Source organism: Lygodium microphyllum, chromosome 9 (genome assembly GCF_053477565.2).
Source record: "Lygodium microphyllum isolate KBCC chromosome 9, Lygodium_microphyllum_v1.1.10, whole genome shotgun sequence".
Taxonomy (NCBI): Eukaryota; Viridiplantae; Streptophyta; class Polypodiopsida; order Schizaeales; family Lygodiaceae; genus Lygodium; species Lygodium microphyllum.
This window is the reverse complement of record NC_141143.1, coordinates 69741546-70029903: the sequence shown is the minus strand read 5'-3', so window position 1 is coordinate 70029903 and position 288358 is coordinate 69741546. Positions and strand designations below refer to the sequence as shown.

The 288358-nt window shown below is 40.5% G+C and overlaps 3 protein-coding genes across 7 annotated transcripts; 2 read left to right on the top strand and 1 right to left on the bottom strand.

Annotated features, from left to right (window-relative positions):
* Nucleotides 1-7730: 7730 nt before the first annotated feature.
* LOC148031154 (oligopeptide transporter 7-like) lies at nucleotides 7731-30999 on the bottom strand. Its single transcript, XM_087684695.1, is given in 7 exon segments — nucleotides 7731-8704; nucleotides 8787-8969; nucleotides 9057-9398; nucleotides 9401-9971; nucleotides 10104-10201; nucleotides 10308-10942; nucleotides 30747-30999. Coding segments are annotated over 7 exon segments (2499 nt in total). The 5' UTR covers nucleotides 30799-30999; the 3' UTR covers nucleotides 7731-8086.
* Nucleotides 31000-108336: 77337 nt separating this feature from the next.
* Nucleotides 108337-229209, top strand: LOC148031153 (RNA helicase family protein). 5 transcript variants are annotated; one of them, XM_087684692.1, is made up of 17 exons: nucleotides 108562-108693; nucleotides 109284-109784; nucleotides 164752-164844; nucleotides 165453-165557; nucleotides 166484-166701; nucleotides 166967-167019; nucleotides 172268-172384; nucleotides 172970-173064; nucleotides 173250-173336; nucleotides 208246-208460; nucleotides 214132-214224; nucleotides 214296-214419; nucleotides 224330-224480; nucleotides 224581-224650; nucleotides 225279-225421; nucleotides 228472-228647; nucleotides 228755-229209. In XM_087684692.1, exons 2-17 carry the CDS (start codon nucleotides 109744-109746, stop codon nucleotides 228927-228929), a joined length of 1956 nt encoding a protein of 651 aa, XP_087540818.1. In that variant the 5' UTR covers nucleotides 108562-108693; nucleotides 109284-109743; the 3' UTR covers nucleotides 228930-229209. The 5 variants fall into 5 exon arrangements, with proteins under 5 accessions (XP_087540816.1, XP_087540817.1, XP_087540819.1 ...); XM_087684690.1 differs by lacking the exon at nucleotides 109284-109784 and having other exon boundaries at nucleotides 108337-108693; nucleotides 228755-229207; XM_087684691.1 differs by lacking the exons at nucleotides 109284-109784; nucleotides 214132-214224 and having other exon boundaries at nucleotides 108337-108693; nucleotides 228755-229208.
* Nucleotides 229210-264634: 35425 nt separating this feature from the next.
* On the top strand, nucleotides 264635-267117 carry LOC148031152 (uncharacterized). Its single transcript, XM_087684689.1, has 3 exons — nucleotides 264635-264932; nucleotides 266480-266540; nucleotides 266696-267117. The coding sequence occupies exons 1-3, from the start codon at nucleotides 264761-264763 to the stop codon at nucleotides 266838-266840; spliced, it is 378 nt and encodes a 125-aa protein (XP_087540815.1). The 5' UTR covers nucleotides 264635-264760; the 3' UTR covers nucleotides 266841-267117.
* Nucleotides 267118-288358: the final 21241 nt, after the last annotated feature.

The window sequence follows — 288358 nt, the reverse complement described above, 5'->3', positions numbered from 1 at the left end:
GTTCCCAATCTTCTATACATCTAAGTTCAAGTTGTACTTAGACTATTTGTCCTCTATGAAGGGTATATAAGGCTTGCCTCATCTTTTACGAATGACGATGTCACTATTTTTGGCCATTTATTAATGTATCTACACAAATAAAAGTCATAATCAGAATTCCAAAGTCCAGAATTGTTACAAAACATGGTTGAACAAGAAGAGAATAGTGAGCTATGGGGGAAAGAAGAAGAACAAGAAAGAGACCAGGATAGCATGAAGGAAACTTGATTGATTGATTGATAGTTGTGCTAAGTACATTTTTAATAGTTTTTTAGCTTGGATACACACCTCACACTTTGCTTATGGGACTCAATTACATGTGCCTCTAGCACTTGTGCTTCTAGCACCACACATTTTAAACACCCCCACCCCCCCCTCCCACTTGGTGCCAGCTTACCCTTTAGATGACTACACCTAAGGATGTAGGTTCCCCCCTTGAATGCTTGCAAGGTCTTTAGCTCATGTAGTGTCAAACAAAGTGTAGGAAATCATTTCAAAATACCTTCATAACATTCTTTATAAGATGGTGAAGGTTCTTGTAAAATGTTTGCCTTTTGGTTCCAACAATCTTTGTTGATGTGTCCAAACTTGTAGTTTTTGCACCTTGTTTTTCATTTATTCCAACAATCTTGCTCTTTGTGTCCATTTCTCCCACACACCCTACAAATAATTTTTTAAGAAAAACATTTTCTATACATTGTAGTTACTATGGGGTTCAATTTAGAGTCTTGGGCTTTCTCCTTAAGTACCTTCTTCTCATGTAAAGTGGCTTCAACTACATTAACTTTTCTATCAAGCACATTCCTTAGTATTACTACCACATGCATATCCTTTATCAAGTTTTTCCATGCTATTGAGTAGATGCTTCATCCTCTTCTACATCTTTGCCTATTGAAGATAGCTATACTTTCATACTTTTGAATTTGTTTATTAATGATGTCATGGAATCCTATTGATTTAAATCAATCTTGAAAAATACCATTAATAGATTAAACTTAAGAGTTTTTTCTTGAGAGTCGAATATCATATCTAAAAGGTAGAGCCCAAGTGGAAGCACACAAGGGGAAGCAAAAGAGAAGCAAGAGCTATGGCGGATGGAGCAAGAGAGTAAAAGAAAAAGATATATAAGGAAACTCCAATAGTCACAACGTATGACTAGATTTCCCTTATTCATTAGTCATCACTGAAAGAATGAAGAATAAAGTGACGATGATGGGCACCTACCACATACAATGTATAGGCGTGTGGGTACATTGTATAGTGAGTAAATGCACGTGGCTAGGCATAGGTGTCTTTACCACCAACAACCTCCCCCTTAAAGGTGAATGTATCTTAGTGAGAAGTAAAAGGGGGGAAAAAAGAGAAAGATACGTAGGATTCTCTTCAATGACATAGTCGAAGCTCAACAAACGTGTCCTCTACCATCTCTCTAATGAAGTGATAGGGCATCTCAATGTACTTATTGTTTGTATTGAAGACCAAATCAATGGCACTCATAAGATCCGAATGCAATGTAGGAGTAACAATAATACCAAGGTCTGCCACCAAACGGTCTAACCATAGGGCCTCCCTGATTGTAAGCCTCAGTGTGGTGGTTACATTATATTCAATTAATCATCGAGCACTAGGGAATAACCTTCACCAAGATGAGGAACCAAAGCAAATATTGCAAAGAGGAAAAGCTATCGTAGAAAAGCTCCCTAGTAGTAGTGGTGTTGGCCTTATCAAAGCTATGCATGTCAACACCACTGAGGCTTCCAATTTACAAGCCATTACAAGAGGATAGAAGGTTAAAAAAGGCAATAGTAGGAATAATATAAAACCGGTTGAGGCAAACCCTAAACAAGATTATATTAGTAATTCATTAATATACATATTATTTAATTAATATACTAATTGATTAATATACTGACTAATTCATATGTTGATGAATTAATATATTAACATAATAATCATGTAATATACTAATTCATTAATGTATCAACATATTAATTGATTAATACACTAGTATATTAATTTATGCTAATTGATTAATATATTAACTTATTAATTTTTACTAATTGATTTATACTAATTAGTGTATCAATATTAGTTATTTAGTATACTAATATTAATATCAATTAGTATTAACAATATTTATTAGGTGTATCAATATTAATTAGTATATCAAATAATCATAGTAATTCACTCATATACATATTGATTAATTAATATAATAATTGATTAATATATTAATTTATCTAATTAATTAATTAATATATTTATTTATTTATATTAATATAAATTAATATGTTTTATTTATTTATATAAAAAAGTAACTAAAACGTACTAAAATGCAACAAGCGGCCTAAACGCTTATTGAATAGTATGAGAGAGAGAGAGAGAGAGAGAGAGAGAGAGAGAGAGAGAGAGAGAGAGAGAGAGAGAGAGAGAGAGAGAGAGAGAGAGAGAGAGAGAGAGAGAGAGAGAGAGTGTGTGTGTGTGTGTGTGTGTGTGTGTGTGTGTGTGTGTGTGTGTGTGTGTGTGTGTGTGTGTGTGTGTGTGTGTGTGTGTGTGTGTGTGTGTGTGTGTGTGTGTGTGTGTGTGTGTGTGTGTGTGTGTGTGTGTGTGTGATGTATTTTTTTTCAGTAGGAAGGGGTTATCATTAGCCCCTTCTTCAATGAAGAATGATTCCACAAGTCCCCTCTCCCAAACAAAGGAGGGTACATGGAATTATTTTTTGTCGAATAATGAGTTGCAAATAGCCCCTTTTCAGCGAAAACAAATTCCATATGTCCTTCTACAGTTGAAATATGGGACTTGTAGAATTTTTATTTGCTAAGAAGGGGTTGTCGACAACCCCTTCCCGTGTGAAAAATAAATTCACAAGTATCCTCTTTTATTTGGGAGGGGACTTATGGAATCATTCTTTTTCGGAGAAGGGGCTATCTTCTTGGCAGAAAAAAGATACACCTCTCTCTCTCTCTCTCTCTCTCTCTCTCTCTCTCTCTCTCTCTCTCTCTCTCTCTCTCTCTCTCTCTCTCTCTCTCTCTCTCTCTCTCTCTCTCTCTCTCTCTCTCTCTCTCTCTCTCTCAACCTGGCTTTGTTCTACTCAGCCATTGTGTTAAATCAAATCACAATTGTTTATTGATGCTAGGAAATCTATGAAATAATATATTTGCAAAAAGTAAATATTAACCCCTCCATCATGGTGAGATTGGATTTCAAAAGACAAGATCATGTCACCCTTTTCGAGGGCGATCAAAGAATAGGAGAAGGCTTGGGGTTTTTGAAGTAAGAATGCTAGGGCAAGTTGACCATACCTCTATTTTTGACAAGTTAATTGATAATGAAAAGGTATGGGTGGAAGCACATAGAAATCCAGCACCCATTCCTACATGGTATAAGGCATTGTTGATCACTCTTGCCAATGTCATAGGGAAGGTAAGTAGTTCTTCAAGCTAATTTAATGATTCACTTCACCCTAATGTATTTTTCCTCAATGCAATAACGTTCTTCTTAGTTACCAAGTGTAGGCAAGGAATACCCAATTGCAAGCCCAAAATACACCAATAAACTACAAATGGAGTACCCCATAAATTCAAAATATGGCTATCCAAATATCAAACCAACATAAAATTGATGTAAAAATGATAGTTTAGGACTCCCAAATACATATGACTTTTGTGTAAGCTGTCCCAAATATTCCGACTATCTTTTGAGTATAAAATAGCCAACTAAAGACCAAATGTATATAAGCTGCCTTTATAGATCAACACAATATTTTCAAAGTGAGCATAAACTAGCATCGAATATCCTCCAAGGTGACAAGTTTATCAAAATATCCAAGAAAGATACAGTTGACAAACTTTGAACTCAACTTATTGTGCTTGTCTTTGGGAATATGGTAGAAAGCCTCACATCCAAAGACTCGCAAGTGTCTATACAAGGGAGGTTTACCAAACCATACCTCGTCTACAACTCTACCACCAAGAGCAGTGCATGGGGATCTATTTCTGGGATGCACGATTGTAATAATTATCTCCGTTCAAAAGTGATGCGGTAAGCCTATTTGACTAAGCATATCATGGTCTCTTTCCTAAATAGTCCTATTCATACACTTGACAACACCATTCTAGGGTGGGGTATATGGGGCATTCAATTAACACTTTTAAGGTTTATCACCTAGATCAAAGAGGAATCCACCTTGATTTAAATGCGGCTCATCTTTTCATAAGATTTGGAGTAATACCTTGGGTCAAAAGGGTATCCTGCATGTCCCATACCATGCTCAAAAGCATAATAATTTTAATATGTCAGCATTGCAAATGTTATGCCTTATATGCTTTTCTTGTAGCTCATGTGAAGCATGTGATATGGAAAATAGGTGTAGCCTTAAATAATAGTTGTATGCATGGCCACTACATTGGGCCATGGAATTGGTATACTATTGGAGTCAAAGAAGACTTCATAGAATTCCTTGCAATAATCATTGTCCACGACATTTGTTTTACCCATTAATGGTTGGTCTCCATCATTGTCCTCATATAAGTCATCTTGCCCCCATCATCATCCTCATATTGGTCATGCTGGTTTTAGTGCTCTTGCTTTTTTCATTTTTCCCTCTAATCAGTTGTCCAAGGTTCCCCACATAGAATAGGTTATTTTCCTTCCTTTCATGCAAGAAATTATTTGACAGGAACTTGAGGGGGTATATAACTTCGAATGACTTATTTTAAATCTAAATAATCAAATTTTGCATCTGTAATTAGTTAATACTAGATCTCACGCATGAACTTCAAACAAAGAAAGCATGTGTAGTCCAACAATACCCGTAGTACAAAAGTGGGCATGGCTTTAGTTGGGGAGAGCTCTGATTGAGGATTTCTATAGCTAGAATGGAAGATAAGAAAAAATCATTCAAGTACACAATCAAATATTTCATTAGTATGATTAGTCATATTAGATTTGACTCAAATATTTCAAACATAATCCTAATCCTGTCTAAGAAAATGAGAATCCAATGCTTCAAGTAGATGTATAATATGATGGCCATTGCATTGCACAGATGATATGTTCATATTAAGTTATGTTAGTACCCATGATTACATTACTAAACATTCCAAGTGTCCCAATTCAAGACAATCTTGCCTATAGTCATACATAAATGCATCACATAAGGGTGCTAATGCTAATGCGTGAGTGTCTTAATACATTGCTTGCATTTTTCCATTACATAGATTGTTCACATATATTCTTCAATCCTAACTAAAGAGGAATAAATCAAACCAACTGAAGAGGAGGAATCAATTTGCAAAGGGATAACTTTTTGAGGGATGACCTGGCATCATTGGGGCACCTACATGGGCTCCAAATTTCACCCTCCAAATCAATTTGTTGCCATTTGGGATCTTAGAAATTGGGGCAATCACACAACTATTATTCTAATCCTCATCTAGCATCCATGTCCATGGATATATTTTCCTTTCTCTTTCTTCACAAGATTAGCTATATGAATACAAATTCTTATTGAAGTACCAAAGCTTCAAGGAAATTAGAGTACTTACTCTCATTGACTTACTTAGCCACTAAAGTTAATATGATTTGTTCATTACAAATATGAGCAAAGTGGGGGATGAAAGTGTAGTGCACAATGAGTTCCTTTTATAGAACTTTTTGAGCATTTTATCCTACAATGAATTCTATATTTCATATTAACTAACGTAATACTTTTTGGTATATATTAACAACCAAAAATTTATTAAGTGGCAATTTATCATGGCTTAAAGGAAGTACTATTTTGGGACAAGTGACAGTAGTAACTATAGCAAAGATTGGGAGAGGCAACATCAATAACCATTAACATGTTGCATCTAGCCAACCTTCACATGTAAGATCACCCTTGCATTAGCCAAAGTGGGTAAGGCAATCTGAATATCTCTCACAATTTGTGTTTAGCAACAAGGTGTTGTCTTAGCAGTGCTATTCATGTTTCTTTAGCTGAATTTTACTCTAGCTATGACGGATGGCAATGCGAGGAAAAGAAGAGACTGCTCTTAATAATCTATATCCTCTTATCTTTGGATCTGATCCATGAGATTGAAATGAGGTGAGAGTTGAGCTCACTTGATATCGAAGATGGAGGGTTCCTTCCAAATCAAAGCACTTGCTGAGAGTAGCCATGGAAGCTTGTATGGAGCTTGAATCCTTCAATCTTGAAGCCAAGGAGCACTATTCGGAAGATGAGCTTCAACATCCACCCTTGCCTTAGTAGGAGCCATGGGCAAAGAGGAGCATTTGATATAGAAGGCGATTAACATGGCTCTCCTAAATCTGCCCCTAGATTCATATTGGCTATTATTTGGCAAGAGAGTAAAATCACTTATAGCTATGCTCCAAAGGTTTCACCTGAGACATTAAAGAGACCTATGTATGATGATCAAAGATTGTTGAAGGATGGAGGAAGATACAAGCTTACAAGCTTAGCTATGGTGGATAAAAACTGTGAGTAATGAGAAACCTCTCTCCAAACCCTAGCAAGAGAGTACTCGAATTGAAGCTTAGGACAAGAGGGATGTAGTGATACATGCAAAAGTCATTCAATCCAAAGGTAGCGAACTGCAGATCTTGCAATCTCTGAGCAAGAAGAGGGAAGGGAAAGCAAGATCTTGTAACAAGAATGAAAAGCAATAAGAATGATACTCACATCCTTTAAATGTTAAAAAGAACGCAGTCCATGGTCCGTTTAAGTGATGCTTGAAGTTGTATGGTGATAAAGAATGTGAAGCCTTTTATGTACAAAAGAATGCAAAGCCTTTCATGTGCATGGTGAGTATACCTACAAATCTAACAATCAGTATTGCGATGGTTTATATCTCACATCGTGCATCAAAGTGGACATATATCTATTGGGTGTTCATGTATAGTTTGGTGAAGTGCAACATGCGACCAACTATTATTAGCTTTACTATGTAAGCACATTTGAAATTACAGTGGTGAAGCCAGAGATCTTTAGCACCAATTTTGGCTGTGAGTGAATAATACCACTGCACAGCAAAAATCTACAAACAATCAAACAATTATGTCAGTCATCTAACCGAGATGAATAATGTGAAATCTACAACACCAATTCTGGCTCTGAATAATAACCTTTTTTTGGCATCTAATCGAGAAAATTTATTTTGCAAATGTAAGAAAGTGAAGAAGACTGCTGATTTATATTTCAAGGGAGGGTAGTTGAAAAGTGGAGAATTAACAATTGACCTTGAATGGGAGTAATCTAGTATAAGTGATTTTACGGAATAGGAATTAATGATTGTGTTAGAGAATATAAGTTTTCCCCTGATTTTTAAACCGATAGAGTGCAAGATGTTTTGATGTTGTAAAAAATGTCCAAAGTATAGAATGATTCCAAGAAGATAAATAATTATAACAACCGAGAAAAACAATCGTTCCAAAAATCTTTGGCCTATGAGGTTGCACAAGTTGCTGAAAAGACTGCAACTTTCCTGTATTAGGACCATAATCATGTCCATAAACATGAAAGACAAAAACTTTAGTTTTAAAAAGACAGCGACTTTCCTGTTAGGACCTATAATCATGCCCACAAAACATGAAAGACAAAAGCTATGATTTTTACTGTAATCATCCTCATAAACATGAAAGATAAAAGCAGTGGATTGTTTTAACCATGTACATAAGACTAGCACACAAGCCAATAGTGATTAATGGGTCAATCCACTGTAGCATTTGACATTATATCAATTTTATATACACTTGCTTTGTATTACACTTTGGGTTAAATTACCAAGAAAGAATGCAACTTGATGTGTTATGCACATTAGCTATACAACAAGTAGTTAGTTAAACATTGCAGCTTCCCTTTTGCAGAAGTGCAAGGTGAAAGAATTGATAAGACCTAATTCCCTCCACTGACCCATAGAAGTAGAGCCAAGGCTTCTCATAGTCACAGCCAACTGCTTTGTTTCTCCTTGCTTTGAAGTTAGTTCCTTGCTCTTTGACATCTGATGATCTTCCATCAAAGTGCTGGGAAATAACTTTCAGATATTTAAGAGAAAACTGGACAACCCTCAACATGTATGCCTGGAGCAGTAGGGCATGAAGCTAAAGGGCAGTTATCCAAGTTCTCACCCCACCAACTCAGAGAAATATTTTGAAGACCCAGGAACAAATAGAGCAAGATGCCCATGAAGGCTAGCCCAGCATCAAGACCTCCTGAAAGTACATAGTTGTAACGTTGCCACCATGATTTCCGATACCTGAAGATGACAAAACTGAAGAGGAAGCCCATTAGACACCAGCTAGTGAAGTTGACAGCAGTGGCTGGTGGCATCATTCCTGTTGCCCCTATCAGGACAGGCATATTGATCAGTCTAATCCATGTTTTGTTTGGATATGTCTTACACAACAGCCACACAATTAATGGAGCAATGGCCCCAATGAGAAAGAACCAATTTACTGATGCATATAGACCAGAATCTCCGAATATTCTTCGTGGCCCAATAAGACCCCAAATCACTGAAGCATCATAAAACACATGATCAGCAGGACAGGTCCATGGGCTATTAGGTGGGAGCGCATTTGTGTCACAAATGTTAGGTATTTTTTCAATCATATACCAAGCAGTCCCTAGGTAGGATAAAGCAGCCACAACTGTTCCAACAAGCTGCACAAACATGGTGAGACAGATGTTACATATGGGCTTGTGAGGTCATGAATCAATTTAGGTGTAAGAAAAGAAACAATACCTGAGCCATAAACATTGTTCGAGGTGGAATTTTCATGTAGTGGCCCAATTTAAAATCTTGCAAGAATTCTAGTGCCTGAGACATACTTATATAACCATAGGTTTTGAAGCATACATTTGCAACTGGTCGGCCAGGATAGAGGTAGCCTATAAGATACTCAGTAATGATGTTGATTCCTGGGGACTGGCAAACACAAGGCAGCAAGGAAAGAGTTAAGTAGTTGAAAGATGAAATCTCATTCATCTCAGGAAGTTATGGCATGCATCATACCTGATTTGTAGTTGCTTGTATGATGCCAATGGGTAGAGTGAAGAAGATTGCAATGGCACAAGCCACAAGAACTCCCCACCAAGGCAGCTGGAGCTGTTCATTATAGGCCTCACATATATAAATGGCAACTGCAATTGTAACCACAAGTATCCCCAGAAACCATGATTGAGGGACCTGCTCGTAACGTCTCATTAGACGAGTATGAACATCCACCTTTTGAGTCTTGAAAGCAGCTCTGCTGAGTTGCCAAATGTCCCTGCCAGAGGAAGTGACCAAAAACTGTGTTGGATGGGTGAAGTTTAGAGATGCACGCTGTATCACAAAGATAGAGGAGAGAGAACTCACTTGCCATGGAACAAGATCACGTGCACAATGGTTGCAGAAAGTGATGCAAAGCCCACACCATAACTGAAAACAAAGAAGGTGCTTAGGTGCAGGCGACCATATGTAGAATAAGCTGCACGATCAAGCTGGAACTTGTCATTGATTATCCTGGAGATGTTGTAATTCTGGCCATTTGAGGTAAACAACCCATTGGAAAATATCGGGAAATTCCTTGCCTGGAAGATGTTAGAGAAGTAGGCCAAGGGGGTTACTACATACATGACCAGTAGATATCCAGCCAGGACATTTGCTATAGCAAACCAAGGGGAAGCAAGGGGGCTGCCAAGGTAGGATGAAACAGCTGACCAATCCAACCCTATGGCACCCAAGCCAAGACCTGAAAGGCCAGAACCCAGCTGTTGAGCAAAAACAGATTTAGGATAGACCCAACACAGCCAAGAAAGGGAAGTTAGCATAGGGATGAGGTAGCCAGGTAGAAGATAGTAGGCAAAGCTGCACACCAACACTATCAAAAAAAACTGATTCCTGCTTAGCCCTCCCTTTGGACGTATATCCCTCTCGTGTAAGGCTCTGCAAATATATAGTCAAAAGTATTAACATTACCACCCCAAGTATCACCACATTGAGACACTACAACAGTCAAGCTCTGCCAATTACACTTGGAATGTACATTATCTTGAAGAATCTGTTAAATCAACTCACCTGAACAAAGATACCTGCACCAAGTTTGAGGGCCACCACATTGTTGCTGGTTCCACAAGATGTGTTCGAAAGATGCCTGCCCATCCGAAACCCAAAATCTGTGTACCAAACCAAATTACTACCATTAATCAAAAGGGAACGCATGTTTATTTGCAAGCAGATTGAAGTATATCAGAACTTGATGCTTTCCTATTAGAAATGTACCTGGGTTGTTGCAACAACAAGTAATGCAACCATAAAGTTCAGTGTCTGTTTGTAGAAGATCTTGACAATGGTTACAATATGGATGGCATAGACACTACCAGCACCAGCATTAGCAAATATGGTGATAAGAACATGTTCTTTCATGTTGAAAGGCCCAGGATTAAGGGTAAACCGCCAATTGGTGCCAGGTAGCCGGTATTTCTTTGTGGGTAAAACAGCTGCCATAAACCGCCCAAGAGGCAGAACAGCAATTTGAGCAGAGACTGCAGTTATACTTAGTGGCTCTGTCCGAAACCAAAAGAATTGATTAAGGACTGATAAGATAACACAAGAAAGAATGCCAAGGGTCCACATCCTGAAAGTTAACACAGGAATAGATGGGTCGTCTGTTATTGGCACTGTCAGAGCTACTTCCTCAATAGGAGACTGATCATGTTCATAGGGAAGTTCAAGTGTAAACTCATCTTTTTCCTCCCCTTCCAAGACTGATTCAACTTCCCAACTGCGACTTGCCAACAGAGGTTCACTCTGATGCTTATCTACACCAAAGTCTTCAAGCATTTGTGCCTCATTCTCATGCTTCTTGGTTCTTCGTACCACAGTATGTGCCTCGTTACCATTCTCCTGAGTAAGGACTGTAAGGTTGCATGGCAAAAAGGCACAGATTATATAGTGTTATCTCCCCCCCGGCTCCCTTCTCTCCTTTTTTTTTTTTTCATAAAGGCTCCCTTCTCTCTCTCTCTCTCTCTCTCTCTCTCTCTCTCTCTCTCTCTCTCTCTCAAACTTATATGAAATCAGCCCACAACATGCGCACGTGTGCACACATTCTTTGAATTAGAAAACACACATGCCCACTGCAGCACATATATACACCTAATGAATATGAAAGTTAAATGTCACTTATGTATGTCCCACCCCCATCCCCATCCCTTGCTTTTGGTTGTCTCCTATACATTTGATTCTAGAATCAAGTTCTAAACTCTCTCAACCCAGAAGACTGACTCTGAAAGCTAGAATAAAGGTAAGGCCTAGGGCAGACTCAGAGACGGAGGCTCACAGCCCAAACATGTTGACAAAACACAGCCACCAGTTTGCACAGTTTAAGTGTGATGAGGGGTGTACTAACTTGGTGGCAAAGTGGCACTCAAAGTGATTTGCACCCAACATCAACAACTGATGTAGAACTAACGTGAGGTACTGATTCCATACTGCTGAATCCTCATATGCAGCATGAAGAGTCAAACATAAATTGAACACTGATTGGCAGGAAAGGTGCACACATGGGGGAGCTGACCTAAAAGTATTATAAAGCAGCCCTTAAATGGAATAGTTGATCAACAACTACTGTAAAGCACACCCTGGCTTTGCAGATACTATGCAAACTGTAGATGACTGGGATGGATGCTGCCAATGCTAGAACTACCACAGTGCAGAGTAAGGTCTGGTTCTCTTTATGGCACAATGCGATTATACAAAAGCAATGAGAAGAAAATATTCGTGGTTTAGTGCAGAGAATTTACCCCAGCCACTTTATTCCTTCTCCAAGTGCCTGAAAAGAAAATAGCTTATCTTTGCAAGGGGTGGCCTTTTAAGTAGTCCTTCAGCAGGGTGGGGTCCCATTCATTATCCTGTTTGCAGCTGTATCAACTGGTCTGTTGATCACCATAGAGAAAAGTATTCCAATGAATAGTTTTTTACTATGCAACAAAACCTACATTCAGTTTCTATGCTTGATCTAAAATATCTATGGGGCCAAGGCTTAATAAGCAAGGGGCCTTGTAGTCTTAGGGATAGGGTGTGAGCTGTAGGAATGCTTTCCCACAAATTTTTGGTTGAAGGACATGCCCCAAACTGGGTAGGACATTCTCTTGCGCATCCCCAACTCCTTCTCTGGGTGAAGCACCTGGCACTGGGTCTTAGGGATAGGGTGTGAGCTGTAGGAATGCTTTCCCACAAATTTTTGGTTGAAGGACATGCCCCAAACTGGGTAGGACATTCTCTTGCGCATCCCCAACTCCTTCTCTGGGTGAAGCACCTGGCACTGGGCAAAGATTAGGTGATGGGAACATTTTTGACCCATTTTTGCTTATTTATGATTTCTGCCTCTTTTGTCTGTTACTGTCTGCAGCAGTGCAACCTGAACAAAACCCCATGTAAACAACCAACTGTTAGCAGTCATGTTTGTCATGCCTTGTCATCTCCTGCCTGTGAGCCTCAGTCTGAGTCAGACAAGGACTTTAGGAGCTCTGACTCGTCTATCACTTGTTTTGACGGAGGAGGTAGCTCATTCTAGAGCACTCAGTTTATTGCATTTCAATGCATTTTCTCCTCCAGTCGGGATTTTATGTGCATTTCCCGGGGCAGTTTCTGCATTCTTCAGCTTGCCTCACCTGCCGGACATTCTCCACCTTTTCCGGGATTTTTCTGAGCATTCCTGGCATTTTTACCAGCACTAAATGCTGGTCGGACATATTTATGGCCTCAAATTTCAGGTCGGCCAGTTTTTGGGTTTTTTGGCTATTTATAGCCATTTCCCACTTGCCAATCAGTTGTATTATCATCTTCCCTCCTTCTTTGGCAGGTGCACACTCCGACTCCGTCATCTTCCTCCGTCTTCGGTGCTGCCATCATCATCAGCCTGATCTGGTGCCCTCACTGACGCTTCGGGCTGCGTGCAGGGACTGATCAGTCCACAGTTTTGTATTCAGCATTCATTACAGTCAGTGCAGATTTTCTTCCTTCATTTTCTGCTGTCTCTCTCTCCTCCTCTGTGTTCGTGTTCTTCCGTTGCGCACTCTCACATGGTATCAAAGCCGACGGAGAGTACACGGAGCTGAGTTTTACGCGGGAGAACACCCACAACCTTGCGTTTGCTGGTCAAGGCGTCTCCAACAGCTGAGACGTCACCTTCTGCACCATCTTCTTGATCAAGGCGGCCTGTTTTGGTGTCACATATTTGCGTTTGCTGCTGGCGCCTTCTCCAATGGCTGCCACGTCATCAACAACCTCTTCCTGCTTGCGTTTTCAGCCAGGCGGCCTCCCCAACAGCTGGGCGACATCTTCCTTACTGGCATTTTGAGGCAGGAGGCTGTTTTTCTGTGGTGATTGCATCATTAGCATTTGCGTTTGACATCATCCTTGCGTTCTGTGCAAGGCGGCCAGCTCAAGAGCTTCTGGTGTTGGTGTTTCGGCACCAGCAACCTTCCCTTGTTGTGTTTTGGTGTTTTGCAGATTGGAAGATGTCTTCTCATCAGTTTACGGGCTTTGATGACTCAGATGACGAGCTTTTGTCTCGACACTCATCTGAACGGAGGCGTGATTTCTATCACGAGGACCATCATCCGGAGTCTATTCCTCTTTCCCGTCCCCCTTCTATTCATGTATCTCGGCGAGCCTCTTCTAGTGGGCCGAAGATGCAGCCTTTGGTACCCCCTGTACAGGTACCCGTACTTCCTCAGCTGCCCAAAGAGGACCGGTTGGATGGCTCCAACTTTTCTCTATGGTCCTGCAAGGTGGAGTGTATCTTGGACTCCTTCGATCTTTGGGAGCTTGTTTCTATTCCTATTCCCCGGCCTAAGGTGGATCCCGCAGATGGGACATCTATGGATCGTGCAGCCTTATGGGATCGGCTTATTTCTAGAGCCAAATCTTTCCTCTTTCTGAGTTTGCAGGATTCTGTCCTTGTTCATGTTCACAGGTTGAAGATTGCAGCAGACGTGTGGAGAAAGCTTGTGTCTCTCTACCATCAGAAGACGTTTGCCCACCGGATATCTCTCGAAAAGAAGCTGCGGATGCTCGCTATTGATGATAGTCCTTCCCTGAAGGACCACATCAACAAATTACAGGATATGAGGGATGAGCTTGCATCCCTCGGTCGGACGATATCTTCTGAAGACATGGCTATGATTCTTTTGACTCAGCTGCCATCGCCTCGGTTTGATATCTTCTACACCAGCCTTCTTACATTGAGGACCCGTGAGAAGCTTCTATGGGAGGAGCTATCAACGCTTGTCTTGGAGCATGACGAGCGACTCAGAGAGGTCAATGCTAGTGGATCCAACTCCACTAGAGCCTTTGTTGCAGGTTCGAGAGGACAGAAGAAGAAGAAGAAGTCAAAGGCTACGAAGGACAGTTCTTCAGGCTCTGACTCAGATTCAGAGAGACCGAAGTGCCCACACTATGGAAAAGGGACACATCCCGAGGAGAAATGCTGGAAGAAGTACCCTCACCTTCGTCCGGGAGCGACGGGTGGATCTACATCGGAGCCTTCTTCTACCTCTACACCAGCTGTTACCCATGAGTCAATGTTCCTTCATATCCATGCTTTGGTGGAGGAGAGGCTGGAGAGAAGAGGTGACAGACTGAATGAATCAGCCGTAAGGCATGAATGAAAGAGTGGCCTATAAATAGGCACAATCAGTCTAGGGTGGCGCCCCTTTTTGGGGCTGCAAACCCTAAACGCAAAACGCAAAAACACAAACTGCAGGAGAAGGGTTAAGGGTTTCTCAACACCCCCTCTCAGGCCCGAGAAGGAGAACAAGAGAAGAGTGAGGTGGAGATGCAATGCTACATGCGGAAGAATGCTCATACAGCATGTGCCACTTTGACAGTGTCCCTCCTGGGGAAATTGTTCGCTTGCCCAAGCGCCCTAGTACAAAGATGATGAAAACATGCAATGCATAGGAGGAATGTCGGACTTTGTGTGGTGCCAAGAACCATAAGGATATGCCCATACTCGATCTCGGGAGGTGGCTCCATGTTGACCAAGGAACGAAGGCAAGAAGAAAAGGAGGAAGAAGATGTAGAGGATCCCTAAGATCCAAGATTTCCACCGGAAAGGGAACCTACAGTAAAGAACAGTAGACAGAAAGAACTAGAAAACCCGAAACTCAACCTCGGGAGAGAAGCCACTAGCTCCGTGCATCCATGCTGGAAGGAATATGAAAGCCTCGTCACAAAGTCGCGGCTGAACCTTCGAGGTCCCGATCTAGGTGGTACCTGAAGATCCTGGGTATCAGTAGAAGAGATAACTGGTTGAAGACAGCCACCCCAAGAAAGTAGAGGATGGGTGAAGAACTTCATGTGGAGTAGGTTTCCCCCTCCGAGGAGGTGGAGGGGCCCCCGCTAAAGTTGAAGAAGAAGTAGATGCCCCCTCTGAGGGCAAAGAAATAACATCCCCCTTTGAAGTAGATAGGAAATCCAAAAACTCATGGATCATGGACTTCGAAATATTTGATGACGAAGAAAGTGCCGCCGGTTGTGCCGAAGAAGGTATCTGGGGTGCGGAAGAGCTCCCAGAGATAGCCTCTCGAACCCGAGGAGTTGAGGATGGGGAAGGGTGAGGCTCAGAATGAGCAAGAGGTGGGCAACAGTCGTTGTCTCTCAGTGGAACGGACTAGGTAGCCGAAGAAGAGAAAGGAGTCAAGCAGCCACTGTCTCTCGAAGGAGCGGACTGACAAGGAGACGGTATCAAACAATCACTGTCTCTCGATGGAGTGGACTACAGATCCGTAGGTTGTGGAAGCCACTGTACCTGAAAATAAGTGGGAGAAGACTGCCGCTGGTATTGCAACAATCTCCAAGAGGTCGTAGCATCAATCGATCCTCCATGTGCTCAAAAGGACTTAGTGCGCATCGGATGCATCTTATTGCCTTGAGCATAGTACTCTGATAGCCGATGCAGAACGATCTTTGCGGCCCAAAAAGGAGAGATGGCACAAGGAGTGCCTGGTGAAAGACGCATGTACTCCGGGGGGGTGGGGAGCAAAGGTCGAAGTCGGCAAGCATCCGTGTTATGTCCGGCGATGCCACAATAGGAGCACCCAGTGGTCTGGTCATCTGTTGGTAAAGAAGCCATGGATACCAGTGTGCCTTGCTGAAGAAGGAAGAGGTCAGCCACCATGAACCACGAACCGCAATGTCCGCCTCAAGGGGTGGGAGGGTAGTGGAAGGGCAGGAAGTGAGCTGCCAGTGGGAGGAGGATGTCACCAGCAGTAAGAGATTGCAGCCAGTAAAAAAAACGCACGTGAGGAGAGAGAAAGACTAAAAACGCAGAAAAAAACAGCAACAACAATCAGTATGCTGAAATCAGCTCCGAACAGTGTATGGTAGGCTGGTAACAAGCACCAGAATGTTGTAGACAGAAATGGCCAGCTTGGACTGCGATATCCTCCGCGTCCAAGGTGTGGGCAGCAAGCTGAAATACCTGAAATATGCAAAAACGAGATTGTTTTCTAAATGGAGAGTGATCAGCAACAGTCACTTTGCTGTAAACAGCTGCAAACTACGGGTGAAAGGCTGGAAACAGGTGCTAGACTGTAGATGACAGCAAGGTACAGCTAAGACTGCGATGTTCTCCGCAAAAGGGGTCCACGAACCGCAATGTCCTCTTGAAGGAGTGTGAGGGTAGTGGAGAGGCTGGAGAGAAAAGGTGACGGACTGAATGAATCAACCATAAGGAATGAATGAAAGAGTGGCCTATAAATAGGCATGTTGGGAATAAAGGGCCATCGTGCCTTTTATATGTGCACGGGTGTGAACACACCCTTAGCACATTGTACTTTCATACATATATCTATCTAAAACCTAAAGTGGTACACTCATCATTGTACCGAAAAACGTGTTTACTCTCTACTCTGCTTACTCACACTCTCTCTCTCTCTCTCTCAGAGCGTAAGGTCTGTCTACCTCTATCTCCAAGCCTCATTGACTCCTACAAACTCGTATCAGAGCCAATGGCTCACTCAAGCTATTGAGAGGTGCAGGCGACACACAAAGTCTCGTATAACAATCTTGTGGACTGTTGAGAAGACGGCAAGAGGCAGTGCGAGCAGGAATCGCTGCCAGGCAACAGTAGACTACAAGGGCAGTAGCATGACAGGCTGTGACTAGTCGCGGTCCAGCATGGACCAAGGCGGCTGCAGCTGACGGGCGATAATGGACAGCAATCAACGCGCGACGCCAACGAGCAAGGAGACCTGACGGGACGCAACGCGTGACGTGCAACGCATGACGGAGCCATCGGTCGAGCGCGCGACGGGGAGGCCTAACGGGTCAATGGACCCGACATTCAAACCTTTTTTTTCCCAAAAAAAAATCTTTTTCTCAAACTCCTTTCCCTAACCGGGGTTTGCACGTGCAAGCACAAAACATCAACTTTGTGCAATTTTGCCCCAGAAAGCTAGGGCTTTGCCAAACTGAGCACTGTTCGTGGAAAATTGAGGCATTTGTGTCGGAATTGCAGACATTGTGCGCATTTGAATTGGGGATTTCGCCAAAATTGTTGAAATTTTGCTCATCTGAGTGAAATTTCTCAACATTTAGCCCAGAAATTTGGGGCTTTTCCCAAATTTGGAACATTTGATCCAGGACAAGCAAAATTTTCTCAAAAATTGCAAGAATTTGAGACATTTTGTCCCTGACATTTGGCGCTTTTCATGTACATGTACAAATTGGGCTGAAATTACTCCAATTTCTCGACATTGAGGCACATTGGACCCCATGCAATTTGGGGCTTTTGCAAATTGGGCAAAATTTGTGCAGCATTTGGTCATTTTATGTACATGCAGGTTGAATTCCGCGCAATTTGGACATCAACACTTGGTGAAATTTGGGGGTTTTGCTGAAATTGCTTCATTTTGGCAAAATTGGACAGCCCTATGCATGACAAAGGAAATGCAAATGTGTGTTTGACGCTTTTGAGCACAAAATTTTGGGGCTTTTGACCCTTCGTGTCAAATTTTATGCGTGTGGGTACACATATAACAGAAATTGCAACTGAAATTTTGGGATTTCTCATGTAATGTGATGCACATGCCCTTTGGAACAGCTGTAATCAGTTGGATAATGCTATAGCACTTGGTTTGGTGCTTCTAAAAACTGAATTACAGATCTGAAATCTGTACTTCTGCGTGGTCATTTATTGCTGATTGATACTTGTTTGAACTTTGGTCACTTGGGTGACAATTTGGGCCTACATTTACTCGTTTTTTGGTCACTTTTGAGCTGAAAACCATGGCTGGCAGCAATGACAGCAGTAATTTGATGCATATAAAGAAGCTTGAAGGCGCACATAATTTTGCAGTGTGGCAAAAACAGTGCTACAATATCCTATTACAAAAGAAGCAGGCAAAGCCGATCAAAACTAAAGGGGCAAAGCCTATGGACATGGATCAGGACAACTAGGATGAGTTCAATGAGCTTTGGTCACTTGGGTCACAATTTGGGCCTACATTTACTGGTTTTTGGGTCACTTTTGAGCTGAAATCCATGGCTGGCAGCAATGACAGCAGTAATTTGATGCATATAAAGAAGCTTGAAGGCGCACATAATTTTGCAATGTGGCAAAAACAGTGCTACAATATCCTATTACAAAAGAAGCAGGCAAAGCCGATCAAAACTAAAGGGGCAAAGCCTATGGACATGGATCAAGACAACTGGGATGAGTTGAATGAGCTTGCACGCTCAACCATAGAGCTATCGATTTCTGATGCCTTGCTCTTCAACATTGAAGATTTGGATTCTGCACATGCTATATGGACTAGACCGGAGGAACTATATGCACAGAAGAGCGCTGCAAGTAAAGCATATTGGCTGAAAAAGCTTATGGATTTGCGTATGAAAGAAGGTACAGCAATGTCTACTCACTTGAGTGAGTTTAACTCCATTTTCAGCTACCTGGTTGCCTTGAAGTTCATGATTGATGAGGAATTTAAGGCTACTTTCTTGCTTTACACTCTACTAGAGAGTTGGAATACATTCAGGACTGCCATGAGCAATTCTAATGTGATCCTTTTGTATGCTAATGTGGAGAGTGCTCTACTTATGGAAGAGATGAATCGGCAAAACAATGCATCCAGCAAGTCTTCCAGTGCTTTGCATACTAGGGGCAAATCACAGCAAAAGGGCAAATATGATGGCAAGGGACGCAGTAAATCACGTGGCAAAGATGTTGAATGCCATCATTGTGGCAAGAGAGGTCACTTTAAACGTGACTGCTACAAATGAAAGAAAGAGAAAGGAAAAGGCAAGAAGACAGATGATTGCAAGGAAGAGAAGAAGGACAGTCAGCCTAAGAAAAGCAGTGTAAAAATTGAAGAGGTGAATGTAGTCACTCATGACAGTGACAGTGGGAGTGATGTACTCTTTGTCTCTTCATATTTTGGTGAACATGCACTCCTTGCAAATACAGACGATGACATGCATGCCTGGATTCTTGATTCAAGTGCTTCTTTCCATATTACCCTCATCGTGAGTGGTTTTCCACATATACAAGGGGTCGACATGGTGCTATCCATCTTGGGGACAACTATGCATGTGAGATTGCAAGTATTGGCAGTGTGCAGTTACAGTTTCAGCATGGCTCTATCTTTACACTTCAGTATGTACGGCATGTACCTCAGCTCAAGAAGAGCTTGATCAGCACAAGGCAGCTAGATGATGATGATTTTCATACCACCTTTGGTGATGGAAAATGGAAGATCTGTGAGGGATCTAGGGTTATTGCCAGAGGTTGCAAGAGTGATACATTGTATCCACTTCATGTATCTAGTGTGCGTGACCATGTTGTTGCCGTGACCGAGTAGCCAAGTGTTTCTTTGTGGCATGGCCAATTGGGACACATGAGTCAAACAGGAATGAAAGTGCTTTCTCGTTTTGGTTACTTGCCTTGTCTTCGTTATGCTGATTTTGAGCACTGTGACCATTGTATTTATGGCAAACATGCACAGACTTCTCACAAAAAGTCTCTTTCTTTAAAATCTTCTCCTCTAGAGTTAGTACATTTAGATGTATGTAAAATGCCAAGATTATCTTTAGGGGGAAAGAAATATTATGTCACCTTTGTTGATGATGCTACACAGAAAGTATGGGTTTACCCTATTCGTAGCAAGGATGAAGTGCTTGACAAGTTTAAAAAAATCTTGGCATTGGCTGAAAATCAGACAAATAAGACACTTAAGTGTCTTCGCTCTGTTGGAGCTCACGGGTAGCGGAAGCGTGAAGATTTGCAGCAGAGGAAGTGAACAGGTGAGTGAGAGTGAGAGTAAGAGTGACGAACAGATTTGGGTGTACCAACAATGTGTTGGTACACAAAGAATTAAATGTATTTATACTTAGGGCCCGTAAGGATGCATTCACATGTACAACATAACAATACACGTGTAAAATACACAGAGGTGAATAAAGGACCTTTACATCCCAACAACCTCCCACTTAAAGGTCCGAAGTGAACCTTTAACCAACTCCCACTAGTCGTATGCAATGCTCATGCTGAGCCTTGCCTAGACTTTTAGTGGGAACATCTACAGGGTTGTCCTGTGTTTTGATCTTGGTCAATGTGATTAGACCATCCTCCAGAATCTGTCTGATAAAGTGATATCGCACATCAATATGCTTTGTGCATGAATGATACATGGCATTTTTAGCCAGATACACAGCACTCTAGCTATCACATCCCAACACTGGAGTACTCATAGACATGCCGAGATCCTCTGCGAGTCTGCTCAACCATATAGCTTCCTTAGAAGCTTCAGTAGCTGATATGTATTCAGCTTCAGTAGTACTCAATGCGACGATGTTCTGCAACCTGGAGCACCAAGAGACGGCCCCTCCAGCAACTGTAAAGACATACCCGCTAGTGGACCTGCGAGTGTCTAAGTCACCTGCCATGTCTGCATCACAATAACCCTGCAGATTAAGTGCACCCTGTCCATAGCAAATACACTTTCTTCGTGTACCCTTCAGATATCTAAGAATACTCTTGACAACCTCCCAATGTGATTTGCCAGGATTTGACATAAACCTGCTGACAACTCCCACTGCATAAGCAATGTCTGGACGAGTAACCACCATAGCATACATAAGAGAGCCACAAGCTGACGCATAAGGGACTCCCTTCATAGCATTGGCTTCCATGTCATCTTTTGGGCTGTTGGCTTTACTAAGCTTAAGGTATGGAGGTAAGGGTACTCCGAGAGGCTTAGCTTCAGCCATGTTAAATCTGTCCAGTACCTTTTCAATGTACTTTTCTTAAGATAAGAACAGCAATTTCTGCGTTCTATCCCTACGAATCCTCATGCCCAATATATGCTCTGCATTCCCCAAATCTTTCATGGAAAAGGCTGATTTCAGCTGATCTTTGAGAGCATCCAAGCTAGTCTTTCTCTTCCCAGCTAGCAACATATCATCCACGTACAAAACAAGTATGATAGGGCTGCCATCTGTATCCTTTTTCATATACAAACAATGATCTGCATGGCTGCGCGTAAACCCATGAGAGAGCATAAAAGTGTCAAACTTTTTGTACCACTGCCGTGGTGCTTGTTTCAGCCCATATAAGCTACGTTTTAGTTTACACACCAACTGCTCTTTTCCAAGAACTACAAAACCCTCGGGCTGTTTCATGTAGATCTCCTCATCAATGTCACCATGCAGAAAAGCTATTTTCACATCCATTTGGTACAGCTCTAAATCCAATACAACAATGAGAGCAAAAAGCACACGTAGTGTGGTCATCTTCACGACAGGTGAGAAGACCTCCTGGAAGTCAATCCCTTCCTTCTGTGCATACCCTTTGACAACCAATCTTGCCTTGTACTTGGGTTTCCCATCAACTGTCTTTACTTTGTAAACCCATTTGTTTGGAAGAGGCTTTCTTCCTTTGGGCAACAACACAAGATCCCAAGTATCAATAGCATACAAAGATTTAATCTCTTCCTGCATAGCTAGCTCCCACTTATTGCTGAATTTGCATGACTTAGCCTCTTTATATGTCAGAGGCTCACCCTCATCAGTAAGCATTACATAATGCAAAGAGGGGAGGGGTCATACCTATGTGGCTGCCTTCTTAGGCGTGTAGACCTACGTACCCAATGATCCACATTCTCAGGAATCGGATCTACATCTGGAGGCATGTTATTTTCAGCATTTATTGGCTGCTGTAAGCCATTTTCAGCATACTGTTCATGCTGTACAGCACCTTCATTTTCATTTCCAGCACCTGCATTTTCATAATCAGCAAGTCTATCTTGTTGTCCATGACCTCCCTGTGCTTCTATTTGCTGTCCATCATCATCTGGCTCAAAGATAACCGGCTGATCATCAGTTTCAGCCTGTGGTACAGCACCATGAGGCTCATCATTTGAAGTAATAGGTGGCTACGAATTTTGAAATTTGACCTTTTTCATGTCTTCATCAGAGGCTAAAGTACTTTTCAGCAACTTTGCCTCATTAAACACAACATTACGGCTGCGAACAATTTTCTTGGACTGAGGTAGCCACACTCTATAGCCAAATTCACCCTCATCACCATAGCCCATGAAAATGCCTTTGGTGGATTTCGGGTCAAGTTTATTCCTCAGCTCATTTCTAACATGCACAAAAGCATCACAGCCAAATATTCGTAAATGGTCATATGAGGCTGGTTTGCCAGACCAAACCTCCTCAAGAATGCCATTATTTAGGGACCTGTTTGGAGAGCGGTTGCAAATGTGAACCGCGGTTTTAAGTGCCTCTCCCCAAAATTCACGAGGAAGATTAGCAGTGGACAGCATGCACCGCACTCTCTCACATAGAGTCCTATTGTATCTTTCAGCCACACCATTTGAAGAAGGGCTGTAAGCTCCCTCTTGATCCCATGCAAGTCACAAAAGGACTTAAATTCATTAGACGTGAACTCACCCCCATTATCAGTTCTCAAGCATTTCAACTTTCTACATGTCTGAGTGGTCATGAATGCATGAAAAGTTTTAAAAACAGCAAACACTTCACTTTTCTTTTTCAACAAATAAACCCAAATCTTCCTGGAACAATCATCAATAAAAGAGGCAAAGTATGCAGGACCACCCAACGATTTCAAAGACATGCTACATACATCAGAATGCACTAAGTCCAATACATTTGACTTACGGGAGACACCAAAGTAAAAGGAATTTTTCATTTGCTTTCCAAACTGACAGTCATTACAAAAATCAAGTTTAGAGCCTTTTCCATCAACCCTCTTCAAAGAGGTAAGGACATCAAGACCTTTCTGGCTCATATGGCCTAATCTCTTATGCCATAACTCCAAATGACAGCCAATTTCAGCAACTGCAAGAAACTTGCCCATTCAAAGCTTTACAATGCAGACAATACAGAGTGCCCTTCTTGGTTCCTTTAGCAATCAACATGGAACCCCTTTTTAATTTCCACAAACCACCACCAAACAGTGTGGTGTAACCATGCAAGTCAAGCTGTCCAACAGATAGTAAACTCTTCTTGATGCCAGGCACATATCTGACATCTTTCAACACAAGTTCTTGCCCATTATCCAAAGACAAGTGTATGGTGCCAATCCCATCAATGCTGCAAGCATGATTATTTCCAAGGTAAACCTTGCCATAACAGCCTGCATCAAAAGTAGCAAAACACTCCAAGCATGGAGTCACATGGAAAGAGGCACCTGAGTCTACAATCCAAGTCTGAGTGACACAATCATCAACTGACAAAAGTGCATCAATCACATCAGCCTTGGTGATCTACATATCCTGCATGTGACATACAAGGGCATCATAATCCACTGCACATAATACATCAGCCTCTGCATCTAAGAGCTCCTCTATGACAACACTAGAGGCCACATTGGCCTTTTCCTTGCCTTTACCTGCCTCAGATGCATCTGTCTTTTCCTCTTTCTTCTTTTTGTCTCCTGCATTCTTCTTTCTCTCTTGTTCCTTCTTGTAATACCTGCAATCAGGCTTCTTGTGGCCCTTCCGACCACACTGATAGCATGTAACATCACTATTTTATTTTCCTTTGCTCTTGCTCCTACTTCTCTGTCCAGCATTTGCATTTTTCTTTTCAGCCCTGCCTCTAACATTATAAGCTGAGTTGTTGCCTTCTCCACTAGACTTACATCTAATTTCTTCATTCAAGATCGAACCCCTCACACCATCATATGTGAGATTGGGGTTATTGCTGAGAGAAACAACCAAAGTCTCCCAAGAGTCAAGCAATGTCATGATCAAAAAGATCGCCCTCAACTTATCATCAAAATCCAAACTTGCATCCTTGAGCTGATTTAAAATGCTAGTAAATGCACTCAAGTGCTCAGCTGCAGGCTTGGACTCATCCAGCCGCATATTCACCAACTTGCGCATTAAATGCACCTGATTAACAGGTGTGGTTATCTCATAGGTAGTCTTCAACTTCTCCCATATTGCATGACCAGTGTCTAAACCCTTAATGTCTGTCAAAATGTCATCAGTGACACCCATCTTTATATAAGCCACAGCCCTTTTATTGACTTTGGCCCAATCCGCCTCAGACATTTGTGCGGGTTTATCCATTTGCAAAGCATCCTCACAATCCTTTAGGAACAGTATGCCCTACATACGATCTTTCCAAAGATCAAAGCCCTGACCATCAAATCGCTTGATTTCCATCAAACTTTTAATATCAGAACAGGAAGAAGTTGCAGCCATTTTTCACAAGTACAAGTGTAAAAGCACTGAACTGCAAGAGCACAAGCTAAATCAGCAAATACACTGCTGTTCTTGCATAACCAGCAATAATCCTCTGCTGTTTTGACATAAACCAGCCACTGCATAGGCAAATAATGCAGAAATTTATCAAATTCTGCACAAAATCCCAAATTTCCAGGTCCAAATGTGCACAAATGTCAGCCAAACTGACTCAGCTGGGAAAAATTACATCAATACATGAAAAGCCTCAATTTTTCTTGGTCCAATGCCAAGAAATTTTACTCGGATGAGCAAAATTCCAACAAATTTTGAAAAATCCCCAAATTAATTGAGGTCAATGTGCACAATGTTTGCAATTTCTGACACAGATGTCACTGTCAAGCATAAACAGCATCAAATCTGGGAAAAGCCATATATTTCCAGGTTCAAATTTGACCAAATCTGAGAACAATGCTTGCGCGCGCGAACTCCCGTCAGTGGCAAAGGGGTTGCTTGCAGTAAACCTTAAAAAAATTTTAAAAAATTCGTGGAAGGAAAAATGTGTCGAACTGCAGCCATTGACCTGCGCTGCCCGTCAAATGCCACGCAGCCTTGCGTGAGCTCTCGCCTGCTCAAAAAACGTGACAAAACTGCATCGCGTGACTGTGCAGCCTGCGCCTGATGCCACACAGCCTATCGCTGCAGTTTTGTGACCAGCGTTGACCTGTGCAGCCTGCGCCTGGCTGCTCGTGACCTGTTTGACTGCCGCTTGATCAAAAAACGACCTGTTCCTGCCTGCTAGGTCAAAAACGACCTGTCGCCTGACTGAATCTACTGTCGCCTGTCAAAAACGACCACTCTTGCTGCCGCCAGGTCAAAAAACGACCTGTCCCTGCCTGCCAGGTCAAAAACGACCTGTCACCTGACTAAATCTGCTATCGCCTGGTCAAAAAACAACCTGTTGATTTCGCGCGAGCGAAACACTGGAGATGTCTCACCTGGACTCCGAGGAGCGCGAGCACCTTAACCGAAGCTCTGATACCAGTTGTTGGAGCACGCGGGTAGCGGAAGCGTGAAGATTTGCAGTAGAGGAAGTGAACAGGTGAGTGAGAGTAAGAGTAAGAGTGATGAACAGATTTGGGTGTACCAACAATGTGTTGGTACACAAAGAATAAAATGTATTTATACTTAGGGGCCGTAAGGGTGCATTCACATGTACAACATAACAATACACGTGTAAAATACACGGAGGTGAATAAAGGACCTTTACATCCCAACACGCTCTGACAATGGTGGGGAATATGTGTCCAAAGCCTTTCAAGCATTTTGTGACAGGAAAGGGATAAAGAGGAAGCTTACTGCCCCTCATAATCCACCCCAAAATGGAGTTGCAGAGCATATGAATCGGACCATACAAGATAAGGTCCGTACGATACTGTCTCATGCTACATTATCCCATGGTTTTTGGGCAAAGGCTGTTATGACAGCCATTCACTTGATTAATCGGTCACCAAACAGGTCTTTGGGGGTGGGAAGTTCCCCAAGAAGTGTGGTCGAGCAAGCCACCTTCATATGCCCATCTGAAAGTGTTTGGCTGCGAGGCTTTTGTGCACATTCGTAAAGAAAAACGCAGCAAACTTGAGCCAAAGTCCTGTAAATGCATTTTCCTAGGATATGGTGACGAGGGTAAAATGGGGTATAAATTGTGGGATCCCGAGAAAAGGAAAATAGTACGCAGCAATGACGTTATCTTCCGGGAAGATCGCATGCACAAAGAACCCGAAAAGACTGAGGAGGTCCGAAGGATTGTATTCCAAGAAGAAATACCTTTTGGACAGCAAAATGTGCCCGATGTACAGCAGCAAATATTTGTTGTAAATGAACCTGTAAATGCAGGAAACGATCAGCCAACTATTGCCCATGAAAATGAGCCATTACATGCGCAAGAACAGCCAGGACAGCAAGCTGTCAATGCTGGTTTGCAGGCTGAAATGCCAAGACAGCATGCTGAAAATGGAAATTTGCAGGAATAGCCAACAAACAATGACCATTGGGTTAGAAGATTGTCTAGGGCTATTGGACAATCTGAGAGATTTGTTCCTCGTGCAATTAATGTGGCTGAGTATGTCATGTTGACAGACTGTGGTGAACCATCTTGCTTCAAGGAAGCAATGGACAGACAGGACAGCAATAAATGGTATAAAGCCATGCTGTCAAAAATGGAATCTCTTGACAAAAATGGCACTTGGGACTTGGTGCAGTTGCCTAAAGGCCAAAAAACCCTTCCATGCAAATGGGTTTACAAAATGAAAGTCACTTCTGGTTCCTCACCAAAGTACAAAGCAAGATTGGTTGCAAAGGGGTACAAGCTGGAGCATGGAATTGATTTTGATGAGATTTTCTCTCCTGTAGTCAAGATGACTACATTGAGAACCATTTTGGGCTTGGTTGCAGTTGAGGATATGGAGCTCATACAGATGGATGTAAAGACTGTGTTTTTACATGGTGATCTGCATGAAAACATATATATGCAACAGCCTGAAGGGTTTATTAAACAAGGGAAAGAACAAATGGTCTGTAAACTCAAAAGGAGTTTGTATGGGCTGAAACAAGCACCAAGAGAAGGGTATCATAAGTTTGATACATTCATGCAGTCCCAAGGCTTTCATAGAAGTCAAGTGGATCACTGTTTGTACACCAAGAAGGCAGCAAATGGCAGCCTGATTATCTTGGTTTTGTATGTTGATGACTTGCTGATTGCTGGCAAGGATACTCATGCCTTGGATTCATTGAAGCAAAGTCTTCATGGCAGCTTTGACATGAAGGATCTAGGTGATGCAAATCACATTCTTGGCATGCGAATACTCAAAGATAGATCTAAAGGTTTACTCTATCTATCTCAGCAGGAGTATATCTCCAAAGTTTTGCAGCGTTTCAATACGGAGGGGGGCAAAACAATTGGGGTTCCATTGCCTCCATATGTGAAACTCGGTGCAGAGGACAATCCTACATCTGATGATGAGAAGGCTGAAATGGCCAAGATACCATATGCTTCAGCTGTTGACAGTTTAATGTATGCTATGGTTGCTACACGTCTTGACATTGCTTTTGCAATGGGAGTGGTTAGCAGATACATGGCAACCCCTGGCAAGAAGCATTGGGATGCAATGGAAGGTATTATGAGATACCTCAAAGGCACAAAGGAGTTGTGCATCGCATCTGCTTTGGAAGGCAGAAGGCATCTGTTGTTGGCTTTATGGATGCAGAATATACAGGTCATGCGGACTGCAGAAAGTCCACTTCTAGGTATGTGTTTACTTTCACAGGAGGAGCGGTCTCTTGGATCTCTAGGCTACAAAAGTGTGTTGCATTGTCTACTACTGAGATAGAGTATGTAGCTGCTACTGAGGCATGCAAGAAAGCTTTATGGCTTTCACGTCTGGTAGTAGAGCTTGGCATCATAGAGTTACCTGTTCTCCATTGTGATAGTCACAGTGCTATCATGCTAGCACGGAATCCTGTCTTTCATGCAAAGACAAAGCACATACAGGTGAAATATCACTTCATTAGGGATGTACTTGACAGCAAGCATTGAGCTTGTCAAAGTGCATACAGATGATAATCCTGCAGACCTTCTCACAAGGGTCTTCCAGCAAAGCGGTTTGCTCATTGTTGACAGATGATGGGAGTTCGATAGATATATTTATTTCAGCTTTGTACATACTTAGACTTAGCTCGTTCTTTTCTCCTCTTAAGGCACATTTCCTTTAGGTGGGAGGTTGTTGGGAATAAAGGGTCATCATGCCTTTTATATGTGCACGGGTGTGAACACACCCTTAGCACATTGTACTTTCATACATATATCTATCTAAAACCTAAATTGGTACACTCGTCATTGTACCGAAAAACGTGTTCACTCTCTACTCTGCTTACTCGCAATCTCTCTATCTCTCTCTCAGAGCGTAAGGTCTGTCTACCTCTATCTCCAAGCCTCATCGACTCCTACAAGGCACAGTCAGACTAGGATGGCACCCCTCTTTGGGGCTGCAAACCCTAGACGCAAAACGTAGAAACGTAAAAATGCAAATTGCAGGTGAAGGGTGAAGGGTTTCTCAACACGGCCATCCCATCCTTACCCTACACTCATTCCCAGCCCTTACCCTTCGCCCATTCTTAGCCCAATTTCAAACCATTCTCATCACATATCAACCCCATTGTAGCCCCATCTCAGCCACCCACATAACACACCTGAATTGCACTTTTCATATGATGTCCCTAATTTTGGTATCCCCATCCCTGACTATCTTCCACCGCCGCCCCCAAAAAAAAAAGATGTTTCTATAGAGATGCATGGTCCTTAAACTGGTATCCAAAAGACTACAAGCTTGTGGATCCAAATCCAAGCTCCTTGCACCACCATGAGTACCTCTTGTTAGTCACTCTATCTTTTCTAGGTTGCTTTCAACATGGGGTTTTTGGTCTTAGTTTAGTTTCTGTGAGGGTTGATCTTCCAAAACAGCTTGGGACCACAAGTGCAGGTTCAGCACTATTGATGTAAAAGTTTAAAATCCTAAAGAGTTAGTTTGAGTGTAGAACTAACTCGGCCCTGCAATTTTGAATCTAGAACCATAGAACCAGCATTGAAAGTTGATGTTCCTATTGGACCCATACTTGGCCCCTTTAACAATAGACTATATTGGCAGCCCTCTAACTTCCTCAGAGCTATGACCAAGGCTCATTTCCTCCAACCAAGGAGCTTGATTAGCTGGCGAAGACCATGAAGAAATCCTTCCTTCTCTTTTGGATCTTATATTTAGCCTTAAGTGCATAATATGGATCAAATCTCCTAATTCAACATGATGAATTGAACTCTTTTAGGATACCCCTTCTTATAACGAAGGGGCAGATCCCTTAAAACAGAGATTATCCACCAGAAACAAGTTTGCAGCTCCAAGAATCATCAAGCCACTGAAAAACTGTTGCTCTTTCTAGTTTCTGAAGACATAATGTAATGAAAGACTGGACTACGTAAAAGAACCATACTCTGAAAAATCAGTGGCCATTCCAATCTAAATGATCACTCAAAGTATCAAATAAGCCTAGTAAGATAGCATCCCTCACATCAATGTTCTAGGGTCTTGCAGCCCCTAAGCATGTGAAGACTAGATGCTCTATGCCTTGAGCATACCTGAAATTCATGACAATTGTCTTGATGCAAAATACGAGCCATATGAGAGGATATCTGCCTAGCGTGGCCATAGGATGTTGATCAGGAATCTAACTGACACAACTAGAGTTATGAGCAATCTGTTTTGGGCAGGGCAAGACATACCAATTCGTCCCTAAAGGAATAGAAGGAGTGACTTCACGTGCATACACACACAGAAGTCTTAATGGCTGCTTTGAAATCAGTGACTTTTCTTCGCCAAACAAAGCACAAGAAACTTTAGACAAATTCCCACATTGTGAATGATGACAACATCATGTGCTTCTGCTTGGGAGTAACGGCACGTCTAACTAGGTGCAGTTGAGGAGGGGGCTGCTGGCCCCAGTGTGATTGGGGTTAGGGTGGATGCTGACCAGGGGTGGGGGCCGGCAGACCCCCTGCCCTAGACCACACCTAGCTAGGTGTGCAGTGCCGCCTGAGTAGAAGCCCATGATGTACAAGAGGCCAGCAACCCCCTGGCCCCAGCTGGGCTAGCTAGGTATGCCATGCCACCTCAGCAATAGCTCATGATGTTGAACACTGTAGGAAAAACAAGGGAAAAGAGGCCAACAAATCCCTGTTCCCAACCACACCTAGCTAGGTATGTGGTGCCTCCTGAGCATAAGCTCCTGATGCTGAACACTCTAGGGAAAATCGAGGGAAGAGAACCCGTGTTTCCCACATGGTAAAATGCCAAAAAACTTCTTGTGCAGGCATCAGAGAAACAACAACGCAACTCTCTCTCTCTCTCTCTCTCTCTCTCTCTCTCTCTCTCTCCAGAAATTAAAAACTCACGCGGCCTGTGCAGATCGTCCTCCGCCATCGTAGCTCGAAAATATGCAGGCATTGTCGCGATCTGCTGCAGGGGTACGAGGAGAATGCGTACAAGTGTAGTTGACAGATAGTTGACAGAGACAGACAGGCAGGACGGAAGCGTACTGCGGTGATCTTTTTATGAAGGCCTTCCAAGCAAATCCGTCGGCTCCACGTTGCTATTCAGGATTTGTCCCGAAGCCCTTCTGGGCCACTATTGACCTGCTGGAGAATCCCAAAATATTGCAGAAAGGCAAAAGAAAAACTAGCATTGCGTTTCTAAGGGCACTTTTTTTTCTTAAAAATTAGTATATTGTATTATAAATAAATTTATTAATCTAATTGCCCAATGCCTAGTTACTAAGGGAAGCACAATCAATTGTGAAAGGGGATTCTCTAAGATGAACTATGTCGAGTCAAATGACCACAATCGATTGAGCTTAGAGAATGTTAACAAGTTTATGTTTCTTTCTTACAATGGCACACAAGATCCAAGAGAGGTAGTCTGGATGTCATCTACTCTACTTGGGATAGCTTGAAATTCATCGGGGCTAGATAGTAAAGGCTATATCAATGATTCATAATAGAGTTGATTAAATCAAATATGTATAGTATAAATTGAATGGAAAATTTATCTTACACATGAATTAGAATTTTATCATTGTTAAGTGATTTTGATTAAAAAGCTTCCTTGCACAAAGTTTTCTTTTTTATGCAATTTGGTTCACTTAAGTTTATGTTTTGGAATGCTCCATCAGACAACGCCCTTAGCACCTACGAGTGCCATCTCGTGTTACCTGCACCAAAATTTATGATTGAGGACTTGTTCACACCAACTGTCAAGTATTGAACTTGGTTTAGCACCAAAAAGGCACTTAGTAACCATGGCTATACATAGACCTATAATCCCAAGCAAAGTAACACCCAAGTATTACCTATGGATCTAAGCTATTAGCTCTCCATTACCAAACATTTCTCTAGAAAAGTCACTTCAACTCTATCTCAAAGGAGTTGAAATCCCTCCAACACAACCCTATGAGAGATATTGTGGATAGTGGGAGAGCTAGAAACTCTTCTCACACATCTATTGCATTATTCTTTTTAAATTATTTATATCTTTCATTTACTCATCCATGGCAAGATATACATGGGTTAGTTGTGCTCACCATTTTGGACCTTTTATGTCATTTTGACCTTTAATAGATAGAAATGTCACACACACACACACACACACACTCTCTCTCTCTCTCTCTCTCTCTCTCTCTCTCTCTCTCTCTCTCTCTCTCTCTCTCTCTCTCTCTCTCTCTCTCTCTCTCTCTCTCTCTCTCTCTCTCTCTCTCTCTCTCTCTCTCTCTCTCTCTCTCTCTCTCTCTCTCAATGCATTCATATGCTACCTTTATCATGCCATTACAATGGACTATGTAAGATCACCCCCCTTATTCACAATCTCACAGTATCCCTACATTCCATTGGAGTTGCAATTGACCATGTCTACCTCTCATTCATGGTGGATCTTCAACACATATGGGGTAGTTTCTCCACATAGTCATGAGATACCCAATATGCTATTTTTCCAAAGAGATAGTGGGCATCTACTTGAGAGAGATCGTCAAATTAGTGTATGATACACTCCACTACTCAAACTCACCCAACGTTTTAATGAGGCTTTACATTCAACTATAGGTAGATCTTTCCCTAACTCATGGCCCACATAGCAAGCTCCCTCTAGGTTGATACTCAAGAATAGTTGGTATAATAAGGAGTGCCATGAAACTAGAGCATGTTTGCAAAGGGAGGTGGGACTAAGATCTACTACCCATAGACAAGTAAGGTCACTCTTTGTGGAAGAAAAGAGCTTTCCTAACCCAGTTGGAGAGAGATCTACACTATCTATTCTTGAGCCAAGATTCTAGAGGGTCAAGGAGACTCTTTAGAGAGCATTATCTTGTCATACCCATCACATCCCCTATGACACATGGAGACAACATGCAACTAACCTAGACATAGTACAAAATCAACCTACCCTCCCGAATCCACCAACATATTGCCTACAAAGAGATACTTTCTTCACAAAGAGCGTAGTCTAAGAGGCCATTGATAGACTATGCACATGTAAGGCATAGGATCACAATGGAAAATTAGGTGAGCACCTGATATATGCTAGAGATGTGGCAGCAAAAACTTGGCATTATACATGTTTAATAAAGCAACGTGTGAAGGCTTTCCCGAGAGCTCAAGTATACCATTATACCCATTCTCAAGTCTAGTCATCGTAGCTTACCAATAACTATCATACCATCATGATTGGCCACACGCTAGCCAAATTATATGCCTCCATCCTTGAGCATGATTTGAGCCTATTGGGAGAGATAGTGGACCTCAGAACAAGCTGGATTTAAGAAAGGTTCTTTGACACTAGACCATAACTTCACTATTTAGAGCCATTATTGAGGAGGGTAGGTCACATGGGCAATGAATCTACTATTGCTTTTTGGATTTCTACAAATCTCTTGACACCATGCCCAAGGCTAGATGGATGCATAAGCTATATTGTATGTGAGTATCCAAAGAGCTCACTTGGGGTATTCTAGCATTATAAGAATATGTGCTTAGTAGAGTACTAACCACTTGAGGATCTTTCTACTCCTATTCACTCCAACATTGGGGTGAAGCAAGGATGCCCTCTCTCACTAACACTTCTAGGACTACACATTGATGAGATCACTAACTAGATCTTCAAAGGAGGAGATAAAGAAGCCCCGCTGGCTAGGACTTGGTTACCTCTCTTATTATACGTAGATGATACCATGCTAATAGTTGACTCCCCACAATGGTTGTTGAGGCATCTAGATGCAATACACTCTTATGCATAGGACAATGAACTCTCAATTAACCATGGTAAAAACAAGGTTATGGTGTTTAATACTACATCATAATGGGTTAAGAGATCTACACCAAGATTTACTTATGGACAATAGGATCACTACAATAGAGTAAGATGCACCTATGATGGATGGAGGTTCATGGAGAGGCCACTAGTATCCACGATTTTGAGGATGATCAAATGTGAGGCTTTGACCCCACATGATATTGTTATTGTTGAGTTGGGGAATCCTCTAATCATAGTAGAGACTCTTACTAAATCAGTATCATTCATATGCAACTTATAAGAGCTCACTCAATACAAATATGAGAGGCTAGCCATTGAGTCCTCATGAGAGCTTGTTAAATAGGGTGACACCTCATGCTGGTATGCTCAAATGGCATCATGGTTTGAGTTACATGGTATAGCATGGAAAGACTGCCACCCTTTTTAGTATTCCTTTGATGCACCATATCTCATTCTGGAAGAGATTAGTAGAGATCATTAGACAATGTCTTATTTAGCTCTAGAGACTAGAACGTCATGGTTGAAACAAGTATATGAGATGAGGATGAAGATGGCTTTCTACCAATACCATTTTCCCCACAGTATTCAAGATGGCTTTATTATGCACTCAAGATTCATGGATGCTCATCTGTCTCATGCGATTGGATGTGTTATTAGTTAGAGACACACCTCATCACACCAACTTGAGATTGACATGAGTAGATATCCATCCATACCCCTAAAGAAGTGTATATGTTGAATCTACTATCAAAACATAGAGATAGATGGATCACATCTATTGATATAATTTGTACTATGAGATCAAAGGGCGCTTCCACTATCTATTTCAAAATGAATTCAGTCCACTATTTCAAAATGGATCATGGACTACAGTGATTAGAGATGCCTTAGTCTTTTTCTCCTAAAGATACATGGACTGAGAGAGACCATCCTCAAAGGTACACCACCAATTTATCGAGGGTCAATCTAGATATTGATTTCATACTTCATCATGAGGAGCCTCTACACAACCCTAGACTAGACTCAATCTACATCGAGGGGAGTACCCTGGAGTCCCTTACACAACCTCACTTACATCTACCCAAGGAACATTAATTAACCAAGTCATTTAGCTTGGTCGTCCCAAGTAGCTTACAACCCAACAAAGATATCAACAACACATGCACAAGAGAATATAATACATTAATACTCGAGCTAGAGCCCAACCACCTAGGTGGTTCTTTGCATGGAAGGAGATTGAGGTTATGGTTTTGCAATTGATGAGGGATTCCTTGAGATGGTGTGTACCCTCGTGGCCCTTCTAGATCCACCTTATTTATAACTTCACACTTAATTGTCTCCCAAAAGCAACTAAATTACCTCACTTGGACTTGTAGAGGTCATTTGATAAGGCTAGGTCAATTTGCAACCTAAGCAAGCTTTAGAGATCCCAATTCATGTGAATATAACAAGCTACAAACTTTAAGAGCTCAAAAACTTGACTTTCCAATCACCTAGATGGATCCACATGCCACCTCTAATAACCACATCTATATACCTATATTGAGCTTTTGAAGAGTGACTATATGATGGATCAACTAATCCACAAGAAGAAAACTCATGAGGTCGAATTGCATAATTTTGCAAGATAGCCAAGGACCCACTTTATGTAACTTTTTCCAAAATCCAACTTGACTATTCAAAATCAAAGTCATTTGATCCAAGACAACCTCACGATCCATATCACTACCTCATGTCTTCCAACTACCTAAACGAACCTTGTATTGGTGTAGGAGATAACTTTTAGCTCACATTGCATGATTTTGTGACCCTTTTGGGACCTCTCAAGACTCACCTACAACCCATTTTGCAATATTGTCTTTACAATTTAAATTGAGGATCCAATTGTTATTAAACTCTAAGCAAACTAGGTTGTAGTTAGGACATCCCTATAAGATCAAAACCTATCAATGTACTCAAATCTAGCTATAGGAGATAAATTCTTGATCAATTTGACTAGTTTCATGACCAAGTCAATTCAATGGACCTATCTCATTAAACTACCTCTAAATTTTGCATGAAGTGTCAGAAATTTATACAATATAATTTAGATGGTTTGCACTATCCCTACTACAACCTTGCATATTCAAACCATCCAAAATGATCATAACTAGTGTTTATGGAACAAATTGCACAACACATTTAGTGGTTCCATGAATGCTTTTGAGATTACAAGAAAAAATTTGAAACATTTCCATGAGAAATATAACAAATTCCACACCTTTTGTGTGATTTGTTCATTGATTGACCTTGGATAGACTAGTCTATAGATCATACAATGCCACCATACAAGACCTCAAAAGTAGAATAAAGCCTGGTAGCATGAGATAGTTTCTTGATCATGTTGAGCGGTTCTATGAACATTGTGAGTGAATAAAACCTATAACATATAGTAGTCTCTAAAGTTCCAACTAATTGACCAAATTGACTATCATTTAGAGTAGAGGAAACTCAACTTGTTTAGCATTATCTCAAATCATTAGATCCCAAAAGCAAACTCAACCTAGAGTGCAAGAGTCAATTGCCCAAACTTGATGAGATTTGAGGACTACCTTGACTAAGTATATATACATCTCAACCTATCGCACAAAATTGCCTCTAGCTTTCAAACTGTTGATCTTATTTGAGTGACATTTGAGTGAAAAGAAGCTTGACTATACCAAGCACTAGCGATAAGTTACAAGATTCTAGAAGCAATAACCACACTAACTACGATGAAAAGTCTCCAATTTATCACCTCAATTGGAACATTGATCACCTCAACTAGAGTAGTCGATCACCTTGATTGGAGTAGTTGATCATCTTGATTGGAGCAGTTGATCACCTTGATTGGTCATTTTTTACAATTTTTTTGTTTTTAGATCTCATTTGCAAGTAATGGAGAGCTCCAACTATTAGTTCTTAATATACTCTACATTTAAAACCCTCAAAATAGGTTGGTTTGAGCCAAAAAGCAATCCAAAAATAGTCAAAAACCACAGCCTCTAGTGAGTTAACCCATGAGTGCTTGGACTAATTTAATTAGCAAAAGTTGCAAGCCTAGGTTTACCTAATTGTAAGTGTCTTAAGAAAATTGTGCTTAAATTGTGTGTGTTAATATGATCTTAAATGCATTTGAGTTGAAAGCATTTGGAAAGTTGCTAATTGAGGTAAGAAGAAACTTGGAAATATCAAGCAAAGCACACTTTTGGGAAACAAACCTTTAAAATCAAAACACAAATTGACTAAACTCGTCGACACAAATTGACTAAACTCGTCGAGGGATGATTGAACAAGAGATAGAGGGGATAAAAGGTACTAAAACAAAAAATGAAAGAGAAACAAAGGAAGCAAAAAATGGGACTAAACTAAATGGAGAAATGCTGAGAGAGGAAGAACATTTAAAATGAAAAACTAAGATGAACAAATAAATCAAGGAATCTAGAACTTAGATTACCACTACTCTTGAAGAGCTAAAATCAAACTAGCAAGGAACCGAATGAAAGAGATTTAAAGGTAAACCCATTGTGAATGCAAAATGTAAAATAATTGTATACTTGACCTTGTGCATAACTATGTACAAATCAAAACATGTGTCTTGCAAGGAAAAAGCTTCTAAGAGGAGCTCCCATCCCTCTAATTTATGACCTTATCGATAATCTCATCAGTCCATTCAAGACTAGCAATCTTGGATGGAGGATCATACCCTCAACTTTTTGAAAGCACATAGAACTCCTTGTTGTAAATCCATGAAATCTTATAGAAAAAGCATTTGTGCTTACTATAAGAGGTAAGAGCTATTTTCACATAGCACCACTGTAGGCTTGCCTTACATTGGCATTCATTGAAAAGGTGGCTCTCTAAATCCTCTCAAATAATCCCTCAAGGTGTCTCTATTCCTCACATGATTCACACAAATAATCAAGAACTAGATAGCTCCTTTCCCACCTCTACTTCTAACTCATCCATAAGCTAGCCCATCATCCATCACTTTTGTTGCCATGAAAACAATAGTGATACATGGTTGTTCCAAAATAATCAAATAAGTAAAAGTATCTCGTAAAAATAAATGTTGATCATATGCATGTCAGCAATGGGAACCTTCACATTTAGGCAAGTTACATAAAGATCCCCTTGAAAGTTGTTTACTGCATGCATCCTCCATCCATGATCAACATCAATTGGCCATCCATTCTTTCCTTATAGACTTCTAACCATTACATTGATCTCTGGCCCATGGTCAATAAATGCAATACATAGATTCTCGATCTCCCCAATCCTCACACCATCTCTATCACCACTCAGGCCCAATGATTTTAGGTGGAGTGACTTCTAAGAATCAAACCTAAAGTTTCATCATCATTACAATGCATCTACCTCACTCCCCTTTGTGTATTCCTACAATTTTTTGACGTCAGCTTTTGCAACTTTAGCCACCACATTTATGACTTCAACAATATCTAAAATAGCATACTTATCATTATCATAATCCACATGTATGCCCTACAAACTAGGATCTTCTTCTTTTTGCACCATGGCATTTGTTGATTCCCTAAGAAATTATCATTTTTTTAAAATGATATTGATAATTTCTTCATGAGATTCTTTTTTTTGCATTTCAAGTAATTCTCTTAAAGTAAACCCAATCCTCCTGTTCAAGATACACTTTTCAAGCACTTGCTTTAAATTAGTTGTACTCTCAATGTTTGGCCGCAGTCTACTTCATTACCAGCCATACCACTTCCAATAGCTTTTTCAATTTGCAACCCAAAAGTAGGCTCTTCTTCTTTGTCTCATAACAAGCATTGTGACAATGTCTTTTACATTCTGCCAATTCATTTTCAAACCTAGTTCTATTGTTTCATCTTCCAATAACTCTTCCAAGCTTACTTATAAGGCAAGATTTGCATCCTACAAAAACAACTCTATCTTTTGAGTCTTTAGAGCTTGCTACTCAGTAATGTCCAATTTCTTTTCAAACCTAGTTCTATTATTTCATCTTCCAATAACTCTTCCAAGCTCACTAACAATACAAGATTTGCATCCTACAAAAAAAACTCTATCTTTTGAGTCTATAGAGCTTGCTACTTAGTAATGTCCAATTGATCATACTTGTGCTCAAGCTCACACAATAACTTTGTGGCTACAAGATCTTTATTAGTCTTGATAACCCTCTCTATGAAAGTCCTACAAACAATGAAGCTTGTGTCCTCAAGGAAAATTTCTTCTCTTAATGCTTTCTTGAACTCATCCCAGTCTACACCTTTCATATACAACTCAATGATGTGTGTTTTCAATTTATGCACTTTGAGTTGTAAAAAATATTGACTCCAATTAATTTCATCAGTCCCAAAGAAAGCCATCTTTTATGCATATATCTTTAGACAGGCTGAGACATTTTGACCATCAAACAAATCGAACTAGCTTTCAATAACTTGCAAAGCTTTAGTGACAATAGATTCATGCTTTTTTCTATAAATACATATTAAAGGTATGTAATAATTATCTCACTTCATCATAAGAATCTATAGAAGATCCTATAGCATCACCCATCCTATAACTCTGTAAATGGCTTTCACATCGAGTTCACCAAATGTCAAGGGGGTTAAAGTGAAACACCTAAATCACCAAAATTTGATAAAGAAGAGTCACAAAGAAGAGACACTAGAAATCTCAAAAGAAAAAATGTTGTCTACAATAAAGACATAAGAAATATCGAAAAACTAGTTATAAGAGAGCCTTTAATTTGTATCTTATACAATCCAATTCAGATAATTTTAAGATAATATCTCGTGATATATTCACTGAGATGATAGCTCCATCTAAGACAATAGCTCAAATAATACTCTACATGTATCAATTCAACTATTGTACATATGATCCAAACTCAAGACATAGACCCCTTTGCTAGGAACAAAATCCATATATACATAGATTTCATTCAAGACAAAGCAACCCACATAAATCCAAAAGCTACATGTTGAAGCTTTCAAAAGACACTTATTTTAACCTAAAATAAATTCTTATCAAGACCTTCAGCAATAAATCACATATGCAAATCTATCCATACAATGTCTCCCTAGGATAGCTATAGGTAAGAGAAGGCACCTAGATCAAAAGAGCTATGACTACCAAAGCTAAAGACTACAATATTCAAGCTATATAGCTTGTATTATAGCAATGATTTATTGTAGGTTAGAATATAAAAGGTATCCAAGAACTCTCTCTCTTCAAGCTTTGCTCTCTCTTAATGTTACCTTGCTATGAGATGCTTCTCTTCATGAAAAAGAAAACATGAGATATCTCCCTTTTTCTTCATGTCTTTTATTAGCAAATTCCTACAAATGGTGCCCATGTTCTCCTTGAAGTTGCATTGAATTACCTATCATTATTCACATCCAATTTCAGCCCAAAAATCCCTTCCTAAAGTCCCCAAAAGCATACATTAAGGCTAGATAAAAATCTTCCTATATAAAGTGTCCCACATACATTTAAACTTAAGCATGAACCATGTGAACTTGTCAAGTATCATAAAGAAGACTAAAGTTTCACTAAGCATGTAAGCCACTTGTCAAAAATTTGTGTCCAATCACCAAACTAACTCAACTCCTCATGTAGACAACTCAATGAGTGTCAATGGGCATATAAGCAAACTCCCCGTAGAGGCAAACCCTTTCACTATTTCATCCATTGGATATAATAATACACAAAAATAGATTATAAGGAACACAGACAAGAAGCGTCTCTACTTGTATCAAAAAGTTTACAGTGGCAAGGTACTCAAGTGTTTCAATATGGATAGTTGGAAGGCTATTAGTGTTCCATTGCCTCCAAATTCAAAATTTAGCCAAGAGGACAACCCTAAGTCAAATGAGCAAAAGGATTAAATGGCAAAGAGATCTTATGCATCTATGGTTGGTAGTTTGTTGTATGATGTGATTGCTACATGTTTAAATATCACTTACACAATATTAGTGGTTAGCATCTTTATGTCAAACATTTGCAAGAAATATTGAAAAGCAATTGAAAGTATCGTGAGATTCCTAAATGGATCTAGAGTTATATTATTGGATGTGCAAATGTCACTTTTACAAGGAATGTGGATGCTAGGAAGTCTATGATAGGTTTTATATTCACATTCATAGAAGGTGCAATTTCACATGTCTCTTAGTAACCATGTATGGCTTTATCTACCACTAAGATTGCATATGTTGCAACTAGTGAGGCATGCAAGGAAGCCATATGGCTCACTCATCTAGTGTGAGATCTAGACATTACTAGAGAAGTGCCCATTCTACATGTGATAGTTAGAGTACCATCCGATTGGCACAAAATCTTACCTTTCATACAAAGACAAATCACATTGAGATGGAGCATCATTTCATCAAGAAAGTGCTTAAGGACAAGCTTACCGAGCTTATTAAGGCTCATATAGATGATGACCATATAGATCTTCTTAGAAAGCATTTATCTTCCAAGCACCTTGCACATTACAGTGTTGATGGGCATTGGGCAATATCTTCACTATTTTATTCCCCCTTGAAGGCCCATTGGCCTTTAAGTGGGATTTCTTTAGGGTAAAGACTAATGGCCAAAGATTTAATGGGCACCTCTTGTAGTCTACATAGTGTACAACCATATATAAGTGAAGATAATGAAGAATAAGGGTAACTAAGTACCCACCAAAAAATTTTATGTGTGCTCATCTCTCTCTCTCTCTCTCTCTCTCTCTCTCTCTCTCTCTCTCTCTCTCTCTCTCTCTCTCTCTCTCTCTCTCTCTCTCTCTCTCTCTCTCTCTCTCTCTCTCTCTCTCTCTCTCTCTCTCTCTCTCTCTCTCTCTCTCTCAAAATTGACTTTACATCCCACAATTGCTTCCTCTTGTGGAATACTTAACCATCCACATCTTATAGCCACATTGATGGCCCTTACGATAGTCACACATCAGCTATAGCATGTGCTGCCATCAACCTCCATCCATGTAGCCACCCAAGCACTTAGATCCATTGACTCCTTATTGGGTCACTCGACTCCCCAATCACTTACCACTTGACTCCTTTCAATTACAAAACCAACCAATAAAATGTTGGTCAACCAACTCAATGGCAATGGCCAAGTTCTCAACTTCTGATTGCATGTTATGGCTAGGCAGCACCCTATTGTTGATTGAACCCAACCAACTAACCCTCTGATAACCCAATCCATTAATGATAGGCCATGTGGCCTCACACTTGACCACCCATGCCATGTGGTTGATGCCTTCTCAAGCCACACTAAGATGGGCTACATGCCCGTCATTGACATGCCCTATGCTCTCTAACCGCATGGTTGTTATGATGTGAAGCCTATCACATCATGAGGCATGAGTGATATGCCAACTCATAAGCCAATCCATGACCCTCACCTTGATGCCATGTTGTGCTACCATAGTCATAATCAAGCGCAACAATGAGGGGGAGTAGATACACACAAACTTAAGGCTAGTTGGGGGGGTAAGGATGGTGAAAGAGAGAGAGTAGCACTTGAAGTGTTTAGAGAGAAGAGGGATTGCTATCAAAGCTCCACTACTAGTCTGATACTCGCAATGGTCACAATAAATTGATATTTCACCTCTTTTATATTGAATCCTAAGGGAAAGTCATAAGGATAACCCCCTTTTGTCATGCCTTGACTCTTGGCCCCGAGTATCTCCAACAAGAATCAACATAAAGGCTGGCCATCCTCTCTTAAACTTGCATTCATAGACACATGCTCATAATTTGTTTCATGCAACTCTACACACACTTTTGGACCATAAGGCATTCACATTTTGGGTAGACCCCCAATTCCATATAACCCATCACTCAAAACACAATAATTGCACCGATTGAGGCTAAGTCATAGGCATATCCTCATAGGTCATCTAGTCTGACCCAACCCTCCATCATGCATATTCAAAACACTTCCATCACAAATAGGTTAGGTGTGCACTTATAAGCTACTTAGGACTCTCATTCGACTTAGGTGCACATACACACATTTAAAACCACTTCCTTCACAAATAAGTCAGGCATGCACTTATAAGCTACTTAGGACCCTCATCGGACTTAGGTGCACGTACACACATTTAAAGCCACTTCCATCACAAATAAGTCAGACATGCACTTATAAGCTACTTAGGACTCTCCTAACTCTTAGGTGCACATAGACAGATTTAGGGTAACCATCTCGAACTTGCATCTAGAACACATGCACATTTCTTTAGGTAAGTAGGATATATGCACTTGCATAATTTGTTTTTAATCTTTCATGACTAAAGCATATGGTTTGCACCTTGCATTAATTGTTCATAAGCACCTCATGCACTCGCCATCGTGCACATCATCATAGGAGAACTTGCATTAGAGTTAGATGAGTAAAGTGCACACCCTAAACTTTGAGGAGACACTTCTATAGTCATTCAAGCTAGGACCAATGAGGCTAAGTTATGCATTACACTTCTAGACCTTTTCGCATAACTTAGACATGCTTAGGTGCACTTATAAAACAATTACCCTAGCCGATTTGAGTCATGGAGTGGCAATTGATAGGGTGCTCAAGATTTAGGCACAATAAGATACATCTTCAAGCCTAAACACATTGCACTCACTAAGTTTACTTAGTCACATTGCACCTAGACATGGAGTTATGTGCATGTCAACCTATGGCCCTTAGGTACATTAGACCTAGCACACAATACACATCTAAAGATCGACTTAGCTTTCAATTCATTCACTTGAATCCACCCACTTAAATCAATAAGGCTTAGTAAATTGCATTCTTAGTCCGCTCACACCCAAATGCACCTAGGATAGTAAATATTAGGTATATCATAGAAATTGCATGAGCATTGCTAGTTGACAAAAATATACCAAAGTATTTTTGGTGTGAGACTATTCATATTGGTGTATATATTATGAACAAAACTTCCATAGTTATAGTTCATGGAATGATTCTTGAAAAATGCTTTACACTTTGGAAACTTGATGTATTACATTTGAAAGTATTTGGTTGTATTGCATATATTCATGTGCATGATGAATTGTAGAAGAAACTTGATCCAAAGACTTAAAAATGTGCTTTCATTAGATACTCTATTGAATAGAAAGGCATCCTTGTTACAACACTATCATTGGTGAGTATAGAGTAAGGATATTAATTTTTATGAGATAAGCAATTGATATGCATCTAGTGCTGATGTATTAGAGAATAATGATGAGCATGGTAGTCATATGCAAAAAAAAAGAGTAGAACTTATGCACTCCTAATAGACCAAATATATCATCAAGGAGTAAATCTACTATCAATGATTGGTCTGGGAGACCAACTACAAGCCCTACATGTTCAGGAGCATCTACTAGTGTTGGAAGTGATATAAAAAGACTGGATTCTGATAACAAAGGAAAGAATAAAGTAGTCATTCAATTCTTGATGGAGATTCTAGTGGGTCTGAGTGTTTGGATGATGAGCTTGGAATTCCTTCTATTAGAACATCGTGTGTATAGGAAGGACATGGCAAGTTAAAGTCTCAATCAAGCAATCTAGTGATACATACACCTAATAGGTTTAGATACCTTGTTAAGATATTTGGTTTTGAGAGTTACGCAACTCACCATTATGCTTATATGGTGAAGGTAGTTGAAGATATAGAGCCCACTTGTTTTGAGAAAGTTGTTGATCATGCACATTGAAATACAACAATGGATGAGGAGATGGCTGCATTGAATACCAATAAAACTTGGGATTTGATGCATTGCCTATTGGCAAGAAAGCAATTTGGCTATGAGTGGTCTATAAGATTTTTAAAAATGTAGATGGTACATCTAGTAAGTAAAAAGCAAGGTTGGTTGCTAAAGTATGTGCCACATGAAGAGATGTTCCATCCAATTGCTAGGATGGCAACTACTAAATGTGTAACTACTTTGGCAATAGCAACAAAGGTTGGACCTTATAGCAAATGGATTTGAAAAATTCATTCTTTCATAGTGATTGCAAGAAGAGATGTATATGGAGCAACCACTGGTTTATGAGAATTTTGAGCATTCCACATATGTATACAAGTTAAAGTATATGATTTGTGGGTTGAAGCAAGCTTCTAGAGCATAGTCTAACAAGTTTCTTGTCAATATTGATTTCCATGTTCTGATACAAATCACTCATTTTATGTCAAGAAGGAGGATGCAAGTTTGGTCATTATTGTCATCTATATGGATGACTTGATTATTACAAGTGATAGTGAGAGTTGTTGGGGGTTAAAGGTAGCTTGTGCCTAGCCATCCATCGTGGTCACTTTATTCTGTCTATGACAATAGAATATGGGAAGGCAAGTCACACATTGTGACTATTAGAGTTCTCACATACTGTCTTGCTCTCTCTTCTTGCTCCAACCTACATAGCTCTATTTGCTTCTTCTCCTTGTGTCTCGCTCTTGCTCAGCCCTTTCTCCTTTCAACTAGTATCGGAGTGGGTGGGAGCTTCATTGGAATCACCACATGTTGTGAATAGCTTCATGCTCAAGTGTATGCATACCCCCTTTGCTTCAATATAATTTTGCATACCAATGGATTTTATATAAAAGAGCGGTGCAAAATACCTTTAGTAGCAAAGGCATGGATCATTGGGTGCTACATTCCGAAGAGTAAGTTGGCATTATTATCCATGATGATAATTTTATGTGCCAAGATTACAATGTTGATTTGGTGTGATCATGTTTTTGGAATTGCCTATGGTTACTTCACATATGAGGTACATGTGACTGAGGTTGTCAAAGATGGAAAGAGTGAAAATAATGTGAAGTATAATGGGCTTCTAGCCTTCATGATGACCTTCCCTAGGACCATTTGAGAACCCCCAAGCAATCATTGAGCTCCCAACTTAGTCAATAGGAGCTAGCAAGCACCTAGGGCAAACCTCGCATTTTTTCTTACAAAATAAGGGCTCCTCTATGCTTGTCCTACATCACTTAGTTGGCACTACCACTTGCTCTAGGGTCTTGCCCTTCATTTGGGGGTCTTTTCAGCTTCCTTTGCCTCTATCTTGAGCATCATTTGAGGAGTTTGACTTTAGCTATTGCTTCATTATTAAGGTTAGATTGTTTTTCACTATTTGGTGCCGTAAGTAGTTGATTGTTTAATGCTCTACTGGTGCTTATGGGGCAATTTTGCGATGCTCGAATGATGTATTGATGCTCGGGAAAGCTTGTTGGATTAATTCGAGCTTGTTTAGCTCAACATTTGGAAGGTTCTCTATTGTAATACCCTGTAGGCATCAAGTATACACATTGAATGTTTATGTATTTGATGCCTACATGCTATACGAGGATGCTTTATGGATTCATGGATCCTTTCCATTGATGCACATGCTTGGATATACTCTGATTGAGCTTTGAGATTTGAACTTGAGTTTGGATATCTACAAACTTGTAGTGGCTAATTGCTTTGGTCCTTTCTAAGTTATGGGATTAGTCACTTACGTCATGCATATGCTCTCGTATGTTCTTTTGATGCTTCTTGGGTTTTTGGATCTTGTGACACTGCTGTCTTGAGCTCACATTGCCCTTTGCTATTCCAAATTTTGTTAGAATGGGAGTACTTTGATATTCTCATTATAGAGCTTAGTTTATAAAGACACTGGGAGTCTCTTACTTATGTATATATGCTAAGTTGATTCAGGCATACACTATTCTTGTAGATATTGATGACAATGGGTTGATTTAGCCTTAATTTGTACTCCTAGTATTTCCTCCTATCATAGAGTTTGTTAGCTTTGGATGCATGCTTGGTTATCTATGTCAACTTCACTATTCATATGTAGTGAGTTAGTTGCATATTGGGGGATCTTTGTTGCATTTGGAAATCCCTTATCTAGAGTTGGCTTATGTACATGCTACCCTTTTGCTTGGGATTGGATCTATGTACTTGATATCTTTGGATCTCTTAGAATATTTGGTACCTTGGTGGTTTATACTATTTCTTGACACTACTAGTTGTATTGTATATCCTAGTTGCTACTGGGATATCCTTGGCAATTGAAGCTTTGTATTTATGGTCTTTTGCATATAGTTACATACACTTTTACTATAGTTTTATGGATAGTAATGTTGGAATTCACTTTTGATAGTTTCTTTGAGAGGAGACACTTGTTATATGCACTCTAGTACATTTATTTTGTGCATAACCATTCATTTATTACTCCCCACATCTTGCATTCAATTTTAAGCTGGTTTGGGGCTATTGTACTATTATTATAGCTTCCCATTCACTCTTTACTTTGTAGTTCTCATGGCATCTGCTTTTGGGGATAGTGACATTTTCAACATAGATAAGTTGGATGGCAACAACTTTAATTATTGGAAGACCTATATATGGCAATTGTTGGTTCAAAACAAGCAATTTTGGCCATTGAAATGTGACGGCATAAAGCTCAAAGAGCTTGATGTAGAGGCTTGGTTTGATCTTGATGAGTTATATAGTCTAACATTATTGTTTTTGTTGAAACAAGCTTATTTTAATGTCATTAAGATATAGGACAGTGCTTGAGAGCTATGGGAGAAGATGTGTGGTCTCTATAATAAGCAAAGCCATGCTTCACAGTTGTATTAGCTCATAAAACTCGTGAACATTCATATGAAAGAAGGCACTGCTATGTATACTCACTTGAATAAGTTTCATTCCATTTCTAGCCAACTTAGTTTGCAAGGGATTACCTTTGAGGGAAATATCAAGATTAGGTTCTTACTTATCACTCTTCTTAAGTCTTGGGACACTTTTTGCACTATCATAACTACTAATGCTCCTGCAGATTATTACATGCTAAAAAATGTACAGGGTGCCTTGCTTACTAAGGAGGTAAATAGGAAGACAGAGTTGCACAGCAAGGCAAGTCAAAGTCTAGACCTCATGGTCAAGGTTTTAATAAATCCTTGGCCCCAAATCATCTCTTCCATGTCATTATTGTGGGCAGTAGGGTCATATTCAACCACAATGCCATAAAATACACTCAGATGGGAGAGTAAAGGCAACAAAAAAGTGTTTGATAATTCTAAGACTTTGGATGATCATAGCATCACAAATTCTATATCAAGATTGGGGAGATAAATGCATTGGAGTACAAATCTAATGAGTACATTTTGGTTTTTTCTTCTCTTGATGTCTAGTTGATTGACACTCATTCATCTTTTTCTCAGTATTGTTTACTTGATTAAGGGGCTTCCTCTCGTGTGACCCTACATGATACTTGGTTCTATAGCTATTATCCTATGATAGGTTCTTTAAGACTGTGGCATCATCATGTCTGTGATATTGTTGACATCAGTGATGTTCATTTGTCATTTTCTACTAGTACATTTCTATTACACGATATATGCCATGTGCTAGCTTTGACTAAAAGCTTTATCTCTGTAGGACAGCTGGATGAGACTAGGTATCATTTTCTTCTAGTGATTCTACATAGAAAATCACTCATGGCAACCTCATTTTAGCTAGAGATGCCAAGACTAGTTGTCTTTATTTCTTACTTGTATTTGGCACTATTGATCATGTTTTAGTTGTGACTAATCTTCTAGAGTATCGCTTTGGCATTGCCATCCTAAGCATACATTTTTAAAAGAAATGAAAGTCTCAACTCATTTGTAATATCTCCTACCCCTACACCTTTCATGTTTTGATTCATGTGATTATTATTTACATAGTAGGCAAACTCATAACATGCATAAAAAGTCTGGCAGTATGTGCACATGTGAGCCTTTGACTCTAGTTGACTCTAGTTCATTTGGATGTTTGTGGTCCCATGCCCTATGAGTCCTTGGGTGGCACAAAGTATTTTCATATATTCATTGATGATTCTTCGCATAAGGTCTGGGCCTATCCCATAAAGTAAAAGTTGAAAGTTTTGCATATGTTCCAGTGCTTTCTTGCGATGGTTGAAAACTAGTCTAGGCATAGGTTAAAATGCCTATGGTCTCATAATGGGGGTGAATATATATCTAAGGCATTTGAGTAGTTTTACGATAAGAGAGATATTAAGTGTCAATTGACCACCCCTTACACCCCACTCCAAAATGTTATTTGCAAATCGCAGGACTCAAAATATCAAGGAAATATTCCACAATATGCTTAATTAAGCATGCTTACCGCATACATTTTGGGTTGAGGTAGTTACTATTTCCATTTCTTAGATTAATATATCCTCGCTACTACTATTGGTGGTAGAGTTACAGAGGAGGTATAATCTAGCATACCTCCCTCATATGACCATTAGCGAGTCTTTGGATGTGAGATATTTTGCCATATTCCCAAAGACAAATGCAACAAATTGGATTCAAGGTCTATCAAATGCATCTTTCTTGGATATAATGATGTAGGTGAGATGGGCTATCAACTTAGGGATCCACAAGCTCGAAAGGTCATCTGTATCCATAATGTTGGTTTTCATGAGGGAAATATTTATAAGCAATGAAAGCCAATGGTTAAGGTATGCAAGAAAATCTTTCAAGAGGAACTTCTTGTTACAATATAGCCAACCCCAATTAGACAGCCTATAGTAGATATTGATGATGTAGTGGCCCAAGATCCACCTCTTGTGCGGGATCATGATGTTGGATAGAGATGATAGGATGTATATGCTCCATAGCTAGTCTTGAGATACTCTACTAGAGCCTCACCTCCCCTTGATCATTATGAACCCTCTATGCATTATGTCATGTTGATAGATTCTGGTAAATCCTTTACTTATAAAGAGGCTATGCATAGAGGTAATAGTCACTCTTGGGAGAGGTCCATGCAATCTAAGTTTGATTCATTACATAAGAATCGTACATGGGATTTGGTTGCATTTCCTTGTAAAAAAACATGTATTACCATGCAAGTGGATGAATAAATTGAAGAGTACCCTTGATAGCCCTATGCAAGCATACAAGGCACAAATGGTTGTAAAGGATTTTGAGCAGGAATATGAAGTTGATTTTGATGAGATATTCTCCTATACGGTCAAGATGACAACCTTTCACTTGGTTTTGGCATTTGTTGCATAGATAGATTTGGATTTATACTAGTTGGATATTAAGATGCCTTTCTTACATGGGGACCTGCATGAGGACATCTATATGTAGCAAGCTAAGGGATTTGTGAAAAAGGGTAGGATGCACCTAGTGTGTAATTTGAGAAAGAGTCTCTATAACCTTAAGCATGCACCTAGGGAGTGTATCATAAGTTTAATACATTTATACATTCACATGGTTATTCTTGCAGTGATATGGATCTATGTCTTTATACAAAGAAGGCATGTGAGAATAGCCTTATCATTTTGATACTATGTGTTAATGACATGCTGATTGCTAGGAGTGCTCATGTTGAGCTAGATGCTTTGAAGACTCAGCTCAAGAAGAGCTTTGAGATAAAAGTCACATGGGGTATGTCTCTCACATACATGGTATGTGCATTACATGCAATTGCTCTCAAAGACTCCTCTACTTTGCAAAGAAGGAGTACATTAATAAAGAATTTGAGTGGTTCCATATGTAGGGTAGTAAGGTGATTGGCACCCCCTTAACTTCTCATGCGAAGCTTAGGTAGATTATCCCTGGTTAGATGATGAGAGGGACCAAATGGCCAAGTAATATACATCCATAGTAGACAACTTGATTAATGCCATGATAGCCATGAAACCAAACATACCATTTGCAACGAGAGTTATGACTCATTATATGGTGATACTTTGGTAGGCAACATTGGAATGTTGTAAAGGGTATCATGAGATACCTTGAGGGCACTACAAACTTATGCCTTTCCTATAGTAACCATGTACTAGAGTCATGGGTTATATAGACTCTGATTAAACTACATTGGGTTGTACACATGTGTTGCCATGGTGGTCCAATCATTAAAGCAATGCACGTGGTCAAAGCATATCTAGATATTGCATAGATCCCTACTGCCATTCCTTCGTATATGGTTCATTAAGTCAACCCCTGAGGCTAATCCAATCATAGACATTTTGAATATAAAGTGCCTACTATCATTGTCAACGGCTTCCCTAGGAAATATTCTACCATCGAAAAATTTGTATGCACAACGTTGCTTTAACTTTAGAAGATAATATTCCATTCCTTGATCGCTCTCAACACGTGAGACAAACCATATGTTTGAACCTGTATGCATAGAATATTGATCTTCATATGCATGGCTTTTTAATGATATTTTGGAATGTGTTGTAAATGGAATAATATATTACTTGTTCCTCTGAGTGAGTGGTTGGAGTTCCTTGAGCATCGTCAAGAGTTCAGTGTCAAGCATAGGGACACCTTGCTCACAAACCAAGGCACTCATCGCTAGCCTTCTTGCCACGTTCATTTGTAGTTGTCGAGGTCTAGCTGCACTAAAGTCTCTTACCATTTCCTCTACGATCTTTCACACCTTTTTGACATTACCTCTGCACATGCCTCTTTGCACCTCATGGTTAGGTGTGCCTTGATGGATGAACGATCTTGACATTGGCCTTGCTAACATCATATAATACACTACACACTCGCACTTGGAGAGCAGGATGGGGGGGTTCTTACGATAGAAGCATCCAAGGCTCTGATACCATCAGCTGAAATTCTGACGGTATTGAGTTTACCTGCATGGCATTTATTGGGACTTGATTAATATGATTTACTTGCAATAGGGTACTAGAACTATGTCATGCAACTCTGCGATCATTCTAATGATAGTGGAGCAAATGAAGAATCTTACACCTATCCATGCCACCTTGTTTGGGGAGCCAAAAAATCGACCTACTAGCACAATTTCTATTAGGACACTCTAGTTCTCTGACACATTTGCTTCGACGAATAGTACCATGGAATGCCATCAATATCGATGCAAGCTTTGTCCAGCAATGACCATTATACTTTTGCTCCATACCCTCCATTGGACACATATTGTCTGCTACTGGTGGAAGCTCGTATTCCACATTGCCATCATTCAAAACTTGGATCTCCTCCACTCTCTCTATAGCATTTGTATTCTAAAGCAACTAACATAACACTCGGTGTCAGTCCCCTCGAGGACATTATGTACTCAACCACACTTGCAGCATAAGAGGATTGTCATATCCCGTCCTCTTCCACATCAAGTGTGATAGGGATGGTTTTGTTTTTCTCAATGTCCAAGGGGGGTGGTGAGGCTTCCACAGTGATTGTTGTTTTCTCAATGTTGCAAGGGCTCTGGGTGAGGTCTATGGTGGGGGAAGGCTGTAATGTAGGCCCATTTCATTATTCGATAAGATTGTCTTACAAGACCAAGGTATCCATAATACCTAGCCAGCCTCATGGTCATTGTTACAATGGATTGGCATGCTTTGTATTTGGCCATTCGCATGGGTGATAGCAAGAACATGGTAGCCATTGCCATTGCAAATGTCTTCCATCTTCAATATTAGGAACCGAATACTTGTGTAGTGCATGATAGGTTTGGTAGAGAGGGAGGATACATATATGTGGACTTGAGTGTTTGGTGTAGCACTTGATGTTGGATCTGTTTCCAAAGCTATCTACACATGAACAAATACGCATGTCAGATATGAGTGTCATTAAAAGACTTAGTGTGGGGGTGTATGTCATATATGAGAGAGAGAGAGAGAGAGAGAGAGAGAGAGAGAGAGAGAGAGAGAGAGAGAGAGAGAGAGAGAGAGAGAGAGAGAGAGAGAGAGAGAGAGAGAGAGAGAGAGAGAGAGAGAGAGAGGAGGATATATAAAGCGTGTGCATGAGAGAGAGAGAGAGAGGGAGGGAGGGAGGGAGACAGAGCATGTGTGTGTGTGTGTGTGTGTGCACCAGATATATAAAGTATTTGGCATGAAAGAGAGAGAGAGTGTGTGTGTGTGTCTTTGTACAGATGCAGGTGCCAGATATGAGAGAGAGAGAGAGAAAGAGAGGATATATAGATTTGTGTGGGAGGGAGGGAGCAAAAGAGGAAGATAGAGAGAGAGTGTGTGCGTGGATGTGGGTACCAAAGAGTGAGAGAGAGGGGGGTTGGAGACTAGCAAGAGGGAGCTAGGGAGAGAGACCAGAGGGTGATTGATAGAGTGAGGGAGGGGAGGGGAGAGAGAGAGAGAGAGAGAGAGAGAGAGAGAGAGAGAGAGAGAGAGAGAGAGATGGATAAATGGAGATTGGGAGACACATGTTGTACGAAGAGAGAGATGAAAGAGGGGGTAGGGGTGCTTGTTATATTTTTCTACACCAAATATTGGGGTGTCAACAACCCCTTCTTTGGCGATAGAATGATCCCAGTCCACATTCTCTCTCTGTCTTGAACCATCCTGGCCCACACACACTCTCTCTCACATACCTTGGACCCTAAACCCAAATAACTAGAATAAATGCGAGCGCCAGCAACCCCTTTCTCGGCAACAAGCAAAATGATCCTAATCCACATGCACTTCCACTCTCTCTTCATTCCCTCCAAAAAAAACTCATACAACTAACATATTAATGTACTACCATATTAACAAATTAATCAGTATTACCATACTAACATATTGATTTATATGAAATGATTAATAATAACATATAAATTAATAGAAACATTAAGTAATATTAATATACACTTCATACTAATTGATCACTATAATAACTAATTAATTAATAAACTAGTTGATATGCATAAACTAATAAACGAGCTAACTAACGTCAATTAATAAATTAATAAATAATCTAATTGATATAATTTGATCGACACACTAATTAACTAATCAATAAACTAATTTACACCAACTCAATAAACATTAATTGATTTATATATGTATTAATTAAATTTTATATTAATAAAATAAATCATTAATTATTTAATTAATAGATTAATATTAATCAATTTAGTATAAATAATACTAATTTTTAAAGAATTATGTGATAAAATTATTTAATAATAATTTAATTAATTAATTAAAATAATAATTACTACTTAAATTAAAGATATTTATTCGTTGTTAATAGTTGTTTCAATTGATTTTAATCTAGGTAATTTATAACTAATAAATTAATAATCGGTTAACTAATTAACTAATAAATAATTATCAATAAATTAATTAGTTAATTAGTTAATTAATTAATTATTTAGTCTTTAATTAGTTAATTTATTATTTATTATTTAATTAATTATTAATCAATTGTTAATTAATTGGTAAAATAGTTACTTTAATAACTAATAATTAATAAATTTTAAAAAGTTATTAATTAGTTAGTTATTACTTAAATTTTTTAGTTACTTAATCAATTGATAAGTTGATTAGTGATTAATTAACTAATTAATTATTTTAAGAAAAAATATTTTTTCCTTTTTATATATAAATATAGATATAGATGTATATATGAATATATATGTGAGAGAGAGTGAGAGAGAGAGAGAGAGAGAGAGAGAGAGAGAGAGAGAGAGAGAGAGAGAGAGAGAGAGAGAGAGAGAGAGAGAGAGAGAGAGATGCAAGGGCACGGGGTAGGTGAGTGGGCTGTGGCGGATGCGACACGGACAAGTGGGTCAAACGAGTGTGGGGCAATGTGGGTGTGAGCTCAGGTATGGTCGCCCTAAAAGAGGACACATGTACCCCCTTTCAAGGCTAAGATACCCATTGCTTGCCCCCCGTCCCCAAAAAAACCCACTCACTCTTTGCCCCCTCCCCCCTAAGAAGGGGACGTTGGCATCCCCTTCCGAGGCCATAATACCCCCCTCCCCCCCAAAAAAAATCCACTCCTTGCTATATTAGTTAATTAAATTTATTTGTTAGTTAGTAATTAAAAATCTAGTTAGTTTACTAATAATTTAATTAGTCAAAATTATATTAATTGGTTAAGTAATTTAGTAAGATAGTTATTTTGTCAATTAGTTCAAAAAATTGAGTTGAGAAAATTGAATTAGCCTGTTAGCTTATTTAATTAGTAAGTTATTAGTTAGTTATACTTTTTAATAATTAATAATTAGTTAATCATTAGTACATAATTAAAATTAGTAACTGATAATTAATAACTAGTAATTAAAGTGTAACTAGTAACTAATATCTATTTAAGTAGATTATATATATATATATATATATATCTCCCTCTCTCTCTCGTAAAGTTAATTAAGCAATTATTAGTTAATTAGTTGAGAAAACGAGGTGAGAGAGAGAGAGAGAGAGAGAGAGAGAGAGAGAGAGAGAGAGAGAGAGAGAAGAGATGGAACATGCGATATGTGTAATTTTTTCTCGCTAGAAAGGGATCACTAGCAGTCCCTTATCGAATGAAAAATTTTATGGTGGCCTATTCATAGTGAGAGTAAATTTTCACCCAACTGGGTTTGTGGGCTTTTTTCCACCCAATAAGGGGCTGTCGGCAACCCCTTTTCGGTGAAAAAACAAACCACACTTTCGAGAATAGACAGCATGGGAAGAAGAGAGAGCAACAGAGTGTGGGTTTTTTATTTGCCTAAGAAGGGGCTATTGGCGACCCCTTCTCACAACAAGAAAACAAACCACAATTCTGAGAATAGACAGCATGGGAAGTACACAGGGGATTCACTAGTAGTAATAAGAAGATGTCACCTGCGTGTAAGAAATATATGAAAATACCCCTTATCTACCCCCTATTTATGGGACCTTACCTTATAAAATGTACATTCCTTCCTTTAAATAACCCCCCTCCCTTACACTCACGTGGTACCTTACAGTAAATGCTAGTGGACCCCTCGGGGAAGTAGAAGAGAGAGCAACAGAGTGTGGGTTTTTTTTTTTGCCAAGAAGGGGTTGTCGACAACTTCTTCTTAGTGAAAAAAAAACCAACATGTCCAAGAATGCATGGGGGGAAGAGAGAGTAACAGAGTGATGGGAGAGAGAGAGAGAGAGAGAGAGAGAGAGAGAGAGAGAGAGAGAGAGAGAGAGAGAGAGAGAGAGAGAGAGAGAGCATGCAATATGTAGTATTTTTTCTCTCTAAGAAGGTGTCACTAGCAATCCCTTCTTGGATGAAAAAATATTGTATGCTCTCCCTCTCTCATCACTCTATTACTCTTTCTTTTCCCCATGCTCTCTATTGTTAGCGGACCTATGGACTCTTTTTTTTCAATGAGAAGGGGTTGACCCCTTCTTGGGTGGAAAAAAACACGCACTTTGTTGCTCTCTCTTCTCTCCATGCTGTCTATTCTCAGAACTGTGGTTTGTTTTTTTTACTGAAAAAAAGAGGTCATCGGTAACCCCTTATTGTGTGAAAAAAAAACCCACAAATCCAGTTGAGCAAAATTTTACTCTCGCCAGGAATGGGTTACCAAAAAAACTTTTTGTCATTAAGGGGTTGCCGACAACCCCTTTCTAGTGAGAAAAAAGAACACATATTACATGCTTTCTCTCTCTTTCCCCTCTCTCTCATCACTCTTTCTCTCTCCCCCCATTTTCTCTCTCCTTCACCTATAAAGGACCCATCCCCCTTTCACATTGCGAATCATTCCCACAACTCTCGATATGTGACTCTCTCTCTCTATCCCTCCCTCGCTCTCTCTCCTTTGTCTTTAAAAGGACCTCCCTCCCCTTGCAATTCAAGTTCATGTTTTTTGTCCCCTACCCTCTACACAGTTCTCTCTCTTCCCCACCCTCTCTCTCTCTCACACATACTCTATCTCACATATATATATATATATATATATATATATATATATATATATATATATATATATATATATATATATATATATATATCACAATTGGTATTTGATAGTAGGAAATCGAGGAAGCAATATATCTACAATCAGAAGCAACCCTAAGCCCCTCTATCATGGCGAGATTAGATTTCAAAAGACAAGATCATGTCACCCTTTTCAAGGGCAATGAAAGGACTAGAGAAGGTTTAATCCAACAAACCTTCCCCTCACCGAGCTTGCTCCCTAGACAAGTGGGAGTTCTTGGCACCATCATGCATCGGAGAGGTATGAAGGCTCGTGCCAAAGGCAATACTGACGTTGAGGAAAACACAATTGTGAATGGCCAATGGAATAGACGATAAGCGACCCCTCTCTTGATTTTTGTTACGGCCACTCTATCTCCCCCTCTTACCCTATTTCGAATAGTTGTTTGTAGGAAAGAGAGCAACGATCAGATGAGTCTCTTGAGGACTCTAACTTGCCTTTACGACCTAAAGCACGATAGTCTATTGTCACTAGCAACATGCAATCACAAGGGGAAAGTCACTCTCCAAGAGCGAGGGGGAGAGCAACACAAATGTGATCATTGATTTTCGTCGAGCTACTGGCAACTGTTGCAATTACATGTGGAAAAGGAGTGGCATTAGGAGAAGGTGGGCACGCTTTGATGATGCAAGCGAGGAAGGGCAAGAGAAAGCTCATAGTATTAGAGAGTGATACTGACAAGAAAAGTGATAAATATCAAAGCATCAAGTCCTTTAGTGCACAACAGGCGTGTGGTCATATTCAATGCAAGAAGAAGAAAATGTAGAGAACTAAAAAGGAGTGCATGATAGAGGCCAATGAAACGACTGGTGAGATTGCTCTCACAGTCACTTGCGATAAACGTATTGTGCAAGCATGCATAGAAGACCAGTTGGAAATGTTGATGGTGAGTTCTTGTAAGAGATGGTAGCATGGTTTAGATTATGGTTTTTATTTCTATACGTTGATGTGGACATTAATTACTTCATCGTCTCATTTAGATGTAGACATGCACCCCTTTGCCACCCATCCCATTATGTCTTTTGGTTTCCATGCCTACAATTAAACAAGTCACATCAAGGTACAAGCAGCTCTCATAGACATTTTTCATTGACAACGGGTACATTAGAGGGATGGGCATATTCATAGTATCATTAGAGACTCCAAGGCACCAACACAAGGAGGTTGATGATATGATTAGAAATGAGTGGGACACCCATTGGCTAAGGAAGCATGAGGACTTTGAGGCAAAAATCAATGGCACTGATTGGGCCTTTTTGTCAAATTGCATGTTTTATGTTTGGGATGGTAACCATCAGCTCACAGCATGGATGAATGAGATACGCACATGTGAGTGGCTCTAAACTGTAGGACCTTAATATTTTGCAATGTGTTTTTGCTTAGATCATCATTAACATATAAATTAATTGTTTGCAACAGCCTTTCTAGATAATGTGAGGCAGCATGTGCATGTTGATTATCGACTTGTGAAAGTAACAAGTGTGGCAAAGGGGGAGATTTTGTCAACTATTTCTCATACAAACAGGTATGCAAAGGACCATATTCTCATATGCTTGGATTACCTTTGTACGCTAAAGGTCACGTAGATGATGAAGTATGCATAAGACCCTAATATAGAATGTATGTACACATGCTGGTACAAAAGGGAGTTATCCACACCTCATATCCAAACCTTGTTTGTGAAGCAAGGATACTAGGGAAAGCTAACCACGCCACTATTTTTGACAAGTTAACTGATGAGACAAAGGCATGGGTGCAAGCGCATAGAAAGCTGACATCCATTCCCACATGGTATAAGGCACCATTGATTGCACTTGCCCATGTTATGTGGAAGGTAGGTAGTTCTTCAAGCTAACTTAACAATGTTTTTTCCAATGCATTTTTTCCTAATGCAATGACATTGTCCTTAATTACCAAGTGCACGACGAGTATGATATGGCAGTGTGACCAATCGAATAGAAATGGACACAAATCTCCAACTCTAAGTTTAGAACTAAGTGGGGCGAGGTGTACTATAGTGTCAATGAAAAGCTTATCAAGAAAACTCGATATTTGCTAAGAGTTGTAGACCCCAGTCTCGCATAGAAGTGGTATCAATAAGTTGCTACCTCTTTGTACCTGCATTTATATGTACTCAAATTACATTAGTCTAGAGTAAAAATGTTTTATCAATCCAAAATTGTCTCATGCTTGGAGTGGGGCTCCAAGACGAGGGGTGTATTGAACGAGGAGAGAGTATACACATTGGCATCCTCAAAGCTAAACAAGGCAGATCGCGTAATGATATTAAAGGCAATGGGAGTTTTGACAAGAAAATATGAACGTTGATCGGCATACCTAAACGTAGGTTATTCTTGTTTGTCTAAATTATGTGTATTATAAGTATGAGGAATTGGTATTAAATGACATAACTTTGATTCGAGCAAATGGAAATGCACCATTTCAAAGTTGGGTAAGATAAGAGACCTTTTGGGCCATGTTGCAAGATGGCAGAAAGAGATTGCTTTTGAGTTGGGAGGACTACTATAACATTTGAGTGGAACACGATTTGTTCTTCCAATACACCCAGGAGATAAAGAGAATTTTTTTTAGAGCATGGAGGCTTCTATATAGGCAGTTCACAATATCCTTCTTTAATAGCATGTTTGTAGTGCTATCTTGCCAATCTATTCTAGAAATGTAATGGTGACTTTGTAAGTCAGGTTCATGTACGAATAGATGGAGAGGGGGACAATACAAACTCTGCTGAGAGTGTGAGGATTGGGCAAAGCTGTAGGAGAATCAGTGCATGTATAAGGATTATTAGAGAGAGCAAGAGTGGGATGAGGAGGTATATCGAAGATGCCCTATTTTCCTTGACTATCCAGAAGGTGAATACTCCTCCAATGAGAAGGGTTTGTACCAAAAATACTCAAGGAAAAAAAAACACAAGAGACACAAGGATCTAGAGGCATGGTAAGTACAATGAGTTGCATTTTTAGGAGTATATTGCACTTTGTTGTCTCCTAATAAAGAAACTATGATGGGCTCATAGGAAACTGAAACTAGTAGTGCGGTTACTGAAAAAAGAAAATAGAAGAGCAAGCAAGCATCTAATATCATTGAAGAGAGGCAAGCAAAGATTGGCCCTCGTCATCAATTAATTTGGTTTCTCCACACCCAAAAGGTTTGATGTTTTGAAGTACGATAGCCAAGACATCTCTTGTGTCCCTGTAGTGAAAATATTTATTTGAATATGATTCATAACCACCAGACCATGTAGGCCCCTTGATTGATACCATTGAAGAGCAGGTTGCAATGGAAGGCACCACACCGATGAGGTCCATGTCATTAGCATGGATAGAAGGAAACAACAAGTTCTTCCAGATCTTGTGGTGGAGAGTGTTACCTTACACACCACTAGAGAGAGATACACGACAACAACGAGAAGCTGTGAGGCATCACATTGAATTGAAACACGTATTATAGAGCACCAATATGGTAAGCTTGCTTTTGCACAAAACTCATGATGTGAAGGCACATAATTCTTGTTCATCACCAAAGCAACAATAATATTTTTTACCATACGCAGAGGGTGAAAGAACTGAGTGTCTTGGATTTGAAGTCACATTGGACATGGCTCATTTGCGCAAAGGTAAAGAAATGATCCTCGTGAATTTCTATACATGTAGTGATTGGATGATGTCAGAGCACTAAAACATTGTATCATTATATGATGTTAATAATGGTGTGCGTGCTTGTGTAGGGAAGGAAAGAATGCAAGAACATGAACTAGTAGTGCCATGGGACGTGGTAGCTACTGGTAAACAAGCGTGACTCTTGGTATTTTTTCCCACAATACAATGTCAATAAGAATGTTCTGTATTTTTACCAAGGAGGATACAATTTTTTATTATCAACCTATAATGTTGGAGGATGTGCCAATCATACACACTGGTGAACTAACGGGCCTCGAGAATACTATCTACAATAACATTTTGAAGGAAGAATATGTTACTAATTGTGAATTCATCATGCAACAAAGGGCCATACTGAAAGTCATGTGAAAGTCCCCTTGCAAGACATTGTCTCATACGAAGGTGTAATGGTGTAAGATGTGCCAACCACACACAAAGGTAAACAAACATGTATCAAGAATATTAACTATTGTAACATTTTGTGAGAAGAATATGCTACTAATCAAGGAGTCAATGTGCAAAGGTCGACACCAAAAGCCCCATGGAAGATCCCTTGCAAGTCGTTGTCTCCCATGCTACTACGATGGAGAAGGTGGAGTGGCATACTATTCTTTGTGATCTATTCGAGACAGGAAATGCATTGCAAAATGGTCAGACAAGTGAGGCATTCTCTCGATTGGTAGAGGCATTGGAGGAGGTCAACCAACACAAGATGGTCGAGATTGACAAAGAAACCACAAACATAGCATGTGATATCATGGTGGTTCGTCTCCTTGAAATAGTGTCGTGCATGGATTGGGGGATGGAATTCTGTTTCATAGAACTCCCATACTAAGGCAAAGTTAGTCGATGTTGTGTATCTAGCTGATTGTGTTCTCAAGGACACAAGGGTGTTACTTTTCTTTGCCACAACACACTCCATGGTAGAGCTTGTCGAGTAGGTTGTGGAGGATAGACACCGATGAATGGAGTTAGGGCAGAAGTGTTGGGCCTTACACATGGCACAAGTTGTTCATTGTGAGATGTTTGTTTGGTCACTGGAGGTAGAGAGGCGAGAGTTTTAAAGTCGTGATATGGTCATGCTAGTGGATATTGTTTATGCATCACACTTGTTGGCTCCGTTTAGTGAGTGCAATTACTAAAATTAGTATTTCAAGATTTAAATGCAAGTACATGTGATATATATTCTAGCGTACATGCGCTCAGATATCATTTACAATGGAATCATCCCTCCGGAGTTCACAAAAGACAACATTTTTGCGAATGAGTGGGTACGAGATACATCAGGATCCCCACTGAGGTCAGTATGAGATCCAACGTTGTTAAACTACTGTAAAGATGTTTTGTAGACATTTAGTAGATTCATAATCTATTATATGAATACCACATACTATAGATGGTATGCAACATGGTAGGGCTTTTTAGAGCTCGTTCTTGCAAATGTACACAAATTAAGGGGATACCATTTTAGATTGCAATGCGGGATGCGGTGACTTTGCATCAATAGCACTTAATTCCAATAGACAGATTGCATGTTTGTATCGATTTGCTAAAGATGGAAGATATCTAAGAGAAAAGGTAACATGTTTACATAAACTTGCACAATATTTGACTATAATGTAGTGTTCTTTTTTGTCATACCAATACATGGGTGCTCACCCTTCCACATATGCATGGTACAGTTACCTCCCATAATCTGAGAATTAATCGTGTTCGATATGAATGGGGTGCTTCTACATAGGTAGTCAAAGCAGAAGGCATCATTATCAGTGAAGCCCCTAAAAGTGGGCACATATTGGGTGATTTTGCAACTAGGGCTTGCAAGGTTTTTGAAGGAAATATCTACATTGTTTGACATTGCCATCTAGAGCTCCATGAAGAAAGACAACTTAAGTGAGCTACTCCAATTGGTTAGAAGTGAATATGTGAAGTCGTCAAACCTTTGTATATCAATATGGACAAGGCAAGTGCAGAGCAACTCCCATAGCAACCTCTACTGTCGAAAGGAGTTACACAAAATCCCTTTTCATGAAATGTTTTGATGGCATTGATTGGCCGCACTTCAGCCCAACAATGACACGTTTTGTGGATGAGAGTGGTGCGCAGATCGGTCGCAGTATGCTCACGTAGTGAATCCCGGAAGGTCCCCAAGAACAATGAACTCTACCTTTTTGCACAAAAAACAATGTAAAAAGCATGAACGACAAGAGCGAGAGACCAATTGGGTTCAATCTCCCCCCATTCCTTGTGTGAGCGCTTCACAAAGCATGTATTTTATGTATATTTCCATCTTTATGCTCAATAATAGCCCAATTTACAAAAATATGACAAGCTTTTAGCTTTTGAGTTTGCTTTTACAAAAATAGGAAATAAAGCTAATGGACGGTGCCCATAGAGTCTAGCACGCCCAATCTCAATGTCCAAATAGAAATAACATATCCGTGCGCATAGGCGCATACAAAATAATAATAAATAATCGATGCCTCAATAGACATGACAAAATATAGGCGTAGCGCCTATCAAAATATAATCCATAGGTCGAATACTCGCTAAACTCCAATGCTTTCCTCCGTCACTGCTGCTATCTCTACACATCAACTGAAGCATTCACAATCGTTAGTAAAATAATACAATTAAACCGATAAAAGTGAATACCTAGCAGTCTTCAGCTACATAAATAAATCAACTAGTTAGAAATAAATCCTAACCTTAATTTATTACAAGTGCACACTCTAAACTCATAAACTTTTATTAATTTAATATGTATTTTGTGGAATCACCCGCTATGGAATCACCCATGTACACACTAAATTAATGAAACGCCCGAAAAGGACAGGCGTCCCCATCAACTTCTCGCACAAAGAATCCACTTTGTGTATGAGCCCCGGTCATCTAAGTTTACGGAATCCACCGTGGCACGGAATCCATCGTGGAATATGCCTCCTGGCATCATACCCCCGGGGTGGGATAGCAATTGACCTCAATTGCTATTAGCTCAATGTGGAGCTAACAGAGTGGGGAAAGCATTTAACTCTCTAGCGTGCATCCATTGTGCTTCCTCTACAATATGGTTTTTAAATTTTACTAGATATCTAGAATACCTTCGGCCAGTTCTAGTGGTCATAAAGTCAGTGTCTATGATAGCTTCTGGTTCAAGTATTTCAGTCTCTTCCTCTAATAAAGGTGGGTTTTCATAAACAGGGTGGATAGGTAATTGGCCTCTAAATGGTCTCAATAAGCTAATGTGAAATGTGTTGTGAATTTTCCAATGAGAGGGTAATTCTAACTTGAATGCATTATCATTAATTTTATGAATAATTCTAAATGGTCCATAAAATCTAGGAGCTAGTTTGACAACTGGATGTCTATCTACACTTTGCAGTCTACGTTTTTCTATTCTCAGCCAAATATAATCATCAACTTTGAAATTCATGGCTTGTCTTTTCTTGTTGGCTTGTTTGGTATATGATTGTTGGGCTTTAGCAATCATATCTTTAACCTCATCAAAAATACTGTTATGCATACTAGCAATATCATCAGCACTCTGAATTCTATTAGACAAAGATGCAACATGTGTAGATAATCTATATCCATAAATGACTTCAAACGGTGCTTTCTTTGTAGATGTGTGCGGTGTATTGTTATATGCAAACTGTAATAAATGCAAATGAGTGTCCCATGTCTGAGGTTTAGAGATAGTATATGCACGTAAAAGATCTAGAATGGTGCTGTTTGTGGCTTCTGTTTGTCCATTAGTTTCTGGATGAAATGCAAATGAGAAATCAATCTTTGTGCCTAGATTAGCAAAGAGAGTAATCCAAAAATTGTTACAAAATCTAAAATCACGATCTGAAATGATAACTTTGGGCAATCCATGGTTAGTAAAAACAGTTTTCAAAAACAATTGTGCTGCATGTGATGCTGTTAAAGTTTTCTTACATGGAATGAAATATGCTTGCTTGCTAAATCTATCTACAACTGTCCAAATCATATCATGGTTAGATTTAGTATTTGGTAAACCAGTAATGAAATCCATAGAAATATGTTCTCAAGGTTTAGATGGAATAGACAAAGGCATTAGTAATCCATACTGTTTACCATGATGTCTCTTAACTCTTTGACAAATCAAACATTCAGAAACAAAATTAGATACTTCTGCATCCATATGCGGCCAATAAAAATCTTCAGTTAACATACGTAATGTAGATATGATACCTCTATGACCTTGATATGGGGGACAATGAATTTCATTCAAAACAAAAGATCGGAATGGAATAGTAACACACAGTCTCTTTTCATAAAACATAAATCCATCATTATATGACAATGAATCAACGGGAATGAAATTATTTTGAACTAATTTATTCCAATCAGAATGAAAAGTAATATCCTGGTGATATGTATCTTTCATAGCAATCAAAGAATCAAAAGATATGACAGAAATATTATGAATTGTAGGTCGTCTACTCAATGCATCAGCAACTACATTTTCTTTTCCAGGTTGGTATTGAATGATAGGATGAAAACTTTGAATAAAGGAAGCCCATTTGATATGACGGTCAGAGATTTGGGGTTGGCTAAGTAAATGTCTAATACTTTGCTCGTCGGTTTTTATCATAAATTCTGAACCCATTAAGTAGTGTTTCCACTGTCTTAATGCTTGTATAACTGCTAATAGTTCTTTGTCATATGTGGAATATTTCACCTCAGAGGGTTTTAGCTTACAACTAGAATATGCTATTGGATGATTGTCTTGCATTAGTACGGCTCCTATTCCTGATCCGCTAGCATCAGTCACAACTAGAAAGAATGGTCTATTAAAATCAGGCAACTGTAAAATAGGGGCATTGGTTAATGCATGTTTCAGTAAGTCAAAGGATTTCTGTTGATTTTTGGTCCATTGATAAACAATTCCTTTCTTGAGAAGTTTGGTTAATGGTAAAGCAAGTAATGAAAAATTACATACAAACTTCCTATAGAAACTAGCAAGACCAAGGAATGAGCGTAACTCATGCACGTTTTTAGGAACAGGCCAATTCAATATTGCATCAATTTTCTTAGGATCAACTTCAATTCCTTCAGATGATACAATATGACCTAAATACTCAATTTCTGTCTTAAAGAATTCACTCTTTTCAGGATTTGCAAACAGTTGATTTTCTTTCAATAAATTGAAAAACTAATGACAAATGCTCATAATGCTCTTTCTCGTTTTGACTAAAGACTAAAATATCATCAAAGAAAACAATCACACAATACTGATATTTCAGAAAGATACGGTTCATCATTCTACTAAAAGTGGCAGGTGCATTAGTCAATCCGAATGGCATGACTAAGAATTCGTAATGGCCAAACTATGTTCTGAATGCAGTCTTAAATATGTCAGATTTATCTAGCCTCACCTGATGATATCCAGACTTAAGGTCAATTTTACTAAATATAGAAGATCCTTGCAGTTTGTCCATAAGGTCATCAACTCTAGGTATAGGATACCTATTCTTTACAGTGATCTTATTTAAAGCTCGATAGTCAATACACATACGATAAGTATTATTCTTTTTCTTGACTAAGAGTACAGGTGCACCGAATGGAGAACTGCTAGGTCGAATTAAACCTCTATTTAGTAATTCTTCAACTTGACTCTGGATTTCTTTTTGCTCTATGTGATTGTGCCTATATGGTGCTTTGCAAGGTGGTTGTGTGCCAGGGATCAAATCAATCTTATGGTCTTCTGGACGTGAAGGAGGTAAACCTGGTGGTAGGTCTTCGACAAAACAGTCCTTAAAATATGCAAGAAATTCCTTATGCCTAGGGTGCATATGATTTTCCGTTGCTTGCAATTCATTCACCCAAATGAGATATGATTTAGTACTCTTGCGTAATGCACGTTTTGCTTGAGTATGCGAAAGCAGTGGAAAAACATTAGATGCATGCATACCATATAATGTAATAGATTTTCCTTGAAAATTAATATTCATTGTGTGTGTGGAATAATCTATATCGGGGTTATGCTGGTGTCTCCAAGGCATTCCTAAAATAATGTCACTTGACTATAATGGAACAACTAAGAAATTTCTTCTTTCTGTGTATGAACCAATTTGAATCTCTAAATCTTGCACTTCCTGTGTACCATTATACCTAGTGCCTAAAAATGAAATTTTTATGCGATAGTGCGTAGGTACAGTTTGTAATTTCAATTCCTTTACCAATTTTGCTTAAATAAAGTCATGAGTACTACCGTCATCATGCAAAATAGTCTTTTCCTTTCCATGCACCAAACATTTCATAGTCAATAATGAATGTGGAGTAGGCATACCTGGTAAAGTATCGGAAGTAGTAGTAGTGTCGTCCTCATCTTCAGTGAAATCAGGCATATCCTCATGTTCGTCTTCGTCCATGGCTCCAAGATAGTTGATATGTGCTGGTGGCTTCTTTGAATGACAATTTGCTGCGAGATGTCTAAGCTGGTGACATTTATAGCATATTATTGGCTTGGCTTTGGTTACATTATTTGCAATGGCGGGAAGTCTAGGTACATTTGGATTTGCTTGTGGAATAGGCTTAGGATTTGGATTGACATTGGATGGTAATGCAGGTGGTTTAGCCCAATTCTTGCAGAAAGATGATGAAGAGAAACGACCTGGAGTAAATCTTCTAAAATTGGAATTGAATTGTTTAGATCCATAATTACCATTGGCTTGGAATTGCTATGGTCGTCTGTCTCTACCACGTAACTTATCTTCAGTGTCATGAGCTAGTGAGATGGCGTCTTCAAGGGTAGCAAGCTTGAACATGTTCATTTCAGCGTAGTAATGTCCAAGAAGTCCAGACATATACTTCCGCTTATGCATCGTCTCTGGTACGTCTTCAAGCATGTGTAGCTGTAGGAGTGCATTCCAAAAATGCTCTGTATACTATGGTATAGGCTCACGATCCCGTTGTTGAAGTAGATCCCATTGCTTGATAGCCTTCTCATGAAATTGCGGTGGAAGGAAATTCTACATGAACTTCTTCTTAAAATCTTCCCAAGTAGCAGGACATTCTATGCTCTTACGTACTACAATCCACCAAAGTGATGCTCTGTCTACCAAATGATTAGTAACACACTTGATTTTATCTTTTTCTGGATAGGTTTCCTCATGGAAATAGTCATCAAACTGGCTAATGAATGATAAAACAGTCTTTCCTTCTCGTATGCCATTGAAAGTGCAAAATTTGAAACTTCGTTTACTTATCTTTGATTCCTTGCGAATGGTTTGAGCTTCAAGAGTGGCGTCGATGGTACGTCGAATCAAATCTTCAGCTTGAGGTTCTTCTTTGTCGGTAGACGCTCTTTGTAATTTTGTCAATTGCGCTTGCAATGCTTGCCTACCCCTTCGTTCTTCTTCCAATTGCATCATGATTAGATCCAGCTTTTGTTCCATGGTAGGTTCAGGTAGGTCGTCTTCAGCCATAGGATCATCGATATGTGGTTCCGTCATCCTGTAAAACTCAAAAGACCTTTCTCACTCAAAATCGAGTTAGCGGGATGAGCGTAGCTCAAATTCGGGGTTACAAGGCTATGTGTTTTTTGGGTATTTCTTTCTCAATTTTTAGAAAATCTGCGATATTTCCTTCTTCGTATGCTGAAAATACTTTAGCGAACCTGCGTATGGGTAGAATACCTTGCCACGAACAACTTTGCAGTTCGGAGTTTCTGCGCAGGAACAACCCTTCTAGGAGTTTTGAGCACTAGTCAGTTCTGACTCTAGTTGACTAGTCTGACTTGCAGAGTTGCAGACTTAGCCGACTTGCAGAGTTGCAGACTTAGCCGACTTAGTGAACTTGCAGTACTTGATCACAGTCGACTTGCAGGACTTGATTTCTGGAGTGCAGGACCCGAAGTTTGGTGATTTGCTTGCCTTGTGGGACTTGATTAAGCGTAATGATTTAAGCTTAGTAGCTTAAGCTTATGAATGGGGGGGTAGTTATGAAAAACGGCGCAGATCGTGGAGGATGTGGACAACCGTTTTTTTACGTCGCGGATTTTTCGGACATATTCTTGCAGCTCGATGGCAATTTTCGTGAAGCTTGTGGAGTTACTTAAGCCTTTAAGCTTTAATACTAAGCTTTTTGAGAAGATAGATATGGAGCTTCTTACTGTATTTCCACGACTTGTTTATGGAGATGATGGAGTGGTCCTCCGCCTGTACAGCCTGGTCCTTCGCGATCTGAGAGTAGAAACAGGGGTTCTTGATTGCCAGAAGTCTGCCTGTATCGACGGTTCACGACAAGATTGACCGTAGAGCCCGATCGTTCCAGGAGCTCCACCTTCGTACGAGATGGGTAGCGATTGGAAGCTCTTGATCCCAGCTCCGCTCTGATACCACTGGTGCGCAGATCGGTCGTAGTATGCTCACGTAGTGAATCCCGGAAGGTCCCCAAGAACAATGAACTCTACCTTTTTGCACAAAAAACAATGTAAAAAGCATGAACGACAAGAGCAAGAGACCAATTGGGTTCAATCTCCCCCCATGCCTTGTGTGAGTGCTTCACAAAGCATGTATTTTATGTATATTTCCATCTTCATGCTCAATAATAGCCCAATTTACAAATATATGACAAGCTTTTAGCTTTTGAGTTTGCTTTTACAAAAATAGGAAATAAAGCTAATGGACAGTGCCCATAGAGTCTGGCACGCCCAATCTCAATGTCCAAATAGAAATAACATATCCGTGCGCATAGGCGCATACAAAATAATAATAAATAATCGATGCCTCAATAGACATGACAAAATATAGGCATGGCGCCTATCAAAATATAATCCATAGGTCGAATACTCGCTAAACTCCAATGCTTTCCTCCGCCACTGCTGCTATCTCTACACATCAACTGAAGCATTCACAATCGTTAGTAAAATAATACAATTAAACCGACAAAAGTGAATACCTAGCAGTATTCAGCTACATAAATAAATCAACTGGTTAGAAATAAATCCTAACCTTAATTTATTACGAGTGTGCACTCTAAACTCATAAACGTTTATTAATTTAATATGTATTTTGTGGAATCACCCGCTATGGAATCACCCATGTACACAGTAAATTAATGAAACGCCCGAAAAGGATAGGCGTCCCCATCAACTTCTCGCACAAAGAATCCACTTTGTGTATGAGTCCCGGTCATCTAAGTTTACGGAATCCACCATAAAACCTCACGGGATCCGCCGTGGAATATGCCTCCTGGCATCAGAGAGCATGGAGAACATGCAAATAGATCCACCCAACACCTCTATATGCCCACCCCCATTTGAGGGAAACCCCATGGACATTGTCCTTTTGGAGCACATACTTCCCTACTTGACTGAGCTAGGGTGCTTCCATGGTTCAATCCTAGACTTTGTTAGGGATTACCAATTCCACCCCCCAGCAATGGAACTCAATTTATATTTGATGTGCATGATGAATATGTACTTTCAGAATTATTAGATTGTGTTTATTTACAAGTGCAATGAAATAAGGATGAGAGGGAAGAGGAGAAAGAGAGAGGAACGTGCAAGTGAAGAAGATTGTGTATAGGCATTCGCTCAATTGCAATACTACAAGATGTGCAAATAAAGCACGTGCAAAATATGTGAGGAAGGGTAGAGTGTAGAAACATGCATGCATATGAATGTATATGTGCACAGTGGATTGAATAACAATGAGGTAATATTGTTTCTCGATATTAACTATTCAAACAAAGTGAAAAAGAATAGATATCGCACGTTATTGCAGTGAGTGTAACAAATTGTTTGATACCCTATCCTTTTGTAGTAAGTCCACACAATAATGCACAATTAAAAATAGTGAAAAAATGTGCAATGTAGTTTCGCTTATGTGTGCATAACGAAAGTGATATATCAGGATATAATATCAGATCATGCACATAAAAGTGAGAGGCACATGAATGTATATGTGTATGTGGGAGTAACAATGTGATATTCTCTTCATCCTGATATTAACAACTAAAAGTGGCTAAGATAATGGACCTCATGCAAACCCTTGACCCTTGCAAAAATAAGAGGGTTGTGAAAAATGGATGGATGACTCTTGCAAAATTAAGAGGGAGAGAGAGAGAGAGAGAGAGTAGAGTAGAGTAGAGTAGAGTAGAGTAGAGTAGAGTAGAGTAGAGTAGAGTAGAGTAGTTTATTATCATCCACGGAAGGCCAAATTATGACCCATGGGACTTTTCCAGATATACAATGATTCTCCTCCCCCATGGTAGGAAAGGGTAGCTATAGTGAAAGAACGATCTATGGATCGTGGCTCTTCCAAAAGCGTAACATGTGGGTGATGAGAGCCCCTAACTTCGATATAGAAATAGCGGTCAGAAACTAGTGAAGCAGCCCTTGTAAAGGGATATCAAAGTCAGCCCATATGTGTGCATATGTTGGACATGTCATAATCATGTGCTCCTCTGATTCTACACTCTGTAGTCCACATAGCTTGCATAACCATGTCTCTCTTACCTATGCACTCCATGCATCTATCTTGATCAATAAAGTGTGTGATCGAATTTGAAGTCGTGCAATACTTTGTCTAAATACCACTAAGAGCAGGTTGGCTATGTATGGCTACATGTGTAACTCTGCCTGCATGTAGGATTCCCAACATGAAGGATAGATATGCATACTATAATAAGCAAGTTTGCCATTTGCTCCCTTGCTTTGATGTTTTGCTTGATACACTCGTAAGAGGTCTGATTGAAATGTGTCCATGCATATATGTTAGGATGCCATATCTAGATATCTATCCACTTCCCACCCTCTTTAAACCATTTTCACATATCCAGCACCCATCCTGTTGAAAGCACTTTACTTTTCCATGTTTTCTGTAGCCGTGTGCTAGCATCCCATGCCCCTTTGGGGAGCCTACTGTCATCCATTTGACATACTCGAGTGGCATATCTCAGTGCTTGGATCATAGTATGTACCTCAATTGGCCAATGGCCAATTTCCAAAAGCATAAGTATATATGGTGTGGTGCTTTTGATGCCCAAATGTCTACGAATAAAATCTTTTTGCAGCTTCTCAATGTCATTCCATGCAAATGAGGAGATGCTCCCCCACCACACTTCCACTCCATATAATACCATATGTAGAACATATGCATCAAAAATCATACATCATATTTTCTAGCATTTAGTATATGTACAATTGCACTCATTTTCATAGTGATGATACTTGCTTTTCCCTGCCGCTAATCGCCACTCCACACATGTATGCCATCTCCGGTCTGCAAGTATCTCAATCCCCAAGTATTTGAAAGTAGATACTACCTCTGTAGACTATCCTGCATAACGTACTTTTGGTAGGGTCTTTGATTGCTTGGTGCACACAGCCATTAGCTTTGTTTTTTATACATTCACCATCAAGCCACTATTTTGACAAAACCGTTCAAGAATCCCCATGAACTATTGCATACTTTCCCCAATATACGTAAAGGAGACCACATCATCTACATAAAGCAGGAGCAAGATGGCAAACATACCAATATGCGGGCTTTTGGCTTCCTCTTCATTCATAGCAGTGAGAAGTATTTCCTCTAGCTTATCAATGCATAAACCAAATACTGTAGGGGAGAGGGCAACCTTGTTTAACTTCCATATTACTCTCAAATACTTGTGACAACCCGTTGCGACCTATAAGGTGGCACACCACTAATTCCCATGCATAGATAATTTGGGACCCGTAATTCTTGCATTCATTGCCATAATCCAACCCTTGATACAGTGTCAAAATCCTTCTTAAAATCCACAAAACTTCAAGACAAGGTTGCTCCCTCAAGTTGACTCTCATCCATAAGCACACGTACAGTAACCAAATGGTCTATGGTGTTATGACCAGGGCAAAAACCTACTTGTCCATAAGCTCATTTGTTATTACTTTCTACCTATTTACTCAATTGCATTTCCAGGATAGTGTTGAATAGCTTTGCCATGGCTGAATTGACCATAATCATGCGGTAGTTTGTGAGTAAATTGCGATCTCCTCCCTCATACAACGGTTGTATCCAATTCTCTTGCCATTCTTGGGAAAAACCATATGCAAAAGCATGATGTATCACATGCAACATAAATAGTCTCGTCTCCTTTGTTGTCCATTTCAACATCTATGCATTCAACTGCAAAGTATCACATGTTTTTCCATTAGCCATCTTCTTGAGGGGTGACTCCAATGTTTCTAAAGTGAACAGATCTCTAAATGGCTACGTATGTACATCACATTTGATGGGTTGTACCCCTTTATGCATGTAAATTTCTATAACATACGATAGCATGTCAGCATCTGTAAAATCCCCCATAACATTTGACCGTTTGGTTGGCAATTTTCTCCATGCTTGCCTTGGACATTTCTCAAACTCCATAGCATCTTCACTTTCTTTGGCCACTACATATCGATGTCGCTTTTTATGCATGAGAGCATTATATCGTTTTTCTGCCTCACTTCGTTCTTGTGCCTTAGGGAAGATTTTCAACTTTCTACGTGCAACCTTACATTCATCATCAAACCATTTCTTGCATGGAAATCCTTTGACATTTTTGTGTTTGCTCTTTGATTTCCCAAAAACCTCTATAGGTTTATTTAACATTGCATCTCTCAGATCAACCCATGTGCTCCTAGTAAGATTGCTCATAGATTATCCAGGTGACCAGCATATGCTTTTCCTTGCCTACATCAATACGGAATACACCAGTACCTACTGTGTCCCCTGCATGTCCTACATGGTGGCAAATATCAAGTGTCAAGCCCAAAGCTATATGATCTGATTCTGGATGTTTTTCACCTAACCAGAACTCTTTGATCATGCATAAATCATTCATGTGTACCATTGCATAGTCTACCACACTGGAACCTCCACTAGCTGAGTAGCATGTGTATCCTCCAGTATCAGGGAAACAATTCATACCATTCAATATCAGCATGTGCAAACCATTAACCATATTCATCAAAGCACGTCCATGAGTGTTAATGTCTGTATCATCAAACTATCTACACCAACGTGCATCTACATCCACAACCTCTTCCTTTTCTAGCTCATCACACGCTATGGGCTGAAATTGCATATATGTGCATGCATCCATACTCAAATCTTCAAAAGCTTCTTGCGAATCCACTTCATGTCGTGTATAGAAGGAGGATTCCTTATGTGGAATGTAACATCCCGCAATGTACATCGGTGTAGTGTGCTTGAGCATGATCCATATGTACCACTTATGTCGGTCTACTTTACATACATCAATCATTCTATCCAAATGACATTTGTATATCCATGCAACTCCTCCTTGCCCTCTTTTTCCTACATGTGGCTGATATGCGCTATGAATTATGTACCCTAGGATATTCAGAATTCTACATGTCTCCTGCTCCCATGTCTCGGCGAGGAACACAATGTCAGCATCACCAACCATAGCATTAATACTTTCACCTTTATGCCATGGAAACCCTCTGCAATTCCAAAACAACACCTTCACAAGCACGTAACTCCCATGGGTTGCACATCCCTATTCATCCTTTGAAGTGTTATCACTAGATTTCTTTCACATATTGTATTGCTTCCAACATTCCTCCTATTGCATGGGGGTGCGATCCTCATTTACATAAAAATATGTTCCCTTTAGGTATACTCGACTACTGTCTAAAAGTATAATTCTCTTACGTACATCCAATGGAGTGCATACAATGGCTCTTGCCTTCCCATCGTCTTTCTTCTTGCCCATACGTCGAGCACCAAAGACAGGTACATCTGCCATGGCAAAATGTTTACCAAAAAACTCGATGACTTTCATAGTAAGAGACAATGGAATCTCATCATCTATTTCAGGCAATCCCAAAAAACCAAGTTTTGGGCCCACTTTTCTCTTTCTTTACATTCACGTGCATCCACATCATCTACCACTACATCAGCACCCTTTGCATAAAGTACATGCATGTCTCCATTTGGGGGAGTATGTGCTACTACTCCGGCCTATGTTTTTGGTGTTTTCATGCATGTCCGTGTTGCCATACTCGTTTCCAAGTCTGTGATTCTCTTGGTCTTCCTCCATAGTCTGTTCCAACTGTGTATTCTTGCTTTCCAACGCTTGACACTTGAGAGCCAAGGGTGTGATTTATTGATTCTGTGCATTGATTGATTCTTGAACTGTCACCAAAAAATTCCATATCCCATCCTGTGAGATTTCTCCAACACATGGCTCCTCCAACATGCCAGTAGAGAGAGGTGAACCTCTAGTTGTCAAGTTGGCTTTGCTACGTGCGACAGATCATCCACTCCAAGAAAGGCACTCATTAGTATCTCCAATCATAGTCATGTTTCCTGGTTCTTAACTTCTACGGCAATAAGTAGGGGACAAGGGAGGGCGAGGTCCAACTCAAGTGTCAAAGGGAGGGGACAATTTAGAGAGGACAATTCAGTGGAATACTCAACAAGAAGGGTTCTAACATGGCGAGAGAGAGAGAGAGAGAGTGTGTGTGTGTGTGTGTGAGTATGTCTCTCTCTCTCCGTGAGAGGGTGAGTGTAGAAGAGGGAGAAAGTGAAAAATTACTAATTGCGAGAGAGAGAGAGAGAGAGAGAGAGAGCTATACTTGAGGTAATTAACATGGGGGAGAAACATTGGAGGGGATGGTCATGGTGGAAGTGGTGGAGGTGATAGTGACAGTGGCAATGGAGGCAGCAGTAGAGGTGGTGGTGGTGGTGGTGGCAATGGCAGCGATGGTGGTGGTGGTGGTGATGGAGATGGTGGTGGCGATAGGGGGTAGTAGTGGTGCTTGATATGTGCACAAGAAAAGATTAGGAATAAGTGGACTATGTGGAACAAGAAATGGAGGTTGCCCAGAAAAGCTCACTCAAAAAGCTTGCTTCTCGCACGCACTCGAAAACAACTTGTTCACATTGTCTTCTTTCCATACATCATTCATGCAAATCAAAAGTTAATAATGAAAATATTTTTGCAAGGTGAAAAAGCCCATCATTGATATAAGAGATTCTATGCTCCCTCAAAATGGAGTCGACAAGCAAAGACTTTGGAATATTCTATTATAGCTTAGCATGATAGTATAAGTGCCATTTTTCTTCAACTTCCATTGTGTTGTTCTTCTATCATCAACTTCCATCAATTTGTCCCTAGCATCCATATCAACTCTACTAGTAGTGCTTGACATGGCAAGCCCTCCCTCACTGAATTACATCCTTTGCTGATAGCAATGGTTGACATGCCTAAGCCAAGGGATGTAGACCAATATATATATATGTATGTATGAATGTGTGTGTGTGTGTGTGTGTGTGTGTGTGTGTGTGTTAACATGTTTGGCAAAATGCTAAATTGGAAGGTCAATGTGCAAGTACAAATATTGTTTTTTGAAAGGATTATTATATTTGAGCACTTTAATGCTTATTTTTGGGACTTGTATACTTGTTATACTTCGAAGACATATGATTATCATGAATGTATTATTTTGTGAGAGTCGGACTCACTTCCATGCACATTGTATCTATCTTGCACATTGTATTTGACCCACCGACTGCATGGGTTGCCTGCATGTATTTGTCATTGTATTAGTATAGGTATGGTCTAATTAGGCAAAGGTGTAAGCATGCTTCAAGGAATGACTGGCCTAGATTCCACAAAAGGTGTAGAATGTCCAAAAGATGGTGCAACCCTAATTCATAGTGGTGGAATCCCTAAAACACAAAAGAGGGCACAAACCCTAATTCACAAGGGTACAAACCCTAAAGTACAAAAGGCATGCAAACCCTAATCCCAAAACAGTGTACTATCCTAGAGAAGTGACCTAACCCTAACCCTAATTTGTATTTATATAAGGGTGGGAGGTCTTAGTTGTATTTACCCTTTTGGTGCATCCATGTTGCAAAATCTCTATGAGTGCAACTGTTGAACCTTTCTATTATCTTCTTCCATTCTATCATCTTATATCCATTGTTGAGAGTGATTAAGAGAGAGAGAGAGAGGGGTGTGTTGAACGAAGAACTAAGAAAGGTGAAGCTCTTCGTCGTCTTCTTTCTTTTTCTCTTCTTCTCTACTAGTGTCTCGACTCTTTGGTGTGCTCGATGGTGAATGCGAAGGAATGATGACATTGAATCGTATTGTTTGGGTTGTGGAACCATCTTTCGGCCTTCAAGCTTTCGGACTGTAATGTGAGAATGTAAGTTGGTGAGTTCACTACACCTTGAACTAGTCTTGTATTCTTACTTTCTTGGGATAGAAAGAGGGATATACGATTAGTTGGTGAGTTCACTACAACTTGAACCTAGTCTTGCTTTCTTTGGATAGAGAGAGGGATATATGGTTAGTTAGAGTGGAGTGTTGAGAGATGAGGTGAGAGATTGTTGCATAAGTGGGTTGTAACCTTTGAAATAATAGAAGTCCCCGTCCAATGTTCTGAAGTATTGTGTGTTTAGCCCAACACACACTCGCTCACTCACTCACTCACAACACACGCACACACACACACACTCTCTCTCCCTCTCTCTCTCTCTCTCTCTCTCTCTGGAGAGATAGAGGGATATTGGTTAGTTAGAGTGGACTGTTGAGAGATGAGGCGAGAGATTGTCATAGAAGTGAGTTTTAACTTTTGAGAGAATAGAAGTTCATCCAATGTTCTAAAGTATTGTGTGTTTAGCCTAACACACACTCACTCACTCAAAACACACACACACATTCACTCACTCACTCACTCACTCACTCACTCACTCACTCACTCACTCACTCACACACACACACACACACACTCTCTCTCTCTCTCTCTCCATGCAATCCATGTCTCTAGTTTGATTACATCTTTCTTTGGGGGGGTTTGTCTATTGGGCTTTTTTATCAAGTATAAATCATCTAGTTTCTTTTTTAAAACATGCATAACCTTGCATATCAAATTAATCTAGCTCTTATTAATTGATGATGATGATGATGATGTGTGTGTGTGTGTGTGTGTGTGTGTGTGTGTGTGTGTGTGTGTGTGTGTGTGTGTGTGTGTGTGTGTGTGTGTGTGTGTGTGGCACACACAGAGACAGAGATAGAGACAGAGTCTCAAAGACATAAATTCGATCACAGATTAATCCCTAAAACCACTTTGGTCAATCATATTTATATTTGTACTTTTATGGAACCTAAATTAGAGTAATATCTCATATAAAAGGGCTTGGTCTTTGAATGTAGGTTGACTATTAAGAAATGAGAATATTATTGATATTAGAGCACCAAAGCCCAATATTATTGATATTAGAGTACCAAAGCTTGCCACTTGCAACCGGTTGTACACAGATACTAATGAGAATTATCATGTTGAAAGTTTACTCCCCATTTTTTTATGTTCATGAGTTTGTATTTCTGAGTCCTTATCCAGACACTTTTGGATCCCTCCATTGGATTTTTTATTATATTTTTTTATTAGACTCATGTTACTTAATAAACTTATGTGCATTATGGTTTTTACTTTATGATGCCATGAGGCATATTTCACAGTGGATTCCGTGAGGTTTTACGGTGGATTCTGTAAACTTTGATGACTCGGGCTCATACACAAAGTGGATTCTTTGTATGAGAAGTTGATGGGGACGCCTGTCCTTTTCGGGCGTTTATTAATTTAATATGCATTTTGCGGAATCACCCGCTATGGAATCACCCATGTACACACTAAATTAATGCCCCGGGGGTATGATGCCAGGAGGCATATTTCACGGTGGATTCCGTGCCACTATGGATTCCGTGAGGTTTTATGGTGGATTCCGTAAACTTTGATGACCGGGGCTCATACACAAAGTGGATTCTTTGTGCGAGAAGTTGATGGGGACGCCTGTCCTTTTCGGTTGTTTCATTAATTTAGTGTGTACATGGGTGATTCCATAGCGGGTAATTCCGCAAAATGCATATTAAATTAATAAACGTTTATGAGTTTAGAGTGCGCACTTGTAATAAATTAAGGTTAGGATTTATTTCTAACCAGTTGATTTATTTATGTAGCTGAAGACTGCTAGGTATTCACTTTTGTCGGTTTAATTGTATTATTTTACTAACGATTGTGAATGCTTCAGTTGATGTGTAGAGATAGCAGCAGTGGCGGAGGAAAGCATTGGAGGATAGCGAGTATTCGACCTATGGATTATATTTTGATGGGCGCATACCTTTGGCATGACGCCTATATTTTGTCACGCCTATTTATTAAGGCATTGGATATTTATTATTATTCTATATGCGCGTGGGCGCACGATTATGTTATTTCTACTTGGACATTGTATTGGGCATGCCAGACTATTTGGGCACCATCCATTAGCTTTATTCCTATTTTGTGTTAAAGCAAACTCAAAAGCTAAAAGCTTGCTATTTTGTAATTTGGGCTATTATTTGAGCTTGAAGATGAATAATACATAAAATACATGCTTTGTGGAGCGCTCACACAAGGCATGGGGGGAGATTGCACCCAATTGGTCTCTTGTTCATGTCGTTCATGCTTTTTACATTGAATTTTGTGCAAAAAGTAGAGTTCTATTGTTCTTGGGGACCTTCCGGCATTCACTACGCGAGCGTACAGCAACCGATCGACGCACCACTTTTTGTATTTATTATGTAAGGAATCTTAATGGATTTACTTTCATTTGCTTAGTATAGAAATAAACCTAAGTTCTGTAAATCTACATCTAAATCTAATAGTAGATGTTTTAGGATGCTTTGTTATAGTACATGGAGTGAGGTTAAGTGGGTCATGTGACATGGATCACTTTGCTATGTTATGCAGAGTGAAGTTAAGTGGATCATGTGATGTGGATGAAGAAAAATCATGTTTCCCTATAGATTAAGAAAAGGAAAGAAGTATTCTCTTGTGTCAAAAAGTGGTTATCAAGAAACTATTGTCAAGAATGGCTTGCCAAAAAGTAGTTTTCTACAAAATACATTAAATGTTATCCCCATATCACATGCATAGTGCATAGTCTAATGGTTGAAAGTTTGCTTTATACTCATAAGATAAAAAATTCAAACCCTTTGAAAGTTTACTTTATACTCATGAGATCAAAGGTCCAAACTTTTTTTTTTGTGATTCCCTTAAGTTTTCTATTTCTTGCTAGAATTTTTGTTGACAAGAAACATGCTAGTGTATTACAAATCTTTAATCTTTTGAAGGCTTCTCAAAATTCTCTAAAACCGAGATACTATGTTTAAAAATTTTAGTTTTTTGAAAGGGGTTTAGGCTTCTACACATGAACTATCATATTTAAAGATTTTAAGAAATTGTTGATAAAAAACACACAAAATTTTGTAAGCTTGTAAGGGAGGTTTAAGAGAGAAAAATTAAACTAGCAGAGGGGATTTGGAAAGCTTGGAAGGGGGTCAAGACAAAAAGGTAAACTTGTAAAAGGTCAAGCTTAAAGATTAAAAATTCTAGGGGGAAATTAAAAACTTAAGGACACAACACATAGAAAAGTTTTGAACTCATTACCTCTTCATAAATATGAAGTAAACTTTCAACGATTACCATATATACCAATATAGTGTTAAGTTTTAAGGCATTTTTTAACAACTTCTTTTTAATATGTCATTTTCTAGCAAGAATTTCCAAAACACATCAAGATTTGTTAGTAATTATGATATACATGGTTTGAAAATTGTTGTTTACTTATCACATAGGATAAGGATAAATGAGTCAAGTTTGGTGATTAGGTTGAAATGTTGCACAATAATGTATAGTATAGATCTAAATTCCCACATTGCTTGATTGAAAAGGTTTGGAGTGTAATTATTAATGAATCATGTATGCTCTTCTTTATAAGTTAGCAAGCATTCTAAACTTTCTATCCTATAGCTCAAGTCCACAACATTCAATAGACCAAGAACTCAGAAACTTGGATTGAAAGAGATGCCATAAAATTTCACATGCATTCACTAATGCTTCAATATCTACCACTTGCAAATACATTTCATAATAGATGCTTTCATTCACAGCATATAACTTCCTTATGCTTAAACATGGAACATCAGAAAGACCTTGCAAACTCAAATACACTTCTTTATATGAATGTGTCTAGATTGTCTCCCACTTAGACTTAGAAACCATTTAGGAGTGGTCTACTTTTTCTAATATCTTTTATATAGGGAAACCTCATTTTTCTTCTTCCTCATGACATGGCCCACTTGATCTTACTACTACATAATAGAGTATCCTAAATTTCAAATTCTCACAAACTTAGATTTAGATTTATATAATGGAATTTCATGTGTACACTCCTATCTATTTAATGCATGACATTGGAGACACCTCACAAAATGAAAAATACTTCTTTCATGCATCTAAAATGTCTCCTACTAAGAGCTCAAACCAAGGTCATGTATTTTTTTAAAAAGATTTTTTTTTGTGCAATATTATGTTTTATTCTCAATTAACAACATGCATCTTAAGGTGGATAGCCACAAAGTCAATGTTTTACACCACTTTATGCTAGGTTGCATGGGATTTAATATAGGACAAGTGACATCGAGCCCATGTACAAGCCATGCTAGAGAAAAATATTCATGATTAATTGTTTGTCTTAATTGGTATATGCATATGTACTTTGTGCATTCATGGCTTGTTCTTTCGAATGTGAGCACATTATGTGGAAGCTTGTTTTTCAACTTGATGTTCTATTAGGTAAAGAACCCATCGTTTTTTTAGCCACCTACTACATGAAGGTATTTTCCCTTCCCAATACAAGAACAATAGCAGTAAGTCCTCCACTCCATAATCTCACGGATCTCCTTCTCCACTACCTCCTCATCTAAGGCCATGATTGATGCCAATTCCAGGCCCCTTAACAATTTTTGCTAATCTTCGACCTTCTTTAATGCCTCAACTACTTTTTTTCATTTGTGACTAGTTTGAATCACGATTGATGTCAATGCTTAGCAGTGGCACCATCAATTTTCTTTCTTGGATGATCAAGCTTACACCAATGCTATATGTGATTTGCTTGCACAACAATGACCCAATCTATAGAACCAGGAGAAGGTGGAGGAGACAATGACATACATGCACAGTCTATGTAGCTTGCATAGGTGGCAAGCTACTGTGGAGGCCATAGAATGCAAAGGAGTCTCTTTCACCACTTAGTGCACACGAGAAGGCAAAGAAGATAGGTGTACATATAATAAATCAGAGTTTTTCTATCTTTGTTTTACACACACAGAGAGAACCAATGTTTTCACAAGATATGATCATCCTCTCAATACCCCGTTATGTGCTTAAAATGAAAGGTGGATATGTGGTGGCTCAAGGTGGCATGGACACACATAAGAGTGCTACTTAATTGTCTCTTCTACGAGCAATTCCTCACTCACAATGGTCATGGGTGAGGACATGGTGAAAGTTGATGCCAAATATGACCACAAATGGAGATAAAGGTAAAAATCAAATTGACTATTGGAAACCATGTGTTTCTTGATGACTTAAAATTACTTTTTGAATAACTACATATCTTTCCTCCTAGTATGCCTCATGTCTTGCTCTAATATGCAAGCAAATTAATGATATTGACCTAGCTCTTTTTATATTAATAGTTTTGCTCTGAGTATAGTTAACCTCTTACTCTAAGCAACACGTGATTTGAGACATTTAACCTTAGCTTTATGGGAGATCCTTGTTACAATCGTGCTTTTTGCATATCTATAGTTTTTTGCTCAATCATAGTTAGATCATTCCTACTTTAAAAATGAAGAAATGTTGCAAGCTTGTTTAAGGTTAATAATTTATAGCTCACTTACAAAGGTTGTTTTAATAGAGGATAGCTCTTGCATCAATGGAGAAGAGGGAGAGGGGTCTTGAATGTGCTAGGAAAATACATGTTGATGATCAAGTCTTTGGTATGCATTTTGTGGCATTGTTGAGTTTTACTTGACCAATTTTTTTAAATTAATTTTAAACATAGTTGTTATACAATCTACTGATTGACTTTTATTAGGTAGGGTCTTGGCAAGATAGTTTCAGCAATTCATCTCACCTTAAAGGTTAAGCCTCAATACCCATCTCTTTCCTTTGATACTTATAAACATTTGAACTATGAAGCTTCAACTATGGATCTTGATGAAGAGGATTTCCAAGTTCAAAATGACGATTGGTTACATGGGGATCAAAGAGACAATCCATCTTTGATCTTGTTTCACGAGGTCACATGTTTGCTGATACTTTAGTTGTGTATTTTAAAAGTGATTTGAGACAATATTCACTTGAGATGAAGAAGGAAAAAAAAAAGCACAACTGAAATGCTCTTGCATGTGATAGTGTGCCTTTGTTTTGCATAGCCAAGTGATTAAATATGTGTACAATTCCACATTATAATAGTTGCACATAATTGTGCAAATCAAAATAGGCTTGTACATTTCTTTAATAAGGGATATCTCATTTTTCATTCCAATATAAATTGCTTGCACGACCAAACTACAATACAAACTATATAATTCAAATTTTTCTTGTGAAATCAAACCCCTTTCATGATCATTATGATAATCAATCCTCATGACGTTTTTATTAACAAGATATAGCCTACTCCAAGCTTGTAGGTCTACCTCTCATTTATGGCATGTATAAGTATATCCCCTATGTATGTATACACATACATTGCATGTGCTTATAGTCATGAAATGAAAAAAAATTAGAGCAATTTACAATTTTAAAATGTTTCAACTTCTCTCACCAGGCTAAATTATATATCAAACATGTAGCACTTATGATTTTTATTCTATTGCTACAATTGATTAGGTGAGTTTTAAGAATTTTATGTTGTGTGGTTGTAGACACAAACTTTGTTCCGCCCCTCATGTACTCTTTGTTTGGAATTTCATGAGATATTGCAATTGGGCCTATGTCTGTGGTGTCTATACTATTGGGTACACTAGGTACATCAAGTAGCAGTAGTAAGAGCTATGGCAAGAAGATTGAGATGATGGCCTATTGGATAAGACAACTCATAGCTACAATCCCACGATGATGATTGAAAGGATGTTGATGATTATCATAAGCAAGCTTGACTCACTATTGTGAGCAGCGACGCAATGAACTAGATGAGAGCCAATGGGTCAACTTAATCTTATACAAAAACACAAGACATTAGCTTCTCTATTGATCATTTGACAAAATTATCCATGCACCTCTTCTCACATTATTTCTTGTGTTTGATCATTAGATGATGAACATAGTTTACTAAATGCAATTAAATCATTTTTCTTGCTATGTGGCATGGGAGTGGGACTAAGGGAGAGTAGTAGGCATGGACGATTGCAAATTGACATTTTATTTTGCCTTATTGTGTTTGAATGTAAGTAGGTATTGAACATCCTCTCATGTTTTGATGAACATATGAAAATCTTTTTTTTATAGCATTGGAAACTTCCAACATAGTCCTTTGTGTAAACGAATGCAAAGTTCAACAAGGGTAGAAAAGACAATGTTGCATGCAATGGATTGTATGCAACCTTAGCATGGCAAAATGTAGCTTTATAGCTTGAGATAGTATGAAGAAGTTTCAGCTTTTGGCTAAGGTGTTAACAACTTTTCAAGAGTACATGATAAGCCAAAAGAGCATCCTTGTGATTCAAAGTAAAAATGAATTTCATATTAGGTTGGTTACACACCGGATGTAACCTCTTGCCTATCCTCAAAAATAAAGGGGTGTGATGCCACATGGCAAAAATACATTAGTTCTGATATTTGCAACCAATGGTCAAATTTGGGTAGCCAATATTGCTTGCTAGAGATGCACAATCCGTGCCCAACTCACATAAAGACAAATATCCTCTCACTTAAAAATTAGTGGGAACTCTCACTAAGAAAGAAGGAAGGTGATTGTCTTAACCATTAGCCCACACATGTACTTTTGATAGTGGCCGACCATTTAAGTGCATAAAGAGTTGGTGGCTAGTTCCTTTAGTTTTCAAGTGGGAGAGCAACAAACTAGCGATGTGTAGCCAACCTTAGAAATGTTTATATTTACTGATACTGTGAGAAATGGAAAAATATCACAAAAAAATGTTTTGTCATATTACGTGTGTACACACACACATACACTCTCTTTCTCTCTCATGGAAAAAAAAAGGCAAATGCTCTTTCATGCTATTCTACACCCTTGTTGTGTGAGGAAATGCTTTGTGAACTTGGGACCAGCCTAGCATTCCTTGCACGTAGCTAATCTTACTACTATATTATTTTAGGTGCAAGTTTGAAAAACCCCAACCTCGGGAGGGCTTCCCGAACAACCTATCCCCTTCCTAAACCTCTCATTTTTAATTAAACCCCATTTTTCTTACAATTAATATATATATATATATATATATATCTCTCTCTCTCTCTCTCTCTCTCTCTCTCTCTCTCTCTCTCTCTTTATTAATTAAATCAAACTTTTCACAAATAGTCTCTTTCTCCTCCTTTTTAAATCAAAAAGTTTCTCTCTCTCTTCTCCCCCTTTTTAGTTAGATTTAACTTTTTAATTTAAATTTTCCTTTTTTCTCCTCTTTTAATTGAATATTTTTTAAAAAATATTTTTAAATTAAACATATTTAAAAGTCATACTTTGAGAGAGAGGGGAGAAGAGAAACAGAATTAAAGAAGAGAGAAAAGAAAAAAATGAGGGGAGAGAGAGAGAGAGAGAGAAGAAAAAGAAGAGAGAGTGTGAATTATAGAGGGAGTGACATATTTTAAAAGAGAAAAGAAAAAAATTTAAAGAGAGAATGAAGAGAGAGAGAGAGAAGAAGAAAACAAAGGAAAAGAAAAGAAGAGAGAAAGAAAAGGAAAAGAGAGGAGAGAGGGGGGAGAAGAAAATGGAGGAGAGAGAGAGAGAGAGAGAATAAACTAAAATAAAAGGCAAAGTGAGAGGGGAAAGAGAGAGAAAGAGAGAGAGGATCAAATTCAAAAGAGAGAGAATAAAAAGAAAAAAAGAGGAGAGAGAGAAGGTAAAGAGAGGAGAGAGAAGAAAGGGAAGAGAGAGAGAAAAAAAGAAAAGAGAGAGAAAAGAAATAAATTAAAGAGAGAATGAAGAGAGAGAGAGAGAGAGAAGAAGAAGAAGAAACAAAATCAAAAGGAGAGGGAGTGAGAAGAAAAAGAGAGGAGAGAGGGGGGCGAGAGAGAGAAGAAGAAGAAGGAGAGAGAGAGAGAGGGAAAAGAGAGAAGGTAGAGATAGAGAGAATTATAGCGAGAGAAAACATAAATTTTAAAATAGAGAAAATATAAAAAAATTTAAGAAAAAATGAAAAGAGAGAGAGAGAGGGAGGTCTCTTTCTTGGCCTTTTTAAATCAAAAGTCTCTCTCTCTCTTTCTCTCTTCTCTCGCTCTTCTAGTTAGATTAAACTTTTTAAGTTAAGCTACCCTTCATTTTTTTTTTCTCCTCTTTTTTTATTTTTTTTATTTTTATTTTTAATTAAAAACTTTTAAAATATTTTTAAATTTTTAATTAAATATTTTAAAACGTCATTCTTTGAGAGAGAGAGAGGGGGAAAAGAGAGAGAATTAGAGAGGAAACACAAAATTTAAAAGAGAGAGAGAGAGAGAAAATAGAAAAAAGGAGAGACACCATAAGGGAATGGGGCAATAGCGACGGTGATTTATGATATAAAATAGTGGCGTCACTATTAACATCATTTGCATTTACGATGCTAATAGCGATTCTTAGTGACGCTAATAATGACGCAAATAGCGATATCACTCTGAGAAAAAAAAAGTGCCAAAAACTTGAGTATTGCATTTGCTAAAAACATTTTATGAGAGAGAGCGAGAGAGCTCGCCAACTTTGAGAGAGAGAGAGGGAGAGAGAGGAGAGCTGATCAACCGCCATTGCCGCTGCCATTGTTGTATGTGAAGAAGAGGGAGAAATGCATAAGGGAGAAAAAAAGGAAGCCATGAAAAGAAAGCACAAAAGATCTCATCTTCGAGCCTTTGAGGTAGGTACATTGCATTTTTTTGCTTTGTTTTTGTGTGTTTTTTTTTTGTAACGAAATGCATTGCAAGAGAGGGAGAGAGGGAAGAAGGAAAAGAGAGAAAGAGTGAGAGAAATGGGAGAAACAAAACAAAGAGAAAGAGGAAGAGAGAAATGATATATACGACGGGAGGGAGAGAGGAGGATGAGTGAGAGAAACAACGAGGGAGAGAGGGGGGAGAGAAACAAAGAGAGAGGAAACAAAGAAAGAAAGTGGAGGGGAGAGAAATAGAGAGAGAGAGAGAGAGAGAGAGAGAGACAGAAGAATGAGGTAGAAAAGAAGGGTGAAATAAAGAGAGGAATGAGAGTGAAAAAGAGAGAGAGAGAGGGAGAGAGAAGAATAAAAAGAGACGGAATGAGAGAGAAAAAGAGAGATATAGATTAAATAATAGAGAGCGAGAGAGGGAGAGAGAAATAGGGAAACAATGAAAGATATGGGAAAGAAAAATAAAGGGAGAGGGGAAAGAGAGAGAAAAAGAGAGGTAGGGATACATGGTCTTTCAATGTCCTTGTTTTTAGGTTTTTAATTTTTTATCTTTGATTTTGATTATAACAAGATGCATTGAGTGAGAGTTGGAAGGGAAGAAGAGAGAGAAATGGAGAGGAGAAGGGAGGGAAAGTAAGAGAGAGACAAAGAGAAATAAAAAATGGAAGATAAAGAGGGGCAAACAGAGAGAGAGAGAGAGAGAGAGAGAAAGAGAGAGAGAGAAACAATGAGAGAGAGGGGGGAAGAGAAACAAAGAAAGATGAAGGAAGATAAACAAATAAAGGAAAAGAGAGAGAAAGAGAGATGGGGAGAGAAAAGGAATGAAATATAAAAAATATAGAAAGTGAGAAAGATAAGTAGAATCTAAAATGAAGGAAGATCTAGAGGAAGATCATCAATGAGAGAAACAAAAAATAGATAGTTTGTTGTAATATAGATCAAATAGACAATGATAATGGTCATGACATCCAAGATCGTGAGGCATATCTTAATTAGTGTGTCCAGTGTCCTTGCACTCAGTGTGTAAGCTGGCAATTAGATGAAAGTGTTGCTTGTCTATAGAGCATGTGTGATGCTTTGGCGAGTTTCAATCGATGATTATTGATGAGGTAATCTTAGACTTTGAGCAAATGGTAAGAAAAGTGTATATCAATCATGCTTTATATTTGAAAAGTATTTAAATATCACATATAATAATATTTGACATGCCCTAGAAATGTATACAAAGAGGTGACTAGTGCGCAAATCGGATGTCGTATGCGTACGTAGCGAGTGCCGAAAGGTCCCCAAGAACAAAGAACTCTACTTTTTGCTCAAAATCTAAGAGAATAGACTTGCACAACATGAAGCAAGAAGACCAGTTGGATACAATCTCCCCCATGGCTTGTGTGAGCGCTCCACAAAGCATGCATTTAATATTTTATTCATCTCCAACCTCAAAAATAGCCCAAATTTACAATTAGCATGCTTTAGCTTTTGTATTTACTTTTGTCCAAATAAAGAATAAAGTGGTTGGGCGCCCCAAGAGTCGGGCTGTGCCTAAATACAATGACCAATAATGAATATTTAAATCATGTGCCCATATGCATACAAAATAACAAATATATGTCAAGCACTTTAATAAATAAACGCATCAAAATAAATATTAGCACCACACCTAAGACGCATGCCTATCAAAAATGATAATTTATTCTAAATAACTTGAATATACGTTATCGCCCAGTGCTTCCCAACGGCACCGCTGCCTGCTCTACACATCAACTGAAGCATTCACAATTGTTAGAAAATAATAAAATTAAACATGCAAAAGTGAATACCTAGAAAGTCTTCAGCTACAAATTTAACTACAAAATAAATAAATAGGTTGGAACTCTGTCCTACCCTTAATTTAATACGAGTGTGTACTCTAAACTCATAAACATCCATTAATTTAAATGTGTATTTTGCTGAATCACCCGTTATGGAATCACCCACTTGCACATTAAATTAACGTGACGCCCAAAAAGGACAGGCGTCCCCATGAACTTTTCGCACAAGGAATCCACCTTGTGTACGAGCCGCGGCAAATAAATATAATTTTATGGAATCCACCACAAAACCTCACGGAATTCACCGTGGAATATGCCGCCTCCTAGCATCAGTGACACTCCACCCCAAGGAATGCACCTATTGCAGCCCATCAAAAGATTTCGTGGGCGTGTGATGAATGGAGTACCTGAGCTAATAAACCCATTGGAGGGCAGACCACAGACTTTTCACTTATAGCGTGTATACATCACATGTTTTGTACATCAAGTATAGTGAGCTTGACAACATGGCATGCACAAAATAGATAAAAAGATGGAGTTCAATGAATATTAGTAAATTCATACTCGTGGAACCACATTGATTCCACCTTTCTAGGCTTTGCATAAGAGCCAATGAATCTTCGGCTCGATCTTGCTATGGATGGCATAAATCCATTCAATCTCCGCTCAAGGAGTCACATCCAAGTGGAATGTAACAGCTCTCAATTTTCTATGAGTTGCTATATTGGACCCACTTATAGATAAACCATTTGTTAGATCCTATGAATATTTTCAAGAATGTGGGTAGCTTATATGGGACCATATCACAGGAAAGAGAAACATTGTAGGGGCATGAATAGATTTAAAAGAGATAGGCAAGATGGAGGTGCTTTGAGCTTTGACACTTGTTTGCAACTGCCTCACGTTCCTTGGGTCCTGTCCACTAAAGAAGAGCACATAGTGAAGAAAATTATTAGGTCTATCTGTAGCCCAAAGTGTATGATGCGTCCTCTCGGATCTGTTTTTTCAAAATATGACCAACTATCATGATTGAAATCCCATGATTGGCATAAGATGTGCTAAGTTTGTCATGGCCTTGATAGCAAGTAATATCAATATTTCACTATCTAGTGTCTATTCAATGTTCGTAATGCTTTAAATTTCTAACAGTTAGTACTACTGATCATGATTGCAAGGTGTCTTACTTTAGAAATATGCTTGACAATTTATAAGTTGTCGAATTTAGTGCGATGGATCTCATTGAAGGAGATCAAGATAGAATTTATTGAATCCGCAAGGCGAGGAGCGATGGAGATTGTCTGTCTCTTTGAGAAGTACATGTCCACGAGCACACTAAAGATACAAACTCACCTCCTAGTACATCTCATGGATGAAGTGGAGATTACAAGACCCGTGTATACGTGTTGGATATTCTTCTTAGAGTGCTTCATGAAAACCCTAAAGAGCTTTGTGTGATAACGAGCTTGACCAGAAGGTAGCATGTCTAAAGGTTGGCTAGTGTCAGAGGCATTAGTTCATATTATGAAGTGGCCATTGACAATGAATTCAGATAATAGTATGATATGGACGTTTATAGACTTGACTGGAGATGTGGTGGTTGGAAATGGGGTAGAGAAAATGATAGATGGTGCCATGGAGAAGAAAGTGAATCATTTTTGTATGTTGCATCATGCATCCATGGAGAAGTGGCTTGCTAGCTATGAGCAAACTAGAAGAGAGTGGAGGAAGTATGATCAAAATTTCGACGCAATACATGTTATCGACTAGTTCGATATCCCAAGGGGATGGAGAAAATGTCGTGGTTTATGTCTATGCAATGGTTGCATAAAGCTTTGGTTGTAACTTCATACGAAGAGATAGAGGTCTCTACCGAGGAGTAGGAATTCTCAAGGGGATGTAGTTCAAAGGTGATCGCATGCTTTCTTTGTTGTCCTATCTAGATTTTATGTGCAATAACTAATCTAACCATTTCGGTGCACAGTGCAAAATCTACAGTGCGGAATGGTTGCGATGGTGACATTTTGGAGTTGAGCGCATTAACAATATGCGCTCCACAATGAATTGTGGTGTCATGACAAAGTTCGAGCAAGAGAGCTAACGGTAGGCCACAGATCTAAATACTATAGTAGATGAGATGAAGTATTTTGGCAACTTGCAAAGTGTTATCTCAATGGATTATCGTAGCTTCTTCATGATCATATTTGATGTACAATGGTATTGGAAGGAGCTAGGACAGCCATTCAGCAAGGTCCATCTGGATTTCTGGATGTAGATTCCGAGAAAAGATGGAACAATCTGCGCAACACATTCATCTTATCGAGTCATTGTGAATAGGTGCATGACTTTTTTGTTAATTTTTCCATGACACGAAATAATCACAAATGTTGATTCACTCTCATATGCGATATTAAACAAGTATTCTTCTATCCAAATCCCCGACAACCTCAATGGTGGTATGTTGTGCCGTCAACACCTTGGAGTGTGTGAGTGTATGATGAAAGCAATGTCCCCAATGTAGACGAGGAGAGTATGCAAGTAGAGAGGTTGATATTGTGGAGGGTGGAGAGTGAAGAAGGCTTGGAGCATACACAGGAGATAAGTACGAGTAACATAGATGAAGAGACACAAGGCCATGATTTTTTTGAGAATAAAGTGGACTCCTCTTTCAGTGGTCACCTGTGTTTAGACCTTCCAGCATACGCCGAGCTATACTAGGAGCTTGACATGGAGCCATAGGCTAGGTCATATTTGTGTATGCTTGCTCAATTCATTGATAATTTGCTTTTAAGGATACGTTAGTATATGCATTTTAATTAGCAACATTTTTTATAGAGCTATGTTATCACGCTTTACCTAAATCCTTATATTGATTATGCTATCGCACGGAATATGTACAAGAGTTAGTGAAAGTCGCTCATCGCAAGGATGCTTTGCGAGATGGAAGCTCTTCTTCACGAGAATTGCTTATCGCAAAAACACTATGCAAGAAGCCCTCAACTCTCCTCTCAAAATACAAGGAATTTAACAAGAAGAATAATAAGATAAGGAACTCATATTAAGTTTCAAGAAGCCTCCACAAGGAATAGGGTAAGGTCCACTTAAGCTCTTCTCTTGCCTTCTTATATAGTTTTCCTATACTCACATACGCATTGTGCTTTCTTTTGGCTTTTCAAAAAAGCCTAAGGCTTTTATGCCGTTAGCTTTTCAAAAGCTAAGAACTCAAGTGTTTTTTTACTTTGCCTTTAGCTTTTCAAAAGCTAAGAACTCAAATGTTTTTTTACTTTAAAAAAGTAAAAAGCCTCAAGGCTTTTAATGGAAACGAATAGCTTTGTTAAGCTAACACTTTGTTTTTCAAAAGCGTCATTATCATCCTACAATGCCTGCATCATCAAAGTCATTATTGATGTCTTTTTTTTTGGCCTTTGATTTCATATCAGATGTCGTTTATTTGCAATATCGGCCCGCCATGTTATTGATTTAAATAGTCTCTCTTTTGCCTATGTATCAAAATATGCATGCATCGATTTGCCATGAATACCACCGTCACTTGCCTATAGAATATGCTGCCATCATTGCAACAATCTAAATTATGCCACCTTTACAATTGAGATAGCTGCCACCTTGCCCCGTAATGCCGTCCTATGTTCGTAGCTTCTATAGAATATTAATTCATATTGCCTCCGTCATCACCTTTTAAAATGCTATCGTCCTGGCCATAATTAACAATCGTCGTCGTATCAAATGCATTTTCATGTGGAATATGCCTATGAGAGGATAGCCGCCAATCAACTTGTGATCCATTCATACAATTGTTTTGCTATCAACATAATGAATTCCCCTATTTTCTCCATTTAGTATCCTTTTGAATCAGTATTATCTGTCAAGTTGTCAAATTGTTCGGCTTTTTGCTTGTACCACCAAACATCCTAGACTGTCTGAATAAGGACTGGTTAAACAATGCTTTGGAGTAGTAGCAATTGACTGGATGTCATATTAATATTCCTCTTATCTAGATTGGGCAATGCACTTTCAATAGTGTAATTGATATCCTCATTTTCAATTTTTGAAGCACATCAGAAACTCGAGTCCAGTCATTCTCATCTTTTTTTCCTTCCAAAAAGTGTCCACGTCAACTGTGGATTGAGGAACAATCCCCCAATAGTCTTTAATATGCTAAGGATCTTCCAAGTTAAGCCCATTGTTATTGGGCATGCTCCATATGTTTAGTAATGATCTCACTCTTTCTGATAAATCTAATCCTTGAAAAATAGTAGTAACAACAACATTTTTATTGTGACCTCAAATAATTACTAATGTAGCATTAGCCATGTTGCTGCATCAACTTCCAACTTCAATCTTTAACTCTTGATGTGGAAATTGACATGATCCACCGGTAGGGCAAACATGCGACAAAATCTCGTGACAAGAAGAATTTCTATGCTACTTGTTTTTGAAATCCATGACTTATGCTTTGGGTTAATCACTTTGATAAGTGTTGCAATGCAATGTGCCCTATTAAGAATATGCTATGAAATAAAACTTTGTGCCCAATCATTCATGATTTAAGAATTATGCAATGATAGATCCATGCTATGCAACCAATCAAATGATGCTCCACACAAAAATAATGTACGTAGCACTGAAGAAATTGTGCCTAGTCTATCTGCATGTGCTCATACGTCATGCAATATACAAACAAAATTCTTAATGACGCTAACTAATGAGATCAAATCCTTGGTGAAAAACTCCACTCTCAGGTTCGCAGTGGTGGATGCACAGCATCATGAAAATGCTAACACCATTTTCAGTTTGTATAGGATACCTTTGATGATACCCAGAGAGTAGGATGAGTCAAGGGATGACTGATGAGGAGCTGCAAGAGATCTTCACATGTATGTCTTCGGATCAGATGGCCCACTTTAGAGATATGGCAGACCAAGAGTTGTCGTGGACATTGTCGAGCTATTCTGTGAGGTCTACTTCAGTACGCTCCAATGCTTCGATCTCCAATAGGTGGGGTCAACACTCTAAACTGGCCCTAGATGGAGGGAGTGGTTTTGGGAGGTGCTATGGAAATGTAGATGTTATGAGCCCATAGTCAGTTCCAAAGAGGGTTGCTCCTCCTTGTTCTTGTATCAGTCCTAGAGAGGGTGGCTCAAGTGGGTGTTGTGGATGCACTGATATAGTGTCTCCATCTCTTTGGTTTGGTGGACACTTGTTACCTCTCTAGGATTTATCACACCTATAGGGACATCTACTAACATAACTCTAGGTTTGCCTCGGTCGTCTCTGTAGGTAGCACCCCTATGGCAAAGGTAGTGAGGGCATGATTGGAAGCATGGGTCATGCATCATCTGAGGAGTGGTGGCCATAGGACTTATTTGAAGGACTTTGTAAGTTTACTTTTGGTTTTTCTTGCTTTCTTATTGTGAAGAAATAGAGTGCAAGCAAATATTGACATGTGTGTACAAGAGGGAGAGGAGGCATAAAGTACAAGAACATGTATTGCTTATAAAGTTACTTATGAGTACAACTAGGGTCACCTCACTCTCTCTGTTGATGTAGACCCATGGACTGTTTATATAGCCCCAACTGGCTAGGGTTAGGGTTTTTCCTTCTCCTTAGGACCATTAACACATGCCTGCCCTTACCCACTCTTGCATAAGGAGAGCTCATATACATATACTCTCAACACCCCCCCTCCCCCCTCAATGCCAGACGACATTGGAATACAAAGCATAAGAGAATGCACCTCCTCCCTCCCCCCAACCCAAAATAGGATGACTTTATAGATCAGGCTACAAGGATGGTTATAGGCAGAAAGGATACAGGACTTTGAAGAGTCGATCATCAATGGATTGGGAGGCAAAATTGGCCTCCAATTCCTTAGGTACTTCAGGATGGTTAGGAAATTTAATGGTAATATGTATTGTCTTCTTACATTTATTACATTTCATCTTTTTTGGGATTTTTTTCCAACAGTTGTGTATATATATGCCCTTCTTCTTACTTTTTACAAAAAGTACACTTAAAGACAAATGCATGCACCAAGACTTGGTCACGGGATGCTGAAGTAGATGTTTGGCTGGTGCTTCCTTCTTTGTGATTCCTTTTTTCTTCATCCAAACAAGTTTGGATGGTACTTTCCAAGGTTGGATTGGGAATATTAGTAAGAGTTGTTACAAGTGTGGGAAATGCCATTTTGATAGCTTTTAAAAGAATGGAAATAGCATCCTCATCATGGATTGGTGCTTGCACTGAAGAAAGTTGTGCCATGAGGCCCTTCATATGATGAATAAAATTTTCCAAGTCTTCTCCTTCTTTATATTCCAAGTTGAAGAATTCAATCTTAAGGAAAATCTTAGTGTTTTTACCTGTAGCACCATAGAGCTTTTCAAGCTCATCCCATTTCTCCTTGGCAGTGGAGAGCTAATCAACATGATGAATCAATGATTCATCTATGTGCAACATGATTATTGCTTGAGCACATTGATCATCCTCCACATAAGAAGGATCAGTAGAATCAACAACTCTAGTCCCTTGAATGAGAGGTCAATAACCTCTCTCCATCATTTTGTACTTAATGAGTACTTGCCAGGGGTGAAAGTCTTTGCCATTAAATTTACGAATTTGAGGACGAAGGGCATAGGTTGAGGTCATAGGAAGGTCTTACTACTTGGTTAGTGCAAGTAGCAGTGCCTAATCCTTTACAAAGGGCCACTAGTGCAAGAACAAATACAATGTAGATTTTACAATTAAAACTGTAAGGATGAGAACAGTTGAAAATCATACATACGGAGTATTTCAAAATAGGACTTAGGTGGTCCTTGCCTTTGACCAACCCTTTTTTTATGTTTGATTGTTTTTCTTAGCTTTAGTGAAGTGAACTTAGACTACATTTCTGGCTCCTCCTAATGATGTGGCTTGTTAGAGGAGTTCTTGGTGGAACAAGGCTGCTGATCAATCAACTCTATGCTATGGGATGAATTAGAGGAGAGTACAATATTACTCATCTCTCTGATTTACTAGTAGCAAACAGTAAGAAACACTAGCTAAATACATCAATAGTGCTAAGAAGCACTTGTACCAACTTCCATTCTTCTACTCATAATAAAGGTTGAACCTCACGAGCTTAGTAGTACCCATGAGATGAGAAAAAACCTCTGCATTTGAGCTCCATAGGGTAGTAATTGATATTGACAAAGGTTTTTTTAGTGATTAGAATCACAGTTGATAATGCCTAGATTAACAAATAAGTCAAATGCCCAAGCTTGCAAGCTTTTGTCTATGGTAGACTATGATCCACAATTAGGGTTTTGTCTGCAAGCAGGCAGTAGGAAGAGAGTTAAGCCAAACCCTCTTAGGGGAAGATGAACTACTATAGGGGCTACAAAAGCCCTATAATGGCCGTTGGGATTGTGCCCCTTGCAGTGCGTATCGTTGTATGAATCCTCTTGTTGCCATAGACTACACCTGATTTGTGAAATGAACAATGCCGGGCTGAGCGCACACCAATGTTAGGGTCTGATGCGATGTGCAACTGCACCCTAAGATGCAAGACACTTCTCCAGAAGAAAGCAAGAAGAGATGTGGTCTACACCCTAAGATGCAGGATACTTCTCCAGAAGAAAGCAAGAAGAGATGTGCAACTGCACCCTAAGATGCAAGACACTTCTCCAAAAGAAAGCAAGAAGAGATGTGGTCTGGTTTGTTCTCCCCAAGCCCTCCAAGGTTAGGGATCTAAGATGCAGCTATGGTGGAAGAAGAGGATAAGATGACATGAACAACTCAAGTGCACTTAGTGGAGTAATGAGACTGAGGGAAGCTAAGGATTAGAGGTGGCTTTGATACCATGTGAAGAAATCAGAGTGCAAACCAACATTAAAGTGTGTGCACAAGAGGGAGAGGCAGCACAAAGTACAAGAACATGTCTTGCTTATAAAGTTGCTTATGAGTACAACTAGGGTTACCTCACTCTCTCAGTTGATGTAAACCCATGGGCTGTTTATATAGCCCCGACTGGCTAGGGTTAGGGTTTTCCCTTTCCCTCAGGACCATTCACACCTACCTGCCCTTATCCACTCCTGCATAAGGAGAGTTCATATGCCCATACCCTCAACACTTATTTGAAATATCACTTGCACTAACAACGTTATTTCAAACAATGCTTTTCTATTTTCTTTGCAGTACTCCATCACAACCCGTAATCCTATAGGTCTGGAGACTCTATATACAAAGAGACACGGTCTCATAGCACTTATTGATAGATTGACTACGCACGTCAGCCCGTGTGAGTTAATCCTCTTTCTTATTTGTAGTCATTAGTTTTTTGTGATGCATTATTGTATAGTAGATTAATGTTTGGCTGTTTATTTTGCAGAGTCCGTTCAACACTCCTTTGCATCGGGATGAGCTTTCAAATGGCAAGGAGTTGTAGCATGTGCTTGGATTCGTGGAGCACACATCATGTTCTTTTTTGGTCATGTGATCCATGGAAGCCTCTTTTATGTAGCATTCCTTAGATATATTTATCATCCTTTGTATATAATCATATTTTGCAATATTTACAAATAGATTTTCATGTTTGTTTTGGGCTCTCCTCTCCATGGTTCCATGTAATTTTATGAGTTGTCATCATCGATCTTGTACTTATTTTATGAGTTATCAGTCTTGTGGTTTTATACAGTTTTTGTACATATATTGATGATGATTGCACATTCAATATGTAATTGCTTTGTAGAATATTATTTAGCACATAGTGCTATGGGTGAAAAGGTAGCCACCAAATTTTTTTTCTCTGTAACTGTTGCTATTTGTGTCACTAATTTATTGTACACATCACTATCCGAGTCGATATATGTGTAACAAAGCGTCGCTATACAAATAGCGACAAATTTGTAGAGACGTCTATACTAACGCTTTTAGCGATGCTCTGTTGTGGTAACTTTTTAAATGAATATTTGCTCGCTTTAAGTGTTAGTATGTGGCCTATATCTGAGTGAGAGAGAGAGAGAGAGAGAGAGAGAGAGAGAGAGAGAGAGAGAGAGAGAGAGAGAGAGAGAGAGAGAGGAGAATAAAGAGAGTGAAATTTTAAAATAGAGAGAAAGAGAGAAAATAAAATTTAAAGAGAGAATCAAGAGAGAGAGAAGAATAAAAAAGGAAAAAAAAGAGGGAAGAGAAAAGAGAGAGAGAGAGAGAGAGAGAGAGGAAAAATCAAATTTTAAAGAGAGAGAATAAAAAGGAAAAAAGAGGGGAGAGAGAAGGAAAAGAGAGGAGCGAGAGAGGGAGAAGAAAAGGAGAGAGATAAGTAAAAGAGGAAGAGAAGAAAAGAAGAGAGAGAGAGAGAGAGAGAGAGAGAGAAGAATAAGAAGAAAATGAAAAAGGAAAGGGAGAGAGGAGGAAAGGAGAGAGAGTGAGTGAGCAAGGAGGGGAGAGAAGAAGAGAGAGAGAACTATAGATAGAGGAAATGTAAAATTTAAAAGAGAGAAAATAAAAAACACTACAAGATATAGGCCTTATACCGACGTTTAAAGCGATGAAAATACAAACAACAAGATTTGCCCCCGTCGTTGCAAAAAGTGTCGTTATTAACGACGCTATAGAAATGTCGGTATTGGCATCGCTATCAGCGTCGCTATGCACGTCGCAAACTGTCACTATCAGCATCGAATTTTTTTTTTGTGGCAGGGCGTATACTGAAATCATAAAACTAATACATGAAATAAATACATGATCGCATAAAAAGTGATTGGTACAATCATGACAGGATATCACTAATACATAGAACATGTCTACATAGATCAGGTGACTCAAAAATAAAGGTGTGTGAGCTCCAGGGATCCAAGGGCGAGCTACGCATCCTCGTCCCCCGAAAGCTCGTCCCACCGCAAAGGAGCATCGGATGGACTCTGCAGAAAAAGAAACAACACATCAGTCCACCATACAATAATGCATTCAAATATCTCATGGTAACTACGGACAAGAAAGATGAGTGACTTACAGGGCCGCCGCGTCTATACAATTAGTCGATCAATGCAGTGAGACCGTGCTTCTCTGCATATCGAGTCTCAAGGCCAGTCTGATCGCGATTTGTAATGGAGTGCTGCAAAGAAAATAAAATGCTAACTGTTAGAAACATGATTGTCAGTACAAATAATATTTCAAAAAAATAAACAAGAAAAACAAAAGAAAAACTTACAAAGTCCTCCAAATATGTCATGTGGCCGCTACTCCCAAGATGATGGACCACTCCGACCTCGAGTCGTGCCCTCGCTGCCTCGCGCTGCTGACTCCAACGTCTTGGAGAATCTATAGCCTCCTCCCTCAGTCGGCGCCAGTCATCTGCATCTAACCACTCGGGCTTTGCAGCCCCACTCTTGATTGCCTTGCATGCATCGGATCGTCTATGTGACATGTATGCACGCATGCAATCCATCATCCAGCCCGTAGAGAATCTATCTACTACGGCTGGCACCGGAAACTCCTCGTGCAAGGATGCTACTATGTAGTCATTGCTCCCCTTCGGTATGTTCTTCCAATGATCCAAGACGTTGTGCCGAAAAACTTATTGGCACAACTTTCTCATGCGAGCCATCACCCTCCTCCCCTCATCATTCATGATGATGGCTCCTGACCTACTATCGACAATATATCCATAACCCCTAGGAGTCTGCCTAAGATGGGTCCTCTCCCATCTGCGTTCACGCTCCTGGGCATATCTAGGAGACCCCTCTGCATCCGGTGTATCGACGAGGGTAATCTCTCTCGGAGTGGCACCCAAAGGGGTGCCACCTGCTGCTGACGGCTGCGCAAAAGCCGGAGTAATTGGAGTAGGCGTCCCCACAGGTGTGACAAATCCTGGAGGTGACGTAGCTCCAGTTGAACGACGAGACGGAGACATCGCGTCCGTGTCTTCACAGCATCCATCTGAGCCACGAGAGTGAGGAGTTGCACCTGTATCCCGTGTCGACCGCGCGCTCACTGCCTCTGTATCTTTGCAGCATCCCCTTGATCCCGATGCACTCCCTCCCTCTTAAAATGCATATCTTATGTACCCTTATAAGCGATTGGTCAACGAATTGAGTAAGTGGATACTCCAAGTATGAAGTATCCTATGGTCCCATGTTAATCTCCTAACACAACTCCGCATACACTGGAAGGTCGATAGACATGTCACCACAAAAGAATGAGTCCGCCTCATTCTCAAAGAATTCTTGGACTCCTGTATTTTCATCATTGTTAGCCGATGCTGGCTCCAAGCTTTCGATGGCCTCCACCCCTTGCAATATGAACCCCTCTATTTGCATATTATCTTCATCTATGCTCGGAACATCGCTTTGATCATATACTCTCGCACTTCAGGGAGTTGAAGGTATAACATACCACCATCGAGGTTGTCAAGGGTTTGGATAGAAGATTACATGTTCACAAACACGTACAAGAGAGTTCAAACCATTGTGACATAAACCATGTCGTAATACAATTAGCAAGCAAATGACTCCATGCACCTGTTTACAATGGGCCGGCAACACAAAGGTGTCGCGCAAATCCGTCTATTTTTTTTCAAAATCTATTTCGAGAAATCCAGATGGACCTCGTCAAACTGTTGCTCCAGCTCCTCCAAGTACCACTTTGAACCACTGCACATTGAATAGTATCATGGAGAAGCTACAGTAATCCACCGTAATAATACTTTGTAAGGTCCCAAAATACTCCATCTCATTCACAACCGTGTTTGGATCCGTTGCTCGTCGTCGGCTCTCTTGCTCGAACCTTGCCATGACACCACAGTCCATTGTGGAGCGCATTTTGTCAATACGCTCCACGCGAAAATGTCATCCGCACGACCACGTTGCACTATATATTTTGTATTGTACATTGAAACACTCAAATTAGATGTCGCATATAAAATTTAGATACGACAAATTCTAAACCCCTCATCACCTTTGGACTACATCCCCTCGAGAATTCTCACTCCTCCATTGAGACCTCTGTTCCTTCACGAGACGCTGTGGTCAAGGCTCCATGCAACCATCGCGTTGACATAAACCGCAGCATCTCCTCCATGCCTTTCGAGATATCGAATTGGTCGATGACGCGTACTACGTCGGAATTCAGCTCGCACTTCCTCTCGATCTTGCCTAGCGATTTGGTACTTGGCAAGCCACGTCTCCATAGAGGCATGGTGCAACATACAAAAGCGATTCATCTTCTCTTCCATTGAGGCATCTATTCTTTTTTCTACCCCATTTCCAACCACCACATCTCCAGTCAATCTATTATCGTCCTTCAGCGACCATAGCATTTCATTGTCTGGTTCCACCGTTGGTAGCCATTGTGAAATATGCACTAGCGCCTCAGACACCAACCAACCTTCGGCCATGCTACCTTCTGGCCGAGCTCGTTGTCACACAAAGCCTTTCAGGGTTTTCATGAAGCTCTCCAAGAAGAACATCCATCGCGTATGGACAGGTCCAGCAATCTCCACTTCATCCACAATATGCACAAGAAGGTGGAATTGTATCGTGAGCATGCTGGTGGGCAGGTATTTCTCAAACAGACAGACCGTCTCCACTGCTCCCCGCCTCGCGGATTCAATAGAGGACGTCTTAATCTCCTTCTGTGAGATCCATTGCACCAAAGTCAACAACTTGTAAATGGCCCCGCAAATTTCTGGAGTAAGACATCCTGCGATCGCGATCGGTAGTACAAACTGCCACAAATGAGAAAGCATTATGAATAATGGCTACATTCCAAATAGCAAAATGCCACGCTAATTACAATCCATTTGTAGTATAAACCTGACATATCTTATACCAGCCATGGGATTTTAACCCTGATAATTGGTCGTCTTTAGAAAATGCGGGCCTGAGAGAACGCATCATACCCGTCGGAGTGCGAATAGACTTGATTACTTGCTTCACAATGCGCTCTTTTTTAGTGGAAAAAACCCAAGGAGCGTGAGGAAGCTGCATGCAACCATCAGCACTTGACTGTAGCCAAAGCGCCTCCATCTTACCTACCTTCTTCAAATCCATTCGTGCTCCTATAGTGTCTCTCTTTCCTGTGATGTGGTCCCATAACAAGCTGCCCACATTCTTGAAAATATGCATGGGATCCAACAAGTGGTTAACCTGCAAGTGGGTCCAATATGGCAACTCGTAGAAAATTGAGAACTGCCGCATTCCATTTGGATGTGATTCCGCGTGGACCATTTTCAGCTCGTAGTGGCGTTCATACGTGTTGGAGGTCGTCCAAGGAAACCTTCCCTGAGTTCATGATCCTCCGGCAAGAAAGAAGTGTGTCCCTGATATACCATCTTCTTCATGGTTCGTGACCTTCGGGAGTCTAATTGTGGCCCGCACAATGGACGTGCATGATAACCTGAGGTAACTAGACCTGTTCCAACACCACGACCTAGTGAATATTTGATTAAATGAGATAAAATATAGATATTACCAGCGAGAACGGAGGCCTGCTCACCTGAGCACTCTCCCAATCTCGGAAAGTCATGCATCGTCCATATGAGAATGGCTCGAATATTGGCTGACCGCCGACCATCGCACTTGCTCATATCTTGCACAGTGACCCCATCCTTCCACAAAATCTTAAGCTCATCGTCTAATGGATGAAGATACACACCCATATTTTTTACTTTGTAGTGGCCTGGGACGAACAAGCTAAGGATGAGATGTCATTTCTTCATAGAAAGCCATGGAGGGATGTTGTAGTTGACAAGGACTATAGGCCACACACTGTAAGAAGTTGAGCGCAGACCGAATGGGTTCACGCCATCCATTGCGAGACAGAGCCAAAGATTCCTTGGCTCTCGGGCAAAGCCTAGGAAGGTAGAGTCAATGTGGCTCCATGTGCGCGAATCCGCTGATATTCATTGAACTCCATCCGTAGACCTATTCTACGCATGCCACGTTGTCAAGCTCGCCATGCCGGACGTACGAAACATGTGGTTTATGCGGGGGATGAGTGAAAAGTGTATGAGAACTTTTTGAGAGATGGTGTGCCCTTGCAAGTCCTGTCGATACCTGTGAGCACCACACTTTGGACATGTCTCCATAGTCTCGTATTCTCCTCGAAACAAACAGTAATCGTTGATACGTGCATGGATGTTATTGTAGTCCATGCCAAGCTTCCGTAAAATATGTCGTGCATCATCACGAGACTCAGGCATGGTATTTGCAGGTGGTAATATATGATATTTTAATAACCTGAAAAAAATCATAAAACACCTTGAAAAAGCACAAATGTTTGTAATAATAGTGCTGAAAAAAAAATTCAATGAAGCATATGTATAAGGTACCTGAACAACTCAGTCACACTCGTATCGCTCCACCCATATTTTGCTTACATACTTAAGAGTGCAAGCAATGTCTTTAGCCGAGATACTCGGCACCCATCATATAATGGTATGGATGCTTCCTCTCTAAGCGGATTAGAAGTCTCGATATCCATGGGAATCAATGCATCGATCATTGCCTCCATCTCAGGCTCCAAGATTGTAGGTAGGTCTAGAAGGTTGCTTGTCTCCTCTGGCATTGACGGTATAGATTGGCCTTGCGAGTGGTGAATTGGCTCCTGCACTCCATCCATCATATGCCCACGAACTCTTCTAATTGGCCGCAAAGGGTGCACTTCCCCTTCGGACGAGACATCACCTCCCTGGATAGAAAATTTGCCAGCAAGACCCAACTTTATTGTATATGGTATTCAATTAGCTTGCGAGTACAATGCATGATTGATATTAACTTCAAATTACCATTTGCTGAAAATCCGCAATCGCCTGATCAATGATCTCAAATTGAAACTCGCCAAATCGTCATACGTGTTCTATAGACAATCGGCGTTTTCGTCTAATTGCCAACTTGCATTGAGAGCAAGGACACGGGACACGTTGATTAAGATACGCCTCGTGATCTTGAACAACAGGACCTTCTTCGTTTTCCATCTTGTCTACGTTACAACAAACAATTTAATGAGTTGTAATATAATTTGAGGAAATCCTTCACTCATTGTTTATTGGATGTTCTAGAATGAACTTGGATTGAGATTGAAGCTTAGTCTCATTGAGTTTGACTGTCACTTCTTACATCAAGCATTAATTTAAGACACTTCATGCCTCTTATCATTGGATGATACATGAGCCATTTGTTAGATATATTATTGTGAGACAATACGACTAATTGTGACATGTACATGCTCTCTTGATACTCATTGGATGAAGTACCCCTATCATAGAATGGTTTGATGTTTTGTCTTGATGTTTTGTCTTGGATCTATTAGCACATTCCCCATCAAGTAGAAAAAAATTCAATAGTGCATAAAGCTTCCATTGACATAGAATGCTTGCTTTAGATTACCTAAAAATTTTATGTCTTTCTTCTTGGTTCCTATCAAAGAAGAGGGCCTGACAAATAGTTTCGACATCAATACTCTTTTCTTTTACCTATGTGGCATATGACTATGCTTCGATTTCCCACCATCCTAAGTGACTTGGAATTTGAAGTGTTGAGGGAGGTCACCTCCTACCCTTTTCCCCTACATGCATCCATAAGGAGAGGACAAATGCAGCAATGGAGAAGTAGTCTTTCTTGTCAACACTCATCTGATGCCATTTTTTGTCGACAAACTCAAAAACTCATTCAATGCCCTTGAAATTTTTAGTGACAAAGGTACTTGCCATTATATAAACATAAGAATGGGTATACATATACGATACAAACACACTAGATGATCTCCTAGTAGCACTTGTTGGGGCTACTTGTATTATTGTGAAGTTGTGAGTCTACATCTTGCACATGCATTATCATGCATCTACTTCTCTTTGTTCATAAAAGAAGAACATACAATAATTTTTGTTTGGTACAAATGATGCACTAAGTAATTATGTGCAAAACCCCAACATTCTCAAGAGGTAGAATGTTATACTTTTACCAAATTAAAAATATTATTACAAAGAAAACACATTGATAGAAGAGCAAAACTTTATTTTCACAAGAATTATATGTAGAATAACATAATTGAATTGTAATTAGTTATAGTAAAATGTCAAAAGTAAATCATTACAATCAATTAGTGTGCCTAAGTAGAAATATGAGCTTAGAACATGGGCAAAGAGAGATGAGAATAGAGTATGGGGCATGTAGGCTCGGGGGGACCAATTAGCAGGCATATTGATATCCATTTTATTGTATGCAAATGATGTGGTATTGATTGCAGACTCTCTTGAGGGCTTTTAAAGACACATGGATGCATTGCAAACATTTTATATGCATAGAGGATCAATAGTGAACCTTTGGAAGACAAAGATGATGGTGGTTAATAGTACATTCAAGTCATAAAAATAGACCTTGCTCAATTAGATGTCAAGACATGGATAGCACTGATATAGAAAGTAGAGACAAAGATGGCCTTTTATTGAGAGCATCTCCTTCATACCACAAAGGTTTTGCCCACAACCTCTTCCATTTCCTCCCTCTCCCTCCCTCTCCCTCTCTTTCTCTCCCTCTCTCATTTCCTCCCCCTCCCTCTACCTCTCTTTCTCTCTCATTTCCTCTCCCTCTCACAATATATCCTAACACTCTCCAAAAGCAAAAGGGAGAGGGAGAGAGAGAATGCACTCTCCCTCCCTCTCCCTCTCCCTCTCCCTCTCTTTCTCTTTCTCTCCCTCTCTCATTTCCTCCCCCTCCCTCTCCTCTCATAATATATACTAACACTCTCCAAAAGCAAAAGGGAGAGGGAGAGAGAGAATGCACTCTCCCTCCCTCTCCCTCTCTTTCTCTTTCTCTTTCACTTTCTCTCCCTCTCTCTTTCTCTTTCTCTCCCTCCCTCTCCCTCTCCCTCTCCCTCTCTTTCTCTCTTATTTCCTCTCATAAACAAGCAAAAGAGAAAGTGATTTAAACCCTCAACAAGCAAAAGAAGGAGAGAGGGAGACTCACCGATGAGATATGGCGACTGTGGGGCGGCTTCTCTTCACGATGAAGGCTCCTCCTCTCCTTTGCGAACAACGGTGGCGGCGGTGGCAAGCCTTCTTCCTCTCCCTCTCTCACGACGGTCGCTTTCTCTCTCGCTCTCACTCTCAAAACATAAGACACAAAAACGCGAAACCCGCACTCGGTTTTGGCCTGTTTTTTTTCCTTGTGGGGCGTCTCTATTTACGTCGGTACCCGCCGTTGCTATAGGCTTAAATCCTTGTAGTGAAAATTAAAGAGAAAATAATGAGAGAGAGAGAGAGAGAGAGAGAGAGAGAGAGAGAGAGAGAGAGAGAGAGAGAGAGAGAGAGAGAGAGAGAGAGAGAGAGAGAGAGAGAGAGAGAGAGAGAGAGAGAGAGAGAGAGAGAGAGAGATGTCTCTTTCTTCCCCTTTTTAAATCAAACGCTTTTATCTCTCTCTTTCTCCCTTTTTTTTCCCCTCTTTTAGTTAGATTAAACTTTTTAAAGTTAAACTTCCTTTCGTTTTTTCCTTTTTTATTCTCTATCTTCATTATTCTCTTTTTTTTCTCCTCTTTTAATTAAATATTTTAAAAACATTAAACATTTTAAAAAGTCATAATGTGAGAGAGAGGGGGGAAGGGAGAGAGAAAATAAGAAAGAGAGAAAAATAAAATTTAAGAGAGAGAAAATAAAAAAAGGAAAAGAGACAAAGAGAGAGAAACGAGAGGAGACAAAAGAAAAGGGGGGAGAGAACAAGAAGAAGAAGAGAGAGAGAGAAAATTAAAGAGAAAAATATAAAATTAAAGAGAGAGAAAAAAGAGGAGAGAGGAGAGAGAAAGAGAGAGAGAGAAAAAATGTAAGGAGAGAAAAGAGAGAGAAGAAGAAGAAGAAGAAGAGAGAAAATATGAACATAAATAGAGAACATTATAAAGAGAGGAAATGTAAAATTTAATAGAGTGAGAAAAAAAAATTAACAAGAGAGTGAAAAGAGAGAGAAGAAGAAGAAAAAAACAAGAGGAGAGAGAGAGAAGGAAAAGAAAGGAGAGGGAGGAGAAGAGAAGGAGAGAGAGAGAAGAAAATGTGAGAGAATTTTATGTTTGATGTGAGAGAGGGAGAGAGAGAATAAGGAGATGAAAGATAATAACTTAAAATAAAAGGCAGAGAGAGAAAAAAAATTAGATATAGAGAATTGAGAGAGAGATACAGAGAGAGAGAGAGAGAGAGATTAAAAATGGAGAGAAAAAAGAGAGGAGAGAGAAGATAAATGCATTATCAAACGCAATTGCAATGCAGTAACCTAGCATTCTACGCGTGCAAAGGCTAATCTTACTACTATATTATTTTAGCTATAGGTTCAAAAAGCCCTGAACCTCCAGAGGGTTTCCTGAACCTACCCCCTTTTCCAAACCTCCCTTTTTCAATCAAAACCCCCTCCCCTCCTCTCTTTCTCACGTGCAATATCTCATTTTCTCTTCCCCTTCTATTTTTTCATTAAAGCCTTCCCCCCCCTCACCTCCCTTTTTTAAATTAAAACCCCTTCCCCTCTCTCTCACTTATAATCTCTCTTTCTTTTCCCCATCCCCTTTTTAATTAAATTCTTTCTCCCTCCCCCCCTCTCTCTCTCTCATGTGTAGGGCCTAGGTTCTCTCTCTCTCTCTCTCTCAGTTAGGTTAAACTTTTTAATTTAAACTTTTCTTTAATTAAATATTTTAAAAGTTTTTTTTAAATTTAAAGTTTTTCGAACATAGTTTTTCACACATTTTGAGAGAGAGAGAGAGAGAGAGAGAGAGAGAGAGAGAGAGAGAGAGAGAGAGAATATAATAAAAAGAAGAAGAAGAAGGATAAAAAGAAGAAGACGGAGAGAGAAGGGGGAGAAAGAGGAAAGAGAATAGTCTTTTTTAATTAAACGTTTTTCTTCTCCCCTTCCTCCTTCTCTCTCATGCGTAGGGCCTAGGTTTTCTCTCTCTTTCTCTCTCTCACTCTCTTTGTTAGATTAAAATTTTTAATGCAAACGTTTTATTTAATTAAAATAAGAAGAGAGAAAGAGAAAGAGCAAAAAAAAGAAGAGGAGAGAGAGAGAGAGAGAGAGAGAGAGAGAGAGAGAGAGAGAAGGAAAAGAGAGAAAAGAGATAGAGAGAAGAAAATGAGAGAGAGAAAATAAGAAGAAGAAGAGAAAGATTTTGAACACAGTGAGAGAATTATAAAGAGAGGAAAGATAAAATAAAAAAAAAGGAAGAGAATTATAGAGAGATGAAATATAAAATTTGAGAGAGAGAGAGAGAGAGAGAGAGAGAGAGAGAGAGAGAGTGAGTGAGTGTGTGTGTGTGTGTGTGTGTGTGAAGAAGAGAAAAAATGAAAAGAGAGGAGAGAGACAGAGAGAAGAAAATGAGAGAGAAAATAAGAAGAAGAATTATAGAGAAAGAATTTGAACATAGAGAGAGAATTATAGAGATAGAAAAGATAAAATTTAAAAGAAAGAAAAAAGAAAAAGAAAATAAAAAAGAGAAACTTATATATTTATATATATATATATATATATAGCAAAAAAAAAAGAAGATGAGATGGAGGGAGAGAGAGGGGGAACATAGAGAAAGAGAATTATAGAGAGATGAAATATAAAGTTTAAGAGAGAGAGAGAAAAAAAGGAAAAGAGAGGAGAGAGGGGGGACAGAGACAGAGAGAAGAAAATGAGAGAGAGAAAATAAAAAGAAGAAGAGAGAGAATTATAGAGAGAGGAAATATAACATTTAAAAGAAAGAGAAGAAAACAATTAAGAGAGAAGAAAAAAATTAAAAAAGAGGAGAGGGGAGAGAGAATAATAATAAGAAGAAAAAAGAGGAAGAGCGATGGGAAAAAATGGAAAAGAGAAAATTCTTTTTAAAATTTAAATATTTTTTGAGAGAGAGAGAGAGAGGAAGGGAGAGAGAAGAAGAGAGGGGGAAGAGAGAGAGAATATAAAATTTAAAAGAGAGAACGAGAGAAGAAAAAAATAAAATTTAAAAGGGAGAGAGAGAGAGAGAAAAAAAGGAAAATTAGGAGAAAGGGGAGAAGAAGAAGAGAGAGAGAGAGGAGAAGAAGAGAGAGAATATAAACATAAAGAGAGAATTATATATAGAAAAAAGATAAAATTTAAATATTTTAAGAGAGACTTGGGGGAGGGAAAGAAAGTGAAAGAAGAAGAGAGAGAAAATATGTAGAGAATTATAGAGAGAGAAAAGATAACATTTAAAAAAAGAGAGAATAAAAAATAGAGGAAAAAGAGAGAAGAAAAAGAGAGGAGAGAGAAAGAGAGAGAGAAGAAAAAATTTAAAAAGAGAATGAAGAGAGAGAGAAGAAAAAGAAGAAAAAAAAAGAGGAGAGGGAGAGAGAAGGAAAAGAGAGGAGAGAGGGGGGAGAATAAAAGGAGAGAGAGAGGGAAGAAAAGGAAAGAAAAGAGAGAGAGAGAGTGAACTAAGAGAAAAAAAAAACTAAAAAAGATTAAAAAGGAGAAAAAAAGTAAACATAGGAAATTTGAAAGAGAGAGAGAGAAAAAATAAGAAAAAAAGATGAAAAATAGATTGTTGCCAACTTTACTTGCCGCTGCGAGGTAGTGGCCTAGCATTCGGGTCTCATAGCGAGGCAGTAGAGGCGAGTCGTCACAAGCAGCTTTACATCGGGGCAGTAATTCGTAAGCTTCGACGGGAGGACTTGTGGGGGTTGCGGTACGACGTGAGACGAACGGGAGGGACAGAACGGAGGAAAGAGAAGATGCCGGGTGACCTCCCTGTGAACAGGTTCGAGAAGCAGATTCTGGAGGTCGTCGAGAAGGAGCCTGTGGTGGTGGTTATTGGGGAGACAGGATCAGGCAAGACCACGCAGCTCTCTCAGATTCTCCATCGAGCCAACTATTCGTCCTCTGGTATTATTGGAGTCACGCAGCCTCGCCGTGTTGCCGCCGTCTCAGTTGCCAGGTATTACATCGCAGCTGATCGGCAAGGTCTGCTTTTGCTGTGACAGAGCAATCAACGTCCTCCCTACAGTTTTTTCTAGCAACAAGCTCTGACATTCTAGTAGAAATATTCACAGAACTGCAACAACTAAACAAACTCAACAACTAAATAAATAAATTGTTCAAACAAGCTCAAGAAACATGCTACAAAAGATTTACCATGGCGAAGCCTAGGGGAAGGATCGATATGCCTATGAACTGATTTTCTAGGTAAAAATAGGCAAGGTTTTTAAAATAATTTGTAGACAATATTATAAGCAGAAAAATATGTACATCGCCTAAAAGGCGCTTTTCAGGCTTGCAAATCACAGTGCAAACTCTCTCTTCCCCTCCCCTTTGTTTAATCAAATGTTTTCTAATTAAATGTTTTAAAATTAATTGTCTCTTTTTCCCATCCCTTTTTAGTTAAAGGTTATTTTAATTAAACACTTTCAAATTATACATTTTTTAGTTAAACGTTTTTTTATTTGAGAGAGAGAGAGAGAGAGAGAGAGAGAGAGAGAGAGAGAGAGAGAGAGAGGCTGTTTGGTAGGTCATTGTAAAAAACTGCAGGGGCATTTGTTGATTTGGAGCTGATCTGGCAGGAAGTGGAACTGCTGTAGCAGCATAACACCAGTCAGTAGAATCACATCTGAATCCTGCTGATCGGTTGCAGCAAAGCAATGGCAACCTGTAGTACTCCAATCTTCTCCTTCCATGTGTAAAGTCATCACACATGAAATCAATAGTGATCACATCAAGACCCCCATGGCTGTGAACATGTGCTTTCTATCGACTGCCAGTGAGATAGAATAGAAACCACCTCCAAGCCTACCGGTGGGTTGCTGCCGGCACTCATGTGCTTTGGGTAAGAGAGAGAGGGATCTAAAATGGAGATAGAAGAGAACTTAAGGAAGGTGGAGAGAGAAGATGATGGTGGCTGCCCCTTTTGGTCATGTTGGTGCCATCACTGTGTTCTCTTGACAAGCATGCTCCTGCCCTACACACTGCCTACAAGCAAGCATAGCCTTCAATGCTGTTGCCTTGCCTTGCGACTAATCTCTACACCTTCAGGTTTGAACTTGCAGCCTCTTGCCCTGCGTGTTGAGAGAGAGAGAGAGAGAGAGAGAGAGAGAGAGAGAGCACAGTCTAGCCTTGCTTGTAGATAGGATGATAGGAATAGAGAGAGAGGGAGAGGGAATGACAGACAAGGACCTTTTGCAGCATGTGCGTCATGTTCTTGTGTCCACCTACCCAACCGCTTGCAATGATGGGTCCTTACTACTTGCTTACATCATGTAGGGGCACACACACACACACACACACACACACACACACACACACACAGAGGTTGCCGTTGCAATGTACTTGCTTGTAGCATATCTTGATGCCCTTGCGACACATAGGGAATTGAGCTAGGTTTACCTGCAATACCAAGCCTTGTTTGGATCAGAGGAGTAGTTGTGATTGAGCAATCTGCATACCTGTACCCAACTAGAGACCTTGTCTTCAGTAATAGGGCTTTGCAACACACTGTAGACTCAGATAGAATTGAGAACAAGACATCTACTCCCTATGGTTGAGCTGAATATTGCTTTCCGTGATGCGGTGGTAGATGTCTTGGAGTCGAACATGGAAGAGGATGAAATGGTTCCGAATTTTGATACTAAACATATTGATCCTATTGTTGAGCGCTCAAGTTTGTTGAGGCTTCCCTTGTGAGTGGGACAAATGCATTGCCTTGCAAGGAATTGTAAACATTGTCTTGTGCTTTGAAGATGGGTTACACTTTGTCTTATGCTCAAGTAGCAGAGCAGTCAGATGATTCCTAGGACTTGGATTGGGAGCATCTTCTTGATTTTGCTGATATGTTGCTTCGGGAATATGCGCAACACAAAGAAAATAATTGTTGTGACTTTAAAGAGAGTGATGTTGAAGGTCTTTAGGAACCCTTAGGTTGATCCTTGTGGGTTGAGGCCAAGTGCTTCATTGCGAGGTAGACTTGGGGCCACCGAGTTAGGTTATTTCTATAGAGTGTGGATATCGATAACTGAGACAGACCCTAGATGGCTACTACAAAGCATTATCTTTCACATTAAGTGACGGGTACATTATAGGGAGTGTGGTTAGATTCCAAGTATTAACTTGTTTGAGAGCGTCCATGCTAGTTGATTGTTTGGCGAGGGTGGAAAAACAAAGATATGGCTATATGATGCATGTGTCACAAATGTTTTGAACTCATATATTCAATGTGCAAAGTGGTTGGGGTTCATGACAGGGAGGTCTATTGGATCTAGGCCTTCTATGGAGTCATTGCTATCGAGGGCAAGCAAGTAGCAAACATTGAGTCGTGCCTTTGTTGCTTGTTTTTTATTGCCAAAATTTCTATAATGTTTTCTGTATGCTCATGGTTGATGAGTGTTGTGCAAGAGGATTGTGTTGAGGACATTTTTGTGGACCCAAGGGGGTTCTATGAGGTCATGTTCCAATCCCCTCATCAACATGATGTGCTTTTAAGCAAGTTGACATTGTTTCATGATCACAAATTGGTGTATGTTGCTCCATGGTGGCCAATGGCGGACTTCATAGAACTGCTAAAGCAAGAATGCCCGGTTTGGGTGGAAGTGGAAGGTTGTTCAACTGTGTATTGGTCTCTTTTGCTTGAGCCATGGTTAGGATTGGTAAAGTGTTGGTATCCCCCAGTACTCAAGCCATCAATAGAAATGACATGTGCATGCTTTGGGATACCTCTCGCAAGTGTTCCACTTGGCTATATGTGAATTCCTCTAGTATGCATACCTTGTACTTCCAATTCAAGTGGGGAGCCTTTGTGGGGCATTGCTTCAATTGTGGACAGTTAGGTCACTTTATGGTAGAATACTGAAAGAAAAAAAGAGACAAGACATGCAAATGATGCTCTTGCTATTCAACAGGATGTTGAGCTAAAAATGCATTAGCTTTACTTAAATAGCCCCAAAACTAACTTAATTAATGAAGAAACCTTGTTTATTTAAAAGAAACGCGACCCTAGAGAGTTTGTGTCCCATAAGCACAAACCCACTTGGGAGGACCCAAACTTTCTATAAATACATATGTTGCCCTCCATTCAGCCTATAATCTCGTGTTTGCAGATTTTAGGTGTTTCAGCTTGCTGCCCACATCTTTGCGGAGGACATCTCAGTTGAAGCTGTCCATTGTTGTCTCCATTAGTTGGCGCTTAATTTCCAGCCCTCTTCACGCAGTTTGGAGTTCAGGCGACTACTGTTCTTGCGTAGACTTGTTGTCGTACAGCCTACCATGTCATCACAGCCCTGCGTTTGCTTCCTGTAGGTTGTCGTGCAATTGTTGCAGTTGTCGTTTGGTAGTTTTCTCTCTCCTCCAGTTGTCGCCTAGCTTTTGCAAGTTGTCGCTAGGCTGTCTAGCCTGTGTTTGGCAGTTTTCTCTCTCCTCCAGCTGTCGCCAGTTCTTGCAGGCTGTCGCTTGGTTGTCTTGCCTACGTTTTTAATCTTTCTCTCTCTTGCCTGCATTTTTAGTATTTCTCTCACCTCACTACCATTTGCATCAAATCCAACTTCTCACTGTTGCGTTTGTTGGTGTTCGATATTTGAAGGATGCCTTGCTGCGATTCGGGATCTGTCTAGAGTACGATACTCTCTCTAGCTCATTACCCCTGCCCTGATCCTTGAGATAGAGGAGTTTGAGGTTCAGTATTCATTCACTGCATAGTGTGTTTGTTGCACTAGCATTGTATATTCAGCAGTTATATTACTTTAGTTATTTTCTGTGTTCATTGTCTCTGAGTTACCCTAACCCTAATGGAGTTCTTTTATCAATCTGTGCTTTGTTGTACGATTTTTAATTGTGTTTCTGTGTCAGAGTATTTCTTTACACAGGATGGATTTCCTTGCATATGCATATAGATATCAACTTGTGGGAGGAAATTTGGGCAAAGGAAGACAAGTGTTTTCATCTCAAATTGATGCTGCCCATGGTTGGCAAGAGATGTAGTCGGAAAAGGGCAAAAAGTCAAATGATGCTCAAAATAGTGGATCCTTGGAGGATGCACAGAATGTCATGTGTACCTATGTGCACCATAAGGACAAATCTTTGTCCGAAGGTGCTGGTATGACACTTGGGCTTTGCATTAATGCCTTTAAATTGGCCCTTATCAGTTTCATTGAGAGTGATCTTTAGGCCTTGGGTTGGCAAGGGGAGGTTATGCTTCAAGGTTCTACTATTAGGCATCTGGACTATCCTTTGGGATGGAGGTTTTGCCTATAGTGTTAATGGATTGGATATCCTCAGGCTTTATGGATAAGTTTGTATATTGGAAATCACAAGCTTGGCCTTTCCACACAAGATTGAAAATAGCTCAGATAATCATGATACCAATGGTTTCATATTAACTCCCCTTGCTCCCTGCCAAAGTCTCATTTACAGGGAATTACTTAAACCATCCGGTTCTTGCTTTGCAAAAAAGACTCTACATGGATAGTTATATCCTAGATCTCCTGGCACTATGTTTGCACTCCCAAATGAATGGGTATATCCTGGATCTCCTAGCACCATGTTTGCACTCCTAAAAGAATGGGTGGTGGCGTTGATTTGCATTTGGAGATACTCAAGGCTTTGTGGGAAACCCTAAAATTAGACAGTCGCAGTTGGCAGTATCTTCTAGAACAGGGCAACAGCTGTCAGGCCCTCCTGTGGTGACATGGCAGTCCTGCTGTCAGTTCTGAACTGACATTGATTCAATTTGGAGCAATGGATACTACAGCAGTCAGCCCTTTTGGGATTTTCTCTGATTTTGCAGAGTGACATTTGACCCAAAACTTGCAGACATTGTACACAGTGGCTTTGGAACATTTGGCGCTTTTCATGTATCAATGAAGTTTTCCTCTGCTGAGTTGAATTCATTGACATTGGTGCACGTTTGGACCCGAGAAATTTGGGGCTTTTGCAGAGTTTGTTAAATTTCTGCAATATTTGTCCTTGTTTGGCACTCCAGAACTTGTATTAATACAATTGGGGCAGATTTGTTGGAGAAATTTTGGGACTGTTCACATCGGTGATGTATTTTGTGCTAATTCATTTGGCATTGAAGTAATAGCAGATTCATTGTTGAGTGAGAGAAATTCTTACTTGGGATGTATCAAATGTTGTCAAAAGGCAGCTTCCTTTGGTATTTTTATTGCTTAATGCTCATTGTGCAGTGAAACAGTGGTATATACAGCACTTGGATTGTTGCACAACGGCTTCTTTCTTTGGAAAGATCGTATGGAGTGTATCTTGTTTCTGAAGGATTGTAATAATGCTTTGGAACAAGAAAAGATTGTTGCTTTGTGAGATGAGGAATGGGCTAAGATGAATAAGAAGGCTATTGCTTACATCAAAATGGTAGTCACAGATGATATCTTGGTTGACATCAAGGGACTCTCCGTTGCACGTGAAGTTTGGGTGAAACTCAAAGCTTCATATGAGAATACGACTCCTTCACGGATGATATCTTGGTTGATATTAAGGGACTCTCTGTTGCACGTGAAGTTTGGGTGAAACTCAAAGCTTTATATGAGAATATGACTCCTGTCAATCAGGTTCGTCTCACGCGGAAGCTGGTTAACTTGGAGCTTGATGAGTCCAGGCTAGCCTCAAAGCATTTGAATGCATTTACTGGGATTTTGAGTAAGTTATAGGATGTAGGCTTGCAGCCTTTTGATCCCAAGTTGAAGGCTATCTTCTTGCTCATGAGTTTACTAGATTCATTGGAAGTATTGGTTCTCTTTGAGCAACAACCCCAACTTGACTTTTGATGGTGTGTGTGGTTCTATTCTCAATGAGGAAATTAGATACAAGGCAAGTGGGGGCAGCTACGGATTAGCCTATAATGTTAGAGAAAATAATGAAAAGAGGTCGAATGTTGCAAATAAACATAAAAATCATAGCAAAAGTAAGGAAAAACAAAAAGATGTCACTTGCTACCATGTGGATGCAAAGGGCATAAAAAGCCCGATTGCAAGTTTTTAAAATGAACAAGAACGGCAAAAGCAGATAAATGCAAAAGGCAAAAAGAATAAAAAAGATACCAACTCTACCCCTAAAGAAACAAAGAAGGCAAATGTGGTATCTAGGGTTGTCATTGAAGAGAGAGAAAAAAATGAAGATCTTGTAGATTTGTTGGTTGTATCTTCAGATCCACATGCTATGACAATAGAAGACATGTATATCACCGAAAAGGAATGATGGTTTGTCACAATTGTGGATTGTTGATAGCGGTGCTTCGTTTCATGTAACTTTGTCTTTGAAGTATTTCTCTTCTTAAGCACTAGGTTACCTTGGGAAAGTTTACCTCGGGAATAACTATGCATGCGACATAGAAAGAGTTGGCACCATACACTTGGCTTTTGAAAACGGTAAGGAATTGGTTCTTCATGATGTCAGGTATGTACTTGGCATCAAGAAGAGTTTGCTTTTAGTTGGGCAGTTAGACAGGAGGGGTTACCTCACTACTTTTGGTAGTGGAATGTGAAAGGCGGAGAAATGATCCATGCTTGTCACTAGAGGTAGTAAAAAAGGAACTTTGTATTATTTGCACTGCAAGGCACTTCTTGGAAAGTTTGTTACAGTTGTAGAAGTGCAATCATATACGGAGCTATGGGACAAGCGTCTTGGATATATGAGCCAAAAGGGTTTGCATGCACTCTCTTCACTTGGAAGAATTGATGTGAAAGATTCAAAGCTTGACTTTTGTGATGACTATATTTTTGAAAAACATGTAAAGAGTTTGTTCTCTCATGGAGCCACTAGAAAGACATGCGTTTTGGATTTAGTTCATTCTGATGTATGTACCATACCAATAAAAACTCATAGTGGTTTCTGTTATTTTATGTCTTTTATTGATGATTACTCTAGAAAGCTATGGGTTTACTTGCTTAAGTAGAAAAGTGAGGCATTGAACGCTTTTAAAAGGTTTTATGCATTCATTAGCACTCAAAAGGGTTTAAAACTAAAGTGCATAAGAGTAGATAATGGAGGAGGGTATGTATCAAAAGAATTCAATCAGTTTTGTGACGTAAACGGGAGCTCATAGCCCCTTATGATCCGTCATTTAATGGTGTGGATGAGTGGATGAATTACACTTTATGTGAGAAGATTCAATGCATGCTATCTAGAGCTGATCTCCTGCAATTGTTTTGGGAGGAGGCACTTAAAACCATGGTGTATATTTGCAACCAATCTCCACATTGTGTGCTTGATAGTGGCGTCCTTGAAGAGGTTTGATCTAACAAATTTGCTTCATATGACCACTTACGGGTTTTTGGTTGTGAATGTTATGTACATGTACTTGTTGATGGTAGAACCAAACTTGGCATGAAATCCATCAGAGGTATCTTCATGCTTCATGGGTTATGGAGATGAAGGTGAAATGGGTTATAAAGTTTGGATTCCAAGCATGAAAAAGGTAATACGTAGCCAAGATGTGGTATTTAATGAATCAAAGCTGTTGAAAAATGCCACATCTAGTGATTTAGACAAGAAGAAAGTAAAATTTCAGCGTGATCAGCCACTTGAACAGCCATCAACTAGTGAAAATTCAGCCCTGTTTTGATATTGGTTTTAATGATCAGCGTGTCATTATTAAGTTGGATGAAAATGGGCAGCAAAGGGATGCTAACTGCATGTTGAAAATGAATTATAGCAGCTTGAAAATGTAGTTCAGTAGCCAAATAATGAGGTTATTGACATTCTTTTGGATGTAGACCCATTGCTCAAGAATATTGATCATTGGGTGAGGAGGTTTGCACGTGTCAAAAGACCTATCCATAGGTTTGATCCCTCTTTGGACTACATTTTACTCACAGATGAGGGTGAGCCTCTCACATACAAAGAGGCACAATCTTGTGAGTTAAAAAGAAAAAGTGGGAGCTAGCAATGTAGGAAGAAATGGAATCTTTGTATCAAAATGATACTTGGGATTTGACCCTATTGCTCAAGGGTAGGAAAGCCATTCCTAACAAATGGGTCTATAAAATCAAGTGTGTAGATGACAAACCCAAATACAAAGCCAGGCTTGTGGCTAAGGATTATACACAGAAAGAGGAGATTGACTTTTAGGAAGTGTTTTTACCTATTGTCAAGATGACCACTCTTCGTGTATTGTTTGCCATTGTAGCATCTATGGATTTGGAGCTCGATTAGATGGATTTTAGAATTGCATTCCTGGTGATTTAGAAGAAGAGCTATACTTGAAGCAACCAAAAGGCTTTGTTATGCCAGGAAAGGAGCATTTGTTGTATTGGCTTATGAGAAGTTTGTATGGTCTAAAGCAGGCTCCTAGACAGTGGTATAAGAAATTTGATGCCTTTATGCTCTCATATGGATTCAAGGCAAGTAATGCAGATTGTTGCTTATATACAAAGAAGGTTGATTATGGAAGCCTATTCTTGTGCTTTATGTAGATGATATGCTTACTGCTGATAAGCATAAGAGCTAGGTTAATGCATTGAAAAGACAGCTGAATTCAGCCTTCTCCATGAAGGATTTGGGTGTAGTCGATTGGGTGCAGCTGAACACATTTTGGGCATGTGTGTAATGAGAGATAGAGAGCAACAACTTTTGTTTCTTTCACAAGAAAAGTACAGTAGCAAAGTACTTGACAGGTTCTCTACGGTTGATGCTAAATCTCTTGGTACACCATTACCATTGTACACTAAGCTTAGCAAAGCAAATTGCCCAAAAGACGAGAAGGCAGCTAGTACTGAAGGGTGTTCCCTATGCTTCAGCTTTTGGGTCACTCATGTATTCTATGGTTGCCACTAGATGTGATATTGCTCATGTTGTAGGAGTCGTGAGCATGTTTATGTCAAACCTTGGCAAAGCGAATTGGGAGGTAGTGGAATGTATCTTTCGGTACCTTCAGGGTACACAAAGATGTATATGCTATGGAAAGGGTACATTAGATTTGCATGGATATTGTGATGCAGACATGGCAAATGACTTAGATACTCGCAAGTCTACTAGCGGGTACATTTTCACCTTGATTGGTGGGGTAGTTTCATGGTGCTCCAGATTGCAAAAGATAGCAGCACTCTCTACCATTGAGGCTGAATATATTTCAGCCATTGATCCTTTGAAAGAAGCTATTTGGCTTGGCTGTTTGGTCAAGGATTTCGGGCTACTCACCAAAACACTTGTAGTTGCATGTGATAGCCAAAGTGCTTTCATGCATGTAGCAAATATATTGATGTGCGGTACCACTTTATCGGACAGGTTTTGGATGATGTTCTAGTCACATTGACCAAGATCAAAACACAGGATAACCCTACAGATGTTCTCACTAAGAGTCATGCAAAAGCTCAACATAAAGCATTGCATTTGACGGTAGTAGCGAAAAACGTTAGAAATGAAACGTTAGAAATGTGTTTCGTAAGTTTCTTTCAAGAGGAGGTAAAATAAGAAACACGAGTCTTTTTATATAGGGATTTTTAATGAGGGAAAGAGGTTTTAAATCTCTATGGAACTCTCACTTAAACAAAAAAGGCCAATCGAGCTCGAGTGATAAATACATGAGAGTCAATTGAAAATAATACGTCACACATTCATGATTCATTATTGACTTAAGTAAAAGTTAGTAAGCAATACTATAGTTCAGCCCTCAAACATTATGATTCATATATATCACACAAATAAAATTGAAATAAGCATGCAAATAACCCATACACATATGGACTAAGTCAAGCTGTAATATCATGATTCTCAATGTTAAAATCTATAATGAATCATAATGTATCATAAATAACTCATAAATGAGACTAAAGTTGTAGAATAATCAATTCTCAAGACAAGAATAGATGCTAGATCAACAAAGTCCAATAATGAAATAGAATCCCAAAAAAGCAAGTCTCTCATAAAAAATCTTGAGCCCTCATGAATCATTACTTATCATCATCATGTTCAACATTGGCAAAGTTCCTCCCGACCATATCCACACCCACAACAACCAACAATGCCCCCCCCCCCCCCTTGTGAAATGTTTGTCTTTGTTGCTATGCATTCAACTAGTGGGAGTTGGTTAAAGGTTCACTCAGAATCTTTAAGTGGGAGGTTGTTGTTGAGCTAAAAATGCATTAGTGTGACTTAAATATGTTAGAGTTCATAGCCTGTTTTTTAGGCAGCAGCACAGCTGGTCCAGCAGTCGGACCAGCTGCACAGTCGGACTGTGCAGTCGGACTGCCACGTGGCAGTCCGACTGCCTGCAGCCATTTTATTCTAGGCTGCGCCCCATTTTTGAGCCCCGTTCTAGGTGATTTTTCGCCTATTTATTGCTGACGTTTTCAGCAGTCTGGCTACTATTCTCTGTCGCAGATTACAGACCGGTGCCGTGCAGATTTCTGTCTCTGTTCACAGATTTCAGACAGCAGACAGTGCAGACTGCAGCAGACTTCGAGGTGGACAGCAGGTCGCATCGTCGAGGTGGAGACACGCAGTCTAGTGCACTGCGCCCGTGTATATCTTTGTATTCAGCATTCTTTATACGGCAGATCTTCATTATACACTGTCTCTTTCTCTCCCTTTTCTCTCTGCGTTCTCTCTCTCTCTCTCAGTCCTATGCTTCCGCACCGCTGCACTCTGACATGGTATCAGAGCAGTGTTTGAGGGCTGACTGAGCGCAGAATCAACCTGAAGTGGAGTTTCCATCGCGACACAAATTTGCGTTTTTTGCGTTTAAGGGCAGACAGAAGGGCTGCGCCTTGAAACAAGGCTGAAACGAGTGTGGGCGCACAGGAAAGGAGTACAGGTGGTGGATTTGCTGCTGTTTACTGCTGTTTGACGCAGAGGAAGTTTGAGTTTTCAACCTAAAAGTGCAGGTTTTGCTTTTTCATCGCCTCCGGCGGGTGAAGAAGCTTCGGGACGCGGAAGAGCCTTAGCAGGCTGAGTTTACCCAGTCAGAGGGGGCTGCTTTTGCGTTTGAGAAGGCATTGCAGGTGAAGATGTCTACAGAGATGGACTTGGAGTTCCAGGCGATTATGGACCGGAAGGTGCCTGTCCTACCGGCTCTTCCTACAGATCAGAAGCTCGACGGCGACAACTACCGCATTTGGCGCGTTATGATGTTGGCCATTCTGGAGTCCTATGATTTGGCGGAGTTGGTACAGGAAGATATTGACCGGCCTTCGGTAAGAGATGAGTCCAAACTCTCTTCCGATGCTCGTGCGGAGTTGGCCAGGGCCCAGTCTCATTGGGACAAACTGAATGCCAGGATTCGATCCTTTCTCTTTCTATCATGCACTACAGCCGTGATCGCTCACATCGAGCACTTGACGGTGGCTCGTGAGATATGGCTGGAGCTTGATCAAATGTACAATCGGATGACCCTGATGAAGAGGGTTTCTTTGGAGGTACAGATGCGGACCTTGTCCGTCAATAAGTCTTCTTCGCTAAGGGAACACATTAACAAGCTAAGGCAGCTACAGATGCAGGTTCAGAATGCGGGGAAGCCAATTTCCTCCGAAGACATGGCGATTACACTCTTGTCCCAGTTGCCGCCACGATTCGGTACATTTTACTTTGCCCTTATTGCTTCGGGGCGAGAGTCTACTCTTCGGTGGGAAGAGTTGGTTCCTATGGTCTTGGACCAAGAGGAACAGTTAAAGGGACAGAATGCTTCCAAGACGGAGGCGTTGACAGGTCAAGCCTCTCAGAAGAAGGGGAAGGACCAAAAGAAGAAGAAGGGGGATAACAAGTCCAAGAAGGACAAGGAGAAGGACAAGGACAAAGACTCCACATGCCATATTTGTGGAAAGACTGGCCATTGGAAGAAGGATTGCCCTGACAAAGACTCGAAGGACACCAAGAAGAAGGAAACCAAGGATTCTGGAGCGGTGGCTGCACCCTCATCAGCTGCATTTCTACATTTAGTTGTCATTGAGGACGCTTCACCGAATGCTTCTGATGCTGCGATGGCGGCTCCCCAATCTCGAGAGTGGATTATTGATAGTGGTGCCTCACGGCATATGACTCCTTCATCAGATGGTGTTGCCCAGCTGCGACCTTCGCGTGGGCAGGTTCTCATTGGAGACAGCTCTTCAGTTTCTATTGCAGGTCGGGGTAAGATGCAGCTTATTCCGGATGGACGAGGTGACACCCATACCTCAGAGGTTTTGCATGTACCAGGATTGGGGTACCATCTCCTTTCAGTTCATAAGATTTGCTCCCTTGGTCTTTTGGTGGAATTTGACAGTTCTACTGTGCGAGTCCTTGATCGTGAATCGAGGAAGGTTCTATCATCTGGATATGAGGAGAACGGCATTTACAAACTGAAGTCTTCCACTGCCCTCTCTTCTCTTCTTCTTACCTCACAGTCTCAGTCTGAGTTATGGCATGCTCGGTTTGGTCACCTGAACTATGACTATCTTCGGAAGGCGTCACGTGGACAGCTTGTTCGAGGGTTGCCGGATATAGTGGTGAGCCAGCAGCCATGTGTCTCCTGCATACGGGGGAAGCAGCATCGGGATGCCATTCCCCACACAGCTTCGCGGCGGTCTACTTCACCGATGGAGCTAGTATCTACGGATCTATGTGGCCCTATGAGGAATGAGTCCCTGCGTGGGAGCTTGTACTTCATGCTGATCGTGGATGACTACAGCAGGATGACATGGGCCTATTTTTTGGCACTAAAGTCAGAAGCTTTCTCGCACTTCAAGGATTGGCTTCTCTTTGAGGAGAACCGATCAGGCCGGAAGTTGAAGACCTTGCGATCCGACAAGGGAGGTGAATTTGTGTCTAATGAATTTGCTCGGTTTTGTGCAGATAGAGGAATTCACCAGGAGTTTGCCAATACCAATACTCCTCAAGAAAATGGTATTCTAGAACAGAAGAACCGCAGTGTGATCGAGATGGCGCGCACCATGATGGAGCACCGACAGACCCCTCAGGTTCTATGGGCCGAGGCTGTGGCTACTGCAGTCCACATCCTTAATCGATCTCCTACTTCGGCCGTGGAAGGGATGACTCCATTTGAGGCTTATTTTGGGACGAAGCCAGATGTTTCTTACTTTCGGGTCTTTGGGTGTGATGCCTATGTTCACATTCCCAAGGCTCACCGTGACAAATTTGAAGCGGCTTCCCGAAAACAGGTATTTGTTGGCTACAGCTCCCAGTCCCAAGGCTACCGACTGTATGATCCCGTCAAGCGGGATGTATATACTAGCCGTGATGTGCGGTTTGTGGAGGTTCCGGCTTCTTCAACGGGTGAGGAGCATCCCGTTCTTGGAGATCCAGGGGAGAGTTTGGCTCCTTCTACAGTTCCACTGGAGCCTGTGCCGTTTGATTATGATTCTGTTTCTGACACAGAGTCTACTGTTCCACCGGATCCTTCTGAGGAGTTACCACCGGTGGACATTCCAGAGTCTTCTACTGATGGAGAACGTCGAGGGGAGGTTCGGCCTCCTCCTCGCTGGGCCCGTGACACACTCCGTGATTCAGGGATCGAGGGGGTTCCTGAGGAGTGGGGACCGCAGGATGGTCCGCGGCGGTCACGGAGGTACCAGGCGCATTCTTCGGAGCTTGTTTGCTCCAATTATTGTTTGATGTCCCGAGTTATGCAGGATCGAGAGCCCACCTCCGTGAAGGAGGCTTTACAGTCCGCCCCATGGAAGAAAGCTATGGAAGCTGAGTTGGAGGCTATTGAGAGGAATGGCACTTGGTCACTTGTGCCACGCCCCCCGAAGAAGAAGGTGATTGGAGTCAAGTGGGTCTTCAAGACCAAATATCTCAGTGATGGTACTTTGGATAAGCACAAGGCTCGCCTTGTTGCTAAGGGTTTTGCCCAGCGCCCAGGGATTGACTGTCATGACACCTTTGCCCCTACAGCTCGTATGGCAACCATTAGAGCTGTTCTTGCTTTGGCTGGCCATAGGAGATGGCCTGTTTATCAATTGGATGTGAAGTCGGCCTTCCTGAATGGTGATTTGAAGGAGGAGATCTACGTTGAGCAGCCTCCTGGCTTTGGTTCTTCGGATGGGAAAGTCTACAGGTTGAAGAAGGCCCTGTATGGTCTCAAGCAGGCCCCGCGAGCTTGGAACGAGAAGATTGATTCGTTCCTCCAGACTCAGTTGGGATATCGGCGGTCCAAGGCCGATCCGCAGCTGTATGTTCACACTTCCGGGGAAGGTTGTGTGCTGTTTGTATTATATGTTGATGATTTGATTGTCACAGGTGATGATGCACAACAGGTCCAGGAGACAAAGTCAGCTTTACATCGGACGTTCGAGATGACGGATTTGGGGCTACTCCATTTCTTTTTAGGACATGAGATTTATCAGTCTCAGAGGGGGATTTTTCTCTCCCAACAGAGATATGTTCAGGAGCTCTTGGTGACTTTTGAGATGGAAGATTGTCGGGCCCTCTCTACTCCTATGGATCCGAACTGGAAGGCCACTTCCCACTCAGCTTCTCCTTTGGCGGATGCTTCCCGCTATCGACAGTTGATAGGGTCCTTGATTTGGCTTCTCAACACGAGGGTTGATCTATGTTTTGCTGTTGGGCTCTTGGCAGGGTTCATGAGTGAACCTAAGACGGTGCATTGGCAGGCTGCTCAGAGGATACTTCGGTATCTGAGGGGGACGTCTGATTTGGGGATTCATTACCCCGCAGGGACAGATGGGTCAGATCTTGTACTTGCAGGTTGGAGCGACTCGGATTGGGCCGGTGACGTGGACCACAGGCGGTCTACAACAGGTTACTGCTTTACTTTGGGTGCAGGTGTTATTTCATGGAGTAGCAAGAAGCAGCCCACGGTAGCCCTTTCGTCTACTGAGGCGGAGTATCGGGCCGCATCCTCCACCACATGCGAGGTTGTGTGGCTTCAGAGATTGTTGGAGGAGCTTGGGTGCCCCCAGACTCGTCCTACATTGCTGCGATGTGACAATGAGAGTTGCATTGCCTTGGCAAGGAACCCTATTTTTCATGCCCGGACGAAGCACATTGAGATTCAGTACCACTTCATTCGAGAAAAGCTTCTGGATGAGACCATCACTGTGGAGTATTGTTTACGAAGGCGCTTCCTCAGGCTCTACTTCGGCAACATTCCAGATCCCTCAGGCTTCTGCCCTGTCCAGGCTCTGAGAGGGGGTGTTAGAGTTCATAGCCTGTTTTTTAGGCAGCAGCACAGCTGGTCCAGCAGTCGGACCAGCTGCACAGTCGGACTGCCACGTGGCAGTCCGACTGCCTGCAGCCATTTTATTCCAGGCTGCGCCCCATTTTTGAGCCCCGTTCTAGGTGATTTTTCGCCTATTTATTGCTGACGTTTTCAGCAGTCTGGCTACTATTCTCTGTCGCAGATTACAGACCGGTGCCGTGCAGATTTCTGTCTCTGTTCACAGATTTCAGACAGCAGACAGTGCAGACTGCAGCAGACTTCGAGGTGGACAGCAGGTCGCATCGTCGAGGTGGAGACACGCAGTCCAGCGCACTGCGCCCGTGTATATCTTTGTATTCAGCATTCTTTATACAGCAGATCTTCATTGTACACTGTCTCTTTCTCTCCCTTTTCTCTCTGCATTCTCTCTCTCTCAGTCCTACGCTTCCGCACCGCTGCACTCTGACAAAATAGTCCCAAAACATACTTAATTAATGAAGAAAACCTTTTATTAAAAAAAAACATGATCCTAGAGAGTTACTATGTTCAATATGCAAAACCCTAATTTGGGTGCCCTAAACTTTCTATAAATAGGCGTGCAACCCACCACTCTCCCTCGATCCCATTTTTGCATGCTGCAGAAGCTACAATTCTACTGCCCACACCCTGTTCGCGGGGGACATTGCGGTCACAGCCTCCACTAGCCACTTGCCATCATTTGGTGTCTGAGTCTAGCTTTCTAAATGCGATTGCTGTGTCGCTAGGCCTGTGGAGCGATTGCCTACCGTTGGGAGCTGTTGCCACCTGTTGTTTGCTATCGCCAAGATTTTCTCTCTCCTTTGAATGCTGCGTTTGCAGTTATTGGCTATCGCCTACATTTTCTCACCTTTGACGTTTGTGTTTGCATCCAATAGCTGTCACCCAGTTTTTCTCTCTCCTCAAGTACTTGCGTTTTCAGTCTTTCTCTCCCTTGCATTGCTGTCTGTATCAGATCTGTTGGGTGTAAAGACCCTTATGCTACTCCTGTGTATATATTTACTTGCACATGTGAACACACCCTTGTGGGTGTAAGTTTACCGTACCCTAAGTATATATACATTCTTTTATTCTTTGTGTGCACCACATTGGTACATACCCATCTCTCGACTCTCCACTCTCTCTGCACTGCACTACTGAATACACCTCGATTGATGCGCACACTACTTGAGTACTTCCTCTCGTGCCCCTTCAAACTAGTATAAGAGCTTGGCAAGAGTATGCGCGCTTCCCGAGAACCATGCAGGTTACTCTCTACGTGTGCGCATGAGTTGACAAGCAGTTGAGATTAATCGGTGGTCAATTTGACTAGAAAGTAGCTGGCGTGAAGTACAGGTCGTGTTCCTTGCAAGCTACAGGTAGACATGCGACAGGCAGGCATGCGATGAACAGGTTTACGACAGGTAGGAAGGTGACGAACAAGTCTGCAACAGTAGTTGCAAGGCACGAATAGGTCAGTGATGACTAGGCGTAGCAGCTTGGGCCAATGTTTCAGCTAGTGATAGCTTGTAGGCAGTCGACATGTCAATGGTTGGGCTTTTCAAACTTTTTCAGTTTTTTTGACATTTTAAAATTATTTTCAGTAAGTAGGCCCCTTGCTCATTGATGGGGGTTTGCCCACATAAGCATTGCACCCAGATCTGTGCAGATTTATGTCTGAAAATTTAGGGCTTTTTGCAGATTTGATGTTGGTCATGCAAAATAATGACATCTAACCCAGAAATTGCAGACATTGTGTGCATTTGCTTCAAAAATTTGGGGCTTTTCTTATACAAGTGAAATTTTGCTTTGCTGAGCCAATTTCATTGTGATTTGCGCACATTTGGACCCTGAAATTTGGGGGTTTTGTAGAATTTGTGAAATTTTTGCAACATTTGCCCATATTTGACACTCGGGATGATGTATTAATGCAAATTGGGCGGGCAGATTTATTGCAAAATTTTTGGGGCTTTTCACATTGTGATGCATTTTGAGCCGATTTGTGCTTTGACAGTGAAATTACAGCAGATTCACTGGTGAGTGGGAGAAATTTGGACTTGGGATGTATTAAATGTTGCAAAAGGATAGGTTCTCCTTGGTACATGTATTGCTGAATGCTCGTTATGCAATGAAATAGTGGTACATACAACTCTTGGGTTATTGCATTTAGGCATTACGGTGATGTATTATTGGAAGTGGGAGCTGTCATTTATGCATATGTATCAGATTTGATTCATGTACATGCTGTAATCAACTGTTGGGACTGAAATTGCAGCAAAATATCCGCTCCTTGGACACCTTTGGAAGTACAAGTGTGTGTACTTGCTCTTATATTCAGCAACCTTACCATTGGCTGAAAGCATTCAGCATTTTATTGCTGAAGATTGCTGGCAGTGCATCTACATTTGACACAAAGAATCTTTTTGAGATTCGTAAATTTGATGGTGATGGCTTCGATCTTTGGAAAGATCGTATGCAGGGTATACTTTTTTTGGAGAATTGTGATGATAGCCAAAGGAAATCTTGGCTGAAGTTAATGATATTGCGGGACTGTTTAAAATTGATACGGCCTCCATTCCATCTTGGTATGCTGCTATAAAAATGGCCATTTGATTGTAGCCAGCAAAACAATCCATAAAGAAGTATATATTTCTACTAGCTAGTTGATTTAAGATTTTATCAATGAATGGCAATGGATAACAATTCTTAAATTTTTGTTTTGTTGAGCTATCTAAAATCAATACAAAGTCATATTTGATTATTCTTCTGTTTTTAATAATCACTAGCAAATACCACTCCTTGTGTTACATGTAAAACTTTTATGTGTATGGGCTTCCTTACATGTCCAACAGATTATAGTCCTCAACATATTAGAGCCGTCATTCTTATTTTCCAAAGAGAGATGCAGATTAAAATGTAGAAAAAAAAATCAAAATTTGAGAAAGGTTAGGTAGGGAAAAATGACAAAGGATTACATGGCACGAAAAATAAAGAAAAATGTTGATATTGAAATATCATATGGCCCAACGGCATGAAATGTAAATTTAATTTTTTTAAAGTATCATGCTCACTTTCATATAAATGGTAAAATTAAGATACATTTAATAGTGCACAAGTGCATGATTAAGGTTTTTTTAGAAAAATAGATAGTCTGACAAGTTGTAAGACCTTGAGGGCAAGCTTAAGAGAAATGGCTAGTGGAGCATTGATGGAAGTTTAGGCCTTGGCTTAAGCTTGTTGCTTTGTCAGATGAGGATTGAGCTAAAATGAATAAGAAAGCCATTACTTACATCAAAATGGCTGTCACGGATGATATCTTGGTTTATATCAAGGGACTTACCACCGTTTATGTAGTTTGAGAGAAACTCACGGCTACTTATGAGAACACAACTCCTATCAATCAAGTCAATGTTATGCGAAAGTTAGTCAAATTGAAGCTTGATGAGTCTAAGCCCGCCTTAGAGCATTTAAATGCTTTCATTGGTATTTTGAGTTAGCTATAGGATGTAGGCTTGCCGGCTTTTGATCCTAAGCTAAGGGCTATTTTCTTGCTCATGACTTTGCGAGATTCATGGGAAGGATTGGTTGTGTCATTGAGCAACAACCTTGACTTGACATTTGATGGTGTACATGGTTCTATTCTCAATGAGAGAGTAGACGCAGGGCAGGTGGGGAAAACAGTGGATCAGTCTACAGTCTAAGAGGTCGACCTGAAAAGAGGTCAAATGCTGCAAATAAGAACAAAAATTACAGCAAAAGCAAAGAAAAATAGCAAGATGTCACTTGCTATTTTATCAGTGTAGACATAAAGGGCATAAAAAGCCCAATTGCAGGTACTATAAAAAGGAGCAAGAATGTAAGAAGTAGGCTAGTGCAAAAGGCAAAAAGAATGAGAAGGATGGCATCTCTACCCCTAAATAAACAGAAAAGGAAAGTGTGGTATCTAATATTGTTATTGAGGAGATAGAAGAAGATAAAGATGCTGATTTGCTGGTTGCATCTTCAAATCCACATGCTATGACAGTGGAAGACATGGGTGTATGGTTTTCCTTCTCTTCTTATCCTCTCCAAATGGCACCTCCCTATTGTTTTATTGATAATAAACTTCATGGCCGTGGTGCTCTCACATGGAATGCTGTCATGAAAGTGTGGTTTGTATAGAAGCAATTATGGTATGCAGTTTTTGAAGCTATTGAGTGGCCTCAACCTTCCATTCCTCTTCCAGATGATTAAAACCTTATCAACGATGAGGAAACTATGCTTACATGGAATTACAATGGTGCTTGTGCGTATTTTGCTATTCTTCATTATATCTCGAAAGAGGTTCTACCCGTGGTCACTTGCTATAGGACAACTTCAAGGTTATGGGAGAAACTTTAGATGCACTATGTGGTTGGGAGATGGAGATTGATGGAGGTGTGATATAATATTGTGATAACATTAGTAATATCATGCTTGCTAAAAACCTAGTCTAATATGCAAGAACAAAACACAGAACTGCACTAGCACTTCATTAGAGAGAAGGTATTGGATGGTAAAATAGACTTGGTCCATGTCAAAACAAATGATGGAGTTGCGGATACCTTTATCAACGCATTAGGTGAAGAGAAGTATGAGTACTTTATGAGTGCACTTGGAGTTCTTTGTATACAAGCTCATTCTCAACTTGAGGGGAAGTATTGAGAAATAAGCACTAGCCTAAGTCTATATATGAGAATAAGAAAAGATAATGTCTATGTGTAAAGTGACTAAAAGGAACTATCCACTTTTGTATCTTGACTATGTATGAGATGAGAAGAAGAGAATGGACAATGAACAAAAAGAAGACCAATGGGTCTCAAATCTTTCCCATCTATCTTTTATTGTGCATAATCTATTGAGACCTCACTCATCTTCAAGAAGGGGACTACAATATGAAGGTATTTGAGAGGTATATCTATTACAATCTCTTGAATTATTGAGCTTTCTTTTTTACATAGTATTGTCAAAGGAGAGTGCAATGATTTAAATGCGGAAGGTGAGCATTAATTCAATGAACAAAAAGCCTTGGAATGCAAAACAGAATAGTGAACACCCTTGCCATTGAGATCATTTGGTACATCGAGAATCATGAATCATCAATACATTAGAGAATATATGTTGGCAATTAAAGTCACATTTCGAATCAACAAATCCGGAGGACATACCTACAAAAAATGATTGTTCATTGTAAGAGTTTATTCGGACCATCAAACCACCCGATGTCAAGTACCCAACTTGCTTTCAAGAGTGCATAGTTGTACATGAAGTTCAAGTCATACATGTTAGTCCCAACTCTAGTTTTATTCTAGTATATGGTCAAGTAGCTTATCGAAACCAGTATACCTATTCACAACTTCTAGAGGTCATGAAGCCCAACTTGATTGTATTGGGCGAGGCTCCCTCGACCATGCATGCAATGACTCTCTATGGATAGCTCCAGCAGATGAAGTTCAAGCTGATGGATACTATCTAGTCATTCTTAGTTCATGTTACACAGATAAGGGATCAGCTTCAACACATGCAGTCTGCCCTTCTAGAGGCTTATCTATTGGGGATTGTGCTCTATATGCTCCCTTTGGAGTAGCCAATGCTTTGCGGGCCCAAAGATCATTGACGCTAGTCAGTTTTACTCATATATCCTTGATGTTTCTTAAGCATAAGGCATCTTTGAGATTGTAGGGGAGGCTTCTGTTGAGCTAAAATATGCATTACTTGCTGATTAGCCTCTTAAACAGCCCCAAAACACACTAAAAATGCTCTTTTAGAGTAAAATCCTAAAACGGGGAGCGGTTCGAGAGAGTTCAGTGGAAACCCTAAAACGGGGAGCGGTTCGAGAAAGTTTAGTGGAAACCCTAATTTTTGGGGCGCTCTTTCCACATCTATAAATAGACAGGCTACCCCCATTCAACTATCATCCTTGTTTTGCAGGTTACACCAGCCCACACACCCTCTGCTGCCGTTGGTGCCCAGTTTCCAGCTTGCAGCCCGCCTCCATTTGTTGTCTAGCCATCATCGATTGCAGCCACATCATCTTCAGCCTGTTCATTGCTGTAGGCGACAGCTCTCAGCTACTGGCGACTGCTCCAAACTGTCCCAGGCTGCTGTTCAGCCTGCTGTCCATTATCTCCAGGGTCAGCTAGCCTGTGTTTTCAGCATTGCAGGCCCTGACACTCTCAGACATTGTTTCAGCCTGCTGTTTATAGCAGCCTGTGCATAGTTTCTAGCCCCCGATCGGTGGTACATTGTTGCGTTTACCAGTTTTCAGCCTCCAGATTGCTGCGTTTTGGTGACCACTGCTGCCATTCACTGTTCAACACTCCTACACTCCGACTAGTGGTCACAGACTTGGGATCCGTCTTCGGTGGACGCCACACTCCGACATTGCTCTGCCCTTGAGCACACTGTACACTCTTACATTCATTTATAACATTCATTCACTTTAGAGTTGTGTTCTCTCTCTCCCTTCTTCTGTTTGTGTTTGAGTTTTGAGTTTTGTGTTTAGGGTTTGAGTTTTGCCCTCTGTGTCTGTGTCTGTGTCTTTGTGTTTCTGTCGTGGTCGTACACTCTGTGTGTCCTCAGTGCAAACCCTAGCAGTCTTCTTAACATGGTATCAGAGTTGATGCTCTTGTAAAGAGTATCCTGTGGATATTGTTGAGAGCTAGTCTTGTGCCTCTCACCTTTCAGCAAATGAGCATACCCATAACTCCTGGGTCGACTGTGATGGGCATCCCCCTCACTATCCCCAGTTCACATCTCCCATGACCACTCATAGGCAGGGGTTTCCATCCTTAGCTTATGATGTGTCTTCACACTCTCCTTGGGTTACACGTACGTAGGGATTTCCATCTTCTACTCCTAGTGTTCCCATCCCTCCTCCTTGGGTTCCTCATGTGGCTACCGTGCCCATGCCTAGTCAGCTCATCCCTACCTATGGATCCACCTTGCACACTACTCGCATGCTTGGTGGGCACTCTGGGGCCCATTTCCAAGTGTACTTTACTCCCCCATCCTACCCCCACTACACTTTTTCACACTATCCATCTCTGAGCACTACCACTCCTGTTGCAACGGCCAAGAATGCCTTCACAGATAAGACACGTTTAACGGGTCAAATTTCACTACTTGGTCGAATTTCATGCAACAAGTGCTTGAGTCTCAAGGTCTTTGGGACCTCGTCATTGGTTTAGAGCCTATGCCGGACCCTCGACTAGCTCACCCTGACTACATCTGTCAATGGAGAGTCCGCAATGCTACAACCAATGTTGAGCTGATGCAGGGATTGCTTCCTAAGTTTCACTCTCAGTTGCAGCACTTCCTGCTTGCGTCAGAGCATTGGAGTCACCTTCTTGACTACTATGCATCTCGTGATCGTACTCGGCGCATCAATCTCAACTTTGAGCTTCAAGAGTTCTCTCTTAAGGAAGGGGATGATCTGAAAGTCAAGCTGGCTGACTATAGGCGGTTACTTGTCGAGCTCGCCACTATTGGCTCTCCAAAGTCAGATGATGATCAGGTTACATTCTTCTTGAATAAGTTGCCCGCAAAATACTTCGATTTCATTTAACACATCATCTCCCAACCTCGATTGCCAACCTTCTACGAGTTTGAGTGCCAGTTCTTGCGTTACGCAAGGCTGCATGATCAAGTCCACAAGAAATCCTCATCACAACCTTATTCACAACAGAGGGTTGGTTGCCTCTTCTTCGGGAGGGAAAACCACCAGTGACAAGAACTCGCTAGATGCGAAGGCAAGCCAATCAAAGGGTGACTTCTCTCCCTCAGATGGAACCAAAGAATCAAGACCTCTCTAGTAGCAACTCCCTAAGAAAAACCGGTTTTACACACACTGCCTGAGAGCAGGCCATGTGGACGAGGAGTGTCGCTCTAAGGCCCAAGGTCTTCCACCTAAAAAGCCTCAGTAGACTGTTGCGACTTCACAGTCCAGTGGAGCTACGCCTTCCGCTCCTACTTCATCTGCTCCTTCAACACCCGTTGTTGCTGCTGGACATGTGGCTCGAGTACAGCCTTCGTAGCCCATCTCTTTCACTACCCTTGAGGGACTGGTTGATTGGTTTGTAGGTTTCGATCCCGTTGCAGTTTCCACCCTACCTCGTCAGGCGTTCCCTTGGCAGAGCCTTGCTACTGGACGTACGCGATGGTGGCCACCTTCTTAGACTAGCATGTCTCTAGGTCCTTTCGAATACTCGAGGTTAGTCTAGCATTCATTTTTCGCACTCTTAGAGTCCGGCCCATAGGATTTTTGTCTCTATATTTTAAGTCTTCCACTGCATTTACTCACACACACATACACATTTGCATCTTTGCACTTGTTCCTTTAGTTAGCTTTTCATTTTAGTTTAGTTTTGTTTTTGGAGCATCTCACTATTGACCTCTGTGATTGTAGACTTTGATCTCCTTTTTGTAAGTTTTGTTTTCAGTGTAGGGCTAACATGCAGGTTTGCCCTCAGTCCTACCTGGGTTGGAGACTTGGGATGTACACTGTTTCTTCATGGTTTCATCATCCTTGGAGTTTTGCTCTTCTACCAGCATGGAGGCTTCCCCTCCCGAGGCAGATTGTGCAGCATCTCTCTTGATGCTATTATGGCGGTGACTTCTACCTAGCTCTTCCAACTGGGACGCTTCCTCCTCCTCTTCATTCCTTATGGTTCTCGGCACCACACGAAGACCAACATCAGGCTCCTCTTCCTTCTTTGGCATCTACATCCAGGTTGAGAGGGGGTTCCTATCCTTCTTGGTATTCTACAGGCTTCAGAACTTTGTCTTCGACATTGGCTTCTCCCCCTTGTTGTACCTTACCCTTTGTATTGCATGATTTTATCATCTTTGTACTAGGGCGCTTGGGCAAGTGAACAATTTTCCCATGAGGGACACTATCCAAGTGGCACCTGCTGCATGAGCATTCTTCAGCATCATGTAGTATACTTTACATCTCATTGTGCAGAGCACCACTTGAGCGGATCCTAAGCTGTTTCCACCGGCGGCTGTTGTTACCATACCACCATCCTTCTTTATCACATAGATACCTCATCATCTACTTTTCCTCGTCATCGACATCCCGAGTGGATGGGTTAGCTTGTATTGTTTTGTGATGTGTTGGGTGTACCCTCCCTACTCCCGTCTTCTAGGTCACTATTCCTCAATCGGTCGCATCCCATAAAATTTACCACAGTTATTCAAAAAAAAAAACACACACACACACACACAAAAGTTCCATCCGCCTTTGTAGGGCTTGGTAGGCCACTAGGCAGCCGACGTGCACCCTTCCCCCGATACCCTGTCCTCTCTGTGGTGACTACTTGGATTCCCTTGGTAAGATAACCATCGCCTCTGTAGTCTTGGTAGGCCACTGGTGGGCAGCCGACGTGCACCCTTTGTCCGATGCCATGGCTGCTTTGGGGTGGGACGCCTTGGGGTACATAAACATCACAATGGCTGGCCTAACCTTTCGGCTCAGTTTTGGGCCTAAGAGGGGGTGTTGAGCTAAAATATGCATTACTTGCTGATTAGCCTCTTAATCAGTCCCAAAACACACTAAAAATGCTCTTTTAGAGTAAAACCCTAAAACGGGGAGCGGTTTGAGAGAGTTCAGTGGAAACCCTAAAACGGGGAGCGGTTCGAGAGAGTTCAGTGGAAACCCTAAAATGGGGAGCGGTTCGAGAAAGTTTAGTGGAAACCCTAAATTTTGGGGTGTGCTTCCACATCTATAAATAGACAGGCTGTCCCCATTCAGCTATCATCCTTGTTTTGCAGGTTACACCAGCCCACACACCCTCTGCTGCTGTTGGCGCCTAGTTTCCAGCCTGTAGCCCGCCTCCATCTGCTGTCCAGCCATCATCGATTGCAGCCACATCATCTTCAGTCTGTCCATTGCTGTAGGCAACAGCTCTCAGCTGTTGGCGATTGCTCCAAACTGTCCCAGGCTGCTGTTCAGCCTGCTGTCCATCATCTCCAGGGTCAGCCAGCTTGCGTTTTCAGCATTGCAGGCCTTGACACTCTCATACACTGTTTCATCCTGCTGTTTACAGCAGATTGTGCACAGTTTTCAGCCCCCGATCGGTGGTACACTACTGCGTTTACCAGTTTTCAGTTTCCAGCCTGCTGCCTTTTGATGACCAGCCTGCTGCCATTCACTATTCAGCACTCCTACACTTTGATTGGTGGTCACAGACTTAGGATCCGTCTTCGGTGGATGTCACACTTCGACATTGCTCTGCCCTTGAGCACATTGTAAACTCTTACATTCATTTACAGCATTCATTCACTTTAGAGTTGTGTTCTCTCTCTCCCTTCTTCTGTTTGTGTTTGAGTTTTGAGTTTTGCGTTTAGGGTTTGAGTTTTGAGTTTTGCGTTTAGGGTTTGAGTTTTGCTCTCTGTGTTTGTGTTTGTGTCTTTGTGTTTTTGTTGTGGTCATACACTCTGTGTGTCCTCAGTGCAAACCCTAGCACACTTCTTAACAGCTTCCATCTCGGTATTGTGCCATGATGAGGCATTTGCAGCTTCAGAGAGGGGTGACATGGAGCAGAAGTCAAGGGCCCAGTGTTATGACTATGGTCAGAAGAGACATTTGCGCAAGGACTGTAAGGAGTTAGTGACTTTGAGGAAGAAGGAGAAAAAAAGAAGCAAGATACGAATCTTCTAGCTAAACCTCTTAAGGAATTGGAAAACCTAGTTTATTGCGACCTTTTTCTTGCTAGGCCTGTTGATTAGCAAGGTAATTGAGCACACAGATACAGCTTGTAGAGTTGAGATATCATCGCCCTTCAAACTGGACATGAAGGTTCCCTTTCATCCGGCTTTCCGCAGTGCTTTGATGTATCATCCTTATCCTCCTCTAACTTTGACTGAGATTCTCTAGCCATGGCAAGGGCCAAGGCGCGGAAGGAGTCATCCTCTTTAGAGGTGGGTTAAGGTGTTGCCTCCCCCTCCTCGTTATTTTCTAGTGTAGGTGATGCAGTCATCTCTCATGACTCTCTAGTGCTAGAGGGAGAAAGTGAGAGGGTGATGAGATGGGGTTGGTGAGCCTCATCTATACAAGTATACAGGTGCACAGGATCTAAAGATAGACTTCCCTAATATATTGATTGAAGTTTGGTAGGGTTTCAAATCTTGGAGCTAGGATTAACATTGAGATTCATGATAGGCCGTTTCTTGATAGAGAGCGGGATTTGCTCCTAGTTTGAGCTTAGATGAGGGGACACTTTAGGAATTTGGTCAAAGGTGGGAAATCCATGGTCATGAATGCTAGGAGGCATTGTTGACAAGATGGTTATGTATGCTACTGCGAGGTGTTGTTGATAGACATAGAGAGTTGCTATGATTATTCTTTATTTTTAGGAGCTGGTATGCTCGACATTGACATTAGGTTCTTTCTAAGGCACCTTGTGGGGGACTTGATCATCCATTGCTTGGGTATCCATGTTCCTATTCTAGTGGTCTTTGTTGTATGTATTATGATGGGTTATTACCATTGTATCATTGTATATATCACTATACCCACAATTTGAGAGGGGTTATCAGCAAATTAGTTAGCTCACGAGTGAGTCTGTGTATGTTTGTTTGTGGGTTGGGCATAGTAATTTATTTTAGGCATTTTTCTGGTGCTTTCCTCATTATTATTCACTTGCAGACTTCCAGTGCAGGTTTTGTTGGAGAGGGGGAGCCAGTACCAGTGTCCGCACAGCCAATGACTCACCGTTGTACATGACTATCTTGTGTTTGGTATATGGATTCCATTTTCTAAGTATCTCTTTGGATTCTCTCTTTGCAGTGTTTTTGTGTTCTTGAGTTTTCTCTTGTTCTCTCGTGTTGTGCAGTCTATTATAGTAGTCTTCTACGCTTCCGTTGCAGCATCCACTCCTAACAAAGAAAGAAAAGAATATGAGGGCAAGGAAAGAAAGGGAAGGATGGATCTTCCAAGAGATGCCCCTATTGTAGAAGGGGTACTCATTCAAGGATTAGTGCCAGTAGAAGCATCACAAGCGCATCCTTCTAAGGTTGTGAAGGCATCCTCTACAACTCCAAAGCACTATCTCTTTGGCACTGGCTACAGGGACTGTGTTTTTTACTCTTTTTGATGTAAAGGAGGAGAAAGCTTTGACATCTTTAGAGTTGGTGCCTTGGTTTTTTTGACAATGGACCACTAGCCATATGAACTACACATGTAGTGGCTATAGGATGCCCAAGACAAAGGGGGGTTGATCACTACTGGTGACAAGTTTGTAGTGACAATCTGTGTTGTGGGCACCATTTCTCTCTTATTAGATTGGTAGTTCCATGTGTCAATTTCTAAAGTCCTTTATGTCTTAGGGGTTCAACCTTCTTTCTATCCATGCTATTGCACAATTGGGCATTAGGATTATCTTCACTAGCTGAGATGTGTGGGTTCAAGATAAGGCCACTAGTGAGCCTTTTTGGACCTCTATAGAGGAGAGAGGGCTTTATAAGCTGACAACCCTCCGAGTGATGACATCCTCTAAGTTGGGGCTTGGTGTGCCCAATATAGCCACTTGCTATATGAGCCCTTGTATAGGCCATTTGCGCTGATGTGGTTGAGGGGTTAGCAAATTTTGGGGCATCTCTTTTGGTGCCTTGTCTTAGTTACATACAAGGCAAGAATTATAGAGAGCTTTTTGATAGAAGGTCTTCTCTAGTGCCAAAAGTGGCATTCCTTCTTGAAGAGGATGGTAAAACCTGATCAAGCACTTAATTACAGCAATTAAGAAATGAACTTAAACTGAATTGCATACTTTACCATAACATTCTTGGACATTGGACACCCTGTTGGTCTCAAAATTGGTGCCCTTGCGGTATTTCGTTGATTTGTATTGCTATTGGATGGAGTACAACATGAGATTTCTTGATTTCCTTTATTGATCCAAAAGCCTCTTGATGTCACAAGTGATCAACAAGCAATTCGGGCAAATTGCCCCTTGATTTATAGCGAAGACTTGTACAAATGGAACCATAAAGTGGCCAAATGCTGCCCCAAATTAGAAGTGATGGGTTGGCATCTGAAATCTCTGATAATTCCTTGAATTTCAGCTGCTGCTTTCAATATACGATGCCTTTATCTACTTACACGGTCCCAAGGTGGTTGCTAAACTATGGTTTACATAGAAATCTCACTGTTGTGCATCAAATCTGATTGAGAGAGCACCTTCAATTGGCTGAGAAATGTTGAGATATTCAGAGAATGGGCTGAAGAAGGTGAGAGATTGCTAAGAAGAGAGAGAAATCAGAGTTTCCTCGCAGAAAAGCCCTCCAATTTGTCTGCTGTCTGCTCCAACCTGCAGTAGATGCAGTTGCCAGCTGCCTGAAGGCAATTTAATGCAGCCGCCAGCCTCCTACTGTTGTCGCCAGCACTCGGGCACCACAAAATTGCTGTCGTGTGGTTCTTGGCACCTCCAAATTGGTGTCGCCTGCTGCTAATGGCTTCCCGTAGGTCCCAAAATTAATCAGCAGCATCTTCCTCTCTCCCACAGCCTGCAAATTCAGTGAATGAGACTCTTTCAGCCCAAACAGCCATCTCCTCAATTATATGGGTATGTTTGCCAAGAGGCAGCCTTCTAAATCCAACAATTTTCAGCTGGTTCATTAATTTAATTTTAAAAATAAAATTTAGTCATTTTGACCTTGCCGAAAATTAACAATGGCCATCCACAATTTAATTGGCTAGGCCATTTGCAATCCCAAGTGATCCCTAGCCTTAATCGACCCTTATATTGGCCTAGTTCCTAGTGTCACCAGCGACACCTAGTGGCCAATTAATTATCTAGGGCCAAAACTAACACCAACTAACATCCAAAACCTCGCTGGCACAACTTGTCACAACTTTTGCCTTTGACACTGACAGTCTCCTTAGGGTCCTTGGCTTGTGACTATGAAATAACTAGCACGTGCATTACATGTGCCTTACAACATTGCATATTTGATTATCAAATTAATCAAATGTTACTAGCAAGAGCAAAGCATCTCAAAAATTTCATATCCGCATGACAAGTGCCACTACTCCTCTTGAGTTTGTCCATATGGATTTGTGCTTGTCGAGTCACTAAAATTAAGGTTTGCGCTAAATAAATTTTTTTTGTGCATTAATGCCTAGCTTACTCTTTTAATGTATTTTCGAAAAGCATTATTTGTTGATTGTACCAAAGTCCTCTATGTATAGGGTCGATTGTTGGCACTCCATTATCTTGTAGCATTGATTAATAGTGTGACCAATACGCTTGCAATATTGACACTTTGGGTGGTTGTTTCTTGAAGGTTGTGGGTGAGTATCTTTGTTGTGCCTTTCATCATACAAAAGGATAGCGACCATTTCTTTGTATGCCATTTCTCGAGTCACCTTGAGAGTGTCACAACTTTACGGAATTGTGCTTCTTTCATCAAGCTATTAATGAGTACAACCTTTTTTATCATTGTCATCTAAATAGCTATTGAGAGTGGTCAATTGTTGGTAAAGCAGACTTAAATGATCGAGATCCTACATAAGAGTCTCCGAAGAATTGTAGGAGATACTAAACAATTGCAGCTTTACAAATAATTTGAAATTATTAATATCTTCCCCAAATGCGACTTGAAGCTTGTTCCATGCCTCTTTTGCTGTTTTTGTGAGATCAAGGTGATAAATAAGGTGGTCAAAAAGACCAAGCTTGATGATGGTGAGTGTACTCTTGTTCTTCTTGAGCCATTCTTGATAAAGTTGTGGGTTATAAGAAGCTAGAAAGACATGTTTTAGTGAGAGAATTATTAATAATACCTTGTGGCATTGATGTAGGTATAAAGGGTGTAAGACATGCAGATTTTGGCATCTTTTATCAAAATACAATTATTGTCTCTCATCTCACCTACTTGTACTTAGCTTTTGTGGCTTCTCGCTTTTCTTTCCTATCTTTCTAGTATTTCTCTCTCCTCGTCACTTACTCTCTCTTCTCTTTTGTCTCTTGCTCTTCTTTCTCTCACCTCTTAGCCCTCTCCTTGACAAGTGGTATCAGAGCATTGATCTTTGATTCATTTGGTTTAATTTTTCTTGGATTTCTTCCACAAGCTAGTTACCTTCTGGTTATTCAAGGACAGGGTGCCAACTTGAAAAACGGATAAGTATAGTGACTAAGGACAGTTAGTCAGAGCTAACATAAGTATTTGAAAACAAAGTTGGAGGCATCTTGGACAAAATGGGAGTTCATGCATCCATAAAAAGCCATTTTAGAGGTAAAATGATGAAAGATAGGGAGAATAGAGTTAGTTTCGGTTAAAAGTTCTGTTACTTTTCAAGGCAAACTTTCTCTTTCTTCTCTATTTCAAGATTTTGGCTGAAGCTCTCATGGTGGATAGCGAAGATCTCTCTCTCAATCAATAACTGCTTTATTTTTTTCTAGAAGCATGGGGCAATGATTCTTCATCCCTTGCTGATCATTTTAACCACTAGACTTGAGGCATAAGACACAAGAGAACACTAGATTGGGGCCGAATTTGGCACCACAAATTGCACTAATATCCTACTCCGCACATGTTAATCTCTTCTTTATTGCTCGCTCACTCCTTGGATAAGTGCTCTATTTCATTCTTAGCATGGATACACACCTTTGAGCCTTTGATCTTCATTTTCTTTGCTGAAAACCCTAAAAACCAGCAAGGCAGCCATAGCCACAGGTTTGGAAGCTTCAAAATTTTTAACATTTGATTGTTTCCAAACTCCAAGGCTTCTCTACTACCATTTGAGAGCAAGATTGGCTTCAAGATTGAAGACATTTCAAAGATTTCAGCACATTGAGCCTCCTAAAGCTCATGATGGAGTTATATTTTGGGGCTTTAGTTTAAAGAGCTTGAATCTTTGACATATAAGTGTTCAACCGGGCTTAGAGCATTGATTTTTAAAAAGGATTTAATCTTCTTTAAGCATGTATGGGCTGATTTCTATGGATTATTGGAGCTTTATGATGGATTATGAAAATTTCTTCAACCATTGGATTGAAGCTTGATTCCAAGTAATCATTCATCTTCTTTAAGCTTGATTAAGATATTTTACTTGCTTAATCTCTGAAATCTCTTAACATCCACTTGTTTAAAACTTATCCACTTGTTGATGGGAGATTCTTGATTAATTAATTTTTTGAAATTGATTAATAGATCAGAGATTAGTGTTTCTTCTCATTGATTAGAGCTTTTCCATTGAAATTTAATATTCATTTCAGTCCTATTTTATCATGAATGTCATTTACATTGTCTTGATTTATAAGCGTGATTTGATTGTATGATTCTCTTTGCCCAAGAAAGAAATATGCAATCAGTGAGTCATTGAATTGCGTTTGTAAGACCCTTAGCCAACTCCTATTTCTTGATCCAAATTTTCATTGATCAAATCTTGTGTATCATTGAAGGCTGAAAGAAAATTTCGATTATGCATCTCATCCTTGTTTGCTTAATTAGAATGCTCTTGCCATGTTGATATTCCCACCAAGGAAAAAAGTGGATGTCAGGGGAGATAGTGGAATAATAGTGAGACGACCCTTCCCCACTATTAAAGATTCTGAAGGGGTGCAACCAACCGACCCGAGGGAAACTTTGCTCACCTCCGGGTGATTCGTAGCCCATGTAGGGAGCCTGTCATGCTGTTATATTCCTTACCACACGTACCGCGAGTAGAGTCATTGTCACGAGGATTTGAAAATTTGATGCTTTGCTTATGCTTAATTGACATTTGATTAAAGGATTAATCAAATGTGCAATTAAAAGATGCACGTGTTGCATATGTGAGGTGCAAGCTACTTTCTCACAGTTGAAGACCGAAGGACCTTGTGAAAAGATGGGTGTCAAAGGCAAAAGTTATAACAAGTTACACTTGTTAGATTCTAGGTGAATTTTGGTGTCAGTTTGCCCCTAGGATCATTAATTGGCCATTAAGTGTCAGTGGTGACACTAGGGACTAAGCATTAATTAATGGATTAATGCTTGTCCATGGGTCAATTAATGCATGGGACCACTTTGGGTTGCAAATGGCCGAGCCAATTAAATTTTGGATGGGCAAGGTCAATTTTCTGGGCATGGATTAAGGGCTGAATTAATTTTCAGAATTAATTAATTCTGAAACTTAATTAAAATAGCTGGAAATTACTGAAAATGGATTAAGAAAGCTGCCACTTGGCAAAACTTTCCCATGCAAGTGGGGGAAAGGCTAAATAGGGCTGAAGGGAGAGGGAAATCTCGTTTTTTCATTTTGGAGCTGTTGGAAAGAGGTGTTGGACTGTTGCTGCCAGCTTTTGGGACCAATTTCCAGCCATTGGAAACCATTTTGGTGATGGAGATTGTATATTCTTGACCTTGGGAAGCTGACAATTGCTGTTGAAGATCACAGTCTCTGATGCTCCTATTGTTGTTGGTGCATCCGTTTGGGGCTGGTACAGCAAGGCAACAACTGATTTTGATCAGTTCTTCGCGACAAATCTCAAAATTTTCTCTCTCTAAAACATTCTCTCATCTCCTTCAGCCTATGCTCAGCCATTCTCAACAATTCTCAGCCATTCGGAGGAGATCTCAGCCATTTTTGGTGGGCTGATCTGTAATTTCTGCAGTAAACCCTAATTCACAGCAGAAATTAGGGTTTAGCAGCCACCTTGGGATCCGTGCCAAAGATTGAAGGCTCAAGGGACTGAAATCAGCAGCTGATAATTGAAGATTATCAAGGGATTTTAGGAGCCAGCCCATCCCGAATTGATTTGGAGCAGCATTTGGCCAGCCAAGGGTCAAATTGGAGAAGAAGTCCTGGGTGAAACAAGGGGCAAATGACCTAAAAGGCTTGCTGGACATTTATGACAGCAAGAGCAATTGGTTAGCAGGAGGAGATTGAAGAATCTCAAATTGTATTCCTTTCAATTGAATGAAAGCTAAAGAAATACCGCAAGGGGCGCCAATTTTGGGGCCAACAGGGTGTCTACTGTCCAAGAATGTTATGGTAAAGTGTGTATTGCATTTTATGTGCATTTATTTATTGCTGTGATTAACTCTTAAATCAGGTTATCACCACCCATTCCAAGAAGGAAGGCTGGTTTCAGTCATTGAAAATCTGAAGATTTCAGCTGGATAGCATTGAGTGGGACTCCATTGATCAGTTACAAGGATTATATAGGTTATCACGAGTTTACTATTAGGGGAAATTTCAACCATTACACTCTTCCTAGCAGGGGACAGGTGTGCTTAGGTGTAACATGGTATTTGGACCTTGATTTGGGTTGATTTTTAGTCATCTACAGGTGTTACAGATTATCCCAGATTGGTTATAAGTCTTACATAGAGTATTTCACTCAAACAATGAATTGGGACCACTTTTGGGAAACTTTTTACTTGGTTACAGGTGTTACATAGTAATTTTGGAGAATTTCCAAGACCTATACCGGGTAATGTAGGTCATACTCAGCTCCTATAGGTCATATACAGGGTACCATAGGGTTTGGAGACCTTATCTTAGACTTAAGGGGAGGTAGATACACTAAAACAGTGCTTTTATAGTGTGCAGGACTATTCTGTACAGTAGTAAAAGAATATTCCCAGAATATTCTGTTATGATTATGAAATTGAGTGTTATAGCTCAATCTTGAAGAGCTATTTGTTGGCTTCGTTTTCCATCAAAAAGTTCTTGATTCCAATATCGGATTGCAAAGTTATAGCCATTTTTGTATCAGGGGGTCTACTAGGACTGCATTGTAATAGTGAGCAGAAATGGTTGGAAGCAAGGGAAAGAACAGGCCTAATGATGATGCAACAAATAAAAGCAGCATGTGAGGCAACACCTAATGCACGCCATGATGCTGAAGATTCTCAAGAGTGTGGTGCATATAGTACTCTTAATACCACTCTTTGTAACTATGAGATTGGGCATTCCATCAGACACATGGAATTGGTTTCTAAATTGGATTAGGTGGTTGAACAATTGGCTCAATCCAATATACAAGTGAAGGAAGTCATGGTGCACATGGCTCAATCTACTAAGGATTCCTTGGAGAAGTTTGCTTCTTCCGCCACTAGAGATTCTTTGGACAAACTTAGTGCTCAACTCTCTATGCTTGTGGCAACATAAATGACAGCCAGACAGTAAAGATAAACAGTCCTTTCAGTTATGAAATAATAATTATTAGCCAGGTATCATTGAGAAAAAGGGGATACCACACAACACTCGTGAGATTGGAGAGACTTCTTTCAAGGTTGATGAGCCTATTTTGAGCATTCATGGATCAAATCCTCCTCAAGCAACCAAAAACCAACCACCTATTCCTCTAGACAGGTTTCAATTCAACTATCATAGGTGTGTCTCTAATCTTTCAAACCCCAATGGCAATTACATGGATATGTAGCCCCAAGTAACTATTGGATAGCAAGGCTTTGTTGAGAGGGAACTCCGTGATAAGATTGTGTTCAGTAAATATAGTGGCCATTCATCATCACCGGTTGATTTGGAGGATAAGACTTCAAAATTATAGTCTTATTTGGACATTTTTCCTGGTCAGATGACCAAAAGACTCACTTTGCTATACTTTACCTTGAGAGCTTTGCTCATACATGGTGGAGGTATATAAAAAGGAAAAATCAGCAAGTAGATAGTTAGGAGGAATTCAAAGCTAAGATGGCTCAAGTATTTGTCTTTCCCATTGAGAAAGAAAAATTGGCTAGAAGATGGTATCAGTTGGACCAAAGAAGCCTATCAGTTAGAGAGTATACAAACTAGTTTTTGAATCTTATCATCTTTGTAGAGAGTGTGAGCAATGATGCAAAGTTGCATAAGTATATCTATGGTATGGAGCCTAATTTGTTAGTTGATGTTATGGCCCAGAAAGCCGCTACACTCTTCCAAGCCATTGAGTTAGTAGAGAGATATGCTCATAAGTATAGGAGGGACATTCCTATGCAAGCTTCTTTTGGATAGCAAAGGACTGTTGTTAAATAGGGCAACTTTTGGGCAATTATGGAGGATCCCATACTTCATTTAACAGTCCCAAAGCTCCTACATACCCTACTTTCAATGCTTCAAGACAGTAAAGTGCGTCAAAGTCAGTAATCTCCCATAAAGGGGAGCCTAAGCAAGGTAATAATAGACCTCAAAGTATCTCAGCAAACAATGGCAAGTTCATACCTATGGATCTTTTCAAGGAAAGAAAAGAAAAGCGTCTATATTTTAAATATAGTGAAAAATATATGGTTGATCATGTATCCAAGTGCACTTACAAGAATGCCAAGGCCAAGAATCACAATATGATAGTACTTGAGGATGTGGATAACGAGGTTATTGATGAACCAATGGTGAGTGTACAAGCTCATGATGAGCATGATGAGGATCTTGATGCCGATCAATCTTATGAGGTTGCGGATAGATTTCCATTTGACCTTGGTCGGAATATTTCTTTTGATCTTGGTGGGACATATTTACCTCTTGTTGCCACTACCCTTTGTTCTATTTCCATGGGTGCTTGGATAGGCTCAAAGAGTCCTAATACACTTTGTATGAAGGGTACTATTTATGGAAAGAACGTGTTTATTTTGATAGATAGTAGTAGTACACATAGTTTTGTGAATAAGTTAGTTGTAGACAGATTACATTGTTTTCCCACTAATTTATAGCAACCCACAAGAGTACAAGTAGCTAATTGTGAAGAAATCAGCACTCAAATGCGCCCATAGGTTTCCATATAGTTAACTGAAAATTATGAGGTATAGGTGAACCTAAGTGCCTTGGAAATGAGATCCATAGATATTGTGCTTGGGTGTGATTGACTGATGACTTTAGGAAAAATTACTATGAATTTCTCGTAGTTATACATGGAGTTTGCTATTATCCATCTACAGAGAATCCCTAGTAAATTTGATTTTTAGCTTATCAGCATTAAACAACTCAAGAAGGAATATAAGAGGTGCTCTGAGATTTTTGTTCTACACTTGAATAAAGAGACAGAAGATTAGTCAAAGAATTCCGTTAAGCATCTAACTTTGAAAGCTTTACTTGAGGAGTACAAGGACTTGTTTGAAGTATCTCCTTTATTATCTCCTAAAGGAGTAGTGGATCATTCCATAGATTTGGAGCTTTATTCAAAGCTAGTTAATAAGCCACCTTACAGACTGTCTAAATGCGAGCATAAAGAAGTAGCCAAGTAAATCAAAGAGCTTTTACAAATGAGGTTCATTAAGCCTAGTTTATGCATCTCCGATCTTGTTAGTGAAGAAGAAAGATGAATCATTCAGGATGTGTATTGGATATAGGGGTCTAAACAAGATCATAGTGAAGAATATGTATCCAATTTCTAGAGTTGATGATTTGCTTGATGAGCTGAACTTTGAAGGGGGCTATGTTCTTTACCAACATTGACTTGAGGTTCGGATATCATTAAATCCGTATGAGAGAAGGTGATGAAGTTAAAACTACCTTTAGGACTGATCGCGGATCATACAATTTCCTAGTAATGCCATTTGGGCTTACTAATGTTTCAGGTACCTTCTAGATACGATGAATAAGATTGCAGTTTTTTCTCTTCCTGTTTGTCATAGTTTTCTTTGATGACATATTGATTTACAGTAAGACTCTAGAGGACCATTTATTACATATGAGGAAGGTTTTTGATGATACAATTTCCTAGTGATGCCATTTGGGCTTACTAATGTTTCAGCCACCTTCTAGGTTTGATGAATAAGATTTTGCAGCCTTTTTTCTTCCAGTTTGTCGTAGTTTTCTTTGATGATATATTGATTTACAGTAAGACTCTAGAGGACCATTTATCACATATGAAGAAGGTTTTTGATGTATCGAGGCATCACAGACTCTTTGCTAAGGAGAAAAAGTGCTCTTTCATGCAGACTGAGGTGAAGTATTAACCACTACTTCACTTAGAGGGTTTCTTGGTCTATTGCCATTCTATTGCAAATTCATTAAGCATTATGCAGTTGTAGTAGCTTCTTTGATTGATAGATTGAAAAAGAAAAAAGGAACTACTTACTTCTGCTCCTATTTTAGTATGTTTAGATTTCTCTAGAGAGTTTACCATACAGTGTGATACTAGTGGCTGTGGCATAGGGGCCGATTTGCTGGAGGAGTATGGGGTTATTGCCTTTGAAGATCACAAGCTTACAAATAAAGAAATGTCTATAAATATTTATGACTAAGAGACGTTGGCTATTTTACATGCGATAAAGAAATGACACCATTATTTGTATGGTAGCTGGTTTAGAGTTCAAAGTGATCATATGGTTTTAAAGTATTTCCTTACTCAGTCAAATCTCACCCCTAAGTAACGTAGATGGATAGCTGCCTTGCAAACAGGGGCAAAGACAATATGGTAGTTGATTCTCTTTCTAGAATGTGGGCATGTCAGGTTTCAGCTATGATTGAGTTACACGGTGATTAGATTGAGGAGTTATAGGAAGTCTCTTGTCACGAGGACGTGAAAATTTGAGATGTTTTAATTTCGTTTATAACATTTAATGAATTTATTAATCAAAAGTGTAAGGTTGTTTAGCACATATGATGCACGTGGCAGCTATTTCATGGTAACACGACTTATTCAATACATTCTTTAGGAGATCATAGGTGAGCATGAAAAGAAGCTTCGCTCTTGCTCTATCATTGAGTATTTGATCAAGTGGAAGGGTTAACCACTTGAGGAACCTTCTTGGAGGCTAGATTCTATTTTGGATGAGTTTCCCTATCTATGGGATGCATTAGTGGTTGAGACATAGTCAACATGGGAGCCAGTTGTGTTATAAAGAGGGTCTAGACAGCAGTCTGTTTTAGAACATATTTTACTGTGCCTAATTTTCAGAAATATGCCACCTACATAGGGTGAAAGTACTCTTTAGGAGCTACCATTTGACATGTGGCATGCCCTATTTGGATACTTCTACTAGAAGATATAGGAGTTTTGTTAAGCATGGCTTGTGTTATTGCAAGCTGTCTAATCGGATTTTGTTTCTTGAAGATTTGAAGGCTCCAATTTCTTTTGAAGACATCCGGATTATGTATATGGTAGAGGCTTTCCTTTATGTTTTCATTTCAATAAATAATTCTTCATTACTTGATTCATTTCTTATCTTTTGTATAGCTGAGATCAGATTAGTACTTTGTTTTATCCATCCTTCTTTGCCATTGTAAATTTGTTATTGTGAGTAAAAGCCTTTGGGCAGGGATGGATTGTAAGAAGCTAGAAAGAGTGTGTTTTTGTGAGAGAGTTATTAATAATGCTTTGTCACATTGACATAGGTATAAAAGTTGTGAGACATGTAATTTTTGGCATCTTTTATCATAGTATAATTAATGTCTATCATCTCACCTGCTTGTACTCAACTTTCATGGCTGTCCAATTTTTTTTTCAATTGTGATGCCATATCTTGACATCCCAATGGTAGATGCTATGGAGAGGGCTCAGATTGAAAAAGGCCCAACTTTTGTGATAAAGTTTTTGAGAAATTTTAAGGGAAAAAGAAAAATAGGGAATGAGTTTGGGTAAATTAAAGTGATTTGAAGTGAGTGATGGCTGGTGTAAAAAGCCCCAAATTTTATTGACAAAATTTGTGAAATTTTATTTTTTTATAAAAAATTACAAATTCCGTACGAAATGCCCCTAAACAAAATGTGAATAAGATTTGAAGCCTTAATCTTTGAAAAGATTGAAGATTGCTCTTTTAAAGCTATGGTTGTAAGAGCTAGGCCGTCATGGATGGTGAAAAATCGCCCAAATCGTGATGTGGTTGGGCTGTCGGTGCTTTTGATGGGCTGGAAGCGTGTGACCTAGCAAAGGTGATGTGATATCTGGTAGATGTCGATAGGTCAAGTGCCGGCGGGTTTGTAGGTTGAGTTGTCAATTGTGTGATGACAGTGATACGTTGGAGATAGACGAGTGATTGAAGCAAGGTTGATTGATGAACTGCAGAACAGATGATACAATAGATAGAGCAATGAGTTAGATATACAACTTGGCTTATATATTTAGGTCCTATCACGTGTACTTTCAACTCAATTATCATTATCAATATTTCTTTCAGTTTGTGTTTACTTGCAAGAGTGTTCTCTCTCTCTCTCCTCACTTGCATGGAGTTTCATCCATCATAGCTTGTTGGTCATGCATGTGAGCTCCATATCCAATAGTTCCTTCCCCATTAAAGGGCTAAGCGTCATTGAACCGATACAAATCAAAGTTAGCCGTCCATTTGGCTAGTCATGAATTGATGTTCATCATCTTATCACATAACTTCTTCTTCCCTTTAAAAGGATCAGGTTGGAGTTGAAGGGGCAATGCCCTCATGGTTGTGAGTGCAAATGGAAAATGGCGAGTGCACATCTTGGCTAATTGTTGTTGCATGTTCTTGATTTAATCTTGGGGAATCGCCACTATTGATGAATCTCCATCAGATTTGATGAAAGAAGACACTTCCAAAGGCTGCCCATGAGTGTGTTTGGGTTCATGTATTGAGGTTCAGTAGGAGTGGGAGTATCAAAAGGAGATACTTTATGAGAAGCCATGATGGTAAGAGAGGAGTAGATTTGGAAGAGAGTCATAAGATTAAGAGAAAAAGGTAAATCACAAGAGTTTGTGCTGTTTAGAGTAGAGAGAGAGGCGGGTATAGATGAAGATAGAATTGTAAATAGAGTACATTAAATGCAAATCTATTTAAGCATCTTTTTTTTTTTTTGGGGAATTGGGTTGTTGTAGGAAAGCAAGGGGGTAGCTTAGGGGACTAGCTTTTTTGAAAATAAAAGGTTCAATTAGAAACTGTGAGAGAAAGAACAAAAAGATAATGAATAAGAAGAAAATCGTTCGAGACTAACTCCCCTTATCCATGTGGACCTTACGTGTCACCAAGGATAAGGTCACAAGAGTGCTTTCCCATCCCATCATGTACGTGGATGTGATCGTTGACCAATACCATGTGTAGTGGACATGTTGAGGTCCATCTCCCCCATGCAGGACTCCACAGATGCATGCTAGCAGCAATAAGTCGGTTTGCTTGATAGAAAGTGCACTCTCCCTCCTCGACATCATCACTTCTCTTCTCTCTCAATTTGTCTTTCTCTTTGGCATCATCATCTCTTCTTCCTTCTCCGTGTTTCCTTCTCCTTGACATCGAAACATTTCTGATGCTTTTAGACTAATAAAGAAATATACATTTACATCGAAGTTAATATAAAAGTCAACAAAACATTATCATAAACATTAAGTGTTAGGGATTACAATAGCATTTAATGTTACATTAACATTAGAATTAATGATAACATTAACATCAAACGTTAAGTTCATTGACAAAATAGAAATTTTGATGCCCTTGTAGTTTGAGATTTAATTACTAATGACGGTCTACCATAGCCTTGAAGTGGCCTCGACTCCCTCATCTACACAACCGAGAAACCCTCCATGCACATGGATCACCCCAACATAAAAAACCTAAGCATGAGTATGGGACAAGAAGTATACCTTGTTGTATCCACTACTCGTAACACATGCCCTTGGTGCCCCTCTTGTTAGTAGTGTCCTAAACCACCCTAAATGAGATAAAAGCGTATCTATCATGTGTGAACCATCACAGCTTCATGAGCAAAAGTGGTTTTGTGCACGTCATTGGATCTCATGCCCAATTGTACGTTGATGCATTGATACCAATGAAACATCTCCCTAGGATCCAACTTGCGCATGAAACACAACACAAGCTATATCCACCAATATAAGATATTGGACATGAGACTAACCTCCTAGCCATAGGAAAAAGCCGACAACTCAAGATTCAAAATGAGTAGTATGCTAAAGGGTGCTTTGCACAATGAGATGTATAGAAGAATACTACATGAACATAATGTGCATTCAACAAGATGCCACTTGGGATAGTGTTTCTCATGGGAAAATTATTCACTTGCCCAAATGACCTTTTACAAGGATGATAATGATAATGCAATGCAAAGAGTAGGTACACAGGGAAGGGATGCCAATGCCGAGAACAAAAAGACAATGTTGAATCTTGTAGATGCTAAATGAAAGTAGGAATACCCTCCCAACCATGAATGTCAGTGCCGAAAGAGGAAGATGAGTCTAATGTCAGCCTTTGTGTGGTGCCAAGAACCATCAAAAAGGAGGAAGAAGCACCTACTTTGAAGATCTAGGGAGAAGTAGTTGTTATAGTGGCATCAAGAGATGCGTGAAGATCTGACTTGAGAGATGAATTCTCCATGCTAGTAGAAGAGCAAGGATCAAAGGAAGATGAACCATAAAGGAATGACTAACAAGCCATGTCTTCAACCTTAGAAGGACTAGAGTAAACCTCCATTGTTAGCCCTTAATTGAAATATAAAACCCAACATGTAAGTATGAGAAAAGGCTAGAATTTGCAGACTAGTGTTTCATATTGAGATGCTTTGGTGCTAAACAAATAAATGTAATGCAAAGCTAATATCAAGAATGAGTAATAAAGTAAACGAGTGTGTGCAATAGAAGGCAAATGAAAACCCTATCACTAAGTAGCCTAAATGATAAATTAGTCTATGGGCTTGATAGAGTATCCTAAGGAACTAAGAGTAATAAGTAATGCTAGATTAGCCCAGTGTACCCTACGAGACCCAAAAATTGCTAGTCCAAGAGTGTTAGGTACTATCGCTCATGTTCGTTAGCAAGTCTTTGCCAATGAACTCATGGCATGGCGGAGAGGTGGATCTAAAAAACAAAAGGGGAGGGGGGTTTTTTGGGATTAGTTGTCCTCGGTATAGCAGCTAGAAATGTTGGTTGCGAGAAATCTGATGGTACGGGTGTGGTAGACCAATCACTCCTACCTTTTGGTGTCTTGAAAGGTAGGGGTGGAGCGGGCTGTCCATATGCCATGTCCCTTGTGCCAGAGTGAAGCAATTTAGAAGCGAATGACCAAGACAAAGGGTGAATAGAGAGAGAAGACAGAGAGAGAGAGAAAGAGACAGTGAAATGCAGAAAATCTGTAGTGAAGAATGGTGTATAGGAATGTAGAAATATACATGGGTGCAAAGAGAATATTTGCGTATGTCTTCACCTTGAAGATCTTTTTGGGACTAAAGGGCCATCGTGCCTTTTATATGTGCATGGGTGTGAACACACCCTTAGCACATTTGTACTTTCATATATATATATATATATATATATATATATATATATATATATATATATCTAAAAACCTAAAGAGGTATACTTGTCATTGTATCCACAAGTCGTGCTCACTCTCCTCTCTACTTTGCTCTCTCTCTCTCTCTCTCTCTCTGTCTCTTTCTCTCTCTGCTGTACGTAAGCAGTGTGTGTCTCGATCCTTGCGCCACAGGGCATAACAAACTGGTATCTAAGCGGGCAAAGAGTGCACACTTCTCGAGACGCCAGGAGTGAGCCGGGTGAGAAGGCAACTACCAAGATGACAGTTGCTATTGGATAGTAGGTAGGCGTGACCAATAGAAAGTGACAGGCGAGCTCTTGACAGGTAGTAGATTGTAGCCGGGTAGCAGACGACAGTCGATAGGTCCATTGCGGGCAATAGGGGACGTTGACAGGCAACATACAGTTGGGCGACAGGCCACAACCTTGGCGGGAAGTTCGATGGGGCAGTCAACATGAGTCACGTGTCGGGCAGTGTCACGGCGGGACCAGCAGGGCGTTGACGGACGGGGCAGTCGACAGGAGCCACGCGATGGGTTGGTGACGAGCGACAATCAGGCGGCGACTTGCACGGCGGGTCAACAGGATATACCACCCCCCCGGTCATGTTTTATCCCTCTTTCTTGACGGGGGTTCGTGCGTATAATCTCAGAGCTTAGATTTGTGCAATCTTGGCCTGGAAATTTGGGGCTTTTCTTGGATTTGGGGATTGTGATGTAGAGCAAGACCATTTGTCTTAGAAATTGCAGAAATTTGTGACATTTTGCCTCCGACATTTGGGGCTTTTCATGTACATGCAAGAATTGGGCTGAAATTTACCCAATTTCTCGACATTGATGCACATTGGAGCCCGTGCAATTTGGGCCTTTCGCGGTTTGGGCGAAATCTGTGCGCCATTTGGTCACTTTATGTACATGCGGGTTTAATTCCATTCAATTTGGACATCTAGCACTTGGAAAAATTTGGGGTTTTGCTGAAATTGCTCTATTTTGGCAAAATTGGTCTATTCTATGCATGTCAGAGACAGTGCAGATGTATGGTTGATTTGAGCACACAAATTTTGGGGCTTTTGACAGTGCGAGTCAAATTTTGTGCCTGTGGGTGCATGTACAGCAGAAATTGCAGCTAAAATTTGGGACTTATCATGTAATGTGATGTATTTACCCTTGAAAGAGCTGTAATCAGTTGTGGAGTGCTGTAGCACAAGGTTTAATGCTTCTGAAAATTTATCTACAGATCTGAAATTTCTGCTTCTACGTGGTTATTTATTGCTGATTGGTACTTGTTTGTACCTTGGTCACTTGTGTGCAGTTTGGGCCTGTATTTGTTGAAATTTTTGGTCACATTTGGGCTGAAAATCATGGCTGGCAGCAGTGACAACAGTAATCTCATGCGCATTAAGAAGCTTGAAGGAGCACATAACTTTGCAGTTTGGCAAAAACAGTGCTATAATATCCTATTGAAGTAGAAGCAAGCAAAGCCGATTAAGACCAAAGGGGCAAAGCCTGCAGATATGGAATAGGAAGATTGGGATGAGTTAAACGAGCTTGCACGCTCAACCATTGAGCTATCGATTTCTGATGCCTTGCTGTTTAACATTGAAGGTTTGGATTTTGCATATGCCATTTGGACTCGACTAGAAGAAATGTATGCATAGAAGAGTGCCACAAGCAAAGTGTATTGGCTGAAAAAGCTTATGGATTTGCGTATGAAAGAGGGTACAACAATGTCTACTCACTTGAGTGAGTTCAACTCCATTTTCAACCAGCTGGTTGCCTTGAAGTTCTTGATTGATGAAGAATTTAAGGCTACATTCTTGCTTTGCACTCTTCTAGAGAGTTGGGATATATTCAGGACTGCTATGAGCATTTCTAATGAGATTTTTTTGTATGTTGATATAGAGAGTGCTCTACTCATGGAAGAAATGAAGTGGCATAACAATGCATATCCAGCAAGTCTTCCAGTGCTTTGCATACTAGGGACAGATCACAACAGAAAGGCAATCTGATAGCAAGGGACACAGTAAATCACGTAGCAAGGATGCTGAATGCCATCATTGTGGCAAGAAGGGTTACTTTAAACGTGATTGCTACAAATGGAAGAAAGAAAAAGGAAAGGGCAAGAAGACAGATGATAGCAAGGAAGATAAGAAAGAGAGTCAACCTAAGAAGAGCAGTGTCAAAATTAAAGAGGTGAATATAGTCACTCATGACAGTGACAATGGGAATCACATACTCTTGGTCTCTTCACACTTTAGTACACATGCTTTACTTGTAGATACAGATGATGATAGGCATACTTGGATTTTAGATTCAGGTGCTTCTTTTCATGTCACCCCTTATCGTGAGTGGTTTTTGGACTATACAAGGGGTCGATATGGTGTTGTCCATCTTGGGGACAACTATGCATGTGACATTGCAGGTATTGGTAATGCAGTTGCAGTTTTAGCATGGTTTTGTCTTCATACTTCAGCATGTATGGCATGTACCTCAGCTCAAGAAGAGCTTTATTAGCACAAGGCAGCCAAATGACGATGGATTTCATACCACCTTTGGTGATGGGAAATGGAAGATCTTTAAGGGATCTAGAGTGATTGGCAAAGGTTGTAAAAGTGATATCTTGTATTCTCTTCATGTATCTAGTGTGAGTGATCATATTGTTGCCATGACCGAGCAGCCAAGTGTTTCTTTGTGGCATGGCCGGTTGGGACACATGAGTCAAACTGGAATGAAAGTATTTTCTCGTTTGGGTTACTTGTCTTGTCTTCATTATGCTGATTTTGAGCATTGTGATCATTGTGTTTATGGTAAACATGCACAGACGTCTCATAAGAAGTCTCTTTTGTCAAATTCTTATCCTCTAGAATTAGTACGTTCCGATGTATGTCAGATGCTCGGGTTATCTTTAGGGGGAAAGAAATATTTTGTCACCTTTGTCAATGATGCTATACGGAAGGTATGGGTTCACACTATTCGTAGCAAAGACCAAGTGCTTGACAAGTTTAAAAAATTCTTGGTATTGGTTGAAAATCAGATTAATAAGACATTTAAGTGTCTTCACTCTAACAATGGTGGGGAATATGTGTCCAAGACCTTTCAGGCATTTTGTGACTGCAAAGGGATAAAGAGGGAGCTCATTGCTCCTTATGATCCACCCCAAAATGGAGTCGCAGAATGTATGAATCGGACCATACATGATACGGTCCGTACAATGTTGTCTCATGCTGCATTACACCATGGTTTTTGGGCAGAGACTATTATGACAACTGTACACTTGATTAATCAGTCACCAAATAGGTATTTTGGGGGGGGGGGGGGGGGGGAGTTCCCCAAGAAGCTTGGTCGGGCAAGCCACCTTTGTATGCACACTTGAAAGTGTTTGGTTGTGAAGCATTTGTGCACATTCGTAAAGAAAAATGCAGCAAACTTGAGCCATAGTCCTGTAAATGCATTATTCTAAGATATGGTGAGGGTGAAATGGGGTATAGATTATGGGATTCCGAGAAAAGGAAAGTAGTACGCAGCAATGATGTTATCTTCTGGGAAGATCGCATGCATAAACAGCCCGAAAAGACTGAGGAGGTCCGTAGGGTTCTATTCTGGGAAGAAATACATTTTGGACAGCAAAATGTCCCCATTGTACAGCAGCAAACACCTGCTGAAAATGAACCTGCAAATGCAGAAAATAATGGTGGAAATGATCAGCCAGCTACTACCCATAATAATGAGCCATTGGATGTGCAAGAACAGCTAGGACAACACGCTGTTAATGATGATTTGCAGGTTGAAATGCCAGGACAGCAAGCTGAAAATGAAAACTTGCAGGAACAGCCAAGAAACAATGATCATTGGGTTAGGAGATCGTCTAGGGCTACTAGACAACCTGCTAGATTTGTTCGTGGTGTAAACAATGTTGCTGATTATGTCATGTTGACAGACTGTGGTGAACCGTCTTGTTTCAAGGAAGCAATGGACAGACAGGACAACAAGAAATGGTATAAAGCCATGTTGTCAGAGATGGAATTTCTTGAAAAAAACGGCACTTGGGACTTGGTGCAATTGCCTAAAGGGCAGAAAACCCTTCCATGTAAATGGGTTTACAAGATGAAGGTCACTTTTGGTTCCTCGCCAAAATACAAAGCACGATTGGTTGCGAAGTGATACAAGCAGGAACATGGAATCGACTTTGATGAGATCTTCTCTCCTTTAGTCAACATGACTATATTGAGAACCATTTTGGGCTTGGTTGTAGCTAAAGATATGGAGCTCATACAGATGGATGTAAAGACTGCATTCTTACATGGTAATCTGCATGAAGATATATATATGCAGTAGCCTGAAGGGTTTGTGGCAAAAGGGAAAGAGAAGATGGCATGTAAACTCAAAAGGAGTTTATATGGGCTGAAACAAGCACTAAGAGAATAGTATCATAAGTTCAATACATTTATGCAGTCTCAAGGTTTTCATAGAAGTCAAGTGGATCACTGCTTCTACACCAAGAAGGCCGCAGATCTTGGTGATGCAAATCACATTCTTGGCATGCAAATACTTAGAGATAGGTTGAAAGGATTACTCTATCTATCTCAGCAGGAGTATATCTCCAAGGTTTTGCAGCGTTTTAATATGGAGGGGGGGAAAATAATTGGGGTTCGATTGCCTCCATATGTGAAACTCAGTGCAGAGGACAACCCTACATCTGATGCTAAGCAGACTAAAATAGCCAAGACACCATATGCTTCAGCTGTTGGTAGTTTGATGTATGCTATGGTTGCTACATGTCGTAACATTGCCTTTGCAGTGAGAGTGGTTAGCATATATATGACAAACCTTGGTAAAAAGCATTGCAAAGCAGTGAAAGGTATCATGAGATACCTCAAAGGCACAAAGGATTTATGCATCTGCTTTGGAAAGCAAAAGGCATTTGTCATTGGCTTCACGGATGTAGACTATGCTGGTCATGCGGATTGCAAAAAGTCCACTTCTAGATATGTGTTTACCTTCACAGAAGGAGCAGTCTCTTGGATCGCCAGGCTACAAAAGTGTGTTGCATTGTCTACTACAAAGGCAGAGTATGTGGCTGCCATTGAGGCATGCAAGGAGGCTTTATGGCTTTCAGGTTTGGTGGGAGAGCTTGGCATTACAGAGTTACCTGCTCTCCATTGTGATAGTCAAAGTGCTATCATGCTAGCACAGAATCCCGTCTTTCATGCAAAGACGAAGCACATACATGTGAAGTATCACTTCATTAGAGATGTACTTAACAGCAAGAGCATTGAGCTTATCAAAGTGCATACAGATGATAATCCCGCAGATCTTCTCACGAAGGGTCTTCCAGCAGAGCGGTTTGCTCATTGCCAACAGATGATGGGAGTTGGAGAGATATGTGTATTTCAGCTTTGTACATACCTAGACTTAGTTGATTCTTTTCTTCTCTTAAGGCATATTGCCTTTAGGTGGGAGGTTGTTGGGAATAAAGGGCTATCGTGCCTTTTATATGTGCACGGGTGTGAACACACCCTTCGCACATTTGTACTTTCATATATATATATCTATTTAAAAACCTTAAGAGGTACACTCGTCATTGTACCCACAAGTCGTACCCACTCTCCTCTCTACTCTGCACTCTCTCTTTGTCCTCTGTTGTACGCAAGCAGTGCATGTCTCGATCCTTGTGCCATAGGGCATAACAGGTCTCAGTCTTCGACAACCCCTAAGAACAGTCTCTAGGGTCTATAGCCTGAAATTTGTGAAAAACAACTGATCAAGATTGCTGAAACCAAGGCCTTTAAATAGGCTAGGAAAAACACAATGAACAATGCAAGTCAACTGCATTTAATCGACTGCTGTTTGACTGCTTGTGCCATGTCAGTTGCCACGTGGCACACCTCTTGCACTTGTTGCTTGCTAACCAATTGCTGTACCTGCTGCTCTTGTCTAGGGAATGATCAACTAACTAGCTCTAACACTCCCTCTGAGATTTTGGACATGGCAGAAGGCTAAGGGATTTGGAGTGTTGTCGAAGTAAAGCCTGGGAAAGCGCCTAGTAAACAAGTTTGCAAGATTGTCCTTTGTCTTGCAATAGACTAGGAAAATGGTCTCATCTAGAATCTTCTCCTGAATGAAGTGGTACTAGATTTCAATATGCTTTATCCGAGCATGAAACACAGGATTCCTGGCCAAGGCAATACAACTCTCATTGTCGTACTGGAGAATAGTAGGACCTGTTTGTGGGCAGCCAAGCTCCTCCAAGAGCTTGTGAAGCCACACTGTCTCACAGTAAGTAGAAGATGCTGCCCGACACTTCGCCTGAATTGAAGAAAAGGCAATTGTGGGTTGCTTCTTGCTGCTCCATGAACCAACACCTAAGATAAAACAATAACTAGTAGTGGACCTCCGATGATCCACATCACTAGCCCAATTGGAATCACTCCAACCTGTAAGTACGAAGTTTGGAGCACCTGTATGAGTAGGATAATAGATCCCAAGATCAAGAGTCCTATGTAGGGGAATTGCAAAATCCTCTAAGTAGCTTGCCAATGCACCATCTTGGGTTCACTCACGAACCTGGCTAGCACACCTATAGCATAACATAAGTCAACTCGGGTATTAAGAAGCCGGATTAAGAAACCAACGAATTGCCTATAACAGGTAGCATCCGCCAAAAGAGATTCGGAATGTTAGAGACTTGCATTCCTCCATCTTACATGTGGCCAAGAGCTCCTGTACATACCGCTGCTAGGAAATAAAGATCCCCCTCGGAGTCTGATAGATCTCGTGGCCTAGAAAGAAGTGAAGAAGTTTCATATCCATCATCTCAAACTTCTCATGAAGTGTTGCCTTCATGTGCTCGACCATGTGAGTATGGTCACCTGCTACAATCAAGTCGTCCACATAAAGGACAAACAATACATGACCTCCACCTGAGGTGTGAACATACAGCTGGGGGTTGACTTTGGAACGTCAATACCCTAATTTCTCTTGGAGGAATGAGTTAATCTTCTCATTCCAAGGATGAGGAGCTTGTCTAAGGCCATAAAGAGCCTTTCGCAACCTATACACCTTACCATCAGAAGAACCGAAGCTAGGATGCTGCTCAACATAGATCTCCTCCTTCAACTCCCCATTCAAGAATACAAACTTCACATCTAGGTGATAGACCGGCCATCTCCTATGGCTAGCCAAGGGAAGAACTACATGAATAGTGGCCATTCAAGTTGCAAAACCTTTAACAACAAGGCGGGCCTTGTGCGTGTCCCAGGTGCCATCATTGCGATACTTGGTCTTGAAAATCTGTTTGACTCCAATGATGTTCTTATGAGGAGGCTTCGGCACGAGAAACCAAGTGCTAGTCCTCTCAATTGACTCTAGCTCTTTCTCCATTGCTTTCCGCCAATGACCATGCTGTAAAGCCTCCTTTACGGAAGTCAGTCCCCGATCTTGTATGACACAAGTCATCAAACAGTAATAAGTGCAAACAAGCTCTATGTGGAGTAATTGGTTCCTCGGAGAATGTTGTGAGCCATCCTTTGGTTGCCAGTCCTCAGGGACCTCCTCAATCCCTACATCATGAAGAGTGTCACGAGCCCAACGAGGAGGTTGGAACTTGACTCGTTGCTTTCCGTCTGTTGAAGTTTTTGGAAGGTCCACCGACGCTGGGGAGCAATTGATGAATCAAGTGACTGAGAACTAATCTCCTCATTTGAAGAAGAATCCTCAAGGGGCATAGGCTCCAGAGGAACAGTCGTAGGCGCCCAAGAATCTCCAAGAACCAGGTGTTCCTCTCCCCCCTTTGAGGTTGGAACTTCCTCGAACTGAACATCATGGCTCGTATAGACATCCCACTTAAGAAGATCATACAATCAATAGCCTTGAGCCCACAAATACTTGTCTTTTGGAAGTCACTTCAAATTTTTCATGTTGTGTCTTCAGGATATGAACATAGGCGTCAGACTTAAAAACCTTGAAATAAGAAACATCTAGCTTAGACCCAAAGTACGCCTCATATGGTGTCATACCAACAACAATGGAAGTTGGGGAACAATGAAGGATGTAAACTGCGGTAGCCACAGTATTAGGCCATAGACATTGAGGTGTCTGATGATGCTCCATCATGTTATGGGCCATCTCGATCACACAACGATTCTTTCGCTCCAAGATGCCATTCTCCTGAGGGGTGTTTGTATTGGCAAACTCCTGGTGAGTACCACGATCTGCACAAAAACGAGCAAACTCATTAGAAACAAATTCTCAGCCCTTATCTGATCGTAAGGTCTTTAGCGACTGACCTGATTGGTTCTCCTCAAAGAGCAACCAATCCTTAAAGTTTGAGAAAGCCTTCGACTTCAGCTTCAGGAAATAAGCCCATGTCATCCTGTTGTAATCATCCACAATTAGCATGAAATATAAGCTCCCTCGAAGGGACTCCGTCCTCATCGGGCCACAAAGATCGGTAGAAACAAGCTCCAAGGGTGCTGAAGATAGCCTCAAAGCCTTGCTGGGAACAGCTTCACGAGTTTGCTTCCCACGGACGTAGGTTACACAAGGCTGTTGTCTCACCGCAATATCTGACGAACCTCAAACTAGTTGTCCCTTTGATACCGTTCCAAGGTAATCATAATAGAGGTGGCCGAACGGAGCATGCCAAAGCTCGGACTAAGTGTGGGAGGTTAGAAGAAGAGAAGTCAAGGCAAGAGAAGACCGTAACATGTAGACTCCTTTCTCCTCATAACCTGAAGAAAGAACCTACCTTGATCCATGAGAAAAAATCCGAAAAGAATTCTCATCAAATTCGACTAAAAGACTGAGGGCACAAATCTTGTGCACCAAAAGTAGATGGTGGCTCAAGGTAGGGACATAAAGTACCTCGGATGTATGGGCACCACCACGTCCATTTGGAATAAGATGCATGTTTTCCCGTCCTTGTATAGGAATAAATGAACTGTCACCAATGAGAATTTGGCCATGCGAAGGTTGCAAATGAGCAACACTTGGTGAAGAAGAAGTCATGTGTTGGGAGGCATCACTATCAACAATCCTCTCTAGAGTGTATGGGGCCGTCAATGTAGCATCAGAGGCCATCGAGGGCGAATCCTCAAACCACCTCCAAATGGAGGAAGGTAGCTGATGAGGGAGTAGCCACCGCTCCAGAATCCTTTGAAGTTTTTTTCTTCTTGGTTGGGATAAAGGCCCGGTTTAACCCCCTCTATTATGCTATCACCTTCATCCATGGTCACATTGGCCAACTCTTTGCGGAGATAGGATATCCTGGCCTCATTGTGTGCCGCAAGCGTATGCTTAAGTACATCCCATGCTGATTTTGAAGACTTACAAGATCGAATGTGCGGAATAATTGCCCTTTTCATTGACAAGGCAATCAAAGAAAGTGCATGTGTATCTTTTGAGTCCCATTTTCTCTGATCCTCGATAGGAGGGAGAGGAGCAGTACCAACAATGTGTCCTTGAGCGTTACGCTGAGGTGCCTGAGGTGTAAGACCTTCTGGTCGTTGCAAATCACCTGTAACATAGTCCCATAAGTCCTTCGCCACAAGAAGATTACGGACCATAAAACTCCACAGTGGGTAGATTGAGCCATCAAGTTTGTCCCCCTGAGTGAGGACACCCAAGGATGTTGCTCTGATCATTATTTCTATGACGTGCCATGCTGTCAATGATAGACAAAAATCTGCAGCTAAATACTTCAATGCCGAAGTATAGAGTATACTCCTCAGAGTACCAAAATCCACTCCTCTGAGTACCAAAATCCCCCCACGGGATTAAGAAACCAGTACCAAATTGTCACACAAATGCCAAATTGTGCACAATGCCACCCAAATCAGCACTCAGCCAGTAAATTACTGATGCCAGGAGGCATATTCCACGGTGGATTCCGTGAGGTTTTACGGTGGATTCCGTAAACTTAGATGACCGGGGCTCATACGCAAAGAGGATTCTTTGTGCGAGAAGTTGATGGGGACGCCTGTCCTTTTCGGGCGTTTCATTAATTTAGTGTGTACATGGGTGATTCCATAGCGGGTGATTCCGCAAAATGCATATTAAATTAATAAACGTTTATGAGTTTAGAGTGCGCACTCGTAATAAATTAAGGTTAGGATTTATTTCTAACCAGTTGATTTATTTATGTAGCTGAAGACTGCTAGGTATTCACTATTGTCGGTTTAATTGTGTTATTTTACTAACGATTGTGAATGCTTCAGTTGATGTGTAGAGATAGCAGCAGTGGCGGAGGAAAGCATTGGAGTCTAGCGTGTTTCCGATCTTTGGACTATATTTTGATAGGCGCCACGCCTATATTTTGATTATGTCTATAGAGACATCGATTATTTATTATTATTTTGTATGCGCTTATGCGCCTGGATATGTTATTTTTATTTGGACATTGAGATTGGGCGTGCCAGACTCTTTGGGCACCGTCCATTAGCTTTATTTTCCTATTTTTGGTAGAAAGCAAACTCAAAAGCTAAAAGCTTGTCATATTTTTGTAATTGGGCTATTTTTGAGCAAAAAGATTGGAAATATATATTAAATACATGCTTTGTGAAGCGCTCACACAAGGCATGGGGGAGATTCAACCCAATTTGTCTCTTGTCTCATGTCGTGCTTGTTTTTTACATTGGTTTTTGTGCTAAAAAGTAGAGTGCTTTGTTCTTGGGGACCTTTGGGAATTCACTACGTGAGCTACCTGCGTCCGATCTGCGCACCAATTACAGCACTATATTGCTGTACCACACCCGCCTCGAAATGTGTGCCCACAAAAATACAAAATACAACAACTTAATGTTGATTCTTACCAAAATTAATTGAAATTTTTCAAAATTCTTTGCCCAATCTGACTGTAACAGCAATTAAATGCTGTTGTACTGCTTGTTGCTTGCCTTGGAGTGTGTGTCGAGCAAAACCCCCAAATTTCTTTCTAAAATTTCAAAGAAATTGAAGAAATTTGTACGATACAGTAGGAATTTCTATAGAAATGTCGCCTCGGGATGTGTGTTAGCAGTGAACAACAGCTGAAAGCTGCCTTGTGATGTGTGCCGGATCCAAAAAAACTGAAAAGCCCCAAATTTTCTTGAGCCAATGTGGAAGAAATTGCGCAATGTCTATGAATTTGGTAACAATTTGCACAAAGGGCCTCCAATCGGGCAAAAGCCCCAAAGTTTTGGTGATAATGTCCAAGAAATTGAGAAATTTCTTCGAATTGGTTGTCAATTTGAACTCCGAGAGCAAAAATTAGCAAAAGTCCCAAATTTTTGGGCAGCGTGAGCTGAGATTCGAGAAGAGATCGCTAAAATAGACTGGAAATTCCAGAAATTTCGAGAAAACCCCAAAGATGAAAATTAGGGTTTTTGCACTTTTTAGGGTTTGCAGAAATTGGTGGGCAGGACTGACAAAATGGTGGGCAGAGCTGAAAACAGCAGCAGCTCTTCCAAAACAGCAGCTTCTCGGGCTACGTGCAGGGCTGCGCGCAGGCTGAAAACAGCAGATCTGGAGCAAATGACTGAGCTGGACAGATCGGGAGCGAATGGACAGATTTGGAGCTGAACTGGACAGATCTGGAGCAGATGGACAGATCTAGAGTAGACATGAGACGTCTCAGCTACAGCTCCTCCTCCACTTCAACAGCACCTCACAGCAGCTGAAAACTCTTCCTTGAGGTGAGAACCAAGCTGGCAGTAGTAGGACCTTGGGCGGGATGGCATCGGCTGACGGTGGTGGCTGAACAGAATCCGCGCATATGAGCTGCTTTGATACCAAATGTTGGAAAATGGGAGCCAGCTATGGAGAGAGAGAGGAGAGACAATGACAACAAGAGAGTGAGCTGAAGCAAAAAGAGAAGAGTGTACTTGCTAGAATGAAAGATAGAGTGAAAGTACAATTTATGTTTAGGTCAAGGGTTGACCTAACCAGCCTTCCACCAACTAACTAGAGTTAGGTTTATTTTACTCTAGAGCCTAGTGTCACTACTTTAAGTTTCTAAGACACTAGGTGTACACACCTTACATTGACACTTTAATAAGTGTCCACACCACACAAATTGCATTGGGCGCTGCCCATAGAATCAGCACATTCTAACAATGTGTAGGTTGTCTCTATTTCAGGCACTGCTATGACGTTTCACGATGACGTTTCCTGTGCGCCCAACATAAAAAATAATTTTATTTCTATTTCAGCCATTGCAACTTCTGGCATTCGAGTCATGTTCAATGGTCGTGGATGTGTGGTGTATGATGATCAAGTTTCTTCTTCAATTATCTTGAGAGGCACCTTCACTAAAGGCCTCTATCGTCTTCATACAATTGAACTTCCATGAGGGTAAATGGTGCTGACTCAAGATATGGAAGTAGTGTTTGAAGCAATTTGAGAAGTTCTCATCAGTGACCAAAGTTAGGTCCAAGGAAGAAGGGGCCTTTCCAGATTATCAATAAACTTGTTTTTTGAACTATCAATATGATTTGTCTTGTAATTGGATGATGCATTAGGTGCATTAGATTAGTAATCTTGTGGATCACCAGGGTGCTATTCTTACTGCAACCTGTAATTGGGAGGAGCTAAAGTTAGTCAACACTCATGTGCTTTAGAAGTTGGTGGTGCTGGAGCAGGTGCTATTTACAGGTACAAGAAGGGTATCTGGTGGAAAGAACTTTGGCATTGCTTGAATTCAAGGTTTACCCCATGCATGAGGCAGTGTGGTTGAACATGACCGAGTTTCTTTTTATTTGATTGGGTCTAACATTAGGCCATGCATCTGAGTGCCATGCGAGTGGGGCAGAATGTAAGGGATGTGGGTGATGCATCAAAGTGGTCATTTGTCAGCCAGGACCAAGAATGGGATGGTGAAAGCAGAAAACGTGATATGGCAAAACAGGCATGATTTACTTGTTGGACATCAGGTGGAATTGGTCAGACTGTTCGGGTCAGTTTATTAAGGCAGCCTTTTCTTATCTCAGTGATCATTAGCCGATGTCAGTCCCTCTCAACTTTCCTCAGTGGGCATACACAATGACTGGCAGATAGTGCAGAGAATTGAGATTCAGTCTCATGAATAAGGTGAGGGTTTGTCCTGAATTTGAATAGCAGGACATATTCCAAGTGTGGTGCAGGATTGCTCAGCTGGTGTGCAGGGTGGGTTTGCTATTGGATAATGGTTTTCCCTTGCTACATCATGATTACTGCTGTTATATATGAGTGAGAGGATCAATTGTGCCTTTAGATTCTCTTTTCTCTTTTGAGTTCTGTATTTTTTGAGACTACTGTGTTTGAGTGAAAGGTCTTGTACAGATAAGGAACCAACTCACAGCATGGATTTACAGTTTGAGCACTAAACAAGGAAACACGTGCTAGGGATGACTATCTATATGCAATATATGTGCAAGGACCAAAAATAGGGTACGCTTACATGGGCTGCCAAAGGTTTTCCAGAAACCGTGAATAACTATAAGAATGAACAAGACAGAGAAATGTATCTGTTTTATTTCTCTCTGGAGACATATTGTGCTTGCTCTAGGGTGTTCTGGATTTTGGCCAACATGAATTATAAAAGAATTTGATGTACCTTGCATTGCCCAACGACACAAATCAGAGCTTGAAACCAGCAATGTCATGGTTGCTGACTTGCATGATTTCACACTGGTTACTAACGTCTGCATTGCTCTTCAGTTTCCTTAGTTTAACATGTGCAATATGCTTCAATTTTGATCACTTTTTTGCAGGCGAGTAGCATCTGAATTGAATGTGGAGCTAGGTAATGAGGTTGGCTATTGTATACGATTTGAAGATCGTACAACAAACAAGACATGCATCAAGTGAGTTTTTTTTTTCCCTTTTCGGTTTTGTTTTGTCATTTCTGGCTCCGGGGGTGGGGAGAGCAAGCTTTATCATGTCAACCAAGCATCAAAGCCGTGCTAAACTATACAAGAGCGGATGATACTGCCTAGTGTTCTGTGCTGGTAATCAAGGGTATTACTTGCTTGTTCTGTGTCATTAGCTGAGTACAATGTCTACCACAACTTGCATGACATACAAAAGCAGCCTATTTTCATTAGATGTAATCTATTCCTGTTTCAAGTTTTCCTTCGCTTAAGGCTTGCTTAGCCAAATATGCATTAGTATTGATAAAGCAAGAAGTTACGTCAACTTGGCATGTTTTATGTGACCTTTTGTAATTATCTGTCACAGTATAGATATCTTGTGAATCAAATAGTACATGATTAAGGTGGTTATGTGTCTCTTAAGTATTGTCTATAGTAAGTATGCAACCTAAGTTGTAGCTTTAATTAGCACGTAACATGTTGCTTGAAATCATGGTTATGACTGAAGATGTTTATAACTGAATCCCTTATGCAAAAGTTAACTTTTCCAGTATGGATTTTTCTTTACAATTGGAACTTCTGCAATACCCTCTTGCTGTCAGGTATCTTACAGATGGCTGCCTTCTTCGTGAGTGCCTGTCTGATGCAGAGCTGAAACATTATTCAGTTATCATTTTAGATGAAGCTCATGAAAGGACTCTTGACACGTAAGATATCCTATTAATCTATGAGTTGCCAGCAGTAAAGCTTGTTCTAGTGGATGCTGTGTGCTTTAAGATATAACAGTTGAAGTCAATTGAACATACTTGGCTGGGTATTTGTAATAAGTCCCTCTTTCTTTTTATCACGTGTATGGTTATAAAGGCCAATTCTTGCTCTGACCAAGTCATATCAATGGTAACATGCCATAACGTGTGTTGGATTGATTGGTTTTGATCTCTATGTGGTCGTACCTTGGACGGGTTTCTCTTTGGTATGCTTGTGCGTATAGCTATAAAGGCCAGTTTTTGCTCTGCCTGAATCATATCAATGCCAACATGCCTCATTGATTGTGAGCATTCTTGAAGTGAAAGGGAGCAGATTTTACAATAATTATGACCTCAAAAGCTCAATTTTCAATTCAGAACTCTCAAGTCCCAATATCAGATAGTCTAAGCAAACAATAAAGCCAGATAGCCACTTAGCAGACCATTTAATCTGACTGAAAATAAGAATTAGTAAGTGCCGTATTCCATAGGAATCATCTTGCATCACTGCCATTCATCTTGGCCCAATTAATAGAGACCAATGAGAAATTGGTCTGTGACCGATTCAAAATAGACAGGAGTTTCTGAAACAAAGGTTGCCTAAGTATGTTTAACTTTTGGAAACTAATTTAGAGATCAACGTTTTTTAATTTAACTTCAAATGTATTTCCCAAGTCCTCATGAAATTTGTCTATAAGTCCTTGTGAACTTCAGTTTCTCCATGTTTGTAGATGTTGTGAATGATGGGCCATACTTCTCTAATTGCATTTATGCTAGAAGTTTCTGTCTGAAGGTTGCAAATTTGCCTCTCAATCTGGAATAACCTTCATATTTGAGTATATTGAGGTCAGTAGGTTCAAATATGACAGCTGGTATTTTTGTAACAGGGATATTCTTCTTGGTCTCCTCAAACGCTTAGCAGGGAGAAAGTCACCTAGCCTGAAGATAATTATCACATCGGCAACACTGGATGGAGAAAAGTTTTCTCGATTTTTTTTTGACTGCCCTGTTCTAAATATTCCTGGAAAATTGTTTCCTGTAGAGATTTTATACAGTACACAGCAGCCTGTTAGCTATGCTGAATCTGCAATTCAGACTGCATTGGGTAGGGACCACTGCATACATCATACTTCCATATATTAAAGAAAATAATTCTTAGGCATTGCCATACATAATATTTTGTAAGGAGTCATTCCACTGCATACATCATACTTCCATATATTGAAGAAAATAATTCTTAGGCATTGCCATATATAATATTTTGTAAGGAGTCAAGAATGGTACTTTATGCTGCACACTGAACATGATACGTGTTTTCTTCTGTTCAGTTAAATAGAAGACTTCACTTCTTTTGGGTTTGTCTGTAACAGAAATTCATACGCAGGAAGGACCAGGCGATATATTGCTCTTTTTGACAGGACAGGTGCTGCATCTGTCCTTTTTTTATGTATTAAGTGACAGCCTTGGTAGTAACCACCTTCGCTCAACATGTCATGTTGGCTTGGCTTGACCAAACTAACAGTGCTTAGGTCTTGTTATGTCTATTAAAATGTAAAGTCTGTCACTGTCAAATTATCAAGATCCTCATAAGTCATTCATTTAGTCAGTGGAAGAGCTGACCTACATTTAGGTGCTCATACCTCTCATATGGTCTTTTGCTGTACCTGATATACACTTAGGTGTGCTCATACCTCTTGTATGGTCTTTTGCTGTACCTGATATTGTCACACTGTTGATAAAACACGGTGAGTTTCTTGAACAACCACATTTGAATGAACCATCTGCATTTTGCTTTATGACCACTTTGCTAGTTTAATGGGACTGCTAGTTTGACATTACTTCCATTCAACGTAATCCACTATTTGAATCCTAGCTCCAATTTTGGGCTTGAGAGGGGGTGTTGAGCTAAAAATGCATTCTAAACTTATTAGCTCTTACTAATAGGCCCAAAACTCAAGACTACCAATCTTTTATTAAAAAGAAATGTGATTGTAGAGAGTGTTTGTGTCCCATAAGCCAAATCCTATTTTGAGAGGATCTATCCATCTATAAATAGAATGGCTGCCCACCACTTAGCCCAATCTTGTTTTTCCAATTTGTAGGTGCCATATCTCTGCTGTCCATAACTATTCACAGAGGATATATCAGTTTGAGCTGCTGTCCAGTGCTATTAGCTGTTGGCGCCTGCTTTTTGACACCTCTCGGCTGCTGGTGATTGCTGTCCAGCCTGTTTCCACCTGGTGGCTGACTGTGTTTTGTTGCTGTCCAGTTTTCACTGCTCAACACCCTAACTGACTGCATTTATTGCTGCCCTAGCTTGATCAGCTTGTGTTTCATTTTCAAGAGCAGTTGCTGACTTTTTGCGACTTCAGATCTGCTGTGCTTTGTTGTTCTGCCATGTTGTATAGGTGCGGGTCATCATCTATTGCTGCATTTTGGTACTGCAGGTGTCGCCTGCTCTTCTAGAGTGACAAAACTCCACTATTTGCTGCCTGTTTATCACACAGATGCAGCTCTCTACTGCTGTGTTGTTGCTGCTACATTCATGGAGGCTATTTGCTGCATTTCAGGATCCATCAGAGTATGAGACACTCTCTAGCTCATACTCTTTGCAGACATGGGAGTTTGGGGGTCAATTCACCTTTGCATAGTGTGTTTGCTGCATTGAGCATTGTATATATTCAGCATTCATTATTCATTCATTATGTTCTTCAATGTCCATTGTCTCAGAGTTACCCTAACCCTAATTGCGTTCTTTATCAATCTGTGCTTTGTCGTACAATTGTGTTTGTTATTTGCAAACAAGTATTTCTTTACAATGCTTAGTGCTTAGGCTATGCATAAGCCTGCTTACCTGTGAGACTGCATACTCAATGTTAGGCCTCATAATGCATTTATAAATCAAGGATCTAGCAACTTATTGACAGAGAAAGAGATTAAAGTTGTCTCCAACATCCTGAAGGCTCAACTTGAAACTTGTCCCCATAGGAGTAGCAATAGGCTTGCAGTCTTCAAGACCAAATCTTTGTTATAATATCTCAACATAACTTGTTTGACATAGGAGTAATATCTCCATTGCGTTGCTTATATTGAATGCCCAATTAATGATGTAGTACACCTAAATTTGGCATGTCAAAAGCTCAGTTCAACTCAACTTTAAAATCAACAATATGCGTATCATTCGGACTACTGAGCAACATGTCATCACTATTAAGCACAATGATTAGAGGCACATCACCCTCATGTCTAACATATAATGTGCTCTCAGTGGAACTATTTTGAAAACAATGTGTAGTCAAGTGTGTATGTATCTTTTCATTCCAAGCTTGCTTTAGACCATACAAAGCCTTTATCAACTTGTACACTTTGTTTTCTTACTCTTTTTGTATAAAATCATGAGGCTGAAAAATATATACTTTCTCATGTAAATCACTGTTGAGAAATGTAGTTTTGATGTCTAATTATACATTTTAATCATATGAGTTGCTAGCATAGATGCAACTGATAGTTATCATATGACAAGTGAGAGCCATGGTCTCATCGATATCAATGCTCTTATGTTATTTTCATCCCAAGCCCGAGGTGCTTGCTTCAGACCATGCAAAGCCTTTTTAAATTTGCACATTTTGTTTTCTTACCCTTTCTACACAAAACCATGAGATTGAATAATATACACTTTCTTTTGTAAATCACTGTTTAGAAATGTACTTTTGATGTCCAATTGATGTACACTCCAACCATATGAGTTGCTAGCACAGGTGTAACGGATAGTTGTCATATGACAAGTGGAAGCAATGGTCTCATCAAAATCAATGCCCTTTTGTTGAACAAAATCCTTCGTGACAAATCTAGCTTTAGAGCGATCAACACTATCATTTGGCTTGCGCTTTGACTTGTAAACCCACTTGGTACCAATGGCTTTCTTGCTAGGAGATGAATCACATGAGAACCAAGTACAATTTTTGACAATAGTATCATACTTAGATTATATAACAAGCATCTAATTTTTGGAATTGTGTCTCTTAAAAAGATGTAGGCTCATCCTCATCACACAAACTAGAAATAGCCAATGCATAACAATCTCATGCATAAGAGGCACTATGAAAGCCCAAACCAGGATGACAGACCAGTGGTGCATCCAATTTATTGTCATAGAATATTTGCATTGGCTCTTTGAGCATAGTTCTAGACTTCTCAATCTCTACTCTCTCATCAAGAAGTGTATCATTTACATTAGCATTAGAAATATGCTGATCTTTGTTATTAGGAGAAACTTGCACAATCTAAAAGATAACCTAATTCGGTATTGCATGTGACTACACACCACGGAAAAGAGGCAATAATTTGTTATAGATATCCTGATTATATGATGCAAGTGACACAGCTTGGGTTGGTGAGCTTACATCTATCTCTTTTGTACATGAATGTAAAGGCTGAACGATATCATCCACAAAGACAACATCACGGTTGACTTTCATTACTGTGTCCAACAAAAATACATTTTATGGCCTTATCATCCAACTTCTTGTGTTGTTGCACTGGTATCAAAGCATAAGCCAAACAACCAAAAACCCGCAAGTGAGCTACAGATGGCTTTTTACCATACCAAGTCTCACACCAAGTGATAGATTACAAAGCCTTAGTGGGATAGTTGTTATGTATATAGGCTGCACATAAAACTGCTTCAAGCTAGAAACAATGTGTAAAAGCTTGACTTTTAATCATGCATCATGCCATTTCCATGAGTGATTTGTTTTTTCTCTTAGCTACACTATTTTGTTGTGGTGTATATGACATTGTACATTGGTGTTTTATCTCACATTTAGCTAGATATGTGTTAAATTCCTTAAGTATATACTTCCCCCAGTTGGAACAGAGAGTGCCCACCCTACATCCTTAGATGTATACTAGATCCCCAACTTCTCGCAAAAGGTCCAAGCACATAAGTTAGTTGAGCTTTTGGTATCCCAAAAGCTAGAGGTTATAGCTTAGCTTGGAGCGATTTACTCATTGAGGCTTGCTATGTCAAGAGCTCAAAGAGTGATTCCACTAGCATTTGATTTTTATGGATAGGTTAGGATATATGGATTGGAGGGGCTCTCTCTTTGTGCATCCTTCTTTTGTGTAGTGGTTCCTAAGTCATCCCCTATTGGTTTTATCATGATATTTTCATTCTTTGCAATCATTGGGACCCAAAATCAAGCTCTTTTTTAGGAGATGCTTAATGGTGGTGAACTATTTTTTGATTAAGAAGATGGCTTGTCACTACTCTATTGATCAGGCCATCTCAACATGCTGGCTGGGCATGATTGAGAATGCCTTAGTTCACCCAGCTAAAATATGAAGTCCTAACAGGCTACTCTAGCCAACTTGTTTTGAGATTAGAGTCCTTCATAAAAAGCTTGATCTAGATGCTTATCACAATGCCCTAGGATTGAGTTGTTACTAGGATAACTGCAACTAGGTTATTATGTATACCCTTGGACCCTTAAACTATAAAGTCACCTTGTGGCCACTAACAATATGAAACATGCTATTGTTTATTTAATTATTGATTTATTTTCGTGAACTTGCTGCATTCCTCTCTCTTGTCGGATGTGATTGTGTCCTTAAGTCTCTTAATCTAGCCGATCAATGCCAAAATTCTCAAAGATTGAAAGACAGAGAAAAAAAATTAAGTTCAATGAAGTGACCTTCCTTTGGTCAGCTTTGTTTCCAAGAGAGTGGAGTCCTCCTTAGATGATCCCTAGGCCTTCAAATGGTCTACAAACAATCAATCTCTAAAGAGGATGTGTCTCAATGTGACCTTCCCAAGATTGCTAAGAAGTGGCAAAATAGGTTTTGGCTGCAAAACTCTTCAATACATTAATTTAGATACAAATAACCTAGATACGCCTTGATTGATGAAGCAAAGCATTAACTTTTGTTAATGAGAACAAAGCAATAACATCAAGGAGTCCCTACATATTAATAGGACAGCAAACATGTAAATTCACTACAAGATCTCCTTTGCGAGCTCTTCTTCCATTTCAAGAATAAGAAGAAAGCCATACTGATGTATTTTTGTTCAATAACAGAGAAAGGCTGATTTTCCTCTTTCAACTCTGATCTTGTAAAGAAATTAGTTGTTTTTTTTTTGCATAGTAAGTGACACATGTGCACGTACATCTTTCACACGATCTTGTGAGTGAGAAATATTTCTCCTCACCCTTGGGTTGATTTGTAATTGAGCTCTTCCCTAAGGGACTTTGGCTGAGCAAAAATAGACTCCTTCAGGTGTTTTTGGGGGGGCTGGGGCTGGGGGGTGTTTGCATATTTTCAACCCTCAATTTGTCTCCATTTCTTTTAAGTGCCCATGGCTGCAATTTTCTAAATAATTGTCATCTATTGTCCAAGTTTAAAAAGGTGAAACTGGATTAATAAATAGTGTTCCAAGTCATGGGAGCTGACAAATGTTCTGTTGATGCCTTATGTTTGCATCTTGATGGAGTGCATTTATGTACAGATGCTTGTGGTTGTGTTTTTTCTAGCTCATACAGGTCTGTTTTCAACAAGCAATGTTTGCCATGCTACGTTGCTTAATATACACAGTTAAATGTTAAATTGATAAGAGAATGACCGCAATTTAATTGAGTCACTTTTATCTACATTCTAAGAAGTTGCATGTGCAGGATGAAATAGAGAAGGCTATTTTGAAACTAGAGGAGAAAATAAGTCTTCTTGAAGAAGGTTCTTGCATGGATGCTATAATACTTCCACTTCACGGATCTCTTCCACCTGAAATGCAGGTAGATCTTCCTTTAATTTAGAATTAATTACTGTAGTTGCAATATGGGTTGCAGTTCAACTTGCAGGCCATGGCAATCCTGCAAGTTTCTGCCAGGTTTCTTTGGTAGTAGCCACGTTTGTTGTCAGTTTCATTTATCAAGCTATTTTATGAGTCAGGAATAACAATTAGTTCAATTGATTCTTTGCATCACAGGAAAAACACAAATTAGTGTCTTCCGACACTCTTGTTGTTATCTAGTCCCAACAAACACAGACTCAGGCAAACATCTAACTGTGGAAGAAAGGCACTGGTTCAAAAATGGACTTTGTGAAGAAAGTTTATCTGTTTTTTAATCTAGTCTTACAAAACTTATTCATTTGTCATATTTTGTTGAGCTTTGACAAAAAAAACCCCAGGATATTAAATATGGTTGACATGAAACTTTTGAATACTAAGTAACATTATAAATTGCTTAGCCTGCTGAAACTGCTGAAACACTTTTAAGTATCAAATTATGTGAAATAATGTCAGTGGTCCTGAGATAGGCAATGAGTATCAAGGGGCGAATGTGTTTACAGTGAATAGCATTTAATATCTGTTTCAGGTACGGGTGTTTGCACCAGGTCCGCCGCCTTCTTGTCGGCGCATCATTGTTGCTACGAACATTGCTGAAACTTCTCTCACTGTAGATGGTGTAGTGTATGCCTTGCCTTTTTATCAGATCATTTGATTCTCTAGGTTTTAACTGGAGTATCTATAATCATCAGGATATACCTAATATGAATGAATTCTTGAGTGTCTTCAATATACAGCAGTAAATTTGTTGCCTTTTTCTTGGAGTTAGTCGAATTCTAGGTATGTGAAGTCTAGAGTGGTTTTTTCAGGTTTGTCATTGATCCTGGGTTTGTGAAGCAACGGCAGTATTCTCCTTTAACGGGCATGTATTCTCTTGTGGTGGTTCCAATAAGCAGGTTTGCTCTATAGTGGAGGCTAAATTTCATGCAAATCTGCAAGGCTATCATATCTAGAATTGGTATTTGTGACATTGAATTTGTTTGCTGGAGCAGCCTTCTTGATAACCCAAGTAAAAATATACTTGTCTGTGGTGAGTCAAATAGTCTTTGTTCATTTAGTTTTTGCATGGAAAGCCTCTCAAACATCAAGCATCAAGTGGTAGGTATCATGGTCCCTTTGGAATGAATTTCAATGGCATGGAACATGAAATGGGTCTCACTGCCCCACTGGATTAGTTTAGTAGAACAGTGAAATGGGCTGGAACTTTGGATCTTGAAATAAATGTTTTGGAACCCTTTTACTAGGCACTGATGAGTGTGTTGAATGCCCATAATTGTCCCAATATGAGGGAGTTGGTTCGTTGCAAGGAAATTTCAGGAAATGGCCAAATGCCCTCAGTTTTTTGGGAATAATACTTTTTATGGACGAGTAGAAGGAATTGATTAAATTTGAGAGAGAATGGGGTAAAAATTTACTTCTTTTGGGATATTGTAGAGATGTTATAAGCAGGCAATCATGTAATTTCGGGTAAGGAGTTCATACATAGGTAAGTTATATATGGCAACAAAACACTTTGGGTAAGGAGTTCATATATAGATAAGTTATATATGGCAACAAAACAGTATTGCAAAAAAAGACAAAATAGGGATATACAAAACATTTCTTGTGCAATTTTAAATGAGAAAATAATGAACTAATGTTGTATATATTTATGTGGATATCATGGCCAGAAGCCCCATGGTAGCAATGCCTGATAATATGTAAGTAAAAGTGGAGTGCTAGGAAGCTTGATTTTCTTCATGGGCTGTTCTAGACAGCGGATCAAAATAGTGGCACATTGTGAGCTGGACCCAATGTCTTGATTTGATGGATTGAGACCCTAGGCCTATCAGAGGAGACCTCTACAGAGAATATAGTGGGATCTAGGGGAGTCTCTTGATACACCATGCAACCTAGCCTTCTTTAGTGACATCAGCAGGCTGGGAAGGAGGGTATAAGTGTGCAGGATCAGAGCAGAGCCAACAGCCACTCATCATTAGCACAAGCAGGGTACCTCAGATCCCTCTTGGCAGACTTTTGTAGGAGACCAATAGCAACTCAAAGCCTGTCAGAAAGTTGAGCATCCATATATCTCAGCCTCACTATGAAACCGTCATGGGAAAGTTGCAAGAAGTGACATTGGTATTGTGCCATCTTTGTGTCTAATGGGAAAGGGGGGTTGGACCAAGTCCTCTCTGTCTCCACTTCAGTGATGTTTGCTCTGATCACTCTATTCAACTTTGAACAGCTGTGATTCAAAGTGGGATAATCAAGCCTGTAATCGAACGGTGGCAATTTGTCTATATTCATGCCATGCAAGTTCAACCATGTGCTCATATGTACATACCGATACTATCTATCTCCCTCTGTTGAAAGTTGTCTTGAAGACTCCAAAGCTAGCCCAGGGTATCGGTCTTTAGGGAGCTGCCATATCCTCTGGAGGAAGGTGATTGCTTAGAATAGTGTCTCTACTACCATGGGTGCTACACCTAACTCTGCTCGGATGATCTCTTGTGGTACTAAGGCTTTCGCCTCTATCATACGTGCTATCATCATGACCAGTGGTCTCTCCATGTGTTCCCACCCATCATAATGTTGTGCTTCAAGTCCGTTACAATTCATGAGAGGCGCCCGTCTAGTATGATAAAGGCTTGGGCCCCAAATGGTTGCTCCATAGAGTAGTGTGGGCATAACTAAAGTGCCAAAGAGCCACAATTTGGTACAGGGCTCTTGGAACTTTATGTGTGCACACTATTGCTCAAAGCTATACATGCCTGTGCAAGCCTAGCCTTTGAAGTCTCCTTCCGTGAAAACTATGGCCCTTTGAAAGTGACCCCAAGGTATACACATTGTCTAACCATTTCCACAGACTGATCGTCATACATAAAATGATGCTTTGAGCGTGTCACCCAAGTTGCCAAGGTGTTAAAGACCATAATTTTAGTCTTTCCAAGATGAACCTTAAGGCCTCTCTTCACAAAACACATGCAATGTATCTAGATGTCACTATAGCCCCTAAGGTGAATTTGAGATGAGCACAATATCGTTCGCATATAAAAAAATTGGTATCAATACCTCAACCAAGCTGGCTCCCATACCACCCCGTCTTTGTATGTAATCTGAAATCTTATCAATGTACAATCCAAACAGCAAAGGAGAGAGCAGACAGCCTTGCTTTACACCAACCGTGCTGGACACTAAGTTTGTTGTGCCTCGAAGCACTCGTACTCTACTTGTCACTGTCTCATACAATGTATAACTACACCACTATATATCCATTGGGACCCTAATGGTTCGCAACCTTTGCATGAGTCTTGCATATGGTACCGTATCAAAAGCTTTGCGGAAATCCAGGAAACAACAATAGATTTTTTACCGTATCAAAAGAAGAAAAGAGAAATGGTAGAAATGCTTTTTTCCTTAGTGAAGCCTCTCTCTTAGGTGGAGATGTAGCTTTGTGTGGTTAAGATACCTCGGCGTGTGGCACTTGTGGCGCTCAATGATAGCTCTAATTTGTGTGTGATAAGGGTGTTTGGGTCTCTTTCAGACGGATGTGGGCATCTCGCTTGACTAAGTACCACTCCTTTGTTCAGGGAGATACCCCTTGAAGATGAAGTTTGGTGGCTTGTGTTGGGATGTAAAGGTCCTTTATTCACCTCCGTGTATTGTACATGTGAATGCACCCTTACGTGCCCTAAGTATAAATGCATTTTATTCTTTGTGTTCCAACACATTGTTGGTACACCCAAATCATATTGTACTCTCTCTTTGTCACTCTTACTCACTAGGACTCTTGTGCTTGCTGAAAATCTTCATGCTTCCCGATAGCCACTCACAACAACTGGTATCAAAATTGATGGTACAAGCTGATAGTCATGCACAAACGGCGGTTGTCATTGAGACCAATAGGTCAAACGGGCTGCTAAGGTGCAAGCAATAGCCGTAGTAGAGCAGGCGACTGCACGTGACAGTATAGGCGCTAGTAGGCAGCCGACTGACCAATAGGCGACATGTCTCGACGTAACGGGGCAGGACAAGCAGTAGGTCGCAACCAGTGTGCAAGTCAATGTGGGGACCAAGTGGCAGGCACACGTGGGGACCAGCGTGGAGGCCTCGCAGCGGGGCGTTAGTGTGTGGCGACGGGGTCTAGTGAACCAATGCTAGTAGGCAGGCGACGGTCTGCATGGACTGATGCAAGAGAAAAAAAAACAGAAATTTGAGGTCACTTTTATTTTTCCTCTTTCAGGGGTTCGCGCGTGACGCATAGTTTTCAAATCTGTGCAAATCTGCTTCGGGAAATTTGGGGTTTTTCCCAGATTTGATGCTGATTATGCTTGACAGTGACATTTGTGTCAGATATTGCAGACATTGTGCGTGTTGACCTCAGTTAACTTGGGGATTTTGTCAAATTTGTTGGAATTTTTCTCATCCGAGTAAAATTTCTTGACATTGGATCTGGGAAAATTGGGGCTTTTCATGTATTGATGAAATTTTGCTCAGCTTGGTCGGATTGGCTGACATTTACGCATTGTTGGACCTGGAAATTAGGGTTTTTGTGCAGATTTTGGTAAATGTCTGCAGTATTTGCATGTGTGGTGGCTGGTTTATGTAAAAACAGCAAAGATTTATTGCTGGTTGGGCAAGAACAGTAATGTATTTGCTGGTTCAGCTTGTGCTCTTGCAGTTCAGTGCATTTACTCTTGTGTTTGTGATAAGAATGGCTGCAACTTCTTCCAATTCTGACATTAAGAGTTTGATGGAAATCAAACGGGTTGATGGTCAGGGCTTTGACCTTTGGAAAGACCGTATGAATGGCATATTGTTCTTAAAGGATTGTGAGGATGCTTTGCCGGAAGATAAACCCGCACAAATGTCTGATGCAGATTGGGCTAAAGTCAACAAAAAAGCTGTGGTTTATATAAAGATGGGTATCACTGATGCCATTTTGATAGACATTAAGGGCTTAGATACTGTTTATGCAATATAAGAGAAGTTGAAAACTATCTATGAGAATACTACACCTCTTAATCAGGTGCATTTAATGCGCAAGTTGGTGAATATGTAGTTGGATGAGTCCAAGCCTCTTACAACTGAGCACTTGAGTGCATTTAGTGGTATTTTAAATTAGCTAAAGGATGCTAATTTGGATTTTGATAATAAGTTGAGGGTGATCTTTCTAATCATGACACTGTTTGATTCTCGGGAGACTTTGTTGGTTTCTCTTAGTAATAATCCCAATCTCTCATATGATGGTGTGAGGGGTTCAATCTTGAATGAAGAAATTAGACGTAAGTCTAGTGGAGAAGGCAACAACTTTGCTTACAATGTTAGAGGTAGGGGTGAAAATAAAAATGTAAATGCTAGACATAGAAGCAGAAGCAAGAGCAAAGGAAAGGAAAAGAGTGATGTTACTTGCTATCAGTGTGGTCGAAAGGGTCACAAGAAGCTTGATTGCAAGTACTGCAAGAAGAAACAAGAGAGAAAGAAGAATGCAGGAGACAAACAGAAGAAAGAGGATAAAACAGATGTATCTGAGGCAGCCAAAGGCAAGGAAATGGCCAATGTGGCCTCCAATGTAGTCATAGAAGAGCTTTTGGATACAGAGGCTGATGTATTATGTGCAGTAGATTATGATGCCCTTGTATGTCACGTGCAGGATATGCAGATTACCAAGGTTGATGTGATTGATGCACTTTTGTCAGTTGATGATGGTGTCACTCAGACTTGGATTGTAGACTCTGGTGCCTCTTTCCATGTAACTCCTTGCTTGGAGTGTTTTGCTATGTTGAATGCAGGCAGTTACGGAAAAATATATCTTGGAAATAACCATGCTTGCAGCATTGATGCAATTGGGATTGTACACTTGTCTTTGGATAATGGGCAAGAGCTTGTGTTGAAAGATGTTAGATATGTGCTTGGCATCAAGAAGAGTTTACTATCTCTTGGACAGCTTGACTTGCATGGTTACACTACAATGTTTGGTGGTGGTTTGTGGAAATTGAAGAAGGATTCCATGCTGATTGCAAAAGGAACCAAGAAGGTCGCTTTGTATTGTCTTTAGTGCAAAGCTTTGAATGGCAAGTTTCTTACTGTTGCTGAAATTGGCTGTCATTTGGAATTGTGGCACAAGAGATTAAGCCATATGAGCCAGAGAGGACTTGATGTCCTTACCTCTTTGAAGAGGGTTGATGGAAAAGGCCCTAAACTTCATTTTTGTAATGACTGTCATTTTGGAAAACAAAGAAAAATTCCTTTTACTTTGGTGTGTTCCGTAAGTCCAATGTCTTAGACTTAGTGCATTCTGACGTATGTAGTATGCTCGTGAAATCGTTGGCTAGTGCTGCATATTTTGTCTCTTTTATTGATGATTGTTCTAGGAAAATTTGGATTTATCTATTGAATAAGAAAATTGAAGTGTTTGCTGTTTTTAAAACTTTTCATGTATTTGTGACCACTCAGATAGTTAGAAAGCTAAAATGCTTAAGAACTGATAATGGGGGTGAGTTCACATCTATCAAGTTTAAGTCTTTTTGTGACTTGCATGGAATCAAGAGGGAGCTTACAACTCCTTAAAGCCCTTCTTCAAATGGGGTGGCTGAAAGATACAATAGGACTTTGTGTGAGAGAGTGCGTAGCATGCTGTCCACTGCTTATCTCCCTCATGAATTTTGGGGAGAGGCACTTTAAACCGCAGTTCACATTTGCAACCACTCTCCAAAGAGGTCCTTAAATAATGGCATCCCTGAGGAGGTTTGGTCTGGCAAATCAATCTCATATGACCATTTATGGATATTCGGTTGTGATGTTTTTGTGGATGTTAGAGATGAGTTGAGAAGTAAATTTGACTTGAAATCCACCAAAGGCATTTTTATGGGCTATGGTGATGAGGGTGAATTTGGCCATAGAGTGTGGTTACCACAGTCCAAGAAAATTGTTCGTAGCCGTAATGTTGCGTTTAATGAGGCAAAGTTGTTGGAAAGTACTTTAGCCTTTGATGAAGATATGAAAAAGGTCCAATTTCAGAATTTGCAGCTACCTAGTACTTCAAATGAGGAGCCTCATGATGTTGTACCACAGGCTGAAATTGATGATCAACTGGTTATTTTTGAGCCAGATGATGATGGACAGCAAATAGAAGCACAAGGACGTCATAGATAGCAAGATAGACTTGCTGATTATGAAAATGAAGGTGCTAAACAGCATGAACAGCATGCTGAAAATGGCTTACAACAGCCAATAAATGTTGAAAATAACATACCTTTTGATGTAGACCCAACTCTTGAGAATGTACATCATTTGGTGCGTAGGTCTACATGCTTAAGAAGGCAGCCACATAGGTATGACCCCCTCTTTGCACTATTTGATGCTTACAGATGAGCGTGAGTCCCTTACCTATAAAGAGGCCAAGTCATGCAAATTCAGTAGCAAGTGGGAGCTAGCTATGCAAGAAGAGATTAAATCTCTGTATACTAATAATACTTGGGATCTTGTGTTGTTGCGCAAAGGAAGAAAGGCTCTTCTAAATGAATGGGTTTACAAAGTAAAGATAGTTGATGGGAAACCCAAGTACAAAGCAAGATTGGTTGCCCAAGGGTATGCACAAAAGGAAGGAATTGACTTCGAAGAGGTCTTCTCACTTGTTGTGAAGATGACCACTCTACGTGTGCTTTTTGCTCTCACTATTGTACTGGATTTAGAGGTGTACCAAATGGATGTCAAAACAACTTTTCTGCATGGTGACATTGATGAGGAAATTTACATGAAACAACTGGAGGGCTTTGTAGTTCCTAGAAAAGAGGAGTTGGTGTGTAAACTAAAATATAGCTTGTATGGGTTGAAGCAAGCACCACGACAGTGGTACAAAAAGTTTGACACTTTTATGTTCTCTCATGGGTTGACACGTAGCCATGTAGATCATAGTTTGTACATGAAAAAGGATACAGATGGCAACCCCATCATACCTTTTTTGTATGCGGATGATATGTTGCTAGTTGGGAAAAGAAAGTCTAGCTTGGATGCTCTCAAAGATCAGCTGAAATCTAATTTCACCATGAAAGATTTGGGGAATGCAAAGCATATATTGAGCATGAGGATTCGCAAGGATAGAACACAAAAATTGTTGTTCTTATCTCAAGAAAAGTACATTGAGAAGATACTGGACAGATTTAACATGGCTGAAGCTAAGCCACTTGGGGTGCCCTTACCTCCATATCTTAAGCTTAGTAAAGCCAACAACCCAAGTGATGACGTGGAAGCCAATGGTATGGAGTCCCTTATGCATCAGCTTGTGGCTCTCTTATGTATGCTATGGTAGCTACTTGTCCAGATATTGCTCATGTAGTGGGAGTTGTCAACAGGTTTATGTCAAATCTTGGCAAACCACATTGGGAGGTTGTCAAGTGTATTCTTTGATATCTAAGGGGTACACAAAGAAAGTGTATTTGCTATGGGCAGGGTGCACTTAGTCTACTGGGTTATTGTGATGCAGACATGGCAGGCGAGGAGACTCGCAGGTCCACTAGCGGGTATGTCTTTAAGTTGCTGGTGGGGCGGTTTCTTGGTGCTCCAGGTTGCAGAACATCGTAGCACTGAGTACTACTAAAGCTGAATACATATCAACTACTGAAGCTTCTAAGGAAGCTATATGGTTGAGCAGACTTGCAGAGAATCTCGGTATGTTTATGAGTATTTCAGTGTTGGGATGTGATAACTAGAGTGGTGTGTATCTGGCTAAGAATGCCATGTATCATCCACGGACAAAGCATATGGATGCGCGATATCACTTTATCCCGCTGATTCTGGAAGATGGTCTAATTACATTGACCAAGAGCAAAACACAAGACAACCTTGCAGATGTTCTTGTTGGGGGTAAAGGCGCCTTTGCCTAGCCGCTCGTGTATTACTACACTGACAGTATTCGCCACTGCACACTACAGATGGTGGGCGCTCATCACCGTCACTTTATTCTTTATTCTTTTAGTGACAGTTTGAATAGAGGAAGATCTGGTCACACATTGTGACTGTTGGAGTTTCCATTTGGTCTCTCTCTCTTTCTTCCTCTTTCTCTCCTGCCATAGCTCTTCCAAGCAAGCTTTGATCCTTCTCACCTTTCAAGTGGTATTAGAGTTGGTCCTTCGCGAGCGCTTCCTGGCATTGACACGAGGTATGGAAGTTCTTCTCTCGTTCAGTTTTCAGCTCACAGGTTCACAACAGGGTTTGAGCTTGTGGCAGCCATTGGAGAGCTTGGTTTCTTACTTAGCTTGATTTGTGGCCTTCCTTGGCCCCTTGGGAATCTGCAACCTTTGTAGTAGCCTCCCAGCCCCATATCTACAGCTGGCGCAATCACGCCATATTGAGACCCCTGTGCAATTAGTATTGAGCTTGGGCACTTCCACATGACTTGGGGCTTTGATCTTGAGCTCGTCTTGGCTGTATAAACAGCAGCGGGCCTGATTTTGTCCTAGACATTTACAGGAGCCCTCAGCTCATTTACTTTATTTGGTACTTGGTTATGGCTTGTTGAAGCCTTCCAACACTTGGCTTTGAGTTTGGGCACGGATATTTATGGTTGGCATTGAGCTTGGAGCTGATTTAGCTCAGCCATGGACTGTTGGAACAGTCTCAGGACTGTCATAAACAGGGAAGCAACCTGTCATTGATCTTTACAAGTACATGTGATGGTCATTTTGATACCCGATTATCCCCGGATGATGCCTATATGTTAGGGAATGTATCCCTATGATTTGCATATTGATTTGAGCTTGGTTTGAGCACTGATTTGCTCAGTTTACAGAGGTTATTTGCTGTTGGAATATTCAGGGCTGAAGCTCATTTGCCTTGTCATTGATCTTTACAGGTACATGTGATGGTCATTTAATGCCCGATTATCCCCGGATGGTGCCTATATGTCAGGGAATGTCGATTTGAGCTTGGTTTGAGCACCGAGTTGCTTAGTTTACAGAGGTTATTTGCTGCTGGAATATTCAGGGCTGAAGCTCATTTGCTTATGTTTGGATATGCCTATTGGATTTGGGCTATGTCTTGGATGTATACATTGATGTAGTGATTCTGAGGGATCGACATAGAGCTTGGATTTGCTCTGGAATCATTGGTTGACCTTGATCTCGCTTCGCATAGCATTTGGATCTTCATCTCTGATGTATTTATGGCATGTACTTTGCTTATGTCTGACCGGTCTTAACATTCTTGGTTTATGCCACTACTACATGTCCGTTACATTGTTTGGAGTTGGGTGCTACTGAGCCTTTTTATTTTTTACAAATAAAGTGTGGCTAATTATATTACTTCAGAAAAACCTTGAATACAAAGAAGTGCTCCTGCTCAACGGACTAGTTGGAGTTGATACAAAGTCACAGAAATATCAAATATATAGGCCTCTCAGGGCGGTCTAGGGGGAATGGGGGTAAGAAGGCCATGGAGGAGGGGCTTCTTGCTATTTGGGGCTGCCTGCTTGCATCATGAAAAACAAGTCCAGACAGCCCTAAGTGCGCATGAAGTGAAGACGGAGCTGTTGACGAGCTCGAGACTCGCCCTGTACTTGGTCCCATGGGCTGCGAAGGAAGTGGATGATGGAGGTCCAGAGCTCTGCCAAAGTCGCCTGTACACAAACTCTCTCTCCTCCAAAAACCTCCTGACACTGCGCCTTCTAGATATGCCATCCAGTGAGACTCCCTACGATCTCCCATACCTCAGAGCGGTCTGCTGTGGGCTCCAGTACCTGGCGGATGGCTAGAGTCTCCAAGCCGGCTACTGGGTATGACCCAGCCTCAATAAGGAAGATCGTGTCCTACATCCTAGCCTCATACAGAAGGCGACGACCTTGGCTGACTGTGTGCCAACAGAAAGCTCCCCATGAGATACATCCAAGGCTGGGTACTATGTGGCGGAGGATGCAGCATGCTCCTCTCCACACTAGCTGCGCGGCCTCACACGACCAGAGGTAGTGCTTTGGAGTTTCCAGAAGCTGCTGCGTGCAGCGTTTACATCCTTCATCTCTCCGCATCTGGGCTAACCAACTCCCTACTGCTAGGCCTCCATGTGCCACCAGCCATACGAAATACGATACCCTCCTTGGCCTTCAGTTATCCCATAGGCGGCGCCAAAAAGTCCGTTGGAAAGCATCCGTGATCCTATGTTCCGCCCAGTACTTGCTATGCGATGACGCCCAGTCCATGTGCTCCTGCATTAGCACGTGTCTGCCAATGCTAGTTGTGTACTCCAGGAACCTTGGGGGCTTATTGGGGATTGCAGTGGCCGGCGATTGCAGTGGCCGGCCATAGCCACTCTCGTGGATTCCACTCCAGCTCATCAAGTAGTTTGCTCTCCCAGATTCGAAGGCGCCACTTCCCGAGCTCCTTTCAGAAAACATAGGGGTCCAGTTGCCATGTCTTCCCCTGAAGGCCCACCACCGGAATCCTCCTCTACGAAAGAACAGCTATCCCCTCATTCTACTGCTCTCTGTCAAGGGCTAGACGTCCCCCCTCCTGAACGGTGAAGAAAGTCCCCTGAGGGGTGCCGCCCACTCTGCCTGCCACTTGTAGGGAGATACCTGTCTTTGAAAACTTAGTGGCCCATACCTCCCCGAGCTCTACCGGCTCTCGTGCCAGGGGACCAAGCCACTCCTAAGGTATTGTTGTGTCAATTTCCCCTTCTTCTCAACTTGATTTCTCTCCGGCAACCTGATGGCCGTTGCAACACCTCGTCTGCCATGTACATCTCTCGCCAGGTCCTAATGGTGCGAGTTGGGACGGCCTCCCAACCAACCCACTGGATATGGGGGCACTCGCCGATCTGTGCCCCCTTCCGATCTTTGATTTAGGGGTTTCAGATTACCGATTGACAGTCTATCTGCTCCTGGCAACTTGGGGGGCTCTGAATTAGGGCCTTACGGAGGCCTTGCCACACACGAAGTAAGCTACGTAGGAAGGGGGATGTGGGGGAGGGGTGATCTGGGCCGTCGTGAAGATCCATCTCAAGGACAGTCTCCAATCACCGCCAAGCCTCGGTTTGCACTCTTGGAGGTCCTCTTGTAGTAGGACTACAAGCTTGCCACAAAAGGGCCATACTCTTATACTTTGGGTCAATGATCCCAAGCCCACCCCTTTGACCAATGTCGGATGATGGTCGCCCATGGCACCTTGGCCCGAGAGTCCCTGGAACTGTTCGACCTGGCCCAAAGGAAATTTCGTACTAGGCAACGAAGCTGAGCAGCATAGGACGAGGAGAAGCACCAACATGAGGTGATGTACCAAGCCGTCGCTAGGGGGACCTGGTTGTCCACCGGGGATCAGCCCACAAGGGAGGCGAACAGTACTCCAATAGGTTAGCTTCCTCTGAATAGAGTCGAGGACTGGGAGAAACTGGTGGGCGGGGGTGATGTCGAGTTCCACCTGGAACCCTAGGTAGCGGATGGTTTGCCCTTTGCACACCCATCTAAATCCCAAGTGGACGCCCCCCTCCGTACTGGAGTCCGGGTCTGTAAGAAAACCAATCGACTTCCGCCACCTGTACTGGGTGTGGATCAAGGGGGTGCTCGGCAGGGGAGGTGGGGGGGGAGAAGATCGAGGGATGATGGGGTGGTCGGAGATACATGGTGGGTGTGGGGGGGCTAGTGGCCTTGGAAGGGGGGTGTTGTGGGCCAGGGTCAGTGGGGGATCCATGGGAGGTGGGGGGGGGGGTGGGGTGTGGGATCTCTGTCAAGGTAGTCTGTGGCGTGGGTGGTGGATGTGGGGGATTGCGGTCCTGCCAGGTGGAGCGGGCAGGGGGGGTTGCGGAGTACTCTGCCGAGGGGGCGTCCCTCGCTCTCCTGCTCCCTGTCGCCTAGGGTGTGTCTGAGGAGCTAGCTGCAGCCCCCCCTGCCATCTCTCTCTTTGTCATCTTTGGATCCGTGTGAAGCCGTCATCATCCACTTGCGGGCCTGTCGACAGAGCTGCCTTGGCTCTGAAACGCGTGCAATCTGCTGCCTGATGCCAAAAGTCATGGCAGCGTAGACATTGCCTTGGTTGCCTAGTCAGAATGACTTGTTGCCTAAAGGAGTGACCTCCTGTCTCAATCTCCAGGAACTTTGGTATACACTTTGTGTCTTTCACGGCTACTCGTACCTTTGGGACTCCTGCAATTGTCATTGCATCTGCGAAGGAGGCAGGAAGAACTGTGCCGAAGAGCCGTGCAAAGTCTTCCACTAAGTGGCGGTACTCTATTGTCAGTCCGTGGAAAAGTAAAGTGATTGGATGTTTGAGAAATCTGTTATGGAGGGCAAATGTCTCCACTGTGAGGCCACTATACCAAGGAACCATGTGAATGACCCCCCTCATGGAGGCATAGGGCGAGCTCTCCACTAACTCACAAGCTACATTTGTAGAGGTGAGTCGAACCATGAAGATCCCTTGGCCCATGAGGACTGCCTCCGCGATCTCTGCTGTGCGAATGCGCAGCGTGGAGTGGAGCCAATCCGGAAGTTGGCCCTCGATGGGGAGTGTCCAACGACTTGAGTAAAGATCACTGTTTCTTTCAACTCCAGCTCTGTGGCACGGACTGCTAAGAGTTGTTCCTCCGAGAGGATGATGCACAAGGTGTTTGATTGGGGGCACTCACAGAATGCGCCGGCGTCTGACCAAAGGTTTCCATTGTGCGTCCCTACTAAGAAAGGTGCCAATCACACTGTTGAAATTGTCGGAGGGGGAGGGGGGGAGTGTTGCCGCAAATGGAGGGAGCAAAGTGCTGGGGGGAGGGGGGGTTGTTCTATTTTCTGATAATGATGATGGAAGCATTGGGCACCACGAGAGATGTTTCCAGATTGGAGTTGCACGGGTGAGGGGCCTAAAGCTGCCGGTTGAATGGGACAGGGGGACTGCGTGGGAGTGGGGGGGCTGGGTGTCAGATTGGGGAAGCGCAAAGGGGGGAGAATGGGGGGGCTAAAGAAAAAAGTTAGGTTGGGCGTCAGGAGAGTGCAGGATTGGGGGAGGGTTGGGCGTTAGAGTGGAGCCAGGGCGGAAGGGGGGATGATGTTGAGTGGTTTACTAGCAGAGCTAGGCCGGAACCGGGGCGGGAGGGGTTGACGGGTGTGGGTAGCACTGTGGGATGGCGCGATAGGCTGGTGGGGGGGGGGGGAGAGGTACAATGTGTTACGGAAGGGGGATAGGCGAACGAAACGTTGGGTAGTGGGGGGGGGGGGAGGCGCTGCGACAAGTCGTCGGAAGAGATGGGGATAGCGGGGGATATGGTGGTAGTCAGCGATGACGGATGACAGAGTTTTACTTCGTTATACAATTTCCTTCCCACTTCAGATGCTATTGAGTCTTACTTTAGCTTGACATTTGATTGTCCAGAGCTTACTTTGGCTATTTCTCAGCTTGCCAGAGTTACAGTTTGGATGTACTTGATGTCTATGGATGCTATGTATAGATGCTATATGGCCTATATGCTCATGAGGTCTTATTGATGCTTGATCTTGGATCTTTTGGCACCGGTGCTATCTATCATATGCCCTTGTCGAGCTTCTTTGCTTGATATTTATTGCTTTTGTGCCAGTGAGAGCGTCTTGATATGCTTGACAGACATTGAGCAGGCGGTTTATGCTACTTGAGTATTCGGATACTTGAGACTGGGATCTTTACTTGGATGTTGTATGGTTGATATGCCGTGGTCCTCACAGATGTACTTGGGCTGATTTGGGCTTTGCACTCCTTGAGCATATATCTCTTTATATCAGGTCTTGCCAGTGTTGTGTACACTTTGCCCTATTACACAGAAGGTGTGCTGGCTTATTGAGGATTCTTTTGACATGCTTGGGTGTTTGCTTGATGTCCGTATGACTGTCACTTATTGATTTATGCTCGCTTGATGCCCGTTATGCTTTGATAGTTAGTGGTTGACTTGGGGCATTCATTTTGCCTATAGTTTGCTCTCATTGTACCTGGCTGTAATTTGTTACATCAAGCAGTTATGCATGGATAGACAGAGTCATCCTGATTTTATGTACTTTTAATGGTACTTGGTGGGCAACATTATTAGCTATTAGTTCGTGGTCATTTTGCCTTGGTTTTGGTGGTCTTTTGGTTGTTTACAGCAGAAAGCAGCAAGCAGTTTTGAACTGTCTTGGACTTTAGTATGGTATTTTCTTCCACTGAGAGTGCTATCTTTAACATCACTAAGCTTGATGGTACGAATTATGCCTATTGGAAGAGCCAAGTTTGGCAAGTATTGGTGCAGAAATCTCAGATCAAGCCATTAAGGATGCATGGCGAGTAGCCTAAAACTATGACTGATGACGAATGGAATGAGCTTGATTTGTTATGCAAGTCCACCCTCATCGTCTCTCACTGAACATGTGCATTACAATGTAGTTGAGGAAGCGCAGAGTGCTTGGCAGCTTTGGGATAAAATTAAGAACCGCTATGACAAGAAAAGTCCAGCAAGTCAGATGTATTGGTTGAAGCAACTTATGGACCTGCGCATGAAGGAGAATATGACGATGCTTGCTCATTTGAGCCAGTTGCATGCTATTCTCAAGAACTTGATTTCGTAGGGTATTACCTTTAATGATGAGGTTTCTCCATTGTTTTTGCTTGGGACTTTGAGTGAGTCATGGGATGTATTCTGCACTGCCTTATGTGCTTCTGCTACTGTTCTGAACTTGCCTGATCTAGAGAGTGTTCTTTTGCAGTAAGAGATCAACTGTAAGAACTTGGATGCCTCTTGTATGTTGTATGCTTTGACTGTTAGAGGCAGAGATGGTAATGGAAAGAATGATCGTGGGAATGGCCGTGGTAGAGACTCGCAGAAGTCTAGGTCTAAGTTGCACAACAAGTCTCTGGGAGAAATGCTAATGTGACATGTCATCATTGCGGCAAGAAGGGTCACATACGCCCATAGTGTCATGAGTTGTGCAATGAGAAGTGCAAAGAGAAAGGAAAAGACAAAGTACAAAAAAAGTCCTAATCGCAACATGGTACCCGCAAAATCCAGTGTGAAAATAGAGGAAATCAATGTCATGTAGACTGGTGACTCCGATGGGGAGTATATACTTGCAACTAGTTCTTGTGATGCTATGCCGTTGACCGAGGTTCACTCTATGTATGCGCAGTGCTGGCTTTTGGATTCTAGTGCTTCATTTCATGTTACACCATGCTATGAATGGTTTCACTCCTACGGCACCGTGTCTGGTTTAGTTCGTTTGGGTGATGACAAGTCACTTGCTATTGTTGGCATTGGGGATGTACGGCTACAGTTTTCTATTGATAGTACTTTTCTATTATACGACGTAGGTCATGTATCTGCGCTTACACGTAGTCTTATGTCTGCAGGGCAACTTGATGATGCTAGATTTCATGTTTTATTTGGGGACTTTGTATAGAAGATCACTTGTGGTAGAGTTGTGCTTGTTAGAGATGCCAAGGCTGGCAGTCTCTATTTTCTTGTAGTTGATGGGTTCTCTGTTGACCCATGTTTTGTCAGTCAGTTCCATCCCACATGGATCTCTTTGGCATGCCCGTTTGGGCCATATGTCCTTGAATGGAATGAAAATGCTTTCTGGTTTGCAGTAGTTACTGCCCTTGTTGGGAATAAAGGGCTCTCGTGCCTTTTATATGTGCTCGGGTGTGAATACATTCTTTTTTTGCAAGTTAAATGTGACTGATTATATTACTAAAAAAAACTTGATCACAATGGGGTACTCATGCTCAATAGACTAGTTGGAGCTGATGAAAGTCACAAATACATCATGTATATAAGTCTCTCAAGGCGGTCTAGGGGAGATGGGGGCAAGAAGCCATGGAGGGAGGGGGAGGGGGGGTATCTCGCCATTTGGGGCTACCTGCATGCATAATGAAAAACAGGTTCTGACCGGCCCAAGTACGCATGAAATGACATCGGAGCTCCTGACTCGCCTTGCATCCGATTCCATCGGCCGCGGAGGGAGTGAATAATGAAGGTCTAGAGCTCTGCTAAGGTCGCATGTACTAAAAGTCTCTCTCTTCCAAAAGCCTCCTGACACCACGTCTTCCAGATATGCCAACCAGTAAGACTTCCTATGATCTCTTATATCTTAGAGCGGTCTGCTATGGGCTCAAGTATCTGGTGGATGGGTAGAGCCTCCAAATCGACCACTGCGCATGACCCTGCCTCGATAATGAATATTGTATCTTGCATCCCGTCCTCATACAAAAGGTGACAGCCTTGGTTGGCTGCCTACCAGCAGAAAGCTCCCCATGAGATACATTCAAGGCTGGGTGCTATACGGCAAAGGATGCAGTATGCTCCTCTCCACATGAGCTATAGAAGGTGAAAGCCCTGGTTGATTGCTTGCCAGAGCAGAAAGCTCCCCATGAGATACATCCAAGGCTGGGTGCCATACGACAAAGGATGCAGCATACTCCTCTCCACATGAGCTACGCCGCCTCACATGACCAAAGGTAGTGCTTTGGGATTTCCAGAGGTTGTTGTGTGCAGTGCTTACAACCTCCCTTCTGCATCTGGGCAAGCCAACTTTCCACCACTAAGCCTCCATGTGCCACCAGCCATAAGAAATATGATACCCTCCTCGGCCTCCAACTATCCCATAGGCGACGCCAGAAGGTCCTTCGGAAGGACTCCGTGATGTTATGCCAATCCATATCCCTTTGCATCAGTACGTGTTTGCCAATCCTGGCAGTGTACTTTAGGAACCTCGGTGGCTTCTTGGCGATCGCAATGGCCGGCCATATCCACTCTCACGAATTCCACTTTAGCTCATCCAGTGGCCTGCCCTCCCAGATCCAGGGATGCCACTCCATGAGCTCTTGCCAAAAGACAAAAAGGTCCAGTCGCCAGGTCTTCCCTTGAAGGCCAATCACCCGGATCCTCCTCCATGAAAGAACAGCTATTCCCTTATCCTGCTGCCCTCTGTCAAGAGCAAGACGCCCCCCCTGTACATGAACACACCGTTAGCACACTTGTACATTCATATATATATATATCTTTCTAAAAACCTAAAGAGTTACACTCCTCGCGTCTCTAAACTTAACAGCCCTTTGACTATGCATGTTTTGATTCATGTGAGCATTGTCTTTATGATAGACAAGGACTTGGAATATGCATAAGAAGTCTGGTAGGACATGTATGAGTGAGCCCCTGGGATTGGTACATTCGGATGTCTGTGGGCCTATGCCCTGTCAGTCTATGGGTGGTGCAAAGTCTTTTGTGACGCTTATTGATGATTTTTTGTGTAAAGTTTGGACTTATCCCATTAAGCTTAAGTCGGATGTCTTGGCTGTGTTTCAAAGATGGCTTGCATTGGTTGAGAACCAGACTGGGCATAGGTTGAAATGCCTTAGGTCTGACAATGGGAGAGAATATGTGTCACGTGCCTTTGAGCAGCTATGTGACGAGAGGGGTATTAAGCATCAGTAGACCGCCTCATATATCCCACCCCAAAATGGTTTGGTTGAGCAAACGAATAGAACCATTTAGGAGCGTGTACGCAGTATGCTTAGCCATGGAGGCCTACCACATAGCTTTTAGGTTGCGGCAGTTAGTACAGCTATGCATGTCATCAATAGATTACCTTCCAGTGGTTTGGATTTCTAGGTTACAAAGGAGGTATGGACAGGGTAATCTCCGTCTTATGCGTATCTATGTGTCTTTGGATGTGAGGCATTTTGCCATGTGCCCAAAGACAAGCGGACTAAGTTAGATCCTAAGAGTGTCAAATGCATTTTCCTTTGCTATGGAGATGTATGCGAGATGGGTTATCGCCTCTGGGAGATCTGCAGGCACGGAAAGTGATTCGCAGCCATGATGTAGTCTTCCATGAAGAGAAGATGCATAGGCAGCCTGAGAAGGTGGTAGTGATATATAGGGTTATATTCTAGGAGGAGCCACGTGCTCCTGCACAGCCAGTTGGATAGCCTGCAGCAGCAGTTGGTACACATAGCTAGGGTGTTGGACAGGATGCTAGATATGCAATAGAGCCTGCAGTGAGACGGTCTACTAGAGCTAGTCCACCTAATAGATTTGAGCCCTTGATGCATTATGTCTTGGTTACAGATGCAGGAGAGCCTCTTACTTAATGATGAGGCTACGCAGGGGTGACAATCACTCTTGGGAGAGGGCTATGTAGTCTGAGATGGACTTCCTGCATAAGAATATGACTTGGGATTTGGTTGCATTGCCTCAGGGTAAGAAGGCTTGTCGTGAAAATGGGTGTATAAGCTGAAAAGTACCCTTGAAAACTCCAAGCCGGCTTATAAGGTAAGCCTTGTTGCTAAGGGTTTTAAATTGGAGCATGGAGTTGACTTTGATGAAGTGTTTTCTTCTTTGGTCAAGATGACCACCCTTTGCTTAGTTTTAGTCTTAGTTGCGCAGCTTGACTTGGACATGTATCAGATGGATGGCAAGACTGCATTCTTGCATGGGGATTTCCATGATGAGATTTACATGGAGCAGTCTAAGGGCTTTGCAGAACCTGGCAAGGAGCACCTAGTGTGTAAGTTGAAAAAAAGTCTTTATGGCTTGAAGCAGACACCTAGGGAGTGGTATCATAAATTTGATGTCTTTATGCAATCACAGGGCTATAGCAGGAGTGCTATGGATTCGTGTCTTTACACGAAGATAGCCCGTGATGGCTCATTGCTTATTTTGGTACTTTATGTGGATGATATGCTGATAGTAGGAAAAACTCATGATGAGTTGGATGCTCTTAAATCTCAGCTTAAGAAGAGATTTGAGATGAAGGATTTGGGACATGCCTCTCACATTCTTGGTATGCACATTAAGCGCGATAGGCATTAGGGACTAATCTATCTCTTACAGAGGGAGTACATTCATAAATTCCTTTAGCGTTTCCGCATGCAGGACATGAAGTCTATTGGCTGTCCATTATCTTCTTATGTGAAGGTTTTACAGGCCGATTATCTGCGGACAGATGAGCAGAAGACCGAGATGGCCAAGATCCCTTATGCATCAGCCGTGGATAGTGTTAAGAAGACTGCCAGGGTTTGCACTGAGGACACACAGAGTGTACGACCATGACAGAAACACAAACACAGACACAGACACAGAAGGCAAAACCCAAACCCTAAACGTAAAACTCAAAACTCAAACACAAAAACTCAAGCACAAACAGAAGAAGGGAGAGAGAGAACACAACTCTGAAGTGAATGAATGCTGTAAATGAATGTAAGAGTGTACAGTGTGCTCAAGGGAAGAGCAATGTCGGAGTGTGACATCCACTGAAGACGGATCCTAAGTCTGTGACCACGAGTCGAAGTGTAGGAGTGCTGAATAGTGAATGGCAGCAGGTTGGTCACCAAAACGCAGCAGTCTGGAGGCTGGAAATTGGTAAATGCAGCAGTGTACCACCGATCGGGGGCTAGAAACTGTGCACAGTCTGCTGTAAACAGCAGGCTGAAACAGTATCTGAGAGTGTCAGGGCTTGCAATGCTTAAAACGCAGGCTGGCTGAACGTGGAGATGATGGGCAGCAGGCTGAACAGCAGTCTGGGATAGTTTGGAGAAGTCACCAGCAGCTGAGAGCTGTCGCCTACAGCAATGGACAGGCTGAAGATGATGTGGCTGCAGTCGATGATGGCTGGACAACAGATGGAGGCGGGCTTCTGGCTGGAAATTGGGCGCCAACAGCAGCAGAGGGTGTGTGGGCTGGTGTAACCTGCAAAACAAGGATGATCATTGAATGGGGGCAGCCTGTGTATTTATAGATGTGGAAGGGCGCCCCAAAAATTAGGGTTTCCACTAAACTTTCTCGAATGGCTCCCCTTTTTAGGGTTTCCATTGAACTCTCTTGAACCGCTTCCCTTTTTAGGATTTTATTCTAAAAGAGCATTTTTAGTGTGTTTCGGGGCTGTTTAAGAGGCTAATCAGCAAGTAATGCATATTTTAGCTCAACAGATAGTTTGATGTATGCCATGATAGCCACTCATCCAGATATTGTCTTTGCAGTTGGTGTTGTGGCACGCTATATGGTTACACTTGGCAAGAAACATTGGGATGTTGTGAAGGGTATCATGACATACCTGAAAGGCATAATAGATATGTGTATTTGCTATGGCAGCCAGGGTACAGGAGTTGTGGGATACACAAACTCTGATTATGCAGGACATGTGGATAGTAGGAAGTCCACTTCTGGCTATGTATTCACCTATTTTGAAGGTGCTGCCACTTGGATGTCCAGGGTTCAAAAGTGTACGACTCTCTTTATCACTGAGGCCGAGTATGCTGCAGCTATTAAGGCTTGCAAGGAGGCCATATGGTTGGGCCGTTTGGTTCATGACCTTGGGATTGATACTATACCTATGTTCTATTCGGATTTTATAAGTGCTATTTAGCTAGCCAAGAATCCGGTTTTCCATGCAAAGACGAAACACATTGAGAAGAGATATCACTTCATACGTGGGGTCATGAAGGACAAGTCTGTTGATCTTTTTAAGATCTCCACTGACAAAAATCCTGCAGATCTGCTCATGAAAAGCCTCACTACTGAGCGCTTTGCTTTTCTCAGGAGATTGATGGGCGTTGGATGAGATGATGTTTTTTCTCATGCTGTTTTACATGTGTACATTGTACTGTTTTTTCTTTTTCTCTTCACTCCTCACTAGGGAAGATTTGGCTTTAAGTGGGAGGAGGTTGGGGGTAAAGGCGCTTTTGCCTAGCCGCCCATGTATTACTACACTAACAGTACCTGCCACTACACACTGTAGGTGGCGGGCGCTCGTCACTGTCACTTTATTCTTTATTCTTTTAGTGACAGTTTGAATAAAGCAAGGGCCGGTCACACATTGTGATTGTCGGAGTTCCCATTTGGTCTCTCTCTTTCTTGCTCTTGCTCTCCCACCATAGCTCTTCCAAGCAAGCTTTGATTTTTCTCACCTCTCAGCTTTCACTAAAGGTCTAAGGAAGGTTTAGCATGAGCGTTGCATGCCACTAGTGGAAGTTGGTTAAAGGTTCACTTCCGATTTTTAAGTGGGAGGTTATTGGAATGTAAAGGCCCTTTATTCACCTCCGTGTATTACACACGTTTATTTTTCTCACCTCTCAGCTCTCACTAAAAGTCTAAGGAAGGTTTAGCATGAGCATTGCATGCCACTAGTGGAAGTTGGTTAAAGGTTCACTTTCGATTTTTAAGTGGGAGGTTATTGGGATGTAAAGGTTCTTTATTCACCTCCGTGTATTGCACACGTGTATTATTATATTGTACATGTGAATGTACCCTTACGTGCCCCAAGTATAAATACATTTTATTCTTTGTGTACCAACACATTGTTTGTACAATCCAAATTCTATCATACTCTCTCTTTGTCACTCTTACTCACCTGCACTCTTCTGTTGTTGAAAATCTTCACGCTTCCCGATAGCCACTTACAAGAGCTTGGACTGTTTGGCCAATCTTGTACTAGACTATATGGTAGTGAAAAAATTCAGTAACAACCCTTTATCTACGTAGAGCGGGCTATGGGGAAATGCCTATTTTGTAGAATAGCTGCTCTACGCCTTTGAAGCTCTAAGAGAAAGAATCCCAAATACCTTTGGTCCTCAAACTTCATGACATGCCATGTAGGGCCAAAACCCTATCAAAATAGATAGTGGTATTTGCCTCGAATAGTGTAGTATATTGTACATGGACAGATGTAATGCTCCTATGTCTTTGGCTCTCTCTCACAAAGTTGGCACATGCCATCTTCTATCTCCATACCTTCCCATCTACTTGTCTCAATCCGTAGATGATGTGTTGAGGTATGGATCTGCCCAATAGTTGTATGTTGCCCATGTGGTAGCTAGGTATACATATAGCTCGGTTGGACAATGAACCCATTCTTTGAGAGCTGAAGGAAGTGACTCAAGTAGTGCGCCATCCTCATGCTATGTGGAAAAAGGGGTTTAATCCAAGTCCTTTGAATTTCTAGTCTTAATATGTTTGCTCTGATCACATGGTTCAGCTCAGATCGGTTGAGTTCAAGTGTAGGGCAATCCAAGGTATAATGATAGGGGAGTTTGTCTATCAATTTGCAGATGATGCAAGCTCATCCATGTATCCAGTTGAGCATACCAACAATGGTGAGAAATGGCCCCAGTTATGGAGGAGAGAGAAACAAGAGACAATGACCGTGAGTTGGTTGAAGCAAGAGTGAAGTGTATTTTCTGAATTGAAAGATAGAGTATCTTATGTTTTTGCCTTCTTTTTTGCTTTGTATTGGTGTCATGTCGGTTCCTAGTTTGATATCACATGATCTAGCCCCTTTGACAAGATACCATAGTCAACCAATCATGTCATATCAGCACCACTACCTCTCTTTTTTGCTTTGTATTGGTGGTGGACTCAGCCTAACAAGACGAGGTAGCTACTATTGGTAAAGAGAAAAATAAGAAAAAAAATACTTAAAAAGTACAAACAATACCAATAATTAGTGAAATGCTAAGAATGGCATATAGTTTAAAAATATATAAATATATTACATTTACAACTTTAAATTCCATAAAAAACTAGGGTTTTTAGGTTCAAAATAAGCATTTTGATAGCATGGGGGTGGCCCCAATGCCATTTGTTGTAAATCAAATGAACTAATGAGTCACAAAACAAAAATATATTGTTGAAATGTTCTGAAATGTGATGCATTTTATTAGTAGGACGATTGATGCTATTTGTATACTCAAGGGTAGCATGAGTTAGGAAGACTCAATGCCCTTAAGTTTGTGACAAAACGCCACAACATTAGATCAAATTCATGAAAGAAAAATGGAAAGTGCTGCACTTTTACTTTGTTTTCCACACTCAAGATAATTGAGCATCTTCTTAGCCATGAAATTCATGAAAGAAAAATGGAAAGTGCTGCACTTTTACTTTGTTTTCCACACTCAAGATAATTGAGCACCTTCTTAGCCATGAAATGCATGAGTGACCCATAAAGAAACAATGTCCACTAGTCGAGTGCCTAGGGTTTGAATCACCAACCTAATTTGAATCACTGTAAGCTTGTAGATTCAAGTCTCCTCCTCTAGGAAATAATAATGCATGTGATTGAGTACCTTACAAATATATGAAGATACGCTTAACAATTTGCCAATGTATGGTCCGTGGTCTATGCACATAGTTTTTATCATACTCGTATGATTGCTAATGCAAATGTATGAAAAACATATGAAATCTAGAGTATGATATCCTATTTCAGACTTGATCACTTTTGGGGGGCAGAAATGACTAAAAAAAGCACAAAAATTTGATAATTTAATTAAAAAAAAGTGTTGTGTGCCTATAGACAGCATTGTATGGTAGCTGTCTACCATTGGTGCCTTAATTGTGTCTTGATTTAAATGACTAGAAATCAAAGTTTGGCAAATCAATGTTATGTCTTGATCATTGAAAGCCTTACTTATAGTGACTATTTTATAGAATCTAAAGCTATTGAAATAATGAAATTCTATTTTTTTAAAAGCTTGTTATCTTAGTTATGCTAGATATATTTTTATTAATGTTTAGAATCGAAATTAGGGCAATGTATGATTCAGCCCCAAGGCCTGAATCATACTCCAATCATACTTTCATACTGGTTTGCGTATGATGTATGATTGTCGTATGGAAAAACTATGGCTGTGTATATACTTGCTCACCTGAGATTCTACATATTGAATGTTCCGGTGTGTGTTGCAAAGATAAATAAGATAGCCAATAGCTTTTTTGGTTGTAAATTGCAACATTAGACATCTCTTTACCATCATGCATAGATAGCTTTAAGCCTGGCTTCATAGGAGTGCACATAGTTTTGCAATCTTGCATGTTAAACCTATGTAAAAGCTTGTCCACATAGTGTAATTGTGACATGATGATGCCATCCGGATTTTGGGTGAATTGAATCGCCAAATAGTAATGTAGATAGCCCATATCTAACATAGCAAATGCATGTTTCAATTCAGCCTTGAAATTTGTAATTTTTTTCTCTTTAGGTCTAGTGAACAGTATGCCATCCACATAGAGAATGATAATCAACAAGTCCCTCCCTTCATTCTTAATGTATAGAGTGGGAGCTGTTGGACTATTTTTGAACCCTTTGTTGACCAAATAAGCATCAATTTTAGAGTACCATGCATGAGGAGCTTGTTTGAGGCCATAAAGAGCCTTTTGCTACATGCAACTTACTGACCATGTGCTTTTTTTCCTTAATCACAAACCCTAGAGGTTGTGGAACACAAATATTCTCATATAGATCACCATTGAGAAATGCTGCCTTTATGCCTTATGGATATACTTTCCAGCCATTATTTATAGCAATAGTAATGCCACATCTTATTGTACTCATACAGGATATGGGAGCAAAGGTTTCCTTATAATCTATGCCCTTCTTTTGTGCATAGCCTTTTGCTACCAACTGTGCCTTATACTTGTCAATAGTGCCATTAGTCTTGTGTTTGAGTATAAAAATCCATTTTGTGCCAATCGCCTTTTAGCAGGTGGTAAATGCACAAGATTCCATGTAGAGTTAGTGCCAATAGTGCCAATAGAGTCTAACTCTTCTTGCATGGCTTGCATCTAATGTACATCTTGCTAAGGTTTGTCGAAGGAAGTGGGCTTTGTTGGGATAAAGGCCCAATTTAACCTCTGTGTATAGTACACGTACATTATTTAGCTGTACATGTGAAATTTGAATGCACCCTTACGTGCCCTAAGTATAAATACATTTTATTCTTTGTGTACCAACACATTGTTGGTACACATATATCGAATCGTACTTTCACTCTGTTCTCTATCTGACTCTCTCACAAGTCGTCTCTCACCAGCCGTCCCACTCGTGCTCACCCCTCCAACTTCTGCTGTCACTCTTAGTTGAGCCCCAACAATTGGTATCAGAGATGTAGGTTCTACACGTTTCCCGAGATCAAGGGCAGTTGACAGTGCAGGCAGCTCGCAAATAGGTGGTTGTGGCGTGTATTGCCCAGGTCGTGCTGAAAATGACCACCTGGGAGTGGGCACCACCAACAGTCGACCACGCAGTAGGGGACTGGGCAGCGGGCGTGGAGAAGGACCAGGCGGCAAGTGCTGCGCGCGTGGCAAACAGTGTGACGGTGTGCAACGAGGACTTGGCAATGAGTGCATGTGGGATGGCGACCAACGTGACGAGTCACGGGCAACAGGCGACGCCAGTTTGGCGGGCGATGCGACAAGCAGGGTCAACGGACCCCCCTCTGTTAGTTTCTTAAAAAGAAATCAAATTTTCTTTAATTTTCCGATTATCCCCTTGCCTTAACGAGGGTTCAAGCGTGGTAGCACAGATTACAGATCTGTGCAAACCTCGCCCAAAAATTTGGCGACTTCTCCCAGATTTGACATCGTTTATGCCTGTCAGTGATTTTCGAGTCAGAAATTGCAGACATTGCGTGTGGTGACCTCAATTAATTTGGGGATTTTGCCAAATTAGTCAGAATTTTGCTCTTTTGAGTAAAATTTCTTGACAATTGGATCCTAGAAAATTGGGGCTTTTCATGTATTGATAAAATTCAGCTCAACCGGGTCAGATTTGGCTGACATTTATGCAATTTTGGACTTGAAAATTTGGGGGTTTGTGTAGGATTTGGTAAATTTCTGCATGTTTTGCGTTGTGCTTTTGCATTTCAGGGGCATTTACTCTCGTGCTCGTGATAAAATGGCTGCAACTTCTTCGAGTTCAGACATCAAGAGTTTGATGGAAATCAAACGGTTTGATAGTCATGGCTTTGACATTTGGAAAGACCATATGTAGGGCATTTTGTTCCTAAAGGATTGTGAGGATTCTTTGTTGGAAGATAAACCGGCACTAATGTCTGATGCAGATTGGGCCAGGGTAAGAAAAAGGCTGTGGCTTATTAAGATGGGTGTCACTAATGACATCTTGACTGACATTAAGGGTTTAGATACAGGTTATGCAATATGGAAGAAGTTGAAAACTACCTATGAGATCACCACACCTGTGAATCAAGTGCATTTAATGCGCAAGTTGGTGAACATGCGACTGGATGAGTCAAAGCGTGCAGCTAAGCACTTGAGTGCATTTATACGGATTTTAAATAAGCTCAAAGATGCAAATTTGGACTTTGATGCTAAGTTGAGGGTGATCTTTCTGATCATGACACTGCTTGACTCTTGGGAGACCTTGGTGGTTTCACTCAGCAATAACCCCAATCTATCATATGATGGGGTGAGGGGTTTTATTTTGAATGAAGAAATTAGATGCATGTCTAGTGGGGAAGGCAACAATTTAGCTTATAATGTAAAGGGCACGGCTGAAAAGAAAAGTGCAAATGCAGGACAGAGAAACATGAGCAAAAGCAAAGGAAAGGAAAAGAGTGATATTACTTGCTATCACTGTGGTTGGAAGGGCCACAAGAAACATGATTGTAGGTATTAGAAGAAGGAACAAGAGAGAAATAAGAATGCACGAGATAAGAAAAAGGAGGATAAGACAGATACATCTGAGGCAATTAAAGGCGAAGAAAAGGCCAATGTGGCCTCTAGTGTGGTCATAGAGGAGCTTTCAAATACATAGGCTGATGTATTATGTGCAGTTGATTATGATTCTCTTGTATGTCACATGTAGGATATACAGATTACGAAGGCTACTGTGATTGATGCACTTTTGTCAGTTGATGATGGTGTCACTCAGACTTGGATTATAGACTCTGGTGCCTCTTTCCATGTAACTCCTTGCTTGGAGTGTTTTGCTATGTTTAATGCAGGCAGTTATGGAAAGGTGTATCTTGGAAATAACCATGCTTGCAACATTGATGGGATTGACACTGTACACTTGTCTTTAGACAATGTGTAAGAGCTTGTGTTGAAAGATGCCAGATATGTGCTTGGCATTAAAAAGAGTTTACTATCTGTTGGTTAGCTTGACTTGCATGGTTACACTACATTGTTTGGTGGTGGTTTATGGAAAGTGAAAAAGGGTTCCATGTTGATTGCAAAAGGAACCAAGAAGGGCACTTTGTATTGTCTGCACTGTAAAGCCTTGCAGTTGCTGAAATTTGCAATCACTTGGAGTTATGGCATAAGAGAGTAGGCCATATGAACCAAAAAGGACTTGATGTCCTTACCTGTCTGAAGAGGGTTGATGGAAAAGGCTCTAAACTTGACTTTTGTAATGAGTGTGAGTTTGGAAAGCAAATAAGAAATTTCTTTTACTCTGGTGTCTCTCGTAAGTCCAATGTCTTGGACTTAGTGCATTCTGATGTATGTAGTATGCTTGTGAAATCGTTGGGTGGTGTTGCATATTTTGTCTCCTTTATAGATGATTGTTCCAAAAAGATTTGGGTTTACCTGTTGAAACACAAACGTAAAGTGTTTGCTGTTTTTAAAACTTTTCCTGCATTTGTGACCACTCAGACAGGTAGAAAGGTGAAATGCTTGAGAACTGATAATCGCGGTGAGTTCATATCAACTGAATTCAAGTCCTTTTGTGACTTGCATGAATTTAAGAGGGAGCTTATAGCTCCTTACTGTCCTTCTTCAAATGGGTGGCTGAAATATATAATAGGACTTTATGTGAAAGAGAGTGGTGCGTGCTGTCCAGTGCTAATCTCCCTCATGAATTTTGGGGAGAGGCACTCAAAACCGCAGTTCCATTTGCAACGGTTCTCCAAACAGGTCCTTAAATAATGGCATTCTTGAGGAGGTTTGGTTTGGCAAATCGGCCCAAATGACATTTACGCATATTTGGCTGTGATGCTTTTGTGCATGTTAGAGATGAGTTGAGGAATAAACTAGACCCAAAATCCACCAAAGGCATCTTCATGGGCTATGGTGATGAGGGTGAATTTGGCTATAGAGCGTAGTTACCTCAGTCCAAGAAAATTATTCGTAGCCTTAATGTTGGGTTTAATGAGGCAAAATTGTTGAAAGGTACTTTAGCCTCTAATGAAGATATGAAAATGGTCAAATTTCATAGTTTGCAGCTACCTATTACTTCAGAAAATGAGCCTCATGGTGTTGTGCCACAGGTTGAAAATGATGATCAGCCAGTTATTTTTGAGCTAGATGATGATGGACAGCAAATAGGAGCACAAGGAGGTCATGGACAACAAGATAGACTTGCTGATTATGAAATTGCAGGTGCTGGAAATGAAAATGAAGGTGCTGTACAGCATGAACAGCATGCTGAAAATGACTTACGGCAGCCAATAAATGCTGAAAATAATATACCTCAAGATGTAGATCAAATTCTTTAAAATGTTGATCATTGGGTATGCAGGTCTACACGCGTAAGAAGGCAACCACATAGGTTTAACCCGTCCTTGCACTATGTGATACTTACAGATGAGGGTGAGCCTTTTACATACGAAGAGGCCAAGTCATGCAAATTCAATAGCAGTAAGTGGGAGCTTGCTATGCAGGAAGAGATTAAATCTCCATATGCAAATGACACTTGGGATCTTGTCATTGCTCAAGGGAGGGAAGCCACTTCCAAACAAATGGGTGTACAAACTAAAGACAGTTGACAGGAAACCCAAGTACAAGGCAAGACTAGTTGCCAAAGGGTATGCACAAAAGGAAGGGATTGAATTCCAAGAGGTCTTCTCACTTGTTGTGAAGATGACCACTCTATGTGTGCTCTTTGCTCTCACTGCTCTATTGGACTTAGAGCTGTATCAAATGGATGTAAAAACAGCTTTCTTGTATGGTGACATCGATGAGGAAATCTATATGAAACAGCCCGAGGGCTTTGTAGTTCCTGGAAAAGAGTAGATAGTGTATAAACTAAAACACGTGTATGGGCTAAAGCAAGTACCATGGGAGTAGTACAAAAAGTTTGACACTTTTATGTTGTCTCGTGAGTTTACATGCAGCCATGTAGATCATTGTTTGTACATGAAAAAGGATACAGATGGCAGACCCATCATACTTGTTTTGTATGTGGATGATATGTTACTAGTTGGGAAAAGAAAGACTAGCTTGGATGCTCTCAAAGATCCGCTGAAATTAGCCTTCTCCATGAAAGATTTTGGGAATGCATAGCATATTTTGGGCATGAGGATTCGTAGAGAAAGAATGCAGAAATTGTTGTTTTTATCTCAGGAAAAGTATATTGAAAAGGTACTGAACAGATGAAGCTAAGCCATTTGGGGTACCCTTACAACCTTATCTTAGGCTTAGCAAAGCCAAAGCCCAAAAGATGACATGGAAGCAAATGCTATGAAGGGAGTCCCTTTTGCACGTGGTTCTCTTATATATGCTATGGTTGCTACTCGTTTAGACATTACTCATGCAGTGGGAGTTGTTAGCAGGTTTATATCAAATCTTGGCAAAACACATTGGGAGGCTGTCAAGTGTACACAAAGAAAGTGTATTTGCTATGGGCAGGGTGCACTTAGTTTGTAGGGTTATTGTCATGCAAACATGGTAGGTGACTTGGACACTTGTAGGTCCACCAGCGGGTATGTCTTTACAGTTGCTGGTGGGGCTATTTCTTGGTGTTCCAGGTTGCAAAACATCGTTGCACTGAGTACCATTGAAGTTGAATACATATCAGCTATTGGAGCTTCTAAGGAAGCTATATGGTTGAGCAGACTTATAGAGGATCTCGGCATGTCTATGGGTATTGTAGTTTTGGGATGTGATAGCCAGAGTGCCATGTATCTGGCTAAGAATGCCATATATCATTCACGCACAAAGCATATAGATGTGCGATATCACTTCATTAGACAGATTCTGAATGATGGTCAAATCACATTGACCAAGATCAAAACACAGGACAACCCTGCAGATGTTTTCAATAAAAGTCTTAGCAAAGCTTAGCAAGAGCATTGCATCTAACTAGTGGGAGTTGGTTAGAGGTTCACTTTGGACTTTTAAGTGGGAGGTTGTTGGGATAAAGGCCCTGTTTAACCTCCGTGTATAGTACACACACATTATTATTTTCCATTTGAATGCACCCTTACGGGCCCTGAGTTTAAATACATTTTATTCTTTGTGTACCAACACATTGTTGGTACACATATATTGAATCGTACTTTCACTCTGCTCTCTCTCAGACTCTCTCACCAGTCGTCTCTCACCAGTTGTTACACTCTCATGCTCACTCCTCCAACATCTGCTGTCACTCTCAGCTGAGCTTCAACAATGTGTCTCTCTTGCATTATGTGCTACATGTCTAGTAGTTCTTCTAGTGCTTCGAGGTAAGGGAGCATCCATTCAAATCTCTTTGAGACTTTGTAATAGCCATTTGGGAACTATTTTAGTTGCATTTACTGCAGCCCTTTCATGGTGTACTGCATCTTCCACTACATGGGGCAATCCAAGATCAAGTGCCTGCTAGTCGAGAGCATGTGGTGCAGCCATGGCTTGTTGTTATATGTCTGTTCGGCCATTTATAGTATGTGCAGACTCCAAATAAAGTGGTAAAAGACTCTTTAATACATCATCAATGCCATGGGTGGTTGGCATCTCAAACTGATCATGTAAAAATGCAGTATTTTCAGCAAATATAACATCCTAACTGACAAATACTTTCTTTATGCGTGGATCATACAAACGATGGCCCTTGCTCTCTAAATTGTGGCAAAAAAAAAGCATTTTATAGCTTTGTCATTGAGCTTTCTACAAAGCTCTTTTGGAACATGTGCATAGGCTATGTATCCAAACACTTGAAAGTAATTAATCTTGGGTTTCTTGCCATGCCAAGCTTCAAATGGTGTGACCGTCTTTAGTGCTTTGGTGGGTGTACGATTTAAGACATGATTCATACACTGAAGGCCCTCAAGCCAAAACTTGTGTGGTAGCCCCTTGGTCTTAAGCATACAACAAGTCATTTCTATGGGTGTTCGATTTTTCCTTTCAGCAATACCATTTTGCTAAGGTGTCAATCGAATGGTGGCTTGAAATGTTATGCCATTTTCAAGCAAAAATGTCTCAAAAGCACGAGACATGTATTCCCCCCTCTATCCATGCGAAGTATTTGCATCTTCAAGCCTGTTTTAGCCTCTAGGGTTGCAACAAGATGTTTAAAATGCATAAACACATTAGATTTTCTCTCAATGTCTACATCCACGTATATTGAGAGTAGTCATCAATAAAAGTCATAGGTCATAGGTCATAGGTTGTTTAGCACATGTGATGCTAAACAACCTTGCACATTTGATTAGTAACTTAATCAAATGTTAGTAGTAACTTAATCAAATGTTACAACTCCAGTTTAGCTCATAGGTTGACCTAACTAGCCTTCCACCAACTAATGAGGGTAAATAAATCTAACTAGAGTTAGGTTTATTTAGTCTAGAGCCAAATACTTTTAAGTTTCTAAGAGACTAGGTGTACACACCCTACATTGACACTTTAATAATAAGTGTCCACACCACACAAAATACATTGGGTACTGTTGAGAATTAACAAATTCTAACAACAATCTCTATCACCCTTTATTGCTAATTGTCTAGATGAAGCCAATTCTAGCTGCGGGTATCTATCTTGAGGAAGTTCCCATAATCTAAGTATAAAGGTCACTACTTGGAGCAAGGCCTCAACCACCATGGGTGCTGCCGCCATGTTTGCTTTGATGATCTCATGTGGGATTGGGTTCTTTGCTCGTATCTTATGTGATATCATCATGACCAACGATCACACCATATACTCCCATCCATCATAACACTCCCTCTTTGGTCCATCGTGATCTATCAATGGCTGTCTCCTCATGTGATAGAGGCTTGGGCGTCAAATGGCTGCCCCATAGAGGAGTGTGGCTGTAACCAGTGTATCAAATAGCCATAGTTTGGTCCATGGTTCATGGAACAATATATGTGTACATTGTCTTTGTAGTGCACCTAATACTGCATGTACTCGTGCTAGTCGAGCCTTTGATGTCTCTTTCCAAGAAAATTGTGGCCCTTTGAAAGTTACTCCTAAGTATACATACTATCAAACAGTCTCCATTGATTCTCCGTCAAATGTGACCTGATGCTCAGATCTCATTACCCAAGCGGTTGAGATGTTGAATATCATCACCTTGGCTTTCTCAAGATTCACCCTAAGGCCTCTATTTGTAGTCCCTTAGGCAAGACTATCATGTTTTTCAAGTAGAGTGAAAGAACATATAATTGATAAGAAACATCTAGCTAGGAAATTGAAACCTAGGAATCTAATACATGCGCAGGTATGACAATGCACTGGAATGGATATGACAGCTAGTGGGGATGAGTATCGTAATAATCCCATGATGTCCCTTACGGGTTTATCAAACATGATAAGCTGTAGTGCCAAGGTTGGGCAAAGAGAGTCCAAATAAACTCATATTTGATTAAATCGATGATTGTAAGATTCCTCTTCAGTTCTATGTCAGTGTGGAGAATGGGACATATTCCAGGTGATTGGAAGCTTGCATTGCTTATGCTATTACCAAAGTTCCTACTCCTCAAGATGTGAAGTATTAGCGGCCATTTCTCTCATCCAATTATTATACAAAATCGGTGTGAAGTTTTGGGCAAAAAGGCTTCAAATAATACTTCCGTAGCTTACTCGTACAGAATAATATATCCTAATTAAGGCTGGGAACGTTTTGCATAAATGTTTAATCGGGAATTACTCATACAAATACCTTTGGTTAGAGCACTCAATGGGATTGTATCTGATGAAATAGTTCACACACAGTTGTGTGCAGATGGTGAGCTTATTTTTTTGACTCTTTCCAATGGTGCAAAATTACTTGGTGAATCTCTGACTGGTGACTCTTTTATGTCCTTCAAGGCAAAGAAGTTTAAATGTGGAGATAGCAATAGCTTTATGCTCATTAGCTATACAGAGAGAGAGTGAATGCTTTGAGACACTTGGGATATCCCATTAGCATGGATGTGGCTCCTAAAACTTTGTTGGAGTGGATGTCGTATTGTATCCAAAGTGGATTCATCTGTTCAATCATTATTGGAAATTACAGGGTTTCCTTTGTTGTTCATTTAAATTAGGAAAAGTGGTTATCATCCATATGATTTTCTACTCTTTTCCTTTGCTCCCTTGGTCAAAAAAATATTTGGAAAATTGGGTGCATCCTATCTGACTCACTATGGAAGAAATAGGGAAAGCATCTGGGTCAGGATTGGATCTCTTGGCAGCATGTGGCTGTGCCTAAGTGCATGGTTGAGGCAACTTAATTGGATGTTCAGTTTCACATGATGGCTTATGAATGGCTTTGCTAGATTATGTGTGGAGCAACATCCTTTGGTAGATATCATGAGGCAACCTAACTTGAGGTTGCGTTTTCCCATGGTGATTCTCAAATTCAGACATCTTGGTGGCATCTGTTCCTCTCCAATTGTGCTTCCTTTCTCTTTCTGATAGGTGATTTGTGGCTAGGTGTTTCCTGGTGTTTTTTGCTATGCTGTAGGTGTGCATTGTAGGATAGTGTGTATGTGTATCAGGTTGTTGACATCTTGCTGGGTTGAGGTACCAATAGAACCTTTGGGATGTAATAAATATTAGTAGCTGATTCTGTGCCATCCTTTTTCAGAAATTAGCATACAATGCCCATGCCCCAAGTGCTTTCTATTTTGTTTGTCACTTGCAATGCCACAGATCAGCATTTCACTTAGAGATTTAAGGGATTCTATTAGATTGCATCTATGTCTGGATGACAGAATTTTCTTAAGGTTTTTAGTCATGTCTGCTGCATTACCAGAAAAATATCAATGTGACCCAAGACTGGTTTCCTCCTTTAAGAGAGAGAAGCTGATGTTTGATTCCTTTCTTCTTGAAACCTTGGAAGATTCATGATTCTGAAAGAAAGAGTGTCAGAATGTGGCATGCGACTGCATTCATCATGTTAACAATAACAGTTACTTTAGCCAGAGTCCTCCAGTGAAATTTTCAAACGATATGTTTGTCATTGGTCAATGACTACTTGCTTGCACTGGAGAAAGAAGGTTCTTACTGGTTCTTGTGAGCTCTTGCTAAAGATTCTTTAAGTTGATGCAGAAGCTCTCATGATCCAGACCACAAGAGATTGAGTAAATCCTTCAATAAAGATAAGATTGGCCTGACTGTCCCCAAAGTGATGGTCTAGTGGTAAGCTTGTGCTCCACAACCTAGAGATTGTGGGTTCAAGCCTCACAATGTGCATCATGGGCTATGAACACCTATGTTCACATGGAATGTTTGTGGGGTTGGGAATCTTGTCTGCTGAACACTCGGGTGAACCACCCTCGAAATTGTATGTTACTATTGGATAAGTGGTTTTTGCAATTGGTAGGCGGCCTGAGGAGGAGGATCACAGTTGTGATCAAGCTTCATTGTTCACTGGGCTCACGGATTATCCTTGGTATCCATAGGAGATGCTTATTTTATTTCATGGCTAATACTTGGTGGGGAGGCGCACCACTCAGCCACACCACCCCCCACCCAAAACCCCCTTCCTTTTTGTGGGTTTCGAGTGTAAGGGTCAAAGGGAAAAAAGATTGGACCTAACTAATACTGGCAATGGTGCAGGACCACCATTATTAGGGTTTCTAAACTGCTCAGGGAAAGCATTGGTGTTTCTTAAAATGCCTAGATAGAAGCAATAACGATATGATGGAGGAGGTGACTCCAAGATATGGATGCCTGTTAAGGGCTTCTAAACTGCTCAGTGGAAGTATGGATGCTTCTTAAAATGCTTCAGAAAAGTGTAAGTGCTTCAGTGGTTTGGTCTCACGTTTTGAGAAAGTTCAATTTGTTTTTATCTTTTCACCCGGATATGTTTAACTAATATTGTCAAACAGCATGTGAACCTCTTTCTATGCACTTAGATGGTAAAAATCTAGCGTTTGTCTTCTTGAAACATTTTGAAACACTTAACGAGGGGTTCTAAAGTGAATTGCCTCCTGCTGGCAGGGTACAAGCAACACAAAGAGCTGGGAGAGCTGGAAGAACCAGGCCTGGAAAATGTTATAGGCTGTACACAGAATCATTTTTTAACACTGAGCTTCCTGCAGTAACAGTACCTGAAATTCAGCGATCCTCATTGACAGGAGCTGTTCTTCATCTGAAGTCATTAAATCTTCCTGACATAGATGTTCTTCAATTCGATTTTTTGGATCCACCATCACGTATGTGTCATGTCCATTTTGAAAAGTTATTCTAAGTGAGCATTTTTGTATCTGCTTCAAGTGATGGTACATCATTAGAATGTAACTTTACTGCAGCTTCTTGTGGTCGCATACATATGGACTTCCTGTTGTGGTACCAACACAACCAAATTTTAACAGAGATGAGCCCATTCTGTTTGCATTATTAAAGACTATTCTGGCATACATAAAGGCCACATATAAAGTTACAGCTCCCTTCTTTGGTTGGCTTGTAATGTCTGCAAAATGAAAAAGGGACTTTTCAAATAGCCTCAGTCATATGCAAAGTTAGAAGCCTGAGTCACGCTCTAAATGTAAATTTTGCCCTGTGGGGGGGTGGGGTGGGGGAGCTTTAGGGAGATCCAGAGCATATGACAATTAGATCACACCTGCTCTCATGTAGGAGTCCCCTACATCGTTGGATATGACCACTTGATTGGATATTTTATGGCCCTTAGACATTGTCCAAACAGCGTCTGGGCAGCCGGACATCAAGTCAACTTCCTAGTAAGCTCAGCTAGAGGGGGAAGAATCTACTCGGAATTGATTATGTTTAAAAGATTGAAATCCCTCTGCCAACATCCTGGACTAACTGCCAGATCCCACCAAAGTGAGGATTGTTTTGGCTGAAATTTTGGAGAAAGACAAGGTATTGACTCCAGGGATTCGACTTAGGGTATTGGTGTGAGAAAACTGCTAGTGTTTGCACCGAGTAAACATAGAGTGTACGACCATGACAGAAACACAAAGACACGGACAGCGATGTGCAAAACTCAAACCCTAAACACAAAACACAAAACTCAAAAACGCAAAAGCACAATTATAAACAAAGAGAGAAGGGGAACTTGAAGTGAATGATTAATGTAGTAAATGAATGTAAGAGTGTACAAAATGCTCAAGGGCAGAGCGGTGAGTGTCGGAGTGTGGTGTCCACCGAAGATGGATCTTGAGTGCTGTAACCACTAGTCAAAATGTGTTGGAGGGTGTAGGAGACCAAAACATAGATCATGGGAAGTAGTAGGATGCCTAGCGAGAGCAGTGGAGATGCACGAGGATGTTGGCGATTATTAAAACTGGCAAACACAGTAGAAGAGGTGTCGATTGGGGTTGGCGATGGTTGTCTGGGGACAAATGCAATAGTGGAAGAAGTGCCAAGCAGCAAGTGGCAGTTGGAAGGGCAATTGCCAAGGGCTAGAGCAGCAGACAGAGTGGTGGCAATAGTCACAAAGATTGGTCAGCCATGTGGAGGAAGGCTGATGGTGAAGATCTTCATGTGAATGTGAAAAAACTGCATAGAAGGGATGAAGATAGAATGGGGGACAGCCTGTCTATTTATAGATGTGGATGGACCCTCCCAAATTAGGGTTTCACAAAAACTCTCTCAAACCATGCACTGATTGTGTGTTTTACATTAAATAAGCATGTTTTGGGGCTGTTTAAGAGGCTAATCAGCATGGAATGCATTTCTTAGCTCAACAATTGGCAATCATATTAGTTGCACCCTTTTGATACTAGAAAGCCAAACTTCTACACAAGCTCTGTCCATCTTGCCTTACAACCATGGAGTCAAACTGGTCACAGAGATACTTTGAAGAATAGGAGTTAGTCCAAATAATGAACTGAGTGTCGTATAAACAATGACACTAAATTGTGCATGGATGATTGCTAATTATTCCTTTGTGGGGTAATGCGTTTGGGTATCTGTGAGCCTATGGCTATCAAATGCTATAAGTTGTTGGTCTCAATAAAGAGTGACCCTTATAGCATAATCATTAATATCCGTATGAGCCTCATAGGGTTTATGTAGATCGATAACTTGCAATATTGATATGGTAGTAAGTAGTTGTTTCAATGTGTGGAAATACTAATCGAGTTGTGTAGTCTAGACAACTAGCGGACCAACATGCTTCTTCTTATTTTGCATAACCTTAAGCAAACGTGTCAAGGGTTTAGCAATGTGAGCATAGTTCTTAATGAACTTCCAAAAGAACTAGTAAAATCCAAGAAAGATTTTACTTGCCTTATGGTTTTAGAAACAGGCCAATAAAGCACTACTCCAACCTTTTGAGAATCAATTCGGATGCTATCAAAGGAGATGCCATGCTCGAGATACAAAAGGTCCATGTGAAAAAACTCACACTTGGATGGTTTGGTAAACAAGCGTTCTCATCTTAAGAGACATAAGATGATACACAAATGGTTTGCATATTCCTCATACTTGCTATATATGAGAATCTCATCGAGGAAAATTGTCACGGGGACGTGAAATTTTGAGATGCTTTAATCTTGCTAGTAACATTTGATTAAGTTACTAATCAAATGTGCAAGGTTGTTTAGCACATGTGATGCACATGGCAGTTATTTCATGGGAACGGGTCAAGGACCTCGAGGATACAGTGGGTGTTAAAGGCAAAAGTTGTGTTAAGTTATGCCAACTGGGTTTTGGTAGTCAGTTGGTGCCAGGACAATTATTTGGCCATTAAGTGTCAGTGGTGACACTAGGGACTAGCATTAATTAATTAATTAATGCTAGTCTAAGGGTCAACAGAGGTTGGGAACTGCTCCAAGTTGCAAATGGCCTAGCCAATTTCATTCCAGATGGGCATGTTTAATTTTGGGCAGGGTCAAAAGGGCTGAAATTAATTTTCAGAATTAATTAATTCTGAAAAATTAATTTAATGACTGAAAATGCATTAGGAAGGCTGCCACTTGGCAAAACTTTCCCATGCAACTAGGGAGAAGGCTGTTGGAGGGTGGTGGAAGCTGAACGGCAGCCATTCGGAGCTTGGTGGAGGGAGAGGAGGTGATCAGATTTGGCTCTGAGAGGCGACGATGACTGATCGCGTGCCGTGACAGGACAGGGGGCAGTCGGTTTTCTCTTCCGCCTCAAGAGAGGCGGTGGTAGGAGAGGAGGGCTCGTTAGCTGAGCTGGTGTTTTACCCCCCTTTTGAAGCTGTTGGTGCCATTAGATTTGTCATCAGAGCTATGAATTAGAAGATACATTTCAGCTGATTTTCTCTCTTTCTACAACATTCTCTCATCTCCTCCAGTCTATGCTCAAGTATTCTCAGCAATTTTCAGCCATGGGTAGTAGAGTACAGCCAAATTTGGTGGACAGCAAAGAGTTTACTGCTGTAAACCCTAAATTACAGACCCGTGCCATCAGTCAAAGGTATTGTACACTGAAATCAGCACTAGAAATTCGTGGAATTGTGAGGATTTCAGATGTCAGCCCATCTATTGTGAATTTGGGGCAGCATTTGACCAGTTGGGGTTCCATTAGAGCAAGTCCTGGGTGAAAATCAAGGGGCAATTTGCCCGAATGCTTTGCTGATTATTGGAACAGCAAGGGGCTTTTGAATTAGCCAAGGAGATTGTGAAATCTCGGCTTGTAATTTATCCATCAGCAATTGAAATTAAAGAAATACCGAAAGGGCCGCCAGTTTTGGGGCCAACAGGGTGTCCACTGTCCAAGTATATGAAGGTAAAGTGAGCGTTTCAGTTTATGTTCATTTGCTAATTGCTGTAATTAAGTGTTTAATCAGGTTAAACCACCCTATCCGAGAAGGAAGGCTGGTTTCAAAAATGATGATCCACTTTTCGAGATACAAATAAGATAAATCGTTGTCCATTGGTTGGAAAGTAGCGATCGAAAAGGTAGGACCAAGAATTGATGGTATCCATACCATGTGTAAAACATAGTCTTTTAGACATCCTTAGGAGCTATCCGTATGTTACGATATTTGGATCCAAAATCAATATTTGCAAAGTAATGTGCACCACAAAATTGAACAATAACATCATCCATCCATGGCAGCTAACATTTTTTTTAATGATCACTTTATTGAGACCTTTATAATCCACATTAGAAGTGCATCATGCTATCCTCCTCCTTCACGAGGACGGGCGTGCACCCCAATGACAGGAGCAAAAAGATCAACAGCTGTAGATGCGGAATCTAGATAGGATCCCAAAAGACAGGAGATTCTAGCAAGGTCCTCTCAAAGATTAAGCGCAAAGAGTTACTAGGTTTAATAAAGCCTTTAGCAAGATGGTTGTGAAGTTGCCTAGCTATCTCATTATCCTCTTTCGGGCTACACATATATGGTTGCTGAGAGATGTGATGGCTATCAGTTAGCTTCCCTATCTTATGATCCAATGTACTGCAAGATGGTGAAAATTTGTTAGGTAATTTGGACGGAAAGACACCGGCAAATATATGCAATAATGGATCTAGATATTTATTCACATTAGAATCGTTATCAACGTTATTCTCAAAAGAAAGAGAATTACATTGAAAGTTTGATGATTAAAGTTTTTCAATAAAACAGTGTAAGTAACAAGATCTGGACCATGAAAACACTTGCTGAATTCCAAGGCTGATATCATAGGTAGATAAGATTTTGTGATCCTAGAGGATGGACAATTCTAGATTGCATGAAAATCACCATCAAATTCAATAGAGACTACACAAGAATTTATAGCCTACAAGTAACAAAAGTGAGGAAGATCTATCAAGAAAACTGTAGCGTGCTAAGAATGACAGCCAAATGGTCTAATTGTGCCCTCTTTGCATATCGCACTCAATACTCTCAGTCAGTGGCTGCTGTGTGGAGTCGAAAGTTTTTGCACCAGTTGAGAAGAAAGAAATTTGTGACAAAGCCATTGTCATACAATAGTGTAACTGATTGGCTGTCAATACTACCAATGACCTTTAAAAGGTTGTGCGGGCCAAATGTATCCGCACTACGAGCTTGTTAGCATATGTGTGTGTTACGTACGGTTATCTTTTGCATGTGAGTCTCAGTTTTAGTCAAATGAGGACATTAAGAGATCTGACGTTGTGATTTTCTGCATTATATGTGTTTTAGATACTTAAGATGGAGAGTACGTGAGTGCATTTCGTTTTGGGTGGTGGGCTGACAATTGTGGCCCTATTTTGCCTCTTTATAGGTGGCCTGCCCCCCTCATTCATTGATCCATCAGATCACCCAGCACTCATTCTTCTCTCACCCCCTTGCTACCATTTGGTGCCCATAGTGACACTCAGTGCTGCATGTTGAGGCTGACTGTTGCAGCCTTGTATCTTTCAACCATTGAGTCAGTTTGTTCCTTCTCTCTCCTTTTCCTTTGGACTCCTTTTTCTCTATTCTCTGTGTTCACTTTCCTTTCTGCCAGACACTCTCAAATGGTATCATTCACCTGCTGTTGGACTTGGATATCACTTATTTGGTGGGCATGACTTTGTGATATAATGTGACTTCTATGTGGTTCTCGTCCATGCCTTCTTTGGCAATATTCACCCACTTGGCAGTTGTATTCTCTACTCCTTCCAAATATTCTGAGTCCCCAAGGCTTCCTCTGATTCAGCATGGGTGGGCTTCATTGTAAGCTGTGCAGTTGTGAAGACTAGTACCTAAAGCATTGACACTTCAGGGGCCCTTTAATACAAAGCTTCAGATGGGATGGTCTTTATCCATTTCACTTTGATTCTTATGCAAAATACATGAAAATAGACTGTTTTTGTAATGAGGTAAAAGCTGTATTGCTCTATCTTTAACAGGTTTCTGGCTTACATTGTAGACTTCCTGCTGTGGATTCCAGGATAATTATGTATTGAATTGGCGAGTTGTTTTGTTGTGGCTGCTCATAGGTACTTCTTTAGAGGATGCATTACAGCAACTTTACATTATAGATGCCATTGACAAGGATGGAATAATCACTTCTTTGGGAAGGCGGATGGCTGGTATTTGCATTAATGAAACTCTTGTGTCTTCAAATAGAATGACATGTCTGCTGATACATTTGACATTGCAGAACTTCCTTTAGAGCCTTCACTTGCAAGAACATTGTTGGCAGCAGAAGAGACTGGATGTCTAGATGAAGCTTTGACAGTTGCAGCAATGCTGTCATGTGAATCCTTGTTTAGTATCCCTTCAAGGCAAGTTCTTTGATTGTCACTTTATTTGATATTTATTTGACTCTGTTGTAGATGTCAGACGAATTGATCTATTTCTGTGTTTATTATCAAGTTTATACTTCTGTCTAAACAGGATAACTGTGTGTCCATTCATGACTGCAAGGTGGACATATTGGTTCATCACCTATGTTTTGGTTGCAGTAATGTGGATATAAACGATCAAGGAGACAGTGGATACAATTTGCTGTTTAGCCGCCCTTTGAGCTTCCCATACTCACATATTAGTGGACTCGCACAACTTGGGACCATGCCCTAGAAGAGATGGTATGATGATGAGTGCAGTGAGCTATTCAGACACCTCCAGATCAAGAGAGGCCTAAAGTCTATTATAGACAGGGAGACTCACAAGCAGATGAGGACCCTGACTCGCCATTAATAGTGGGCATATGAGGAGGCACCGTATTGGGATTTGTACCACTTGTTCATGAGCATACATATAGCTACCTGATAGCGCAAATTGTGGGAGCCAAGCCGCCTCATACCCATCAGTGATACAGAGATATGGCCTCACCCTATCATATCCATCTTCTTCACACATAATAGGGTGAGGAGAGTGATAGAGCACCTATAGCATGGACGATCAATGGACACAGAGGTATACAAGGTGAGCACATCATTTACATATTGGACATGCTGGCTTCTTTGATTGGCTTTTATGTTTAACAAGGCCCTGGTGGAAGGCTTCCCTGACAAGTGGACCATGCATACTATTGCACCTATCCACAAGACTCAAGTTCAGAGATCCCCTTGATCGAAGTAACTACAGAATCATCATGGTAGGCCACACATTGGTTTAGATATATGGAGTAGGGATGGAGGCAGAGCTTAGCGCCTATATAGAGAGGGGGAGATAGACTCTATTGCTGCTTTGTGGATTTCCACAAAGCCTTTGATACAGTTCCATGGGACAGACTACCACAAAGGTTGTAGACACTGGGGATCCCATTGGATGTGATTTAGGATATCTATGCAGTTTTCGAGAGGGTGATAGGCCAAGTGAGATGCCTAGGAGGACTTTCAAACATAGTCCCTAGCACCATTGGAGTAAAGTAGGGATGTCCTCTCTCCCCTATACTCTTTGGATTCTACATTGACGAGATAAAAGACCACATCACATGAGGAGGAGGAGATGGGATGGACATAGCGGGTAGATTGGTCTCTATTATGCTTTATGTTGATGATATTGTTGTGGTCTCAAATCACAAGAGCGCCTAGTGGATTGATAGTTAATCTTTGGATTCTACATTGACAAGATAAAAAACCACATCGCATGAGGAGGAGGAGACGGGATGGACATAGTGGGTAGATTGGTCTCTATTATGCTTTGTGTTGATGATATTGTTCTGGTCTCAAATCACAAGAGGGTCTAGTGGATTGATAGTTAATCTTGGGAAAACCAAGATCTTGATGTTCCACACATCAACCCAGTGAGGAGGTGATCAGTCTTCACTCTAGGAGTCAAATAGGTGGAGGTTGTGGACTCATATATCTACTCACAGGTCACATTCACTACATCAGTTGGGTGATTCACCATGGCATTTGTAGCCCAAGATCAACATACATGTGGATATGCAGCATTGGCCATGCTAGAGAGACAATGCCACCAAATGCATCTATGGGGGCCTTGCACATGGAGGTGGCTATTTGACTCATTGGTCACACGAATCATGATGTTTGGTGCACCTATTTGGACCCTTGGCTTTTGGCTACATATATATAGACATGCAGATTGAGAGACCATAGATCAGTTTTCCCTTACAGATGATGTGCAACAAACCATTAGTACCACATGTGATCATTAGAATAAAGTTTGTTTCATCCCCCATGATGGGCCCCTTTCCAAACCAATAGGTTCCTCCAAAGAGTATGTGAAAATGCACCTTGACAGACTGCCTAGGAGAGCCTTCGAGGTCTCTAGGAAGCTTGCTCAGGCAGAACATGAGATTTCATGGTATGCACAAGTCAAACAATGGCTCACAAGATATGGGATCAACATGGACCATTTGTTGGGATTAAGGCCATTTATTCACCTCCGTGTATATAGTACACATGTATCATTTAGTTGTACATGTGAATGCACCCTTACATGTCCTAAATATAAATACATTTTATTCTTTGAGTACCAACACATTGTTGGTACACCCAAATCAAATCATACTCTCTCTCTCTCTCTCTCTCTCTCTCTCTCTCTCACACACACACACACACACACACACACACACACACACACACACACACACACACACACACACCCTTCTTATCACTCCTCCAGTTTTTGCACAATCACAACTAGTATCAGAGCCCAAGGTTCTACACGTGTCTCGAGACCAAGGCATAGCTGACAGGTCGTGGATGTAGCTCAAGGTATAAGGCCAGTCAGCTCTAGCTGACTAGGCGCCAGAGAAACCAAGCGACCGCTGCAATGGGCAGATCTAGGAAGCGAAGGCTGCAAGTCGACATGAAGACCAATGTGATGGGCAGTTGACTAGGCAGCGACCAGGCATGGACTAGGCGGTAGGCGACTAAGGAGCAGCATGGACCAATCGGGCACGACCAGCGGGCGTGCAACGGGGACGAAGCGACGGCTACGCGTGGGATGACGACCAATCTGACGGGTCACGGGCAGGCGATGCCATGAGCAGGGTCAACGGACCTTGGGACCCCTCCCCTTCCCCCCCCCCCCCCCCCCCCCCCCCCCGATTAATCTTTTTTCAAAAAGAAATCAAAATTTCTTTAATTTTCCAATTATCCCCTTGCCTTTACGAGGGTTCACACTTGGTAGCACAGACTACAGATCTGTGCAAATCTTGTTCGGAAATTTGGAGCTTTTCCTAGATTTGATCTCGTTTGTGCTTTTGACAGTGACATTCGTGTCATAAATTGTAGACATTGTGCGTGTTGACCTCAATTAAATTGGGGATTTTGCCAAATTTGTCAGAATTTAGCTCATTCGAGTAAATTTTCCTAGCATTGGACTCAGAAAAATTGGGGCCTTTCATGTTTTGTTGAAGTTTTGCTCATCTGGGTCAGATTGGCTGACATTTATGCACTGTTGGACATGGAATTTTTGCATTTTGTGCAGAATTTAGTAAATTTATGCAGTATTTGCTTGTGCTGGTTTATGTAAAAACAACAGAGATTTATTATTGTTTGGGCAAGAACAGCAGTGTATTTTGCTGGTTCAGCTTGTGCACCTATAGTTCAGTGCACATTTACTCGTGTTTGTGATAAAAATGGTTGCAACTTCTTTCAGTTCTGACATTAATAGTTTGATGGAAATCAAACGGTTTGATGGTCAGGGCTTTGACCCTTGGAAAGATTGTATGCAGGGCATATTGTTCTTAAAGGATTGTGAGGATGCTTTGCAGGAAGATAAACCTACACAAATGTTTGATGTAGATTGGGCCAAAGTTAACAAAAAGGCTTTGGCTTACATAAAGATGGGTGTCACTGATGACATTTTGACAAACATTGAGGGCTTAGATACTGGTTATGCAATATGGGAGAAGTTGAAAACTATCTATGAGATCATCTCACTTGTTAATCAGGTGCATTCTCAGCTTATAATATTAGGGGCAGGACTGAAAAGAAAAATGCAAATGTTGGAAAGAGAAATAGAAGCAAGAGCAAAGGAAAGAAAAAGAGTGATATTACTTGCTATCAGTGTGGTTTGAAGGGCCACAAGAAGCCTGATTGCAAGTACCACAAGAAGGAACAAGAGAGAAAGAAGAATGCAAGAGACATAAAGAAGAAAGTGAATAAGACAAATGCATCTGAGGCAACCAAAGGCAAGGAAAAGGCCAATGTGACCTCTAGTGTAGTCATAGAGGAGCTTTCCGATACAGAGACTGATGTATTATGTGCAGTTGATTATGATACCCTTGTATGTCACATGCAGGATATACAGATTACCAAGGCTGATGTGATTGATGCACTTTTGTCAGTTGATGATGGTGTCACTTCTTTCCATGTAACTCCGTGCTTGGAGTGTTTCTCTATGTTCAATGCAGGTAGTTATGAAAAAGTATACGTTGGAAATAACCATGCTTGCAGCATTGATGGGATTGACACTGTACACTTGTCTTTGGATAATGGGCAAGAGCTTGTGTTGAAAGATGTCAGATATGTACTTGGCATCAAGAAGAGTTTACTATCTCTTGGATAGCTGGAGTTGCATGGTTACACTACACTGTTTGGTGGTGGTTTGTGGAAATTGAAAAAGGGTTCCATGTTGATTGCATAAGGAATCAAGGACACTTTGTATTGTCTGCAGTGTAAAGCTTTGAATGGCAAGTTTCTTGCAGTTGCTAAAATTGGTTGTCATTTGCAGTTGTGGCATAAGAGATTAGGCCATATGAGCCAGAAAGGACTTGATGTCCTTACCTCTTTGAAGAGGGCTGATAGAACAGGCTCTAAACTTGACTTTTGTAATGACTGTCATTTTGGAAAGCAAAATCAAAATTTCCTTTTACTTTGGTGTCTCTCCAATGTCTTGGATTTAGTGCATTCTAATGTATGTAGTATGCCTGTGAAATCGTTGGGTGGTGTTGCATATTTTGTTTCTTTTATTGATGATTGATCCAGGAAGATTTCGGTTTATTTGTTGTAAAAGAAAAGTGAAGTGTTTGTTGTTTTTAAAACTTTTCATGCATTTGTGACTACTTAGACAGGTAGAAAGTTGAAATGCTTAAGAATTGATAATGGGGGTGAGTTCACATCTACTGAGTTTAAGTCTTTTTGTGACTTGCATGGAATTAAGAGGGAGCTTACAGCTCCTTACATTCCTTCTTCAAATGGGGTGGTTGAAAAATATAATAGGACTTTATGTGAAAAAGTGTGGTGCATGTTGTCCATTGCTGATCTCTCTCATGAATTTTGGGGAGAGGCACTTAAAACCACGGTTCACATTTGTAACCGCTCTCCAAACAGATCCTTAAATAATGGCATCCCTGAGGAGGTTTGGTCAAGCAAATTGACCTTGTATGACCATTTACAGATATTCGGTTGTGATGCTTTTATGTATGTTAGAGATGAGTTGAGGAGCAAACTTGACCCAAAATCCACCAAAGGCATTTTCATGGGCTATGGTGATGAGGGTGAATTTGGTTGCAAAGTGTATTCGCAAACGCAATTTTACGTTTAATGAGGTAAAATTGCTGAAAGGTACTTTAGCCTCTGATGAAGACATGAAAAAGGTTAAATTTCAAAATTTGCAGCCACCTATTTCTTGAAATGATGAGCCTCATGATGCTGTACCACAAGCTGAAACTAATGATCAACTAGTTATTTTTGAGCCAAATGATGATGGACAGCAAATAGAAGCACAAGGAGGTCATGGACAGCAAGATAGACTTGTTGATTATGAAAATGCAGCTGCTGGTAATGAAAATGAAGGTGCTGTACAACATGAACGGCATGCTGAAAATGGCTTACAACAGCCAATAAATGCTGAAAATAGCATACCTCTAGATGTAGACCCAATTCTTGAAAATGTAGATCATTGGGTACGTAGGTCTACACGCTTAAGAAGGCAACCACATAGGTACGACCCCTCCTTGCATTATGTGATGCTTACAGATGAGGGTGAGCCTCTTACATATAAAGAGACCAAGTCATGCAACTTCAGCAGTAAGTGGGAGCTAGCTATGTAAGAGATTAAATTTTTGTATGCTAATGATACTTGGGATCTTGTGTTGTTGCTTAATGGTAGGAAGCCTCTTCCAAACAAATGGGTTTACAAAGTAAAGACAGTTGATGGGAAACCCAAGTACAAGGCAAGACTAGTTGCCAAAGGGTATGCACAGAAGGAAGGGATTGACTTCCAAGACGTCTTCTCACCTGTTGTAAAGATGGCCACTCTACGTGTGCTTTTTGCTCCTACTGTTGTATTGGACTTGAGAGTTGTACCAAATGGATGTGAAAACAACTTTTCTGCATGGTAACATTGATGAGGAAATCTACATGAAATAGCCCAAGGGCTTTGTAGTTCCTGGAAAAGAGGAGTTAGTGTGTAAGCTAACACGCAGCTTGTATGGGTTGAAGGAAGCACCATGGCAGTGGTACAAAAAGTTTGACACTTTTATACTTTCTTATGGGTTTACACGTAGCCATGGAGATTATTGCTTGTACATGAAAAATGATACAGATGGCAATCCCATCATACTTGTTTTGTATGTGGATGATATGTTGCTAGCTGGGAAAAGAAAGACTAGCTTGGATGCTTTCAAAGATCAGCTGAAATCAACTTTCTCCATGAAAGATTTGGGGAATGCAAAGCATATATTGGGCATGAGGATTCGTAGGGATAGAACACATAAATTGTTGTTCTTATCTCAAGAAAAGTACGTTGAAAAGGTGCCGGACAAATTTAACATGGCTGAAGCTAAGCCTCTTGGGGTGCTCTTACCTCCATATCTTAAGCTTAGTAAAGCCAACAGCCCAAGAGATAAGGTGGTAGCCAATGCTATGAAGGGAGTCCTTTATGCATCAGCTTGTGGCTCTCTTATGTATGCTATGGTAGCTACTCGTCCAAACATTGCTCATGCAATGGAAGTTGTCAATAGGTTTATGTCAAATCTTAGCAAACCACATTGGGAAGCTGTCAAGTGTATTCTTCGATACCTAAAGGGTACACAAATAAAGTGTATTTGCTATGGAGAGGGTGCACTTAGTCTGTTGGGTTATTGTGATGCAAATATTGCAGGTGACTTGGACACTCGCAAGTCCACTAGCGAGTATGTCTTTACAGTTGTGGGTGGGGCCGTTTCTTGGTGCTCCAGGTTGCAGAACATTGTAGCATTGAGTACTAGTGAAGCTGAATACATATTAGGTATTGAAGTTTCTAAGGAAGCTATATGGTTGAGCTGACTTGCAGAGGTTCTCGGCATGTCTATGAGTACTCCAGTGTTGGGATGTGATAGCCAGAGTGTTGTGTATCTGGCTAAGAATGCCATGTATCATTCGGCACAAAGCATATAGATGTGTGATATCACTTTATCAGACAGGTTCTAAAAGATGGTCTAATCACATCGACCAAGATCAAAACACAGGACAACCTGTAGATACTAAAAGTCTAAGCAAGGCTCAATATGAGCATTGCATACGACTAGTGGGAGTTGGTTAGAAGTTCACTTTGGACCTTTAAGTGGGAGGTTGTTGGGATAAAGGCCCTTTATTCACCTCGTTGTATAGTACAGGTGTATTATTTAGTTGTCTATGTGAATGCACCCTTACGTATCCTAAATATAAAAACATTTTATTCTTTGTGTACCAACACACTGTTGGTACACCCAAATCGAATCATATACTCTCTCTCTCTCTCTCTCTCACACACACACACACACCACCGCCCTTCCACACACACCCCCCCCCCCCCCCCCCCCCTCCGCGGATCACTCCAGCTTTTGCACAATCACAATACCATCTCCCCCCCTTTCAATATGACCTTGACTCCCCCTTCATGCACCTCTCTCACATTGAGAGAAACTTGGTCGTCCAACATGACCTTTACCAGCTGCACATACAGCATATATGGATGTTGCCCCAACAGCCCTTTCCCTTGAAGATGTCATACTATAGGGACCACTTTATGAGGACTGTAACAGATGGTTTCATTGAGAGACCTGGATACCTAGAGACATACACACCACACAAGATATGGATGGCCATTGGCTAGGTGAGGATATCCTTTACTTTTGTAATTCTTGTCGGGGCGCCCGCCTAAGAAAGAAAATTAACTTATCAAGTGAGGAGGTGGGGGCCATATCCCTGACCGATGTGTGTTGGGGAAGCCCCTCCACTGCCACATCTGCAAAGGGCCTGTTGCTTTGAATGACATGCCCAAAACATCAACTAATCTGGGGAATACGAGGTATGAAGTATTTGTCGAGGCTAGGAAAATGATCTGTGATAGCTGTACCATCTCAGAGCATGTAACAATCCCTGCTCTCAATCCACCTATTGAGGAACACCACTGCAATCCAAATGTAGTGAGGCAATGGCAAGTGCTGTCCCAGACTATTTCAGTGCGCTGAAGCTGGCCCCAAACTACTCCTTCCCTAGGGGGTTACTTTTGTAACCCTGGTCGGGGTGCCTGCCTGTGAGAGCTGCAGATATAATATCCTTTAATGAGTGTCCTATTGGTCGCTACTCTGTGTTGACATCGAGCTCTATGTCAAACCTGGTCTCCAAGGCTGGCAGGGCAGGCAGGCGGGCAAATCTAGAGGTGGGAGTAGAGGATGGCAGGTGCCACAAGCAGAGGCAGAAGGCAAGGTAGCTGGAGCTAGCAGGGGAGGCTGAGCTGGTGGAGAGGAAAGGGAGGTGCTGCTGGCAGGGACATCTCGACCAGTGGAAGGGGTTGAAGAGAAGGTGCGAGCAGAAAGGGGTTGGAGAGCAGGTGGGATATGAGAGAGGAGGCAGTGGCAGCCAGGCTAGTGACAGCATCGGGTGCATAACAGCAGCACAGTAGATTTTGAATCACCGAACACTTATACCAGCATGTTAGAACGTTTCTCCTCTCCCATACTCATTCTCATCATTATCATTGTTAGAATGTGGTTGAGGAGGGCTCATCCTCCTGTCCCTCATCATCATCATTGTCGTTTGATGATGACTCATCATCATCATCGTCGTTTGATGATGAGGGTGAGGAGCCCCGATGATGTGATGCCTGTTAGGGCAGACTTTTTACCCTAAAGAATGTTGCAGCATACTGGCCCCCTTTTTTCTGGACTGCTCTGAAACTTTTAAGTACTATGAAAGCTGTGTTTACTTGTTCTTTGCAACTTACATGCTTGAAGTCAGTGCTCGATACCTCACTAAAGGTAGATGATGACATCTTCTTGTATCCCACTTGTCCAAATCCACATTCATTTCCCATATGATGGTGTCAATAATAGCTCTTGGGGTTGTTAATCTATTATTGCTGAGGTAGTTTTGATCCGTTGAGTGAGATTACATAGCTGACAATAGTGGGGGCCATTCAAGTTTTTCAAGCTAGTTACAAGTTCTATAAGGGAGTCCCCATGTGAATCCACATATACATGAGGGCTGCACAGCAGACCTCTTGCGAGATTTTCCCCCTCCCCTCTTATACCTCCTCTCATTAGCAATCTGAGTATGGGTGTCTGTAAAGGATGGGGATATGAGCAGCACCTAGTATCACATGAGCTGGCAGTTGTATTCTTTTGTATCTCTGTTCTGCCAAATTATATACCATGTTACTGTTTTGACAAATAGAGGTTAGGGTATTTTGTGTCCTTGCTCCCTCTTGCTCTCTTTGAAGCTACACATTTAGGTACGCAGGCAGCATCTTAGAATGTTAAAGCTGGCCATAGGCAAGTATATTAGAGCAACTAGTGAAAATCTAATCTTAGGTAGGCTGACATGTGGAAAGGGAGGACTGCTCTTGCCTTCCCATTTCACTTGTGATGCATATTCACAAGTATTTCCAGGTGAGTGGTCCTCATTTTTTAAAATCACTGATCAATGCATCTAATACCAAGGCCAGATCTTCATTATTGCCTGGTTCCTAGTGGCATATATCTATGACTGTTACATGCATCTGGGTGGAAAGATGTCAGAGCTCCGCCTTCAAGTAAAGTTGGAGAATGCAGATATTTCTATTCTCAATCAGATTCACAACACAATGCTGTGTTGAAGATTGCTGTTGTTTTGTGTGTGGTATATAGAAATCATACAACCACTTGATCTTCTTTTTTCTTTTTTCTTTTTGAGTTTTATTTTCTTAAATAATGTGACCTTGAGTGGAATGAATGGATTGCAGAGTTTAGATTGGAAAATATGTTTCTCAGCAGAAATCAAGGTCACAGTCCTTCCAAGCTGACATTGAGATTTTTGGATTCTTTTGCAGCATTAATAGTATAACTAAAAAGAGAGGTTTGGACAGGCGGAACTTGCCTGATGGCAATGGCATGGGTGACCATATTCAGCTGCTTCAAATCTTTGAGTTGTGGCAACAGGCGGGATATGATATTGAGTGGTGCAAGTACCATGGGTTACAGGTGGCCGTTTGACTATTGCATATTTTGGACAGCATAATTGGCGAGAAGCTATAGATGTGAAAAATAGTTTGTTATGTCTATAACTCAGAAGTGTGTGCAGGCTAGATCTATGACATTTGCAAGAGATGTAAGAAGGCAACTCATGGCGATCATGCATCCTGGCCAGAAAGGTTGTTATTGTTCATCATACATTTACCTATTACAACCTATTGACAATATGTTTCAAATCCTGTTTTGGAGATTCAAGTGAGCAACCTTAAGCTTTAATCATAGATGCATGGAACTTGTTTTTCATTTTTTCCAGCAGGTATACTTTTCTTTTCCAGGAGGAGATACTCCATCTAACCGCTGTAATTGCTTTTCTCATCTTCTAACCCCCCCAAAGAACTTTTAATTTCCTAGGATGTTCTGTCTTGTACTTGATTTATCAAGTTTCTTTAAGTCGTTCAACACAATGTGTGATTTCTCATACAAGTTGTAGCAACTTTTGTCGACCTTTGTTGCTTCTTTTGCTTTGCAAAATAGGGGTCAAAACCTGCGATAGGTGACCTCCTTGTAGAGGGTTATGAGTAATTCATTCCCAAAGGGTCTGCCTAGGTCGATCATAGGATGTTGGTGACATACTTCCTTTCTTTCAGAAAATTTAAACGTGCAACATTTCTTACATGTCTAAACTTGGTGTATGAACAATGTTAGGATGGTTTTTGTAGTTTCTTGTTTGAAGTTTAAGCAGATGCAACTAGGAATGTCGCTTATTTCTTCAGACTGGCCTGTATATGGACTGGTATTTTTTCTCAGGAATTTCCCAACACAGAAAACGAGGTTCCGGTATGACATCTCTAAGAAAAGCTATTTGCATGGGCTTTGCCAATCACTTAGCACAACGCATGCCTCGACACAATGGATATAAAACAATTGGGATGAAGTCACAACTTGTGCAGGTACACTGAAGCTTTATTTGTGCTTTTTCCTTATGCTTTAGACTGAACTCACAAATTTGTATGTAAGAGCAAACTCAAAGGCAGCAATTCACTGTGTATTGATGGCCCTTAAAGCTAAGGATCAGCATGTGCACGAATGTGGGTTGATATATCTGGCCATTTCTATTTAATAGTATTGTGGTTTGATTATTTGTCTTGTCAAGGACCAAATATTATCTACAGCTGAAGAAGTCTGAGCTAGAAACCGAATGTGAATACTTATTGTTGGCAAGATTTGTTCTTTAAAACATGTTACTATCTTAAAATTTTTGAAGGCCATATCTTCCCTTGTTGCTTTTTAATTCAGTGTTCAGATGTTGAAAGTGTTGTGTGCTTTGAAGAGTATTTTTACATGTATCATAGTAGAAGGGAAGGCCTTGGTCTCTCTGTTGAATAGTAATAGATCAAACTGGGAGAAGCAGCCCCCTGCTTCAAGCAACCCACCTGCCTGACAAGTTGACGAACGAAGAACAGATTACTTGCAGGCGCAGTGAACCCAGGGACACTGTCATAGATGGGAGTTAATTGCCAGTATCATAGCCTGGTATGTTTGGACTGTGAGATGCAGTCATGCTAGTGACCTTCTGGTTGTATCCACAGCGGAGACTTGGTTGAGGATCTGGACTTGCTTCAGGCACTTGCTTCCATACTGCCCCTCGTATGGTTTGGCATTACAGCCCACTGGATTGGTGTTCACACAACCATTGTATTTGTCATGTACGTAGTTACTCTTCACAAAGTTCCTTGTACTTTGCATTTTACCTCAAGCTTTTTGGCAAGGCGTTATTAATGGAAATATCTTTTCTGGAAAAAAAAAAAAAGAAGGGAAGGTGTCGGACTGTGTGGAAGGGCATGGCTGATTACAAGTTGGAAGGCGCCTTGTTACATGGCATAGCTTTCAAAGAGCTGTCAGGCTGGGTCCTCAGGCTGGGCCCGGGGAGGCCAATGCTCCATCTAGTCTCTGAACTGTCTTGGGACATGGCATAACTGTCAAAGAGCCATCAGTCTGGCACAGAGAGATCCATGATCCATGTAAGGCTCTGATTATCTAGTCTGGCACTATAGACTGCCTGACTGGTTATTCATTCAGGCTTGTAATAGACTTCCCTTCAGAGTCCATAATTAATGCGACCACTTGGAGGATTGGTGTATAGGTAGTGAAGAAATTGGACGGATGTAATACCACATTTCAAAACACCATGGCCTTATTAGCCAAAGTTGGTGCACATGGAAGAGCCAAAACCTTAAAAACATCATTATGATGAGTCTTAACCAGGTGGTGGTTGCAAAAGATTAAACCTTCACATGGGGCAAGACACGCAGCATGATTGGGAAGATGAGGTTTTGAAAGTGTCAAGAAATGTCTTGAAACTGCTAGGATCACAGTTACAAATGACACAAAATGGGATGGGGAGGAATTGCCAGCATTTCTGACTATAGAGTTGCATGGAACACGGGGAAAGAAGCTACCATCCCCATAATCCTTGAGTCCAAAAATGACCGTCACTTCGGACTATGGCTAGGATAGATAGAGGTCATGGGTGTGCCTGTTTGGATATAGAATGATGTAATGTGCCCTAGTAGTGAGGGATAACGAATATGTGCCATCCAAAGCAAACCCTTCAATGACTGCAAGGAGACCAATGGTGCATTTATAGCTAGCCTCTCACCATTGACCAAGTAGAGTCCCTCAGGAACCTGTGCCTTCAGCTATTCTTGTATCTAGTCCCTTTTGTAAATACGTGCTGTCATGTCCTCAAGAAGGGCCATTGCAATTCTCTTGTGCCTTCATAAATACACGTGCCCTCATATGTTCTCACGTGCTCTAGTGTAGTGCTGTGTAAGGTGACTCACATTGGAGCCCTCTGTTGAGCTCAAGTGGATATCTGCCACCATGATTCTAGAAGCCCCTGTGGATCATGCCAGGAGGACCCCTGCAGTGGATCAGCTCTTGTGGGGACCATCCAACTTCAAAGGATCAGAGGGCTGATTTGTTGCACTTGCTGACATGAACAAGCCTCTTGTTTTTCATCACTAGCTCAAAAGAAGACTGGCTTTTAGCTTGTGAATTGCCAGTGCACTTGAAAATAATATTGGTGGCCGCCTCCTTGGATGTGAAGTAGACTTGAAAGACATCATTTGAGACCTTTGGGCAAGCAAAGCCTGAAGGGGCCAGGGCTACCAGGACCCAATCATGAGCATGAGTTTGAGTGGGATGATAACCAACTGTAAATTTGTTTTGCAGTTGTCAATTTCTGCTTGTATATTTGCAAGCATAGGTTGTATGGATACCGGGCATAAAAGCTACTTGAACCCTTTTCTGTGGCACAGTGCATTTTGGGTGAGGAGGAACTGACCAAAGAAACAAACGGGGGACAGAGGACAAAGAGCTTGGGGAGGCACGGCAGCAAAAAAGAAAAGGTGGGGCCTCGTAGGAGAGAAGCTTCAAGCCCCACCCTAAGCACGTTCTGTGAGATTGTGCTATGGTATGTTTGAAGATTCTTGCACAGAGTCACTCAACTATCATTGGACAAAGGGTGTGGGCAAATCGTATTGATGTGGATAATTCTTAACATAAGACATGGAGGCAAACTAGAAATGCAAGTTTCATTCAAGGAATTTCATTCCTTGGTCTGTTTTTCAACTCATTGGACTTTCATATTCTTTGTTAGCACTGTAATCTTGTTCTTCGTGGCATATATGTCTTTTTTTCCTGTTATTAACGGTAGCATAGTTGTCTCCATGTGTGAATTCAGTACATGTCTACTCATTTCCTTAGTGTCTCTTTCATTTGTATATTCAACTTTGTGACTGAGTTGTAATTGCATCTCTTGAAGTTACACATCAGACTTGCATTGGGCTTGTTTACATGGCTTTTTATAACTGTAAATTTCCTGCAAAAGCTGTCATATGTAGGCAACCTGCAGTTCGCATCTTGAATGATACCAGTTCTGCACTAGGAATCAGGCGCAAGCTTTTGTCTTCTCACCTGCATTACTCTCATGAAGCAGATTCATCCATCATCCTGCATAACGGCTGATGAAGAAGGGCTTTTTCCTGAATGGATTGTCTACAACGAGCTTATTAACACTGGGCGCCCCTATGTAAGATGTGTTTGTGCGGTTGAGGGATTATGGTGTCAACCAGCTTTGGTGAAGCTGAACAGTGTTTCCCTTCAAAATCTAAGGTGAAATTGAGATTCTAGACTGATGGTACAAGCCTAACATTTCCTGCAATTGTGCAAAAATTTTACTAATACTGTGTCCTGGATTCTCATTGGAGTGTATCCTACAGTGGACATAGCTCGAGCAGGGTTTTGTTACTTGAAACAGAGGAGAAGAAGCCAACTAAGAATCCGGTTGATACTAAAATCAAGCCCGAGCATGACAATGCAGATCAAATTACAGCAGCCCGTGCTCGGTTTCTTTCCAGAAAGCAAGCAAAGACACAAAATATAGGTTATAAATAACAATGTATGGTCCACATGATTCAACTACTTACTCGTGTCCCCCTTCATGTTACAAACCATGGATTTATCCTCGTGTCCTGAGCTTAAGTCTTGATTATCTTTAGTATGTTGTGAAACCACATTGTGCAAAATTGTAACATCATGTTAGCACATGAAACCCAATGCATCCTGTCCTGAAACCAAATGGTTTGGAAGCTCCTTCAGAGTTTGTACTCTGTGTGTGTGTGTGTGTGGTGTCTTGTTGTAGTGACTTGAATCAATTGTACTAATATACAATAGGTAGTAAGATTTCGTTTCAAGGCAGCGGGAACAATGGGAAAGCGAGCTCTCATATATATAATAACATTTGGTACAGGAGGAGCGGAGACGAGATAGAGTAGTCCTAGAGAGTAGTGTTTCCTATAACGCCCTATATAGACGCTAGTGTGCTGGCGCAATGCACATGCATGCACGAGGAACTTAGCAATGTGTTGACAAAGAAGGTAAAATTAGCCAAGGTTTAGCTTCTAAGGGAGTGAGGAAGTGGATAGTTAATTGGGAGGGTGGAGTAGTCATTCCGAACTTTTTTAATTGATGGATATGTAAGAAAACCTTGGTAGCTGTATAACACCATGAGATGTGGCTACTAGTAAGCTTTACAGTTAGGGATTTGTCTTTTGCTTTATATATATATATATATATATATATATATATATGTTACACACTTTTTCCCCCTACTAAAGTCATAGTCCATTGTGATCTTTATGGGTAGCCTTGGATATTTCTTAGAGAAATGAAAAAGTAATCACCATTTTTCTTTAGAAAAATATTGGAGCATTGAGGAATGTGGTAAGGGTGGAGTGATGATGTTCATTTGCATTGTTCTCTTTTTGATTCCTTTGTGTGGTGAAGAAACTTAAATTAAATGAGAATACAAGCCATTTGGCCACCCAATGAAAAGTGTAGCAATTATAAGTAAAGCCAAAGGCTATCAAAACATAGCAACAAATATCATGTAGGGGGCACAACATGAGTGGAACATACAATACATGGTCATGGAGCAACCACTTAAGTGAGAACGTGGTTAGTTGAAACCATAGAATAAATCTATTAGGATCCTAATCCTTGAATACGGGCCATGTAACCACTCATATCCAAGCTCAAATGAAAAACAAAGGCACTCTTGGTGTGCAAAATGTACACAAATGAACTTTATACGACATTCACTACAACATGGCAAAGTTATGTACATGATTCTACTACTCTCTTGAGTTGTTTGATCTTCTTGCTTTTAGTGGGATTATGAGAAGAGAACATGATGACTTGGAGTTTTGAGTACAATCCAACTAGGTGAGAGAGGGTTGAGCCTTGAGTACACTGAGCTCTTGAAAGAATAAGTATTGATCCTGTGTTCTATTATTGCATACCTCCATATGTGTGTATGTATGAATTAGAATTGACAATCCGTGTTTTTCTCTCTTTTGCAAAGTAAATATATATTGCTTGAATTATATATTTTGATTTTATTAAATATTTACCTTGGTAACCTTCTTACTCCTCAGTAACACACACATCTACATATGACTCCCTTGCTTGAATTTATTCATATATCTTTATAAATAAACATCTCAAAAAGACATGCATGCATCTATTATCTATAAACAAATAAACACACACACATGGATATATATCCATATGCACAAAGTATGTATCATTATGTAGAACATATATATAAACTAGCATTCATATACACAAAAGAACCATTAATATCTAGGATATTCAAACATACACATTGAGTGCTTTCATACACATAGAATCCTTGCCCCTCCCTATAATGGCATAAACATATATTGACTAGATTGACCTAAACTTGAGGTTGTGTGTTAATATTTGTATGACCATTCAATATATTCTCAAACTGAGCAAGGTGTTTATCTACCAAGGACAATCATGGAATTGAAATGTTCTTCAAGCCGTTTTGACAACTTTGTTACTTTGGCATGAAAATTTTCCTCTAGGTAATTATATTATGTGAAACCTCCCTCTAGACATTATATTTGCTTTTCATGTTGGTTCTTGATTTGATTAGTTTTTCCCTTTACTTTGCCTTTGAAGGCAACCATTTCTCTTATCATGGTAGGCCCTTGTGATTGCATCACCTTGTTTTGTTAAACAATATCACGCGCGCGCACGCACACACACACACACACACACAAAGGTGATGTGTACTTCCTCTCACAAATGATGAAGTTCTTCCTTATATTTGTGGCCTAGTTAAGTTATGCATATTCTCTTGTCTAAAATTTACAAGGATTTCTAATCTAAGTTGTTCGCCATTTACATTATTGTTGGATGATTGATGGATGGTGTTTACTTTAAAGTATTAATAATTCTTTTCAAGAGGTTATCATGAATGCACCTTTTTTATTCAAAGAGGGGAACCATTGATTCAATACCAATAAGTGAATGGATGGCTAGCTTGTTGACTACCTTAGGGTTTCCTAGTCTTTAAATACCCTAGTCTCTTGCTCATTTCTCCTTTTCACTTGTCATTTTCTAGTGTGGTCCTCCCACACAATGAGGAGCTTGAACCATGCACATACATATTCTATATTATAGTCTCCATGACAACCACTCTCACTTTCACTCTTCCATCCGTGAAAACTCTTCAGAAGGATGGCTCTCTTCGTTGTGGCTCCTTCTTGATTGCTACCTACACAACATCTTCCCCTCCATAGGTATTGCCTCAATATGGCCTCTATTCCCATTTTTTTGAAATAACACTTTTAATTGTGAAGTTATTATCTTGTTTTTTGTTCTCTCTTTCCTTCCACAATTGCAATGCCTCCTAGCTTGTAGTTATTCTTCATGATCAGACATCTCTACGCCACGTCTCTTCTAACATCATTTTTACAAACCCATTCCTACTTGGGTAGGCACAATTTTGCTACCTACTATTAGGATGGATTTTCATTATCCCACCTTCCTTAGGTTGTTATCAATGCTCCCATGGTTTTTTTGAATGTGTAGTAGTTGCCTATTATTCTCTTCATCACACTGTATTAAACCACAATTGTTGGCCTTTATGAGAGCCAACATTAGGACATTGGACCAAGAATATGCTTATTTGTTCAAGAGCTCACTAACTCAAGGCTCAACCCTCTCACCTAGTTGGCTCACACTCCAAACTAAGTCATTGTGCTCTCTTCTCAGAATCTCATTGAAAGCAAGAAAACCAAGCAATTGGAGAGGTAGTACAATACCTCCATAGCTTTGCCACGTTGTAGTACAAATGTCATAGAAGGCTCATTGATGACCTCAAGTTCCTTGTTATGCTCCTGGATCTACTCTTGCTACTTCTTCGCATTGATCTAGTCCACAATATGGCTCCATTCATGAGAGGAAATGTAGAGAAGAAGAAGAAGGAGAAGGAAGATATGGAGAAGAGCTCTCTCTCTCTCTCTCTCTCTCTCTCTCTCTCTCTCTCTCTCTCTCTCTCTCTCTCTCTCTCTCTCTCTCTCTCTCTCTCTCTCTCTCTCTCTCTCTCTCTCTCTCTCTCTCTCTCTCTCTCTCTCTCATAGTCTCTCAACCTCTTTGCCCTACATCTCACCCCTCCAAGCTATGGAAGTGAAAGGGGAAGAAGAGAAGGAAGTCAACAAGAGACACTCTTCAAGTCCCTCACTCAAAATCTCACCCACTCACTCTCCCTCACTCTCAACCAATCGTGTATAAGAGGATAAGGTAGAAGAAAGAAGGATGGTTGCTCTCAAAGTTGCACAAACAAGAATGAGCTCTCTATTGGGGTTGTCTTTAGGGTTTAGCACTTAAGTTGGGTACCCTCTACCCATTTCCACTTAAATTGTGATTAGTCCTTTTCCTTTTGTTTCATTTTTGTATGCATTTGAACTTTTGTGAAAATCATTTAGGACAAAATGAATAGAGATTTCCTAAAATTTTCATGTCCAACATTGTGGGTTTTCTAGATGTAACTCCAAGTGATTACAATTTGTATGCAAGTGAACTTGGCTCTTAGTAAATGTTACAAAAATATAATGTTCTCTCACCTGCAAGTGATCGGTGGAATTAAATTACAAATGCACTTGATGCATAAGTGATAGCTAAAATTAAGACAATGGAATCTTTTAAAACTCCATTTTCATAATTAATTTTGGTATATGACTTTGACTTTACATCCTTTATCTATTTTTAAGATAAGATTACAACCCTCTTAAACAAGTGCTAGTTCTTTGACACTCACAATTGAAGAAAGGTAGCATGTACAACTTACATTGTAGTAATGGAATGCATGGAATAGTCTTAATGTGGTCCATTCAAGAAAAAATGGTTGATGTTGTTGATAAAGGTGTAAGATTGTATTGAGTATTCTAGTGGGTGGTATTTGTACCCACAATGAAGACCTCACATGTGTTCACTTCCTAGGGGGAGTACCAATTTTTTATTCTTATGCAAAGGACATATGCTAGTTTGGAAGATGGGTCAAACTCCGAGCAAGCTTGGAGTGTTGTCCCACACTTGAGGACCCAATCTCTGTATATGCCTACATAGGCTAGAATATATTTAGAACACAACTCCATTGGGTAGCATTCTTATTTTCAATGGTAATCAAGGAAACAAGGAGACTTGGTTGATGAGGGTGGGACAAATTCTTGTTCCTAAGTAAAAGGATTTCATGAAGGAGAACATGGAAAGATATAGAAGCACGGTGGATAAATTGTGAGTGCAACCCAAATAATTCTTAAAGGGCATGGTCTCTGTGGACTAGCTACTCACGCTAAAGGTAGTTTGTGTGATTGGTCTTTTCTTCTTGAAGTGCCTTTTTCACCTTGCTTTTGGAGTTTGATTTGATGGCACTTGGGGTGAATGAGCTGGAAGAGAGAGAAGATGCAAGTGTTTGCAAGGGACAATTCTAACCATAGGCCAATCAAGACTCCTTATATGTCTCCTGCTCTTAATAGTCCCCAAGTGTGCAAGAAAATTTGGAAGGAGGGCTTGGGGGTTAGGGATGGAGCCATCTAGCATAGGCCACCGAGTGTCAGTAGCTTGAGAATCCCTAAATGCAATGTGGTGCTTGTGAAATTTTTAAATTTTTTCACTCTCTTATTTATTCACTTGATGAAATCCTAAGAGAAACATATAGTTGATTCTAACTCGAGAGATTGAAAGGAATGGCTACAATTTGACTCTTTACCACTTTGCATTATACCATCACTTAGATCTTCTGACACAATAATTGTGGCAATGCTTTCTACAAGGTGAGACTCTTGCAAGGTGCATGGGTCTTTTCATGTTTAGAAAATTCTTTACACACAAATATAATGGGTTGTTTATATATATACACATAGAGTATACATATAATGGTGTCATGCTATGGTACATCATTACTCAACTTTGGAACAAGCCATTCCTAGAAGTTTCGATTGTATTGGAATGAGGCATAGGTGTCAAGAAGGTGTGGCATCATAGCTAGGAAGGATACATGTGTAATTATGTTCAATATCACATCTTCTCGAACTATTCTATTTGTGACATGTAGCTTGTCCTCTATGGAGTTTGTCGAGTAAAGGGTGTTGCAAGAGTTGTTCAGGTAATGTGAAATCTGGTACCACTGTGATCACTCATTGGGAAGTAGAAGCTATGTATATGAGATTGTTCATGGAATTCCATATATCTCATCTTTGGTTGATGGTGGTCATTACTCAACTTCTGATGTAGTGGGGGCTCACGCTCAACCGCCAAGACCCACGGACCGCTTATTGTTTCAAGCGTTCCAAGCGAGCTCTAATGGCTATCTCTCACCTAGCCGACGCGCCGTCAATCCTACGAGTGTAGTGAGCTTACCTTAATGCCGATATGAGTAGCCTCCTCCCTCGCACACTTCGGTAGCTCCACGATCCTAGATGCTAGCTCAAGCATCCTCAAGCCTCCTCCATCTCTAAGCTCCATCCTCCATAGCCGCGCGCGCAAGAAAAGAGAAGAGAAGATAAGAGAAGAAGATAAGGGGAGATGGTTAAGACCTTCATCCTCTTGATCCCTCACTCTCACACACTCACTCCCTCACATTCTCACACTCCCTCTCTCAAGAGCACACACAAGAAAGAAGAGGAGGAGAAGAGAAGAAGAAGTGAGCTCTTGTTAGCCACACACCAAAGAATGAACTTTCATTCACTTTTTGAACTTTATATACAAGCCCTAAAATCCCATGGGCACCTATCCCTTTTTTACATGATTGGCCATTGTGGCAAGGTTATTTTTCCATTTCCCTCTTCTAGCCTTATGCCTCTAGCCTACACCCATCTAATATTTACAATTGGCACAGGAGGGAGCTTGGCGCTCTTTTACAAGAGTTTTTCGAGTTTTTTGAGGCGCCTTTTCATTTAAAGTTGCGCTTTTTTCCCCGGTTTATCTTTTCCGCCATCTCGACTTGGGGTTAACATTACCCCTCTTCTAGACGGGTGCCAGTCCCATGGCACTTCGGTGTTGGGGTGGTTTAAGGGTGAGGGCCACATGTAAACTCAGGTACTTGTGGAAGCTTAAGGATGATGTTTGTCGGAGCATCTAAGTGGATGTCATGGGTTGATGAGGGCCTTCGAAGTTGGTGGTTTGGCGCTTTTGGGGTGCTTAAAGGAGAAGGTGCAGTGCTCTACCTAAGGGGAGTGGCTACCTTATTGTGTTAGTGTAGTGTGCTCGTGCTAGTGGAATGGGGAGGTGGGTCTAACCGCAGGCAAGCCTGGGTGATGTCCCACTCTTGAGGATCCCATTGGTGCAAAGGGAGGTGCGGTGTAAGTAGCTTAGGGTGATAGGTCTAACCATAGGCGAATGTTACCTCCCTAGGTATGTCCTGCCCTTGATGGGTCCTAAGCATGAAGTGGGGGAGCAAAAAGGGTTAGGGGGTTAGGAGCGGAGCCAACTAACCGAAGGCACCGGGCACGCCTATCTTGAGAACCCCTAGGTGCAGTGATCGTGCTTTAGTGGTGCTAAGTGGTTTTGCAAGTGAGTTTTTCCGTCCATTCTGTGTGGAATGGCATTCGTGCTTTTCTTTTCATGCTGTTCGTTTCCTTGTCCTTACCTCGCTCTTCTCTTACTCTTTCTCTTCTCTTTTTTTTTTTGTGGAACAAATGAGAACTAGGCCTAATCCTTTTCATCTGAATGAGGGGGGAAGGAGGGCAGATGGATTTGCAAAAAAATTGGTGGCTTTGCATGTACCCTTTCAGGTTCATGCAGACATGCAGAGAGGTGGTGGAGAGGAAGGGGTGATTACACCCAGTAAATTGGCTGTCACTCATGTCCTCTAGGAGAGCTAGGCAAAAGGAGGGAAGAAGGCTAGCCCTCATCATTAGACAAGCCATGGCATAGCTGTCAATGGCATTAGAGTCAAAGAAGAGGTGAGGCAGGCCACGTTCTTGTGGGGTTGGGTCGTGCTTAAGTAATAGCTTGAGTAATCTAAGGTAGTTACACGTAGTTACAAAGGCGGGGTCGGGGCATGAAGAAAAATCCACGAGAAAGTGTGTCATGGAGTCATCTAGGCTTTCTGAGTTGAAAATGAGGGCATGTTTGAAGGATATTACATTAGAGTTATAGATGATAGGGAAGTCATAACGCCCGTGGAGGGTGGCATCAAAATCCACACCCACCCGATGAGGGTACGCCATGTATGTGGGGTTGTTCCTCTCGAAGGGCAGCGTGTTACAAAACGCCATCCAGGCGAGCATACTAATGTCGCATACTCGCCTCCTCCACAGGGGTTGGCTCTTATAGCCCTGTACTGTATGTGGTACTTCAAAAACTTTATTTTGCCAGTAGTCAGTCTCTTCAGTTCCCCAAGAAGTGGGGGTCTTCTCTCTTTCTTCTAGCCATTTTTGCCCTAGCCGGCCGCCAATCGCGATCACCTCATCCATCACCTTTAGTGGCAAGACCCTCCGCAGGTTGTTGGGTAGGAGAAAGCTAAATGTAAATGGGTCTTTTGCTCTTTCTTGCCTCTCCCAAACCACTAGCTTTGCGTGGAATCCAGCTCTCGGATATCATCAGGGCAAAGTGGGAGGGGTGCGGACGCTGCACGGCTGGCTTGGCCCTCAGCTGCTTCCTAGCTTCTTCGACCAACTTCCTGCGTCTCTCTTTAAGTGCGGCTTGTCTCTCCGCAGATGGGTCCTCCCATTGTTGCTCTTGAGACTGTGGCGAGGGGGGTTGTGGGATTACATCCTCTCTGAACCTGTCCATATTGAACTCAAGGTCTGCTCCCTCTCCCTGTTGGGTCTCCCTGTTGTGCTCCCTCTTCAAATCCTAGGGCATCTATTTCCTGGGGGGTGAGACCGGCCAGCAATAGGTATTTCCGTTGCTCGTCCAGGCTCAGTCTAACCTCCGTAGGTTGGGGTGGCATTTGTAGTCCTGCATGTAGGGCTCTACGTGCAATGCTGAGCTTCCTTTGTGCCACCTCCAATGACTCTCCCTCCTCTGGGTGGGTAGTGTCCATGATGGTGTCGAGGAAGACTTTTTGTTGGGCACCGAAGGCCATTTGGGCAGCTTCTGCCTTGCTCTCTGCAATGATCTTTTCCTTTTCTACCAAAGCAAGGCGCCGTGCCAGTGTCTTCACCCTCTTTTCATTATGCACCGCCCACTCCTCTGCTCTCTTGTTCATTTCCTCCATGCTCTCCCCTTGCTTCAGGGTCAGTATCATGAGCCTTTGCTCTTGGTCCTCCAATTCCCTAATCAGCCTCTCCTGTTCTTCTTTTTTAGAGTTCAACTGATCGGTTAGGCGCTCAATCTCTTCTTGCTGCTCCTCCATGTCCTGCTTTCTTTTCTCATCCCTGGCGTTGAGCTTAGCCATAAGCTCTTCAACTTTAATAGTTTTTGCAATGAGCTCCTGATATTGCATTATCAGGAGCTTATGTTCTCCTTGCATCTTCACCAACTCCTATGTTTCATTCTCGAGCTGCTGCCTCCAGTGCTCTTCCCTGTCATCCTCATCCTTTATTTCCTGCTTGAGATCCGCGATCTCCCTTTGTTGCATGGCTATCATCCTTGTTTTGTCAAGCTGGAAGGTGGCTATTGAGTTTCTATAGCCATGAGAATTTAGCACTTCCCCTATAAGGAGTATAGGGATCCTCCATATGGTTTGATAATGGCATTTGTGAGTACAAATTTTAGTCATTCAATTCCCATCCATGCATCATAAGTCAAGATGTTGAAATCATAACCCTTGTCAATGAGATTGTTTTTTATGTACTCTCCTTTCACTATGAGTTTGACCTTAAGAAATGCAAATGGTACTAGCTCTTTGTGTCAATTCTTGTGGCCTTGACATTTCTAATCAAAATTTTTGGCCCTATAGAACCAAATCCAATGCTATACCAAATACCTTACATTTTGGGAAATATTGATATGTATAAGTAATGTCACACTCATTACATTTTTTGTTACCACCATATCTTCCTTGGGAAACTCTTGCTTCTTTGTTACATATGCACAGATTGATTACAATTCCAATACTCATTCATTTTGTGTGGTTGGTTTATACCTCCTCCTTTGCCACAACTTAATATCATGATTGGATTTGAGTGTTTGTCCATGAATGCATTACTATTTTCATTATATGTGATATAAGGGCCCACAACTCCTCATTGTATGGTTCCTCAACAAGATATACAAGGGCATGTTTAGGATGGTTTGTTGTGAGTGGCCTTAGGAGTCTAGGTATCCCAGTGGGATTGATACTAGCACTTAAATCCATTGGTCCTTAGTTAGGTGGGATTGACAAGGCCAATTATGGCTTTGTTGGGTAGAAAGAGTCTTTGTTACCTTACTAGGATCCGATATTTACATATGGAGCAAGGTATAAGAACCTTGGGGCTTGCAATAGGAAGCCTCATGGCCAAAGAAACTACAATTAGAGCATATTTGATTGGGTCTAGGACATTCTATTGGTAGGTGGTCCACACCACAATATATAGTGTATGTTTGGTCAATAAGCTCTTGGTTGTTTACCACTTCCATGAACCCTGCGGCTCAAATTCTTCATTATGGCTCCTTAATTACTATCTATACAATAATTAATGGTGTGCAAAGACTCTAACAATATATCTTTCCCTCTATAGTTGAGCTACCTTATATGGACTACTAATTTATTATCTTTTGGTTTTTTTGTTTCCTAGCTACAACACATGCTTGCTTGTACTTCTCCTTTGTCATAATTGAATATCTCTATTACTACTAAGATGGTGAGCTCAACATGTGTGGACATTGATGATAGACCACCTAGCTAGATGGGTTGCATGTTTATACCTAGCACATCAGTGTTCATTACAATCCTCACATTGGCACTTACTTATCACTTATCATAATTGGTTTGTTGCACCTACCTACAACTAGCATAGTTATACTACCAGTCGATTAGTATAATTAGTTATGCACTATTTGACTTCATAGGTGAGTTTTCTTTATGTTGTGTCTTATCTATACTTTGTGTGCATTGTATTGTGTGTGAAAGACAAAGATGACATAAGCAAGAAAACATTTTGGCCTCCATCTCTCTTCTTATGTTCTTGAGTAAGCTTTCTCTTGTGTGTATGGTATGTGTGCAGTAGATTAGTTCAAGCAAGTTTCCCCACCATGCAATTCTAACATGGTATCAGACTGATGCTACTAAGAGATGCTAGTTTTGAAGGCTAAAGTGAAGGAGAAGAAGCAAGGATTCAAGCAAGCAAGCAATGGGTAAGAAGCTCTCCCATTCTTTCACTCTTTCTTTTGGATAGTGTCCATGGAGGCACCAAAAGCAAGGTAGAGTAAACTAGAGTATTATATATTCTACAAGTCCGTCCTTTAAGACTTATTGCTATTTTTTTAATCCATGTAAGACCATTTTGAGCATCGTTTTAAACTTGCAAGATTGTAGACAGTAGTTTCAAGATACATTGCGATTTCGATTGTGTCGACCAAAAGTGGATATATAGGTTATAGATTTCAAATCTATAAGTTTTGAGGTATTTTTTTGAAAGAAAATACAAATTTTATTTGCTAACATGGTGTAGATTACATACACTATTGAACAATCAATGAAAAAGGATGATTGGTATATTGTTATACACTTGTTATAAAAGGTTGCAAAAAGGCTTGTTATTTTGTATCAATTTCGTGTCATATGGCAAAGAACAATGGAAACCCTATCATTGAGAAGCTGGACAAGAATAATTACCATCATGGAAGTTTCATGTGGCAAACTTCCTTATTGAAAAATGCCTATATAAGTTTGTTCCAGGTAATGAAAGGAGCTAGAGTTAAGTAATCTTGTGATTACAAAAGAATTAAAGATGTGGAAAGAATAGAATGCAAAAGACAAAAAAGTGATATATTGGCTATTTGCATTCATTGATAATACTATGCTAGGACATACAAGAAATGTAGAAACTTCACATATAGCTTAGATAATTTTTGAGAACATGTTTTTATAAGTATAAAGGCACTGAAAATTCAACTCAAGCAAATGTTGAATACTTTTAAGAAAATGAAGATGTCTATAAATGAGTATATTTTGAAAGTAAGAAGCATTGTACATGCCTTAGTAGCTATTAATACAATGTTTGATAATGACGATTTGGTTTCATCTACTTTGGGTGGTCTTAATATTGAGAAGACCTAGAAATCATTTGTCACTTTTATATATGTACAAAAGCCATTTCCAGTATTTGATGAGTCGGTCTCTCTCAATCATTGAAGAGATCAACATGTAAGGTGAATCATCTGAAAGAAGAAGTAAATAAGTCAAAGAATTTGACTTAAGTTTAAGAAGGGACATGGCAAATCCTCTTCAAGAGACTGTGGTATTGGACATAGTGTTGATAATCAACAAAATAGGTTTAATCAGTAGTTCAATAAAATACATGTTTCAGGAGGCTGCGAAAACTTTAGAGATAAGGAAAACTCTAAAGGAAGAGGTGCATTGTAGAATAGAGGTTTTAGAAATTCTAGTATTGTATGTCAACATTGTAGCAAAATAAGTCATATTGCAATCTAGTGTTATGCTAAGAAGGATAATATCTGCAATGGTAAACTGTAACAAGGAAACTATTTATCTTCTTCACAATAGAATGAAGACAAACATTAGTGTGAAAAACCTTTCAAAAATAGCACTTATAAGAAAATGATTAAGTTGCTAATTAGTTGAGGTTTTAAAAGAATGAATCCTCCAAAATTAGCCATTCAGATGTGACTAATGAGAGAATGCAATATTTATTTAAGAGGTTGGCCATTAAATGCCTAAGGATGTTAACTCATGTCAGGGGTCACTTTTCAACCATTATTCTTTCTTTTTGAATAGTTAAATATTCTACTATCACATTTTCCACCAAAATCACACTTTGTTTTCCATCTACATTCATTTGAACCATTGTTCTCTCCTCTCTTCTTTGTTTCTGACCAAAATCACATCTAGTTCTTATCAGTGGTCTCTACATTGGTCTCCCTTCGTCTCCTTTTATAAAATCTTGAGAAGGTGATCAATAATCAAAAGAGTCTCTACACATAGAGAATCAACACCACTTAGTTACCAACTAAGCTATAGAGATATGGTTCTCCATGGACTTGAAACAAGATCAGCTCGTCAGTTTTCAATAGACCCAACCAGGTTGGGACATCCAAGCCGCATCTTTACTTCGTCCCCTAAGTCATTCATTCTGTAAGATTTTGTTTCAACCAAATCGAAGCTTTTTCTTCTATCTCTTTAATTTGATTCATAAGAAAATGGTTAAAAGAGTCTCAAGGTGTTGATACAAATTGGTAGGGATAGATATATTAAGGATGCACCTAAAGCTAATAGAATAGGAAGTGAAAATTTTCACCTTGTTCTTGACACTTGAAAATAGAATATCTTCATTATACATTATTGTAATATCAACTTTTTAGCAAGCACTAATGGATAAGACAAGGATAATATATTGTCATTAGAAGAAAGGGACTACTTTGATTTTTGGGAGACAAAATATTAATTCAAACAATCTTGATACTACTAGTAAACCTCCTCCTTTTTTCAATGTTTATTATTCATTTTTTAGTCTATTAAAATGTAAAAAACGTTAACCTAGTGATAGATAAAAGTATTAGTGATATTGTGTATCGTATCAACTTTAGGACTAACAGGATTTAATGTGTGGAGGATGCTTCTCGAAGAATATGAAGGATATAACTTTTTACTTGATATTAGCTCTTGGGAGTCTTTTTTTCATTATACCCTCAATTGTGATTCTTAATAGCACTATCAGGTTTTAATATCCTTGATTGTGATTCTTAATAGCACTATCAGCTTTCAATACCTAAATGGTGGCTCGATGTCATGGGATGATACTACTCATGCTATCATATCCTTAGCAATCTCTTAAGATCTCTCTTCTTGATTGGTAGGAAGAAATAGAAAGGACTTGACTCTATTTCTTTCTCTCAAAACTGCGATTCTAATGCAGACTGATTTTATGATTGAAAGCATCACTACACTATTGATACCTTATCCTTGTATATCTTTCTTCAAATGCAATATATCTCACGTTTCATAAAAAAATATCCATCAAAATAATCCTTGTGATTATTGATCTTCTTTACTCTATAGCATTCATGATTTTCTTTATTTTTTTAAAAATAGTTTAAAGAATATTATATGATGCTATACAAAGTCCTCTATATGAAATAACATGAACTTTTGATAAATCAATGGAGTTGAATAAATAAGACATTAGTAGTCAAATTCTTACATCAAACCCATGACAATAGACATAATTATTGAATATCTCTTCAATCTTTTTCTATAACTCAAAAGGATAAAATATATTATTTAGTAAAGATAAATTATATTCCATAACTCTTCAAAAAGATACTCTCTCCAAAATAAAAATAATTAAGTGAATTGACAGAATGATTAGTAAAGAAATTATTAAATGTATATATTATCTCAAAAATATAAAATTATTCAATATCTCTTATATATTTTTAAAGCTCCTAAAGAAGATAAAATTAATATAGCGAATATATATAATGCAATATCTATTCAAAAACATAGTCTCTTTTGGATCCAAATTATGTAATGATAGGTAGAAAAAAAAGCAAAGGAATAGCTTTCAAGCTGGTCACATGTGACATTGTGATAATTTATAATCTTTATTTTAGTAAGACCTTATACCTATTTAATAAAACTAATTTTTTTCATAAAAGTATTAGGATTTGAAAAAATATATATATTTTAAAGATTTTTAAATCTAATTTGCTATTTTAAAACTATTTTAAGCTAAAAAAGCCTAAAAATAATTTTAAAACCCCAAAAAATAGCCTATTAGAATATGGCATGAATAGGAGGGTCAGGCCATCTTTTTGTGATTTTTTAATCTTTTTTTACTTAAAAATAGTTTTAAAATAGCAAATGAGCTCAAAATTTTCTTTAAAATTTTTCACTTTTTTAAAGAGTTTAATATTTTTATAAGTTTTTAAAACCTTTTTTGGATATGTGTAAGGTCTCACAAAAAATAGGATATTACAAAATGATGTCAATAAGACGGTTGTTGCATGCGCATGTTTGCTCCTCCATGAAACGAAGTGAAGAGGACCACTACCAAGATTTCACTTTGCAGCTCTCACACCATATCAACTCCTCCACGATATGGAGCAAAAAGGATTGTATTGAGATTATGCTTTGCCATGCTCGTGCCATATCAGCTGCTCCACAATACGACACAAACATGACCCTGCGGAGATTTGTCTTCACTTCTCTCGCATTGTTAACTTATCCTCTATACATTGTATTGACGATACCTCTAGCTAATAGTTTTTGAATGCTCTTCTTGTCAATTTCTATCAGGCAGTGATAGCAAGGACAAAGCATATTGTAAGGAAAATGTATATAGAGAGCAAGGATAGTGAACAAGAGGCAAGGCCATGAGAGGTTCCACAAGCTAATGTCCCTCTTGAGATCCCTCCTACCCCTAGTTTTCCCAAGTCTCATGCCATGCAATCAAAGCAATCAAGTTCAGAGATTGTGTCTTCTTCTCTTGCCCACAAGGCAAGGTCCATGTGGTTAATGTCCAACCTTATGGTCTTGTTGTATAGTCCTCTTCTATAACTACCAAGGTTTCGATCTCCCCCTAGAGCACCTGATCAACCAATAGATCAATCTAGACCCTCTTTTGATCAAGGAAGTAAGCCTTCCGGTCCAAGGAGAAAGAGAAGGTCTAGGTTTTACTATATGTAGAAGTGTTTTAGTGAGATAAGGAAGGCACAAAGAGCTACATATCACGTCATTCCAAAGACAAATTTTATCAAAGTATCAAGGATATTTCTGATAAGAGTGTCGACTAAAACTAGCGTGCAAAAGAAATGCCAGCTTGCAACAATTCTTTGTTTTTAGGAGGCAATTGAAGATTTTGTTATCAACTTTATAAATGATGCTTACATTGTTGTTGCTCATGCTCATAGAATCACCTTGATGGACAAAGATTTTAGTATGGTCAGTAGAATTAGGTACATGTTCAACAAGGTATTGAGGCCTTTGCCCACTACTACTAATAAAAAAGCCTTTAAGATCCTTAGCATTCTTCCAAAATTGTCCAGGAAAGTGAAAGGGCCAAAGATCAAGGATATGATACATGTATAACCAATAAGGACCGTATCCCTTTGTCCAAGAAGAAAAAACAAAGAGGTCATAGAAACCAAGGATGATGTTTGCAAGAGAAAAATCAATGTGCTTGGCCATGTTAATAATTATAAGAGGATGGGTGAGGTATATGGACTCAATGTTTTTTACACTTTTGAGGAAGAGGACTATCTTAGGATATCAAGTCCATGCTAGTTAAAAAGAATATTCAATTGTCAAATTTTGTAGTTTGTTGTTGTATAAGGTAAGATATTTTGACTCTTAAAATTTTTAGTCTATAGAATGATTGTGTTGTTGATTGCAAATAACACTCCTTTATTTTTACTATTAGCTTTAGGGTTTTGATTGCTTCTCTTAGCTAAGAAATCTCTAAAAGTATATTTATTGTTGATCCACTTTTATCAATGGAATTGTTTTCGAGATCTGGTTCAAACATAGCAATATTTTTCAAAGCTTTTGATTCCATCACAAACTACTATATTTTTTTTCCTTACATCGGATATACTCACCAGTGAAATTATCCTCTTGAACTCTCTAAGTGGTATCCATGGCCAAGCAGAAATGTACATTGAATAGAATAGTGCTTGCTTTTTAGCTGATTGTTTATTTTATTTGATTGTCCATTTTAGTTGCACATTTCCATTTGCAGTGCTGGCAAGCTCATGACTACCATCTTAGACACCACATATGAGAATATTGTTGATTTTGAAAAACCATATAACTTTCTCCAATAAGAAGTACCATTGCAAATTGATATACAAACTTGTGGATGAATAGTGATTTCAAATGTCTGTAGGACAATATATTCAAAGATACTCAAGATAGATGGGGTGAATGTAAGTCTCTTTCATACTGTTTGTTTTTTAGGGACCCTTTTCTAGTTTACCAACTTGTTACATTTTTTCTTATAGCATCGAGATTATCCTGACTCATATATGTGGTAGATAAGGGAGCGATGTATTGAGTTGATTTTGGATAGGGTAGTCACACTAATCGATCTTGACTTCCCTCCACAAAAATCTTCAACTTAGAGTAAGGGCAAGGGCAAGGGCAATGGCAAGTCACCTATAAAGACTAGTAAGGTGAACTTCAAAAAGAAATGAATGCCAACACTTTCTTCTATGAAGTTTCATCCATCTCCTCTTCAACCTGAAGAGAAGAGAGTACCTATCAAAGTCAAATTCTTCAAGCAACCAAAGAATGGTATCGCCCTTATGGTCATACTCTCGAGATTTCCAAAGTCTTCCTATAATGTTGTCCATTTCCTCTTCCGCAAAATTTCTACTTAGTCAATTTACATTTGTCCCTTGTAAATGTGCTAATTTGAAGCATGCCACCAAGATATGCAAGGGTATAAACCATGATAGGCATATTCTTCTTGAGATCCTTCTAGCTATCATGGACTTTTGAATATCTTAACATATTTTGAATTTAAAACTATGCATCATTGCCTTATCAAGAATCTTCCAATTTAGAAATGAAAGACTTGGCAATGGCAAATCCTCGATATGTCCATATGTACCTACTCTAGAGCGAACCACATAACATGCATAATATATAAAAATCATTTCCTTAGTTTGATTAGCATAGATATTGTCTACGAACACCTTATGAATCCCATGGAACATTCCACTTAAGCTTTCCATAAGTTGTCATTCAGTACTTGTGTTGACAAAAATATGCCTACAACCAAGAATTCATTATTAGTACTTGCTTAAATGAAAAAAATATTACATACATTATCAACTCAAGACATACAATGTGTTTGTTGGGAAACACTCTCATTTGGAGGCAAGTGCATATCCTTGGCCATATAAACATGTTGCACTTTGATAAACCACCCTTTAAGCATAATTTTGAAAGCGATGATATGTCCCTTCCAGTGATACTTTATATCCTCTCATTTTTTATTTTCACCTTATGAGAGTCCTTACAAGAGGATAGCATGGTAACCCAATCATTTATGCTAAAGATTTTTTGCTCTCAATTTTCATCTGCTCCCTGGCAATAAACGGCGATGCTACAAGAGTCTACTAAACAAGGACACTTTATGGATGCCATACTTAAATTGAATTCGCAGAGAAAAAAGCTCACTCAGAAAGGTGAATAAACTAAAAAGAAATATCAAGAAGACTAATTAAAATATATTGGACACCAAAAAGTTCTCGACTTTCAAAAAAGTCAGTATTAACTTCACAGTATCTTTATCATATCCTTTTTCAGATTTTAGAATTACATAAGGACTTTGAGACTATCAAAATATGTCAGACTTTGGAGATTTTGGCTAAAAAGAAGGAGAGAATCATGAAGTGGACTCTACTATCTCCAAAAAAGAGGAGACCAAAATATCATGTTCTTGCACACATGGAAAATTCTCTTTGACCCTTTTCTTCATCCCATGATTAACAAAAGTGCATTTTTAAAGCATTTTTTGCCCGAATGAACGAGTATTTGCTTATTATATAGCATATGATGAATGTTATTGCAAAGAAAGGGACACACGATGATATATGGTATGTTAATTTAGATGTATCTTATCATATGACTAGCCATGTTGCATGGTTTGGAGAGATACTTGATTTACAAAATCAAATGGGTGATAATTCATGCCACTCAATGTCATACATTGAAAAGTCTCCTTGCCTTTACATGATAGTCAACACAAACAAAGAGTCTGTCAGATGTATTACATGTGCCATCCATCATAAGGATTTTAGTTGGCTAGATGGTAGAGCAAGGGTTGCAAGTTTGATTTGATGCAAAAGGTTGTTTTATGGAAGACTTTAATAATAAGTGCAGATTGGTCACAAATGAAAGTAGAGTTGGCCGCATGTTCACTTTAGATACTAAAATTTGTGCTATGAATGTTGTTATATATGCTTTAAAAAAAAGGAGTGGTTCTAGACATTGAAATATAGCATTAATGTATTAGATATATAAATGTACAAAGGCTCAAATTAATGCAGTCCAAAGGGTTAGTTACAAGATTACTTGCTTTTAGAGTTGCAAAATATTATAAAGTTTGTGAAGCATGTCAGTTTGGTAAGCATGCAAGCTAAACCTTTTCGTATGATAGAGATGTGAGAAGGAATGTACTTGATGTTGTGCATATAGATATTTGGGGACCTACACAAAACATATCTCTTGGTGGCAATAAATATTTTTTCATGCTTATTGATGGTTATTTAAGAAAGATATGGGTATATTTCATGAAGGAAAAGAGTTATGTGTTTGAGCAATTCAAAACTTTCAATGTTATTATTGAAACAGAAACAGGCTTGAAAGCTAAGAGCTTGAGGTCAAATGGAGGGTGAGAGTATTTCTCTAATGATTTTAGTACTTTTTAAGATCTCATGGAATAAAAAGATAATTTACTTGTAGGTATATTCCACACCAAAATGAGGTTGCAAAAAGAAAAATAGGAATATTGTAGAACTTATATAGGCATTGATGGGTTGAAAATAATTTGCCAAAATATTTTTTGTCTAAAGTTGTTCATAGATCTATCTATATTATGAACAGAACTTTCATATCTACATTCCATGGAAGGACTATTGAAGAATGCTTTATAGACAAGAAGCCTAATGTGTCATACTTGAAAGCCTTTTGTTGTATTACATATGTTCATGTGCCAAATGAGCTATGAATGGAGCTTGATCCAAAGGCTAAAAACTATATTTTCATTGGATACTCTTTAGAGCAGAATGAATATTACTATTATAACCCTGTCACAAGTGAGTTCATAGTGAGCAATGGTTTTATTTTTTATGAGATGAGTAGATAGTATGTATCTAGGAGTAGTGTTGCATTAGACGATCATCACGATCATGATAGTTAGGTGTAAAAAGAAAAGTAAGAATCACATAGACTTAATAGACTAGAAACATCATCTGGTACTACATCTACAATTAGCCCTTGGTCTATGAGACTAAGGAGCAACCCCACATCTTCAAATGCATCTACAAGTGTTCCAAGTAAAGATAAAGAGAAGAAGAAAGTATCAAATGGTAATGATGAATCTGCTAGTCATTTGGGGTTTGATAGAGATTCAAGTGGTTCAGAGAGTTTGGATGATGAGCTTGGTATTCCTTTCATCAAAACACCAAGTATATAGAGAGCACATGGTAATGAAAAGACTCCATTGAATGATCTAGTGGTATGGTCTGTTAGAGTTAGATATCTATTAAAAGATTTGGTTTTGAAGGTTATACAATTCACCATGATGCTTATATGGTAAAGGTAGTTGAGGATGTTGAGCCCACTTGTTTTGAGAATACTGTTGGTCGTGCTTATAAGGATGTGACAATGGATGAGAAGATGACTGCATTAGAGGCTAATAAGCCTTGGGATCTAGTACCATTACCTAAGGGCAAGAAAGCTATTGATTGTAAGTGGGCTTACAAAATCAAGCATAATGTAGATGGTTTTGTTAGCAAAGTACAAGGCTAGGCTAGTTAGAAAAGGCTATACTTAAACATATGGTATAGATTATGAAGAGGCATTTAGTCCAATTGCTAGATATTGATTGCTTTGGAAGCAGCCAAAGGGTTAGATTTTATAGCAAATGACTATAAAGAAAACCTTATTGCATGGTGAATTGCAAGAAGAGGTGTATATGGAGTAGCCAGGTATGAGAATTTAGAGCATTCCACATATGTATGTAGGTTAAAGAAGGCACTTATGGGATGAAGTAAGTACTTAGAGCATAGTTTGACAAGAACAAAGAGTATCTTGTCAACATTGTTTTTTATGTTTCTAATACTGATTACTCAATTTATATGAGAAAGTGTTAAAGGTGGTGGTAGTAGCAACATTTACAGCAAGGGCCACCACAACAACTCATTTATGAGCCGAAAAGCATAGGAGTAGTAAAGACCATTGGCATGGCACATGGATGGAGGGAATATCATAGTAGGTAACAGTGATGACACTAGTGATTTTGATTTAGAGGCAATATCCAACACTAAGGAAACCGACTTCAACGCGAGGAAAAAGAGAAAAGGATTAGCAAGAGTAAGAAGAATGATAATGACAAATAAACCTCAAAGAGTACTAGAAAAATGAGGTTAAAAACATATAGTATACACAATGCAATAACCCTAGCCATGTTCAAGCTAAATGTGTTCTAAATTAGAGATGGTATAGTACTTATAACATGGCCACTCATAACACTAAGACTATTGGCACATGCTAGGTACAAGATGGCATGCCTAGGAGGATGGCAAGGTATCACCATCTAGCCAACCATTCCAACCAATCAAGCTCAAAAACCAACAATTGCTTACAATAATCAAGAGTACTAGCAACCCAATGGTGACTATGTTAAGCGTAGTAGAGGAGGAAGAGGTTGAAGAAATTTTCGGTCATTCTCTATACATTGATTTTTCTATATACAAGAAGGACATTGGAGATGCGAGTGTTTGGAAGCTCGTGCATATAATACCCAAAAAAGCCAAGGACAAGGCCTCTAGCATCCATGTTCGAAGCCAGTATTGATGCCATGAAACATATTCCACGGTGGATTCCATAAAACTAGAGGCATATTCCATGGTGGATTCCATGAGGTTTTATGGTGGATTCCATAAAACTATATGTATTTGTCGGGGATTGTACACAATGTGGATTCCTTGTGCGAGAAGTTGACAAGGATGCCTATCCCTTTTGGGCGTGAGATTAATTTAATGTGCACGTGGGTGATTCTACAATGGGTGATTCCGTAAAAAATATATTTAAATTAATGGATGCTTATGAGTTTAGAATGCACTAGTATTAAATTAATGTTAGGATATAGTTTCAACCTATTTAGTTATTTTGTAGTTGAAGACAGCTAGGTATTCACTTTTGTGAGTTTTATCTTATTATTTTCTAACAATTGTGAATGCTTCAATTGATATGTAGAGCAGGCAGCAGTGGCGTTGGGAAGCATCGGGCGATGTTGTGTATTTTATCTAGAAGAATTATTATTTTTTATGGATGCATGTCTTATCACTAAAGGCGTGGCATCAATATTTATTTAGGCATCTATTTATTAAAGCGCTTGACAAACACTTATTATTTTGTATGCACATAGATACTTGCTTTAAATATTTCATTATTGGACATTGTATTTGGGCACAACCCAATTTTTGGATGCCCAAACGCTTTATTATTTATTTGGGCAAAAGCAAACACAAAAGCCAAAAGCATGCTAATTATAAATTGGGCTATTTTTGAGCTTGGAGATTAATAAATTTATAAATGCATGCCTTGTGAAGCGCTCACACAAGGCATGGGGGGAGATTGTACCCGATTTGTCTTTTTGTCTTATGGCGTGCAAACCTCTCTTCTTGCTTTATGAGCTTTTGTAGAGTTCTTTGTTCTTGGGGACCTTTCGGAGTTCACTACGTGCACATATAGCATCTGATTTGTGCACCAGTGCAGTCTCGTGACAACCGTCAATACAAGCGTGTTCCTGGCGGTAAAGAACCCCCTGCTTTGTTGTCAGATCATGACGGACCACTCCTAGGAGGCGGAGGACCATCTCTCAAGCTCCTTTGTCAAAACGTTTTTTCTCAAAGAAGCAGAGAAGAAAATTTATGAATTTTATAATCAATCAGCTTAAGAAGAACTTAAGCTCCCAATTTCAATGACGAGCAGTGGAAGGATGAAGTGTGGAAGGATGAAGTACAGGAGGGTGATGATTTGGTTCAGTACATGCCACTATCCTGTCACTCAACAAACGAATTAGTTAAGCTTTCTAAATCTTAAAGTTTTAAGTTTATACGAAAGCTTCAATTCAATCTTAAATCTCCTTTTTCTTAGCGGGTGTTCACATAGAGCTATGCCCAAACTTGTTTTGCAACTCCAACAAGCCTCTGTTCCTACCTGCACTTTGGCAGAGTTGATTTCCAACAAGCAGGTGGTCACATGTAGTCTATTTCTCGCTTGGAAGAAAACCGTCATCAACTACTATAACTGCGAAAGAAGCAAGATTTCAAAAGCTTTTTTTTTTAAAAGCAAGCCTTGTAAACCCAAATTTGAGCTATGCTCATCCCTCTAATGAGATTTTAGTGTGTGAGGTTGTTTGAGATTTTGCAGGATGTTGGAACAAAATATGAAAGATTCTATGAGTGAAGGTGATTTGCCAAAACCAACCATGGAGCAAAAATTGGATCTAATTATGATACAACTTCAAGAAGAGTAAAGAGCACATCAAAATTTGCAAGCACAACTAGCTACACTTCAACAATCCACTAATGATCAAGACGGAGCGCAACTAGAAGATGTTATTCGACGTATGATTGACATGACACTTGACGCATAGTCTCTCAGAAAAGAAGCTAAGTAAAAGAAATTTCAAATTCCGTACTTTTAATGGGCAACATGATGGAAAATTTATTCTCACTTTCATCAGTCAGTTTAATGATTATTTCCATGAAGGGCAGTATGCTAAAAAAGATAAACTCAAATGTGTCACTAACCATTTAGCAAACATAGAATCATTATGGTAGACTGTTGTCCGCAAGAGTATTGATTGTCCCACTACTTGGGAGGCCTTTCAAAAGAAATTTGTGTAGAATTTCCTTTCACCTCAATTCCATGAAAAAGCAATCAAACAGTGGGATCTTCTGCAACAAAGAGATCATGAATCCATTCCACAATACACTGAACATTTCTAGAGTGCCTTACTTCATCTTCGAATGCTTGAAGATGTTCTTGAGGTGATCCACAAGCGCAAGTATATGTTTGGTTTGCTTGGTCACTTCTATGCAGAAGTGAACATGTTCAAGGAAAAGACTTTGGAGGATGCGATTTCTTTAGCACATGATACTGAAGATAAAATTCGTGGATGAAAAAAGCGACTACAACAATTTCCAACAAACCTTAACTATGGTACAAAGCAATTTAATTCTAACTTCCAAAGATTCAATCAAAATCACTTTGTTCCTTCTTCTTTCTACTTGATTCTCCAAGATATCATGATTTCTTACTTATTGAGACCTTTTTGCTCTTAGCTACATGTAAACTCATGAATTATTCATGAATGCACTATCCTTGATTGTTCTTCATGCCATGAGAATAAGTAGCATAGATGGAATCACTAAGATGTTGTTGATAACTTGTAAATGCCATTCGAATAGATTGAAGAAGAAGATGATGCCTAAACATGGAAAAAAGAAAGAAGTTGGGGGTTGTGTAGAACATAATGGTGACTATGTAGCTATGTTTGTGTGAGCATAGAAGGATGGATTAGATGAGGAGATTTGTAAAGTGGAGGTAAGAGAATGACCAAACTAGAAGCATTTCTTGTTGAAAAACAAGTAGTGGGCCTAAGGGGGAAAAAGAAGTGGATAATATGTACACACCACCCGCTCTTCCCCATTGGTCCACCTCAAATCTCTTGTAACTAGGGAAGTCATTAACTCATAAGATAAAGAGCCCTTTTTTAGTCCACATGGTTGGATCAAGGATTGATACTCTCTCTTTTCTACATGTAATGTGTTTTCCATTATTTTCGAGCTAAGGTGTCTTTTGAGTGGGAAATTGAAAGGTGGTTTGCCACCAACTTTGAAGCACGTGCCTCATTGTCTCACTTTTGCTTTGTTTGGAAGGGGTTTTACTTTGCCCTACTTGGGTCTAAGATAGAGCAATAACTTATCCTCCATAGTATGCTTGCTTATAGAAGTGATCTTTCCTACTCTCTCCCTTGGATTACTTCTTTCAACCTTGAAGAAATGCTCAAGAATGAATGCCTAGTGTGGGTGGCTTTTCCTACACTCCTTGACCTATTGGATGGCTAGCTAGTAGTAATCATGAGTCCTTAGGGAGGTCCTCTACATCCCTAGAAGTGATACAAGGATCTTTTTTTGAGTAGAGAAAAAAGGTTGCATCTTGTGGGATGGCAAAAAAACTCATTATGATGCCCTCAAGCTCTTTGATGTCAATGACATCAGGATTGTCATTAACACTCACTTTGCTGTGTTTTTTATGCTTGTTATCACTACAAAGGTCTTTGCCATTTCACTCATGATTGCCTATGTAAGCAATCAAATGATGCAAAGGTTCAAGATGACTCTTTGAAGCCTATTGATGGGGCCCAAATAGTCCCCCAAGAACACATAGGGATGCATCAACACAAGGCACTCGCTATAGTCTCTAGCAATAAACCCAAGGCTTTCAATCAAATAAGAAAGGTGGTTGTCAATGCATCCAAGTAGAATGACCTTAATGAAACTTCTAAGACCACCCCCAAGGCAAAAGCTTACTAGGAAGTCTCTTGTCGAGCATAACATTTGTGAGCTATTGGGGAAGATGGCTATGAAGATGTATTATGAAATGGCATATTTGTCTAAGAGAATCAAGATTACCACTTGGGATGTTTGTTGGTTTTGCTTCAAAAAAAGGAAATGCATTTGTTTTTATCTAATCAAGAGATGTAGGGCTGATGTGATTTCCCTCTAGGCAATAAATTAGGTTTGAAAGACCTACATTACAAGAAATCCCTCATTCATTACTCTTTTTTTTAAAAAAAGTGGGTGTGCAAAGGAGGAGCAATGCTCTCAAGGGCCTTGCTAAATATCTAGGTAACACACACATTTGCAAGGTCCTCAATGATACTAAAGTTGGATTGAAAATTATGCATCAATATAGGATTGAATTTGAGAAAGTGCAGCTCCAAGAATGTTATTGCTAGAGAGAACAACACAATCATCTTTCTTTCTTCAATTGGTTAAAACAAAGCAATAGAGGGAGGTAATCACCATGATGGAAGGTGAACACGGTGTGATTCATAGAGGTGATGAGGCAATAGCCAAAACCTTCATTGGTCATTTGTTGGTGATTGTTCAAGTAGATCCATCCATTGATAATGAATGGAAGTAGAGGTGAAATCCTTTAATAGATTATTGCAAATGCAGATCCCCCTTGACAAGGTGCTATTGATTGCCCATCCCTTCATAGTTGATGAAGTGAAGATGATTGTAATGAGGATGACGAAAGGGAAGTCACTGAGCCCAGAGACATCCATGTCAATCTTTACCAACTTTTTTGGAAAGTCTATTCTCAAGATCTATAATGCATTAAATTAGATTGGGATCTTTTGTCAAATGGATCTCTATTCAATGAAGGATTGATAAAGTTAATTAGTAAACAACCCAATGGGTTGAAACTTACCCTGTTGGAGTCCTCTCATGATGCTAAATTTGATTTATAAAATACTAGCTAAAACTTTAGCTCAAAGGATAAGGTTCCTCCTATCTAGATTTGTATAAGTTCCAATTTGGATTTGTTCAATGAAAGAGGATTCATAAAGCAATCATGAACTTGGCTCCCATAATGGATTATGCACTCAATGAAGGGGGTCAATGGACAATGATTGACATGGATTTTGAAAAGGCCTATGATAGGGTGATATGGCTATTCATTCTTAAGGTTCTGTGAGCTTTGGGTTTTGAACAAGCTTTCTGCAACATTGTTAGGGCATTTTCTCTAATGTAGCTACAATTGATAAAATTAATGGTCACAAAGTAGGGTCATTCTCCATTAAGAGGTATATGCTATAAGGATGTCCCTTGGCTCCTTTTAGTGTTTGTTGTTGTGATCATTAAGCCTCTTCCAAGAACCTTGAAGTGAAAGTTAGAGAATGTGCCATTCATGCCTTTGCCTCCTAGATCATGCAAGCGTTTGCAAATGAAAAGTCTAATGTCATTGCAGTTGAGAAAGAGTCTTTGGATGTCTTGTTGCTAGTTTATGACCAGTTTATTAGCTATCTTGCCCCCTTAAAATTGAATTGATTTACCTTTGTTTTAATGATCCTCCTAGTTAGTTGTAGGACATTGACCCCATGAAAGACCTCAACTCCAAGATGGTGAGATGATTATAGGAGCTAAGACAAGTCTAGTGGGCTAACTAATTATTGCTCTAATGTCATCTACGGTCTACATGGCTTCTATGTTTCCCTTATTGATTTCATGTTGGATGCAAATAGAGAAACAAATTAGTGACTGTTTGTGGTCTTATGACTCCACAAAGACTATTTTAGTGGTGGCTTGGGAATAGGTGGTTGTTACTTAAGAAAAGAATGGAGACCTAGGGCTTGAGGCCCTAAAAGAGAAAGTTGCTTGAATATCTATTTTTTGGTTGAGGAATTTGCACACCAATATGCCCTATGCAATAATCCTATGACAATTTATCGAGATAAGTAATGTTAAATCGAAAGGAATTTGAAGACTTAAGCTAATTTCATAGGATAGTAGGGGATTTGAAAGTCACAACAAGTAAGTCCTAGCTTAGGCCCTATTACCTCTTGGAGTACTTTTGGTTGATGATGAATGGAGTCAAGTGCCAACCATGAGGGGGGTTCCTCTTTGGATTTTTCCATTTGGACGTGTAGGTTGGCGCACCACCATGGCACTTGACCTTTGGGCTCGTGATCTAGAAAAACAAAAGAAACTATAGTGAAAGTGCCTAAAAAGATGGAATGACACTTCGAATTCGGACATGCTTCAGTTTAAGAGACCAAATTGTTTTAGGAGGAGTTTAGTCTCAATATAATTAAGCGGCTGAGAGCCCCATCATGCCTAAGCTCATCAACTTGGCATGGAGGGGTTTTGTTAGCAAAAGCATGAGGCCACAATAGTCCTTGTGTGAACCCCACGGTAAACAAACCTCTTTTCTTTTAAATACAATTTTAAAATGGGAGTATATGCTTATAAAAACATTTTAGGGGAGAGAGAGAGAGAGAGAGAGAGAGAGAGAGAGAGAGAGAGAGAGAGAGAGAGAGAGAGAGAGAGAGAGAGAGAGAGAGAGAGAGAGACTTATACGTTGCGACATAATCAAAACTTGTGGGAGTCTTCTTAGTATCACTACTTTTGGTGATACTTCATACACTATCTGGAGTCCCATAAATTCAGGAATATAAGTAAAGTGACTGAGCCGCATTCACATTAACTTGACCATATTGACCACGCCTAGGTCAACTGACCTAAGCATGGCCTAGCTCTAAATGGGTGGTGGATACACTAGGAAGGGTAGGCCCATCATGGCCAATACACAATTCACACTCTTAATCCTATTCAGGGCTTGAAGTTGGTCACGAGTGTACCCTTGAGTAAAGGTGAGAAGGTGCAAGGATATGGTTCCTACCCACAATTGCTAGACTTGAGCAGTGACTCAAAGATGGAAGGACATAATTCCAACCAATCCCCTTAAGTTTTGGGAAAAGAAATTTCGCAAGGTATGAAGAGGCACACTATTACCCTCCCTTAACCTATTTCTATGGAGATTATTGGCTAGCCAGAAAATTCCCATCAAGTATAGGTTATGCACATACAAGTCTGTCTCACCCTGGTGCCTTTTGAGTCAATGTTGAGAAGAGAGTGTGATTTATGTGTTTTGGTTCCGCCATGAGACTTGATAGCTATGGAATAAGGTGTTCAACCTCGTACGCAGAATTAGGCTACATCACAAGGTTATAGTCTCAAGCAAATGACAATTGGTGTTAGGGGAAATCTTAAAGAGGATTCTTTGAAGATTTGGGACATTATTAGAGCTTCACTTTGCAAACATGTATGGGATGAAAGGTGAGAAGGATCGAAGCTTGCATGCGAGCTATGGCGGGAGAGCAAGAGCAAGAAAAGAGAGAGACAAGAAATGGGAACTCCAATAGTCACAATGTGTGACCGGGCCTTCCTTTATTCAAACTGTCACTAAAAGAATAAAGAATAAAGTGACGTGACGGGCGCCCGCCACCTGCAGTGTGCAGTGGCGGGTACTGTCAGTGTAGTAATACACGGGGCGGCACGACGGAGGCGCCTTTACCCCCAACAACCTCCCACTTAAAGGCGAATCTGCCCTAATGAGAGAGAAAAGAAAAAAGAAAAGACAGTACAAATGTACATAGGTACAAGGGATGAGGAAAGACGACATCTCATCCAACGCCCATCAACCTCCTGAGGAAGGCAAAGCGCTCAGTAGTGAGGCTCTTCGTGAGTAGATCTGCAGGATTCTCGTCAGTGGAGATTTTGACAAGGTCAACAGACTTGTCCTCCACAACACCACGTATGAAGTGATACCTCACCTCAATGTGTTTCGTCTTCGCATGGAAGACCGGATTCTTAGCCAAAGAATGGCACTCATAGAATCCGAATGCAATGTAGGTGTAGCATCAATCCCAAGGTCAGCAACTAGATGGCCTAACCATATGGCCTCCTTGCAAGCCTCAGTGGCTGCAACATACTCGGCCTTAGTGGTAGACAAAGCCGTACACTTTTGAACCCTAGACATCCAAGAGACAGCCCCTCCAGCATAGGTGAATACATAGCCAGAAGTGGACTTCCTACTATCTGCATGTCCTGTATAATCGGAGTCAGTGTACCCCATGACCCCTGTATCCTGGCTGGCATAGCAAATACACATATCTGCTGTGCCCTTCAGGTACCTCATGATACCCTTCACGGCATCCCAATGTCTGCTGCCAGGTGTAGCCATATAGCGTGCCACAACACCAACTGCATGCGCAATATCTGGACGAGTGGCTATCATGGCATACATCAAACTGCCCACGGCTGAAGCATAAGGGATCTTGGCCATCTCGGCCCTCTGCTCATCTGTCTGCGGACAATCGGCCTGTGATACCTTCACATAAGAAGGTAATGGACAGCCAATAGGCTTTACGTCCTGCATGCGGAAGCGCTCAAGGACTTTATGAATGTACTCCCGCTATGAGAGATACAAAAGCCCCTGATGCCTATCTCGCTTAATGCGCATCCCAAGTATATGTGAGGCTTGTCCCAAATCCTTCATCTCAAAGCTCTTCTTCAGCTGAGATTTAAGAGCATCTAGCTCATCATGAGCTTTCCCTGCTATCAGCATATCATCAACATAGAGTACCAAGATAAGCAAACTGCCATCACGGGCTTTCTTCGTGTAAAGACACGGATCCATATCACTCCTGCTGTAGCCCTGTGACTGCATAAAGGCATCAAACTTATGATACCATTCCCTAGGTGCCTGCTTCAAGCCATACAAGCTCTTCTTCAACTTGCACACTAGGTGCTCCCTGCCAGGTTCTGCAAAGCCCTTAGGCTGATCCATATAGATCTCATCATGCAAGTCCCCATGTAGAAAAGCCGTCTTGACATCCATCTGATATAGATCTAAGTCAAGCTGTGCAACCAAAGCCAAGACTAAGTGCACGGTGGTCATCTTAACCACATGAGAGAAGACCTCATCAAAGTCCACACCATGTTCCTGCTTAAAACCCTTTGCTACCAATCTAGCCTTGTATGCTGGCTTGGGTGTCCAGGGGTACTTTTCAGCTTGTACACCCACTTGCATGGCAAAGCCTTCTTGCCCTTAGGCAAGGCAACCAAATCCCAAGTCTCATTCTTATGTAGGGAGTCTATCTCAGACTGCATAGCCCTCTCCCAGGAGGGACTGTCACCCCTGCGCATAGCCTCATCATAAGTGAAAGGCTCTCCTACATTTGTAACCAAAACATAATGCATAGAGGGCTGAAATCTGTCAGGTGGGCATCTGTCTCTAGCAGATCGTCTCACCGCAGGCTCTACTGCCTGTCTAACTGCCTGTCCAACACCCTGGCCCTGTGGAGGAACTGCTGCAGGCTGTACTATTGGCTGTGCTGGAGCTCTAGGCTCCTCCTGAAAGATCACTCTACGGATCTCAACCACCTTCTCAGGCTGCCTGTGCATCTTGTCTTCATGGAAGACGACATCATGGCTGCATACTATTTTCCGCGCCTGCGGATCCCATAGGCGATAGCCCATCTCTCCTGACTCACCATAGCCAAGGAATATGCATTTGATGATCTTTGGATTCAATTTACTCCTCTTGTCCTTGGGCACATGGCAGAATGCCTCACATCCAAAGACACGGAGATGCGCATAAGAGGGTGGCTTACCAGCCCAAACTTCCTCTGCAACCTGGAAATCCAATCCACTGGAAGGCGATCGGTTTATGACATGCACTGCCGTACTAACTGCCTCAGCCCAAAAACTCTAGGGTAGCCCTGCATGGCTAAGCATAGAGCGCACACCCTCCTGAATAGTCCTGTTCATGCGCTCAGCCAAACCATTCTGGGGTGGGGTGTAAGGGGCGGTCAACTGACGCTTAATACCCCTGTCATCACAAAACTGCTCAAAAGCATGCGAGACATATTCTCCCCCATTATCTGTCCTAAGGCATTTCAGACTATACCCAGTCTAGTTCTCAACAAGAGCAAGCCATCTCTGAAAAACTACCAAGACATCGGACTTCTGCTATATGGGATAAGCCCACACTTTCCTAGAAAAATCATCAATGAAGGTAACGAAGTACTTTGCACCACCCATAGACATGCAAGGCATAGGCCCACAAACATCAGAATGCACCAATGCCAAGGGCTCACTCATGCGTGGCCTACCCGATTTCTTATGCGTAGACCTATTCTGCTTACCATAAAGACAATGATCACACGAGTCAAAACATGCATAATCCAAAGGCGGAAGATATTGCAAACTAGATAACATTTTCATTCCCTTCAAAGAGATGTGTCCTAAATGAGCATGCCAAAGTGATACATGTGGGATAGAACCCACTGCCAAAACATGGTCAATTGAGGACCCAGATACGACAAGAGGATAGAGGCTGCCAGACTTGGCGCCTCTAGCAAGCACAAGTCTGCCACGAGTAATCTTCCAGGCAGAATCCCCAAAACATACATGAAATCCTGCATCATCCAGCTGTCCTGCAGACATAAGATTGCGCGTAAGCGCAGGTACATGACGTACATCCCTAAGCAAAAATGAACTGCTAGTGGAAAACTGCAACTGAATATCACCCATGCCCACAATGTCAAGAGACCTGTCGTCTCCAAGTCTGACTGAACCAGATATAGTGCGGTAAGAGTGGAACCACTCACGGTAAGAAGTCACATGGAAGGATGCTCCGGAATCCAATAACCAGCAATGTGCATACATACTAGATGTCTCAGTCAAGTGTGAAGCATCAGAAGAACTAGCTGCAAGTATAAACTCATCACCACCATCGGACTCCTCAATCTGCGTGACATTAATTTCCTCAATCTTGACGCTGGACTTCACAGGTACTATGCTGCGATCAGAGGACTTCTCTTGCACTTTATCTTTCCCCTTATCCTTGCTCTTCTCATTGCGCAACTAATGACACTGTGGTCTAATATGGCCCTTTTTCCCACAATGATGACAAGTGACATTTGCATTGCGCCCACGCGACTTACTACGCGACTTGCCACGAGATTTAGACCGACCCTTCTGCGAGTCACGGCCTCGGCCATTACCACGGTCATACCTGTCATTTTTGCCTCTAACTGTCAAAGCATGACTACCACGAGAGGCATCCAAGTTTTTGTGATTCACCTCTTCCTGAAGAAGAGCACTCTCAACATCTGCCAATTTTAGAGTAGCACTAGAGGCACATAGGGCAGTGCGGAATACATCCCATGACTCATTCAGAGTCCCAAGCAAGAAAAGAGGAGTTACTTCCTCTCCAAAGGTGATATCCTGCGAAGTCAGGTTCTTCAGTATAGCATGGAACTGGCTTAAGTGAGCAGACATAGTCGCATTATCCTTCATGTGCAGATCCATAAGCTGCTTCAACCAGTACATCTGACTTGCCGGACTTTTCTTATCATAAAGATTTTTTATCTTATTCCATAGATCCCACGCACTCTGTGCTTCCTCAAATACATTATAATGTACCTGTTCAGTGAGAGACAATACAATCGTGGACTTGCATAGCTCATCAAGTTCAAGCCAGTCGTCATTGTCCATAGTTTCAGGCTGCTCCCCACTCAACCGAAGTGGCTTAATCTAAGATTTCTGCACCAAGACCTGCCAAATTTGACTCTTCCAGTAAGAGTAGTTGGTACCATCCAACTTTGTAATGTTAAAGATGGCACTATCATGCGAAGATGACGCCATTATGCAGGCTGGAAATGCCCAAACAGTCCAAAAACTGCTTGTTGTTTTACTGCAGAAACTGCCCAAAAATGACCAAAACGGGGTCCAGAGGGCAAGCAAAGTGTGCCAAAAGTTGCTGCCCACTTAGTACTAGGTGCGATACACCAAATCAGGATATTTCAGCATGAAAAGTACACCTCAGTCCACCAATAACTGCTTGCTGTAATAAATTGCAGGTATGCAGTCTAGAGAGCAAACTGTCCCAAAATAGGATCCAATGTCAAGCAAACAATGCTAGGTCCAAAGCCGGCATGAAACGGACATAAGCAAGGCCAATGACAGTGAAAAGAACATGAGCTCAACACCGAAGCATGTCAAAATAACATCTGCCAGTGAAAGGCACACCCCCAGACACTCTAGGCAAAGTGTTCCTGTAACTGCCAAAACCTGACAGAAATAGGTGTCTGCTCAAAGAGAGAGATCCAAATATGAGACTCAGCTCATAAGCATCCTGTGAACCAAGAGTACATCAATGCATATCCATAAAGATCGGAGTATGATCCCAAAGTCTCAATGCGTATGTAGCTGCTCAAGACATAAACTGCTCCAAATACATGTAAGTGCTCCAATAGCATGCAACTATCAAAGGTCAAGCAAGCATGTAAAATGCTCCCACTGGCACAAAAGGTGTACAAAGCGAGCTCAGAAGCTCAAATAACCCAAGAGAAAGCACCAGTGATAAGTGACCCTGTCAATGCATCAAGCGCATCCAAGAGAGCATGACATACATGAAGCACCGGTCGAATTAACCATGAAGCAATACATAAGCCCAAATAAGCTCTCGGTCAACTCAATGACATCCAAATAGCAACCAAGATCAGTGATCAAGTAAGCCGGGAATGCTCAAATACATCCAAATCCAAGCTCCAAATGTCGGTATGGCATACACTAACCAAATAGCATATGTCACGAACCAAAGCATGTAATGCAAAAGCCTAATTGTCAAGCAGAGACATGAGGCATAGGCAGTCCACGAGCATGCCAAGTCGGTCCAAATGCCAATGAAGACGGAGCTAATGCGAAGCTCAAAAGCATCCCATAATCTCATACATATGCTCCAAGCCGTCCCCAAATGTCAGAGACATCATGCCAAAGCTCAAAGCATACATCCGGTATCGGTAGGTAAGTGCCAAAGCCTGTAAAGTACCTTCAGCCCACTGTTATTCTAGCATGTATTTACTGTTCTAAACAGTAGATTTCAGCCCCGAATTCAAGCCAAAATCATGGTCAAACCAAATGCATACATCCCCAATACATCCGGGTAGGAAGTAGACCGCATACGGGCATCAAATAAGGTAACCGGAGTAGATTATAAGCATCAAATGCCAATGCCAAGTGTGGCTGCCCTGTTTCCAGCACTGTATAACAGTAAATAACAGTCCCAAATCAGCCAATATTTCAGGCCAAAATCATGGCATAATCATGTGCATACATTCCCAAGGCACTAGGCATCATGTAGACCGCATACGGGCATCAAATAGCACAATCGGAATGGAGTATAAGCAACAAATGCTAATGCCAATGGTGCTGCCCTGTTTTCAGCCTGTTATGACAGTTTATGACAGTCCCAAATCTGAAGAAATCAGCCCCGAATGATCAAGATCAATGCCCAAAGCTTGAATGACATCAAACATGAAGTCTATAGCCCTCTTGATCAAGGTAGAGAGCAAGAAGCAATGGCCAAGTGTGGAGCTGAAGTAGATGAGTGCTCACAGCCTGGAAAAAAATGATGTAATCTGCCCTATTGGTGCTGAACTTGCTGCTACTCCACATGGGCTGAAAAAGGGGTAATGGGGGGCTCAAGAAGGGCCTATCAAAGGCCTATGACAAGCCTCTTTGAGCCTTGATAGGTGTAAGGCACAATATGAGGGGAATAAGCTTCAAGGGTTTGAAGCCATGGCTGGCCTTGCTGTTTGCAACTTGTAGACTGAAATAAAACCCTGAAAGAATGATCAAATACCTCAGTATCAATGCCTTGAAGGTGCCTCAATAGGCTGGGAAGGTGCTCGGGAAGCCGGGGAGTGACGGGAGCTTGGGGAGATCGGATATGGCTGCTGGGATGGAGACCCAATGCGTGAAGCAAGTCGATGCGAAGGTCGGGAAGCACCGAGTCGAGCTCGAGCAAGAGAATGCCAAGCTCTGATACCAGTTGAAAGGTGAGAAGGATCGAAGCTTGCACGCGAGCTATGGCGGGAGAGCAAGAGCAAGAAAAGAGAGAGACAAGAAATGGGAACTCCAACAGTCACAATGTGTGACCGGGCCTTCCTTTATTCAAACTGTCACTAAAAGAATAAAGAATAAAGTGACGTGACGGGCGCCCGCCACCTGCAGTGTGCAATGGCGGGTACTGTCAGTGTAGTAATACACGGGGCGGCACGGCGGAGGCGCCTTTACCCCCAACATGGGACACCACAATGCTATTTTGTTGCGGAGAATCAAGAATTCTAGAGGATTACTTGTTAGAGTGCCTTCCCATTAGCCCTTTCCAAAATGCACAATAGGGTTTTGGGGGACCAAAAATAGACAATCAGGAACTTATTTTGTACATTTTAGAAATTTTGCAAATCATTTTCTAGAACTCTTACTTATAGCCAGTCATAACACACAAAAGTCTCCTATAGCCTTCTTACGTGCACACGACAATCTCCTATAAGTTTACCTTTAATAACCATTTTCTTTGCAACGTGAGAATGATTGTCCCCGCAAAGTGTGTTGTAGTTTGACGTGGAGTTGGAAACTCAAAGTGTGAAGCCTCTCTTAATTGCATCAAGGTGGTTATGCAAGATGCACTATTGAGAGAGAGAGAGAGAGAGAGAGAGAGAGAGAGAGAGAGAGAGAGAGAGATTGATTTATCAACGATTGCCAAGTCTTTGGACTTATCTAAGGCCATGGAATACATCTATTTTTAGAGGTACTCTATAAACTCTCTAAAGTTCTGATACAAAGGTTAAGAGCGATAAAATAAACTACTATGCACGGTTAAGCTTGACTATGTAAACTTGTGCAAGTGAAATTTACTTAGGCGTGGCTTGACTCTTGTGTACTTATAATACATTCTCAGCACTAAAAAAGAGCTGTAATTCATGTGCTCTGATAATAACTCCTTGCATAGGGAGTCGTCGTTTCTCCTCAATGTAACTGGATAAGAGGTCTGTGGGACCTCTAACCTCCCCGCTTAAGGTACCCCTCGACCTCCAGCCCTTCTCCTCCCCCTTTATCCTGTTTTCTGTTCGAGCATGGCGGCCACAGAGGCAGTCTGTTCTACGTCCTGGGGTGTCTCTCCGCCGCATGCGCTTCTAGGCTCCTCCATCATCGGCCCCCCTGTGAGGCACAAGGTCTCCTCATCGTTCCGACCCCCCCTCGTTAAGTTCCACCCCCGTCGGCCCCAGAGCCCATCTGCCCTCTTCGGTAAGGACGCGCGCTCATTTGCATTCTGATTTTCATTTGGCACTATGCGGTTCTTATTACAAATATGAATGAATATCAGAAGTTTTGCGATAGTAGTTATCCATTTTCGGAAGGTTAGGGTTTGACTGCCATCCATGTCTGATCCATTTTCCCATTTTCTCTTCTATATTGTTCAATATTGTGAGCTTTTGCTCAAGAGGCACTACGTACTTAGCCAGGTGTGGTTGGGGCAGGGGCTTTGACATTTTCCCATGTGGGATAAGGGGCTCTTTTCCCTTATATTTCGCCATAGTGCTCACTATCATGAGCTTCTACTTGAGAGTCACCACATGCCAAGCTGGGTGCGAATGGGCGCAAGAGGCTTTAACATTTTCCCATGCGGGAAAAAGTGCTATTTTCCTTGGTTTTCCCTGTAGTTCAACATCATGAGCTTCATCTCAAGAGGCACCACATACGTAGCTAGGTGTGGTTGGGGGCAAGGATCTGCCGGCCTCCAGCTTGGGCCAGCAGCCCCCTACCTCCAACCACACCTGGCTAAGTATGCAGTGCCTCCCCAGCAGAGGCTCATGATGTTGTCGTAATTCACAATGTGGGAATTTGTCTAAAATTTATTGTGCTTTTTATTTAGCTTATCATTATGTGGTTCCTCATACACATGTGAATATTAGATGTGGCTGTTGATTTCGGAAAGGTTAGGGTTTCAGTGCCATCCATGTCTCATACATTTGGGTAAAGCTGAGTTCAAGAAGCTCCGTTTCAGTAAGAAAGTAGGTTTCTTTGTGCTGTACAGGGCAAGATGAGTGGCTGGAGCTCCTTGAAGTCAGCTGACCCCGCATAGCCAGCAGTTGCCAGCATTGACAGACAATGTTTTTGTGCTTGATTTTTCCAGATATGCTGTGACTTAGCACTTCCCTTATGAGCAATAAGAGTGCTCACACAGGAATACGTTACGTGAGAAGGACCTTTTTTCCTTCTGTTATTTCAGAACATTTCTGTCAAATTCTTTATGGAACTTCCGAATTGTCTAAAGTGGAAGCCATTTTCCTAGCACATTAAACTGTGTCATACATAGGGTCATAGGTACTATTCTGGGTACACCCATATTCAATTAAGAGTAGAATTATCAGACAGCAATATTATTTTCAAGATTACAAGTACACAACAGGAAAGTATGAGATGCTAATGGCATGCAGTCACTTACATTGTCAGAGTCTTTTTTCTTACGTTTTTTGATATTTCCTAAGCTTATGATTTGCATTTCATCTGCAAGTAAAGTATGTTCGTTGAGAAAAGTAACAGAGGGCCTTTTATTAAAACAGGGTTCATCATTTTCTACCTTGATCTTTTGAAACGAATAGGATGCATTATTCATTGGCATGTTTGCTACGACTTATAGCCACAATATGCTTTATGTGAAGAGTGAAAGGCAAGCACAATTTTTTCATCATTTTGTCATGGAACTCCATGAAAAGGCTTATTTTGCTAAGCTGATGTACAGTCTAGCTGTCTCACACTGCATTCAGGTTTTTTGTGAACTCACTTTTCAGGTGGTGGAGACCAAAAGAAGGACAAAAAGAAGTTCATCACAAAGGAAGAGGAGCCAGAGCAGTAAGTTCTGTCTGTTTTGAGTGAGTCTTTAGACTGTTCGCAGGTCTGCTTTTTGGGTCCTTACAGAGCAATCTTATGCATCAGTCATTACAAGCAACTGTGGTTATTTGGATTATCAAGCATCTTACCCTTTCTTGTTTTCTTTCGCCCTCTAGATACTGGCAAACTTCTGCAGAGAAGGAGGGGAAGGGTCCTATGTCCACAGTCCTGCCCTACATCGTTATTTTTGGTTTCCTCACACCATTTATAATCCTAGGAATTGCTTTTGTGAATGGATGGATCAAGGTTCCTGTGAGGTAGTGACCTGATGTTAGCCATGAAAACTGGCTGTTTTTGATGCTTGTTGGTTCACTGTTCATCACTTCATCACTTGTAATATTCCAATAGAGGAGGCTGTTACTACATCAATACTGGTTAGCCTGTCAATGAGAGACCTAACCAGGAGACTGCCTTTCCCACGCACATGTATTCACAAAAGATCAACAGTGTTTCTGCTTCATGAGGAATTTTTCACACAAAAAAATGTAATTTTATGCTCCTGGCCATATAGGTGACATTTATCATTGATGTCCTTGTCCCTACAAGTAATGAAACTAAATTCCCGTAATTGTAGCAGAATTTTCTTGTTGTCTATACTTGAACTGTATGCTCTTGTGTCTCAGATATTCCAAGTAAATGTTGCCCCATATGGAAGTCCATGTTCTGCTATGATTTCATGCTGGACTTGTTGTGCTCTGTATGATCCTGGGTGTTCCTTGAAATAGATTCATGGTGGACTGGACTCACCAATTCTAAGCTTATGCTAATAATTGTGGTTTTGACTTCTATGTGGTGTGATTGCTACAGTCACACCAAGGTTTTGGTTCTTTTTGGACCCAGACACACAAAGGGCTGGAATGCAGCTGCAGCTAGCCACACGTGGAGATATGACTGTAGTAAAGCAGGAAGATAATGGCCGTGATGGGTTTAGGTATAGAATCCCTCCATGTAGTCTTGTTTTTTTTATTTGCAAGCGTGTCTTGGGATTAGTGCCAGTGTTGCTAGTTTGATTTAGCTGCTTAAGCTGTTAGTCTGATTTAGCTAGTTAAGGATGAGAGCTGTGAGGGCTCTCCATGAGCACTTACTAGATGAAACTCTAAATCACTTTATAGACGAGCGGATATATTAGAAATGTGGATTTCATAGTCCCATAGGAATTGAATGTGCCTCGTGTATGGCATAGATGAACAAATAGGAGGAAAGAAAGAAAGATATAATGTTGGAAACAATTGTAAGAGGGGAAAGGAAGAGCACAGGTGACACGATTTTGGAACCATGGAGCAAGATAACACATGTTCTATTTTTAATGTAAGGTGTTAACATGTTTGGTAGACAAAGTTACCACGTGCTACAATGAAGGTGGTTTACCTTGCTAAGAAATTAGATTGATTCAATTGGAGGGAGATAAATAGCCCTAAAATGGACTAGGGTGATGTGTATGTAAGCTCAAGGGAAAACTGCAGGAGGTTCCCAAAGTTTTTTTGCTATCACACTTTCTTAGCAAAATATCAGTAGCCTAGAAGGCAAAACCGCTAGTAACATAATGTAGGAACTACGGAGTAAGGAGTAAGGTAAGATGCATTGTTCTACTACCAATCTAGGGTGTTATCATGCTTGATAGACAAAGACACCATGTGCTAAAGTGAGGGTGGTTTATCTTGCCAAAAAATTAGATGGATTCGATTGACGGGGGACCAATAGTAGTCAAGGGGTACGTGTTTGAGTTGGAAGTGATAAACTCGCAAGATGTGTTTATGCAAAACCTATTTATAGATAGATGGCTTATGTAAAGAGGGCCATCTTTGAGTTGTAGTGATAAACCAGCAAGATGTGTCTATACAAACCTATCTATAGATAGATGGCTTATGTAAGATAATGAAAATGAGAAGAGAAGATATAAGTGATGAAGTACTTTATCTTAAAATGGACTAGAGTGAAGTACATAAATATATGTAGCTCAATTTTCTTTTGTTTGTATGCCCAGGTAGGAGGTTAATCATGGTGAACCCATTTGGAGGCATGCTCTATTGTTGGAATAAGTGATTGTGTGTTGATTGCAAAATCATGGGTGAGGGCATATTCATAAGGTAGTAGGTGAATAATAATAAAAACCTTCGGACTAAGGTTAGAAGAGGGTGGAGAGGAGCAAAGGGTAACTTGATGTGGCGGCAATTTGAATGGGAGGTCGGAAGGATTGGAGGGACATGTTGCTAAATGGAGAAAATTGTATGGCAGAAGCGTGGGAGGAAGGACTTGAGGGACAAGTTGTGTAATGGAGAATATTGTATGGCACAAGCAAGGGGAGAGCTTTTGGGATGACATGTTGGGTGGAAGATGAGCAAGAATACAAGGAGCATGGAGATATTATTAGGGGATTGCAAGGTAAGGATTGAGAATAAGTTGGATCTCAGTTTGGCCATACTATGGAAATCTGGCCATATTATGGAAATCAAAGGTAGAACAAGAGTATTGGATCAGAGGTGTTGGTGTTGTCAATTGCCCATTGGAGAGTGGAGTACAACACATGCCTTATAAGCATGTCAACTTGCTTAGTATCACCAACAATAATTGAAGAATATGGTGGGTCTCTTTTCATGAGCTTCCTAATGTTTTAATAAGCTCGTAGATTTGAGTGTTGTAGTAGGAGGCATTGCTTTTGAGACAAGAATAAACGATGAGTTTGGAGGAATTTTTCATTTGAGTTCTTTGCACAACTCTAGAGTGCTTAGGTTTTCTCTTGCACAATAGGGTGCCACATGTCTCCTTGTGAAGTCGCGACCTCTTCCATTGATTTAATCTTCTCGGCTCAATGGCTTTAGTTTGCATATTCTATATTTGCATCTCCAATTGGCTATTGGAGGATTTCTTGGCCAATGATTTGTGAGTTGTCAATTGCTTTTTCCTTCTTTTTACTAGAGTTACCTTCACCTCTCTCTATCATGATTACCTCTATTCGTGGTAAGTATTTGATTCAATTGTTGTCTCACTTCCTCATATGACTACAAGATACTTCTATGTGCTTCCCCATCATGGCTTCCAACTTTTTTAATTCGTTCTTAGATATTTTTTTGGTAGCACGGATTGTTGCCCATTTCTTAGGGATATCTCGTTTATAAAAGTTTGAGGTAGATGAACTTGTCTCACTCTCTTCCTTATTTTTTTTTGCCCCATGATTGCTTTGCTCCATGTTAGAGGTTTGGCTTCTTTTTTTCTTTTCACTTTGTTCCTTGCCCCCTCCCAAGATTGTTCTCTAGACTCCTTTAAGTGCGACTATTCTTGGGTTTTTTTTTTGTGGAATGATGACTTTTCTCGGCAATGTGGCAATCCTTAGGGCAGGTGGTGCTTTCATAGAGATCCCCTATATTCATTAGGGAGTTTTGAGGTCTCGAAAATGCCCTGTAAGCATTCCTAGAGAGAAAGCATTTTAGAAAATAAAATCATTTTTAGATTTTTAAAAACATTTATATTTTGGTAAGTAAATATACAAAAAATTGTTAAGTCATTGTTATGATATTCTCGTGGTCCCATCAAACCTAGAAATCTAGGCTATCATAAAGGTGACAAAGATTGTCATAATGAAGATCTTACTCGTCCTCATTAAAGTGAAAACTAATATTCAATTTGAATTTTGTTCGACGTTTGATTACTTCCCTTCATTCTCATTCCCTTCTTCCTTTTCTATCCTTACTAGTTTCTTCTTAGTTTTTCTTCTTATTTTCTAATTCACATAGTTTTCCAATCCAATCTTCTAATCACATCCTTAGCTATGGATCAGTCATCCAATGTTCTTTGTAGCTCTAGTAAAAGACCTCTCTATCATCTTCATATTGAGTTGGATAGTGAGTATGAACCAATAAGGAAGAGAACAAAACCCATTATTGTTACAGAGTCTATGAAACATATAGTCAGGTTTGAAGAAAATAAAAATCTTGATATTTGGTTGGATGGTAGGTTATATACTAAAGATTCTAGTAAAAATAGCACTCCGCCTTTCTATAATAGCTCTTCATTGTTGAGGTTCATTGTGATGATGGTTATAATGGGTTTTTGGATTATACACTTAACTTGGTTGTAGAAAAAGATAGTTCTTAAATTGAAGAACCATATTTTATCAAAACATAACGACGAGTTGTTACAAAAGCTAAAGGGTTGTCAACAGAGGATTCATTGATTGGAGAAACACATCAAATCTTATCAACGAAAGAAAACTATTTTAGGCCTTCGAAATCGACAAAAGGCTCTTAAAAATATCGAGTCTCAAACGAGAAGGAGGTGGTTCCAGTAAAAGAATCCAAGCAGTAAGGTATTTTTTTTCACTTTAAAAATATTAAATATGGATTTGTTTATAATTAATTGTATTGATTTGTGATGTTGATTTTATTTATGTATCTTTTTCAACATAATGCAAGTGAAAGAGATTCTTCAAAAGCATCTCAGTTTTATTATCATCTTCTTCCTTCAGTAGTTTTAAAAGATATTTTGGAGAAGAAGAAATTTAAAAAGGCAAAGAAACAATGCTTGGAGTCATTTATAAAGAATCATTATTTGGATAGTGAGTTAGTGCAGAAGACACTAAATAGTATTGGTATCAGTCGAGATGCTTATATACAACTTTTTCAGCTTTTACAATCAAATATGAAGCAAGAACAAGTACACAATTGCATACTTCCAAGGCCATCTATGGTTAGAACTATTAGACAGAGAGAGAATAACAAAGTGATAGAGATTCTGGGTGAGCCTTTCCATATTAAGGCTAGCTTCAATGGCAAGAAAAAGGAAGGTGTATTCAATGAATTTAACAATATTTTCCTTGACTTGCTCACTCTACAATGTTTAATGATCGGATTCTATGACTTGTCACTAGAAGAAGTACAAGGGGTGGTTAGATTTGTGGTTAAACTTGATAAAATTGAGATTTTGAAATGCCCAAAACTAGAGAGGGTCTCTACTACCTTGATGAATAGAGCACTTTCATCATATCATTGCAATCACTCAATGTCATTTAGTGTTCAATCAAAATATAACATCTGGTGGCTAGGAGCATTCGAAGTAGATACAGATGATTTTGATATATTGTATTGGGTTTTTCATCGAAAACCAATACCTAATGTTATTAAGAGACAACAAGCAAGAGAAGAGCTATTTGTTGAAGGATTTGGGAACTACAAGATTGAGTGGCATAAAGCTGGTGACTTAGAGACACTCAAATGTATGTATCAAAGGGAGCCAACTCCAAATCTCCTTGCCTATATTGCATATCCCCAGCCACAGAGTTGAACTCAAACAATTGGAATAGAGCTCCCTCTAGGCACAACAAGGATCCACAGTTTAAGCTAGTCGTAGATCCACAGTTGATTCCGATGAAAAGGGAAATCTGCTTTCCACTTCTTGAATTTCTCATCAATAAGGCTAAACCTTGTTTGTTGCAAAGTTGTTCTAGCAGCATTGGTAGCATTCACTACATCACTGTAATGGATAAATCCCTCAATCTCTAGTACTTCAACATCATAAAACTCCTTATAATCCTTCAGTTTTTCTTGAAGTTCCTTTAAGAGCTCTTGCAGATCAAAAGGAACATTAAGCATATCTCTTATGTAAACAAATTTGGATGAATTTCCAGTTGCATGAAGGAAATCAAAGAGCTTCTCATCACAGGTATTCTCCAGATCCTCTTCCTCCATTCCCTTTAGAGAAAACTTCCTCCATTCCCTTTAGAGAAAACTTTCTTTTAGTCATCTCGATTACTCACAGATCCCAATCCCGAAACAACAACACAAGTCTAGAGAAACAATATATGAATTTACATTTGCTCACAATCAAAAAATTTGTCTAAGCTATATATGACATGCTCACTAAGAAAACTTGGGCAAGACATCAATGTGAAACTAGAACAATGAGCCACAATGAGAATTTATTTCATTCATCTTGGATATCTAAATCCATATATCATACTCCACATTTGCAAATGCTTGGATAACATAGCATACATGTTAAATTGTACAAAATAAAACAACAATGCATTATGAAACGTGAATTGACCCTTTGGGCAGCAGAGTAGGCATAACATTTTGCGTTTCATCGGGCGGCCATACACAATTTTAGCTAGAGGATTTATGAAACGCGAAAACAAATTTTCGAAACCCTCTATAGATTGACAATTTCACGTTTCATATGGCAACCAATTGTTTCAGATGAAAAATAATAATTTTAATGATCTTTGATTCCTCCAAATACTCATTGAATCATTTTTCAAAGATTATAGAAAAATAGTGATAATATAAGTTTATTACCCGAAAATTAAATTGCTTCCTCAATATAAATGGGCCTTGTTGAGAATATACTTGCTTTGGGCTTGCACTGCTTTGTTGAGGATATGGTTGTAGAAGAGAAATCAAATTGCTTGGAAGAAAAATTTGCATAAACATGAGCCTGAGTTCTTGTATAATGGTTACCATGCATTTGTTTAGAAAAAAACCCTACACTCGTTCAGAAGAGCTGTATTTATAATGAAAATGAAAAGGCTAAAAGTTATCTTTTACATCGAAAAGCGGTGCCATAAAAGCACCATCATGTCCAAAAACTTCAGTGATACATAGCACAAGTTTCGAGGCAACAACAATCTACGTGGCGCACTTGCCAATTTTACTGTGTATTATAGCAGCCACACGTGTGAACAAAGGTCCTTTTAAAACCAATTTTCGGACCACAAAAAGTGTTTTTTCGAAGAGACCAAGCCATTTCCCTCCTTTGAAACATTAGCAAAAGGTGACTTTGTCACATCCAAAAATTCTTCAGCACCCTTTAGGACAAGGTTAGATTTCATCACCTCGCACAAAACGTGCTAAAGTCTCAGAAATGTAAATTTCTTAAAACTTCTTAGTAAGTTCAATAGTAATGTTCATTTTACCGAAATTATCTTCAAAATCTTCTCTGAACATGTCAAAAAAAATTCTTCAAAAAAGCTTGATGAGTAAAATGTGATAAGGCATAATTCTCCCCATGCAGATTTACCATCTCACATTTCATTTGTCGGGAAGGGCTCTACAACTGATTAAAATAGCTCAATCTTATGCTAAGATTGGTTTGAGTAATTAAATGTGTTGATTAATATGCTTCTGTATTTAATAAACAACAAATTTAAAAGATCTTGACAAGTTCAATAGAAAAATCATATTCTACTTGCTTACGGATTTATTTATTAAATTGTTTTTGAATTTGACAAAATTTTTTATTAAAAAAATATGATGTATGAAACACAAAAAAGCATATGTCTCCCTTACCTAGAGGTCCCAGATTGCGTTTCATAAGTCAGAGGGTTGTATTGTGAAAGTCAAGTTGGAAGGTTAGCAAAACTTTGATGAATCATTAAAGTTTAATTTTATCAAAAATAAGTTATTATCAAAGTGTAAATATATGATTGGCTTGGGATTGAAACTATTTGAGTAGTGTTTGTTTACCACTAAGTGATTGTAAATGATATTATATTAGATTTTGGGGATTTTTCCTAATTTTGAGTTGTTTTTTGTTTTATTTGGAGATGTCAGATGGCTAGAACTAAGGCTACTGCAAGAAAGCAGAAAGTTGATCCTAGAGGTCTTGCTTCAATCCTACAAGCCTTCCAAACTTACAAGGAAATCAAAGCCAAGGAGAAAGTTTTCACATCACGTTAGATGTCTAAAGGAGATTAGAAGTGCAATGAAGGTTCCAGATAGTGCAATTCCAAAACTGCCTTCTTAGAGGCTTGTTAGGGAAATTTGTGACAAGTCGGACTTGATTGTTTTAGATGGACAAGGGCAGCTCTCAATTGCATTCAAGAGGCTGTAGAAGATTTTTTGATTGAGTTTTTTCAAGATTCCTATATATGTACTGCTCATGCACATAGGCTTACACTTATGGGCAAAGATATGATAATTCTTAGGACATTGAGAAAGGTCCTTGTTGAGCTAGTTCCTCTTTCTAATGCGAAGGCTTTCAATTATTTGAATGTGCCTCCATATAGAAAAAAGAAAGGTGATCTAGGTCCTAAGGTTGAAGATGTCATACATGAAAAAGAGTGAAAACTACATGAGAAAGATGAAAAGGCCATAGAAGAGCAAGCAAATAAATGGAGGGAGTATAAAAGAAATAAGGAAGAAGAAAAGAAATTAGAGCAGCTTCTATCTTTTGAAGAAGAGCTATCTACCCTTCTTGAAAGGGCTGACCCTAAGGGCTTCAATGCCTGTTGCTTTTTACCTAGTGATATTAACAAAAGATCTGATATGATGTTTTTTTTACTCTGACTGTATTGAAATCCTCAAGAATAAAATGAGAGAAGTAAATGACTCTATTCTTCTTGCTGGGATGAGGTATAATATATCAAAATTTATTTTTACTCATTATATTTTTTTAGCAATAGGATTTCATGTTTATTTTTACTATGATATCGATTTCTTTGCTAGGTGTGTAATGCATGAGCTCCCCTTTGATATACAACAAAAAGTTGAGGTTCCTGATTCATCTATCTCATACTATATAATGAGTGAGCTTGATCCAAGTGCATTTGACCATTGGTTCAATTCAATTGACTTTGAAACTTTGAAGCTTCTTCTAATTCCATACAATGAAAAGTAAGTAATTTGATATTTTGTTAGATTTTATGAGATCTTGTTTTGTTAGATTATTTAAATATTTTGTTTTCAATACTCATTGGAGCCTAATTGGAATAGACTGTGTGGAGAGGCAATGCTTCCTCATCAATTCTATGAAAGGAAGCCATGGAAATGTCAAGTTGTCAGTTATATAATCCAAGGTCTCATTGATATTTTGATATTTCATTTTGTAATTACTCTAATTTTATTATCTTTTTGATATAGAGCTATAAAAAGATTGACTGAAGTGCTAGAGAAAAATCCTCCCATGCCTTTTAATTTACTTGCAACAATGCAGTATAAACAAGATGTTGTAAGGTTTTGATTTGAATGGTTGGAACATAATAAGAAAATTTATTCTATAAATTACCACAAATAAGTTTCATAGTTTTACTTTATATTGTTGATTGTAGTGTCCTCATTAGGATGATAGTCACTCTTGTGACTGGAGAGTAATTGAAAATGCCAGAAAATTGGTTAGGTTTATTTATCTCAATGAAGATAAACTTATAAAGGTAATGTGAAAGATACTAAACTTTAAGATTAAGGTTTGTTGCAAAATAGTCCATTGTAAAAAATAACAATGAACCAAAAATCTTTTCTTACAAATGTATGATAGTTTACAAGGGATTGCTATACAAGTGAGCATGTTTGGTATATAAGAGCAAAGATCATGAAGTATATAATAGGCAATTGTATGCAACCGACAAGAATGGAAAATAGTGGGGGCTTGGACGACATTGAAGGAGAGGAGGTGCATACAATTGTATATGTGAAGCTATATCTTCAACACCCAAGGCAACCAAAGCATCAAAGAAAGGCAAAATGACTCCTAAAAAGGATGTCCCTTCTCCTAAGCAAAGTTCTCAAAAAAAGAAGTAGCTTTGTCTCATTGCTTGTAAGTCCATGTGTGTAAAAGTCATGGAGATGATTGATAAAAATTTGCCACAAAATTTGTATATGTATTTTATATTGATAGTAAATGGATATTTTCTTCAATATCCTAACATTGTATATTCTTCTCTCTCCTTGTTGATATTTACAAAAAATATGTTGCAAATGTTTAATAATCAAGAAGTGGAATCAGATATACACCTAAGTGGATATAATATGATATAAAAACTTACTCGTTTGTTATTAAGTTGGAACACAAATGAGCATGGTAGTTCAATATCTTCATTTTGTAAATCCATCCTCACATGATGTAGCATACATGATGATCTAACCTTTAGGATTGCAATAATGTCCTCATTGAACCAAACATCAAGATCCACCATAGGATCTTTGCTAAAATTATCAAGATTTTGGTCTAAAGCAACCATACTACCACCAACATAATGCCATCTATTATAATAAAAGCAAAGGATAAAATTTTGAGTAGTAATCATATATTTACAAGCTATAGAGTCTTGATCTATCTTACATATATTTTTTCCTTCTGTCCTGGTGTCCCATCCCTCATCAACAAATTGTATGACATGATCATATGAAAGCACTCAAAGCTTGAAAAAATGGGCAAAGGAAGGGGGGATATTGATCCCCATTGGCTGTGCTGTATGGGGACAATATAAGAATGATCATAAAAGAATATTCCATTCTCTATAAGCTTTGACTTCTCTCTACATTTGCACATTTCTTCTCCAATTGAACCATGCATCACATCAGTAACATCAACAATAGACTCCCATTGCCATTCCTCGAGATAAGAGGGATAGACATCTACAAGACAAATAAACAAATGTTATAATGAAAAACCTTAAACCAAGTTCAAGAAAAGAAAGACTTATAATCAAATTCTTAAAATTTGATCTATACATTGGAAGATTTGAAGTTCTAGGTTCCAAATATAGCTCTCTATGCATAAACACATATTGCACCAATACCTCTTTTATGCTATTCTTATTTACTCCAAGCTTGAAATCTCGGATTCTACCCTTCCAAGTAGAAATGAATGAGCTCTCATATCTTTGCCTTTTTCCACGTTTTGCTTGTTGCCTGGTGATCCAACTACTTTTGCTAATGATTGTAAGAATCCATCTTCCATCTTTTTGGAATGAGTTAAACATTGATATGGATGTGATGTGGGAGCTTGGACACCTTGTTGAAGGTCGAATGTCTATATCCATAGCACACACACACACAGAGAGAGAGAGAGAGAGAGAGAGAGAGAGAGAGAGAGAGAGAGAGAGAGAGAGAGAGAGAGAGAGAGAGAGAGAGAGAGAGAGAGAGAGAGAGAGAGAGAAGACTAGGCTACCATAAAGGAGGAAAAAACACGAGAGGGACAAAAGAAAGGAAGGGAAAAAATATGTGCCAAGCTTTTTACTCATTTGAATTTAGAGTAAACCTTTCATTATTATTAATCTAAACATATCATTAAATAAAAGTGGTCGGGACCGTATATGATTAATGCAAAGAATATCATAATCACGAATATAAGAGGCTACAAATAGAAATTGATAATAAAAATTTCTATTATTATTATATATATATCTTTTTGTAAAATAATTTTTTACATATTTAAAAATAGAAGTTCCGTTACGGAGGCTTTGCTCCTATTGGTCTAGAGAACTCTCTTTCTATCTCTTAAAAGGCATTTTTGAGACCTCAAAACTCCCCTAATCCATCACTCTAGTAAGTGCACTTGCAAAATTGATGATCATCCCCTTCAACTCAGTGGATCTCACATCAAGATCTTGAGTGAAAGTTTTCCAAGCATTGATTATGGACTTATAAAACCCCTCTATCAAAAGGTCATTTAGATTCCTAGTCACGATCTCCTCTAGGAGTATGTCTTCCATGAGGCCCTTAGGGATTCTCTTTGTGGAAGAGTTTGGCTTGTTATTAAGTGAACATATGGTGGAAGATTTGGGTTGTTACATGCAATTATTTCTCAAGATCAAATTGGAATCATTGACTAAGTTCAAGATTTTTGCTAGGTCCCTTATATTTTGTGTAGGTCCCTTATATTTTCTTTCTATATTTTGGGCTTGCATTGATTTAAGTCGCTGTACGTTAACATGACCAATGCATTTATGCCAGATATCAATATCTGCAACTACACGGTCCCATGTGCAAACATTGCTACACTTAATTCAAGCATGCCTACATCCAACATAAACATTCTGCCCTTCTTCTTTCCTTTTGCTATCAAGCAACCTTTATTTTTCATATCCTCAACAAAGCATCCATGAGAATTAAATCTGACCTGCAAGCCCTGCTCAACCATTTGACCAACAGAAACCAGGTTCTTGGTGATATTCGGGACATGAAATACATTCGACAGGTATTTCTTTTTTCCATCTTGCATAGACAAAGGAATTTTTTCAATCTGCATAATAGGATGTGCAATATCATTACCAGTCTCCACAAATCCTGGTTTTTCCATTTTCCTTGCATCCTGCATCCATTTTGCATGACCTGTCATGTGGTTTGATGCACCTGAGTCAACATACCACACATCGTTGCTTTCTTCTGCACTTGTCACAGAATTGGTCATGTGCTGCACCATAAAAAAATGCTCATTTCTATCATCACCCTGTCTACTAGAAGATGCATAATTCCCTTGTTGCAATTTTCCATTCATGATGTCATTCTGCTTTTTATAGTAGTCTTTAGCCATATGACCCATTTTACCACAGTAGTAGCATTCAACATTGCTGTTTGCATTTTGGCCTCTTTGCCATCCACCACGACCTCTTTGGCTCCCCCTACCTCTAGAGTTACCATGTCCTCCTCCATAGGACTGATTTTCTTGAGTTTGCTGTATATTCTGATTTCTACCACGGCCTCCAGATCGGCCTCCTCTACCTCTGCCTCTATCTCTTCCAGCATTTGAGTAGAAGACAACTTCTTTTGAAGTTCCTCCTGAAGAAGATGCACCACCATTTCTCTGCTCCTCAGAAATTAGAAGAGCAATCAACTCCTCAAAATCAGGAAATCTTTCACGGACGTAAATCGATGTTCGAAATTGTGCATAATCCTTTCCTAGACCATTCAAGGTCACAGAAACTAAATCATCATCTTCCACTTGTGACCCAATGGAAGCAAGTACATCTGCAATCTTCTTCACCTTCATATGGTAGTCATTGATGCTCATACTTTCTCTTTGCACATTGTGCAACTCTTGCTTGAGCTGCATTTTCCTGGCTTGCGTATTTGTGCTATACATTTTTGATAAAGTATCCCATGCCTCCTTTGGCATACTTGCATCCTGAATATGCACAACCATAGAGTCTGAAATACTAATAGACAGCCAGTACATAACTTTTCTGGCTCTCTCATGCCATCCTTTAAATGCATGCATTTGTTGTTGATTGGGAACATCAGGAAGAACTGGTTCTTCTTCGTTTCCTGCAGCAAATTCCCAATATCCTTTTCCCATAAGGAAATTCGTCATTCTAAACTTCCATGCTTGGAAGTTGTTCTTGTCAAGCTTTTCAGTGACAATCTGTGATAGAGAATCAAATGCCATTACAGAACACTGCAAAAAATTCTATCATTGCAAAAAACACAGCTTCAGCCTCACAAGGGAAATCTGCAAAATTGATGAAAGTGGTATTTGACCACACAATCACTTCCTAGTGACAATTTTGCATCAACAAGCAACAAGGATGATTCTGTAACTCCCAATGTCTCTGCGCACAGGCATACGATGCAATTTCTACGGTAACTTTTCACCGACCTGTAAAACAGTGGTCGCACAACAAAAACATGACCTTTTCTTGAGTGCGTGCGTAAAACTTTCGCCTCCAAAATAGATCCCGAAATGGCCTTGAATAAAAAAAACAGGGCAATCCAGGGCTAAAGCCCTATCCCGCAGCATATACTGCCCTCTTGCTACACCACGAAGGGCGTCTCAATCTGAGACAATGCACTCTTGCACTTTTCGGCTGTGCTACCTGCTGCAGAGACTTGCTCCCAAAACTCAAAAAATGAAAGCAACACTGGTCCTCTTACCAAAACGCCGCGAACTTGGTTTGCTTTCTTGAGCTCCTTACCACGAACCAGGCTCTGATACCATATTAAGATTGTGGGAGAGAAGGAAGGAGTCTCACTTGTAGCTTTCTCACTTACACAATGGGGGAATACACACAAAGGTGGAGGCTGAAAACAGTTTTCCTCTTCTTAGTTGTGTAAGCCAAAAAGAACTCTAGTACAGAGAAATAGAAGAACCCTATATATGGGTCTCAAACCAAACTCAACTAACTAAGATGGCATACTAACTAATCCACGAACTAGAGTAGATAAGGATAGCTGTCATCTAGCTATTATTCATGGGCGGTGTACCAACCGCATCTGCAGCTAACAAGTCGATGACATAAATGCACAACGGTCACCCTGGCATATCACGAGTGGAGCTCGATATCTCAACAAGGGGTAGAGGTGGAAGAGGAAGATCAAACTTTAGAGGAAGAGGTGCTGGAAATGCATACGCAACCCATGGAGACAACAAGCTACTGGATGGAAAAATAGGTAGCTTCAAGCAAATAGAGGTGCCTCAAATGCTCGTGGAAGAGGGGGTTCCTCATCTAGAGGTAAAGGCACTTAGCAGCAGCCCCAAATGAGTCATGGACAACAATCAAATGCAAATAAGGATTGTCATTATTGTGGCAAATACGAGCATGTAGCTAAGGGTTGTTATAAGAAGCAGAATGATCAGAGAGCAAGAGGGAGGCAACATGGTAATTATGCCTCTTCTAGTGGTATGCATGAGGATGATAGATTGTTTGCTATGCAACATGTGAAGAAAGGGTTGCCTACACAAGGCAAAGCAAATGATGCATGGTATATAGACTCAAGGGTATCTAACCACATGACTCCCCATGGAGAGTGGTTCGGCACATTGGTAGAAGGTGCTCATGGATATGTTTGCACAGGGGATGATATGCAGCATGACATTATGTATACAGATACTGCTCCCTCGATGATGCATGATGACAGGAAAAAGAGTCTCTATGATGTGTTACATGTACCCTCCATAACCAAAAACTTGCTTTTTGTGGGACAAATGACTGAACAGAATCTACAAGTTAGATTCAATAGAGATGGATGCTACATTGAAGAGTATGGTCAAGGATGCAAACTCATTGCTAAAGGCAAAAGAAATGGTAGGATGTTTACATTGGATACAAAAATTCCAGCATTGAATGCTGCTATGTACTCACATGACAATGCTGCAATAAAAGACATTGAGATATGGTATAAAATGATTGGTTGTGTAAATGTTCAAAAGCTGAATAAGCTGAAGAATATGTAGCATAAGCAAGTTGTAATTGGATTCCCTATGTTCAAGCATGTGGAATTGGGACATGTATGTCAGTCATGTCAATTTGGGAAGCAATCGAGCCTTCCATTTATGAGGCATGTAAGCACTACTACTAGACCATTATAGCTTGTACATTTTGATGTATGGGGACCCTCATAGAATTCATCTCTTGGGGATCACATTACTATGTGTCATTCATATATGACTTTAGTAGGTACACATGGTTGTATGTGCTGAAGCACAAGAGTGATGTCATGGATGCTTTTTAGGACTTCAAGAGACATGTGGAGAAAGAATTGGTTTGCTACATCTCATGCTTGAGATCTAATAGTGGTGGAGAATATGTCTCTAAAGACTTTGATAACTTCTTGGTAGCCCATGGGATAAAAAGGCAATTGACATGCATGTATACATCACAACGAAATGGTGTGGCAAAAAGGAAAAATAGGGTGATCATGGAATCGACAAGAGCCATGTTGAATGAGAAGAGCCTACCAAATGCATATTGGGCAGAGGCTGTAATGACTGCTATGTATGTCATGAATCGTACACCAATAATAGGGATACATGAGGTGACTCCTTATGAGAGGCTTTATGGGATAAAGCTGGACATTAGCCATCTTAAGGTTCTTGGATGCTTGGCATATGTACATGTTCTAGATGAAAAGAGGAAGAAGCTTGATCCAAAGGAATAAAATGCCATATTTATTGGGTATGAATAAGATAGAAAAGCATACAACTGCTACAATCCTTCTACTCATGAGACATTGGTCTCAAGAGATGTAGTACTTGATGAGCTGAAATCATGGCATGAGAAGAAGACCATCTTGATGAATGATGATGATGCTTGTTAGGAGACTTATGTACATGCAGGTACAAATGAGAGTGCAAAAATTTTTGGGCCTTCTAAAGATGCAATTACATCTATTAGTCCTTGGACAGGTAGATCGAGGATTTCAACATCTTTGTCCATTGACACGGGTATGCCAGTTAGGGGGAGAAATGTGGATAAAGGCAAAGGCAAACTTGATGATGTTACATGGCCACTCACTTGTGGTTATGATTCACCTGGCACTGACAACTTGGATAGTGAGTTTGGTATTCCATCATTTGTGACTCCTGGTATGAGACATAGATAGGTGCCACCTCATGAGAGAGGAGAGTCTCATACTGCACCTTAGTTGAGGAGATCAGAAAGAGTCAGGAAGCCTGTGGATAGTTAGGCTAATACTATACAGTGAGGCACTATGCATATATGGAAAAAGTCACTAGCTTCAAGGAACCCACAAAGTTTTCTGAAGCTATTTTGGATGATCATTGGTGTAAGGAAATCGATGAGGAATATTCAGCATTGGCTAAAAATGACACGTGATAGGACCTAAAGTGGGCTGGCACTAGCTATAGCACTAGACGTGGACCTCAGACATGCACAAGACAACCCCAGGGCCTCGCGGTCAAGAGTGTCTACAAGACACATTGCCTTGCCATCGTACGTACATTTTGCATTTGTATCATGTTTTGTAGTCCAACCCTTACCCTTCTCAGACTTCTCAGAGGGAGACCCTACACATTTTGGTGTAATTCACTACGTAGAACAATATAGGAGTCACCCCTCGACAGATTGCCGTGGCCCCACTGTGACCCTCCTACACCTTAGGGATTGACCCCTCGATGCATCACTAACACATATAACACATACGAAACAAACTCCACTCTTGGTACCAATATTATATCCTTCCAATAATGTACTAGTCCTCACTTACTTGTCCCCTTGGACCCACCGTCTAGACCTGGAGCTTGGATGCCTTACTCTCTCCAGTGTGGGTCATTTATATTTCAACCAAATGCTATGCATGCCAGGAATAGATACCATGTGTATATGATTCATGCAATGGTAGATGCTTTATTTTGTGCACAAACAATTATAGTTTAAAATCAGCCTATGTGTCGTGCAAAAACAATTCTTTTAATGAATTTCCGCTAATACGCAATGCTTCGTTGTAGGAACCTAGCACCAAGGCAAACCTCGTGCTGCTAGATCCATTATTTTCAAATAAACCGCATCCTAAATGTTATGCATAAAGAGAACAATCAGACTTTTTATCATTTCAGCATTTAAACTATTGTATAACATCATCCTCCCCCTCACCATCTAAATTTTGCTATCGTGCATAGGTTCTTTTATGTCATTTTTTATATGTAAAAGCAATAAATACGTATGCCTTTTGGAATCTCTTAAATCCTCTCCCACTTGACCTTTTGGGTCTTGGCCTCCCGGGCCCTCCCTTTTCCACATCCGATGACCGTTTCGAAGTCTGAAAAATCCTAGGCGTCCATCTTGAAGTCCCCCATTGTCGGGAATCTCCCAGGGTCTTGTCTGACATGCTAAAAAATTATGAAAATTCACTCCCACTTGACCTTTTGGACTCTTTTAAATCCTCTCCCACTTGACCTTTTGGGTCTTGGCCTCCCAGGCACTCCCTTTTCGGCGTCCGGTGACCGTTTCGAAGTCTGAAAAATCTTGGGCGTCCATCTTGAAGTCCTCCACTGCCGGGAATCTCCCAGGGTCTTGTCTAACATGGTAAAAAAGTATGAAAATTCACCAACTGTCATCCAGTGGGTCTTTTAAGCACTTTTGAGCATTGCCGCTTAAAAATCGTACTGATTGCCAGCGCCGCCTTCGACAAAGTCTATTTTTTCCCTGAAATTTGGAATTTTTGTGCTATTTTAAAGCACTTCTCAGCATAAAAAATCATCTGTCACATTGACGACCACGGGATAGGGCGACCTAGCCCATCAAATCCCACGAATAGATTTGCACATAAACACAACCACAAAGAGCATCAAGCTGATACAAAATAGATACACAACAAAACACATCATAGCTCTCACCCCACCCCTGTCAAAACCAAGGCATGCAATACACGAGGAGTAGGTCTAGCATAATCTGACAGAAAGTCTAAAGCTAGTCACTAACCAACTGCCATAACACAACCAATCTAAAAAAAAACTATCAAAGAGGTCATCCTAAGTGGTGGTCTGAACTACCTATCTGACTAAGGACAACTCAACTTGGAGCTCCTACTAGGTGAGAACTCCTATAGCCTGATCAAGAAATAGTTTCTTTTAACACATTGGGTCTTTTAGCCTCTTATTTTCCATACTCGGGCATGTAAAAATGAGGGAGCTAAGTGTACTAATGCAAGGAGAACATGGCATCGGCCTCAGGTCCTGTCTTGTTACCCAAGAACCTACCAAGTCCTCGCAAGGCGACACTGAATCCTTTTCTAACACTCACTTTTATTTTCACTCCAACCTTCTTGTATTCTTTGTTTTTCAGCGAGATGCCACCCCTAGGAAGAGAAGGCATCGGCCAAGAACCTACCAGGCCTTCGCAAGGCGATAAATAACATCTCAAGGATTTTTCTTTCTTTCCTTTTCTATTTTTATAAGGGTTAGAACCCCTTTTTACACACCTCCGTATATTCATATATTGTCCTTCAGATATTTAGGGTTTTGCCTCTTTCCATCATTATTTGAGTAGGCTTCTCTAACTGCCTCACAACTAATAAGAACTCCTAGAACAGCCGCCTAGCAGGTTAGCAAAACAGGGTTACTAGAATTTCCTTCTAAAGTAGGTCTTTCAATGCATGACAATGCCTTTGCAGAAGGCAATGACTACTTAGACCTTCCCTAGACATACAGAGCCAAAACTGGACTTCATGCCTCGAGTGCCGGTCCCTAACAAACAAAAGAAAGTAACCCTTACACATGCATATATCATTAATTGCTTAAGGGAAAAGACTCAGAAAGGGGACGAAACCACCTGGAATGACCACAAGAAGCTCCTTCATAGCAAAGGCTCCCTTCAGCGACTTTGTCAATCTATATGATGCAATCACTACAACAAAAAACCATTAACTGTACCTATACCAAACAGACATAAGGCCCTCTTGGCCTAAAGAAATAACACATTTCACTACAAACTAGATGGCCCTCTTGGCCTAAAGAAATAGATCATTAAAACCTTAAAACAATTGGCTCTCTTGGCCTAAAGAAATCAAGCAAACCAGCTCATATAGATCTCTCCTTGGAAGAAGGTAGATATATGAAAATACGCTCCATTCCAAGGGAAAAAATAGGGCTCTCAGCCCTAAACTAAATGCATCAAGTTGTGACCCATACCTCCGGCATATATAGCAAGAGGTGTATGCATAACATGTTGTCTGATCAACCTATGGGTCCAGGATAATAGTGGTAGATGGGTCTCGGCCACTCTTCGCATTACCCATATCAACCATCGCCTGCCATATGATGTGTGGTCTGATAACATTCCCCACAACTGACCAGGTCCCGTCTCATTATCAAGAGCGACATCCAGACTAGAACCACAGTTGAAAAAGAGGTCCTCTTCATAAGCAAAATTAGCTAAGGAATCTGCAAATTGATTCCAATAACGTGGAATGAACTGAAGAGATACGCTCTCAAATTCATCAAGTAGGATTATAGCAGTTCCATGGTACATATGAAGGATGGGATTCTGGGCTGTATATGTCCCATTGAGTTGATTTAAAATCAGATGGGAATCCCCCTTTACCAACAACCGCTGAATACTACCTTTCTTTGGCAATATTCAGTCCTATAATCAAGGCTTTATACTTTGCCATGTCATTAGTGAATCCTACCTCAAAATAAATAGCTAATTTCATTGCAACCCTATGTCGGGGATCTCGGATAACTACTCTAACACTCCCTTTTTTATTAGGCCCCCGGGACGCTCCATCAAAGTATAATGTGTACGTCCATAATGGGTTTACACAACCAGCCATCAAGAACTCCCCTATTTGTAATTATGATAGTCAAAATTTAACATATTTAGAGGATGAACTGATAGCTCCATCCCACCTTCTTCATTAAACTCAACAGGGATGCTTGTCAAAATTTTGTAAATAGTGATGGCAGGAAACTTTGATCTCCCTCACAAAGATACCGTCTTCTTGCTCAATCACTTTGTATCCCTTGCTCCACTAGATAAGATTCCCCTAATGATATCTTTGCTCGAGATATGGGTGCTCCAAATAAGGGATTAACTGTCCCATCAACTAGTTTAAGCTCTCCTGCACGTCTCAAATCAACCCCAGCATAGACCTGCAATGCATTTAGCACGTTAGTATATTTAGAAACAATAACGTTTAATCTTATTAAGATTAACCTTATTCTTAAATTCCACTCCTTGTAGATTTGCTAATAAAGCCGTGGACTTATTTTTACCTAATCGAACTATCTTGTAAGGGCTATCCCATCTAGGTTCCAACTTTCCTGGAAATAGCTCCCTACATGCATCGTAGTATAGAACTAACTACCCTTTTTTAAAGGTATATTTCTTTGCTTTTAGATCATGCAACCACTTCATCTGATGTTTAGTCACCTCCTGGTGTAATAAGCTCTGCAGCCTAAGTTCATTCAAGTGGGCTATAGTCGTAAACCACTCAAATAGGGCATCTTCATCACCCAAAGAATGATTGATTGCGAATCTTATGGTCGGCAACTCAATTTCTAAGGGCAAGACACACTCCTCCCCATAAAATAATTTGAATGGGGTGTGGCCAGTGGCTCGTTTGAACGTCGTGTTATACGCCCAAACCACCACATATAATTTTTTGTCCCAGTCCCACTTCTTTTCCGAGACTATTTTGGATAGGATACCCACAAGCTGCTTATTGGTACTCTCAACCTGCCCATTCACTTGTGGATTATAGGGGGTCGTCTTATTATGCTTAATTTTCCATGCTTCAGTCAGGCTTTTAATCACCTTGTTCAAAAAATGGGTTTCACAGTTCGATACTATTTCCTTTGGCGGACCAAAATGGCAGATGATCTGCTCAAGTAGGAAACTGACAGTCTCACGTAGGTTCCATTTATATTAGAAGAGTGCCATGACTATCATCTCCGATTTTGATAAAGTAGCTCCAGTCTCTCCTGTAGAAAGATAGTGTGTTATAGCAGCATACCAGGAGGGAATAGATGCCATATCAATATTGAACAAAGTTTCCATATCACTTTCTTCAGCCGAGACCTCTTTTGGCTCTTCGAAATCCACAAGACACTCCACAATGCCCTCAAGCTTTGGTGCCTTGCTCTTAATCTCATAATCAATTTCCTGCAAAGTGATTAACCACTTTGCTAAATGATCAGGCGTCTGTAACTTATTCAACAATAATCGAAGCCCTTCCGCCTTCATATAAAAAACCACCTTCTCATAAAGAATGTAGTGCCTAAACTTTTTGGTTGCAATACCATCGCAAGGCACAACTTCTCCATATAGGTGTAGTTAATTTTCGATATGCCCAACTTCTGACTAGCAAAAGCTATCAAATGGTACCACTTTTCTTCCCAAATTTGGGATTAGCAACTAAGAGCTATGTAAAATTGTCTACAATGCTTGAAACACTTTCGTAAAATAATCAACTGCCTTTGTCTTATGGTGGTTTCCCCCAGGTTATCAATGAATACTTTCAACTCCTCTGGGGAGATGTCGCCAAAGGTCTTGTCAGCTATTCTTTGCCACGAACCAGGTGCATTACATAACCCAAATGCCATCACATGGTACGTAAAGGTACTGAAGACAGTGATAAATTTTGTTTTCAACTTGTCTTGCTCAACAATCGCCATTTGATTATACCCTACAAAGCATTCCATGAATGAATATATTTTCCTACCCACCAATTGATACAAAATTTGGTCAATAAATGGCAATGGGTAGTAATCTTTAACAGTCTATTTATTTAGCTCTTAAGTCTATGTTGAGATGACAAGCTCAACACATGTGGACATTGATGATGGACCGCCTGGTTAGATGGGTCCACACGTCTACACTTAGCACGTCG

Excerpts from the sequence above, each read along its gene's own strand:
- LOC148031153 (XM_087684690.1), top strand. The coding sequence starts at position 108,491 with ATGCCGGGTGACCTCCCTGTGAACAGGTTCGAGAAGCAGATTCTGGAG. Across the intron at positions 167,020-172,267 it reads TGCTCTTTTTGACAGGACAG|GATGAAATAGAGAAGGCTAT; the intron begins GTGCTGCATCTG and ends TTGCATGTGCAG. Across the intron at positions 214,225-214,295 it reads TTTGGGAAGGCGGATGGCTG|AACTTCCTTTAGAGCCTTCA; the intron begins GTATTTGCATTA and ends TTGACATTGCAG.
- LOC148031152 (XM_087684689.1), top strand. The coding sequence starts at position 264,761 with ATGGCGGCCACAGAGGCAGTCTGTTCTACGTCCTGGGGTGTCTCTCCG. Across the intron at positions 264,933-266,479 it reads GAGCCCATCTGCCCTCTTCG|GTGGTGGAGACCAAAAGAAG; the intron begins GTAAGGACGCGC and ends CTCACTTTTCAG. Across the intron at positions 266,541-266,695 it reads AAGGAAGAGGAGCCAGAGCA|ATACTGGCAAACTTCTGCAG; the intron begins GTAAGTTCTGTC and ends TTCGCCCTCTAG.